General features: G+C 41.0%; 12 protein-coding genes across 20 annotated transcripts; 6 read left to right on the plus strand and 6 right to left on the minus strand.

Moving 5' to 3' along the window:
- Positions 1-41520: 41520 nt before the first annotated feature.
- tfec (transcription factor EC) lies at positions 41521-72234 on the minus strand. 7 transcript variants are annotated; one of them, XM_026364260.1, is made up of 9 exons: positions 72123-72234; positions 65540-65777; positions 48278-48532; positions 47514-47612; positions 45398-45518; positions 44509-44565; positions 44344-44419; positions 43263-43410; positions 41521-42745 (listed from the first exon to the last, which is right to left on the minus strand). In XM_026364260.1, the coding sequence occupies exons 2-9, from the start codon at positions 65753-65755 to the stop codon at positions 42290-42292; spliced, it is 1428 nt and encodes a 475-aa protein (XP_026220045.1). In that variant the 5' UTR covers positions 65756-65777; positions 72123-72234; the 3' UTR covers positions 41521-42289. The 7 variants fall into 7 exon arrangements, with proteins under 7 accessions (XP_026220045.1, XP_026220046.1, XP_026220048.1 ...); XM_026364261.1 differs by having other exon boundaries at positions 45473-45518; positions 72123-72233; XM_026364263.1 differs by lacking the exons at positions 65540-65777; positions 72123-72234 and adding an exon at positions 52270-52407.
- A 4049-nt stretch (positions 72235-76283) lies between these two features.
- Positions 76284-80424, plus strand: akr1b1.2 (aldo-keto reductase family 1, member B1 (aldose reductase), tandem duplicate 2). The gene is made up of 10 exons (XM_026364268.1): positions 76284-76469; positions 77091-77258; positions 77376-77492; positions 77609-77686; positions 78187-78309; positions 78893-78999; positions 79170-79251; positions 79479-79562; positions 79655-79737; positions 79830-80424. Exons 1-10 carry the CDS (start codon positions 76404-76406, stop codon positions 79870-79872), a joined length of 951 nt encoding a protein of 316 aa, XP_026220053.1. The 5' UTR covers positions 76284-76403; the 3' UTR covers positions 79873-80424.
- Positions 80425-80760: 336 nt separating this feature from the next.
- LOC113164634 (aldo-keto reductase family 1 member B1-like) lies at positions 80761-89460 on the minus strand. The gene is made up of 11 exons (XM_026364012.1): positions 89309-89460; positions 83707-83781; positions 83087-83254; positions 82836-82952; positions 82629-82706; positions 82341-82463; positions 82147-82253; positions 81964-82045; positions 81485-81568; positions 81210-81292; positions 80761-81097 (listed from the first exon to the last, which is right to left on the minus strand). Exons 2-11 carry the CDS (start codon positions 83770-83772, stop codon positions 81055-81057), a joined length of 951 nt encoding a protein of 316 aa, XP_026219797.1. The 5' UTR covers positions 83773-83781; positions 89309-89460; the 3' UTR covers positions 80761-81054.
- LOC113164633 (aldo-keto reductase family 1 member B1-like) lies at positions 86013-89375 on the minus strand. Its single transcript, XM_026364011.1, has 10 exons — positions 89234-89375; positions 88761-88928; positions 88453-88569; positions 88213-88290; positions 87473-87595; positions 87283-87389; positions 87084-87165; positions 86643-86726; positions 86312-86394; positions 86013-86185 (listed from the first exon to the last, which is right to left on the minus strand). The coding sequence occupies exons 1-10, from the start codon at positions 89297-89299 to the stop codon at positions 86143-86145; spliced, it is 951 nt and encodes a 316-aa protein (XP_026219796.1). The 5' UTR covers positions 89300-89375; the 3' UTR covers positions 86013-86142.
- A 2016-nt stretch (positions 89461-91476) lies between the features above and the next one.
- On the minus strand, positions 91477-93890 carry LOC113162819 (dnaJ homolog subfamily B member 9-like). The gene is made up of 3 exons (XM_026361041.1): positions 93785-93890; positions 93226-93443; positions 91477-92942 (listed from the first exon to the last, which is right to left on the minus strand). Exons 2-3 carry the CDS (start codon positions 93440-93442, stop codon positions 92455-92457), a joined length of 705 nt encoding a protein of 234 aa, XP_026216826.1. The 5' UTR covers position 93443; positions 93785-93890; the 3' UTR covers positions 91477-92454.
- A 398-nt stretch (positions 93891-94288) lies between these two features.
- Positions 94289-96334, plus strand: LOC113163891 (THAP domain-containing protein 5). Its single transcript, XM_026362927.1, has 3 exons — positions 94289-94460; positions 94704-94890; positions 95048-96334. Exons 1-3 carry the CDS (start codon positions 94375-94377, stop codon positions 95816-95818), a joined length of 1044 nt encoding a protein of 347 aa, XP_026218712.1. The 5' UTR covers positions 94289-94374; the 3' UTR covers positions 95819-96334.
- Positions 96335-97559: 1225 nt separating this feature from the next.
- avpr2l (arginine vasopressin receptor 2, like) lies at positions 97560-98733 on the minus strand. The gene is made up of 2 exons (XM_026362928.1): positions 97908-98733; positions 97560-97756 (listed from the first exon to the last, which is right to left on the minus strand). Exons 1-2 carry the CDS (start codon positions 98731-98733, stop codon positions 97677-97679), a joined length of 906 nt encoding a protein of 301 aa, XP_026218713.1. The 3' UTR covers positions 97560-97676.
- Positions 98734-100649: 1916 nt separating this feature from the next.
- pnpla8 (patatin-like phospholipase domain containing 8) lies at positions 100650-109612 on the plus strand. The gene is made up of 11 exons (XM_026362926.1): positions 100650-100756; positions 101930-102011; positions 102101-103054; positions 103235-103384; positions 103511-103662; positions 103810-103904; positions 104007-104178; positions 104256-104313; positions 104518-104712; positions 107948-108143; positions 108337-109612. The coding sequence occupies exons 3-11, from the start codon at positions 102116-102118 to the stop codon at positions 108609-108611; spliced, it is 2232 nt and encodes a 743-aa protein (XP_026218711.1). The 5' UTR covers positions 100650-100756; positions 101930-102011; positions 102101-102115; the 3' UTR covers positions 108612-109612.
- akap14 (A-kinase anchoring protein 14) lies at positions 101186-101695 on the minus strand. Its single transcript, XM_026361085.1, has one exon. The coding sequence runs from the start codon at positions 101693-101695 to the stop codon at positions 101186-101188; it is 510 nt and encodes a 169-aa protein (XP_026216870.1).
- A 3189-nt stretch (positions 109613-112801) lies between the features above and the next one.
- On the plus strand, positions 112802-151128 carry nrcama (neuronal cell adhesion molecule a). Of its 3 annotated transcripts, XM_026364493.1 has the most exons (32): positions 112802-112978; positions 127307-127355; positions 134445-134617; positions 135079-135096; positions 135430-135535; positions 136049-136242; positions 136393-136515; positions 136605-136775; positions 137645-137756; positions 138024-138208; positions 138297-138428; positions 138578-138721; positions 138843-138954; positions 139116-139282; positions 139390-139537; positions 139641-139765; positions 139935-139964; positions 140691-140792; positions 140993-141190; positions 141273-141343; positions 141418-141643; positions 141925-142040; positions 142876-143083; positions 143476-143598; positions 143696-143872; positions 144067-144099; positions 144671-144736; positions 145316-145438; positions 145580-145735; positions 146183-146314; positions 146421-146499; positions 147950-151128. In XM_026364493.1, the coding sequence occupies exons 3-32, from the start codon at positions 134524-134526 to the stop codon at positions 148182-148184; spliced, it is 3906 nt and encodes a 1301-aa protein (XP_026220278.1). In that variant the 5' UTR covers positions 112802-112978; positions 127307-127355; positions 134445-134523; the 3' UTR covers positions 148185-151128. The 3 variants fall into 3 exon arrangements, with proteins under 3 accessions (XP_026220278.1, XP_026220279.1, XP_026220280.1); XM_026364494.1 differs by lacking the exon at positions 127307-127355; XM_026364495.1 differs by lacking the exons at positions 144067-144099; positions 144671-144736; positions 145316-145438; positions 145580-145735.
- A 560-nt stretch (positions 151129-151688) lies between these two features.
- cntn1b (contactin 1b) lies at positions 151689-163749 on the plus strand. The gene is given in 25 exon segments (XM_026363208.1): positions 151689-151800; positions 156983-157110; positions 157112-157130; positions 157256-157291; positions 157389-157515; positions 157620-157801; positions 158115-158210; positions 158304-158516; positions 158608-158707; positions 158811-158995; positions 159088-159212; positions 159329-159446; positions 159580-159730; positions 159851-159978; positions 160121-160293; positions 160464-160587; positions 160700-160867; positions 160981-161130; positions 161234-161304; positions 161405-161657; positions 161775-161896; positions 162105-162294; positions 162381-162502; positions 162600-162756; positions 162838-163749. Coding segments are annotated over 24 exon segments (3129 nt in total). The 5' UTR covers positions 151689-151800; positions 156983-157074; the 3' UTR covers positions 162921-163749.
- A 22424-nt stretch (positions 163750-186173) lies between these two features.
- On the plus strand, positions 186174-212611 carry pdzrn4 (PDZ domain containing ring finger 4). Its single transcript, XM_026363281.1, is given in 10 exon segments — positions 186174-186242; positions 202417-202605; positions 202607-202689; positions 203329-203431; positions 206512-206610; positions 208137-208199; positions 210139-210240; positions 210466-210582; positions 210885-211949; positions 212039-212611. Coding segments are annotated over 10 exon segments (2463 nt in total).
- Positions 212612-229628: the final 17017 nt, after the last annotated feature.

Raw genomic sequence — 229628 nt, forward strand, 5'->3', positions numbered from 1 at the left:
AATTAACTGCAATCAGTTCAGTCATAGGGACTTTCATCAAGGCTTTTTGTTTTAGGGTGGCAAGCATAGCGGTTAGGAAGCGACTGCTACATGGGTCAGCTTGTAGAAATTTATACTATTTTCACAACAAATCAGCTTTTTTATTTAGCTTTAAGTTGCCAGTCATTTGGGTTGCTGTCCTCCACAGAATATACATTTGGGAAGGAACTGAATGTTTGTTTTATCAGGTCCTGTGATGTATTCTTTATGACCCTTATACCATTGTTTATGCAAACCAGAGGGGGAGGAGAAAGAACAACGTATTGGCTGGATGAGCAAACTAGAGATGGAACAAATGGGTTTTATGAAGATCACAGTGGAGAGGATCAATAGAACGGATGATTCAGGGTGTCGATCCATACATGCAAACACATTCTAATTGATTTTCTGCTATTGATTTCACATGTGCCTCTGTGACTCTGGTTAAGACGGGAACATGTATTTGTATTTGATGATAGAATTCAGACAGTGATTAGTCTTACAGCATGTCAGAATTAGTGTTGCTTACTTTGATTTATTATTATATTACATATTAAATGCAGCCCAGACAGCGATGTATTGAATTAAATTAGGATGAAGCTAGTGTAATTTATGCATTCTAATGTCATAATCATCTTATGAATTATGTAAACAATTATGCCTATCAATCATACCTCCTAAATGATCTAAAGGCAGATGATTTGAATGCCATTCTTTACACATCACTGTAAATTTGTAATGTTTGTGTTGCTTTCTGTTGTATCACCGACTATACGGGTAAGAAACAAACTACAGTCGCCATGTGCCTTCGTGCGTGCGTGTGTGCACATTTGTGGCCATGCATGCCTAAGGTTGCATGCATGTGCCTGCCTGCTAGTGTGTAAGTTTGAGTCCAAGTATATCAATCTTGTTACTGCCATTAATGTCACTCTCAGCTCATCATTCTCAAATTATATTTAATAATAGATGGCTTTAGGGCATTAATGTTGTATGCAGAATTGCATATAATTTTATGTTCTGAAAATGACATGCCTTAGTTAACTTCTCAATATTTAGAGAGCTAATCCACTTCCATGCCAATGCCAAAAAATCCTAATAAGTGAAAGCAGGCTCCTAACTTTCTCTGAAAACTTTCCTCTTAGTCTAAACTAAACATTCCCTTCATACTGCTCTGAGCTTTGACCGGGCCTGCTTGAATAGTAAACTGTTTGCTTTGATTATTGATTTTAGTCCTAAAAGCAATTTTAGCTAATGTGACTAACATAACATGTCAGCACTGATTTCCAGTCAACTTTATGATACATGCCATTTGCAAAAAGCAAATGTCAGCGGTAGGTTTTTCATGTCAGAGCATATTACACGGTGATCGTCAACACACTCGTGAGTTGATTCCCTGTATATCGAGTTGAAGAATGTGCTTATCACAATTTCAAGTTTCCTAATTAACAATACTCAAAATCCAATACATGAGTTCTTGAACACGTTTACTGGTAGTGTTTCTATTGATGCCCCCTCACCTTTCTCTAGCTGACTTGTATGTGATTAGGCGGATTAGACAATTGGTACTTGATTGGACTATTATTGATTAGCTACTAACCCTCTTAACGCCACGTAATTTATTTAAAATGTTCCTGCATTTTGCTGCAGTCTGTATTTGAGTTGAAATTGCCTTGGGACATAAGCGTTGATTTCTCTTTTTGTGCCCTAAAAACTCACCGGTTGGAATATCTCTACAGTCCCGTTACATATTAACAGCATCTCGAGTAATGTTCTTAAAACATGATGGGTACACTGAAGCTGAGTTGCCTGCAAGATTAATTATTGACACTGTCCTTTGCGCAACCCAGCCTTAAAGTGTGTTCTGTGTTCTATTTTTCCCTCTTATATAAATATGTAAAAAAAAAAAAAAAATTCTGCTGTTACTTTGGAAAGCAGGTTTTTCTTGTCAACACGCTGGAACACTTTGGCTCTGGTGCATGTGGTATGGATTGGGAATTGAAACCACAGAAAGCTATGGATGGAAGTCATCATCATTGAGTTTCACTTAGGAGCTTTAACATCCACACTGCAGCCTTGCCTCGCCTCTGATCAGTCTTTTTAAAGTGTTTGCTGTAATCTGGCAAAAACATTAGGCCCCAGTTTGTAGCACTGGTCATTTTCTGTAGCAGTAACTGTTGAAGGAGGATTTGGAAATGAGTCCAGTTCCACTGGGTCACTGGAGCTAACACAATGATCATCATATATTTCTGCATGTTGTTAGCATATTATCAACTTGTCTCATTCCCCTCCTGTCCTTCTCAGCCCCAAGTGGCATTATTTTGTTTATTAGCAGATTCTTTGGGCCCGTTGTTTATTCATAAGCCATTGTTTTCAAGTATGAACTGCTCTATTTTGAGGGGCTCCATATTTGTCAGCTGAGTGTCGGTGGATGACACCCGCACGCCTCCAAGCACCTCCAGAGACTCCCATTGTGACAAGGACATTTTTTTCCTCCCCCCCTCTTCTTCAACCTTCTGGTGTAATGAAAACTAAATACACACATCTTCCCTCGCTGTCTGTCTCTTATCCAACTCTCACTTTCTCTTCTCTTTACACTCTCTCCTTTTTTTATCCTTCCCTCTCTGCTTTCCTGACACCTTGGCCAATGGGAGTTGTTTCTGTGCCCGCCGGTTGTCAGGAGAGACAGCCAATAAGCAATCAAAGTGGCGGCCAGTGGCTGAGACAAAGGAGCACTCTGCCTTTTTCTGAGGTGCTGCAGTGGGCCGTACGGCACGGACTTGCATGTATAATTAAGTGAGAGAGAAAGCCAGGGCCACTTAATCTTCCCCCTAATGGTGATCCTAGCTCCATCACCAGGGCCCCTCTGGGGGGGCTGTACCCCAAAGACGCACTCTTCGGGTCACTGTTGTCCCCCAGTTGTCATTGGCAAATCTTTTTTATCGGCCGGAAGAGCTGTTTTCCTGGATCGCTGGCATTGATCCATTCATCATGGCTTTGTTCCTTTAAGAACTCCGAGGGCACACCAAGGGTCTGCAGAATGAGCTATTTATCATCCAGCAGAGGAAAATAGAGGAAGAAGTGAAGAGATGCATATTTCACACAGAGTTTTTCTTAAAGCTTACAATAGCTTGACATATTTTCAGGTTTGGTTTGTATTGTTACAGGGGTCCCCGACACCTGTACGATTTATAAGAACAGTAATCATGTTGAACTGCAATGCAACATTGCTTTGTTTGATTATTGTTTCTAATGAACATGTATACACTGTAAATTCATCAAATAAACTAGGTTACCGGAAATCAAGAAATCACCACCTTTACTCTGTGTGACTGTGATGGTGCTTGACTGGTCAGTGACTGCAACGTGGGACTGATACATTAAACAAGAAATAACTTGGTTATACCTTACAACAGTACAATTAGTATTATATTCAGTTATTTGCATGTGTTAATATTCCTTCCAATAGTTAATGTACCAAACAGTTATTTTCTCTTCTATGCACTTTGAATTTAATAGCACACACACAGCAAAAACAGACACACACTTCCTCGTCCCAGACAAAGCAAACCAAGGTTTAATTCTCCTGTTTCCTCTTGACACAGCTAAAGGCAGCATAATGGGCCCATTACAGACTACCTGCATCATGCTTAATTCATTGAGGTGGTATCGCTGTGTTTCCTTATTCAGCAGCCTCCATGTCCTTGTGATTTAAAGCAGCAGCAGCCAACAAGGGAGAAACCCCCACTTAGGTCCCCTGTGTCTAGGCTAGCACTTCCACAGCCACTGGTGACCCTTCACTTCCTTAGGACGGAGGTGAGGAACTGGGGATGGGGACAGGATAGCAGAGGAGAGGAGTCCAAATGGAGCATCTTCTGGTTATCCCTCTAATACAGACTATTACGTGGTCCCACCACTGACACTAATAGGATGTTACAACGATTTAAAATGATTTAATGGCTCCCAGGTTGGGGCCCCTAATGGCCCTCTTTATACGCCAATGCGTATTATGAATGGCAATGACAGTGTTGTGAAGTGCCTCTGTTTCTCTCGCTTTCTTTTCTCTCTTTTTTCTTTAACTGCTGCTCAGGCAGTGTGACAGGTGCCGTTTTGTGTGGTGATAGGGCTGCAGACAGTGCACCGAGTCAGGGGACGGTTGACGGACCCCTTATAGGCACCCGTAGTGTAGCAGGAGTGTTCATTAAATGTCTTATTGCATGCTGCTTCACTGATGTGCACCAGACCACATGCTGAATTGTTTGCTTGTGTTGTGTTCACTGATTCTGTCTATATACATATGTGATGTGAGTACTAGAAGTTACTTAATACTTCTAATATGTAGTGAGTAGTCTATTAGTACATTAAATAATATAAATCTCTAGTACCAGACTGAAGTATAAATAGTTCTGTCACATAGTTTTAGAGACAAAACATTAACCACTGCAATCTGTTTATTCTATTTTTAATATGTGACTGTGGTGGAAGATCTAGATCACTAATTGAGTATACCAAAATGTCAAACAGGAAATATTTTCTTTCATTCAAAATGTATTTTCTGTTAAAGACCAAAAGTATTGGCAAAATATTACTTAAAATATCAAGAGTCTGCACAATTATTCGTTCCAGTGCCACAACGATTTATGTAATATCATTTTGTTAACAGTATTTTAGTGTTCAATCAGCAGTTTTATAAGATAAACATGTCTTTTAGTTTTTAATGGCTGTACTATGTATTATTCTATATTGAGCAGAGAAGCATTAAAAATGGAGAAAAAGTTTTTGAACTCTGCTGTGTAATGAACTGCTTTCATTAAACAAAGCAAAGATATCAATGAGACCACTGATACCAGCCTTAACCAGCAATCAACACAGCACAATAAGAAAAGAACTTACGAGTGTTAAGGGAGACAAAATGGATTACTTTAATTTTGAGGTCCTCTCTTTTCATCTTCTTCCTGTTCTCGTGGACACTTCACGGTGTGGATTAAACCTATTGATCAACCACGCCAAGCCAGGTGGAGAGGTTAAGAAAATTGCTCATTCCCTGCCACTCCATAACGAGCCCCCTTCTTCCTAAAACAAACTTTATTCCCAAACTATGTGCTTTTTGCAGGTATTTGCATTAGACACTCATAAGTGAAGTCACAGAAGAAAAGAAAGAGACTAATTTGGCCTTCTAAAAACAAAATTTCGTATTTTGGGATCCTCTGAAACCCTAGGACCAAGCTGTCCACCACACTTTCCTTGACATTGTTCAAGGCGCAGAGAGAGAATGAGAGATTTGCTTATACTTGTATGCATGTGTGTGTACATTTGTGTGTTTGGCAGTGGGAGTGTTCATGCGTGTCATGCGTGTGAGACAGAGAGAGAGCCCAGAGGATTGACAGCTCCAGCAGTCATTACACACTGGATTGAATGCTAGATTAGCCCGAAGTGGCTCAGGGTCAAGCGGCCGCCTGCTCCCTTTTGGCACTCAATGACTTGAATACCCGCTACTGTATTAGTCAATTACTTCAAAGGCTAGGTCATTGCCTCTCCCACAGTCCTTACTCTACACCATCTGAGCCATTGACTTTTTATTGTATCTATTATTGATTTGTCTTCATTTACACCGGATATATATCTTCAAGAGAAAAAAATACCCTATAAATGTGTTTTAGCACTCCATGCAGCACTATATGTGCATTTTGAGCAGAAGAAGATGCTTAATGTGAGCCTGTAAACATGTTATTCACTTGTCAAAGCGATGATTTAATTTATCTGTCCCAAACCCATGGGACTGATTAATATTATATTACATTTATACGACTTTCAAATAGAAAATCCAAAACAAATAACTGAATGCCTGAAGCTTTAAAGTTTGTCAGACTTGGACATTTTGTCTTCTGACCATCAAAACATCATGTGAGTGCTCTGTCATAAGATCAAGCTCCTCTGCTCTCCACCTCTCTGCTATTCTCTCTGTCTATCACAGCTCCACACTTCCCATTAGCTCTGATGTTAAATTGCTCTTGTGTGATTGTGTCATCGGGCTCTCCCTTCCCTTTCTCTTGGGTGACTGATATGACCTTTAGGTACACCGACTGACAATTACTGTCACCGAGAAATTGAATTATTAGCTTTCTCTGCCAACGGAGCCGCGGGTAGGTGGTTGGTAGTTGAGAGTAAAATGCTGTAATTACTTAGCTAAATTGCCATATTATATTTTTTGCCACTCCTTTTCCTTTTTCTTTTTCCTCGTGACTGATATAAAAGCAGGGTAAAAAAGAAAAGGAAAGGTGTTGAGCTGTGAAGCTTATGAAAGAATGATTTTGAATGCCTCCCCTAACCTTTTCAGAGTGTTGATTGTCAATAGGAACAATTTAAAGAAGACTAGGGAGGGGTCGCAGGGAAAGGTCACACCCTGCCCTTGCTTTTTTTGTTTTTTTGGCTGTTGGTCAGTTAGTCTGACTTTCTCTCTTTTTATGGCGCTCTCTCTCTCCCTTTTCATCTGCCTCTTTCTACCACACACAAAACAACTGATTTGACGCTAATTGTATTCCTCTTCTGTGTTCCCTCCTCTTCAGCACACACAACACTTGCACATACACACCCTAAACTGACCAAGCTGAACATAATTATTTTCTCCTCTCCTTCAGCTTTAAGTGAGCACACAGTTTTCTTTGCTTAGCAGCTTGTATCGCGGCCTGTCAGATCCCGCAGTTTGATTACACTATCTAGTTATTTAGCAAAAGCCTAAACTGTGCTGTCGTTAATTAAGCTGCATTCGAGGGGGATGGATGATTGCGAGGGCCTTCAGAGGTCACCTGGCTTCCTCAGAAAACGAGGGGAATGGGAGGATGTGGAGGTTTAAAACGTAGGAGCAAAAACACAGATGTATGTACGACAGGATTAGAAATAAGAATGCTGTCCCAGGGGGACTCTCAAGGCCCCTGGCACTGTCATCCTTGCCTGCACATCTGTATTAATCTTTTCTTTCTTTTCTGTGCTGTATACACAGATGCAAGCATGGAGGCACAGGAATACATACAGGCAATCACAGAGTAAACACTCTTGCATTTATACTGTTTCTCATATATTCATTATCAGAAGGTGTTCTATCTTTAATGTCAATTTACAAAGCTTTGTCCATACAGTTAAGGTCATAAAAGAATTAAAGAAGGAGGTACCATGTATCTGATAGGTGTGAACACTTTACTTAAGTTATTGATATGTTTAAGATGGTGACTGAGATTCACAGTAAGCTTATGTATGAGATTTGACAGTACATCAAATGACACATGATGCATGGGGCCAGACTCTCCTTATTCCAACATGGCAGACAGGCCCAGCTTTTAGTGAACAGAGCTTCTGAATAATGCCTGTGACCAGGTTACAGCTTTTAAAGCATCCCTCCCTTGACTCTTGTGATTGGTAGGCTCATTACAGTATATGATACAACATCTTACATCAGTACATTGTAATGTTGCACATGCACAAGTGATATGTAAATATCACTAGGGCCTACCTACTGCTAACTTATCTGAATGTCTGACCAAATTGTCACTAATTGATTAGAACATAAGTCAATATTGATGTTATTACGAGTGCAGTGCTAAAGTGGTGGAGTACTCTTAAAGGCTCATTATGTTATGCTATGTATTTGATTTCCTCCTTTGGAACACTTTGGTCTTATTGTAATATGTTATTAGATTTGTTTACCAGGATTGAGATCCTTAAGTTTTTGCCCCACTCCTTGTTGGCCTGTCTATGTGTTGCCACTTTTTTTTCCTTCTTCTTCCACTCAACCAAAGTGGTTCACAGTTCATTCACTTCAGAACTTTATATTCAGTGAAGGTGCTGCACGAATGTCACTGATGTTACATCTCTTTTACTGCCATAACTCACTTTTTCTTCTTTTTTTCTTGTTGTGACTTTCTGGAAAAATTTAAATAAGTTATTGTATTCACTGACAAATCCCCCGAGGGACTTTATAGCTTTGTGACTGAAACTGGTCCACTTTCATAATCTGTATTTACTCATAGGAAGATGCTGGATCAATACTGTCTGTTACTTTTTGTAAGAAATTCTGAAAATGCAACTTAGATTGTACAGGCTTCATCGATTTTTCTGTTCATTCACTCAATAGCGTCTAAAATAAATGTGCTATGAATCGCGGCTCGTTACGAGTCTGTAAAGACTGAGGGAGAAGTGCAAAGTGAGGTGGGGAAGCAGGCAGAAGATGAAAGACCGTAGATGGTGTTTTAATCCATCAGCTATCATGTACAGCTGAGATAGGTAGCAGGAGAAAAGTGGGAGTGAAAACTTGGATGGAAAGACAAAAACGAGAAAAAACCCCTAAGAGAGAAAGACCCTGTACATGAAAAGACATAGAAAATAAGAGAGATGAATAGGGGCGTTTGTATGATTTTTCTTCCTTAAGGTCGAGCTTGCTCAACCGTCGTAAAAAGGGACAATTTGCACGCACCATAAAGGACATTTATGCTCAGTGCTGCGTCCCAGCAGAACCCCATAGCTCTTTGTTTTAATTGTCCATGAACAAGGCATTGTTCTGCAGGATCAGGGTCTAGAGAAAATTTCCTCAAACTCGTTGTTACAAGAAACACATTATAGGGCATTCATTATTTTCACTCTAATATAAAGAATATGTTATTTGAATTTACATAATTCTCAGAGCTGCTCCAAAGCTACTTCTATAAATAGCTCTGTTCAACTTCAGCGCTGATTCAAATGAAGGGAAAAGTCGTAGTCTCTTACAATGTTGTACTGTACCTTTGTCTCTCTCTCTCTCTCTCTCTCATAGGTCTATTGTGTGTATATCTCCACACACACTAAACCTCACAATATCCAGTCTTTTCCATTTTGTATTGGGTTTGGTATGCATGTCAAAATCACCCTTTTTTGATAAATGCCATGTGCACACCAGCCAATGGAAGATTACTGTGTTGCACACTTGCCAGACCCCATCTTGTAACACACACGCCTTTCTGCTGACTTTGTGGTGTGCTAAATTAAGTTGTTGTGCAGTACATTTGGCAGGGGATTGTCCCACTTTCAAGCGTTACACTTGTTTCCGACGTTCGCCTCAAGGCGCGGTGGCACTACCCACCTCCCTCCAGCTTAAACACACACCGCGTCCACACACTGCTGAGCAAACACAGGCAAAAATCACACACAACCACTGCTCTGAAACACACTTCTCCTCAGCCCGCTTTGCCCTGAAGTTTGGTTAAAAGTGTTTTATACTCTCTTGCTGCTTCTGCTTGGCTAGCACAGCTGCGCCTGAGGACATACAGTTGATCAATGTGCCATCACAGACATAGGCACAGCTAACAGCAGCGCATGACTGACTCCAACCTGGCTACTTGGGGTGTAATAATTCTATTTTGTGGATTTTTTGGAGTCCAGAGGTTAGGTACAATGCTTGAGGAATAACAGTGTTTTTTGCTTGTGTGAAAAATGATATTTACATGCGGTTCCAGTGTCATCGCACATGATGTTGGCACGAGAATTTGGAAAGTGTGTGATGTATTAGCAGTATGTTAATCCCAAAAGAATGATAAAATGCTTTGAGAATGAACCCTTGTTAATTCTAATGCTCTTGCTGTGTGGCCCTGAGCACAGAACAGTCCCTCTGTTATTCAGCATTCACAAACGGTAAAGTTTATTTGGTTTCTAAATGATTTTACTGCTCTGCCGTCTTCTGCTCCCATGGCCGGACCATGCTGCTGGGCACTACAGTATCCATAAACCCGGCCCGCAGTCTTTCACCTCTTGCCTCTTATTTCTCATAGTATTAATAATACAAAGGCATCCATAAAGTGGGAGCTGTGCTTGTATTAAAACAGCACCAGCCCAGGATATATCCAAGGTCGCCACAAGGCTGAACTGTTATTCTCCCTGAGTACCATATGAGGCGAACCACCGGTCATTCCAACACATAAGGGTGAGGGCCAAGACTGAAGTGCTCATTTCTCTCTCTCTTCTTTTTTTTTTTAAATATGCAATGAGTGGTGAGCCGTCCGAGACCTCTCCGGGTTGTGCTGTGTGTAACCTTTTTATGCAACAGCGATGTCATCTGCATTCTTTGTTGTGTTAAGTAGAGTTAAATGACCACTGGGGATGGTGTGCTCCGACCTTTAACCCACAAGGATAATGAGTGAGATGAGGAGTGTCAGGTATAATAGACTGTTAAGGTTTATATAGCAGAGGGCAAGTAGGCCTCTCATGCTCTCACTAGTCTTTGCTTTCTGTCTTTTTCTCGTTGGTAAAGATGATGCAGACACAGAGGACCAATTACAGAGAGAAACAGACTTCATTTCCATCTGACAGTGGAGTAAAAGGCCTGAAAAGGCGTGCAGGCGGCCAGAGGGGTACAGGAAGCTGGAGAGGGTGACAAAGGCCAACAGCTACCAGCATCTATTTTCAGATTCGGGTTTTCACAGGTTTTAGAAATATGGCCTTATAAAGGATTATCATGGTGTTATATTATTCATTCATTCCCATACAGATGTAGAGAAAGAGCGAGAAGAGGAAGCAGAATAGGGGTCTGTGATTATTGATTGCAATGCCAAAAATATAATGAAGTAGATATGAGGATTGAGTTTTCCTCATACATTTGGTGGCCCCTTGACTGTCACGGCTGTGCGTCTGTCTCTCCCGGTGTCCCTGTCTCCGAAAAGGGCACATTTGTTGTATCTGTGCTGTTGTGTCAAGAAGATGTGTGAAAGAATAGATCCATTCCCCCCCCATATTTTAAACAATCACACGCCGAGGAATTCATTTGTCTTGGTTTGGCTTTGTCTCTGAGGTGACACACAAGCAGTGGCCCCTTTTGTTGCTCAAAATTGATGCCACTAACAGTGTAATAAAAATGTCCAAAACTTGCAACGCCGTTTGAGGAAGAGCTTCTTTTGTTCTTGGAGAAGCTCTTGTACAGGGGAGATAACTGCAGGCTGTGTTGGTGGCAAGATTAATATGTTGGCCAGTTAGACCGGGGTGTTTTCTCACTCCAGCTATATCTCTGGTGTCAACATCATAGCTCTTCCTTTGTATGTTCTCGCTTTGAATTCAGCTCTTGATTGTGCCCATTCTACTTAGCAGTAAACAGTACAGTGTGCCGACAGATAACACATTTATCTTGCTGTAGCCTTCTTTAGTGCCAAATGATATTGCTGCCATCAGGTTTAAAAAACTCCACAGCGACGGAGTAACCTCATTTAATCATTAAAGGTTGACTTATCAGGGGAGTGGGATGATAAGTATCACACACAGAGTTTGCAATTGCTCATAATGGCCTTCAGTGGAAGAACTGAATACAATTGATGACAGGAGTTTTTTTTTTTTCTTTCTTTCTTTCAGGTGACATATTTAAATAGAGGCAGCAGAGTGATGCTATTGCGATTAATTTATTTATTTACTGTATTTTTTTTTTTTAGCTCTTGACAAACAGTAATGAATTACTGAACTGTGTCTGAGGACTAATGAGGGAAATTTCCCCAGAGAATCTTTATCTATTGCTTCTCGGAGAGCACCTTTGGGACTCGCTCTGCTGTCTGTCACCTCCACACCTGCACACATACCCCATATCCACCCGTGCACTATCACCCCCCCCACACATACACACTTCTCAACACCGCTCTACTCCTCTGCTGTCTGCCCATCATCCCCTCTGCTCCCCTTCACCCCTTCCGCCACCTCCTTCACTCATTGACACCCCTGTTTCCTCTAACACTATCATGTAGCACAGCCATTTCACTTTTGCACCTTGCAATTAAAACCAGGGGAGAGGAGGAGGAAAATAATACTCTTAGACTTTCACCCACACTCCTCCACCTCCTCCTCTAGCAGCCACCACTCTCCTGATCAGCAACACAACCGTTCTTCTTTATCTTTTTTTTTTTTTAATTTCTCATATGTGCGACACATAGAAATCTAGAGTTTACGAGAGTGGCAGGCATGGAATTAATTAACAAAGGAAATCTCACCACAGCTTTCAGCTGAGGTGGATAATTTCAGCGTTATAGCTTCCGCCACTATGATGGCAGGTTGAGGCGGATGCAGTGAAACAACAATTTAAAAAAAAGAAAAATGGTAAAAGTGACATCTGTTGTGCCAACTGAAGACACTCATTCCCCTTTGCTGCCCAACTGATTTAACTCCTGTAGACAGCGTGTCTGTGTTTTTTCTGTAGTGGGCAACACGGACGTCTTGTCCACTATCACGCAAACACCTACAGATCACATACATACAAGCTCCCACACAAACTTGCACTCCATCTCGGAGTCTAGCACACACGGACACACACTTGTGAAGTCAAAGAAGTCTTTGATCTGTGGTGTTGTTATACTGACCTCTGCAGGATCTTCACTCAGCTCTCTTGTGGCTTTGAGTGTGTGTTGGTGTGTGTTAGTATGCACTAAGTAAGTCAATTCATGGGTTAAATGATTAAATTAAAGTTGGTTCTGTAGGTATAACAGCCAAATATCCTTCAACTGAACAACAGCTCTGGTTAAATTCTCTTAAACACCTGAAAATAGTTGCCCACAAATGCACCGTCTCTTTCTGTTATAAGGGTTTTTCTGATGTTAGCATTTTTGGAGCATGAAATCATTTATTCAGGGCAAGTCTTTAAGCATGTTCATCTTCAGTAGAAACACATGAAACCACTACTGCAGCAGTAACTCAGAAACACTTGAAAATAGAAGCATGTGAATGGCGGCTCACACATGTTTTAAGGTTCGACTGATCATATTTTCAAATGTCAGAGATGATGATCAGGCTAATAAGTCTACATGTGGAAAGCATTATCTGTTTTGTGGGATTTCTGAAGCGGTGTAATCCAAAAGCTGTTCTAAAGTAATTAGAACACCTCACATAATGTGGCTTTACCCAGGAAATTACAATGCTGCCGAAACAGATGAAATGAAACAGATGTTACAGAAGTTATCTGTGGTCGTTTTCGTGCCAGACAAGTTAAGAGCACCATCTGGGGTTGAATGCATGTGAGAGTCATCTGTGGTGTGACAGTGTTTGGGTGAGTGGGGAGAATGGCCGAGAAAGCAAAACTGCCCGGTGTAATCTAGGCGCACACACGTGTACACAAACATTCGCACACACAAAGGCCCCATGAGAAAACATCATCACACTTCAAGTCAGAGATCACAGCTATGTAAACAGCAGTTCCTGATTAGTGTTACATTACTGTTCAATTTTTTATTTCTTCCAAATTGGAAATCTGAGGGTGCTGTGTTTTCGCTCCCCCTCCCTCATATGCCACAGTTCTTTGATATTAAACATAGATTAGTGATGTCTAAAGCTCTCGCTAGCCAGACATGAGGCAGGGCGACGCTGCTCTTCTTTTTAGAGGCCATTGATTTCCAGGCTACTTACCCCTGTGCCTATGTACAGACACACTGGAGTGTAAGCTTGTTAAATGCGAAGTGTCTCACCTGTCACCCACAGGTCGCTGCCTCATCTTCCTAAAGCTTAGCAGCACATAAACACGTACGTGGAGTCGATCTGTCCATTTTGCAAATCAGATTTAGATTTGTTGTATCAGGGCCTCAATTGTGATATCAGGTTTCGAACACTAGAAGATTGGGAAGTGAAGTTTTATTTTCATTTTAATCGAACACCTTCGTGTATTAGTGCTTACATGTTATATTTTTGTCAAAAAACAAGAATCAAGATCGTATTAAGTCATCGAGCGAATCCTCCCTCTCACTAGTAAGTTGCAGTGAATGTAGTTTGACCCTTGCCCAGTGCTATTCACAAGAAAAGTTTTGATTATTTCTTTCAGATCCTAAGAAAATAAAGGTTTCTATTTCTCATAAAGCGAGCTTTCTATCTGGCCTTGGTGTTCTGTAGTGAAGGATAGCCCTGGTGATTACAATCTGTAGCCTGCTCCAGCTTATTATGCCAAAACATCACTGGGCCCGTCTCCAAATATATCATAAATAATTATTACAGAGTTCATGTTCAGTGCTCTGGGCCATGGATATAACTTGTTTAGTTTCAAACACACCCCAATCAATAACAGCCTGTCATCTAAAATTTATGAGAACACCAGCTTGTATTTTATTTATTTATCTATTTATTTATTTATTTCATTTGGCTGCTTGCTTTCAACCTCTTGTTCCGAACTAATATTGCTGAGTGTGTGCATTGTACATGTATGTGTGTGACTTCTACAAAATGTGGGCATGCTTTTGTGTGCAATCAGGTGTGTGTGTGTGTGTGTGTCTGTCTACGAGTATGTGTGAGGGTGCGTGCATGCTCTGCAGCTCGGTCCAGCAGGCAGCGCCACTCGAGGGACCCTGGAATTATGGATTGAGGACAGGAGTCATGCGATGATTGACAGCTGCATTCCGTTGGAGGTGATTAGGTGCGCGAGGCCCAAAGAAAACAGACATGATGGAAATTTCAACATCCCTACTCTAATTTCTGCTGTGGGTAATTATGATACATGATGATCTGCAGACATCATTGGCCACACAGTCCGCTGTGCTCAATCTCTCCTGCTCTCGCTGTCTCTGTTGTTCTCTCTCTACCTGAGTAGCCCACACACACACACAGAAAGACACACACTTCAATGCAGAGTGGTGGCACCTAAGAAAGCAGTAGAATGCACCAATAAAAATATGAAGAGCATCTGTAATTATTGCAATCTCCAATGAGTGAAGTGCTTCTTTTATTACTCCGTTTTGAAATGCTTTGACATTTGCAGCACACTCTTGCCGACAGTTTAGAAGATCTATATCACCCTGATGTCCGTATGGTAATTTTAAAGCTGGAGCTAGTGGTTGGTTATCTTAGCACAGCATAAAAGAAACAGGGGAAACTGTTAGCCTAAAAAAAAAAGATTTACACTGTCTATCTATTTATCTCATGTGTTTAATCTGTACATCTAATGTATGTTTGACATGGAAAATAAGAAAGTGTGATTTTTAGACTTCCGTTTTTGCAGGAATTGAACAGTAATGTTAATTATTAAGCTTTAGAGGTGATTGTAAGCGCATGTTATTGTGAGACAGAGCCAGGCCACCTGCTTTGCCTCATTTCCAGTCTTTATTCTAAGCTAAGATAACTGGCTGCTACCTAAAGCTACAAATTTCCAGTATAGACACAAGAATAGTATTAATCCTCCTTTCTTATTCTTGGCAAGAAAGCAAATAACCACATGCCGCAATATCAAACTGTTCCTGTAAACAGTGGTTACACAGAGTTGAAACTGTACGTCTTGAAATTAGACCTTCATTCTTGGGTATCAAATGTCAATAAACTAAACTAAACTGTAGTCAAAACTGTAGTTCAGCTTATTGATGGTGAAACTAATCAGGGTGGAATTTTAGCTGCTGCATTAAATCAAACCACATGGCGTCCAAAAATCAACAGCCTCAACTCAAATACACGCTCACAGGCAAGATCTGTGCGAGCCACCAGTCTACTACTATTGCTCCCAAGCCACAGTGGAAGTGTTATGATCTAAAAGTTACAATATTCCTCCCAACAGTTCCTCTCAGACTCCCCTCTCTCAAGTGCTCCTCGCTCTCCTCCTCCCATATCTGACAAAAGCTGCACGTCATGCGCTCTCTCCCCCCATGTCAGGTGCGTTTAGCATGGCTTTGAACGCCATGCCTCCATATATTATTGAACACTTTGTTGGTTGATGCTGGATTCCTCCACAATGCCTGGCGATGGGTTCATGCATTAGAGATGTGAGCTTTGGACGAGGGCCGCGGAAGGGTGGAAAGAAAGAAGACTGGGCGGTGGTGGAGGGATTGAAGGGGTGGGGGGTGGACTCTGGACTGTATAGAAGTCGTTGTTATTTAGCACTTCAGTATTAGTTCATACTCGCGGCAAAGAAAAATCTATCGGTGCTCTCGCAGATTCTACCTCAAGGATAAGAGCCTTATGAGTGCTCTTATCCTCAGTGTATCTGACTGTTGCGCATTGACTTGTTTTCTTCTCTCAGCAGGTGTCTATAATATTGTGTTTTCATGGTTTTCCGTGAATCCGTGCTCAGCTTTGACAGTGTGCGGTATTTGACCACCAGGAATTGAGAGAGTCTGACAGTTAGACTTACTCTCTAGCTTTTTCAAACTGTTGCTTTATCTTGTTATGACATTTTAGCCCAGCGAAAGAAGAAGACCTGGATTGTATAGGTTACTGCTAACATTGTGCCTCATCTTTGTGACCTTTTGCTGTATACGGAAATGCATTCTTGAGAGGGCTATGTATGGAAAGTGGAGAGGCGTTGATTTTCATGTCTAAGGTTAAGTCCAATTGCCCTTCATACATAGTAGGTGCAAAAATCCTGATTAATCCCCCAAAGGGGTGAGTATAAAACACATATCTGCAACCTCCTGATTGTGATGTGTAGCAATAGAGACACACCAAAATGTGTCAGGCCTTAAATTAGCGCTCCATATTTTAGTGCAGTTTCCAACAGTGGCATGTTGCAAAGGCCTCCACAGACAAGAGGCATCTCACTTGTTGTCAGACAGCTTCCTATCACCTCTGCATCACTTTTCTTGCATTTGCATAAGATATGGTTTCCACAGAAAGACATTCAGTTTAGTGATCCCCAGATTTTCTTTTGTTTTTGTCTTGGTGATTGTTTTAGTCTTCGCAGCTGCAACAGTCGTAAAAAGTAAACGCGAACTGGCAAGATAATGCCAGTGTTTGTTTAGCTGTTGGATTCTTGACAAAGTATTTCTAAATGTGCTACTAGAAAATGTGTTGATGGCTTTGAATATGTCTCATTCACAGTTGCTTATTTGTCTGAGCGTTGCTGTAATTGTCGAGGCATTCTTTGGCCGTGACTCCGCAGCTAAACAGATGTTTCATTTACAACTAACAATTACGCACCGAGGAATGTTGGGGGGAGAAAAAAAAAATCAAGAGTTTATTTAAACAAAATCTTCACATGACACGTCCTCTCTCCATCACCTCGCGGATTTATTTGAAACCAAACAGTTTGTGCTGATTCTCTCATTTACTCCTCAACCCCCTCAGTCCAGGGAGCAATAATCTGGCTTCCTGTAGACTAAACATAAAATTAAAAAGCAATCTGCCTGTACCATATGTTTTATAGAAATCAGGAAAAAAAAAAGAACTCACATCAGCGACTTTTACAGATAAAAGTGCCACGGCTTGCCAAGTGAAAAGACGGATAAAAAAATGAATATATCTTTCGTTTTTTTTTTTTTTTTCTTGCTTCCTCTTTTCGCCTTTGCATATGTTAGAGCAGCTTGATTAACGGCCGGGCCATCCAAAAGCTAATTATTTTATTGAGTTGGGGGACGAGGCGGGATCCCACCCTGGGGATTTGGCTTTGGCTTTGGCTGCCAAATAATAAAAAAAAGCCCCCGCATGTGTGATTTCTCCCTCCTCCTGGTGCCCGTCCTGCACGGTGACAGCGGGATGAGCCCCAGGTATGGGTGGTCTCATCTCTCGTCTATCAATAAGGAGCTTACTAGCCGTACTGGAAATGGGAGGGAATACAATACCGTGGCAATTTGATTTTAAGCCCCACAGGTCAATCTCTTGAACCCCCTTTTCAGGTAGTCCCTTTTATCATTCTTTTTCCCCCATCTCTCAACTCTCTCTTCTGCGTTCTTTTTCTGACTCTCCATCATTTCCTCTCCCTTTCATGCGCCTTTGCTTTCCCTCCCTCACTTTCTTCAGCATCCTTTTCTCGCTCTCTTTTGCTCTATGCTAAATGGTGTGATTTGATTCTTCTCAGTGCAGCCCTGTCTTTAGAGGTTTGTGGTTAAAGAAACTCATCAGTCACAAGTTCAGACTGGAAATATTATAATTATTTCCTGTTTCTAGGTCCCATGTTGCTCTAATTACTAATGCATTTGTTTCCCTTCTGTAAACAGCAATTAGTTACTACACATAACTTGCATTCTGTAAGTTTATTTTCAGCTGAGCTGAGTTTTGATGACTACAAAATAAAAAAATGTATTCTTGCTACATTTATAAGAAGTATTTATGTGCAATAACAGGACCAATACTTCATAAACGACATGTAGTTGACAGTTGTTTTCTATTGTTGGCAGTACTATGCTTTCAATACGTCCCCTGTAACCTCCTTTAACAGATATTTGACCTCTTGAAATCTAATGAGCTATGGAAAACACACTCATCACCGGAGAACTGTGTACATTTGTTAAAACATGAGCAACAATTATTAATGTGTGCACTGAAATGTGTGCACTTATTCTTGGCTAGCTCAGTGTAGTGAGAATACAAGCCTGCCTATAATGTGTCTGTGCATGAACCCACAGGTGCACACAGCTGTGCACATATATGCCTCTGCGTGTTTGTGTATGCGCGTGTGCCTGCATGTCTTTGTCTGTGTCACTGTATCAGTAGTATCTGATTGACCTCGCACCCCTGTCAACAAGATGTGGCCCCTGGGCTGCGAGCTCCCTCTGATATAAAAGGGAGAGTACCTTTATTGGCCACTCTGTCGAAGTCAGGGTGTGTGGTGGACAACAAATTGGCTCCTTTATGTCTCTCTTTCCAAATGCTAAGGTTAGACTTTAATTGTGGCACCTGGGTTGGAAAGCAGCGGAGTTATAGACAAAATAGCGACGCTCGTGTCAGTGGACGTGTTGTGAATAGTTCACGTAATACCAGTGTATACACAGTGGACACGGAGCCAGCCACCTTTGCTCCTCTCCCCTGTTCTCGCTGAATAAGAATCTGACATAAATTCTGCACATATAAAATTAGTAAATGCCACTGTAGCCGTAGTTAAATATCACACAAACCCCTGGGGAGGGGTGGAGGGTGTTGGTTGGGGGGGGAGTTGCTGGCAAGTTACCTTGGCCTATTTTTTTTTTTTTTTTTTTTTTGGGGGGGAAACAAGCCAGGGGAAGAAAGGGGGAGGGGAGTTTGACTAGGAAAGGGGAGGTTGTGAGGTTAGAAAGAAAGGAAAGAGTGAAGGAGAAGGAGAGAGGGAGGGGGAACCGCTGTACATCGTCAGAGAGGGTGGCGTCGGAGTGGTCACGGGCTGCCTGCTGCTTTCAGATATGGAGCTGTCATGGTTTCACGCTCCCTCCTCTTCCCCCCGCTGTTCGCCTTCCTTTCTTCATATTGAAGCTATCAAATAAAACAGCGTCGAGGAGAACCCTCTTTCTTCAGCCTCTCATATGGCATCATTAGAGGTTAAGTGCAGTCTAATCTCTCCCCTAATAAAGTTACTTTGGAGTGAGGAAAAAGGGTGGCGTGGGGCCAGGGGTTGTTCACACAGACTATTTAGTAAATTAGCTCACCCAAAGCATCACTGGGAAAGGCTGAAGCCCTGTTCAGTGTGAAATCTGTATCACCCCCCTGGAGCTGTCGTGAACTGACACACAGTAAAAGTTTTATGTTTGGTTGTTGGACTGAATATATTTAGCAAACTGTAGTTAAAACAAACACTACTTAATAAAACTTGTCTTGTTTCCATTTTTATGCACTTAGATTGAAAATGATATATTTCAATCCTCATCATTCATTATCTCTGTTCCATCCTCTACTTTTTAGCCTGGTCCCTCTCACTGCGCCCTCCCTGACCCCTCATCCTTCCATTTCTACATCAGCCTGTTGCTTCTGCAGCCTGAGCCTGGCAAAGTGCCAGTGCTGGGTGGGAATGCCCCCCTCCTCACTAATTTAGCAACAGATTGCCAGGGCTGCTCACAGTTCACTGAAGGGGTGTTTACAACAGTTAAGTGACAAACTGACAGCCATTAAAGCCTTAATGTAGCACGGTGCCTCTGTGTTGTGCGGCACACATGATGAAACAACAGCTAGAGCAGTGTGCGTTGTTGGCATTTTGCCTTAATTGGAAGTCCTGGTCCCCAGCCAACAGATATGAGACAGTCACGCCAACAACAATCCATGCAGCCTCAGCAGTGGCATTGATATAGATTTATCACTGACTGAATATGTTCTAACGGGAAATGAGTGCAATTGTCATATTAAATACTGTATTTACTGAAAAATGTGGATGATTTTTAAGCTATGCATTCAATAGAAACAAAGTGTAATTTACTGTATGAACGGTTATTGTCAAGGCAGCTTACCTGACAGAACGCAGCACAGTATGGTAGCAATTTGCAGAGTAAATGTTATTGCACTTGCATGCATCAACACCACATGTTTTCTGTGTCTTTTGTTGGTTTGTGTGTATTTTGCTGGAAAGGAGCAGGAGTTTTTTTTTTTTTCCCCCCTCACCAAAGGGATCATGTTAAATTAGTCCAAACCATTTAGTGTCCAACATGCAAAATGCCATTTCTTGACCATATGGAACCCTTTATGTAATGTTTTCCTTGTTGATATACAGAATCTATAACAAATGATAATGGTTTGCAGCTGCGGGATGAACGAGGCGTGGTGTTTGACGATGGCTTGATGGTTTCAACATGAGTTGAGTGCCCAGTCTCCGCCCTGTAATGCCTGTATTAATATGAAGTTTATGTCCAATTTATTTTATCCTTTAGGATAGATTTAGGTGGGAGGTTTTAAATTAAAATAAAGATATAGTGCTGTCAAGTCCAGTCAATCCCCTGTTGATGGTAAAACTGAAAAGTGATAGAAGCAGTGTCTTATGAAGGAGACTTGAGGTAGATGTTAGAGCACATAGTCCCTTTTAGCACGTGTTCTACTGTCATAATATTGATTTGATCTGGTATGTTCATGCAGATTGATTTGATTGATTGTTTTTGTTTTTGTTTTCAAGCCCACGCTCTTGATTTTACCTCCCAGCATGTGACAGAATCACATCAAAACCACAGTAGCACTTTTTCAAGATGACTATCTATACTTTCAGCAGACTGAACACATGCAAACCCGCACACATAGATACTTCTGACAACAAGTGGAAATGGAAAGATAAAGATGTTCAGATGTTTGTCAGCTCAAAAGAGATGATTCGTCAGTCATATCTAGCAAAATTCCTGAAAAGGAAACAATCTGGATGAGAGATGCTTTGATAGAGAGCAAAGACTGCAAACAAAAACAGGAGAGAATGGTTAAAAAGGCATTTGACAGCCCCACTAATGTGTATGAAAACATCCTCTAGGAAAGGTGATATACTGTCGGTGGCCGCCAAAAAATGTAGGCAAAGCAGTGACAAATTGCATTACAGGGCAAATATAGGGCCCAGTTTTTGAGAAGGCCCAATTTGTCATCTCCAATAAATGCAGTTGTCTGGGCTCATTGCCCAGTGGCTTGTTAGAGCCAAACTGATTGGGTGTAATGTCTGACAGCTGTTGGGGGTCTACATGAATTGAGTCAACTTCTATGTGTCATGCCAAGTTTCAGTGCATCAATATGTATAAGGCGAACAGAGAGGCCAAGAGGGCAAAGGAGAGCGAGAGCAAGAGAGGCTGCTTTACAACAAATGCCTGACTGTCTTTTGTGGGAACAGAGGGGCCCATCTGGTGCTGCTTTAGGTTCCCCAGGCTCCGTGTGTAGACAGAGAAGAGGTAGGTCGGAGGCGGTGGTGATAGTATGTGGGGGGGGGTTATGTGGTTACACAGAGGACACGCCAGGCTGGAGGCAGTTGGGTGAGAGAGCGTCTGGGTCAAGAGGGTCCACTCTGTGGACTACCTCGAGGGCCTGGAGTGTGACAACTGGCTAATATGGTAAGAGATGGGAGGACATTACATTAGCCCTGTAAGTGGGTTTTGGGAATATCTATAATTATAGTATATTAATCCAATAATACAATAATTTAAAATACATATAAACAGAACAATAACAGCAGCCGTCTCTCATTTAAGTGTTCCTATTAACTGGTACACCTCAACAGAATGCAGCTTGCATTGGTTCCTGCATGTCTTTGTGCACATGTCCATGTTGAACTTACTTTAAAGTGAAGGCAGGCTGTTGAGTGGATGTGCAGCAGTATAGACTCATCTTGTCCACGCTTCAACCTGGGTTGTGAGGTGGATCAACCCCCTGGGCTTTTAGTGGATTTCAGATCTCTGTCACTGATTATCCAGCCATTAGCAGTCTCTGTTTGTTTGATTTCCTCTATCGATTAACGCCAATCCCCAATCAAACAAGCTTTATTGATGAAACAACACAACCCCCCAGTCCCTGGATAAACACAACATGGCTTCTTGTGTACGCATCGTTGGGGGCAACGACATCAATCTGTTCTAGAAAAGTCCACATTTCATCACAACGGCATGAACGCGCCGTGGTGGATTGCCCGTAAGAGACTTGTAGAGGAATTATCTTTGACAGCACAAGTAAAGGCGTGTGATTAGATGCCATATTGTTAGCGCTGCCGTCTTTTACATACAATATTTATCCTATTGATTTCTTTTGATTAAAAATCCAAGCAGTCAGCATCGGCTTGTCACTGTGAAAATCTTCACATTTCCCTCCTTTGTGAGGGATGTGTGTCATGTGGATTAATATTTCAAAGCACTGGTAATTCATTTATGACAGGCAGAGGTTGTTGCGGGGGGGGGGGGGGGGGGGTGTTTTCACAAGGCAGATTAAGAAAGAACAACTACCGTGTAGCTGTTGATGTTTTCATTTATGTTTGTCAACGAGTCACGGCGATATGGCGGCGAGGGAGTCTGAGAGTAAAGAGGAAAAGAGAACATGTTAAATAATACAACGAATTATGCAACTTTCTTCCTCTGTGTCGGGAGAACAGATTTAAATATCTATTATTTACACAAACATCTTGTCAGCTAAAGAGTAAGCAGTTTGTTTACTAAATATGTGTTTTGGGTGGGTTGAGAAGGCAGCAGTTGCATAATTCATGGCGCCAGGCGTTGTTTGTTCACGCAACTCAAGCATTGTAAAATGTTGTGGTGTCAGAAACATCCCTGCACATTAAAAATAGACTAGTGCAACACAGCAAAAGCTCCTGCTTTTCAGTCCCTTATTCAGAACTCGTGCATTAATATTGCAGATGGTACACGCCGCGCCAAAGCGTTGTGTGTGTGTGTGTGTGTGTACGCTTGCACGTGTCTGTTTTTTACCGCATGTTTGCTAATGCGCCTTGTCTCCCAAAACAGAAGCAGAGGATTTTTTTGTGCTTCTTTTCTCTCCCCCCCCCCCCCCTCTATCACTCCCTCCCCTCCGCCCCCCCACTCCACAAAATTAATCCTCATTTTAAACGTCTGCTCTGGTAGCAGATCAGGCTAGGTGAGAGATTGTCTTCTCTTCTGCGCCTTCAGGGCATCTCAAGCTCCATTTAATCCAAATGCCAATTTGTAGCACACAAATAGGAAGAGGCTGGAGTCAGCTGCCTGGTTGGCTGCCTTGTTTGGGCATTTTGTGCACATACGGTACAAAGGTGTGTATCTGCATGTGTGTGTGTGCACATGTGCGTTCCTCTGTATGAAAGTTAACACTGGGCCCTCTCAGCTTGGTGCATCTATAATTGGAGAGCAGGGAGCGTCCGGAGGTGTGGGGTTGTCAGTCACTGTTTAGGTTGCCCCGGGGCCCCTGGCACTCCTGTGGGTATCAAAGTGGCGCTAATTAAATGTGGGCCCCGCCATACGGCCCTCCATATCACGGGGCCAACGGATAGCCCCCACTCGGCTGTCCTCCCCGTGCCTTTGAGAATCTGCTGCTTGCACTAATTACCCATTGTCCAATTGACTTGCCCATTCTCACACACATTCAACACACACACACACACACATTTCATCCCCTATGCCTGTACCAACCCCCATCACCAGCCCCCCCACCCCCTCCTATATTTATTATTTTATATTTTCCCGACCCACTCTGTCTTTGGCTAGCCGGCCTAATTAATCTTATGGAAATCTCCTCCAGCCAAGGTTGGCCTCCGATGTTTGTAATTTGATTTGGGGATGATAAAAGTGAAAGCTTGGTTCTAGGATGTTGAGGGAACAGTGTCATTTCTCTGTCCTCTCGCCCGTCCCCCTCCACATCCCAACACTCGGGAGACGCGTGGGGGCTATCAATCTTTCCCACGTGCCCAGCAAACTGATATCCCAGAAAATTAACTTCAATTAATAACAGAAATCCCCTGATGCGGCTGTGGAGGCAAGCCGGGGCTTTGAAGGAGAACCTTCAAAGATGTCTCTCTGCAAGTCTTTTATAGGCCAGCTGGGGAGGGGTTTTCTTTTCATTATCATCAGCCAGCATTTGAACACTTTTTTTTTTCTATAGCTGTGGACATTTAAATAAAACCGCTGTCAACACAAAAAATCGATTACATTCCCTTTGGCTAGAAAAGCAAAAACAAAATGGCTGCTCATTATGAAACTGCACAACCTGGCCTCTGTCTCTGTATGCTTAATAAGACTTTGTATGGACTGAGTAACCACTAAGGTCTGGCATCACATTAGCTTATTAATGTTTACAGTATCGTATTTGGATTTGACGAGCATCTGACTAATGTTTACTTTATGCAGATTTATCATGCAGTCCTGTCTTGCTGTACGGGAATGTCACATATAAGTTTGAGGTCGTATTACATAATCCAAACGTCCATCACAGAGCGCCTCCAAGGTAATTTTTCAACTCTAAAATGTCACATTCAGTACACAACTTCACTTTCAAAATGAAAGAAATCCTTATGAAGAATTGTTAGTATATAAAAAGTTAGCATTTTATATACATCTATGTAAAATATGAATGTCTGCCCATGTATCATTATCAAATTTATGTAAACTCTTCGATTGCTGCCCACGAGTAAAGAAACGACTTGGTTAGACTAAAATGAAATTTTTATTTTAATTCTGTGAACAAACATGAACTCTAGGTGTTTTTTTCTGAGCTTATCCCTAAAATCTCTTATACCTCACAAGCTCTCAGGATTTTAACTGTTGTAGTTTTGGAAAATGACATAGATGACAGCTCCACTGAGGAGCTTATGTTGTTCTTGAACGATCAGAGGTCACTTATTTTGTGTAATTAGACCCGTGCTGCCTGAGCCTGCTAGTTCACTACAGCTAAAAAGCCATAGCCATTTCTAATTAGCCTATTTAAGTTCTGTATGTATTTAGCAAGTATGGCGAGCATCTTTAGTCACACGTTTGTTGTTTTATAGTACTCCATGATACAAAGGTTTAATTTTTTTTTTATCAACATGAAATATGTCCTTAAAAACAGCATTTCTATAATACGCATTAATGTGTGAAATTATATTTCACATTCGGCCTGGAACTGGAACTGGCCCCTCGCCTGTGTAACAAATTGCTCCATGCTTGTTTTCTCCTCACACACCCTCTTTAACATCTATTCCCACAGAAGCAGCTTTACTTTAAGTGGCACAAATACAACAAATACGCCATGCTTATCGAGTCACAGTCCCCTGCCACCCCTGCAATAAAATACAATTGTGTTTTCTTCACGCTGTTTTCTAAAGTGCTCGTATGCCATGGCGGTCACGTCTGGGGAGAGGGAGCTCTCTGCTTATTTATTTGTGGCTGTTTTCCTCGCTTGTCAGGATAAAGAGGGCAACACGGAGCCAGTCTGAGAACATAATTTCACTCTGAGTGCCTTAGCCTGAAGCACTGAGAGCAAGCCCACACAAGCCCATACTGTATACACAGGCTCACACCAACACACATACACACTCGCAAGCAGCGAGAGTGGCTGTTGACCTGCTGAATAATGCTTTTGGACTGGTGAAGCGGTGTTATGTGTGAGCTTGTGTGTGTGTTTGTTGGTGCGTGTCTCAGGGTGGCTGGTTAGCAGATTAGCCCTCCCACTGACTCCTGTTAAGGGCTGAAGGGATCTATGTCAACAACAAGCAACAAAGAAGATGCCTCATCCAGAGAGACGTGCAGGAAGAGGCAAACACACACACACACACACGCGCACAATGCACATCCGGAGTCGTAGCACGCAAATACACACATAAACACGTGTGCACACAACAGACTTGGCATGTCTCAAATAAAATATAGATAGAGGTGAGAGTGTTTGAAGGGTCTATTAGCGCAGGCTGTCGGGGAGTGATAGGGGTGGGATCAGTGTCACAACTCCACTCTGCTCAGCCCAGCCGCGCTGAACGCTGTGGGGAGCTTGGAGAGCTGCCAGCTGCCTGTTTACAAGCCAGACGTGCGTTTGATACTGGGCTGCTACCACTTGATAGCAGCCAAATCCCTTTCCAATGAAAAATAAACTAGAGGGCTTCCTCTGAAGTGAAATAGGCAGGCACAGAGCAGCTCAGCTCAGCCAGGATACTGTCTGAAAACTGCTGAGTCAGTTTGTTGGGCTGCCCGGGCGACTGGCTCACTGGATGATTTAATGGTTTTCTGACTACAGGATTGACTATCTAAATGACAGACTAGTTGGTTAGCTGATTGGGCCAATCAGCCAAATAAGTATTGCATTTATATTCCCAAATGATTAGCATGGAGCCTTCAACTGAACTTTTCTTGGATGAAGTGAAGACGGGCTGATGTGATTATGTTTCGGTTGTTTCCAATTAAAAACGATTTTGTTTCCTATACTGAGGAGAAAGTAAATCTTACTGAAGAAGTAGTATTCCCATTTGGCACTTGTTCCTTAGAATATCTGCACTGAATTTGACACAACAGGCTGATCAAAATGCAATACTCACTAGTGATAGTACAATTTTTACAGGGATACAGGGAATAATGACATTTGCTGGTTAAGCAAAGATTATTGCATTTTTTAGAATCAACCATTTAAATTGTCTGTAAATTGTTTATGAAATATATTTGTAAGAAACTTCCCTCTGCACTGGAAATCCTCCAACTTCTCTCACCATAGTTTTTTAAAATTCCCAATTGTTCTAAGAAAATATTAATTTTAGGCTTCAGTATGTTCGCAGCTTCTTACTCTCCTCTTTGCCCGAGGCAGAGCCTCTCCTCTGGGAAGGTTTATGTGCAGTGCTCGGCCCTTTACTTATTGATCACTACCAATGTCTCAGTAATCTCCATGTCGTGTTATTGGTTGGAAGGCGCATTGCTCAGATTGTGTGTGATTTGGCGGAGAGCATGATTACAGCGTAATTGTGTGTGTCTTTTTTTCTCTTTTTGATCTATAAGCACTCGTTAATTAGCAGCGTTGTTAATTAAAACCCCACTTCCTTTACATTCAGTGTGGTAATGGAGATTTTATTCACTTACATTTCATGTACCTCTTTTCTTCTCTTTTCTTTTCATTTCTTCAGACTCTAACTTTCGTTTCCCTCCTTATTTCTCACCATCTCTCGCTTCTTGTCTCTTCATATGAAAACATGTTCAAACAAATTAGAGGTTTTTGATGTGAAAACTGGCACAGCATCAGATATCAGATCCATAATCACTGTAATTTCAGTCCATTCTTGCACACCCGAATGTAGCACAGCGAGCTAAAGAGAGACAAGTGGATTTGTGTGAAGCTTCTGAGGCCTCTGCTCATTTTTTTCCTCTTCTTTTTTTGCTTGTGCCTATGTATATTGTAGCATTAATCATTTTCTCCAAGCTGAATGTCACAGAGTCTTCCTGCTAGCCCTGAATAAACATCCCTCTGCAGGAATAACCTTCACATATTACCACTGTCATGTGTATGTAAAGGCGTGTTTGCCTGCTTATGTACAGTACATCATGTGTGTGCAAGTGAGTCTGTGTGTTTGTGTGTATGTGTGTGTGTTTGTCATCAAGCCTCACTAAAGGTTGGGAGGGCGTGTAAATAAAGGAACAGTACAAGGAACTTGTTACAGAGAGGGAGAAACCCACAATGGTCACTTAAAAGACTGGAAACTGACATACTGACAAGTCTGTATCTGTACATTCTCACCAGCATTTTATAGGACTGCGTGTATTTGATTAGTCTAAGGCAAGGCAGATGATCACACACACACACACACACACACACACACACACACACACGCATGCAGTAACTTCCTTTCTCTCTTTTTTTTTGTCTATCTTTCCCTCTAACTGTATCCCTCGTTTGTTTTCATTAGTGTGATTGCCTCAATGTCTCCCTGACCTTCAGCCATCTTCATCGCTTGCTCTCTCTCTCACACACACACACTCTCACACACACACACACACACACACACACACACACACACACACACACACACACACACTCACACACAAACATTCCACTGGATGATCACTTCTGATTTCTAGAGCTCATATTTTCTCCCCATCTCTCTTCCTTTTGCTGTCTCTCACTCTCTCTCTCTTTGTGAGAGGCAGCACGCTTTCCACGCCTGTAAACCCTCCTCTCTTATACATTCATGTGGAATAAGAGTAGAAAAAAAACAACAAAAACGAAGCTCCTGATTGCTTTCTCACTCTCTCTTTTTTGAACATTACTAATGGACGGTTTGTTCCAGTGTCTTTTTCTGTGAAGGTAGTGAGGATAGAGGAAAATATAGGAAAGGAGAGGTCTAGAATAGAGAAAAGAAGAAGGATGAGAAGGAAAGGGCAGAGGAAGGGAGACGTATTGCTGAGTAGCCATAACCTTGAGCGGTGATTAGGGACAATTATGTCTTGAATGGCAGTTTGAACCGTAAAACCACTGGGACAGAAAGACACAGAAAGAGGTGCCTTTTTTTTTTTTTTACACGTTTCCAAAGTGTGATCATTGGCATGCATCTATGTACGACTGTAAATTCTTTATTTGCCACTTTTTTTAACATCAGTATTTATGAGCAACAGCGTGAAGATGACAGGCTTGTTGTGTGTGTGTGTGTGTGTGTAGGGGGGGAATGATTAATATTAATTCGAGGGCTGATTGAAGGCAGCACTCGAGTGAAGTGGCTCGTGATGATGTCTCCTGAGCAACTCCCACGCATTGCTCCCGCCACGAGTGGAGAAAGAGGAGAGGAGGCTAGAGAGGAGAGAAGAAGACAGGAGAGGAGAGGAGAAGCTGGAGGAAGATGGGAGATGTTCTGCCTCCCCCAGTCTGCACCCCCACACTTCCTTTGCCATGTCACAAAGAAAGATACACAGGCAATACCTGTAGTTCAACAGTGATCCATTCTGAGGTGTGATCATTTAAGGTTTAAAAACTCGATTTTGGTCTTATTAGAAGCACTTCTGATTAGTAAACAAGCTGATGAGGATCGCGGTGTAACGAGCACTATGACTTTGACTTTATCGTCCCCAATAAAGTAACTATTATTGCAAAGAATGTTTTTTAGCTGGTTGACACAGATTTTTTTTTAGGGAACAGAAAGATCAAAACATGCAACGTCATCTGGCAAGGTGACACGTGAAATTCAAGCAAGTGCACATTCCTGGTAGATTACTTTGTGATGTGAATGTTGAATCTTTACTGTTTACCTGGAGATTGTTGCAAGGGAGGCTCGCATGATTGCTGTTGTCATAACAACATTTGCAAACTCCTGTCTTATCATATTATAAACAGCTGTGCAGCATTTTTTGGCATCTTGTAAAAGTCCAGTTTAGCTCCAGTCTCACAGATCTAACTTTAAACTGCCTTTCCTTCCTGGATCAATCATCTTGGCTAGTTCCAGAAACAATAACTAACTTTTTTAAAACCGAGGCTAATTTTGGATTTGAAACTAAAAGTAGATGGTGAACTGCTGAAATTAATATGTATGATTTCATATGTGGAAAATTCTATTCATATATAGAGTTAAATAATTTAGTGCTTCTCTACAGGCTTTATTCATATATTTCAGTTAAGTTATAGCCTCTTAGTAAAGTGTCAAGTATCTTTTTTTTCATTTTATAATAACTAAAATGACTGTGGCTGACCAGAGGTGCTGGGTTAATTTATGCTAATGTTGCAGGGATCATCAGAGTGCACAGGGTGATAACGTGTTTTAAAGTCCACATTGCCGGGAGCTTGAGTGGTGCCGAGGCTCGGGGTTGGATTGGTACTGGCGGCCTTTTGGGGTGTATGAGAAGCTAAAGCTCATTGATGTAGGAGAGCGGGCCAGAGGGACTAGTTTGGTGAAAGCAATGGGCAAGGAAGGGCACCCTTAGGTGGTTATGTGAAATTAAGAATGATTACGATGCAAGAAAAGACCAGCAGCAACACTTTGGAGGAGCCCTGCTGCATGAACATAGCTAGAGGAAAAGGGGGCATGGCGGAGACTCGGAGGCAGCTGCACATTCACACAAAGAAAGATAACAGTGAACATAGAAATGCACGAAAACATGGAGCTATGAAGGAATTCAAAAACAATAATGCAAACATGTTCAGGCAATATGTGCTGTAGACCCTACATATAAATATATATTTCAGTTACTCTCACGGTTTGTGTATTTTTCATAGATTTGTTATCCAGGTCGTGGGATGTCTAACTAAAAACAGGTGAAGAGCCTGCTGAGAGGCAAGTGAGTGGCATGGAGGTGTTGTAGCGTCCATCAGGGGCTGACATTTATTTTGGCTTGGACAGATGATGTAATTAACTTTTAGACCTTCCTGTTCATGGCTGCTTCTCCAGGCAGGGGCGCCAAAGAAAACAAGCCCAAACTACCCACCCTCTCTTTCACCCTTCAGACACATCCACATCAATTTGCACACACACACACTCTCATTCCATCTGTAATGTTACACCTCCTTTGCTCCACTCGTTCCTCACTCTTTCTACTCATCTCTCTCTCGCAGTGCAGCAAGTCCCTGCAACCATACGTAGTGGCTTTCAGTTTTACCTCCATCAACACAAAAGCGCTTGCTTCCTTGCTTTGTAACAATTTTGTATTTCAGGGAGAAGTGCTCAGTAGGCCTACAAGTTAACTTCAACCGCTGTGACACTCCAGAGTTGCTTAACACAGCACTTTTTTCATCAGCTTGGCAGATTTGCATCGGAATGAATGACAACATACAGCCATCAGCTGCATGTTTGTACCTTGTATGTGTCACGACGACTACAAAAGTTTCCCATAAGTTAGAGTTTTCACAGCTTGTGCTCTTCGTACGCTAACTTGGAATTGGCTTTTGTGTTTGATGCCAAGAGGAATAAATGAATAAAAATGAATGAATTCCATATGAGGTAATCGCATATCTTAAAGACATGTCATCTCACCTCCTTGTCAGTCGCAGTATGTATAACCCACCACACCTGTGAGCAGCACTTGTCATCTCCCATGAGAGATGGGTTATGCCGACTGGGTCATTTTGGAGTTCTTGGGCATTGCAGGTGCACTTTGTAAACTACCCTGAGCCTCAGACATGATTTTTAATACTGAATAATGATGCCCGAGGCCTGTTTTGTTTATTTGCTGTCCTGGAAACTGAATCTGGCTTTTTTTTTTGCACGAAGGCTGATACGAGGCAGATATGAGGCTATAATGGTTGGCAGATGGACCGGCCTGTGCCGCGGCTGCAGAACAAGCAAGGTGTTTGTTTGTACAAGTTGATTTCTCAGACTAAACGGGTATCACGTCCTACCAGCTGCTTTGGATCAAAACAGTCAGCCGTAGCGTGCAGGATGGGCCCCATACACCTGGCAAAACAAGATGAGACCTGGGTGTGACAGCAAGTATAACATCCCTGCTAACAAATGAGCCGTTTAGTGAGATGACACATGCTCTGTTGTCTTAGCTGTAAATTTAGGCACAATTCAGTCATAGAATTTAAAAACGAGACAACAAGAGAAACAGTGAGCTCATACTTCGGGGTGAGTCTGTAATATTGGATCTAATAGAGGCTACAAAAGCCAGATTCTAAATTTAGCCTTGAGAAGTCATGAGCAGAGAAAAAGTGTCTTCACCTTTTCTTCTCTTTATTCTCTGTCTGTCTTTTCTGATACACACATAAGGTGATTGTGATGACAGCAGCCTTGCGTCACAAATCCGCTATTTGTTCAGTGACAGCACTTGTACAGTCATTTGGTTTACATTTAACCGTGCTTTCATTATGCACGTGAATGCATCGTTGTTTTTGTCTGTTATGCGCTGCCGGTTGCAGCCAGACGCCATCAATTCAGCGTCACTGCCTGTGAAAGCAACAGTAAATCACAATAGTTACACAGGTAAACAACGCAAGAATAGTACCCCTGAGAACAGTTGAATTCACTAAGCCGCTTGCTTTCATTGGCACAACGTGAAAGAAAAATACAGCGAATGTGCTCATTTAATGGGAAGTCATATGTTAATTTTAATGACGGGTTTGCCCGGCGTACAGGTGCGTTGAGGCAGAGGTTGCAGGAAAGAAGTTAATGCTCCCAGTCACTCACACCGACTCCAAGTACAGCAGACGGGGAAGGGTGGGGGCGAGTGGTGGGAGAGGGAGCAGACAGGCAGAAGAGTTTGAAGGAGTTCTGTGTGTTTGAGCAGGTTTAAGCATCTCTAGGAAAACTGTTGGTCTCATTGGTCAGTGTGCCACTGCCATGGGGAATACAGAGGAAATGTCCTCATTCTCTGTTTTTTTAGAGGCACAGCTCTGTGTGTGTGTGGGGGGGGGAAATCATTCATTCATGGGAACAGGCAGTTTTTCCTCACTCGAGCCTGATAATGTAGGAGTTGTACTGAATAACTAAGAACAGCTTAAATAGTTGTGTGAGAAAAGAGGGTATTTCTAAAATCATTTGAAAAATATGACAAATGACTATTGTTTGTTGTCTCTATCTTTTTCTATGTTAACTTTTAGAATATAATTTACACTGACTTCGAAACGCTCTTCAACTTTCAGTAGATAAGGTAAACAAATTCTTTCAGTGAGTGAATTGTCACCTCCTGTACCATCTCCTCCAGCAGTGTTTACCTCATCTCTCCAACTCCTCACTCACACGATGAACACACAGTGTCAAATAGTATCAATCTTTAAAAACCTTAAGGATAACATGGCTGCAGGCCATGGATGGCATCTCCTTTTTCATCGCCTGTCTGTTACTGCTGGTGCCACTTCATAAATAAAGCCATTACACTTGAGAGAGGCGGGGGACATGGCTGTATGTTCACATAGACAGACACAAATAAATACGCTGACATACACACACACACACACACACACTCTGGGCAGGTACTCAGTCTTCCATCGCTGGGGAGCTTTAACCCTGACCAGCTTAGTTCAGAGGCGAGGGGCTTTATGGGACATTGGGGAGCAACTCACATGGAGTAAATAGAATATCCAATAGTGTCTGTCCCAGTCTCCGATTAAGCCACCAAAATCTCAGCGGTTTTTCACTCTAGTAGAAGTGTGTGAAGACACATGTGGACATACTCTTCCACCACACACACATAAAAACGTACATAGAGCAGCGTCTCTGAGTGGGTCCCAGTGCAGCTAGGGGTTTAATGCTGACACTAAAGAATGTGTTCATCTAGGAGTGAAGGGCCTCTCTCTGCCTGTCTGTTACCTGCCTCTCTGTCTTGCCGATGGATGGACTGACTGGTTGACTGAAGTGTAGTCTAGTGGGGATCTGACAGGGATCTCTATGTGATCCCAAAGGACCCCAAACTAAAGCCCTTACCAAGCATATTAGTGAAACAGTACTCCAGGTGAATAGGGCCAGCTTGCAGGGTGGGCCCTCAGTTTACGCAGCCTCATGACAAGTCCAAAGAACTTGTATGTGTTTTGTCCAAATGTACTTCAGCAACAGAAACACTGTTTTCCCTTCTGTTTCAATGTTTGGAGCTCGCTCTGAATAAGTGAACTAAATGTTGCAGCCCTTTTTCTCTGCGTCTGTGATGGAAAGCAAAGCAGAGGGCGAATGTTTCCAAGCCAAGTAAAAGTTGGGGGATTGTTTGAAGAGCACTGGCCTTCTTCAAATCTGTAGAAAAAAAAAATGTGGGTTTGTAGGAGACAGACAGGAAATTGAGAAATGGAGTGCACCCAGTGGTTTCAGAGCAAGTACAAGACAAAATCTGTGGCGCTTTCTCTGTGCTTTCTACCAGCCTGTCCCGGAGACAGCGAGGTGGTGAAACATAATTTATAAGGCAAGAGAAAGGGGGCTCATGAACTGATCCTGCTTGAGAGAGAAAGAATTGGTGCAAAACTAGGGACAGAGGCAGAAAAGAGCAGAAAACAGACAAACAGAGCGGGTGTTACTGGAGGTGACATGTAGAATGAGAGGTAGAGTACGAGTCCCTCGATTTAACGACTGATACAGTAAAAGCTGACTTGTTAATAAAAAAAAAAATCTATTTGGTTTGACATGTTGTAAGATCTGAATATTTATATTTCTGTCTCTCTGATAGCTCAGGCTGTTCTGGAAATGCTTTTACAAGTCACTGATAATATTTACAGTTTTTTACATATGGGCTCGTAGCACATTCAGAGGTGGTTCAGGTTTCTCCGTGACGTGGGTTTCACACAGCACAGATACGACTGAATTCCAGCCTGCACCTAAAGTGTTTTTTGATCTAGTAGGCTTGATCCTTGCACACCAAAGCACCACCACACACAAGGTATGCTGGATGCACACGTGTATGCGTGTGTGTGTGTGTACACACAAGCACACGCATCACATTATACAACATCAGCCGGGCTCAAAGTGGATCATTATTTACTAAACAGGTTGCCTAACAAGAAAAGACTGATTCCCCTGCAGGCTTGTATAAAAACCCTGGAAGCATGGCGGTGGCGCAGTATCCATCATAATTGATGTGTTGCAAAGCAGATTACACACATTAGCACACACTGTTCTAGGTATGACAGCCCCAACTGAACATGACAAATTCCATAATATGGAGAAAAGGGTTTTTTTCTCTCTGTGGGTATTAAAAGACAATGGCAACTAACAAAGAGGCATTAGCATTTGCAGGAGTAAAATGTGAGATGAGTTATATGTGTGTGCATATATTATTGTGTGTGCATCCCTGTCTAACCACACCTCCTCCACGCTCTCATCTCTGCTTAATTACATTCTGTTTGTTCCACTTGGGGCGGAGGGTCCTGTAAACTGTTCGGAGCTTGGCGCGGCATCTCCTGCTCTGTGACAAGACTTCATTCAACACGGCTAATCCCAGCGCAACATTAGCTGCGCGGATGATGCGTTTGAGGCCACTGTTAGCTGCGGCATTATTTACCGAACACAGCACAACAGATAAGCCCATTGAAATTGCAGCAGCTCACTCATTGTGGGGCGGCATTAAGAGTGTCTGTAGCTGCCTAATCAGCAGGCTGGATGCTGGAGAAATAAATAAGCTTTGCAAAGAGGGGCGGCTTTACTTGCTCACTCGCTCCCTCCTCTCTTCTTACTCAGTCACTCACTCTCCTCTCACTCTTCTAATCAACTCAACAGCATTTTGGCAAATCTGCTTCTGGAATACCTGCTGGATGCCTGTGTTTCTGCACATGTGCTTTTAAATACTGTTTATCTAATGTTTTTTACTTTTTTACGTCATTATCATTATTATTAGTAGTAGTATTAATATTATTATCTTCATCAATAGAAATCCTAAAGTTCTGTTCTGGACCCAATTCAAAACTACATTAAGATTTCATAGTATTTTGGCTGGTAATTTTAAATAATAAGAATTGTGACTGCCGTTAGTAATAGTAAAATTTAGATGTAAATATTATTCATTTAAATTATCAGATTTTTTTCAAGCATATTTTCTGCTTATTTACTTTATTTAATTCTCACTGTCTTATTTTTTTCTTTGTAGTAAATCTGATATAATAGCAGATTAAATGTAAATTATTTGGTTCCTGTCAAATTCATTTTAATTGTAAAAGAAGGTATTCCGTGTGACCAAGCCACACACCCACTCCTGACGACCCACTAATTAACGCCCCATGTTAATCACTCTCAACCCAGCCAATAACCTGTGACATGCCATCATGCAGATCACTACATCATACCACAGCACAGCAGTACATCAAGGGCAGGCGATATTTTTCCTTTCTCCTCGGTGTTGTGTTTTAGAGACATCTGAGGGTGAATTTTGACTTATTTCACAGTATGTTTTAACTGTTTTCCTGAACAGGAATTGGTATTTAGCACCACTGTCATTCACAAGGTGATGTTGAAGTAATACCATCCTCTTCTCAAATGAGAATGTGCAGCTTTAAATTCATCCTGTGTGTTTCTCTCGGCTCTTTAATTTCTAATGTTGCATTTATTTTTGTCACCCTACAGAGTGCCACATGTATTAGATCTAACCAATTAGCCTGATCCTACTTTACATACACTGGTTTAAGTACGTGTTCGATAAATATCTTTCCAGAGAATCTGCCGTTCTGGGTGAAATAATGATTTTGATATAAGTTAAGCTGATTTGCCTAAGCTACCGAGTAATTAAGTGAACTTAATCATTTCATTTCAATTCATTTCCATTACCTGAATTACTTTTACAGACTCTCCTATCTTTTATAATGTCTGTGTCTGCACTGTTGCCTGGTAGTGTAGAGAGAGGCCTCTGAACTCTGTTACAATACTGACCTCTAGTGTCAGTGTGGCCCGATCTGGCTGCCCCGTGAGTTTAAAATGTGACATTTTAGCAGCCTCATTGGCAGTCCTATCTAAGGTAATGAATCCGCTTTGGACAAACGGCCTAGTTTGAAGCTTTAGCCTTCAAATGCCTGGAGCAGGGATTGCCCAGGATAGGGCAGAGGTAGATTAGGAGTCAGTGTAATGAGAGGCAAAGCATCTCTTTAGCTCACCCTTTGTCTTTTCCTCCATTCAACAAGCCTTGGAGGAGAAAGAGAGAGATACTTCTTTGGCCAGTGGCAGCCACATGGGCATTGGCTTTATTTTTCATCATCCTCTCCTCCCTGCTGGTTTCATCCTCTTTTTCTATCTCTATTTTTTTCTTTCCTTTTCTCCAGTGGATGCTGACATGCCAACGTGGCCTCACGTCCCAGACAGGAGATTGTCAGATCTAGATTATGGAAAAACACAAGGCACTTGCTAGCCACACTGGTGTGCAGTGCATGGGTAATAGGCATAATATGGGCAGGCCTGCATTTAATAAACAATTACCCATCTATTATAGATGAGTCTGGCTCCTAAGGTCCAGTGCCTGGCCTGGGTTGTGAGAAAGAACAGGAGAGACAGAATAGGAAAAAGAGGGAGAGAGATAGAGGAAGAATGAATAATGTTGAGATGCCCATCAGAGCATCCAAATGCAGGGTTTCATGCAGCACCAATTATCTTCCCCTGCAAATGATTATCATCTTGATAATAATCTCTTCCAGCACCTTCATCACTTCCCCCGTCCCATGCATATATCCTACATTTACACAGCTGCCCCTGCACCCCATCATACATCCTGCCACCTAAGTCTCCCAAACAAGAAGAAACGAGTTGTAACTGTTTTTTAATGTAGTTCTTTATTTTGTCTGCTAGTTTTCTTATTAACTTAATTTTTTTGAAAGGATAAATGAGGGGTTTCCTGGTGGTATGGTGATGGGGGTACAGTGGCCATTGCAAATCAATCAGGGACTTCTCTTCAGCAGCTTCTTGATCAGTCCAAGGTCACCCAGATTGCACAAGGTTAAAGTGTGTGTTTGACTGTGCGCATGCAGACAGACCTGGTGGTGGGTGGGAGGGAGGACTGTCGCTAGTTGGATTAGCATACAACTCTGACAGAGCAAGGGAATTAAAGGCAGCACAGAGGTATGATGGCTGAGCAAAATGGTCCCTGCTCTGTGCTTTATTTGAATAGACAGCCTAAGATACGTGAAAACAGAGAGGCAGCGATCTCCTCGCTGCCTCTTTAGCCCCTGGGATCAGAGGGGGGGGGACCTCTGGTGCTCAGGCAGACTACTAGTGAAGTAGATAGAGCCCCAGTAGGCTGCTTCAGTATGGGAAAATACACAGCCATTTTGGCTCCTCCAGGGCCCAAGTCTGTGGTAATAATGGGATCAGAGCCATGACCCTCCCAGGACTCCCCAGTATTGGATATTCTATTAGTTTTCTCTGCAGTGAAGGGAAGTTCAAGCCCAACAACTTTTCTCACTTAGAAACACATTTGTTTTACTTTTATGTAGCTTTATCAGCGACTAATCAAATTATCTAAAGTTTCCAGGAAGAGACCGTCATTAACAAGTGAACAGAGTGCAGCGCTACTTACGCCTATTGTAAAACATTCTAGCATATAAACCTATGTACTGTGGATATCTCCTAATCATATCTAATGTTCTTCATGCATGCAAGGATATTGTCAGCTATTACCATATGCACAAAAAAAAGTGAACCCCATAATTGTTCCCTTTTACCATTTAATCCCAGCACTGGAAGATACAGCAGAGATCACATTAACATTTACATTTGCGAATCCCCCACCTCCTTTATGCAGCTCCAGCTTTCAGCCCCAGCATCTCATCTACCTTTACATAATATCAAGCTGTATTAGTGCTGCATATGGAGCTCCACTGTCTGTGCTGTGTGGATTTACATTTTCCTAATGATGTGCTTTCATTTTCCCTCCGCTATCCTCCTGTCCTTCCCTTCACCTCCAGCCCACAGCCCATGGTGATTTAAAACACATACAACTGTACTGCTGTTTTACTGCAGAATAACACAAAGCGCGGGTTGAGACACCTTTAGTCGCCCTGGCCCCATCTGTTGCACATCTGGAAGTGGTGCACCACACCAATAATTGGAAGTCAATTTGTTTGAAGTTATGTATTTGGCATCTGGCTCGATTCATAAAAGCTCTGGAAATCGCATTAATTTTATAGCATCTCGAGAAGGCCCAGCCATTTTACTTTATTTTTTTTTTTCATCGCTCTTGTGTTCCATCGTTAATGCACATGGGGCCTCGCTAGTCTAGTGACGTGGGAGTTTGTCGAACGCTGGTCAGGGTGTGGTCCTTAATAAAAGCAGTATGGAGGCCAGTGCTGTTAAGAGTCCTGCGGTGAAGTGGAGAGATACTATTGTTTGCCTGAGTTGCTTTAAAAGATTTTTGTAATTTCATCTTTCGCTCTGATCCTAAACCTCAGATCATTTCTTATTTTTTCCTGAAGGGGAAAAATCTCATCCAGGGCCTACTTTGCCAAATTTCCACTCGATGGTTTGACTGATTGAGAAGCAGCATGGTGTTGTTTGTCACACAGCTCTGAGTCAAGGCTGAAAATAGATATGACACTTGATGTTTGGTGCCTCACTGCCGGCTGTCATATTGTTATTCCCACTCAAATTTCACCTAATTTGTGCACAAGTCTTGTCACAGTCCAGATCCTGATGAGGGCTTTTAGGTGGTTATTTTTTTTTCCTCCTTGGCTTCCACGTATGTGTGGCAACAAGGTGCAACGAGATACACACCTGTGCGCGCGCGCACTTGTGTGCGTACAGCATGCGTGCGCGTGTGTTTGCGGGTTGTGTGTGCACATTTGTGTTTGCACACAAGCGCATTTGATTAGGCTTGTTTGTGTGCGTGAGTGTGTGCGGCCCTGTGTGTGCGTGTGTTTGCCATGCTCCAAAGTGAGTCACCTCAGCGGGAGGTGATTAAGAGTTGCCAATGGCAGGCTCGACAGGTGAGTGCATTGTAGCACGCTGGCAGCTGTGGCATCTGCACAGGTGACAGCTTCTCCTGCTCAGTGGTGGTGTCAGTGTTGGTGGGTGGCAGGAGGTCTGACAACGTTGTTTTGGTGACAGAATGACTCCACTGTGAGGTTCGCGACATCACTTGCCTTCTTTAGATTTGTCAGTTTATACTGGGAAGTATAGGGAGTACCATGAACTTTAGCATATACTTCCAAAGGACCTATTCCATATGTAAAAGTACTGTTTATCAACTGTTGTAAAGCACTAACATTTTTAACTTTATAGATTTTTTTAAATAATCTGCTCTGTTGATCCACACTAATGGGTTTGGTGTCTTTTTATTAATGCGCTGCAGTGCGAGGACGAAACACGGCCCACTGCTGCCACCTGCTGTCTGAAACACAATACAGCAGGTGGCAGCACCGCAACAGCTCTTTGAACCTGGAAGTGCAGTAATTCATCGAGGGAGACCATTTTGCTGTGCATGCAGTAGTAAGACAAACGGAATGGAAACATTATTTGATGTGGTGTACAGTTTTTGCAGTTATTGCAACAATCTTGAACCATTTGGTTTCTTCTGAATGCCCGATAAGGAGCAAAAAGAAGTTGTAACATTACAAAGTTTAATTTACATGTTCAATTTTATATTCACCTCTGAACATGTGGAGCTAATGACTCTAACATAACGGTGTTATCGGACATGTGCGCTGTTTTCTCAATACACTGTTTCCCCTCACTTCCTGTGAGTTTCCATCGCGGGTTGATGAACTGTGATATTCCAAATAAAAAGTCGCTTGTTCTGATGTCACCGTTGCCTCATCCGACCACATTTCCTTTTGAAGCCTGTGCATAACTGGCCTTGAACTTTGTCCATGATAGTCTTTGATATGGAGACAAATGAATTAGTTAGGGAGTTTAATCTGACTTTTCTTTTCAGAGCAGAATGGTTTGTCCCCAGGGTAGGCCTTCAAAGAATATTATGTGTGTCTACCATTATTATATTTATTTTTTATACTCTGTCAATACTTTCATAAGGGCATTCATTTTTATTATTCTACCCTTAACTTAGGCTTCCATCAATTCATGTGCTGAACTAATTGGATTTGTGTATTTTTCATTCAGTAGAAATCAAAATGTAAATTGAGGCTTTTGAAATCTCATGTTGGCGTCTTTTTTTTTTCTTCATGGTCAAGTTTTTTTTTTTATCATAATAAAAATCTATATTTACCTCCTATAATTGCTTTGGCCAATTAGTCATAAACAGCACTCACCACTTTATAGTTGGAGTGGCTATCGTCCATAACGATTGACTGGTTCTGTCTTATTCTCTGCTTTAAAAAAAGAGATGCGAGTGAGGAGTGTTTCGATTTCATTACAGAGAACACACACTAATAACGCTGAAAGATTAATTCAGGGAGGCTTTGATGAGAAATCCATTTGGGAAGTATTGGCATGTGTGTGTGTTTTTTTTTTTTTTTTAGACAAGTCTGTTTGTTGTATTATTAATGCATGACTGCAAGATAAGAAACTACATATAGATGAATGACTGTAATGATACATCTAGACAAAACAGGTTTTGAAAGACTTGTCATCATAATGAGGTCAAAGTTTATATCAAACTTTCTTCAGCAACTTTATTAATTGCACAAACAGTTTCTGATCATACCCCCCTCGTATGAAAGGACACGTCTCTTCATCCTGCTTACCTAAAGGGAAATGTTCTTAGTTCTCAGCTAACAGCCCTCATAGCAACTCTTTATCCCTCGCCATTATCCATCCTCAAGGGCTCATCAGCTCACAGTAGGCTCATCAGAATCATTACTCCTCCTCTACTTGTCTTTATTATCCAATTTCCCTCCTCTCTCCTCCTCTGTGCTACTCATTGCCAATCAGCCACCTTGTAAGCCGTCCCTTCACCTTTCACTGTCAAACTTTTAAGGCACTCTTTTTAGCTCTGCTGTCTTCCAGCAAGAACATGTTGCATTCAGTGGTCACTTTGTATCATGTTTCTATCATGATGCATCTGATGTGTGGACACCTATTAGGACATTCAGTGGTGGTATAATGCCAGGTGGTTTATGTGGCATTTAGGAATAGAACAGTAGTTGTGTTTTCTGTTGCACGAATGTAGGAAAACAATACTACATCTTTATCTGTGAGACCACAACAAGAAAACAAGTGTATCAAAAAAAGAGGGTTTATTATATTTTCCCACCCCGACTAACAATAAAAAAGGTAACATGTTAGATAATTATATATATCTTTTGTATGAATACATGGATTAAAACATATATAAATACATAGACATTTATTTAACAAAAAACAAACAAACACTTAAACAGACAAGACTGCGGACACGTTAGGCATTGAGGTGAGTACATCCGTTACATGTTCTATAAGACAAAACTGGAAGTTTGAATAAGGCACATCACATAATCACAATCCCAACTGCAACTTTTGTGAAGTAGTAGTATTTCCGGGACCTTCTTGGCAGGTTTTCCGAGGTTATTTTGCGTGTTACAGTGTGCAGCTACCACAGTGTTTCCCACAAGTAGTAGAAAGGTCAGTCATATTATGTACATAAAGGCTAATAAATGTCTCCCTTTTTCTTGTTCGTCTGTTTCTGCTCTGTCTGGGAGGCAGAGGAACCTATTGATTGTCTGTAGTAAATTTAAAAAGAGCAGGTGGTGAAACACAAGGTCCATGGGATGTTTCTGGTCGCACTCAGCATTGGAGAGAGGTGCAAGTTGAGCTCTAACACCCACTCGATCAGTAAGAATTACATACTTTATATACAGGGGCACTGTCAGGTGTGTCAACTGTCAATTAAATTATTTGCTATCCTGTGAGTGGTCGTTATTGTATGGCCAGAGCTAGAAGTCAGTGTGTAAAAAGGCTCTGTGCATGGCAACAGTGTTGTTATAAGGAGTGTCTTTTTCGAGGGAGCCCCCATTATAGGTCGTCACCCTCTGCAGAACTGAAGCTGCTCCTACGGCTGCTGTCTTTAGATGCAGCTCCAGGTGATGTAGCCGACAGGAGTGGGTCGGCACCAAACGGCGAGAGTGGGTCCTCCATCAGGATCTTGTCCAGCTGGTGCTCCTCCTTGAGTGTAGCGCTGAAGAAGTCTGTGAAGTGGGAGAGTGGGTCGGAGAACGTGGTGCAGCCGTCAGCGCCGGCGATGTGGTCCTGCGGCCCACCGGCAGAGGGGAGGGACGGCACACCGGCCACCACAGCTATCCTCTGGAGGTAGTCGCTGTTGGGGTCCTCTTGGTAAAGGAGTGGCTGCTGGGCCTGGGGAGATGACTGCTGCTGCTGTTGCTGTTTGAGGAGGTGAGAGGATAGTTCAACTGTCCCCAAGGCTGTAGGCATGTTTGTGAGGCCGTGCGCTCGTGCTTGGATCTCAAGCTCCTGGAGAGGAAAAGAAAAGAAAACGTTTTCAGTTAAAGATGGTGGCAGTTTCTTAAGGTGTTGATTCCTGACAACTCACTGCATGTTGGTCAAGATAAGTGTTTCAAATAATGAGGTGATTTCCCGTAACAACACAATACAGCACGGCGTCACAGTGGGACAATCATTGCCACTCCTTTTTTTTGACATCTCCTCCACATTCTTAGGTTATGTCGACGTTTGCATGTTGACACACACTCCCCCGCACTTCATTATCACAGTATTATCAGTGGTGGTAAACATTTCCTGGAGGCTTGTGATCTTTGAGAAAGATTTCTGTGTTTTTCTGGTCACCACATTCTGTGTGTGTGTGCGTGTGTGTGTGCATGAATGTTTCTGAGCATTGTCTTTATTCATGATGTAATTAGCTTCTTTCTGGGATTAGATCAGGGGTTCAGAACTAGAGGTGGAACGACGTCTTGTGAACAACTGTTTAGGGTTTTTATTCCTCAAAAACACACAAAACCCTCTTTATTACCTGGATCCTGAGCAGCAGCCTCCTGTTCGCTTGCTCCAGCTTCTTCTGCCGACCCTCCAGCTCACGAGCGTGCTGCTGCTCCTTCTGCAGCCACCTTATGTACTCCACCGAGGCCTTCAGGATTGTGCCTTTGTTCCAGCGCATGTCGCTGCAGAAAGGAGAAATGTAAAAGATAACCTTTTACACAGAACCCCCTGATGTCGGCAGAATATCCTCCACAATAAAAAAAATAAATAAAAAAAAGCTGTAGAAAAGTTTTAACACAGTGGTTTTTCCCCTTTTATGATATGAATAAGAAATGGTGATTTACATGGGGCAATTATTCATCCTTGGACATTACATGGGGACACTGAATGGGATTTTTAATAGAATAGTTAAGTAGCTACGTGGAGAGTCCATTCTCGTACCTCGTTCAGTAAAATTAATCCTCAAGTAAAAATAGGTGAGGGAAAATGAGCTAAGGAGGAAGACAGGGGGGAAAAGGGAGCATTGGACTTAAGGTGCTAGAGAGCAAGTCATTCTTTTAGAGATATTGCTTTTTAAAATGGAAAGTGGAGCTGTGGTGAGATTGTCCTTTTCCACATGAATGAGACGTTGGTCTGATCAGCGCTAATATTCTCTTTTATCCCGTGTTAATGGCACGCTGACAACGCTAACCTTCCATTTAAATTTGAAGCAAAGTTCAATTGCGAAAGATGGCCGATCGATTTTAATTCAGCTCCATACTCCATCTCTGTGTTCCAATTTTACTTCAAACTTTGATTCAAATGGTGTGGCCTGCTTCTTTGCATTTGACCCCTTCCTCATCATTCATGCTTTTAGCTGAACTGCCGGGACACAGTGAGAGGATGTACAGCTCTTGGAGCTAAGACTACAATGGAAGTTCAAGTGCACCCTTGAAATATGCCTGAAATGTGCTTGAGTACTCATTTGAATTCAATGAACAACGTTTAGAGTGTCTTTGTGCTTAGAATTTAATACTCTACCCTGCCAGACAAGTTCTTGCAATTGTTTCTGTGAGATAAAGTGAATAGAAGCTTGGCATTGGCTCAGTAAATGCATGTAGGATTTGGCAACTTACGGGTCATTTGACTTTGGTATGAGTGTCCCCAGCTCTTTAATCCTGTAGTTGATGTTGTATCTTCGCCTTCTTTCAACTAAACAAGCAAAGCAAAAGAGCGAGGTTAGTATGATCATTGCTGAAGTCTGGCCATAAGTCAGCATAAAGGCAGTTGGAGACACTTACTCAAGTTATGGTTGTCTTTCTTCTGTCTCTCTTTGGCCATCACCCTTGTGTCGTGTTCTGTCAAAAAAAAATAAATCACAGAGGGGAACGAATTGATTAGTAATGCACACTAATTTAGAAACTGAAAGACACAGACCACAGAATCAGACAAAAGGGCCAGTCAGGAGACACACAATCAGTTGTTTTGAGGTAGTTCATTGCTAGGGTCAGGCTGAATGTTTTCGTGTATTACCCTGCACCACAGACACAAGTTTGACCTCCTTACATACACACACGCTGAAAGAGTCCAATTTATTCTGTCCAGAATGTCTGAAGCTCATTGTGAAAAACAAAATGGTGACCACTTTTAGACTACTTACTCCGTAATTAAGACAGCTTAGCAAATTCACTAATCCGTCCCGGAGAGGGACAAAAATGCCACTGCATCCATATTTGTATTCACATTCTTACAAATTACATAATTAGGGACCTGAGATTGGATTTCCCAATTTGTCTCTGTTGATTCAATCAAGACAATTTAAACTCTGTAACAGCCCATTGTGCTCTCCTCCCCCACTAAAATGAAACAGATGCCAATTTGCTTATTTGCCCGTTGAGAGTGAAGGGCTCTTCAGGCATCCTTTCCATTTCCTAAATCAATTGGACTTCTTTGCTTGATGCATGACAGTAACAAGAAATAGTTTTTGTGTGACAAGAATGTCTACACATTTCTACAACCCTATTAAACAAGTTGCCATTTATAGCTAACACAGGTACACTCCGATGTTTTTTTTTTTATTATTACGTTCATCTAAGAGCCAAAACTTGGTATGATTTTTTACTTTTACCCTAATGTGAGCATGATAGCTCATTTATTGGTTAGTTATTTGACTATGGTATGAGTTCATACCTGTGTATTCCCTTTTAACAGTGAGCTTTGTGGGGTTAGATGTGGGGCTCATTCCACCATTTGGGGCATTCATACCTTGTTCACCCCCATACACGTCCAGCATGCTGCCACTGAGGGACACCTAGGAAGGAGACAGGGAGAGAGAAAGGAGAAAGGGTCAGTCACACACACTAACACGGATGTTTTTTACACCTTAACAAAAGCCACAACACAAATTGTTGTTTTTAACCCCTGTGCTGCTTTGTTTAGCCCTGACAAAAATGACAAAAGGCAGGTAGAGTGATCAGAGCCTCGCAGAGAGGGCTGTCAGCCCCAGGCCTGAAGGTTTGGACTTCCCAGCAGGGAGTTGTAGTAGCCACAAGTCTGCCACAGCAGGACAGGCCAAACTCATGAATTGCTGTCATGTTCAGATCGCCTGCTCACATTGCATCACAAAAGCTAAAAACAAGTTAACAAGGACTTAACCTTGCTGGGACTAGGTCAGTAAAGAGTTCCCGTCCCACAGCTTTGCGCCAACTAACCCTGACCTCCAACCCAGGCCTGCTGCTTTGAGGTTTTGTTTGACCAGCTACGATGCTTTTATTCTCTAATGCCACCATTTTCAAAACTCTACCAGCTCAAAGTGCCCATAAGACAGAGATGTGCTCTGTGTTGAAAATAGCATCCCATTAGATGAAAAGGCTAGCTGGGTCAACTGCATGAACAGAGGCAAAACTGCTTTCCCTACGGGTCTCTTCTCTTCTACAATAATGACGCCTTTTCATGAATGGGCACACATGTCGAGATATAGCGTGCTGACACACATGTGTGTCTAATTCACATTTGTGTATTTATGGGGCCACCATGGGCTCCAAGACAGTACAGCCAACTTTATCCATGACACGGGTGTCAAAGCTAACTACTAGACTGATGAATGTGATAACGTATTATGTCAAGTCATGAGAAGGGAGGAATGGAAAGCAAAAGAAAAACGGCAGACATGAGGAAACAAAACACCAGACAGTGCAGTTATAGTGGTTTGCGTGTGTGTTTTTTCCAATTATCTCACCAAGATGAGAGAAAAGAGGATGAGGGCGGAAAAAGTGCTTATCAAAATGAAAGATTGCAACAATTCTCCTACTACTCCCATTGCAATCATTTCAATCCCTCTCCCGTCTGTGTTCCTGGATGTGTTGACATGGCGAAACGATGTGATGCATCGTACTGTATGACTAATTAGGATGAATTGATCCAGTTAAGCACGGTATCATTTCTGAACAAGCCCATGGGGAGTGTATGCATTAGCCCAATCAAATGGCTCAGTAACTCTCCAACAAAATCTCTCACTCCTTGCTCCTCCGTTGCGCTTTTTGTTCTCATTTGAAACCTACTGACTCTGCTGTTCTTCCTCCCCATCTCCCCCCATGCTTTATCTTTTCCTCCCCCCTCTCATTCCTTCTCTGTGACAGAGTGTCTGTGACAGACGTGTTTTGCTCCATGTCACTTTATCTGGGTGTATGTTTCTTTGTCTGCCACTTAGTCTCTCTCTGTTTTTAAGGCGTTAGGCCAGATTTGTAATACCCCACAAACTCTTTCTGACCCATTGTCTCATTTTAGCCCGTTTGTGGGCTCTGTTAGGGCTGTGAATCCTACAAATAGTGTATGTCTTTATTCCCATTTTTAGAGGTAAATTTACCTCCTTTTCTTATATTGTTATTAATGATATAGCTTTGTCTCCGTCTTTTAAACTTAATCTGCATTGTTAAACTTCTTGAAAAATTTGAGAAATGTTGCTAAGCCCCAGTGAACTTTGACTCATGCCTGGACTTAAGCTGACCTCAAACTAAGACGGGTCCCCCTTTTCCCAAGCCTGTCAAGTCTGCACATATATGTCTGGGTGGAAGGAACCTCACTTTCAAGTCCCATTTGAACTCAAAAACAATGAAGTCAAAAGATTGAGAAATGTAAATTAAGAAATGCAATATACCCAACATACAGTTAACTGCAAATAATTTGGTTAACAAGCAAGGAATAAGTAGCAGAAATCAATACAAAAGACCTTCCTACCATAGATAGCATTTGAACAGTTGTACAGTGTGCAGCTGTTAGAGCATTAGGTAATATGATGCATACTTACATTGTTTTGCATTATGTTAGCCTCCATGCAATCCAAGCCTCCATCATTGAAACCGGATTCAAGACTAATTAGGTCATCAATAACTTCATCCATTGGGAACTAAAAGAAAACAGTCATTTCAGTGTACTCATGGACAGCATATGTTTGTACCTGCTGTACTGTCCAAGTCTGAACTTGTGTCGGCATTTAAACGAAACAGACATAAAAATGGGGAGAGTAATCTAATAACGGACAAGGTCTCTGCTGCTAGTTTGCAGCGTTAGCAGGAAAATCCAACTAGTTTTCTCTTTTAAAAAGGGTTCTCTCATCAGAAACTGCGTGTCTGAAGTTATTGATGAGCACGTCAGGGAGAGAGGAAGATCAATAATGGCACCACTTTGTTTAGATGATTATCTGGAACTACTTTCTGTATTGTTGGGATTTTTCTAATTGGATTAGTTGGAAATGTAGTCAGTCATTGATTCATTGGAGTTACTGTATGCTGATTGTCTGTGCTAACAAAGTGCCAGGCATGATTTATCTCTCTTGAAAGACTGCAGCAAGAACAACATATTCTTTGACAGGAATAGGAAAGGAAAACATTTAAGAAGGTTGCGAAATGTACAAAAATCATCACCCACATTTTGTCCTTATGTTACAGGCTGTGGTTAACAATTTTTGTTGCAATTTCACTTTTCCCAGTCACCACTAGGCACATAGTTCATTTTCTCAATTTCAGTTCCATAAATTTAGCAACATTATATTTTTTCTGTAAATTCACTCACCTCGCTGTCGTGATTGGCCAAAGTAAGCAGGGTAACAGGACTGTTGGGGTTACTGCTGTCGCTGACAGCAGACATGTGTCCATTCCTCATGATTGGTACAGTGGCCAGTGGCTGGCTGGGGGTGTGTGGATGCAGCACGGCATGGCCCTGTCCGGTCGAAGAGGCCAGCTTGGAGCCAAGCGTGAGGTACTGCTTTACCTGCTGGTTCTGGGTTTGGTGGAGGTGAAATTTGGAGTTCTCCAGGTGGCTCTGAACCTGCAGGAAAAAACCAATAATTTATAAGTTTTAGTTAGTGGATTATAGATAAACAGAAAAGCAGTTAAGAAGTAGTAGACTGTGCATTGTTTTTTACCAGCAAAACAGCGCAGACTAAGTGCATATTATCGCTCATAGAGGCCAACTGCGAAAAGATGATCTCATTCAACTCAGAGAAATAGCTGAGAGTCACTATTTCCCATTATTAGTGACTCATGCAGTGTAAATTTACAGTCTTACAGCAGTATTCCTGCTCACAATAAATCAACAGGCATATTAAAGTTAATCCTTTTTACATTAAGTATGTAGTAAGTGCATGACTCCTGATTATGAGAACTCATGTTTAAGGAAATGCTTAAGGTCATAATAATTTTAGTACAAGTTCCTGATTGGATGCTAACGAACAAATGTATAACTTTTGATCACTTTCACATCATTTAAAAATGCGGGTGGAGCATTGATATCCTATATGGCCAGCACTCAGGATTAGCAAAAATAACTAGCAACACAAGCCCAACAAATATTTTACACTCGATTCCATCCTAACACCAGTAACACAGACACAAACACTATTCAGAATTTAAAATATTCTTACATTTGAGGCTCTGGTTGCATCCCGCATTGTGTAGTAACTGCAGTCAGTTAAGTGTGGCATTCTCAAAAAGAGCAGAAAATCTTGGATGTTTTGGTGTAGCAATAGGTTAACTTCAGGTATCCAAGTCTGCTGCTGCTACTGTCCTGTTTGTCTGCTCACTATCTGTCCCTTCCAGTGTCTTTTAAAGGGTCCTAAGTGAACTAATTAGCATGTCGCCTAGCATGATAATCACTTCAAACACTGGACTGTCAGATCACCCGGGGTTTGATCACTGCAGGATATCTGACTTTAGCGTCTATCACTAATTCATCTGGACCGCCCATTTCTGACTGACTGACCAATCAATGGCCACCTCCCAAAGTCCCTTGCTGCCTGCTCCAGGGGTTGTAGCAGCACAATTGACCCTTGTTCCAGACTGGGGGTTTTAAATAACTTCTCTAATGCCAGTTTTAACCAAGTCTTTTCATTCATTCACTAGTTTGAGTGGAGGCAATTTAGAAAGGTCAGCATCCCAAACAATAAAAAGCTATTTTGAGGTCTGTATTACTGTAAATTCCTTTTTTTTAGAGAGAACATCTCACCTAAAAACATCCAATTTACTTACTGGGCCAGAGCTCACAAAGAAGCTCCCTGTCATTATATGATTCATTAGCTTATGGCCTGTAAAGCCATTTTTGGAGTACTTAATAATAATAATAGTTGCATTGTTGACACCGATTTTATAATGTTAGTCTGTATTAGCAGTTAATGGTCTTCTTGTCTGTCACTACTGCCCATATATTTATTAAATATCCTCTAAAAATATGCCAGCGACTGATAACAGTAGCCTCTGTTACAGAGCTTTATTTACCAAAGATTGCCAAAATTAGCTAATTACATCTTTAAATAAGAACTATTATCTACTGGCCATGGCCCTGAGTGAACTAAATTTAACAGTGCATTTTGTTGCTTGTGATTTTTTTTCAGATGTGAATGTGTTTTTTTTTTCTTACTCTGACTTACACAGTCTCTCTCTCATTGATTAAATAAGTAGTTTAGAGCAGGTACCCAGTTGGCTTCTGGCTGCTGTAAAGGTTTATCTGAGGTGAAATGTCAACTAACAGTGCAAATTCATAGAGACTTTTAGATATGGCTAAAACTCAGCATAAAATTCCCCTCGTCAGCCAGACTATCTGCCCTTATTCACCACTCATCCACCTAACTAAGAAGTGGCTCATCACAATACTCAACTTGTCAGTAGTGACTGAGAGCTCTTATCTAACTTCTCTAGGCCAAACAAGATGCCAGTTGTTAGCCAATCAGCATTTCTTTCCACTACGGGCAGCAGGAGGGATGCCAGGATTGCTACACACCACATGTGTCTTGTGTGACAGCAGATTGTCCTGGTTTTGCTTCGGCTTTCTCACTACTGTAAATGCCGGAGACACGCTTGTTATCCACTTAAGGCAATCTTATTAGATTTGAGAGGTAATGGTGCTTCAGTCACTGCGGCCAACATTGACAATGGCAGGCCTGTGTATGTGTGAAGAGAATATGCAGAAAATTAACAATGCTTGTCATAGACATGGGACAGGAATGAAGTAGCAATCTAATCAATCGAAGCTCAGCTTTAGGAGTTTTACAACTATTCTTATGTTTCAGACACTTCAGTTTTTCTCTTTCTCAATATGGATACAAGCACCTGCTACAACAATTGAGGTGGTGTTTGAGGTTAGCAACTGAGAAGAGGTCACAGGTTCACTTTCCATTCACACAGATGGATATTTTCTGCATGTCAGAAAATATCCATCTGTATTTTGGCCAAAACACTCAATTTAAACTATTTATTACCTTTTAGATACAATTTAATGCAACCAAAAACTATATAATTATTACAGTTACTAATTTACATTTCACAACGGTTGCATGAGAAAATAATAAGTATCTTGGTATATTTGGTTTAGTACAGCATCATGTCAAGAGATATAAATTGTCATTAGGATGTCAACTGCATCTTCCTAACTTTATTACCCTCATTACAGCCATTTAAATCACTGAAATAAAGATGTCAGAAGAAGATAATGTCCACACACGCTATTTCCTTCTTTGTTGAAACGTCTCCCAACACTTTCACTTGCATAACTTGAGTACTTTCAGTGATTTTAACCCCACATAAATGCAACAGCTTATTGAAAATACCACACAATACCATGCTGTGATCTCTTGTGAAATCATATTTGTTTTTCACGCGGATTCATGCAACCATGAGCACATAACAGCTGCAGCAAGAAGTACTTCACAGCAGTGCTAAGATGAACTCTATCTCCCTCAATAGAATATAACACCAACATCCTGCTACAATTTAAATCAGACACTTTCCACTAAAAATAACAACACAAACCTGAATTCAAGTTCATTCCCTTGCAGTCCAGTTTAATGTGTTCTTTCAACGCATGATTTCTTCCGCCTCCATTTGTGAGATGGATTGAATAGTTGTGTGTTTTACCTCAGAGTTAAAAGGTGCATGTCTTTAGTCCCACTGAAATGCTGCTCTCATAATGCCATTGTAACAGACACAGGTGTCCCCTCTAAGTGAAAAGCTCTTGCCTAACTCAGTTTCAGTCTTGCCCAAGTTCTCCTTTCACTTCAGAAAATCCAACAACTTATGAAACACTGGGTGATGGTGACATTCTTTAGCTGTACAAATTATGGGCAAAACCTAGTAGGAGGCTTGGGTTCATTTCTGCAAAATGTTGTATTTTCCATCATATTGACACTATTAGCCCATGCAGTAGCCATGCTCAATTATCTTTTTCCCAGCTTGAATATTTGGAGATAAGATGAAAGTGGAACAAAAAGCCTTCTTAGACATGCTTTCTGTATTTTTGCTGAGAGTGCTAACCAGTAAATAGCTGTAACCACACACCCTAGATTGTGAAATGTGAGGGAAGATAAGACTGGGAGAGAGAACTGATCAAATTTTGCATTTGCATTCCACCGTGTGGCTATTTGGTTTTTCTTGCTGCAACTGTATAGCCTTTCATAAAGCACAGACAGCCTCTCTGGCATTCAAACACAAATAAATGCACACACGCTTACACACTTTTCTCTATCAGATCCTACTCTGATTTCTTGCGGCTTGTAGTTAAGTCGCTCCCCCTACCTGTAGAAGCTGGATCTCTGTCATGGTGATCACTTTGACCACACAACAACGACTCATGGCTCCCCAAAGTGACAGCGTCTCCCACCACAGGAGCTGCAAATTCTTAAAGAGCAGGAACTGTCACAGTTACAGTTCTGTCTCTCACAGAGACAGCAGGAGAAGAAGAGGAAGAAGAACAGAGGTGCTGCAGCCGCCTTCCTGAGCTTTTGCAGAAATATCGGAAAGGAAGGCATGACACATCAGCTTATTTGGGAACCGCACGGGCCATATCCTGTGTGTGTGTGTTAGGGCATGCTTGTGTTTTGGTCAGGGAAAGGCCTGACGGAGGCAGAAATACAGATGGCAGTTAGGGGGGTTGGTGTGTGTGTGTAATAAGTTGACAGAATGTGAGTTCCTGCTTGTGGATCACCACACTTTCCTGCCTGCAGAACATCCAGCCCAGCTCAGCACATTTTCTCAGGTTATCTTCATGACACCTACTTCCCTTGGAAGGCTTTGTAGTCATCAAACTACAGTCATCGCTTCAGCTGGGGTTAACGCACACACACACACAAAAAAAAGTTATCTGCATGTGTGCAAATATGCTAAAACACACAGTTGTGCACTCACACAAACTTATCATGTCCCAGTCACTGTCAAGCCACAACAAAGGCCAGTGCAGGACTTCCCAGAATGGCTCTCAGAGAATTCCTGGACACAGCAAAATTGAACGGGGTTATTGCAAGTACTCCCTGTAGTCCCAACCTTTAGATAGTAAAAAAAAAAAAAACAGCTAAATCAGCTGCTGCCATTCTCTTCAGCTACATCAGAAAGCACATTAAATTCAAGCAAAGAGAAACTTTAAAGTCCAACCAGGGTTTGCAAAACACATCAAGAAATTTGAGGAGTTTTTTTTTGCACTTTGTTCACCTGCAAAATGCTACCATTAAACAATGGTAACGCAGAATACTGGATTTCTATTCTATTTATTGATTGACTGCTTTTACCTGACCTATGTGCAGGATATTTGTTGCCCATTTTAAGGCTGCAGTAAAATTCAGGTTGTCCACGTTTTCTACAGTTTTATACTGGCTGCACATTCAGTGATTATTGCAAACAGTACCTGATGATTTTATATCTTTTTAGAGGCCTTAAATAAATGCATAATTCAAGGGCAGTGAATGTAATAAAGCAAACTGAATCACAGTGATTCAGTTAAATCAAGCCGGTACACATTATGTTTTGATAGACTAACACGGTAATGCACAACAAGCCAATGTCTCTGCTCAGCTGTTAAATTATAGTTTGTTCCACATGTGTCCGTAGTGGATGATTTTATTAAGTAGGAAATGTCCCTCCTTATACTTCAGTGTACAGGAATCATGTTTTGCACTGTACAAGTTCATCATTACCCATGTGTATATCACTCTGCTTCTTGTTTATCTGATGCCTGCAACGCGTCTGCAGCATATCAGATCCAGCCAAATTCCTAGCTGGCCATTTTTGGCTCATCTTGGGGCAAGCCACAAGTGCTCACCTTTGTTAGTCCCCCTGCATGGCATGTATTAAACATCAGGGACTTCCTGTAAGAGTTGGCTTGCTTCTGAGACAACACTTCAAAGCGCAGTTCCCACATCTGAGGTCTGTTTTATCCTGCTAGAAAAGGAATGCATAATGGACACGACACCACTGCACTTCTAATGATCCTCAAATGAATTAAATATTACGGCTATTTTAACTGGAATACACGTGGAATTGTGTGTGGAAGAGTATGTGCTTGTTACCTTGATGAAATATTGAATTTATGAAAATGGTCCGCCTTGACTGTGGTGAAAAAATAATTGAAATTCATATTCAAAGTAAAGACACCTTGCTTCTTGCTACCCTGGACTTTGGATTGTAAACAAACTATTCTATTTAACAACTCTCACCAAAAATATATCTGGTGTATTTTTAGACATAATATTACAAACAGGCAAAATATGAATGTTAATATTTAGGTATTTAAAAGTTTAGTAGGCTGATTTGGAGGAACAAGGCAATTTCATTCTGTTTCTGAAGAGGACAGAAGGTGCCTTTGGTGTGATTTTTTTTTATCATGAGCTCTGAGTTAAGCACTTTTTTTACAGTATGCTTAATATTTCTGATGAAGGTAGATTACGATATTTTTTCACAGATAGTTTTTTTACCATCAACGCATGAGAGCACTGAATATTAACCTTAAATAAACCATGCATTAATGTATTCGGTATCTCTGCTTTGCAACTGATTTACGTCCAGTTTTTCAAATAACAAATATACGTGAACAGTTTTAGTCGACTGAAAGACTTCAGAGAGATGAGTAAGAGAGGGGAGGATAGAGGAGGATGCAGTCCAGTTCCTGTCAGTGCAGAGTGGATTAGTTAAATGAGTCAAAATGGAATAATACAATTTTTGTTGCTAAATCAGTTAGAGCACACTATTCTGTGTGAACGGTGAAAAGGACTCTGTTCACAGGAACACCTGAGAGATTGTAAGCTGTTTAGAAACGCATACACACATACAGACTCGGGGACAGTTCAACAGTACGTACTACTGATTCCTGATCTTTGGTTACTGCTCATGAGCAGGTTCAAGCCACAAAGCCGCTGAGCAATACAGAGCAGAGGACTGTGGGTAAACTGCTGTGTAGTGGTTCAGCTCCTGAAAGGGACGCCTCATCCTTGACCCTCACTACCCAGTGGGCTAGAACAGCATAGACCGGTGCTTAGCTCTGCTTCTCTGAATGATGTCAGAAAGCTGTACAGACAACTTTAATCTCTCGCTTTGGCAGACAGTGAAAATAAGCCCCAGTGGGCTCCAACTGTAACTATGAAGATGAAGTCTTATTAAAGTTATGCACATGATTGATTGCAGGACAGTTAGAATTAAAGGCCTTTTGTTCTAAAGACATAATGCTCGGTAAATAGAGAGAAAAAACATTAGTTTCAACTACAGTACATTTAAATTAAGTTTTTGTATCTCAGTAAAGTATCACTTTGTTTTATTGACAAGAAGAAGTCACATTTGTGTGTACCTTTTTTAATGTCATGCTTTCATTACAAAGAATCTAATTATGTTATCAGTGGATTTATTGTCAAACTAATTTACTCTATTTGTACAGTATATACACTTTAACTTACTAAACCTATACCGTAAAATGTACTCACATAAAAACTTTTGTTATCAGAAACTACATTTGCAGCTAAACTGTCTTCACTGTGAACTGCTTGGGTAACAGAAACATCAGAGTTTAAGCAGCAGACATTACTCAGCAGTTTGTGTAGCCAGAAATACTGGGAAATGCCTTTATGGAGTATTCTGGGTTAAGAAAAAGGTCAGTCTTGTTAGTCACCATCAAATGCAGTAAGCTAGGAAAATAAAGTCTAAGAAAGTGTGTCAAACAGAAGTGACGACACAGATGAGAAAAACAGAGTAAGACCATGTCAGTTGTTGATTTATCAACCCAATGGTCTACGATTTCTGTACATGATCAATGTTGCGACTGTTGTCTGCTTTCCCAAACATTTATTAGATTAAATACTTTATCTTACTAAAATGCCAGTATCAGATCAACAAACAGGACAGACGAGTGGTTTCTTGCTTTTTAAGTTACTTCTGCAATGCTCATCAAATGTGACTCATCAAGCACCATATTAAAAATAGGGCAACATGATGTAGGTGGTCCTCTGATGTCTAATATTGCTCATGTCTGATGGTATCTGCAGTAATTTAGTGGAAACATTTTGGGTAGATTGACAGTTTGTATTTCCTGTTTGATTTGTAGTTGTTACATATATTTTTCTAATTGATACTAAAGACTATAATTTACGATTCCAGTCATATTTAGTTATTATTTTTAGCTTGCTCTTTCTACTTACTTCACACATTCTTATTTGCAACACACAGTGCTCAGATGTTACAGTTAACTCAATATGTGGGAATGTTTCAATATTTTGAATCAACTCATAATTGCTATATTTTCAAATACTCTTTTCAAATAGTCTTTTCCATATACCCCTGGCAACTGCAGCAGATCCCCTGGTCGGAATCTTTGGATTACAGCATATAATAAATAGTGAATGAGTCTGGACATGTTTCCTAAGAACTTATTTATCTTGTTTGCAAATCTTAAGAGAATTATAAGAAAAACTCTAGCAACTGAATTTATTACAGATATATTTCAGTGAAGTTCCTCTGACCTTTGAAGCTTAACATGGCATCAAAAAAAAAAGGTTCCTACTCACCCCTAACCAGCATAAAGTGCATTTGTGGACTAGATTTGCAGTCCACTGTTCAAAAGCTTTTGGTGGAGATATATTGATTACTCCCTCTCCCTCCGCCCTTAATTTGATTGTGGGAAATGAAATAATGCAATAGCGCTTTAATGAGAACTAAGCAGAAAATTAAATCAACTTTGACCTTACCCGAACTAATAATAAATGGTTTGTACTGTGGACAAAGAGCTGTTTGTTTGCTCTGCTCGGCTATATTTGTGCTCCTGCCGTTTGAACGAGACTTCTGTGACAAAGGGAGGGATGCCAGTGCCTCTCTCCTCAGCAATGCATGAAAAAAGTGAGGGGAGTGAGAAGTGACATCCAGAAGAACTCTGGTCAGTCTGATCAGTTTTTATAGTGGCAGGTATTTAGAATATATTATTACTCCTTTAGGAAATGCTTCCCCTCTATTATATACATTTATCCATATACAAGCTTTCTACAGCTGTAACACTAAATGTGGTTGAAACAGTTTTCTAAAACCAATATGCAGCTTGAAAGTTAAATCAAAGTGTTTTGTTATTCTCGTGGTCAAAAGGATGCAGGGGTTAGCGTTTATACAGCTTATATTTAAGCAGTGATCTGATGTGCAGGCAGAGAGGGCACCTGTGTGAGACTAACGTGAGACGACAACAATCTTTTCATCACAATGGGGAGCCCCAAAGACCAAAAGACTTACTTAAAAGGTGTATTTCAGGGTATTAATTACTTGACATGACTCACCCAGGTATGGGAAACATTGTATATGGCAATTTAACGACTAGTACAGATAAAAAGACAAAATACTGAGCTGTGATTGGCCAAGAGAATGGTTGAAATATTTCGGTGTGTAACAAGCTGCGAGGTATTCCTAATAAAATCACGTGTCGTGAACAAAGTTACGGCAATTGAGTTATATGGTGTGTCTGATTCTGTACATGAATGGGAGTAATTTCACATGACCTGGGGTTTTCGATCCAAAACCGCACTCCTTTGGCTTTGATAGTTATCAGTAAATTAAGTTTGCGAGAGAAGACAAAAGACTTAGACACACAGACAGATAAAGAGTAGAGACTTGGGACTAAACAGGCACTCTAAAGTGAACTGAGGGTGAACCGTAGTCATGAAGCATTACTTGCAAGGAGAGGCTACCTGAGTTCAGTACCAGTGTACGAGACCATAAACTACTTTATTCGTGTTATTATTATTATTATTATTATTAGTAGTAGTATCAGTCGTAGTAGTAGTATTACTTTTGTAGTCTGTTGCTGTGGTTTGGCTTAGTTTATAACTAATGTCATTCAAATCCCTATGACGCACCACTTTTATTTTATCTTTATATGCAACACAGTTGTCACGATCTTTTTACACAGAAGCTACAAGGCCACCCTTTATCTGATGCACTGAAACATGCACATGACACAAACGTACTGTACAAAAATTGGATTTGACATTGTGGAAGTGTACTTGGAAATCTGTGATGTTTGAAAATGATTTGATCCAACTACGATCCACACTGTGCGTCATATAACCATCCCAGTCTTATGATGGTTCGAACATTTTAAACATCATGGTATGCTGTAAAATTATCATTTCTACCTAAGCAGCTCTGGGGCCATAGCAGACTTTCAGTATGACTCCGGTACATCAGCAGATATTTACACACAGGTAGCTTCTGAAAGCATCAGTGCAGAGTAGGTGTGTCATTTTCACTTACCTGGCCGTACCAGTTATATTCCAGCATCGTGACGACACTTGTGGCATTCAGAAACACATGCAACACTTCTTGTGCTCCTCACAACTGAAACCAAATCTTTAAAAGTGTGATTTGTTGCTCTCGTCTCAACACAACTGTACAACTCTTAGTTACCCCTGTGTGGAATTGACATTGTCAGGACTTTGGGGGGCCAGGCGAAAGCTAAGCCATTGCACACATTTCTGTCCACATGCACTGGCAAGCATACGCACACACACACACACCCCTGACTCTCCTGTTGAATTTTGGCACTCCCAGGGCTTACGACCTGTTGATAATGAACCTGAACCCATTATTTTGAGTCAATGAATTGAAAGAAATAGGGCAAAGAATGAAAGCCACAGGGCCAATTAACGGCATTCTTTGATGTATTACCATCGCTCGCCACTCAACCAGACTGCTCTGCGCCTTTTGTCTTTATCCCTCTGTTATTCATTAATTATTCTGAGCAGGGTCAGAGTTCGTGTGGCTAATTGTGCAGACCGTCTCTCTTTGAGGATGGCAAAAGATTTGCCCAGCACTGACACTCCCCCTGACTGTGCCCAGCCACCTTGAATTATGCCAATTATTCCAATTCTTTGATTTTTTTTCCTCCAGCTCTGTGTTGTATCATTGTACTAAGCTGTATCTCTTTTCCCCCTCCCTCCTGACTCCTTCCTCCATCACTGGGAACTCCCCTCTCTCTCTCTAGCACACACACACAAACAAATATATATTTTATAAAGGGTTAATGGCTTGTCAGGTTAAACTCTAGCTCTTCCCTGTCAGTTCTTTGGGGACATCCCAGTTCCCTTAATTGCATCCACGCTTCCCTCACTCGCATCTTTTCCTTGTGTCCTGGTCCTTCCCACTAAAGATTCAAATATCTTTCTTCGTTCGTCTCATCAGAGCGAAATAAGAGGCTTTGGTATGTCTTTCAACGTGGAGGACCAGAAGAACTTCCAGGGCGAGCGAGGATTGAGGAGCAATCAAGGGAACAATTATGGGAATTGATTGTTGAACCTCAGGCACTTCTTTACATGATGGATTATCAAGGAATGGGAAGATGTAATCAGATTAGGAAATGTCTATGAAGACATCCCCTCTTTAATACGATTAGGAGAATAGACAGCATATAATGGTTTAATTATCTGTCAGGCCGTTTATAAGTCCCTTCATTTGAACCCTCACTGTGGCGAGTTGTCTTACTAAAGTGTCGTGTTCTCTCAAGCAGCCTCCACTGTGTACTACAGTGTAAAAACAGAAAAAAAATGTTAATAGTTTAGATAAAATTAAAATCTACAACAACATTAGTGTCCGCAAATGACTTTCAACTGGCATAATTAATAATGTTGTGAGATCACAATCAAATCGGACTCAATGTTGCTTTAAACCCGTAAACCTGATGTGCTTTCTCACTTCCAGTTACATGTCAACTGTCCCTTGAGTCACTTTGTTACCTATTTGTCCTTCAAGAAAGAAGACCCTGCAAGATCACTGAAAGCCCGTGCTAACCCTTTTGTCTTTTAAGTTCTTTTGAATATGTTTTCATCAAAGGGAGTCTTACGTAGCACCTCTGGTTTGGGGCAGCCCTGAAAGGTTAGATCCTAAGGCCGTGTCTGTGTCACTGACGCCACTGGCTAAACACTGCGTGCCACTTTGACCTCAACCTCTTTAATTTGGTGTGAGTGTGTGAAGCTTTGTCTATCACAGCCACTCATCTTGTCTTTCAGCAGGGAACAAAGGTGGAGAGTTGTTAAAAAGGGGCCCTGATAAGATCATGTTGTAGCCACAAGCCAAAAACAAGGAGGAATCAGTGGAGTGACAAGCTTTTGATTTTTAAGGCCCAACCTGACGTTTCCTACTGTCTTTTGGCTCGAGGACATTTCACTGTAGATCATATCTACAGCTGTTGCTTTCTTCTTACCATGTTTTTAATGGAAGAGTGTATCCTAGTATAAATAATAGGAAAGTGATTAAGACGGAAAGTGCTGGTTTGGCTCATTAGACACCCATAAAACTATACTAGCTATGTATTTGCAGTGGACACTATTTTGTAGGATTTGTTTATCTAACATTCTCTGTAAGAAGAGATTTTAAAATTAGAACCAGTTGCAAAAGTCGTCTACGGTTATCCCTGAACTACATTGTTTAGTGATTTCACTCAAACATCAACCTTCTGATGTGCAGAAAAAGGTCTAATATTTAAACTATGCACTGACAATCAGATTAATGTTTGCCAGATTAACCTCAATTTCACTAATTCCTTTAAAACTGCACCTAGCCAAAGCATTATTCCTTCAGCGTACACTGCAATGTAATGTGATTCATGCATACAGTATGCTCACTCAAATTCACAAACACATACACATAATAATAATACCATAATCATTCTTTTAGATCAGGAAACTAAGAACGCCACACTGTTCTGTATTAAATCATACATCTCACAGTTAATTATGCATGGATCATAAACACACACACATGCAGACCCACACAAACACACTAGGGGTTCTCAAGTGACAATTATGATGTTCTTGTTCCCCCCTCTGAGCTTATCTAGCCTCCGGGGAGACCTCCAGCCCACTCCCTCCCTCTTGCTTTAATGCAGATCTCCAAACCCAGTGGGAAGCTCCTTCTGGTCTCAACACTGTCCACTTCCCTAACCACACACCAACCTTACGACTCTCTAAAACTGTACCATTTTTGCCCCCTTTTGAATCCTATTAGTGCATGAACCTAGTTTAACTGAAAAAGACTGTTGACTTCACTCAATTAGGCCTAATAGGATTAGGTTGCTGGTATGGGTCTAGGAGTTTAAATAGGAATGGAATTTTGTCAGACACCTGCTCCAACCACTGCATTAATCTTATAAAGGCTATGGAGTATGCAGGGGCCTCGGCGACGCCCAGGGCTACATGGTTGTAGGAATGGATGTATTAGGTGTGCGGATTTCGACCTTGAAGGCGTCAGTACCAGAGGAAGCGTGGCCCATTGGTGAAAGAGGACACAAGTGAACCAAAAGGTTGCATATCCAGATGTTAAAATGAGGTTTTGCAATAGTTTATTTAGCTAATTATACATAAATCAGAAAAAAGCATTATTAATTATAGTGTAATTTCAACTAAAGTGACATAAAACCTACTGAAAACTGTGAAAAATGCCTGAAGGGCGATGGTGAAAAATACTGCCACAGGACACAAACCCATTCTGATGATGTTTGGGGTGGTGGTCAACAGGAAGGAAATCATAAATGTTAAGAGATGGGGAAAGATAGAGATAAGTGTGCCCTGTTAGGATAACTATTAACATCCATTGTCTCTCAATCGACAACAACGACAACGAACAATTGTTGTTTACCGTGTCACAAACTGCACATGCCAGTTGATGTAGGAATTAGGAATTTAGTTCTCAAACTCATTCGAATTCGAATATATAATATTTCAAACGTTCCAGAAACAGAACTATGACATGGAAAATAATAAAGAAGACAGAAGAAGAAAAGAAACAGATGAAGAACTTAATGGGAAGTTTAAAGGAGGTGTCATACCAAGTCTTATACCAGCACCTCACAATATCTTTCCTGGAGGTCTTGCCATGTCCCTGCATGATGTGAATAGCTAGCTTGGTGGCCTTGAAACCCCCTACTACCCCACCTTGACGGATTATGATATGTTTTATCCAGACTTGGCCTGGGTTTTTGTTCTGTGTGTCAATTACTGAGACAGACTAGCGGCTCAGTCTGCGCTGTTGTAAGAACAATCAGCATAGGAAGAGGTCAGGGCTGAGCTGGAGGGGTGGTGATGTGTGTGTATCTGTGTGGTGTTAGGATGAAGTTATGTTGTGGATGAGACACTAAAGACTCGAGCATCAGGCATTTAGAGGGCTATTCTGTCTAATCCTGTTGTTAGATAACCCTTTCATATCAGACAGGGTCAGGATAAAGACCTGTGTGAAAAATCTCTCTGAAATTAGCAATTTCATCACGCAATAAAATAAAATTAGTGTATGTGTGTTATTATTATAAAAATTGTATTGCTTTTATTTATTTTATCTTTAAAATCTTCAGCATGTTTTTAAGCCCCCAAAATGTTTTGTTTATTTCTTTTCACTGTGACAAATTATTTGTAACCTCAATTTCAACTAATTCACACTGACACAAACATTGACTTATGGTGGTTGCACCGAATTAGAAATGAGATAATTGGTACATTTAGGATGTTAAGAATAATAAAATCACCTGTACTCATCACCTTAAATTCATTAGCTTCCTACTCTTCCATAGTTATAAGCTGAAGAAAAACAGGAAGACTGTTGTCCCTTTAGTCAAAACTGAATCATGTCACATAGAAAACACAATTTAAGTCCAGGCCTTCATTTGATGAGCTTATTTAATTTACAACTTGCAGTGTAAATCAGACTGAGAGCTGAGAATGCGGAGAGGGTCTGAAACTATTTTTAGTTTAGCTGCTCTGAAAGAAATGTCCCCAAACCATTAGCTGCTATTTAATAATTAGCATTTTTAGGCAGATCTAATTAGCAAATATGCATCAGTCTAACCCCTCACTGTCCGACTGTCTCACGCTAACTACTCTGGTGGTGATTCATGGTCACTTCATAAACTGGAAATGGATTGTAATTAGGAGCATAACTTTTTATACACACTTTTTGCATGTCTAAAGTTCCATTGCATCTGAAAAGTGGCTGTTGTGCCGACAGTTTTTTATATTATAGATAGCAAACACATGAAGTTTCAGTTAAATCCTCTTGAGCCGATATACCATATATAAAATTAAACTTCATCGTGTGCAGTCGGTGGTGATAGCGTGTGTGTTTTCCGCCGACTTTAATTTAATGTCTCTAGCACATTGTTCCATCTGAATTATTTCACAGGACTTCTGTGTGTCTGTATTCCTTCATTCATGCATGCACGCAGTCCAGCGGGCAATCAGTAGTCCAGCCAGCCAAGGCACTCAGCCAGTCCAGATGGGTGGTCCAAACCAATCACTGCTGCTCTCCCATGCTTTGGCCTGCTAGTGTCCCTGCTGCCCTGACACCCTTCTCTTTTTTTCTGTGCTTTCTCCCCGTCTCACACATTCCACCTATCCCTTCTCCTCTTTTCCTCCACACCAGTCTTGGCTAAGTCACGTCTCTTTTTCTTCTTCTTGGACTGCTTTCTCTGTGGTGAATTTTCCTCAATTTTATAAATATGTAAGGTTCTCTCTTCCTTCCATCTTTGCATTAGTAACAGCTTTACTTCTTTTTTTTCTCAATGGTTATTTTTCATCCTTACACACCCATGTCACTTCTGTGATAGTGCTGTCAGAACTAGGAATTAGGAAACGAAACGCAAAACTAATTTTAGTTAATAGTCTTCACTGAATGTCCACTAGTTGTAGTGAAGCTGTAAATGACCTTTTTTTTAAGTAATTTTATCACATGTGAATTTCCAGTAAATGTTTTGTGGAAATTTTCGCAACAACACATCGAAGTTACATCTCTGTGATTCACAGGCTCTGCCATTGATATTACACAACCAAATCCAGAGCTGTGGTGTTTGTAGTGGCATTTACTCACAATGTTGTATTTAACAATAGTTTCAGAACCCACCAGATTTGACTTTGAAACATAAAATTTTCCTAAGAGACCACTACTTTATTGGACCTAATTAGTATTTTCATTGTGCTATAGAGTGCTGGAGGGTGTTTATCTTTTCATTTGGTAAAGGAATCCCTAGCCCCCTACTCACATCAACACCTCCACCTGCATCTACGTGACATCATCAGGTAGACTTACATTTTCAGGCAGGTATCAGTTCACCACAACACCAGCACCTAGAGGCATTCTCACAAAGCATGCAAACACACACATCAGACCTGAGCAACTTTAGCATATGAAAGGCCACCTACAGGAGTGGAAAAACATGCTGCAACAGCGCTTTGAAGTCTATCAGTCATCCATCTAATGTAGGGATGTTTTTTTTTCCCCTTCTCCTCTGAAAATCTGATTCATATCTCCCATCTATAAATTCTCCCCCAAAGCCGCAGGAGACGACTGATTTGGGAATCTTCTGGCTCTTTTCGCAATATTCCAAAAGTATCCCAAACATACAACATTCACTTTTGCATCAAAGCAAAGCCAGGAAGTAGATGTGATTTCTTGAACTCCCTTATGAGATCTGCAATCGTTGTGCAATCTATGTATTCAAGAGCACTCAAATTCACGCAGCCAGGAGTATGGCGAATGGCATAAAGAAATTGTGAGCATTGTGTGAGCATATTGAATGTGGGGTTTTTAGTTGCCTGGACAATGGTGCTGCAATTCCCAGAGATAAAATTCCAAATAAATGACCCCTAAAACACTGAGTTCATTCAGATGGTTCCTGACTTGTGTGAACCACAGCAATAAAGTCACAATTGGGCTAGTATGTATTAGCAGCAGATGGTTACACACATGCTGTAGAAAGACAAATAAATTGCCACTGTAAGCAGTGGTGGTGAAGACAGTGATGTTCACTGTAACATACTTGTTTTATCAGCCTTTTTTTTTTTCTAAATGGTCTCTGAACAGCTGTGATGACTAAGTACAATGTGTCATTGATGTTGTTTACATGTAGCAGGCAAGAGGAGGTTCACCAGAGGAGGCCCGCTGTGTTTACGACCCAGCCGGGGTTTCATATTTATGACAGCTGATGCATTTGATGGAGCTCCGTAATTACACATGTGACAACGCTGTTTTTAACCTCACAGTTCAGCAATATATACCTGTGGTGATATAAGTGCTGTTAAGGCCAGTGTGTGGATAAGAAAAACTCACATTGATAGTGGGTCTTTTACATGTGAATTGATGGTGTTAGTTGTTTACATTGTAATCACAGCTCTTTATATGGAAACACAGGAGATACAAATACTTTATACTAAGACTAATGCTTTTGTCTTTTATACTCTAGTTTGAGTGACTGGCCAAAAATAGTTTCATTGGTGCTTTAAAATCCAAATTAGCTGCTTGTTATTTTACTCACTCACAGTGTACTTTTGTCATATATTATGTTACTTATCATGGCTCTAGGATCACTACTTGACCTTTGGCCAAGGCTGAAACCGATTAAATACTTAATTGTGTGTCTGTGACCTTACTGACTAGTGCCAACAAGACGCTGATATATTTAGCTTTTTAGAGGAATGATTTATTACGCTGCATTTAGTCCAGTTATTGTTGATAACCCACAGCAATTACAGCAACGCAGTTGATCTTCTAATTACCTCACTTTTTGGCTACCTACCTTCCATTTGTTCGCAGATTCGTACAGAACAGGTGGTTCTCTTCTGGTGTAGACTTCACCAGAGGGATACTGAGAATGATGAATGGTGCTGCTGTGATTTGGGGGGAAGAGCTGCGGCCAGCTGTGTAGAGGTGATCCAGAATTGTAAAAACCCTGATCATCTTGTCTCTGACTTAATACCCACTGGTAGTCTGGATCCGTGCATGACTGAAACATTTTTGACAACCTGAAACTGAATCTGAGCAAAAAACAAAAAAGAAGAAGAAGAAGAAATAACAATTAGTCAGTAAATTATCCAATAATGTAATTAAATTGTTTTTAAATGATCATTTATTGAATCAGGATTTATTTTTGAATTTCTTAGTGCAAATTCTGTTAAGAAAGAGGAAACCAGAGGGCAGAAAAGGACCAGCACAAATCGATGTGGTGTGCGGTGCGTGTGTGTGTGAGTGTGTATTTTCAAGTTATGTTCATTAGTAAGACTTCACACAACTTTAGACAGCTGTAGCCTGTAGCTGATTACAGCGGTTTGGTTGGCTGTTAATTTAGAAATCTTCCATAGTTCAATATAAATACATTAAGGAGAATGCAGATGTTCTTCTTTTATGCACAGAAGCTGAATAAGAAATGAAACAACTGGATATTTTTCACATCTGTTCATATGATTCCCGCCCGAAATTCCATATTACTTATTAGGTGATGGGTCAGCAACGTTTGATACTGTGGAGATTGTTCCTTCACCCTGAAAGCATTTGTTACTGATGTCTTTATACGAGCACACTTTAAAACGTCCTTGTTCGAAACTGCTTATTAACAGGTGTATGCAAAAATCGGTTGCTGTTTATCGGATCATTATGGCAGTAAATGCATTTTTGAATATTGGTGTGCGCCCTAGGTCAAAGCATCAGAGCCAGTTTGATGGAGACGTTTTAACAAGCCATCTTTTTTAATGGATTGTTAACAATATCATCCATTTCAGTTCAGGTGAGGAACACATGTTGCAATAGCAGAGGAAGTTCAGGTGATGGAGAAATTTGCCAAGAAGTGGGTTAGACAGGGAGAAGTCACCAATAGCTGACAGTCCCAAGGGGAACTAAGGGTGCAAAGTAAGTATCAAAGTAAGTACTTCATACTAAATTACAATATTTGCAAATTAGCTGTCACTGCCACTGGAGTACTAATGGAGAATACATGAAAAATAGGAGAATCATACAATTGCTGCAATGCAGAGCTGAACACAGAAGGGAAGTAGGTAACAAAGTGGAAGAATGTGTGATTCTTTCTGCCTCTCTCTTCTTTCTCCTTCTCTCTCTTCTTGTGGGAGGTTAATTGGCAAGACATATGGCTGCCTGGCTGTCCAAGAATGGTGCAAACAGTGTTTAATTGCCTTTATACTGTCACCAACATCACAGAATAACTCCACTGAAGAATATGCCAGGCAGTCCTAGGCACTGTGTAAAAATGTGTAGATGACCGGGCATGAGAAAACAGGTTTTTGTAAAAGTAGAGAAAGGGTTTTGTCCACCTAGCTGCATTCCTGCAAGAATGGTCATTTGGAACAACTGGTTTGTTTGTGTGGGTTTAGCCTGAGTCTTTGTCCGTGGTATGTGAGCCTCTCTGTTAGCCCATGAACAAGGCATGTTACCTAAATAACAATTAACTGGCTTAACACACGAAGAGTGTTTTATGGGCATGGGAAGGCCACTCTGTTAGGCTTTTGTCACCCAGTTAGTCCTCCACCATTACAAACCCATAATGTGTCCATTTAGGTCAAATGGCTCAGGGTGAGAAATGAAACGCCTGCCTGCAGGGCTCATATTTGAATGTTATACATTTGAATGTGACTGCCCAGTTTTAGCCATTTCATTTTTGGTTTGTCAAATTTAATTCTGAAAATGAATTTAACCACCACCACCATGTGATGATGGTGGTGGTTAAATGTAAACCCTGAATGGGAAATGGGTCTTGAGAGTCTCATGTGTTCTTCCCTCCACCTTAACGATTTTACCTTAGCTACCATGGCTCATTAGTGATTGTCTACTGAACGGCCATGTAACACTATAAACAGTGTGACTGTGATGTCCTGAGCTCATGAGACCAACACCTTATGATCCCCTGGTTGTTCAACAAGCGTTACCTTTATTTAAGCTTGTTTGACTTGCTTTTATTCCAACTGAGAGCTGACAATTAACTAAAGACCTCCTGCTGCTACGAACATAGGGTTTACATTTACCTTGGGGTCGGTGGAAGTGAACAAGCAACAGTGCTTACATTTCTTTAAATCAGGTTGCAGACCTGGTTCCCGTCTCTGTGACCTGATTTTTGTTTTTGTCATGGTGCAATTCTGTCTAGATGTGTAACATATAACAGTAAAAACCAGCATGACTTGTGTTATTAAGTCATGTCTGGCTGTCATTCTATCCATTAGGCACAGCATGTCAGTGCTGTATCAGTTATTATTCGGAAATTATCAGTAATAATTCCACTAATTTGTCATTGGGGCACGGTCCAGTTTAACAGAGGCTCATGTTAATGCCAAAGTACCAGCTGCTGGCGGCTAATTGTTAAAGCTGCACATTTAGCACTCCTCATGTCAGTGACGTAAATTTCATCACCTCTGTGCATTCATTTCTGAGAAAGTTACTCAGTGGCAAATTGTTTATAGGAAATTAAAAAAAATAATAATTCTGGATTCTAGAATAAAAAACTACCTGGATCGTCACCACGCATTTCGGGCCTATTGTGCTTTCCCACTTGCAGCCTCCTCAAGCCATGCCTCGTGGCGCCCCACACATATTTGGGGATACACTAAAATAATCTGACAACTTTTCTAGACTTTTCAGAAGATACTTGCAATCAGAAATAAAATCAACAATCAAGTCACATCAAGTGTTTTATGGCTGCTTTATTTCTGAGCCAGTGTGTGTCATTTAATTAGTGCAGGACGTGCAATACCACCGCTGGCCACTATGCCGAAATTGCTTCACTGCCCACTCCTGATCCTGGGGCTTTATACTGTCTCACCAGTTATAAGCGGGACTACAGCTGTGTATGAGTAGATTTTAATTCTACTCATACACTTCTAACTGCACTACGTGTGTCAGCTGTGCACATTGTGAAGAGATCTAGTTAACCTAATTTGCCTGCAGTAAGTGAAGATGAAGGCATCTTTTTAATTTAAATAGTATTCAGTATTTTTGCTGAAATACTTTATTTGCTTGGGTGTTTGAACCAGTTTGAGACCAAAAAAAAAAAAAAAAACCAACTTTACTGTAGATTGCAAATCCAGTCTAGAGACTACATCTGTCCGTCCATGTTACACACTTGCCCAAATCCTCACCCACCCACGTGGAGACAGGAAGCTTGGAATATCACTGCTTAGGATTTTCTAAGTGTCTGTGTTACAGCTGAGAAAACACACACACACACACACACACTGACATCTGCCTCATTAAAGCCTTTCCCATAGATGGGCTACTTTGTACAGCTCTCCACTCATCACCACCTACAATCCGCTCAACCCTTGCCTCCCTTTGAGCTCCACTATTTATTTTCATCAAGGCTTCTCTCTCCTTCTTCTTCCTCTCTATCTTAACTCGTTCTCCCTCTCATCCACAGTGGGCTTTGTTGCTGACCTGTCATGTATTGAAGCACCTATTTATTTGCTTTTTTCACCACTAATTCTCCCTCATTGTTGCTCTCGGCGTCCCATTGCGTCAAGAACAAGGCCCCTGCAAGAGTTTAGTTCTCTGTGTCCAGGACATGAGTCAGTGAGTCAAGATAATGATGAAGAGCTCAGACATGCAGGAGATCCAGCCTCTATCACTAGTCACACCAGCAAAGTCTTCTTAGCATACACTTCTCACAGGTCATTATGACCGAGATTATTCAGTTTGTGTAAAGAGATGAGGTGGCCACTTAAAATGGTTTAAAACCTGTGTGCCTCCACTGTTTGGTATAAATCAACTCATAAAAAATAGCATTTTGACAGAACCATGCAACATGTGTGAGAGAAAAGATTTAATGTTTCTGCAATTTACTTTAGTTTGACTGACTTCTGTCTGTTTTAAATAAATGTGTAAAACCAAATGCAGTGCGTGCAGAGTGTACCTCTGCTCCTAATAATGTTCCCTTCATATCACAGAAGGCTCTTTTTAAAGCTGAACTAACAAGATGAGACATAAAGAAAAGATACATTGGATATACAGTTTTCCAGCCAGACTAACCCAACATGTAGTAAAAATGTGCAATCATTTTATTATTTTCTTACTAAATATAAAGCTTATGGGCATTTTCATCATATAAATATACTCAACCAATGTCACACATTTGCTCTGGTTTCCAGGAAAGCCAAGTGAAACTGAAACTGAATCAGCTGAGCCTCATCATGACACAAGCGTCTAGTCATGTCTGCGTCAAGTCTGCGTCATGTAATGTTGATGGATGTGCCCATAAAATGGCATTCTGCAGAGAAACTTATTGCTTTTAATGGGCATTTTAGAACAATTTTTATTTGGTTTGGCAAAAATATTTAGTTTTAATAAAGTCATTTTCTTTTTTATTATGTGTTATGCAACAGGCAGGGAACATCCCCAAGCCTGCATGATCATGTATGAAAGTTATGAGCTCACATACAGACCTGAGCTTATTTATTACTCTCTCCTCACTGTTTGAGAACCAGTCTGTACACAGAAAAGACCACAATGGAGTCTTTGTCTGTATGCATCATATTTTAGAGACGTACAGGCAGCGTATGTTTGTCTGCTTCACACGTCAATCAGATCCATCTTGTGACTTCAAAGGCCTGTTTCAGGAAGAGTCTGTAGGCCGTGGATGAACATTCACTTTCACTTTTCATCGGTCAAGGCTGTGCGCCACTGCTGAGAGGAGGTTGATACAGTCTCACTTTGAAGTCAGTCCTCAGAGCAAACAGTGTTTACGTTCTTCCAGCACATTACCCCCTCATGCCCACTGCATCTCACACACATCTGTCTGTTAGACTGTGCAAATATTAAATAAAAAGAAAAAAAACGAATACGACAGTTTTAAAGGCTTACATCTAAACGGTTATGACAGGGAATAAATAAATGCGCGGGTGCACTTCTTTGGAAATCCAAGTTGTCATTTCCAGATCGACCACAAGATGGTGTTGAATGCACCCATTCAACTTGACAAAACAAAATTAAAGGACACCTCAGGCTTTTATTTCCTTCCTGAAACTGCACCATCTACCCACACAAACTGTAATAAGGAAATCAAAAAAAAAAAAAAAACATTTGCGAAGGCGTGTGTGTCATCCATTGTCTGTTTCGAAATGACACGCTTGACAAGCCATGACTCAGACAGGAGTGATTTCTTCAAGTTGCAAAACCCAGTGAGTGCCTTGTGCACAAACCTTAATGTCAAAGTGCACAATGCACACATGCTCATATGTCGCACACTATACTAGGATTCCACCCCAAAATACACCAGCTATGTGATACTGCACACATCTCTACTATTGCACAGGACACGTCTGCACACCACTGACCTAAATTCCTTCACCTTACACGCTCTTCTTTAATGAAAAAACATAAAAATACATCAGATCACTGGATGTTTTATTAAACATTTAAGTCCTTTATCACAAAATAAATAAATTGCTGTACGTTACTTGCAACACTTGTGCATTCTAGCATACATTTTTTTTACACATAAGTAAATATTACTTTGTCATCTTGGTTGTGAGTCATTGTCCCATGAGGGTTTTACACATGTCCACTTGTTGCCATGCAACTTAAATCTGTCCACACAGTTTTTCCCCCCTCCCCAGTGTTGCACACACACAACTCTGAATAACAACATTCCCGTGATGCAAGATTAGAGAAGTCCGCTGACTTTATTTTTTTTCGTTATATATATATTGTAAATAATATCAGGTGACGAAAAGAAAAAAAAAGAGGAAGCACCCCACGAGGAACTTTAAAGATTTTCCCGCTGTGTCATTCTGATCACGAAAAGCTCGACTCAAACAAACACATAATGCGGCCAACTAGGACAAGACATGTCAAAGTGATACCAAGAACAAAGGATGCTACGACACTAATCTGTGGATTTGGCATTTTTATATGAGTGTGGCAAATATTTGTTTCCTGTTTGTAAATGGACATTTGCCCCATTTATGTAATTATAATGTGATTATACACATTTCTGTATAATTGCATAATATGGACATGGATTTGTTTGTAAGAAAATGTAGTTGCAATAATTAAAAACACAGGTTTCAGATGAGAATGAGATTATAGACAGTAACTGCAATTTTAATATAATACAACAAGGAGTGTTTATTATAGTAAATATGTATTTAAGAGACAGGAAGCTATTATTCATACTCAAATATATTCCAACCTGCCATTTGGAACTCTCTGTAAAGCAGGATGCTGCTTGCGGAGAAGTGATAAACTACATATGACTTTACAAAAAGTACCCATTCATAAACTACACATTATGCTGCATTATAGTGTATCTTAAATTGCAGGACACTTCACTGTAATTTACATTTCAGAGTATTTGGAAAAGAAAATCATCTCAAATTGTCATTTACCTGTAGGCCGCAGTCTATGGAAGACAGGTCTCCTTGGTAAACTATAGCTCTGTTTGCTTGTTTCTTTCAAAGTCTTGAAAGGATCCAAATAAACTTGCTTGTGGAGTGATCACCTATTGATGTTCAATCATTCCTTGAAGCAAGGAGTAGTGAAAGCACCCCACATATAAATCAAATTGTCTTCCTCTTTTCTAGCTCCCAGGAGCGGGGTGCAAAAGGAAGCGTTTACGTCACCTCCCCCTATATCTGAGACTGAAATCATCCTGACAGTTCATCATGCAACATAATCACAGTCACTCATAAATAATTTCAAAACTTTCAATATGATTTGCAAAAATCTCTGAATGTCTGCTCTGTGTGACTTTGCTAACTTTTCAGTGTCTTTTTTACTGGAAATTCTCGACAAAACCACAGCACTGGCGTGGTAAATTACAGAAGATGCTTGAGCTGACAGTGCGGCAGTCACACTCTGATGTTGTTGTCAAGGTCGTTACTAAAAATAAAGGCTTGACTTTCAAGTGTAGGCTGAATGCTGTTAATTTCATATTCTTGAGACAGTTTGTCCATACCTGATCAGCGCTTCTCGACTTCTAAGAACAAAACACACAAGTGTTTTTTTTTTTTTTTGGTCAGCTTTATGGAAACGGTGACATTTCATTCCAGAGAAAAGGGCTCCTATACTGCATTCACGATCACTCTGTAATCTGCATAATGACAATGATGAACAACCCATCAGGGACGATTAACCAGAAAAAGCCTCCAAACTCTCCTTCAGATGCATGTTGATTGTGTTTGTTCATGGCAGTTAGGTTGATGAGGGAGCAATATGGAGGAGGTTGGATGGACACTTGTTAGGTGTTACCGTTAAAATAGCAGACATCTCTTGACGAAGAGCAAACAGCAAAGGCAGACTGAAATCAAGGCGCCTGCGAAAGCTCTCAGGAATGCAAATTCAAAAGCACTTCATTACTTGCTTTTTCCCTGCAATCTTGTGTCTGAGAGACTGAACTAAGTGGTTAATCAAGCCAAAAACCAAACCATGTCTGAGGGGCCAGAGAGGAGACACCTCTGCTGACAGACGCGGCCAAGGTTGTGTTTGTGTTCACATGACGTACGCACATATGAAATAGCGGTTGTGTTTGAACTGACATCAGGAAGATCTAGATAGAAAGATGTGGATAATGAAAAATAACAATACATTCTCACTCATTACCGATTATTATGAAATGCCAACTAACCAACGTTATTTTGGTTCTTACAAGACGTTATTGCAGCGTGGAATCACATGGATGGATGGATAACAAGACATGGAATTAAGTTGCTTATCCTTGAAAGATGAAAATGACATTTGAAACATTTTTGTCTTTGCACATTTTTAAAATGAATTGCTTTTTGTCTCTTTTGCCCTGAAGACGAGCTGTCGCTATTGTTGATGGTTCCTGACGAGAACATTGCAGAAACAAGATTAGCCACGCTACAGCGATGGAGTTTCAGTGAGTATTAAAGCATCATGGACGCACACTGTATACAAGACCACTTTGACAAACACACCAATTCACCATATCCTTAATCATTTATGACCTTTACTGAAAAATGAGACATAATAGATACGTGCTTTCTGATTTTCAGTATTTTATCCCAGATTGTGTGAACACACACGGTTCAAGACCACAGACTAACCAAAATAGACATGTAGGTTGGTAATGTTTTATTAATCCCACAGGGAACTTCCAGTGTTGCAGCAGCTGTTTCATGAAAACACAAAAACAACAATGATTAGGGGAACAGTCCAGCTTAAAGGTTAAAGGCTAAAGTTATAGAATTAGGCACAAATAGAATAATTAAAATAACATGTCTTAGTCACATTGGAGCTGACGAAGCCTCCTCTCTACCACCAACTCCAAGAGTCCCATAGAGGTGCTCCTGTGCGGGGAATCACCCGTCCAGACACACATGCCTGCAGCCGCACATTGTCAGCAAAGCATGAATCACAAATGACGTCTTCAGATGGTTTGTCCTTTATAATCAAGCTTTCTATAGGTTTGCTTGAAAAACAACTATATGTAAATGATTCATTCATTATCAAAATTGTTGCAGATTCATTTTCTGCTGATGGTCTGTAATGAATTGGATTTGATCTAAATCAGTTTGACTGTCTGTCTAATGCAGATAATTAGTGAGATTATTGTAAATGTTGTAGTATTATTCTCCATCGTGTCCGCAGGGCTCGAATCAGCCCTAATATTCTCTCGCCTGCTCAAGAGCATGCAGGGCACCTGAGAAATAAGTGTGAATTTAACTTATGACGTAGGGATTTCTCTCCCTGATCTTGTTATTGTTCCACAGACGGAATGTGCGGAATGAGAGTGTGTGAGTGAACTCAGCAGGAGCTGACACCCGACATTAGAGTTATGGGTGGAGATTATGACCCAGGGGCACTCTGGCAGAAACAGAGAAAAAGACAGCAAAAGCCAGGGCCGAAGGAAGAGACAAGAGGTGGAGAAAGAGAAAGAGGCAGGGAGAATGGAGCAAAGGCCATGAAATGAAATGAGGTGTTTGATCTCCCCAGGACAGGTCGGGTCTTACTGGTGGATCGTCTGATCTGATGTGGGAGCCTACGAAAGAACAGACACCAGCAGCTGCACGAGAATTCATTATGTCCACACATAATGGAAAAGGACGTTGCTCATTGTGATCTGTATATTTATTTGTCACACTGTCGTTCTCTCTCAGTCGATAGCCTCTGCGTATTTCCACCTTCTTCTTTTTTTTTTTGTCTCTCTCTTCTAATTCTTTGAGAAATCTACTCACCTCACCTAGGTCTACACGCTTTGTGGAAAAGTTTTCGTGAGAGGAACTGAGTGGTTTCACTCGGGGCCTCTGTTGTATCTTCAAATGTCTTGTCATTTCTCTTTCCCTTCATTCTAATCGATGCACTTGGTACGGTGAAGCGGTATCCGCCTGCAGACGCAAAATAGGAGCCTCTGAAATGAAAACTCCCCCCCCTCTCTCTCTTTTAGATGGCAATTGTATGTGGTCGTGCCTTCGTCTGGTTTACCTGTGGGTCTTTGATCCTGACAGCGTGCGACGGTGTTTGATTTCCGGGGTACTTTGACAGTTTGCAGGCTGGCAAAAGGCCCTCCACTGTCTGAAGTTAGATCAGAGGAGAGAGTGCCTGAAAAGCGGACGTCCAGCTGGGAGAAGATCAGAAGAGACACAAACTTTAGCGAGAGCCATTGTGAGGTACACAGTGGCTGCTGGCTCCCATAACTTTTCCCTTTATATGTTTTTTTTTATATATATATATTACTCTCTTCTCCCCCTCTTATCTTCTGCTCAGAGTGTTGAATGGCTCAGTTAAAGGTCTGTGAGGTTTTATCTGATTTTGGCAAAAAAAAAAAAAAAAAGAAAAGGAAAAAGAAAAAGACACCTTGTATTTTGCTTCGTCTTTCATATGTCTCTCGGGGTTCAAGGCTTGTCCATGTGTGCACAGACACAGTGGCTTGCATTTCCTTTACAATGCAAGCCCAGTGCAAATAATAAGGATTAATTAAAAAGAACATGGTCTCCTATGTTAGATGCAACATGCTAGACAGCGGACGTGCCCTGCAGTAGTTTGAAAGGCATTTTTGAAAAGTTAAATTAAATATTGGGCATGTGCACATGTTGATGTTGTCGTTGTTTTGTGTGCACACCACTGATCAGTGATCTCAGTCTTTGTAGATACTGGTCAATGAACTGATGTGTGATTAGTCTTTGCAGCCTCAATCTGCCTCACAGTAGATTGTGTGGTAATGGTGCCCTCTAGTGGATCAATGACAGAAGACATGCAAAAGGCCAAGTGTAGCCGGTTTGTGATGCATAACATAACATTAAACAGTTTGGATGTTGTTATTATTTTTAATTTATCATTGTTATGTGCTGCATTTGTGATTTTCCAGCCTACGTTATTCAGCATTGTTAAAATGACCTTATATTGTGATTAATTTGATACCTATACTCCACCCTCGTCCTGCTGTGGGAATGATATTAAAGACGTGTCTAACGATCTTAAACAATGTCTCAAATGCTAGTTTCAGCTAATAAACTATTAAGCTATGAAGAAATGTGAGTACTAAATCTAAATATTAGGAGTGGGTCATGTGTGACTGACAGGAACAGTCAGACATTACTCATCGATCACCGATGCCGCCGCTCTCTCTTAGTGCCGAGTCCGACGCGCATTGAGTCTTTTTCGGCTGAACCCAGCTCAAGTGCACGGTCCACAAGCTCCACGAAGAAATGGCAACAACGGTGAAACTGAACACCGGGGCACAGATGCCCACTGTTGGACTGGGGACATGGAAGGTGAGTGTTATCTCCTCCTCTGCTGTCCCACCTAACATTAGTTAATAGTTAACTTCTCAGTAAGCTAGCGTCGGTCGGTTAGTTAGCTTGATGTACGGACACAAAGGCTGTCTGCAGACGGACCAACGAGTAGCTTTAACTTAGTTTATGCACAGGAAAGTCGTCAAGTATTGCATTTTAACTTGTTTCATTGAGTAAAATCACTTTGGCTGGAATTCAGCAATTATATAACCTGCTTTTTAAGAGCTGGCATTGCTTTTCATGGACACTCCTTATGACAGATGATCTGGTCACATGTAGAAACTCATTTCCCCAAATAGGTGAGTTACTAACTTAAACTAGTTCTAGTTTGGGCGATGCAGTGGGTATCTGCCCTTTAAGTTTGCCTCTGCATCAAGTATTAAAAGCTCCAAGTTGAAAATAGATAAATGAAGTTGACCTATAACTAATCTTATTTCAGTCTACCACAGCAAACCTTGTGACCTCTTTCAGTCACATCCACATAGGAACTAAGCAAGAAACGAAATCAGGAACCAAAACTCCCTTTTAGACAAAGTACTGGGAATTAGTTTTTTGTTGTTTTTTCTTGTGCAGTGTGTGTAAACCAGTCCTGTCCTTTAGTCTCCCACTGGTAAGGTTACAGAAGCCGTGAAAGCAGCAATCTCAGCAGGTTACAGGCACATCGATGGAGCGTACGTCTACCAGAACGAGGCAGAGGTGGGAGAGGGTGTTCAGGCCATGATCAAGGACGGTGTGGTCAAGAGAGAGGATCTGTTCATAGTTAGCAAGGTTAGTTGTTGGTATGCAAAATACCTAATAATGCCAATAAACAACAGTGAAATTTATATTTGTTTACTGTTTATAAGCATTTGTTTTTTACAATTGACCTGTCCTTTCATTTTATAGCTGTGGTGCACTTTCCATGAGAAGTCCCTGGTGAGGCAAGCCTGTGAGAAGACTCTAAGTGACCTTAAACTGGACTACTTAGACCTGTATCTAATGCACTGGCCCATGGGTGTGAAGGTAGGTAGCTAGGAGTGTGTGAATCTTTGTGTTCTTATCAATCTGATGGAGATTACATTTGGGTTTTTGAGAAATTATGAAATGGTGTAAACCTCTGAGCTGTTGTCATGTTACAGGCCGGCAGTGACCTCTTTCCTTTGGACAGCGAAGGACAGTTGATCAGTGATAATACTCACTTCCTGGAGACATGGGAGGTGAGTTAAACAGACAAAACAGACGTAAGATTCAAACAGGTAAAACTTGTTTGGAATTGTTAACATACTTCTTAAAATGATTCAAAGTCAGTGAATTCATTGTGTAATTGTGTTATGCTGATACTGACTATTAGTATTCAGAAGCTTAATCAGTGTTATAATTCCTAATTTCTCATGACCCAGTGGGAGTATGTATAGAGAAATTCATTAGGACTCATAATTAAGCATTGATGAGCTTCCCAGTGTAAATAAATGGCTACAAATCAGAAATATTAAACCTGAACACATCCCAGTGTTAGCGGTGTTATTACATTGCATCTGTACTGTATTAAAATTATTGACCAGTGAGCTCAGTGAGATGTTGATAGTAGTGAGGAGTGAAAGTAAAAGACATTTACAACTATAGCTATATCATCTGAAGAGGTTTTTTAAGCCCACATTATTAAATCTTAACTCAGGTTAGATGCAAATAAAGATGTCTTCATGGTCACTTTTCTCAGGGGATGGAAGAGCTGGTGGATGCTGGGTTGGTCAAAGCTATCGGTGTCTCCAACTTCAACAAGGATCAAATTGAAGCCATTCTCAACAAGCCGGGCCTCAAATACAAGCCTGCCAACAATCAGGTACACTAAAAGACATGTTTACCAAAGTAAAGTCACCTTGCAGTTACAAGCCTGCTTGATGTGGACCTGAGATAACACCTTTTCATCTGGTAACTATAAAAACAGCTGTTTAAATTCACATATTCAGTCTGTATAGACAGTACCGAGATGACATGTTTGAGCTGAGCCTGCTGAACAGAACCATGTCAGGTTTGTTGTTCTTAAAGGGCAAGAGGCTATAATGAGATTATCTGTCTATTCGTATCAGGCCTAAGAAATAAATGTCTTGTTTATTAGTGATGGGCCACAGCAGTTTCCCCTCAGGCTAGACCAGTTAGCTGGGGTGACCTTCAGTTTTTCGGAACCATTGTTCACCATCAGTGTCTTGTTTTGTATATTAGATTAAAGCACCATTTTCCTTCTGGCCTTTTGTGATGCTCAATAAGTACCGCAGCCATACAAATATACTGCTGTGCTTCATGTATGAGTACTCGATGAAACATTTGCAGTAAGCAGATGGTGACCTGAATAACTTGATAAATCTGTAGCCCTCTTTTATGTATGGTTCAGTTCAGGTTGTGCAATGATGTGTCTCTCTTACTAGGTGGAGTGCCACCCCTACCTAACCCAGGACAAGCTGATCAACTATTGCCACTCTAAGGGCATCTCGGTGACTGCTTATAGCCCCCTGGGCTCTCCTGACAGGCCCTGGTCAGTCAAGCATAAAAATCCCAGCTATGATATTATCGAAGAGCTAGAGCTTTCATTTTGTTCTTGTGTGTTGCTTTGAAAAAAACACCTGCAAACCATAATGATTTGGCAGTAAAATAATACATTCTGTGTTACTCTAGTAGCTACTTGATCATATATTTAAATTGCAGGGCTAAACCAGATGAACCTTCACTTCTGGAAGATCCAAACATTAAGGCCATTGCTGAGAAGCACAAGAAGACACCTGCTCAGGTACAACACAGGCACTAACTGACTGACACTTGAACAATTAAAAATGAAACTTACAATAGTTGTTAGTGGTCGTCCGATTTTCAGATTGGCTATAAAAAATGCAAATATATTGTTCGCTTTTTGAATCAGATATGAATCATTATAAATGAGATACAAAAGTGCTCATTTATACCCCATTTCAACCTCTGGTCCAAATCAAATGAAAACCTTATCACCCGCCTCAACAGGTCCTGATCCGCTTTCACATCCAGAGGAATGTGATCGCGATCCCCAAGTCAATCACACCTCAGCGCATTCAGGAGAATTTCCAGGTATTCATCTCAGAAATTGTTTCATTATGTTTCGGCTTGACTTTCTCATCCTTTGTGCTTGTGCATAAAAAATGCTGTTTACATCTTTACAGGTGTTTGACTTTGAGCTAAGTGAAGAGGAAATAAAGACCATATTAGGATTTAACAGGAACTGGAGAGCTTGCCCCATGCAGTGGTAAGATCATATATGATTGTACTTGTTATTGTTAAGGAGATTGTTGTGGGTAAGACGTCTTGTTTTACTTCTCTTTTTTTTTGTCCTAATAGGAGCACAAAGCACAAGGACTTTCCTTTCAATGCTGAATTCTGAAAAGAAATATGCTGATTTACCGCAGGATTACTTTTGGTGCTGCAGTTTGCTTGTCTATGCTCTGGACTGCTCACTTCTTGTTTTATCACCATACAAACACTCCAAAGACATTTAAACCAGTGCAGTCAATTCTTCAAAATAAAAGCCATCATGGCTATGAGTTTTATAGTAGTAAAAGTGAATATTGGCATCTTTTTTTTTTTTTTTACGTGGTCAATTTCTGTTCTCTACAGTTAACAAAATTATATGTTTTAAAAGTAAATGTTACATATAAAGACATCAAACTGCAAGACACTTTGCATTTAACTTAACCTGTTAAAATGTCATTCTTTAGCAGGTTGTAACATGTTACATGGGGAAAATGAAAACCTTAACAATCAAAATTGAACGCACAATTATTAAAGCACTTTTATCTAAAAAATTATCTTCAAAAAGTACTTCTCAATATTCTCTGTGAGTCATGTGGCACTTGTCTGTTACGAAACAATCCCTTTTATTTCCTGTATCAGCTGTTTTTGTTCATCATTGCAATAAAGTCCTGTGAAAGAAAAAAAAAAACACGCTGCAAGTTTTCTAATTAGCTGAGCTCTGAAGATACCACTCAGGCAAGTGAAAGTGTCTCTGTAAAACAAATGAGTTATCTCCTGCCTGGACCCAGAAACTAGCTGTCAGAAAAACTGTGGGACTGACAGGACGAATGAATGAGCAATAGTGCAGTCTACCACATAGGCTGTACGGTAAATAGCTACTGGTAAATCTAGTCTGGTATATGTAGCTCTCTTGAAAGCTAATTTATATTTATTCAAGTCATATTATTGATGAATACTATGTGTGAGTAATAGATGAGTCATCTACAGTCAGAGCTTATAAAAAAAAAACATTATCATTATTGGACTGTACATATTTATAGCAGCGAGTTACCATTAACATCCTGTACTGCAGGAAATTAATGCTGCTCACAAAGACAAAGGTCAAACTGTCTCAGGTGACAGGTTTGTAGTGACCTGTTAAAAGCTTGATTTAAAAGAGGACAGGAAATGTATTATCTCTACACAAAATACAGTGTTTAATTCATTAATTACAGTAAAAAATACAAAATAGCAATTGAGTACAAGCTTGAGAAGTAGAAATCATTTTTCAGGCTGTGACACAAAATAGAAAGGGAGCACCATATTGTCTGAGTTAGTATTCTGTATTCAGGGGGAAATCTTTGTGTTTTGAGGCCCTGTAGAGAAAAAACAAGACGCATAGGTTACTTAAGGTAAAGATAGTCACCCTGAAATGATGATGTATCTCTTCCATTTATCTTTTTCCTCATAACCTTCCTCTCTACTCACCAAAGTAGTGGGAACCCTCTCCAGTTCTTGTTCAAGCTCAGTATGGTCTTCATGTCGTCTTCACTCAACTCAAAGTCAAACAGCTGACAGAGAGAGAGAACAGCTGAGCAACTGAGACAAACCATAGATGCTACAATTGTTCTCTGTAAAACTTAATGCACACACACAAAAACAACCAGTCCTGTAATAACATCCTCGCACCTCTTGGTGACACTGTTTAGCAGAACAGATGAGATTCAACACAATTTACTTCCAAAGTATTAAGACTGGCATACCTGGAAATTTTCCTCGATTCGATGTGGTGTTACTGACTTGGGAATGACGACCACATTCCTCTGGATGTGGAACCTCATGAGAACCTGGATCAAACACCATTAAAAAGGTCAACATGTAATGTTGTTATTCAGCCTTCTTCCTTATGATGTGCTGATGTGGTTTGGCACCACATGAGAACACTGAGCTTCTTTTTGCTAACAGCTGTTAGATAATTGTAGATAAAGCAGTTTTGGTGGTGGTGTCAGTGTTCACCCACTGAACACATCACTACAATACAACGTCTGTTTGTTCAAGAGTACTTGCTGTACACCAGAGCTGCTGCTATCTGACATGTAATCTGTATCTGTCAGTACCCAGTCAGAGCTTGAAACTGAATAGGATGTGCTCATTTCCCACTTATTAGGAGTGCTGCCTTACAAAAAAATGTTGCTTTGCATGATTAACGTACCCTTATTTGCTAAGAGAGATTCTGTATTACCTGTGCAGGAGACTTTTTGTGCTTATCAGCAATGGCCTTGATCTTAGGTTCTTCCAACAGTGAGGGATCTTTAGATGAGGCCCTTTTGTATGTAAGAACAGAAAGAGTGATAGTTTATACAGTTTATATTTGTACTAACTTCACTGCTTTAAGTGTTGTGTTACATGTGCTGCTGCCTCTCACCAGGGTCTGTCAGGTGAACCCAGGGGGCTGTAGGCAGTCACTGAGATGCCCTTTGAGTGGCAGTAGTTGATCAACTTCTCCTGGGTCAGGAACGGGTGGCACTCAATCTACAGGAAAAACCCAAGTGCTTTAGCTTTTATTTTGAAATTGTGCTGTTTGATAACATATTGCATAATGAAAATCTGGTTTTGCACCTGGTTGTTTGCAGGCTTGTACTTGAGGCCTGACTTGTTGAGTATGGCTTCAATCTGGTCTTTGTTGAAGTTGGAGACGCCGATAGCTTTGACCAAACCAGCATCCACCAGCTCTTCCATAGCCTTTAAGAGGAAATGGAAACTGGCGTTAGTCACAGGTGCTGCTATTTAAAAATTAATCTGTCGATTGATTTAAGGCAAAAGCAGATCAGTTGGCTTATAAAAGAGTCAGTCGTCTAAAGAACTGTCAGTTTGCCATTTAGGATTTTTATATGCCACTTAAATTACCTTCCAAGTGTCCAAGAAGTTGCTGCCATCAGAAATGAGCTGACCCTGTTCATCTGAAGGAAAAAGCTTATCACCTGGCTGCAGCAGGAAAAAAAATGGAAATGTTAAGCAGAGATGCACGACAGTCTAACATCAACATGCATGTTTCAACATGCTGCATCGTTATCTAAGCTTGCTGTTTTAGATGTGACACAGTGGTATCCAAACCTGGGCTCCGTAAGGGAAATGCATGAGGTAGAGGTCCACATAGTCCAGTTTCAGGTCTCTGAGAGTTTTCTCACAAGCTTCCCTCACAAGAGATGGAATATGGAAGGTGCACCATAACTACGACAAAGAAGCATTGAGAAGGGAGGAGGTATGGAGTACCACAGTATTCAGATATCAAATCATTAATATTACAGTTTTACATATTTGTAGTGTTCGCCTCTGTGGCTTTATTGACTTAAGATGTGCTGTACCTTACTGACAATGAACAGCTCATCCCTCTTGACCACTCCTTGATCAATCATGGCAGCAATCCCAGCTCCAACTTCTTCTTCATTCTCGTAAACATAAGCACCATCGATGTGCCTGTAGCCAGCACTTATAGCCACCTTCACAGCCTCAGTGACTTTTCCTGGTTCTGACTGCAAAGGTAGAGTGATACGAGCAAGAGGAATTCAAAGATATACATACAAATCTGTAAGATGTAGTTTGCTAAGATGTAGCTGTGATATACTTTGTGTTGCATGATGAAAGATATGCATATAGAGGGCATGGTGTCGTAATGAGTGGTGTTAGTATAACGTTTATGACACTAATCTCACCAGTCAGAAGGCAGGGTGCAGTTAAAGGTTAATATTTACCCTCCTGTACGACACAAATCTGATGTCAGTCTGTAAGATTACATAATATATTGTATTGCAATTGGACTATATAATTGTAGTAGTGTCTTAACTTGTGATCCTAGTTTGCAGTTACAGTACAGTGTAACATGCACAGCCGAATTAGTACAGACCACATCTGGTGAGAGGCAGGGTCAATAAGGACAGGCCAGTCTACCACAGAGCTGCTGTAAGTATGAAATGTTGGGCCTTACCCGCCACGTTCCTAGACCCACAATAGGCATCTTAGCTCCAGTGTTGAGTGTAACTGCAGGTATCATGTTGGAAATCTTCTGTCTCAGTTCTCAGTCTAACAGGATCAGTCAACAAGCATCTGTTCGTACAGTATAGGCAGCCTCCTTTATGAAGCTTCGTGAAGAGAGGAGGAGTTAATATAAGGCACACCACCATTCAGACCCCCCGACAGAGGCGGGGAGAAGAATGACTCAGCACTTATGTAGTGAAACATTTGTATAATATAGCATGAAATCCGTGCAAAGCTTTCCATGAATTTGGAAAATAAGTGCTTTCAGTAATGCTGAGCAGATTGATGAACAGTCCCAAACAAGGTTTAATGGAGATGTTAAGTTGTTTAGACATTGACATGCAATGAAGTTCAAAAAAGGTAACACATCATTACATAAAGGAATTTAAACCATGACCTTTAGTGACCTTTCTCTACCCTTAGAACTGTTTGTCTACAAGGACCTTTCTTGAGTAAATTCATATATCTTGCTATTGAAGGAAACGGCTCATTGCTATGAGTTTGCGTGTGCATTGATTTAGAGAGAGGAAAGCCAAAACAGATACGTTAGTGCTGCTAAATCAGAGTAGCTTCAAATGCAATGTGTGCATTAATTAATAAGAACATTAATAAATCTACCTTTAAATTAAAGAGGAATTATTTATAGTAGTTTATTGATTTAGTTGAGACAGAGTCAGAAGATTAACACATTTTGATTCAAATTATGTTTCCTCATCATGTCCTAATGAAGAGTGCAGTAGTCTCTACACGGCTTTATATTTAATGTAAAGTCTGTGAAGATGATTATTAATCAGCCAAAAAGAAAAACATTTAGGTTGAGCTTTGTACCTTTGTCTGTCATAAGTCTTACCTGAACTGTTTCTGTTAATGTATTTAAGATATGTAGATTTATACAGGACACTGAAAAGCTGGGCATGTGTGTTTGTTCCTGCACCTTGGTGAGCAATAAATACACAGTGGTGTCTAGTTTTGAAGTTGGGCAGTCATCCTCACAAACTGCAGGTGTGCATTAGATTATGAAATAAACAAATGGATTAGCAACTATAGATCAACCAGTAAAGCTAATATATATTTTACATTGAATCACATGTTTTTTAGCTTAAAAGCTCAGCAAAAACACAAAACACATCCAGGCTCCATCTAGACACACTCTGTCACTGATGGAATGACTTGGCATTTTTCATACACATGCACTAAAGATTTATGACCATGTGAGCTTATGTCTAAGTGCAGGTGTACCTTTGACTGGCAGGTGAACTACTAGCTTTGATGTAAATGACTTGGCACTAATGAAGACATAACCTAGACCAGGCTTGCTTCTGCTCTTACAGCTGTAGCCACATGAAATGGTGTGACCCACATTTACTCTTTATTTATTTATTTATTTTGTTTTCCTCTGTTGCATCACCTAAGGTTGCTTTACTGGACTGCACATACTTTTACTGACATTTTAGGTCATGTCTGGTGGCTTTAAGGCGAAAATGTTCTTAAACGTGCTAGTATGTGCAAATTTGAAGTATACTTCCCTCATTTTTGCAGCAAATTAAGTGGTCATTGCTTTTACCTCTGTTTCGGGGAGCTCTCTTGGTCAAACCTCTCATTGAGTTTTCTTTAAATGTCATTCTAATGTTGTCTGTATGTTGTTTACTGTTCAACATTTTGTACTGTGCATGTGAGTTACCAACAACTAGAAGCTGATTCTGACTTTAATATACTGTAGGCATTATCATTTAATATTTATTTTATACTGCCAAATTTTATAACCAACTTCTTCTAAGCATGGTTCCAATAGGTTTATATAAATATATTCACTCTGCCATGTGATTATCAACCTAGATGCTTTGATGTGTCATTAACAATGACTACCACCACCTGCTATTCCCTTTCACATGTTGTTTAGGGTGGTGCTCTAAACCCTGCCTTCCTGCCTAATGAGAAAGCGCTCTCTGCTGGATGTTAACTTCAACACTAAGTGTTTGTTAATAAGAGGGACGTCCAGTTGCCATGACTGGGCTCTGTACCTTCATATTTGGATTAACACATTAACCAGATAATATTGCGGATGAACTCATGTGATGCTGGAGTTGGGTCTTCCAAAGTCATGTCAAGCGTGTTGCCCTGGTAACTTATCCACAAACTCCAACCTACTCAGGAGCAGGTGTATTCTCAATAGGCTTGGCGTCTTTTTAAGTTGCTGCATAGCAATAAGACAGTAAGCCATATTTATGCCACTTCAACAAAAGAAGACACACAACATACATATAGTATTTATTTCATTCATTTTTCTGTAAATATAACAAAACCGTTCATTACAAGCTTATTAAGTAAAAATGATTTTTCAGCTTGTGATTCAAAACAGAACATGTACCACATGTTGATTGGCAAGTTAGTATTCTGTATTGTGGGGGTAGTCTTTGTGTTTTGTGGCCCTTTAAAGACAAGACGAATACATTAGTTAAAGTTAGGACACAGTAGGTTACTAGAAATAATAATGCAATGATTAAATATCTGATTCTGGTTAACTCTTATTACTCGTCACCTTCATGTCTACTCACCATGGTAGTGGGAACCCTCTCCAGTTCTTGTTCAAGCTCAGTATGGTCTTCATGTCGTCTTCACTCAACTCAAAGTCAAACAGCTGACAGAGAGAGAGAACAGCTGAGCAACTGAGACAAACTACATTTGTGCTGTGTAAAACTGAATCCTGCAAGTAACATGCAAACCCAAAAGCAACTCGTAATTAGAATTAGGGTTCTGTTTCACGTTTAAGACACATGCTCACACCTTAGCTGTTATTCTTTTAGCTAAATGTGAATCTGACGCCTAACCAGTATCAATACACTGTTCTGAATAAGAGTGACTTCCAAAGTTTTAAGATTCTCGTACCTGGAAATTTTCCTTGATTCGAACTGGGGTTACTGACTTTGCAATGACGACCACATTCCTCTGGATGTGGAACCTCATGAGAACCTGGATCAAATACAATTCAGAAGTACAAGGCATTATGTAAGTGTTATTTATGTATGCTGCTGAGCTCATTTTTGGCAAATCGCAGCACAATGTAGTACAATTTAAATTTCTATAGTTAATGGTTTATAAAACACCTCTGGCAATGTGTGCAAAATGTCTGCACACTTTTAAACATAAAATTAAATGACTCTTGTAAAAGAAAAATTCTGCTGAAAACCATTGCCAGACCAAATAAATGTGCTTTAACAGTTACTTATGTTATAGGTAACAATGTTAGTACACATCCCACATTTACACATCTCAAACAAAGCTGCATTGTAGTAATATTGCACTGATTTTTATTTTTTTTTTTTTTACCTGTGCTGGAGTCTTGTTGTGCTTTTTAGCAATGGCCTTGATCTTAGGTTCTTCCAACAGGGAGGGATCTTTAGATGAAGCCCTTTTGTAAATAAGAACAGAAAACAAAGAGTGACAGTTTATACAGTTTATACTTGTACCTTTGCTAACATCACTGCTTTAACTGTTGTTGTGTGTGACATGTGCTGCTGCCTCTCACCAGGGTCTGTCAGGTGAACCCAGGGGGCTGTAGGCAGTCACTGAGATGCCCTTTGAGTGGCAGTAGTTGATCAACTTCTCCTGGGTCAGGAACGGGTGGCACTCGATCTGGAGAATAAAACGTAAGTGCTTTTATTTTGAAATTGTGCTTTTTTTTTAACATATTGCATAATGCAAATCTGGTTTTGCACCTGGTTGTTTGCAGGCTTGTACTTGAGGCCTGGCTTGTTGAGTATGGCTTCAATCTGGTCTTTGTTGAAGTTGGAGACGCCGATAGCTTTGACCAAACCAGCATCCACCAGCTCCTCCATAGCCTTTTAAGAGGAAATGGACACTGGTGTTAGTCACAGGTGCTGCTATTTGATTTGATAACACTTTATTGATCACCCAAGGGGGAAATTCTGCAGCTTTTAACTATCTTAACTACAACAAGTCAAGATAATGGATGAATGTATGTATGGGTAACAATAACAAAATATAATTTAAAAAGTGAGATATTATTGATAGCAAAGTGTGAAACTCTGTGAGAGGTAACAAGAAAGACACCAGCAGGAGCTGTTAAGTCGTGCAATTCAGGGAAATCACTGTGCACTTATTGAGGTCACTTGAGTTTGCTAGGAGTGAGTTCACACGGCACCCCCACCAGCTGGAAACCATCTAAAGTTACAAGTGAGTCTAGATTGCGTTTATTCAGCCATGTCCTAGTCTGGGTCTTAATAAACACACTAATAGCGGCTGCCAAGAGTAGAAAACACTGTATAGTAACGTGCCTGACTAAAAGTCCCCATATAACCACAGGGATCAGAAGGATCATAGTAAGTTCACAAGTTGGCAGAAGATACCCAGCAAAACTAACCAAAATTGACAAAAATAACCAACAAAAAGATTAGCCGTGCAACTGTCTACCATTGTATAAGCATCATTCCATTACCTCCCAAGTGTCCAAGAAGTTGCTGTCGTCCGAAATGAGCTGACCATGTTCATCTAGAGGAAGAATCTCATCGCCTGGCTGCATTTGTCAAAAAAAAAAAAAAGGCAAAAGTTAAAACATGAAGTTGGATGGAGATATTTGTAGTATTATTGTCCAAAATCAGATTTGCTTAGGCAGGTAACATGGGTTTCTCTGTTCTATGGTGATCTATGTTCTGGGCCAGGACTGTGGTATCCAAACCTTGGCTCCACAGGGTAAGTGCATGAGGTAGAGGTCCACGTAGTCCAGTTTCAGGTCACTGAGAGTTGTCAGACAGACTCCCTTCACCAGAGGTGGAAGATGGAAGGTGGACCATAACTGTGGAAAACAGATTTTACTGAACTATTACACTACTGAGTGTGTATAACATGAATTAAGAGCCACACTGGATGGGAGAGAACAAAACACGAATTTGACGTCTGGATAAATTTTTCCAGGAAAAGAACATCCAGCATTACTAATCTAAAGTAGTAATCTAATAGTTATCTGAAGACCTTCGATAACTGTACCTTACTGACAATGAACAGCTCATCCCTCTTGACCACTCCTTGATCAATCATGGCAGCAATGCCAGCTCCAACTTCTTTTTCGTTCTTGTAAACATAAGCACCATCGATGTGCCTGTAGCCAGCACTTATAGCCACCTTCACAGCCTCAGTGACTTTTCCTGGTTCTGACTGCAAAGCAAAAAGTAACTTAAGAAATGCATGGAAAGGGTGTGTTGTCAATTCCTTCTGTCACTTTCTAATGATAACTATACTAGTCTTACCAGGCACAGGTTTGTGTGCAGTAAAATGTTAATATTTACCCTCCTGGAAGAAATATATTGAAATTAAATTGTTCGTTCTATTCATCTGATCCTAGTTTGCAGTTACAGTACAGTGTAACACACAATAGGGAACCATATTTGTAAGAGGCAGGGTCAATAAGGACAGGCCAGTCTACCACAGAGCTGCTGTAAGTATGAAATGTTGGGCCTTACCTGCCATGTTCCTAGACCCACAATAGGCATCTTAGCTCCAGTGTTGAGTGTAACTGCAGGTATCATGTTGGAAATCTTCTGTCTTAGTTCAGTCTAACAGGATCAGTCAACAAGTAACCGTTTGTGCTCAGCTCAGCTCTCTCTTCTCTACACTCAGAGCAGAGGCAGCCTCTTGTTTAAATGTCAGCAAGAGAGGAGGAGCCAGTGCAAGGCATGCCAGCATTCAAAGCACACATAAATTCTCGGTGCTTCAGGGATGATTCAGCACAAATAATGGGATTATATGAAACGTCTGTACTAGAGTGCATGAAATCTATGCAAGGGTTTCTATGATTTTGGAAAATAGCTTCTTTCATTTATTAATTCTGAGCAGATTTCTGGACTATTTGTTCTTAGTTGTGCCAAAAAGACAGAATTAAATGAAGAAATTACAAATAAAACATTGCTACTATTAAAAATAAAAAATTAAATAGCAGTGACTTAAAACACACCCTTGCTCTGTGCAGTTGTGATCCTGCTTTATTTGTGGTACTGTTACATAACAATTTATAAATCAAAGTGTCAGTCCTTGAATTCGGAGGAGTTTGCTAAGTAAACCACGTTAATACAGCCAAACACATGATCTGAGTGAGTCATTGCATGAGGTGACAGAAAAAAAAGTGGAAAGTTACAACAAAAGATAGCAAATAATAGATTAGATTATGAAACTAATGAACTGATTAGATACAACACTATAGTATAGAACATAGTTCACCTAGTTTTAGGGGAGAATAAAGTAAAATATTAGAGGGGACTTATGTTTTATAATATGTCACTCCTGTGATATATTAAAAAACATAAAACGTAACACATTTTGGATCATATGACCCAAATTTTAAGTAAATCAAACTTGCAACTTACTGACATCACTACATTGTTGCTTTCTTTTCTGGACTTTTACTACAAACCTCTTCACTTGTTGTTTGTTGTGGGGGGATTCTCCCTCAGTGTCCACTTCAGCAGTGGGTTGTGTTTGTTCCCAAATATGTCCTCGAGGCACCATGTCCTTCATAGAAGACATATTTCCTGTATTGTCGTTGTTGGGGATGCGTCGCGACAAATTATCAACAAGTGGCAAACCATCTTGGTGGTCATTTACATTTGTATTTACCACTGTCCATTTGGCCAAGATACACTTTAAAACCAAAAGTGTGGATGGGGGGATACAGAACACAGGTGCTTGACTGTTTAAAACAAGACTGGCATGAATAAAACATTACTTTGTATGTTTGCTGACTGTTGTAGAGGTTGTATACTAAACACAAGCATTACACCTAAACATATTACTACACTAAATCATATACTGTTGATCTAATAAATAAATTAAAGTTAACATTGTCACAGAATAGAATAAATAAATCAAAGTATTGTAGAAACACTGTAACACAGCAGCTGAATGACAATGCATATTTTCCTCACTTGACCAATAACCCAATGCACAATGTGTGACCTTATCTTGAAAGGCAAGTTTGTCTACACCCTCAACTATGTCTATAAAGTGAGTAATGGCTTAAGTCAATACTTTCATAAGCTTGGCAACAAATAAAAGATGTGAACAAGCTTTTTCTTTTTACCACTACAGCCACATGTTCATTTTCTTATATGACAGTGAACAACCGTGGCCCACATTTGTAATTCTCAGTTGCATCCTCTGGGGTTACAGATTGTTTTGCATTATAGCATTTAACTATGTGGATTTGAATAGCTGCTTGGTACGTCTACAGTTAGCCATATCCAAACAATGTTAGTTTTGCTTAATGCGTTTTAGAAGTTCCAAGAAGTTCCTTCTGAAAATGGGATTTAGAGCTAAATGGAGCTACTTTCATGCCTTAACTAATCTGGATGCTTTTAAAACCCTGCTTTCCTATCTTGTGAAAGTGCTCTCTCTACTGGACGTTAACTTGAACAGCATTCACACTGTTCTGTCATTAATGCGGAGCTGACAAAATAGCTGGAACTTCTTACAGTGTGTTGTGTTTCAGTACACGCTATTGTACTGTAATGGCTGTTGTGTACAATTACAATGTGTTGTACAGTTGTTTAACACATGCTCCAGCACGCTACGCATTAGTTTGTAAAATTTGCAAATGTAGGTGTAATGGCTATTTACATATTTCAAATAACATTAAGTGAAACAATAAATCTATTACAAATCAAATTTAGTAATAAATGTAATGTAATTATTCTCTGTTACTGAACAAACGGGTATTCTCATAACTCTTTATTCATTCTTCAAACTTTATTCTACTAATCAACATTCAGGGCACTCTCACACACACACACACGCACACACAAAGTGCAGACATCAGACAATGACATGACTGTAGCACTGTCTACAAAAGATAGGCAACGTGAACAGCAAAGGTGCTAAATATTGCACATTATAATCAATTCAGGAAATTTCACTTTTCAGACCATCCAGCTTCACTGGCGTATAGCCCCAGGATGTTGTTACCATTGAAACAGCTGGTTACAAAACAGCTGACAGAGTACACAAACTTTACCTGTTGCTAGAGTTACCAGTATTTGTCATGGGACTGATGTTATTTTCCTCCCCTGAAACTAAAACGAGGTAACAGTTGATAATGGCCAACTTGCATTCATCTCAGGATGTGGAGCTTTTCACAGCTAAATTTATTGCAAGTGCTACTAAACTAACTTTTGAATTATTTTATTTCAGCTATGTAATTAAATGTTAAATGTAATTAGTAAAGCAAGAAGCTTCATGTAAAAATCTGGAGTACATAATGCTAAGTTCAGCATACTCTGGTAGAGAGCACAATGATGGTATGGCCTAAATAGCCACAAAATTATTTCACAACGTTACTAGATGTTCTTGCCTCACTGCATTCAAAGAAAATTATTTAAATCTTCTAACTTTAGGCCATACCTGAGTCTTGTAGATTGAACCATCATCAAAAGTAACAAGTAAACATATTAAACCTGGAAAGCTACACAATGGAGAGGTATCTAAATGAACTTATTTTCATGCTATGAGCAATAATATGAGTGAGTTATTGCTTGGAAGACCCCTTTATAAATCAGGTCAGCTTAGATATTTGTTCCTACAAGAAATTACATACTGAAAATTACAAAAGCCACACAAAAACATTCTCGGTTCCACCATGTGATAAATTAGCATTCAGTTCAAAAGTCCCAAGTGACGTCATTTTCTGTTGGTCTCAGGAGCAGTCGGTGAAGGTGGTCACCATGTTCCCCCTACGCTGGGTCACTGTCCTGCAGTGCTGTTTTCCTGAGCTGTGGAACGTGCCTTCAGGCCCGGAACTGTGCGTGTTGAAGGAGAACATCTTCTCCAAGTCCTCAAACACGTCATCAAAGAACCCCCCACTGAAGCTCCCCTGCTGAAAATGTCTCCTCTGCCTATTCAGCGTCTCCCGGTGAGCCTGAAAGTGACTGTCAAAGTGTCTCTTTTGGTGGGCTGAATTGTGGGCGTGGGAGTGAAAGTGGTGTTGGTGGTGATGTTGATGCTGAGCAAAAGGGTCGGAGTCTTTGAAAATGTCATCAAAATTGAAGTTGAAGGACTGGTAGTGCTGCCTGAAGTTGTAGTTATTGGCTCCACCACTTCCTCTATGGTCCTCTCCTGACGATGAGCCATGGCCAAACTGGTCATACTCTCTTCTCTTCTTATCATCTGATAACGTTTCATACGCTGGAAAAGGCAAAGGTGCATTCAATCACTTGTCGTTTTGGTTGCCAATGACTCTGCTTATTAAATATTTCTGAGCATGTTTAAGACTTTATCTATATTCTTCCTAATGTTCAGTTGTCTTAAAATGAATACTGGCAAGGCAGGCTTTATGCTAGCTAAACTAAATTGAACAATTTTCACAGGAACTGACACTGACATTTTTGAGTTTACGAATATTACACACACATTTATGTTTTTATTTTCGGTTTTGATTACTGTATAGATCATGCAATGACTGGCTTACCCTCTGCGATTTCTCTGAATTTGGCTTCGGCGTCTGGCTCCTTGTTTCGGTCAGGATGGTACTTGAGGGCCAGCTTGTGGAAGGCCTTCTTGATCTGTCGCTCAGTGGCATCTTTGCGCACCCCCAGTATGTCGTAGTAGTCTCTCTTGGCCAGTAGAAACTCTGATATGAGCAGAATATGCACTGCTAGCAGCAACACTGACTGCGCTGTGGCCATACTGTGAAGAGAGCAGTTGACAGCTCGGTTAGCGACTGTTCACACAGGAAGACTCTCTTTAAAGTTCAACTTCAGCTATTAGAAGAGCAGATAAGGACATACATACGTCGTGTGACGCTACTGACAAACGTTACTTCGTTAGCTAGCTAGCTAGCTAGCTTAGTTAAAAAACAGAGGGCTCTGGAAAATGTCAACTCACTGTTGCAGTGAAATTAAAAAAAAAAATCGTAAACCAGACCTGTCTTCTGCAAGCGTGTTGATCTAATTTGGTTATTTGTTCTTAGCTGCAGCTACAGCAACAACGACAATAAAGGCGAATGCGTGTAGAAAAGGAGAGGTTACCTGGAAGCAGGGTGTCAACAGCCTGGAGACACTTCACCGACAGCTCCAGCTGATGCGAGACGCAAGCTAACGTTTGTTGACGCGCTGCATTCCTCAGCGGTAGCACCACGACTCGCATCGCTATTGGTCCGTTTCTTGACGCTGCTGACTCCTAGGGCTGTGATTGGCTCAAACGTTGCGCGCGTGGACGACGCAGCGTAAGGGAGAGTCAGGGTAGTGTGCAAAGAGTGCAAACGAGGCAAGATGGTGAACCCGACATACTTTGTTTGTCTTTAGATGTGGGTGAATAAAACTATTTACAGCCATTTTAGCTGTGCTATTTTGTAATATGTATGCTTTTCCGGTTGCTGTTTGCATTAAATATCTGAAAAGTGCTTAAAGAGTTCATACACATAATCTTCTTTTAGTGAACAAGAGAAACTGTTCGTCGTGATGGAAGGTGTTTCAACTATCTTGATACATAAACAGTAAACGTCATGTCCGCTAGAGACCTACAACCCGGAAGAGAGTTTGCGAGCTGCTTACATTTTCAAACCTCTCAGCTGCTAAAGTGTCTCTGTAAAAGGTTTTCATGCGGTTTCTTTGTAAACATGCCACGGTACTGCGCTGTGAAAGCTTGCAGAAACCGCGGGGGAGCTGCTTCTAGACAAGACAACAAAAGAATTAGCTTCTATCCGTGAGTTATGTGCTGTCGCTGCAGAGTTTCTTGGGGAAAGTGTTTGTTTATTTACAGGATCCTCTAGCTTCAGCTGTTCAGTCAAAGAAAATGCTAGTTGTGCATGTAGTACTTATGTCACGGTTGCCTTCTTCTAATGGAGGCTGTTGGGGTGGATGCGTAATAATGAAATTGTGCAATATTAAAGTAAAACTTTACTATTACTTTAACCATTTACGTTTTAACATGCTATCCCACCAACAGATTTCCCTTGCACGACAAGCCCAGGCTTCAGAAATGGGTGGCCAACATGAAACGGGAAGGATGGATCCCAAGTCGCCACCAGTACCTGTGCAGCGAGCACTTCACAGAGGACTGTTTCGATATTAGATGGGGTATCCGCTACCTCAAGAACACAGCCATCCCGAGCATTTTTCCTTCAGTTGAAGATGTATATGTCTTATAATACATCCAAAATCAAGCTGAAAACAAACTCTAAACTTCTACTGTTATTTCAACCTATGCATCACATTGATTACTGTCATTATAGATGTTGTCTTGTCTGTTATAATCTCATCTAATAAAACCTTCTTTTTTTTAAATCTCAGGCTGGTGAGAAAAAAGGGACAGTTGTTAAAAGGAGCCCCAAAGCCAAACCAATGGAAAGCTACCCACAGGAGGAGCCCACAGGATGTGATTCTCCTCCCTGTAAAAGGCCTCTTATTTTGAGCAGAACATGCAAAAAGTTCCAGTCAAGTACAACAAACAATATTGTTGCCAGAGACAAAGAGATTATATTTGAACTCCCTCTGGTTACAGACACTGGAGATGCCCGTGGGACCTGTCAGTCACATCTCTCAGAGACACAGACTGCTGCTTGTGAGATACTGGCTGATAGTGGCAGGCAAACAGCATCCCACCTTCCTCTGACACCACACAGTGAGTCTCATTTTGAAGACCAGACTGACTCTGTGACTGTGTTGTGCTGCCAGTCATTAGACCCTTTCTCTGATATGGAGTCACGTGTGGATGCAGCTTCCTTTCAAGCAGTTCAGGGCCAAGCTTTTAGCTTTGTTCCTGCAGAAGTGGTCCAGGACGAATCCACAGGCTGCTTCTTGGAGGAAAGGGGACCCAGAGAAGGAGAGCACATATCTGTTCACGAGCACTCGTACTGCAGACCGGACACAGACAAAGATCAGCTCTGGAGTAAAATCTTGAATTTGCATGCAAAGATCTTGGAACTTGACCGCAGGGAGGAAAGCACCATGGTAAAAATTCATGCTCTGGAGACTGAGATTGCCCTCCTGAAGAAGGACGGTGCAGTTTTTAAAGAGAAGCAGAAAGTTTTAGAAGATCATATCTCATCCATGTTGGTCTGATTTTGAACTGGGAGTTTGTTTGTGTGCATGTATTTCAATTGGCATTTGTCATTTTTACAAATATGTTGCACATGCTCTGGTTCAAATATTACTTAAGCAAAGCACTTATTGCCTGATATTATGCAACTCATTTGGTACATTGTTCTACATTTTTCATATGATTATACAGCTGATTCTCTTATGTCCACATGGTGGCACTGTATGACCAAATTGATTGGCAGCATTCCAAAGTGTTTTGATTTTTCAGAGGCTTGTTGCTGATACATATAATATAAAATATTTAATTTTATAATGTGATCAGTACCATATCCTACCTAATTCATAAGCTCATTTGCTATTTTTACTAAATACCAACAGCCTGTCTTTGTTACAGATAGTCAAATGTAGAATTTCATGATGTTGTTTGATGTGTGACTACTATCAATATTATCATGATTTCATTCATTTGGGCTTTATATTCTTTGCCTCTATTTTCAGTTATAGTGGCAGGAGGATGATAAAGGATTTGCACACATATACCATAACATTTGATTCATTTCTTGTGCAACACAAGAGTTTAAGTTTGTAATTTCCATGTAAAGTTCAAGTAAAACAAAGAGAGTGGTGTTAAAATGCATTTATTGCACACAGAGCTACCAATTACATCACAATCAAAGAAGTCAGAACAACCAGTCAGCATCAGTTGAGTTTGCTGAGTTTGACCATTTTCAGACTGGAATCACTAATCGTCATGTCAGGGGCCTGTGTTTGTGTCCAGTGTGATTGCTTTACACCCTGCAGTGACATGAACATCAGCAGGATTTATCTCCCCCTTATTTACCCTTCAGGACTGAATTAGTCATCATAGTATTTCGGCGAAGTGTGGTGGCTTAATCCTATTTCAGGCAGGTTTCTAGAGACAAATACACCATAGGCTGTCTCTGCTCTGTTCCGTTCCCGCTGGGTTGTGATCATGTTACATCTTTACCTTTTAAACCCATGCCTGTGATGAAGGTAGGAATGCCTCTAAGATGCTGTATTACACAACAGTGGTTTTTCTCTGGCAAAGAATGACACCAACCTCTACTTTGCCAGTAGAACTAGAAAAATAATTAAATGAAATTATTACTAATGCCCAAAGATCTCATACTAATTCTTAAATCATATAGATTTCAGTGTAGGTCTTGATCTTAAGGTGTCGTGGAGTAATAATGTTGAAATGTGTTGTATTAACTATAATAACAAAACCAAGTTTTGGTGCTTTACATCTATAAAACAAATTCAGGTTCCCCTGTCTGTTGCAGGCAAGTTGAGGATTGTGGCATGAACATTAGGTTATTTCTTAGAATGAATATCAGGAATAATCAGGGTTTTGTGATTATAAAAGGTACATCAATACAAGCAGAAGGTGCTGATGTAAATGGTTTGTGTTCTGCATAAAACAGCATGTTAAAATAGAAATTAAAATAGTTAAATATGCCTTTGAAAGTGTTAGTTTATACAGATGCAAACTATTCTGGTAATACATATTAAATCTATGTTCCATACTTGATAGATGTTTTATTTGTCAGAGCGCTGGAACATATAGGTACATTTGACCAATACGGTAACGTGTCAATGGAAATTCAAATAGATTGATAGAACCAATCTAATAGAGATAGTGACATAAATTCAATTGTAGTACTTTTTTTTTTTTTTTACAATTCACATATAGACTGACACAGGATCCATGATAGAATTCTGGATGTGTGTGTTTCAAAAATCTGTGGGGCTCATTTGGAGTTCATCGAGGCCTGTTTTGTATCAAGTGTCATACTGGATATAGGCTTGTTGTATGAATTGTTCATAATAGTTGGGGTTGGTGCAGATCTGCCATCTCTTAGCTGTAGTAGAGATAAATCCAAGGGTTGGTGCAGCTGTTGAGACTGGCCAGCAGCATGATGATGGCAAACATTGGACCTGACAGTGAAAGAGAGAAATATGTAATCAAGTGTACAGATGATGACTTTCTTGACATGAACACTTAAATATCTGACTTATTTAGGTTACAATATCAGTGTATATAAAGTTGGAATGGGTGGATATTAAATACAGTTTCAAATAGACCAACCTTTTGAAGGCGCGCTATTTGGGCTCCATGCAGACCACAGCTGTACAACAAAGAATGGGCTCCAACACAGTGTGTATACCATTATAATAATAAATGTCATTTTAACAGTCTTTAGCATCGCCTTGGACACCCCCTTCGTGCCTGCGCGCCCTGCCTGCAGCGCCTTTCTCTTCATGTTGAAGTAGATTGTTGTGCATATTCGAATTTGGCAGAAGAGTAAAATGACAGCAGGCAGGACAAACACTGATAGGGTGATCCAGCTGATGTAGATCCTGCTTCCCCACGGCTCAATAAATGTCGCCCAGCAGTCGTACTGGTTCTCTTCCACCTCCTGGAGGGAGAAGATGAAGAGCTGAGGAGAGCTGAAGACAAGGGAGACGAGCCAGGCTGCGCCAATGGATAGATGCCTCCTGTACGAGCTCTTCAAGAAAGAAACCATCGGCTTACAAACTGCATGGTAGCGGTCAATTGTCAGAGTTACAATCATGTAAGCGGAAGCAAACATGCCAACAACCTGCAGGTATTTTACTGAGCGGCACAGGAGGTCTGTGCCTCGGAACCTGTGCGTAATCTCAATGGAAAACTGTGGTAGGACTTGGAAAAACGCTACAACCAAATCCGCCAAGCACAGGTGCAAGAGGAAGAGTTGAGTCCTTGTGTTTCGTTTTCGCTTTTTCCAAAGTGTATCTAAGAAAAATAGATTACTACAAGTTGCTAGGACAAAAACCAAACCCAAAATCCCAGCTCGGATGAGCGCAAAACGTTCCAGCACCTCTCCATCCTCATCTGTTGCCTTCTCAGAGCTGTTGCTGCTACTGATATCCATTTACGCGCGAGTTCCCCGATGTTTCCTTACTGTTCCGTAACTTCAGACTTTAATTAACATCCCCGTACTTTGCTTTGGTCTTTGAATATCGCCGTGTTGGCGCAGAGATATCTCGAAACTCTCCACCTCTGGCGCAGCACAGTGCAAAGTGTTGTGAGCGAAAGCAATCGATTTTAAGGAGACAGCGGGGACAAACAAGCTAAACTCTGACGAATGAATGTTAGTGCTTATGACAGAGACTTATATGTAAAGTAAATATGTCAATCTACCCATCCAATAAATAAATAAAAAGAAAAGAAAAAGATCAATCCTCTTACACATAACCTCAAAATGCACACTGAAATGCTAATTTATTCCTGGACTTTTATGCATTAATAAAACTGCTATTATTATATATATAGCCTACTATAATATTATATTTACATTTAGCTGTGTGTTAGAAGGTTAAAATAGCATCGTACCACCTTAAATCCTCAGATTTCTGTTTGCATCTGAAACCACAGATGAACCATATTTCATTACACAAAGTGGACTTTATCAATGGCAACAAAGCTCTTTTATTAGTGTTTTGTGCTAAAGGTGCTTTGCAAGAGGGCACTCTTATAGAATAGCTAGTAATTGCACCAGGAGTTGGTGCAATTAGCTCTGACATTTAAATTGCAGACACAGAAATAAGAGTGAGAATGAACATCATTTGAATATTGGTCTGGACATATCATCTTATTGCAAAGTGAAGTCCAAGATATAACCTGAAAGTTAAAATGTTCATATAAACTGAAGAACATAATTGCCAAAGTGTGCATCAGTGACATAATTCATTGTTCTCTTTTGCAAAGCAGACCTCTTTTCTTTTCAGTTTACCTTAATTATATGTTGTTCACGCACACAATTAGCAATGGCTGTTATGGACATGCTTGAACCTTAAGTGATTTCATGGCTAGCCTATTTAAAGTCACAACTGTGCTCCTCATAAGCCTCACAAGGAGGGATTTTCACTGACTGCAGATTGCTCCTCCCCACGTAAACGAGATTTTTTCACCTGTATTGCCATGGCAGCCATCGTTCAGGATCTGTCAGGTGGTGGACACGTTATAATCACTATTCCTTTTCACAGATCAATCCAACCCATGGCTCTCCAAGCTCTGAAATTACCATGAAAATCAGTCCCACACGAAGTAGCTGATGCTAAAACACAACTCTGGCTGTCTTTGTTTTCACTTTTTTCATATTGATTGCAAGATACTCAACATGTGATCCATTGAGAACAATTGTTTTCACAAAATGTGTGTAATTCTCTCATAACTGCTGTGTCGCCCCACTGATTTTAATGCCATTAGGAACACTGGGGAGTTATTGACAAGTGCGTGCGTGCGTGTGTGTGTGTGTGTGTGTGTGTGTGTGTGTATGCGTATGCATATCGATTGGGGGAAAAGAGAGGCTGCACGTGAATTTAGTGTTACACTGAATATTGACACAAGCTTTGTGAATTTACCTCTACTCCTTTTAGTAAAGCAGAGGCTTGCCTGAGATCTCGATAGACTTAACATGACATTAGACATGATCATTGTGCTGTTTTGTGTTGTGAGAAATGAATAGTGAGAAGGGTTAAACACTAACATATTTTATATTGTTGTAAATGCCCAGTGTTTACACAAAACTCTTATTCTGGAAAACTGGATTAAATGTTATTTTCCATGGTGCTGAATTACACATAGTGAACTGTGAACAAGTGTTGCTTTTTCTTTATATACACACTGCACATAATGTGCTGTCGATTATTGGCACATGCAGTGAAAATACAACATCTCAGTTGGTTCTGCTTCTAAACAATCATTTTAAGATTACACTTTAAACTATTGTCGACATCTAGTGGCTCCAATTGAGCACTGCCCAATTAGGCCACTACGTCACTTCCGCTCTTCTTCCTGTTTATTTTTCGGACTAGCACTCAGACGTGTCTCCTGCTAGCAGCCGGACACTGAATCTAAATTAACTACATATTTGCACATCTTCATTTTGCAAGGTAAGTCCAGGACGTTTTGTTTATTAGTTATGTGACACCGTGTAAAATTCAGTAATTTGGGAAGCCTCGTTCATTCATTTTCTAGCAGCTAGCAGCGACTAACAGATAAGGTTATCGTTAACTTTTAGATTTTCCAAGCTAGATATGTTTAAACACAACAACAGTGTGAAGTGTTTAAGCTATTTCTAACTGGCATATAATAAAAAACTGTTATATTGTTTATGTAAGTTATGTTAAAGCTATACAGCGATATTTTAGATGCTAGCTAACCTAATGTTGTCAATAGTAAGATCAAACCAAACAGAAACGTATAACAATCAAGATGCATCCTGTGAGATTTAATGTGAGTTGATTATTAGCATTTCTTAATAGCGTTCAGATTTCAGATAGCGTTAGCTAAAACTTCAGGATTGATCCTGAATCCTCCTCCTAATGTGAGCTGCTACACATGTCCACTGCTCCTCTGAGCAAAGCCTTGCTTTCAATAACATCCGCCAGCCACTTCTCTTTAAACACCGTGTCCCCGGGGGTGTGGACCAGCCTGTTTGACTCCACCACGAAGAGCACCTCCACTGGCAGAGTCTGGGGTTTGACTTTGGAGATGCTCACAGCGAAGTAGACGCTAGCCGTGCCCTGGATCGGCCTCTGCGGGTTCGGGGTACTAAACCGGGCCCGGTAGTGGTAGAAAGTATAATAATCCTCCTCGGTGGTGTAGATAAAGTCAAGACTGTAAAGCCAGCAGGGCTGAACCTCCCAAGTTTGAATGTATTCCCTAATCTGCTGTTTCCCCACGTCCACTGTGAAGTCTTTGCTAGCAACCCAGCTAGCCTTAATGCTACAGTCGCCTTCCTGCTCCTGTGTGACTGTGTGGCGGTGTCTCTCCAACAGGGCTTTTACAAGAAGAGCCGATTCTCTTGCATAATTCAGCTGCTCCTCCATCTTGTCGGTAGACAGGTGGGAGCTGATGGATTTAACTAACAGTTAATGTTAGTTGTCCTGTTGCCAGCATCTGTTTTGCTTGAGCAGTTCCTATGGTTACAGGGATCAGTAGAGCTGAAGATGGAGACCTCTGCTGGTCCACAATTTACTGACAGAGTACCATCTACCACCTGCTAGAAAATATATTTTGTGTTATATTTGTGGTTTTCATTCAATCTTCAACCTTTCTTTCAGGAGACAGTGGAGCAAGCAACATCGCTGTCCCCACCACCTGCCAAAAATGAATTCCTGCTGAATCCACTGTACTTTATGGCAGGTATCCTGCCAAATTCTCCATTATTTTACAGACATTCAAGTGTCATCCATTTGATTGATAAACTTAAAGTTTTCCACTGCTGTTCCCAGTGACCCAGCAGACGCATGTCACGGATCAGGATCACACTAGACAGTGTCACCAAGGCAGTAGGCAGCACTGACCTCATCTCCAAGTTCTCCCGCTTTAAGCCTGGTAGTTCTGCACTCAGTAGCACCCATGTAGAAAAAGTTCTGGTCGAAGCTGACACCTCAAATTCGAACAACACAGCTACTGATTTACCAGCCAAAACTACAATGAAAAAAAAAGAAGGTGAGAAGACCACAGCAGAGGAAGAGCTGGACAAACAATGGCCGCAGGTTACAGAGAAACCTTTCATTGCCACAAAGAAGGCTGCATCCAGTTTAGCGTTAGCAGCAAATGTGTCTCAGCCAGGCTCTTCTCCCACGATGGCAAAACAAACCATGCAGCTGTTTCACCCTGCAGCTCTTTCAACCAACATAGAGGAGACCTCCAAATCTCTGTCTCTGCACATCAATAGTTACTTTGGCCCCAGCACACAAGGAGAAGAAGGTGACAAAAGGCCACTGCAGCAGCACAGAGCAGAGGATGATCCTATTCCTGAACCTGTTCTTCCCTCTTTGCCTCAGCAAGGCAAGGACCACGTTCCTGTTTTGTCTCCAGTAGCAGTGGCTAAGAATACTGAAGCACCCACTGCTTCTCCTCTCCCCGTCAGTCCTCCAGTGGAGATGCCCTCGCCTGACTCCGACACCCCGTCTGTCCCTGTGCCTACCACCTCTCCTAAGAAAGGCTTCACCCACTACTTGTCGTACCCTCGGCCCAGCGTTCAGGCATTTGTCGGCAGCTACATCGCACCACTAGTCCCCAAATTTATAGGCGTTTCCAAATCCATTACAGACGATAAAGTTAAGTCTTTAGCAGTTTCTGTTGAACAGCCCACTGCGGACAAAGCAGAAGAAAAGACTGAGAGTGAAGAAGAGAAAGCAGATAAAGTGAAGAAACATCTGCAGAGTCAAAGGGAGAAGGTACGACGCCCTACTCTAATAAACACAGACTGCAAAGGGCAGTATTTATTTATTCTAACAAATCCAATTTGTATATTACTGATTTGGTTTTAGATTGCTAAGTTACACAATCAAACTCATTAAAAAGGCTTATGCTTAATTGCTATATTTTTTTGTCCACTGTGTGTATTTGTTGTACAGATAATAGCCAGAGTGAGTGTAGACAACAGGACCAGAGCTCTGGTGAAAGGCCTGCAGAGGGTTACTGATGTAAAACTTCTCACTGCTCGAGTGGAGGAGCTCAGCTATCATCTCTTGGAGTTCCCTGAGACACGAGGTGTAGCAGTCAAGGTTAGTGTGTACTTTCACGTATCCTCCAGTTCTCCTTAATCTCATGTGGTTTGTACCACTCCTAAATGTTTTAGGCAAGTGGGAAAATTTGCGGCCTGTTTATGTGCGTGTAACTGGATCCTTTAGGAGAGCTTGCTGCCCTGTCTGTTGCGTTTGCGCCAGGCCAGAGACCTTCCTCTTCAGGCTGCTGTGAGAGAAGCACTGGCCCTCGTAGGCTACACTGAACCAGTCAAAGGTAGAGGGATTCGGGTCCTAGCCATAGACGGAGGTGGGACAAGGTATTGTTATTCTAGAAAAGAAAAACATAACAGTAATATTGCATCTAAAAGAAATAGTTTTTGGCAGACGCTTACAAAGGACTTACAAGTCAGGTACTAGGCAAGCAAAATAGGTTTAGATTTGTAATCTTTGTGATTTTGCTACAGGGGACTGCTGGCCTTGCAGACCCTTCATAAACTGCAGACCCTTACTGGCAAACGAATCCACCAGCTGTTCGACTACATCTGCGGAGTCAGCACAGGTCACATAATCACTGTCTACTGTTTGTAATTTCATGTCTTTTCCCTCTTCTCTAACACCAGTCTTGACTCTCCTGTGCTCACTTTCTTTGTCTACATTTTAGGTGCCATTCTGGCCTTCATGCTGGGGATTTTTCAGATCCCCTTAGAGGAGTGCGAGCAGATGTATAGAAAGTTGGGCTCAGATGTGTTCAAACAGAATGTCATTGTTGGAACCGTCAAGATGGGCTGGAGCCACGCTTTCTATGACAGTGAAATCTGGGAAAACATCCTCAAGTTAGTTTAGAGTCCTGCCCTTTAATTTGTTCTTACATTGTTTAGCCTCCTTGATCCTGATTTTGTGTTTTCTTTAGGGAACGGATGGGTGATGGGAGTATGATTGAGAGTGCCAGGGACCCAAATTGTCCTAAAGTAACTATTGTCCTTTTAGCTTTTCAGTGTTCACCTTTTTCACCTTTGTCTGTTTTAAAGCAATTTTACATACACAGTCAAACCTTTACTTCAGATCTTACACTTTATTCACTTTATTGTTATTCTATAGGCAGGAAAACCCTTAGAAAACAACTACAAATCTTTAAAATAAACATGACTTGGCAAATCTGTTTTGTCCACTAGGTGTCAGCAGTGAGCACAATTGTGAACAGGGGTCTACCTCTGAAAGCACATGTGTTCAGGAACTACAGACTCATGCCAGGAGTGAGATCCCACTACCTTGGAGACTGCAAACACAAAATGTGGCAGGCTATCAGGGCCTCGTCTGCCGCCCCGGGCTACTTCCAGGAATTTGTCTTGGGAACAGACCTCCATCAGGTACGATATGAAACTGAGAGAGTTAGGAGTTGTTTTCTCTATGTTTAGATTGGTCCATTTGAGTTTATTTGTTTAAATTTCAACACTGAGACTTTGAAATTGAGGTTAACAACTCTAACTTGTACCAGTCTTAACAGTGATGCAGAGGCCATGGTGGTATCAGAAGTCACATCTTTGAGAGGCCTAGATCAATGTTACTGGATGGTTACCTTGACATGTTACCAATTAATTCACTTCCACTACGATGTTTCATTTCCTAATAGACCAGTGCCAAGGACAGAGGCTCTGTAGATTGCACTGCACTCTGTGTGTGTGTGTACATATGAAGGTTTTGTGTGAAGATGTGTTTCATCGTTCTAAACTCACAGCCTTGAAAGTGGTCCTTTTATCGGTTCATTCTCTCTTCTAGCTGTCAGGCGTCTGAGAGATGGAGAGAAAGTGAACAGAAAGAGATGGGATGTGGAGAGAGAGTCCTTGGACCTGGTCTGTGCCCCTTAAACATCAAAAGCCTTGTCGTCCTATGATTTAGCTTGCTGTCCTAGAGGGAAATGGAAAGAGTTTTTGATTTCCCATGAAAGAGAATATCCAACAGGGTACTGCCTGTCACCATCGCTGGCTGAAAGGATGTTTGAGGAAGTCAGAAAAGGGGGAAATATGTAGTAGTGGAGCAATAAATGTTGATAACAGTTTATTTGATATCGTCAAAATATGCCAAATGTTAATATTGGAGTTTGGCCTAAGCAGTTTTCTGTCTTATATTATTTCTTTACAACCCCACACTAAATCAGGGATTGCGTTTAGCTCTAGCAGACACACAAACATTAGGTTCAACAATTGTTCAGCAATGATTGAAAGTAATTTAACACAAGGTATCTGATAAATGTAAATAATGTAAGTAGCATTTTTGTGCTTTACTTCCTTTTATCTTTTATACTGCTTATGTTTCGGGAGCTGTCCAGATTTAGTCACTTTAATGTGTTATTTTATGGCGTTTTAATTATTAGGACAGATATCTTTAGATGGTTTTTGTAGGCAGCAATTATGCTCAAGGCTTAGCTTCATTTTGATAACCTACTTAAGCAAAATTAGTCTTGTCCCTTCTTCTAACAAGTATTTCTCTCCCCTGCCATTGGCTAATGCAGCAGCCCTGGTAGACGGCCTTTTACAGTGTTTTCAGTGCTAACTGGTTCCAATCTCCAGTTCCACTCTGATTTTACTTAGTACTGAAAATAAATGGCCTGCTTGTTTGCCTGAAAAGCTGTTTTAGATTCAATAAACTTAGGAGAAAAGCCCAAAAATCCTCATTTTCCTCATTTTACATACATAAATGTATGTAAAATGAAGAGGGTCTCAATACTTTCTGAGTGCCTGCTACTTGGGGCACAGTGTCGGGTTCAAGGTCAACACTTGGGAAGTGTTGTGGAGTGAATATTTCTCATACATAACCTGCTATTTACATTAAACATAGCAAATATCTAATCATTAAATAATTAACAGGCAGACTAACAACCTATTATCTGTGCACTGATCCTCTAAACATTGCAGTATATCCGTAATTTCACCTTGTTGAAACTGATGAGCTGTTCTCAGCTGCTAAGAATCAAGGACTTCTGTGTATAAAATGTGGTATTAAAGGCTGTATGCGCATTATAAAGTGAGTGACCTTCTTTTTAAATGTAAATACACCCTCATTGGCATGTATTAGCAAGTTTTGTACGTATTAGCAAGTGTTGTGTGTTTATTTGTGCTGATTCTTCATCTGAAATATCTGAAGAAAGCGTTGTCTTGAGTCGGTTCCCATGGACTCAGAAATGGAAAGATGGAGTGGGGAATGACTCGTCTGTATGCGTGTTGTTCTCCACATTGCACTGCTGCATGGTGTTTCGTTGACAGTTTGAGCTCCTGTTGCCACCCACCAGTCTCACTCCTACTCTAGTTTTCAGCACTAGCAGTGGTATTTCTCAGGAGAATTCTGCTGTTGCAGGGCATCAGAAATACATACAGTGCACTGTATACATAAGCACACAGTGGAATCAGTGCAGAGGTTATTAATATTGACACAATTCTCCCTGAGGTGCAAATGTGTCATAGCAATCAATTGTTAGTATACCATATGCAAGAAGATCATAATGCAGTGATTTTCCTGCATTTGGATGCTGAATTATCCCAGCATTTTGTTTATGCATTGTGATTGGAGGTGATTAGGTGAGGCCTTGGGGAGAGATGTTCAGGGTCAGCGCTGAGCAGCAGCTGTGTAATTAACCTGCAAACTGTGTTCCAATGTTTTAATAGCTACACATGAGGATTAAACAGCTTTTAATTAGGCCAAAAATGATGTTTTATGCTGTATTGTCACATAACGTTACCAGGACAGCAGGGTGGACAGACACTAGAACCTGAAAGGAGTTTTGTAGAGCAAACTACAAAACCTAAGCAACTTTTTTTTTTTTTTTTTTAAGTTTACCTTAAAATGTCAGCTAAGGCGACATACTTACATACATATAATACTGCCCATCCATGTAGAGCTGTGGAAATGACCTCTACCCCTGCTCTGCTAGGGAGAATTGGACCCCTTGTGTTTCACACTCTCCATCTCTGTTAATTCAAGCCAAAAACACTTCAGTGCTTGGTTCAAGTCCAGAGCTAGACTTGAGGAAACACTGAGAAAGAGCAGGAGCTCTAAATTGGTCCAGGCATCCATTCAGCCCGATTGTCTCATGTATCTTATTGTTGGCATCATTTAGGTCAGCAGCTCTTTCATGAATGTGGTGTGAAAAACACAGCACATGCCGAATGTAAAAGCAAGCAAATAATCAATGTTAATCTTCTACGTTAGGTTTAAGTCACGATTAGGTTACTAAACCAGTCGATCTAAGTTCAGTTGAATGCAGTTATTAGACTAATTTTCCAGGTCGGTTCTGGTCCAAATTATCAAAAAAGACTTATTGTAGTAGTAGTTTGCAGTAGCTGAAAACACAGCTTTTCCTACTTGTTTACTTCTGAATCAACAGAGCTGTTTGCCAGCACAAAACATCCTCTGGCCTAAAGCTGTGTAGCTATTGGACAGCGTGTCCTATTCAACTCATTTGTCCCCTGTATGCTTTCACAACAAATATATTCAAATCAGACACTGACTTTAAAAAACACTACACGTGACTTAGCCTTGATTTTTTTTTTTTTTTTAGAATAATGCATTAACTGGGGAGATACTAAATGTGTCTTTCTTGTCCTTTAGGATGGAGGGCTTCTGATAAACAACCCAGCGGCGTTAGCCATACACGAGTGTAAGTGTCTGTGGCCTAACACACCACTGCAGTGTGTGCTGTCTCTGGGCACCGGGCGGTATGAGACAGTGGGCAAGAACAGCACAACCTACACAAGCCTGAAGACCAAACTCGCCAACGTCATCAGCAGCGCCACAGACACCGAGGGTGAGACCACATGAAATGCTGCTTTAATGTGTTTGACATCCTACACAGTTATTTTTAAAGCACACATTGAGACTTACAGTCACAGACGCTGTGATGCATGAATAAGTTCTGCTTAGAAATGGAAAAATAAAGGAGGAATTGGAAGTTTGCCTAAGACTTGTAGACAAAAAATCCTTCTCTGCCTTTGTTTAAGAGGTGCACACTATGCTGGATGCCCTCCTGCCGCCTGACACCTATTTCCGCTTCAACCCCTACATGAGCGAGGACATCCCGTTGAACGAGAACCGCGTGGAGAAGCTCAACTTCCTCAAGAGTGAGGGGGAACGCTACTTAGAGCGCAACGAGGCCAAGCTGAGGAAGGCGGCCAGTGTGCTGGGCCAGGAGAAGAGCATCATCCAAAGGGTGGCCGAGTGGGCCAAGCTCAAGGCTGACATGTATGACGGCGTCCCATTTATCTCCAAACTGTAGCTGTTAGCATCGCAACAGTATGACCTCAAGAGTTCTCAAGGTAAGAATACCTGGAGAGGAAGTGTTGAAAAGGGAGCAAACTGGACACACAGGGAGGCAGTTTGAAATAAAAGGCCAAATGTTTACATGGTTTGACCATCATCTACCTAACACTAAAAGGTGGTTATTCATTGAAATTATGAAAAATTCTAAATATAATTATTCATAATTACAGATGTGATGTAATTTGTTTTTGTGGGACGGGGTGTGCCTGAGATGGAGAGAGAATAACACACTTACTTGACATGTCACACAGAGGAACTTTGTGTATAAACCATTTCAACACTTGAATGAATTTCTGGATTAATTGGAATACACAAAGACTGTAACGTATCACTGACATATGACCATATTACATGTATGAAGAAGTGATGCCACTCTGATAACTGTGTTATTGTTATTGTGTTATATGAAAAACAACTGCTTTCCCTTTTTCAGTAACTTGAAAACATGTTTAATTAATACATGAATGCACAGCGAGAACATAAACTATTTCTAACACTGTACAGAAATAAACAACCTCATGCACTTTGTAAAATCTAGTTGTAAAAAATCATGTTTGCAGTAATAATGAATTCTGTCGAGTGTTTATGCTACAACTTAAGAATATGAGAGTGAATTCTGCTTACTCTTAATGTCACTGTCATACAAAACAGCTCACTGAAATCTGTTCTGATACTTGTAATAAAGTATTAGAATATGGTTAGTGTTAATTAAATGGCGCAGTGCATGTGCATGTTTGCCTTTAACCTTGTTCAAACCTGAACTCCCCAGTCCTCACCTTGTTGTTGTTTCAACATATGACACCTTTTACAATGCCTTAAATCCTACCTTCTTCATTTTGTGGTGGAATGCAAAAAGAAGAAAAATGTTATGAAATAATAAACCTTGGTTTTCAAAACCGTGATAGGAATTCAAAGTACTTTTGACCTGTGTAGAATTTCTTATAAACTCATGAAATTACCGTGTTGGAAAAAAATCTGCTCCCGTTGTTGTTATTTGATATTTGATTGTGCTGCCACATACCTCACACAAACACACGCTCATACATCACAAAGAGCCCCATAAAGGAGTCGTCAATAAGGAATGCTAAGTATCCTCTTATGATGAATTGCTTTTTTGTCCCTCTTTGCACACATTGATTTTCTGGTTAATTGTTGTTTATCCCATTGGAAATCCACTGAAATTCCACTGCGTCATTCCTCCCAGTCACACTGTCGTTTCCCCGGTCAACGCTGCACGGAGGAAACCTGTAACCAAAAGTCATTAAGTTAGATAAAGCTGTGTAGTGGTCATAATTACCTGGTTTTCAGTTGCATTACTTTGAAAATGATCCCTGAATATCAGCTGTGTAGAGACTTGAACGTCTTTAACAAACGCAGTCAAGACAAATGAGCTGAACAGATTAACACTCTGGTGATGTTCATCGCTCATGTCGTGGCAGTTTCCTTCGCTGTGAAAGGCTGTGCCAAAGTAAAGTGCAGTCTGCCAGTTAGTGTACACACACACACACACACACACACACACACACACACAGAGCAGTGCACTATTAGTTGCTTGTTATGGCAGAAGCTGTCTGTCTCTCTTCCTCTTGTCCTGGTCTTACTATGGTGTTCCCTAGCAACCGTTATTTTTCCCTCCTCGTTTACAATCTTCTCAATGTATGTGTGCCCACGTTCTCCTAAAATTGTCCAGGATCTGGCAGAAGTGTGTTATACAATCGACTTCTTCTCTTTTGCTGCTATAAGTGGGTCTTTGCCAGTTGAAATCACAGAAATAAGTGAGCACATTTAATCATTAATTTGTTATCAACATATTAAGGTTGTGCCCTTTTTCTCCTCTCGTTTTCCAGCCGACTCCTGGCAGTTTATCAGCCTAACGTTTGCCAGGATGTACCATTTTCTTACAGAAACAGGAATGTGAGATGAAGTTTGTACTAGTTGTCGCCCCACGTTTATCATGACTCCGCTTTGTTTTTAGATATAATGCAACATCATATGTGTACAGTAAAATGTGATCATGATCAGTAGCCTCAGTCATCTGAATGAACCAACTGATAGGTCCCTCTGTGTATATGTCTCTGAAGCCCACACAGGAATAGAAATGCGAGAAGGAATTGATTCATACATCCCATCTGTCGCTGCAGATTCACATACAGTTTCTTCCCGAGGATCCTGGTCTTCCTGCCTGGGTCATCTCAGGAGAGGAAGGCCCCAGCTGCTTTGCATCAGTATTTGTTTGATGCAGATCATCTTAGTTTATTGTGGGTATCTGGTAGCTCTCAAAGATTAGACATTTAGGCTTCTACACACTGGGTTTACAGGAAATTTGGAAAGTGATACAGAAACTTGTTGAGTATTTTGTTATGCTAATGATTTTACCACAATCCAAAAACTGCTTATAAATTCGTTTACAGACCTTCTCATTTTCAGGTAGTATAAGAAACTTGAGCAGCACAGACGCAGTAGACGCACTATATCAGAAATGGTGTTGAAAATGTCTTGCAGGCCGGGGACTATTTCACACTCAACAGCTGTAACTCGGAAAGAAACACAAAAGCTGGACAGTTTACACAGGGGTGTGGTTCTCCACAGATCTCTGCCAGTCAGTTCAGGGCTGGAACACACCTACACACACAAACACACACACGCACACACACACACATCCTATTTGTTTAGCACCCCTGCATGAATGTCTGTGTCCACCGTTTGAGGTCAACATCGAGACAAAATCGCTGAGCTTTCTAAGTCACGGCCACTGATGCGTTGAAATAAATAGGATGGTGCTTAAACCTGTGAAGTCTTGTCATGTACATAAACAGACAGCTGTAAAATTATATTTTCTCTCATGTTGACTCCTTCTTCATGAGAAGAACTGGAACTTATTTTGGTCCCAGACTCACTTTATTACTCATCACCACTATTACAAGCAGTGACATATGACTCAGTGGCTAATGCCCCTCGGCCTGGATGAGTGTGACCACATGCATGCACATGTATACCGTTCGTTTTCACACAGTGCTGGTGACCTGAACATGCCTCAAGGTGAGCAACACACGAATAGGCCACGGCTGTTAAAGCTACTAGCAGGTTTCCAAATGAAAATGTGTTGCTGATGGAGAGGGCGGGAGAGATGGGTGATGTGTGGATGACGTGCTTGGCATGTCCCACAGCTGTCATGTGAGAAGAAGCACCTGCAGTTCAAATTGTGATGTGGACTGGTAGGTGAGTGCGGACAATGTAAAGGGCAGTGAAACGTTTGACACTAGTGCTGCTGAGTGTGTGTGTGTGTGTGTGTCTACAAAGGCCACCTGTGCTGTTTATAGCATAGGAAAACACCTGTATCTCACATTAGATATTGGAATCTATCTAGAAAAAGCTTATTAGAGTCATTTTACCCACATTGTGCACTTTCAGGTGGTACTTTAAGCTGTATGTTTTCCAAACTAAGGTTCTTACTCATACTTCTGTGTGTTTGGGTTGAAAAGCTAAGAGACGATAGAAGAAGAAGATAACAAGCTCATTATAAAAATACTGTAATTCAACAACAACAAATCCGATTTAATAAATACAGGAAAGCCGAATAGTTATAGAAGAAATGTGGATTTAAAATTAAAAAGAGGTAATTCAACTTTAGCACTACAGGTGAGTTTATTGTGGGACTACATGGGCTATATTACTTTTATGTGATAGGCCTATAATAAGATGATGATGTGAGTCCTCAGCAGGGTTATTGTTAACGCTCCATTTGCGATTTTTATTTTTCTCCTGCATCGGATTGGCATCCACCGAATGGAAAGGAAAGAAGTCTCACTCCAATCTGATTTCTGCCGACCGCAAGTCTTTGCAGAGACCAGAACCATTGGTTGCAGCCCCGTGTTGAGTGGACAACTCTCAGTGATGGGTACAAACGTGGAAACGTCATCTCTCTCTTTTTTTCAGGCAGTCAAATAACAAACACAGGCAAAATGCTTTCTCATCATCAACAACCTCATGCATGATAACCGATGGGCAAAACGAAAGACGCGATCACAGAGCCAGAGAATCCGGTGTCGTCGCCGAGTGAGTCTTCTCGACATCACAGACGATCTTTGTCGCTGCTGGCTTTGACAGCGGCGGGGGAGCTGGTGAGGAGGAGAGCAGAGGATCCGTGTGGACCACAGCTTGCTGCTGCTGCTGCTGCGGCTGAGGGGGACGGACAGACTGGCCTGACACAGTCCCTCTAACACACACACACACACACACCCAGAGACACACACCTCATCGTTCTCCACAGCATCACCACACTCGCAGACGGGGGAGGACGCAGAAGCCGGTTTGCAGCGGACGGTGAGTGAGAACAAGGCTTTCTCCCTTTCCCCCCCCCCTCCTCTTCATGTTTTTGTCTTCAGCATCATCATATGCTGTTTGAATAATGGTGCAGGGGAGGTGTGAAGTCGGTGCAGTTGCATTTGCCGGTGATGCCGCTCGACTAGGACCAGGTGCAAATAATCCAGCAATATGGAGACGCCTGATTGTCGCGTCTTTATCTGGATTCTGCGGAGCATCAAAGCTGCACTGCACGAGCTGCATCCCGAGCAACCATCAAAGCAACCGGAGGCAGAGGATGGGCAATGTGTTGATCGGCCCGTGTTGTTGCATTGAATGAATTGATTGCGCGTTGGTTGCAGCAGCGGGGCTTCTGCTCATTGTTGCAGCTACCGGCCGGTGCGCACAGGCCCTCAGCGCTGACACAACTGTTTGATGCTGTCAGCTGGAGCTCAGCTCCTCTAGGTGACATTTCAGATGTTTAGCTCCCCGTGTTTTGACTCAAAGGCAGGAAGGTAAAACCCACATAAGCCACGATGACATGAGGAAGATTTGGACTTGAGGAGAGGCTGGTCAGCAGGTGTCTATCGAGGCATCTGGGGGCCAACAGCCTCCCATTGTCTACTATTGATCAACATTTCATCACTGAATCTTCCATAGAATCAGGAGAATTTTGGGTGACACTTGTATGGGGTTTCCCCTTAAAATATGAATGCTTGTCAGCCTATGAAAGCCTAAAACCTTACAAGAAACAGTGAGTGTGGATCAGATCAATTAGCCTAATCAATTGGACGAGTGGCATCGGAATGAATGGAAGAATTATTTATTGCAGTCAGGTTTGAAGCCACACGCTAAACACTTTGAGCTGTTTTAGATTTACTGCTTTTCCTTTTCACATTTGATAGTAAAATGACCTTCTTTTTTTTAAAAACCACTTTCATTATATAGACACAACAATGAGCCGTCAGTTGCAGCCCAAGTTAGTACACGTTTCTTCAGTTTCAAGTTACAGTATGTGGCGTAAAAGGGCGGTTGGAGTGATTGGGTTTCATATGTTGCCGTCTATGGAGGAATGTTTGTGTGTGAGGGAATACAGGGGTCACCAATCCCACATGTGAGTGAATAGGAGAGTGTTTTATAGTGCAGATAGTTTATAATATGTACTCCCTAATCTCTTTCATAGGCTGGCAGTGTTTCCACATTTTGATTGAAATCAAATGCTGTGTCCTGTTATAATGAACTGATGAGGAACAGGCCAGTAGCTGAATTCCCTCAGAGACCACGTGTGATTGCATATAACATCTTGTTGTTGTGGTGATGTAGAACAGATGCCTGGTAATATTGTTCGCAGTAGTGTACACTATGCGACCAGTGGGTTTCACACCTGACTACAAAACAGTCTGTGAGCAGGAGGAGTCATTGTGATCTATAATAACTATCTGTGGAATCAAAAGTGTGAGTTACTTCATGCTGTGATAATATTTGCAGTCGCCATCTGCTCTTGCTGTAACACAATATAATACATTATAACAGGATGTGGTCTGACCCCCAGCTACACTTCATGCAAATAGACCTGTTAAGTATATTATATGACCATTTGCTCATCGTTTTTATATCCTGTGATATCATTCTTGTGCCTTTTTTTACGTTTTTGCAAATAATATAGCACAGCCGTGCCTCTTTCTCATTTATTTGCTGAATTTTGAAGCTGATTTTTGGGTGGTATAAACACAAAGTTGTGCTAGAATGCTAATATCACCTTGTTGACCTACATTTACTCCCTTTCAGGAACACAATGAGAGAGATCTGCTGAGATAATATCTGTTTTTTAATGTGTTGATTTCATTTAATACTCACAAAAGATATTTATTTTAATTCTCAGATCTCAAAATGCATAGTGTTTTGAATCTAAATCATATATCATGTCATGCTCTGGCATGTCATTGGCATGATAGGTATTGTGTTTTGGCACCGCGTCCACCATGATCGCTGCTGCCAAGCTTTTTTTCCCCTCGAGACGTCACAAGACACGACTTCAGTGTCTCCTGGTGATAACTCCCCAGACTGTCGGGGCAGAGCCAGCGCCGAGCCATTACTCACGACAGCCGCAGTGTCGTCGTCACTCTTCCATTTATCCACAGCCCATTAGACACGAGTCAGGTGACGGAGCTTATGGTGCGCTTTAGGTGCGTTCTCATTCTGCCCACTGTCGCTTTAAGTGATGGCACAATTCAGAGAAAGAAATAGACATGTAACATAGCCTCAAGGCTGTTTGGTGATCAGGATTTGAGGTCAACTCCTTTTCATTTCATTCAGGTGAGATTGAAACTTTAACTTTTTGGCACTGTTATAGCTGTTTAGTCAAAAAAAAAAAATCCTGCTGACTCAGCTTTAAAAATTGCCTCAAGTAAATATGAACTAGTGGATAGTGGACACCATAAAGACCAGAGAACTAAAATATCAGGGCCGTGTACATATGGAAGAATACCCTTCGTGTGCAGAAACAGGCCTCTAATGTCAATTTGTGACAGCTTCCCTAATGTACTGGTGCAAGAAAATCTGTTTGCACATCTGCATTTTCCAGCTGCACGATGCTGCTTGTGCTTTGTGTTTGTCGTAACAGTGCGTAGCTACAGGCCCTGCAGCGACAAGGAAACAAGCTTCTGTTTTTATTCATTCATCCCCAGAGATTTTCGGTTCACTCCCTCCATAAGCAACTGCCAGTTGAAGTATGCAGGTGCACACATTAATGAAGCCATAACATTAGCATCGCAGGCTCTAGCGTTGATGTTGATCAGAAACTCCCTGGCTCACGTGTTCGAGACCAGTCTGAGAGCTTTAGACAAATTAGAGCAATTAGCATCAGCAATTTTTGTGTGAGCTCTGAGTTAATAGCATCAGTGCCCTGCGGTGATGATGGAGGGCTTGAGGGTGGGAGGGGCATAAGCAGAACCCCACGCCCTCCCTGTACCCCACACCCTTGGCTAGCAGGCGGACATGTTTGAGTGTTTTCATTAAGGGACCAGAACATATTAAATTAAGGGGACTGACTGAAGATTGATGAATTAGAAAATGGATGGACAAATTAAAACCGGGACTCGACTGTGACACTCTGCTGCTGCTGGTAGATTTCTAAGAAAGCAGATGCTGTTGTTGTTGCTGCCTTCTACAGAAAACAGATGTTTTTTTATTAATTTTACTTTTTTCAAATATGATTTCACTCCTGAAATAAAGAAGGAGAACAGTTTTTGCACAGCGAAGGACTCTAAGTAAATGTGATTCAGCCAGAAACAACTTAACCTCAGGTGTCAGATCTTGATCTCCGTGCTAGTTTACATGATTAGTTTCAGTCCTGTGTCCAAGTGTGTCATCATAGGATAAGACAAAGCTTACATTTCCCCTAATTCATGTTCATCATCAAGAGCAGGAGAAGAGCGAATGGGGACAGAGGACAGCAAAGGAAAGGAAAGAAAAGGATAGGAGAGGAAAGGAAAGAATAAATGAAATGAGAAGTAGAAGGAGGCACTACTGCGATCACCAGCTGTGCCAGGTCACATCTGAAGTAGAACATGAGAGTGGAAATTAATAAAACGAGACACAGCGCCCCGCTCCAGCACTAACATGCAGTTAATGTATATGAACTTTCCATAACACCTACTGTGTATGTGCACATATACAGTGCATTAAAAAGCACGGAGGGCTCTAGCTGTTAGTCACCTCTTCCACCTCATGCGTTCCGTGTCCTCTGAGGCTCTTTTGAACGTCACCACGTCAGCTTGCAGGATGTGCTGTTTGTGTGGATCAGGTGGGCAACAGATGGGAGAGTGGGTGAGAGCAGAGGAGTTGCCAGACTGGTAGTAGCTTTCACTTGCTGAGTGCAAAAAAACCTATCAACATATCCGTCTGAACGGGCGATCTAATTTTATACTGAGCCATATGCAAGCTTGTTTGTTTTCACTGGAGTTTGAGTGTTGCCAGTGAAATATGTCAAGTAATTCCCATAATGTTTGAATCAATCGATATCTGTCAGGAAAAAAGGAGGTACAATTATTAAGGGTATATGGTGAAATGCAGTATGTGGAGCGATTAATTTATCTTCATGCGTCATTTGTAGAGTGTGTAATCTGCTTTTTAAGCCGTTTAATTGGCTCAGAGGTGATAGTGTTCATATGCACCTACTAATACTAAACTGGTGTCATTTCTGGTGTGACACCTTACTTCTGAAGAAACATTCACGAGTATGACCCCAGTTGTTCAGAGGAAACTTTGTGTTGAGCGTTTGCCACTCATCAATATAAGTATAGTGTGGGAAAGGCGGCTCCAGTTCAGTGGAGTCCACACGTGTCCTCGATCCTACTCGTCTGACCCCAGAGAGAAGCCCTCAATGAGAGTCTTCTGCTCACACTGAAAGAGCGCCTTTGTACAAAAAGACGAACTGTCCAACGAGCAGATGAGAAGGATGGAGAACAGAAGTGTGGCTCAGTGTGGAAAAGCCACTCATCAACTCAGGATGTGTCTGTTAACAGATACACTAATTAAAGGCAAGCAGATGCCTTGAAGAGTGTAACATCTGTCGTGTTTAACATTTTTTGTTTTATTAAAATTGGAACAACATGCTCACGTGCCATCTCATTGGATGCCACAGGATGTTGGCCCATTAAAGTCAGTTGCATTTCAGGTCAGTGCCGATGCCCCACCCTGTTCTCTCTGGCTCTCTTTCACCCCTAAAACTGCTGAGCTGACTGGTTTTTCGGCCACCAGATACTCTGCATTATCCCGTCAGAGCCAGGCTGCTCTACTCACCTTGGCTTTTTGCTCCCTGACATAACGCAACCACGGCTGTTGTCGTAGCACTTTACCTTATTGCAGTCTGACATGAAATATGAGACAACCATACTTCAGACTGTGTGGGTGCTTTTAAAGCATTCCTCTGTTTTGCAGTTAAAAGTAAAATTTAAAAGTAGCTTGTGTAAGAGAAATGAGCAAGCTTATCAATATGATGTGATGCTGCATTAGAAATCATTTTACTTCTTTAGTTGCTAATATAGTCACCAACTAACCTTTAGCCTTTGACATTGTCAGTTTGACACCAGACATATGACATTTGTATGCATCCATATTCTTTAAATTGTACCCACAATTCCATGTCTGGGAAGACTGCACATGGCTCTGCACTACGCCTGCTTTCTTAGCTTTGTTTCTCTCCAGTGTCCTCCCTTCATTTTCCCACCGTATGCACGCCGCTTGTATTGACCCTCAACCCACTCCTTCTCCCCTCCACTCTCCGCTTTGATCCATGACTCACAAAGCCCATTTAACCTTTACCCGGCTAAACGCAAGCCAGCTCTTGGTTTCTACCCACAGGCTGCAAGAACTAAATATCAATTTTCTGTTTGTTGTTTTTTTGGAATTGTTAAAGAATAAAACTCTTGCCTTAGAAGAAGCAGTTTGTGTTGCCTATTTATCCACAAGATAAACATAAATAGACTTTTTGCCAACATCTTAACTCAGAAAGAAGAGGAAACAGTCACACAGAGCCACGGTATTGATGACTGCAAAATCATAGGAAACCCCTTGGCTTTGTTATATATTCATTCAAGCCAGTCATCCATTACAGCTATGTGATACATTACCTGCAAGATATTCACTCTACAAAAGACCCATTAGTAAGAGGAAGAGCAGCTACTTTTCTAAAATGGGTATCACATACTTTTCTCACGGTGGTCTCCTGTGTGTACATTCACAAAACCAGGAAACACAAGCTATCAGGTGTCTAGGGAGTGTCCCCTAACTGTTGGATCACATTAACAATGATGCAGTTATTACTGTCACACACTGGTATTGTGCTACAGTTTGAATGTCTGTCATTCACTCTTTATAAGCACCAGTAACTCTACCATTAATTTGGTTGTCACAACTGAACAAGATATTCCAAGGCAGCTGGATAGTTTAGTGGGGGGGGACTTTGAATCCCGGCTGTGGCTACCTCTAGTAGGGGTCCTTAGGGACCCTTCCTACGCTTACACTTACCCTTCCTACCCTTGTATGTCACTTGTAAGTTGCTTTGGAAAAAAGCGTCTGCCTAGACAGAATGTAAATGTCATACATTCTGTAGCGGCTCAATTCTTTATCCACCTATATATTTTTTATTCTGCTCTGTTTAGAGACTAGTACTTTTAGTCTCTGGTGAGCACATGAGAGAATATTATGAGATGCATCTTTTCTTGTGCCTGGGAGGCCAACAATACTGTCTGCAGACTGTGATTTACTTTATCAGTGTTGAAAGTGGATTCAGTCTTCTCACTACGTTTTATAATATTAAAGCATCATCTTCCACTTTGGCCCATGAAAAGTGAAGAAATGCATCTTAAATGGTTTAATCAGAGGCCACAGGGCCCACGGGGGTGAGCTACTTTGCAATATTGTCTATAGGGCCCCTCTTGCTGCAAAACATGCATTCGCATTATCTGATATCCTTGTGTGTCGTCTTCCTGCTTTGAGCCACAGCTACCACTTTGCTATATTTGCTGTATAAAATCCAGGCTGCAAAATACTGTAGGGGATGAATTATTGAATGTTTTGCCTCTGTTGTCATTTACACTCACAATCTTCCCTGCAAATTTGTGATGATTGTAATCACACTGTCCTTGTTCTATCAAAGAAATTGAAAGGGGGGGGATACAAGCTTACAACTGCATTCAGGATTTGTACCATCTTCTATCCATAAAGTTCTTTTTTTAGTGGTCAGTTTCACCTTTTTGTGATTAGATATTTCTGCAAAAACTGACACAGTTACAGTTTCTTACTGATTTAGTGTATCAGGTATCACAAATACATGTGTCAGCACGTGGGGTTGTATTGACACAGATTATTGAACCTGGGATTAGGGTTGGAGGCCCAGAGGGCATCAGTATAAAGTCCCACATTTTTAGACAGCTGTGAGATCACTCACAAACCCATTAACGCAGGCTCGATGGAGTGAGTTAAATCACTTTATCTTGATTATTCTAAATCCCTGCAATCAGATTTTGTTAGCCTGACCCTCTTCAAGCCAAAAGGAGGGGAATTTGGTTCTTGTTGCAGCTAAATCATTTTCACTGAGCAGAGCTGCAGTCTTACTGTATGCTGAGGGAGACATAAAATATTATGATATTGTTTAAAAGTATATTTATATAGAGGCCATAATGTAAATATCCCACAGGGGAGACATAACCTTTAGTAGGCTACTAAACAACACAGGATACATTTGACCAGATGGAGCTGTAGTATCCCAGTGTAAACCCTGGGCTGCTTTGCTGTGAGGTTCACTCATTAGATCAGACGGCATCTGTTTTTAGAGTACCAAAGTGCTGACTGGGGCCTTTGTATAGAGATAACTGCAGCCTCTCTTTAACAGCTGGGTCCTGCTGTCTGGCCTGCCGCGAAGCTCAGCACCATGGCCAACAAGGCAGCGGAGCTCTGTGGGAACAGTGTATGCCTGTGAGTGTATGTGTACAGTTTTTCTACCAGTGATATCAATGTTGGTTCAGTTTTAGTTTTGAAAGAGAAGCTGTCAGACACATAAATTACAACTTAACTGATTCAAGAAAACAGGAAAATACATCCTTTATATTGGAAACAAGAAGGGGAAGTCTCTGAGGAGAGGTCAGAGGTCGGCAGGCGTCAAACAAACAGCATTTGAAATAAATATTGATTTCTTCAACTCCTAAATCCTTGTTAAAGGTGAAAAAGGATTGATACAGTCAGTCATCCTCAGTTCCAGTATTGGTGTAAAGTAACGGGATTACTGAGACGTGCACAGAGTGTATTTTCTCAACAGACTGTCATGTACTGTGTCACAGAGGAGTGCATTGTTGGCACAACCATCTTTCAGACTGACACGCCAGATTCTGTGGTCTGTGTTGTCTGCTGTATTTGACTGCAGGTCAATGTTGTTTCACTGTGACTTTGTTTAATGAAAATGAGGGTAAATCTGGGAGGCAAATCATGTTTGTGCGGGTAGTGGGTTCATTTGTATGTACAGGTGAAGCCATGTGTGGGAATATTTTCATATGACATCCGTAGCCACATTAACAAAGTTGAGAGGCACAAAGGAGAAAGCCATGCCATGGGCTAGTGAGGGTTTATTAGGGCCGTAAACAAATACGGCACATACAAATGCAAAAGCGAAGCGCACAAGCACATTCACTTGGCTAACACGAAAACCCTGGCTAGTGCACAATGCTGCCGTTCAGATAGCGCTCTCATAGCCTCAAGTCCTTACAGAAGTGGACTGTTAATGTCAAGACTAACCAGTCTAGTGAAGTGCATGTTTAGAGCTTTCACATTCAATCCAGTGGAACTGCTGAGTGGAGTGTAATTAGTCACTTTTTGTTAGGCATGCACGTTGCTACATCTTGCTCTACTGCTGCACAACCTTTAAATAAGACTTTCACTGTTACCTTATGGTGGCCAAACTGTTAAATCCCTTTCATGTCTATAGTGCGGCCCATTATAAAATTCACCAGGGCTGATTCTTGGCAATATTGGACTTTTAGATGATGAATTAAATTTGGATTTTTATACCATTAAATGGTATAAAACACTTGGATGGTAACCAAACCTACACATACACACAGAAACCCAGAGGGTAGCATGAAAATGGAGAGAAAGATGAAATGCAAGCCTCGATATCTTCTTAAAATAGCTACTTCAGCAAAGTCATCTCCTGCTTTCGCTCAGTTCCAGTTTTGATCTTCCTTCACAGAGCCTTCTGTTGCGTGATTGCTGCAGGATATACCAATTACACAGCTGTGAGGTGCTTTGTGGGGTGTGAGAGGCATGTGTAGTCTTATCTCACGATAAAGCTGCAGTCTGGCATCACTCATTGTTCCGCGTCTTTGTTGAACCTTTAAGAAACAAATATCCCGTTTAGAGAAATCTCAACTGGTTACAGCTGCATCACCAAACAGACAGGGAGTGTGATATCTACACGTCACCTTTACAGTAAGCTGTTGATGTGTCTAAGCAGCCTTCTCCCTACCCCCCCCCCCCCACTCTTCGCTTCCTCGTCGCAGCCTTCTGCCTGAGAATAAGGTTGAGGATTCCTGAATTAATCACATCACATACAGTGGAGAGAAGATACAGAAACCCCTCTCCATGTTACTAACAATAGGAGGCCGCAATCCTCCATTTCCTTTCTTCAGACCTGTTTGAAGATATGCAGTCAATATTAGATGTCTCCCAGGCATCCTATAGGTCTATACGCTCAACTGTTTGCCCTCCCTTGTCAACAGCCCCTTTGTTCTTCACACTCTCATTTCCACTTTTCTATTTTTCATTGGCCTCATCTCATTGCGTTTCTCTACATCTGTCTCCATCTTTATCTTTCCCTTGCCTCGCTTTTGTGTTTTTTCGTTTAGACAAGATGGTCCCCAAGGAGCTGGCAGCATGGGCATTTTTTTTTTTCCCTGACGCGTTTCTGACAAGACATGTCACTGTTGGCCAAACTCTGCTCTGTTAAACACTGGGATGTTACTGTGTTTGACTGTCTCCATGGTGATGCTATAGTTGCAGCCTTTCAGATATGTGATATTTTCCGCAATGTTAGCCACTCTTTTTGTGAGGGATGATGGCACAATGTTGAATGGATGTATTTGTGTTAATATTCATATGATTAAACCCGTTTGTTTTGTTTCTATCTCTGCATGTTGCTGACTTTGCTTTTCCTGACGACGGCGGAGCCTGAAGGTTTCTGACTTTGTGCATATGCACCACTGCAATGCAATAAAGGCTCAATGTTGTTTAAAGTGGCTAAAATATGAGTTTATGTTAAACATTTGAATCCAAGACAGTGTTTGCTTGGTTTTACTGTCAGCCAGGGTATTTCTGCTCACTTGCGCTTTGGAAATTATCCAGATTTAAAGGATAATTCAGATTTATTTTCTATTACCAAACATTACTCACTTGCTAATACAGTGCGTACAATGAAATAATTATAAGTCGCTGTAACTATCCTTTCTCTCCAAACTAGCTGTCTGTGAGGAGATCCCTTCTGCATTTTTTATGCATTATAGTTCTCTTAGTGAGATAAAGCTACAATTAGGTTTCAGCAGCCTTTGTTTGACCAGTTAAATAGGTAATTTCCTAACACAAAGTCTTATAATTTTGTGTGGCCATACAAAAGAACACATTTTTTATCTTGTTTGCTTTGTGTTCCCCTGTTTGGTTTCAGTGTGGGAATTGCAACACAGCAAAAACTGCAACAATTTAGTTGCTCTAACTCACACTAAAGTCTCAGAATCAGGACTGTGGATTGAGTCTTCTGGTGGAATAGCTTTCCTTTGCAATAAACATGGTGCTTTATTGCAAAGGAAAGAGATGTTGTCAGACAAACTGTGTGTAGGAGTGAATGTTTGTATGAAATGAGGTTTCCATGTACCCCGAAGTACCCCAGGTGTAGCCTGCATAGGCATTCCCCCATATAGCCTGCACAAATCCTTAATTTACATAGAAATCAAAGTCAATGGCAGGCCTCTCTCTCTCTCTCTCTCTCTCTCACTGTGATTGATTTAATGCCAGACATCATATGGCGAGGCATTTCATTTGCATCGATGCTCTGTTTCTCCTTCATAGACTCCCCATTCTTGGGCTGTAAAATGAATATGATGTGATCTTCACTGAGTCTCATATCTGGACACTGTTTAGAATATGCTCCCCTCCAGTTGTAAAAAGCTTAGCAGAGGATCAGCAGCAGAGGAATGCTACTTCCTACTGTTCCTTAATCTTAATTTATCTCTCTTGCTTTCTTACAGTCTGTGTATATGTGTCATTCTTGATGACTCCATTGTGTGCACTGTTTGAAGTGGGAGCACAGGAGATGGCAGAATCATCCCTTTAACCTCTGGAGGGAAGAAAAAAAAACTTTGAGGAGGCAGTAAATCTCTCTGATTAAATCCAGGTCTCTGACTGCCCCTTTTTGTGTGGGGCTGGACTGTGTGTGTTGTCTGTCATCTGAAAGATGCTCACAGACTGATAAAATTAAAAAGCCTTGGGAAATCCATGGTAACCAACCCCCCTTTCCATCTCTCTCTTTAACAGACGCACACATACACACATATATAGGGACATTACCAGGGAATGTATGGGTTAGAACTGCTTAGCAGAGACTTCAATAGGAGCTATAAAGGCCAACATGACACAGGCTTGTGGCATTTGTAGTTGAGCTCTAACTTAACAAAGAGAGTGCTATTTTTGTTGTTTTTTGACATTTTATGTGGATCCTACTATGTATCAGATGTTTTTATGGCTTGGTCAAAGTGAAAACTGGTGGTTGTGCTACTTCAAGAGAGCGGTGGGACCCAGTGATATGTTACAGTAATTGCAATCCTGGAAGGTTTTTAAGTAATTATTATAAGTTTAGCTGCCACAATTTAAAGATGTTTAATATCTTACTATTTAGAGTGTTTGAGATATGACAAATACATTCAAAAGTAAAATTCTGTGCACCAGAGGATTTCATAAATTGCAATAGAGCATTGCATTTATACAACACAATGACACGGTGCACTAAATCCAACCTGGTGACCATCTTAATGAGGTCATTTGTCATTTGATGTGACTACAAAAATATGCAGACAGATGTACCCTTGTACAGAAAACACACACACAGGGAGAAAAGTAGCCCCGGGGCCTGCACCAAAATCTCGTCACACACATTGTTTGTTTGTGTCTGTGTGTGTCTATCTTAAAATGTGAGTTTGTTTTGTTTTGTTTTGTTTTTTGAAAATGGATATCACACAACTTGCTATCAAATACTAATCAGTAATTTCTACCCACATTCAAAGTGATGTGTGATTGCTTACGTGGCTTAAGGGCGACGTGTTTTAACCCTCTAATTAGGTGGTGACACAAGGGGTGCATTACTTTACCACTAGATGTGTGTGTGTGTGTGTGTGTGTGTGTGTGTGTGTGTGTGTGTGTGTGTGTGTGTGTGTTAATAGTGTGTAGAAATCACATAAAGGTAGAACAGGGTGTGGAACCAAAGAGTCAGGACATGCATTAAGTGTGATTGAGGCCCCTCAGTCTGGGGATTATTGTGCACACACACACACATACACACACACACACACAGATTTCTATTCATGCCTGGGGTCAGTTATTCACAGTCTGCAACCCACCCCCCCACCACAAACACACACACCAGTTTCCAGTGGATCCATAGACTCATGCAGCTTAATGGAACAGGAGATAAAAATCAAAGTGGGGTTACACTGGGCTTTGGGACATCGAGGTTTATTGTTTTTATACTTCACAGAGCTTACATTTCACATTCACGTTGTTGTCATAGCAATATTTCACTGTCTCAGTGAAGACGAGAACAAATCAGATCTATTTTTGTTACATGAATTCCTCTGAAGGCTTCTTAAAGGCTCAAACTCATTTAAAACGTGTGCTCAGTATCATGTAGTGTGGACACAGCACAGGTTACACAGGTTACTGCTAATGTTGCTAAAAGCCACAAACCCGTTTGTGTTTTGAAACCATAAAAAATAAAGTTGTAAAAACAACATTTTGGGGTTTTATTTTTGATTTAATGCAGCTTATGGAGCCAGGAAACCAGCTGACACGTTTCAAAGTCACTGCTTGCAGCCAAGACATAATCCAACACTTAATGAAACAGCAAATTATCTCTTTATTTTTTTATTTTTTTGTATAGTTTCATGTATTAATTACTGAGCTTTGCAGAGCATCACGTCTAAAGCTAGCTTTTCTCTCATTTCCACTTTTTATTTTAAAGTAATCTAACCTCCCCCTGGCTACTTTAACAGTGGTAACAATCTCATCACACTAGTAAATGAAAATATTTCCAAAAAGCAAGAGCAGGTCTCTGTTTTTTGTCTCCATGGTAATGGAGCTGGAGCTTGGGGTCAGCTCTGCTAGCTTTTCTCTATCTTTTTTCCACCCCCCCCTCCTCTTTCTTGCGCTCTGATGATGAAGTGCTTTTAGATTCGCCTGTTAATAATGCATGTTTCTGATCCCCACTCGCCCTTCATTTTTTCATGTGTTCTTTCTCTCTCTCTCTTTCTCCCATCATCCTCGTTCTGGCTCTCCTGCTGGAGTTTTCTGATGTCTCGGTCCTTTCCTGTCTCCGTTCATTAACATCTCCTCCTCTGCTTTTTTCCCCCCTCTTTCCCGTATTCTGCGTCCATGCTTTCTGGTCTCAGTTCAGTTGAGATCACTTTAGTCTACATTCTAAAATTAAATCTGTTCAACTTATTACATTTCAAATCGCTGAATCAGTCCACTTAATTTCAGACATCCTCAATTCATCTAACCCTCACTCGAGCTATGTTCAATCTTATGTGCTAATGTCACACATAAACAAACAATCTTTCTTTCTCTCCATTTCCCTACATCATTCTGTTTCCGTGGTAATGGGTCACTGCTTGGGGTTGGGCTGAGTCGTTGACGTTCCTCCAGTCTCTCTCCGTCTCTGTGACAACAGCTACTCAGCCATGTCATTGTGGGGAGTTTAATGGAAAGACTGTGTCATCTCACTCCTCGTGCTTATTTTCCCAGTGCGTTCAAACAGATCGGCCTCAGTTTGTTAATGACTACTCGCACAATCCACCGTCTTTCTCTTCTGAGCTAACGTGAAGTCGCAGTTTTATTGGCATCTAAATGGGTCCCGAATCTTTTTGTGCATCACATATGTTTTGCTAACACAAAATAAATAGGGAGTCTCTCTGGAGACGGTGATAATGCATTCATAGGCACGAAGGGAAGCCTGTTTGTGGGAGGTGGGGGAACACCCTCTTCTAGGTAAAAGTAGTAAAACTGTCTGGAGACATTTTAGTTATTGATTGACGACCTTGTGTTCAACAAGACAAAGACTCATCTACTGGGTATTCCGCAGAGACCTACAGAGATGTACTCATGCATTCATGTGGTGCCGTGTGTGACACTGAGCCACTATGAATGAAACAATTTCTGAGGGTGTGAGGACTGACTTTTTCCCTTTTTATTAATATTATTTTATTAACTTAATTTAGCTGCTTTCAGAAGAATATTTGATTTCCAAAAGAAAAAATATGTCATTCTCATTGTTTTGTCAACCAAGGACCTCAGTTCTTTGGTAAGAGTTTAAAAATTATTCACCATTGCACCCTTAGTCATTTATTATCATCTTAATGAGATTTAGTACAAACTGTGTTATATACTGTCACAGGAGATAAAGTAGTAGCAGCACAGCTCTTATGTTAAAGTAGGGTGTATACAGTTTTATAACTGTTAGTCCAATGGGAAGGAATATGGCTATTTTGGCTGAATAACAGTCCATTAGTGGCTGATGATCTCCTCTTTTCACAGGTTTAAACAACCTTCCCAGGAGTCAGTGGCTGAGATTAAATCCTCTAAGGTACGTCAAAGACTTCTAATGAATCAGCCTTCTCTTTTACATATTGTATCCATTATTTGGTGGCTGTTCTCATTTGTGAAGTTGCTCAGTAAGGATTTTAAACAGTTGAACTGACTGTAAATGACTCTGAACTTGTTTATATGTAACAGTGTTAAAATGCTGGTTGCACTCAGTGATAAGAAGTCAATAATTCTGTTCTTATAATCTGCTCTTTGTTGCTATGTGCTTTGTACCCACTGATGGTTACGGATTGTCACTCTAACTCTCTCCTGTTCTAGCTTTTGATCTGGTAATGCTGATGGCAGGTCCGCCCTTGTGAATTGTGTGTATACGGTGTCAGCAATGTGCATCAGTTGTGTTACAGTTTGTTCAATATCACACTAAGATCACTGCACAAAGTGAAGTAGCATAGACTCAGCTTCCTATTGTCCGTTTCTGACAATATTTTTATGTAATACTACAAAAATAATAGTGTTGGCTATGAGAGTGCACTTTAAAGGCCATTTTGTGAATTTTAGAAGGTCTTGAAATAAGAAAGGTCTGTTATGGATGAAAAGTGCTTTAGACATGACTCACTGCTCTGACTGATTTAGACTCTTTCCAATCTTGGCTGTGCCGTCTTGGTATCTGCAGCATGTATGGTACACTCACCAGGGAGCAAATCAGCAAAACGAGGACAGTGGCACATACTTGTGTCAACTGATGGGAAGTGTCTGTTTATGGTTTTAGGTTTGTTGTTATGTGTACACATACAAATCTGTTTATGCTGCAAATTAGGACATTTACAAGCTGGAAGCTGCGGCAAGGCAACCTGTGCAGAAAGGTATCAGATTAGGCTTGTGGTTTTAAATTGTGTATGTGGGTATATGCTCACCATGTAAAGAAAGCAGAGTAACACAGCATACTGCTTCTACCTAAATCCATAAAACGTATTTGTCAGGAAGGAGCACTGTTATAATAACTAGAATAAACAACCTTGTGCTGCAACACCATATTACATAACATACCAATGCAATGTTTCCACCCCCCATTACTATCATTGTTCCCTGAATAGTCCTATGAGTGCACTCTACTAAATTGCACTGATCCATATTTTTAACTGTGAGTCATTATTCCCTGCAGTTTATTTTGCCGAAAATATGTCAAGTGAAAAGTGATTTGAATTAAGTTATTGCAGGTTGTTCTAATGGTGCTCCTCGCCTCATCCTTGCCGTCCTACAGCTCCCTCTCTCTCCTCCTCTACATCCCTTTCTGAGTAATCCCGATGAACAGATGGGCGGAGGAGAAAAAAAAAAGGGGGGGGGGGGGGGGGGAACATGGCAGCTTGTTGCACTGCTATAACACTGTCAATCAGCTCCCTTCCCCCATCTCACCTCCTGCCTCCTGCCCATTTCACATTTCACCCTGCTCAACCACCCCAGCACCCACCACTTCTCCACACCTACTAGCCAGATAGCCGTGAAATTCGCTATGTGCATTCACAAACAACTTTGATGCCGCATTAAAAAAAAGCTTTAGCCCTACAACTAACTCTAAGGATAGCAACATCATCAGTATACCGTGGTTCCTGTCCTTGACTTTTGAAGAATGACAAACATACAGAGACGATCTTCTGAGACAGGTGACAGATGAGACACAAACACACATGCAATGTCATATAAATGCTCTTAAACAGTACTTCATGTCACAGTAAAGCCCAGATGTTTTATTGATGAGCAGATAGAGTCATGTGGCAAGGCTACGTGACTCTATCAATACTTTTCACCAAGCAGAAACACCCAGGAATACCAATGAGACTTGGCTCGTTTTCAAGCCCAGCTGGATTTATGTGGCTACTGTCACACTGTTGAACTGTATCTGAATGATCCTGATTATTGATTGCAGACTTTTTTTATGCAACATGGAAAAACATGGTCTTTCCCGACGTCATTTCAAATACACTTTTTTTACACTTTACTTCATTCCTGTTGGTTACACCTTTTAACTATAAATGTTATCTGAACAGGAAAGAGCGTGAGAGGTTTTAGCCGATTTAAAATATGCAAAATTGGCCCAACGTATTGATTCACCACTGATTCCAGGTGCATTTATATCACAGTTCACAGGACCAGTGACGATTTAGGTGAGTCACAATCACTTATAAATGTAATATTATTAATACATTGTTTACTGTGTAGAAACCTGTTTCTGTAAAAAAAAAAGTGAAATTAAATAGACAAAGATTTAATGATTCATGATAAAACAAACAAAACAAACAATAAAAAAAAGATGAAAACTTACAAAGCTAAAGGGTGAAAGCTGCCATAGAAAGAGGGAATAAGACACTTTCCTTTATGAATTTAGCCAGCAAGTCCCTCTGCTCTAACTGAGGCCACAGCCTCTGACGAGATGACTTTGGACAGGCGTGACATGCGCGTACACACACACACACACACACACACACACACACACACACAGTTCAAGCATGCGTGGTAAAATGTGTGGAGAAGCACAAATATTGCAGCACTAATTTTAATGGCACCTCTCAGTAATGACTAAGAGAGTCAGTAATGACTGCATGTGTAATGAGTGACACATGCGGTCCAGTGTTTTGTTTCTAAACAGTATTTTCAGTGCATCTTAGTGTGGTAATGTTTTACCACCAATGTTTTACAGTATTACGACAATTCCCAGTTTGAGTGTATATATCATCAAATGTTAACTGTCTGTAGTTTGAATACGTACTAAGTGCACTAACACACACTACAAACAGCTTTTTGTCACAGTTAAGCAATTCACATCACAAATTTAAAAGTGCGAGGAGGTGCATGTGTGAAATTTTGAGTTGATTATGGAAAACAGGAGTTGGCGTAGCTTCAGATGACACCTCTTTCATATATGAAATGCATGTAAGCATATAGAATTTTAAGCTACAGCAAATTTAACAAAGCCCAAGTATCTTATCTAACTCACTTTTTTTCACAGTTAAAAATGAGTTGAATTGCTGCATAATTCAGTTGCAATAATAATAATGCCAGAGTCCACAACATTTGAATATATATAATATACACATGCATTTTATTGCTGGAGGTGTCACCTTGTGTCCTACAACACCCCTGCCATTTCAGCGCTATCCCAGTGGTAAACAACATAGGAGGACAATAGCCCCTGAAGTGCGGATATGTGGCGTGGTGGGGGGGCTGGCATGCCGCTTGCTGACCATCAGCACTTCACAAATCCTCAGAGAAAAGCATGCGCTGGGGGATTCTGCGGACAGTGCTAGAATAAACTGACCCCCAAAAAAGGGAATGCCTGGTTTATGTGTGCACGTGCAAAAAGAGGCTGAGATCGTTTGTTTTCATTAGATGGCTGCGTGTGATCCGGTTTAGGGGCTATTGGAGACAAAGAGGATTCCAGTTCTGTTTTTTCACTTCAAAGAAATTGCATTAGTGTAGTGAAAACCACTTTTACAGTAACTTCCTGTGTAGCAGGTAGCTTCAAAAGAGGTCAGCAGCTAAATTGTGAGACTTATCCATGCCATTACATCATTGTCACTATAAGTTAGTGTCTAGTATTGTTTGCAAGAAAAAACCTTGTATACTTTAAGACACTGCATAGCTTCACTTTGAATGAATGCATTATTCTCCCTTTCATGTAATGTCTCTCTTTACCTTCCAAATAGGTAACATTATCCACACATTATCTGCAGCATAAATGCTCTTCAGAAAATAATACTTAACTCTGTAAAAAGATATGAAACGTGTATGAATAGCGCCCCGTCTATCAAAGCGGATTAGTGAGGCAATGATGCCTCTTGCTTTCCTTGCAGATCAAAAAAAGTCCAGTCATGGCTGTGCCCCGAAGAAGCAGGGCCATTATCCCACTTTACAATGGACTTTGTTTGGAGCAGAGCGGCTACTTGACTTGGGTTTTTCAAGGAGGAAAAAAGAAAGAGACAAAAAGAAGAGACAGTGCAGGCCACTAATTATGCCACTATGTGTCTCTCGTGGTGTTACACCTCTGTCTGCTGGTTTCACATTAAGGCTGTGTTTCCTCTGTCTGTTTCTGGGAACTCTCATGGCTCAGAGTCCCTATTCTAGTGACCTGGTTACTGGAGACACTCGTAAGAAGGCAACTGCGTTTCAGCATAGTCTGGTCAGTGTGTTATGATGCATGTGCTGAATGTGAACAGCCTGAAAAGAAAACATAACTGATGTTTAATGTAATTTCACAACAGGCTGCACATTAAGACATTGTGCCATGAGTATGCTTATGTCCACGTACGACGATGACACGACGATGTGTGTGCAGATGCAGCGGATAGAATCCACTCCAGTTTAGTCTGGCTAAAAGCAGTCTGACTCAGTCTATTGTCTCAGAAATATCTCTGTCACCGTGATTGGATGTGACTGCAGATGACTGTGTTTTCATCCCTCACTCCAATTCTGTTCCTGCCTCATCCCTCATCTAGGGAGGTCTAGTCAGGCTGTCATCCCTCACTGTCTCTCAGTGTGACTGAAGGCTGTGGAGTGACCAACTTAGCATGTTGCTTCCAGCTTTGCAAACTGAGTGGCACGACGACTGCAGAGTTTGTGTCAGCAGGCTTCACATCATTCTTGTATTTTGGTCAGAGGCACTCAACTAATTGCTGCACGGCTCCTTTTGTTTTCACAGGGATTGGACCCATTACTGGATGATCTATCTAACCCTAACCCAGATCACATGCATCATCATGTAATGTCTTGTTGGTTCAGTTAGTTTTGGGTTAATTATCTCTATTATCTACTGGCCTATTTTTTGACCAGGTAAAGTAACTTCCTGGAGTCTTGTCAATGCAGTGAGTGAACCATCAGAGACCAAGGCAAGAGAAGTAGTGTGAGCAGACTAACTGATTTGTAATATCAATTTCAGTTGATTAAGACTCATTGAAATCTAATATGGTGGAATTGAACTTGAAGGAATTAACAGAAGGGATTGAGTGATCAAGATAAAAAGAGGGCTAGAGGTCAACTCCCTGACCTCTAGACTGTGACTCCTGAGCACATAGGAGAGGAAAGAGGAGGATGAGAGAGGGCCTGCCTACTTGTCATCCTCCTTTGAGTCTTTTGTCATCATCATCTGTGGTTTTTGGGTCTGTGCCTTGTGAGAAAATGTGCAATGATAAGGGATGTTTGCCCACTTAGCTGGAGGATGAATGTTAGCTGTACGTGTGTGTGTAATTGTGCTTCTGTGAGACTGCTATTGCTCCCAGAGAAATGTATTCCACCACACTGCACAGTACAGCCTCGTGGCATAGCATTTAACCATGAAGAATCCACTGAACATGCATCAAACAGGCATTAACACACATCATAGGTATGCAGTTTTGCCACAAATAGGTGTGTAAGGGTGTTTGTTCTCTTCACTTAAAGGTCAAAAGTTCAGTTTTATGCCGTGTGAGCAGCAAATCAGAGGTGGTGATGTGTTTTCAACATAAATGTCTGAGCAATTTATGCCACTGAACCCTCACTGACTTTCTAGGTGCTAAAATATGGAGAGCTTGACATTTGCTTGGCACCTAATTTTATATGTCTGCCTCTTTTCTGTATGTAGCTACTTTGTCTGATGTTTTTTTTTTTTAGCCTCGGACAGTTAACCTTTTCTCCCCTAGATGAGAAGGTTGATAACACTATGTACATGTCTATCAAAAATGCAGCTGGAGCCAGCAGATGGTGAGCTTAATTTAGCACAAAGACTAAAGGAGGATGTGCTAGCCTGGATAATAAAAAATGTCTGGCCTGTCCAATGGCAACAAAACATAACTACCAGCACTTAACAAGCTCATTAATTAATATTTTATAGCTTGTTTTTTGGAATATGAACAAAAAGGAAAGTGTACTGGTCTCAGTTTCTTGCCAGGTAGTGAGCGTATTACTCTAAATGGGAAATATTTAGTATTAAAATGTGTTACTCTTTACCATGATAACTCTAGATATGTTTCTTACAAATGATAAAAGAATGTCTGCTGATATGTTGTCAACAGATTACTATTTTTAAATTCTCTGAAGCACCACATTACGTATTAGGCAGGCTAATGCATACTTGACAGAGACTTATACACAATGCAAGACACACTGTAGATGATAAAAGAAAAAAAAAAATGTGCATGCTGCTCCCCATGGAGTAGTTTACAAAAGCCCATTAATGCTAACTTGGTTATCCATGTTTATGGTGGCCGTCCATATAATCATCGTCTCTTTGTTATGCACTCTGCAATAGAAGCCAGCACTTGCCGGAGCACACTGACCCGTATGACATACTGACAAGGATGCTTCCATCAGTGTGTGTTTGTGCCAGTGGATGTGCCAATCTGTGTACGGCTATATCTGCAGTGGGGATGCGATTGTTCCGGCCGAGTGCACTCACATGCCATATGTTTACAGGCAAACACGTGGCAGGCAGGCGATCTTAGTGGTGCATGTGAAATGTTCTAATAATCAGCGGCTATTGCATCTTGAAAACAATGCAATGTGAACAGAACTAGCAGTGAATAACTCTGCCGCCCCAAGATCATCTTTCTAGAATGCGAAACACAACTGATGCTTGGTAACAGCTGCACTTTTCTTTTGCTTATGTTAATATATTGTGTCTCTTGATGGCTTCTTCTGCACAAGAGACGGATAAATAACAGGAGAGAAGACAGACAAGTGCACAGTGCTTAAGTTGTTTAAGTTTCAAAGACAGGAATCAAGTTTGTTTTGACTTCTTCTCCTGCCAGTGTCTTTAGGTTGACAGAATAATGGTCGAGCCAACAGAGAAGCCACTTCCAATGCTTAACATAAACCCCTCACGTTGGATGTTGAGCCATAAAAATGTCATTAAACTTAGCAAAAAAATGCTGTGAAGTAAACTTTCAGTTGTAGTTCAGACTAAATATTTGCATCTGTGTACTTAATATATTTCATTTGTATGGAGTATAATGTACATTACATTGTAGCTATGTATGTGTGTGTCTGAGGGGATGCTTTTACATTTCAGAACTGTTTGCTGAGAATGAGCCAATAGAAATCCATGAATGACATAACCCACATAGTAATAGGCTATTTTTGTCCCTTTTGTACCCGTCTGTAGTGTAGATCCAGAGTTTCTCATCTCGTTGACCACCCAGACCCCACCCTGACAAAAGGTTTTTTCTGTGACACATCCAACCATGGACAGAAAGTGGAAGTGGGTACTGCACTTCAGAATGATGCTATTGATACTCTTGAGTCAGATGACTTCAGGACTCGAAGTGCCTCTCGATCGTAAGTATCATTAACATTCAGTTTGATTATATAGAACATAGACTTTCACTTTGGTAAATTAAAGAAACGTATACCAAGGAAAATCTATTCAACACTTTTCATAATGTGAGCTTCATTGAATTATACCTCTGTGGTCCTCAAGAGGTTTTGGACAAGCTGCAGAAAGGTTCTTGTGTTTCAGCTTTGCATGTTTCAACATGGGATTGCGCTTTCAGTAATGACATTCTTGCATTTCTTGCACCTGCCACCCTGTCTCTACAAAACTGAAGTTCATGAAGTAAAAAGTGGGAAAGCATGTCCTTGCCAAACCTTAGACAGGCTCAATTGCTCAAAATGCTTTAAGGCACCTTAAAGTGCAGCTATTTCATTCAACTGAACCTGTTGTTTACCTTTTGCAAAAACTAACATCTTTCCTTAATATTCTTCTGCAATGGTATGGCGTGTCATGGTGGACAAAAAAGCTAAAGTACTGGAAGGATGTAAGTTGACTCAAACACTGCTTTGACTTCTAGAGTTGAGTCTTTGCTCTCAGCATTTATTGTTTTACTTTGTGCGGGTCTGAGCAAAGTTACATGTGCATGCAATTATTTCTGTGACTTCCTTGTTTTCACGATGGTAAGTTGTCTGTCTGGTCAGGAGTGAGATACTGTAGCTTTTGTGGCTTTGTTTGCAGTGGGTGTTTCATGTGGTGAAAACCTATTAGTGCTTGCTGCATGTTACTTCCTCAGCCTGAATGTGTAAGCACTAGTATGTTCACATTGCACTGTCTGTACGTGTGTGTCTGAATTATCTTTTTATTCACATTTCCCCAGTGCCCCAACCACCCACTATAACGCTCCAGTCCCCAAAGGATTACATCTTTGATCCACGGGAGAACATTGTCATCCACTGTGAGGCAAAGGGGAAGCCACATCCTAGGTGGGAGTCATTTCTTTCACCGCCATGAGCGTATGTGCAACAAGCAAACATATATGCAGATGTCCATCTCAGTTTACCACTGTGTCAGCATAGTTCACTGGTTTCTTCTCTGGTTAACAGTGTAATAGAGCAACACGAGCTCATAAAGTGATGATATACTAAATATGTTCAAATGGAGAGTTGCAGCAATCAAGAGCAAACTGATTTCCATTAGGTTTTATGGATCCTCTGTGATACTAAAGATCACGTAACCTGGAGCGGTGTGGGGGGAAAAAATGAATTGCCATAGCAACTGTTGTCATGGGAACCAATCGGTTGAGAAACACCTGGCAGCATGAATTAGCCACAATTTAGTTCCTGTATCCATCCTCTGAATCAAAAGAGTTTGAAACAGCCCCACTTCCAGCTTAAATGATGGATTCCAATCAGTCTGCCTGAATAAACCAGAGTGCATGTTGATGACTTGATACTGCAGCCGATTGAAGTGATGTTTACCGTTCTTGTTACTTCTAGCTTTTCGTGGACAAGAAATGGGACCCACTTTGATGTAGAGAAAGACTCCAAAGTCCTCATGAAGCCCGGTTCGGGAACACTGGTCATTGACATCAGTGGGGAAAAGGCAGAGGCCTTCGAGGGAACATACCAGTGTACGGCTCACAATGAGCATGGCACCGCTGTATCCAACAACATTGTCATCAGACAGTCAAGTAAGACTTTATTATTATGTTATTTATTTATTATGTTTAATTCATCAAAGCCTAAGTACTTACTAAATATTTACAAAGGTACTTAAGATAAAAGTATTGTTCAATTCCGGGAAGCCTTCAGGAACTTTGCTTGACGTTTGTGACTTGCAGGGTCCCCCTTGTGGCCAAAGGAGCAAAATGAGGACATCACGGTGCAAATTGGGGTCCCCCTCGTGCTGCAATGCCGGCCCCCTGCTGGGCTGCCCCCTCCTGTTATCTTCTGGATGGATAACAGTAAGTCACTTGCATTTATACATATATCCCAACTTAAAAAAAAAAAAAATCTTTATTCATGCCCAGCATCATGTCTCCCTGTGCCTCAGACTTTCAGAGGTTGCCATTGGATAAACGAGTGTCCCAGGCCCTGAATGGAGACTTGTACTTTTCCAACATTCTTCCAGAAGACACCAGGAGTGACTATATCTGTTACGCTCGCTTCCCCCACACACAGACCATCCAGCAGAAACAGCCCATCTCAGTTAGCGTACTGAACAGTAAGCGAAGTCACTGAAATCCATTTTAATAAACCACTGATGTCTTAGAAAAGCTGAGATACATATATTTTACTGGGTTGGTTTTTGGATTGTGTTGTGCTGTTTTTAAGGTTCTTCTAGCAGTGTTAGGTTTTACATTGGCTGCATCTCAGTATCACAATGCACAGTATAACAACACAGAATAACAATGTATATTTATATAATGTTAAACTTACAATGGTTAAAACACATGTGAAAAGCCAAAAGTGTCTTGCATGCTTATGATTTTCTGTTATATTACAGTGGAAACTATGAATGAGACTGTGGCTGCTTTATACAATGTCACTGATTTCTATAGTGGTGAGTGCTGCTGGTTTATTCCCATTCAGCTCCCTCAGTGTGAACCCAGCCCTGTTTGATTCCCTGTCACCATGCCGGACTCACATACCCATATTTTAACTTGGCCTCAGTCGCTCCTCTGTGATTATATTAACGATACGCTTCCTCTGAATTCTCCCATCCTAACTGTTTTGGTAAATGTGGTGCATTCTTGTCCAAATGAAATGTCTAAGGACAGAGAGCTACCCTGCTCAGGAAGGTTATTCTTATTCCCATCATCTCTCATATGCTGCTCATACATGCAGTGTGTCAAAAAGACCTTCCTTTCTCTATTCCATTGAATTGGGTCATCACATGCTCATTGTCTATCCCTTCCAGCAACTTTGGAAAAAAACACAGTGTATATTTGACTTGACTTGTGTCCTTCATGAGAATATGACCCCAGCCCCTCGAGCTTAGTTTAATTTCCTAAATTTGAATAACTCAAGCAACAACAGCCTTCGAATCTAATGTTGCAGTCTGATTTGGTGTCTTGTCCTTGATGTGTTCAGACAACCCAGAGGGGGAGCGCCGGCCTGGTTTCATGATGCCTCTGGGTCCCACCAGCACCAAGTTGGTTCTGAGAGGAGAGACTCTGGTGCTGGAATGCATCGCTGAGGGCTTGTAAGTTGGCATCTATCGTAATGTGGAAAAGTGAAAATCAAACCTTCAGATATCAAATGTTAGAGTGACAAATGAGGAAGAAAAGTCATCTCAGTGGGAGAAATATTTTTGTATTACTTCGTCTTATGTGAAAATGCCAGGGCTTTCACAAAACTAAAGAAAATGCTGAAATCACATACTCGCTCACACACACACACACACGCTCACACACACACACGCTCACACACACACAGACAGACAATTCATTTGTAATTCTCTCCATGAAAGGCCCACTCCAGACATCTCCTGGCAGAAGGACGGGGGTGAACTGCCAACCAGCAGGACGTCTTTCCAAAACTTCAATAAAAGGCTGAAGATTTCTGATGTGAATGAAGCTGATGCTGGCAACTACCGCTGCACGGCCACAAACAACATGGGCACCGCACACCACATCATCAAGGTCACTGTCAAAGGTATACACAAGTAGTTATTTTCCTCCTGCATTGCTATTATTTTATTTTCTATTTTTAATGTAATATCATTAATCTTATTGTTTTCCAGCTGCTCCTTTCTGGGTCAGTGCTCCCAGGAACCTGATCCTCGCCCCAAATGAGACTGGCATCCTGACTTGTCGAGTCAGCGGGGAGCCAAAACCAAAGATCAGCTGGTTTGTCAATGGAGTTCCCATAGGAAGTGAGTAATGAGTGTATGCATTAAAATGCATTAGCACTTTAAAGCAAACAGTTTAACCACCAAATGTGTAAAACAGCAAACAGAGTTGTGCCGTCAATTGAGCTTTGACGTGATATTCTGTCAATATTCTCTATGTGGTGATGCACCAGATGCTCCAGAGGACCACAGCCGTAAGGTGGAGGATGACACAGTGATTCTCAGTAATGTGCAGTCAGGCTCTAGTGCTGTCTATCAGTGTAATGCATCCAATGAGTTTGGCTACCTGATGGCAAATGCTTTTGTCAATGTTCTAGGTGAGTTTAAACATCTGTACAGATGGAAATGTACAATAATATTTGGATATACAAATAGTTGTGTGGGATAGAAGAGGTGTACTGAATGCTGATTTTGAAAATGTGGTGTTTCTTCCTACAGCTGAACCACCAAGGGTGCTAAGTCCACCCAACCAAGTGTATCAGGTCATCACCAACAACCCTGCACTACTTCACTGTTCCTCCTTTGGTTCACCAATACCAACGATTACATGGTAGAATTCAGGCTGAGTTGTTTATCTGAATTTTCCTTTTATTAAAAAAAAAACAAAAAACATTTTAAAACCATTTTTTATTTGTCTAAGATTAGAAGAAACTAATTGTAATGTGCATGTACATTTTCTCAAAGCTCACATGAACTATACTCTTTGTGCAGGTTTAAAGATAGTCAGACCAGTATCAAGAATGGTGACCCATTTGTGATCCACGAGAATGGCACGTTGGAGATCCATGTGGCCCAGCCATTAAACAGCGGAAAATACACCTGCATTGCCACCAACAATCTGGGGATCAAGGAGAACCATGTCTACCTGGAAGTTAAAGGTCAGATATGGACCTATCACAATAGACTGAGATTGATGAGTCAACTCGTAGCCTGTTAAAACTATTATCCATCATGCTGTATTATTTATTAATTTCCTGTCTTCCAGAGCCCACCCGTATCCTGAAGCAGCCGGAGTACAAGGTGGTGCAGAGAGGAATGAGCGCCGTGTTCGAGTGCAAAGTCAAACACGACCCATCACTCATTCCCATCATGACCTGGCTCAAAGACAACGGAGAGCTGCCAGATGATGAGAGGTATGAAAGACACAGTTTACAGGCAGTTCGTTTAGTCTCTACACTGTGAAAAAACATGACAATTTAATTTATGACTCAAATGATCTTGTTTGGTAAAACTTAGGTTTGAGGTGGACACAGACAGTCTGACCATCAAAGACGTGACAGATGGAGATGAGGGCACCTACACCTGCATCATGAACACCACCCTGGACCAGGACTCAGCCAGCGCCATGCTGACAGTTGTTGGTATGTTCACACCCTAACAAAAGATGACAGGGGTTTCTGGCAGGCTTCATTAATACACTTAGAATCACATTATCATAGTAATTTTCCTGCTTTTCTGATGTTTCTAAAATATCTGCCACTAATATCTAACCCTATTCTTGCACTTTATCCTTGCTTCTCGCGGTCACAGAGGCAACTCCTACTCCAGCTATTGTCTACGGTAAACAATGTCGATGGTGCAGCGTTTTTTCAGTTTATCATCTAACATACAAAATCATTAGTTCTGTTTGTAAAGCCCGTTGTCTTCATTTTATACACACACATTTTATTTGGACTCATCTTGTTCTGTATTCCATAGTTTACCATGCAGATATTTTCTGTTTCTACACTGCCATGGTGCACTCACACAGGCGTGTTCACTCACACAGGTGTATTCACCTAACCTGCGTGATTAGACCTCTTCTCAGACTGATCAACCAGAAGTGAAGACACCTGTTTGGATGTGCATGTTTAATTGAGCTCATTTTTAATCATATAACATTAATAAGTAACATTTTTGTGCACGATGGTCATGTAGCAGTTTTTACTTGTGACATGAAATATTAAAAGGTGTAAAAATAAGCTTGCCTTGCTTTCAGTACCGGTACTTGTTCTATATTCATAAACTCTGCTTGTTGTAGCTAAATTTTTATGTAAGCAATAGTTTGATTTCATGATGAAATCCTGTTAACATGTCAAACCAATCTTAGCTACAATAGACATAAAAATAAATGACACTACAGCAAATTACTCATTTTTACAACTGTGTGTTTTTAATAACCAGGGTGACAAGTTGTCTTCCCAAGCCAACATCAAAAATTTCGTGGCAACTGTAGCAAAAACTAGATCCAGTCAACACAAATGTTTCATTTTCCGGTGGTTCTGATCTCCTTGTTGTGTTGTGCAGAGAAACCTGACCCACCGTCTGACCTTGAACTGACTGACCAAACAGAGAGGAGCGTTCAGCTGACGTGGATCCCTGGAGATGATCACAACAGTCCCACACACAGTAAGAAATGTTCAGTGTTCAGCTACATAGCAGTCAGATGATGCTGCACTTTACCACTGCTTTCCAACTTAGACTGATAAATCAGGGACAATAAAAACGAATTAGAACTGGAGGAACCTTGTGTGCATGAGGAGCATTGAGCCATCATGGCTATACATACAAAAAAAATTAACAAATTCATTATTTTTTTAATGTTCCAGAGTTTTTGATCCAATACGAGGATCTTCTCCACCAGCCAGGAGTTTGGATCAACCTCACAGAGGTTGCCGGAACCAGCACCACGGCACAGTTAAACCTCTCTCCATACGTCTACTACTCTTTCAGAGTGCTGGCTGAGAATGAAGTTGGCTACAGCCGGCCCAGCCAGCCCTCACGGCAGTACAGGACCAACCCTGCAGGTAGTGAATTACCAGAAAATATCGTTCTGTTGAGTGTAAAAATGTTGTGATAAACTGAGCAGTAATTGTTTGGTTTCATCAGCTCCTGATGAAAATCCATCAGATGTTCAAGGAGCAGGAACAGATCCGGACAACTTAGTCATTTCCTGGACAGTGAGTTATCTCTAATTGTTTGATTTCTGGTTGCAGTGGAGTAACTGTTGGCTAATTGAAATTAATCTGTACAGGCACTGACAGGATTTCAGTCTAATGGGCCGGGTTTGGAATACAAAGTGCAGTGGAGACAGAAGGACGTGGAGGAGGACTGGTCATCCATGAATGTGGTCAACGCTTCGCAGTTTGTCGTTAATGGAACGCCAACCTTTGTGCCCTATGAAATTAAAGTTCAAGCTCTGAATGATTATGGCAACGGTCCTGAGCCTAAAGTAGTGACTGGGTACTCTGGAGAAGACCGTGAGTGAACTGATCATTTTTTGTGCGTTTCTGTGGTTGCTCAACACAGAAATTCACTCAAATCAAGCATCAATTTCTGCACTTGCATGCTTTCTTTGTATGTGCTGCCGTTTTATTTGATCTGAATCGGTGTGCAGTAGGTAGTTTAGACGTGTACGTTACGCCACTTGAGGATACAAAGCTTTCATTCTGGAAAACAAATATAGATCTCCATTACTGCAGTGACCTGAAAGAACATCTTGAATAACTTCTCTCTCTCTGTCTCTCTTAATATTTTGCAGTGCCTTTGTCTCCTCCTGACAGCATGCAGGTTATGGTTCATAACAGTACACTAGCAGAGGTTCACTGGCAGCCTGTGTCTGCCTCTTCAGTAAGGGGAAAACTACAAGGATACAAGGTATTGTTTGATAAATCAATATATTTATACATCATGTCTTGTTTGCAGCCTTTCATTTGCCTATTAAATCAATGCTTTTTTTTTTGTTCTGTGTTCATTCAATTCAGCACATGGATCACATCAGTGGTTTTACGGAGTGAGAGCAAACACAGCCTATATATATATATACACACACTCCACAAAATGGCTGCCAGTTTATCAATTATCCAATGAGGACGAGCTCTCAGAAATATCAAAATAAATGTTCTAAGCTTATGGCCATAATATGCAATTAAATAACAAAACAGAGTGACCAATAACACTATTAAATACAAATAAACATCTAATTTAGTTTGAGTTAAATAAAATCAAAGACATAAATACACTCAGAGGTTTTATTTTGGCAGTTCTGCATTATAAGTAATGATGATGATGGGCATCCAGAGTTGTTTGGGGAATGTATATATCGGCACTGCTTCTCTTTGTTCTGTAACAACTGTGCTGAAGGCAGCGTTGGAGCTGCACAAAACATTTTAGTTCATGTTTCTCTTACATATGTACTGTGTAGCTTCCTGATCTAAACATCACAGAATATTTTCATGCATGTCCGTTTGTGTGCAGAGGAATGGATCTTGAGTTAACATAAGCAGTTAAGCCCAGTGTGCCTCAGTAACTCTGAGTCATGGTCAGGATATGAAGTTTCACTGAGCAACTTTAAAGAGATGTAGATCTGACCTGAGTTGCCAGACAAAAGCTTAGTCCGAGAGCCGTATTGTACCATGTTAGTGGGGACAACTATAAATGCCAAACAACTAAAATAGTAACATAACAAGCTAAACGTCAGGTTTTCCTCTAGGTTTACTACCGTCGTGACCGTGGCTTGCAAGACTCGGAACACGAGAAGGAGCTGCAGGAACAGGTTTTGACGTTCAGTGGGAACCGTAGCGAGGGACGTCTGCCAGGCCTCCAGCCCTACAGCCTTTACAGCCTCTTCATCAGGGTTTTGAATAACAAAGGAGAAGGACCTCCAAGTCCTGTCAAGACATTTGAGACACCTGAGGGAGGTGTGTATGGCTGGAGTTGACTCAAATGGTCCTGTGCTATAGCAAAAAAAAAAAAATTATTTCCTGTTATTTGCAATACCTTTTTCAAACTCATACTAGGAACCAAACATTTTTACGACAAGAGGTTTAGTACACTGATAGTATTTCTATGGCAACACCCCATCACCAAGACCATGCAGAATTACCATAGCAACCACCTAAGCTACCATAGACTAAGCAATTATGTTGTAGAACACATCTCAAACATCCTAGCAACCACCAAACGCCCTAGCAACCCTCTACTTGTGCTCTTAAATCTTATGAAAGACCCCAACTGTTAAATGTAAAAACTGCTGTGTAAATGCTAAGCGGTTCTGTTTGCACTGTGACAGCGGTTCTGTTGTTGTTTTCAGTTCCAGGACCTCCCTCTTTTCTGAATGTCCTTAACCCTGGTTCGGGCTCTCTTAGTCTGGAATGGGGTCCTCCAATGAACAACAATGGACGCCTCGCTGGATACACACTTAAATACCAACCAGGTATGGCTCACTACCTGTATACTGAAACAGTATAGAGCACTGTTTAAGCAGATAGTCCATCTGTTTGTTTCATCACTAAACATTTCCATCTCTGCAGTGAACAACACCAGCGAACTGGGACCAGTCAAGGTCATGAACTTTCTATCCAATGAGACTTCTTTTACCCTGGGAAACCTGAACTCCAGCATGCTCTACAAGTTTTACTTGAGTGCAAAGACAATCAAGGGCTCTGGGCCCACCATCACAGAAGAGGCCTTCACAGTCTTAGACACAGGTGAGTTCATGATGTTTAAGCGTTAATGTTTTTGTGAAGCTCAAGCCCAATAGGATAAAAAGTCTTATATCACCACCGAAATAAATGTAAAGAGTCACAGTGCCACTGCAGATATTAGACATTCCAGTGATGGCTCGACTGCATTCTTCATTTACCCCCTTACACCGCTTCTATCTTCTCTTTTCTCTCTGAAGCTTATGCTCAGCCCACTGTAAAGCCGGGCAAAGGTAACCTGCATTTGCCACCAGAAAATATCTGCATGCTGTTATATCAAGAGATAAACGGAAACTAAATGTAGTATAGATACTATATTTATTTATCCCCTGCATGTTCATAAGTTAGCATGTTTGCAAACTCCTTCTGTGAATAAATATAGTCTAAGTGCGACACATTACCTAGAAGCTGACCTTCTTGTGTCATATTCTGATAGACTAGGCTGTATGTACCGTATCATAGTCTAAATTATAGGATTCCAATATATTTTGCTTGCTGTCCTTTTCTCATTATATGCTTCAAATAAATATATTTTCATTAGACGCCCCTTGCATGATACTTCTGGATGTGTTTGTTCCCATCTAAGACTAACACATTTTATTAACCTTCAGATGCTATAAAGTGAGGAGCTGGTTAATGAATTGTGCACACAGTAAATTAACTAAAAGGATCGATTTGAAGCAATTAATGTGCATGCTATAACTCAGAATCCCAGCACTCAGGATTAATTCTGCATGTCAGCACACACTCTGCAGTTGTGATGTGTATGCGTGTGTTGTCTCACTCTTTCCCATGTTCTTTCAGGCCCCACAGAGCCCCCTCATCCAACCTCTCCCATCACTCAGTCTACGCCTCCCCAGTTTCGCAAGGGTACAATCACTCCCTGTGTCCCCTACTACTGTACCTCCCCAATTACCGACCCAAAAGTCCAGTGCTGCAAAAATGTCCCATCTTAGCAAATGTTTGCATCTAGCACCAAAAAAAAAAAGTAAAAAAGGACTATCACTATCAGACTATTATGCTTCTAAAGAATGGGCTTAATTTACTTAAGATTGTGATGGTGCTTTTAGTATTTTAAGGAAACCTTACAGTTTGGAAATGGTTGCTTTATGTTACATTGCTCTCATGTTACTGAGATGGTGTTTTTGTTGCACATACACTTTATTACTGGCCTGTTTTCTATGTTGGGGCATGATCAACACTCCTAGTGGTTCTCTTGCTATTAAACTGCAGGTTAAAACTAAAACTCCACACAGTACATAATAAGTGGGACAGACGGCTAGATAAATTAAATTGTGGCCTGTTGTACACTATATTTTAACATTCACCTGGAGATGTTATGGACATAGCCTTTTGTGATGCAGTAAACTTTGATGTTTTGAGTTAGAAATTCAAGTGACTGAAACTGGTCCTATAAAAACACTTTTTTCTCTCTCTCTCACTGCTCAGTGCTGCCCGTACTCCCTGTATTTGGCACAGTTAACACGTCTGTATCGGAGGACGGTGCTGTGATCAGTTGGGAATACTTTGGACATCATAAAAATGTATATGTGGAATATATTGTAGAAAACAGTAAGGCTTCCCTTTGTATTTACAGTCATGTCAAAACATCAGTGCATGCATTGATTGACTGTCGATAGAGTCATTCAGATAATTACGTCTCCCATTTGATTCCTGGACCTAACTCCTCTCCATCCACTACACCATTTCTAGGTAAAGAGGACTGGATAAAGGAGATGGTAAACAGTTCACACTCACACATGATTAAAGGTTTAAAGCCGGGGACATCCTATAGGGTGCGTGTGGTAGCTAGAGACCCGGTCGACTCAACAGTCCACAGCACAGACGAAGTGTTGGTTTCAGTGCCAGGTGAGGCGGCATGCCTCAGGATACGTGTATAGTATTAATATTTTGCTTGTCTCATTCTTGTGTCAGCGTCGTCTCATCATCAGACGTCCAGTGTTTCCTCTACATTCAGACATGGATGTACAGTAGTATAGTCTGCTAGTCAGCATGTCAGAAGTTACCATCAATGTGGTCTGATGCATGTCTCTTAAAACCATCACAAACAGGTCCCTTATTTTACCTTTTGGTTCTTTTTTTTTCCTGTTTTCAGCATCTAATCGATCTTTGCTTATTAACTCATTTTACAATCCCATTTAAATGTTTACAGCCTCTTTTAATCTCAGTGTTGCTCAGCATGAGGAAAACTGATTTCACCATCATTTCGAGCATCTTAGATTTAAATTAGGACTGACAGTTATGCTTACTCTTTTTATCTCCGTCTTTTTCCCCTTCCTCTCTCTGTGTGTCCAGCTGTACCAAGTCGGCAGGTAGACATCGCCACTCAGGGATGGTTTATTGGACTGATGTGTGCCATTGCTCTCCTCATCTTGGTGCTTCTCATAGTGTGCTTCATTAAGAGGAACAAGGGTGGCAAATATCCAGGTAATGCACACATCATCAGTCTTACTATGCAGGCTACAGTTATATCAACATATTATATAATTTGTTTAGATGCAATTTGAAAAGACAAACTGTGTATAATCTACAGTGAAAGAGAAAGAAGAAGCTCATCAAGACCCTGAGATCCAACCCATGAAGGAGGATGATGGGACATTTGGAGAGTACAGGTGAGAGAAAACCGAAGTCAGCAGCCAGAAAAGTCTAATACATGGCTGAGAGAGGATCACGGCAAGATCTTTTATTTTTCATTCATTGTGGTCTGACTTGAATGTTTGTACTACTGTATATGTAGACAATTTTACCAGGCTGAGGAGACACTCTCCCCACCAGACTCCATTACCAAACACTCCATAGAGGCAAGACAAAATTCACACTACTCCATGTTAACCCTTTATAATGACCCACGCAGCAGCTCTCTGGCCATCTAATAAAAAAGCTTTGTACACTGCAAAATATGTTAATTTTAACGAGTGATCTCATCTCTTTCCCAAGTCAATTGTATGCTAACGTTCCTTAGAGCATATGGAAAAAAATACCATTAGTAGTTCTCATCACATTTTCATCATTTCTAAAAATATAAATGGAGGATTAATTAGCTTTTAGTTTGTCAGGTATCTAGAAGACTAGAAACCTCTAGTGTATTTTCAGCTATTACTGCTAATGTCATTGTGCTTTTAATGCTTCCATGTGCATGTCTGGTCTTGTAAAGCTAAAATCATTGTCTGTGTCTAAGAAATGCTCAAAAAAAAGAATATACACTTATTATGGATTATGATTTGCTTCTCATGTGTCCTTCCATTTTGATCTTTGTTTTTGTTGGGGGGGGGTTCAGGTCTATGGAGAGGTACAGTAAAGAGGAGATGCGGTAAAACCAGCATGCAGTTTGCACAGTATATCTCAATCTATGCTTTTCACTTAACTGAAGCTTAAAGCAAAGAGACAGCTCATCAATCCTACCTGTTTACTATGTCATCATATGCATTGCTGTGACATAGCCGGCACAATAACATTATATTATAACATTAACACTACATTTGACATTAAATATTGCTGCATTCACTTCTCTGACTTATTTCATTTACTTATTTTTGATAATTTAATGATCTTAAGCATAAATCCACTGATTTTGAAATTAGAGTTCAGCTGTACTGTATGATCCTAACTGTAGAGTTTGAATAGAATAGGGTTTTAAGCAAAACTGGGATGTATTTAAATTGGTACTAATAATGTCATCTCTCAAACAATTGCATTTTGGATCCTTGCATGTAAGCTGAATGCATATTGATTAAATTAATTTCAGGAATTTGCATTCTAATACAGGTTTGGTATTGCAAAGGACTGAACAGCACGCAAGTCCTCTTTGACAGTGGTCATTAACTCTGATCCTTAACACCACCCAGGCCTAAATCACTACAGCACAAACAACAGCTAATACTATATAGAGCTAAGATGCTCCACTGTACAAGTGGAGTAATATGAGGCATAAGTTACCAATAATAACAAAACCAATAATAAAATATAAATAAGAACCTGTCCTGTGTGGGCACCAGAGTTTCTGACCACTACAGACAAATGTAACGAATGACATTGACTTTCCCCCTGTTCCTACTTCTATAGTGACACAGAGGACCACAAGCCGCTGAAGGGCAGTCGGACACCATCCAATGGGACGGTGCGCCGTGACGAGAGTGACGACAGCCTGGTGGACTACGGGGAGGGTGGGGATGGCCAGTTTAATGAGGACGGCTCCTTCATCGGCCAGTACAGCGGCAAGAAAGAGAAAGACACGCACGAAGGCAACGAGAGTTCGGAGGCCCCGTCGCCTGTTAATGCCATGAACTCGTTTGTCTAACAAAGGGCCTCTTCTTGGCTGCGACAGTTGCCACGGCCACTTCTTATCACCCTGGCAAATGTGACCATCTCTTTGGTGACAGTTGCTAAGGTGATAGTTGTTGTGGACACCTCCTTTTTACCATGGTTGGCTGTCACTTCGGTGGGTATGGCCACCTGTCACCAAGACTGCTGACACGCCCTCATCTCCATCACCCGCCAGCCCCTGTCGCACTGTGACCTCCTTTGATCAACACACACTCTACATGGCAAAGACCAGCACCACATCCCACATGACCATAAGAAGAAGGCATGAAGTGAGGTATGCAAGGACTCTGCGGAGAAGGAAGGAGACAGGAAGCAATATAGAAAAGCGGAAGGAATGTAAAGAAAGGAGTTTTACCACTCGGACTGACCCAGAGTGTGGCCAAGTGTGTGTGCGTGTGTGTGTGTGTGTGTGTTAGTGCCATTTAATCTCTTTTGCAAACATACTAATCACAATGTAACCATATATGTATTTTATCAAAGTACATGACCCCCAGGCAGGAAAATATGCATTCATAAACATCTGCACGGCGTAACTCTTGAATTCTATTAAGTATTTCACTTTCCTCATGTTGAGACTGTATATGGTGCACGCCTACTAGTGACTGGGTATGCCCTTGATTGTTTTTTTTTTTTTTCTTCTTCTGGTCAAAGTGTTATGGCATATGATATATTTATGAATAGAGAGAAAGTTGCTGTGTCTTTATGGACACTGCTGTGAATTGTGACTCAAAATACTGTAGAAGCTAGCATATGTCTTTTCAAGACAAATTGTGTGGATGTAATAGAATAAGAAGAAAGCTATATTTTACGGTTGGGGATGCCCATTTGTAGTCATTGTCTAGAAACAATCTGAACTCAGTGCTCAGTCATTCCTTATCACACCAACCATGCCAGGACTCCCACACCAATTGGTCTGTTTTATGCCTCTCGTTTTCTCCTTCTCGTTCTTGCTTTAGCTTCCTAATCTGTCCCTTTTGACCAAGACTATGTCTCTTATTACACAGCACTAACCGAATAGGAGTGTAGGTTAGACTGATTGAGCTATTGTCAAGTGCTTGAGCCCCTGTGCAACCTCTGTTGTAGGTGATCGTGATATGGTCAGAACTAACCACTGACCCACTATTGTTTCTAATAGTATTTCCACTTACGTATCTGCTTTGTATATTGACAGAGAAGAGAGAGCAGATGTGAGATTTAATGAACGTACACACTGTGGTTTCGATGATAATGATCAAGAACCTCTCTCATGGTTTCTAGTGCCTTTGCAGAGAACAGTGGCTCGCCTTCATATACACTGTATCATCCATAAAGTCCAATTGATTAAACCACCACTAAAGCGGTGTGAGTATTCAGAGCATTTGTGGAAACCTCCACAGGTTCACAACATATGAATTTGTCCAAAGTGTATGTTAAAATGACCAATTGTACACCCACATTAGTTGTGAGGTATCTTTTTCAGCTATAAATTAGATAGCTAATAGATTCTCCTTTTTTTGTAAGCTCACCATCACCTTATATAAATTATACAAGCAGAACACCAAATAATACCATCCACAGAGGACGTAAGTGGAGTATATGGGGAAACGGAAACCTGAGGTCAGCATGGGCATCATCGTGTCTCGTATTCATTTCAAACACTCTCCTCCTGACTCATTAATTGTAAGGAGCTGCTGCACAGCAGCACTAAACTACTGCCAACCCACTTACCAGGTAACTGCTAATGGGCACCGGACCCTGTAGACTATAATACGAATAAAATTTACTGTTGGTGGTAGCACTTACAAAAGAAGGGGCATAATGATACTGAATGTGAAGTGTATCTGTTTATGACTGAAAATATTGCTTACGTCACTGCAAATGGTAAAACACACTGGTGACTTTGGTTTTTGCATTGAACCTTGTATCCGTTGTCACATTCTGAGCGCAGCAGCTCACTTAGTTTTATATTACTGTATATGAATGAAGCTGGTGTGTGTGTGAGTGAATGTGTGGGTGCATGAGCGTGTGTATGTGTATGTGTGTACTGTACATGCATGCCCCTGTGTTAAAGCGTGCGTGATGTATACTATCACTTTCTATTTCCGTGGATGACGGTCTATAATTCTGACGTGTGTCAAGCAGTCTGCTCCCACTGCACAGGAGACTTTTTTTTTTTTTTTCTGTCAGAGAACATTTACATGTCTTAGGTTTATCATAACTTGCATCAAGTTTTTAGGTTTCAATGTGTCAGCTTTTCCACATGTAGATATTTGTATTCTATTTTGTAAATAAAGGCATAAATTGAGTATAGTTGCGTGGAGGATGAGAGGTTGACCTCTGCTGCATAGAGGGAAGGGAAGGGGGGCCATATTGCATTGTGTGAGATAAGACTATTTACAGTTTTCACTCTTTCATTTGCTGTGATTTTTGTTTTTTACTGTCAGGTGAATTTGCTGGCTCAAACGTTTAGCCTATCAGGTATCAGAAGAGATTATTTAACTTGTAACTGAGCTCTTGTGACACCTGTGTCGTTTCTGTCTCTGACAGTTCAGGCATCTTTTCTGTATTATTATTTTTTTAAAAGGCATGTTCTTAAACAGGATGTGCCGTTTCAAACTGACAACATCTGGTGTCTGAATACAGCTAGACATCTCCTGAAACCGACTCATCCTCTTTAAGTGTGTTCACTTAAAAACAAAACTGTAATTTGGAGCATATGGAGCTGGCATGGACAGATAAGCGGACTGGCACATGTAGTGTGAATACCCTGAATGCAATGTTCTAAGTGACTGAACATACAATATGTGATATAATATGACATTCTGGTTAATGTTGAAGCTACATGAGAAGCATGAAAGGCTGTCGAAATGGTTTACTCTACAATATAATGTTGCAAAATATTTTGTATTTTCAATGAAGTTGGAAAAAAAAGAAATAAATGTTGGCTTCATGATTTCAAATCACTGCTGTTTTCCTTTCCTGGACTTTTCCACCACAGGGACTTAGTGAGCTGAAACTGAATTTGACCCCATAGGTTCAGGCTCTGCTTTTGTTTCCACCCAGGCTCACACAGAGAAGAGGCAAAACTCACTGGAAAAGCTGACACCATCTTTGCCACACATTCACAGTTGATTGTTCCTGCAATTAAAAAAACTTAGTTAAGTCCACAAGAAGGTGTGTGTATAGCTCCACCTAGTGCATGATAGTTGGTATAACATGGTTTTTACACAGTACTGAGATGATCCTGCAAAAATGAATCCTGGCAGGATTAACATGTGTGTCCATGCATTGGGCATTACACCTAAATAATATATTACAAATCACTCCTAATAATGCTGTCTAGCTTTTAATTTAAAAAACGATGCCATAAAGGCTTTATTCCTAGTTTCTGAGTATCACGCCATCGCGCATCTCTCCGATCCTCCCCTGCCTAGTGAACCAATCGGAGCCACATCATCACTGCCACCCAGAGGTGCCACTCACCCTCTTTCCTCCAATAGAAAAGTTCATCTGAACGGGACACTCCGACGGGTGGGCTGTGGGACGATGCGGGTCCGGGTCCAGGTGTGCCATGCGGATAGTGTACTGAAATTACCCATTCTGCCTTAAAGGTAAGAACGACACCACATATGAGTGTGTGTGCATGAGTTGACTCTGAGGTTTGGCTTCACTAGGATAAAACGGGTATAGGTTGGATACTGTAGAGGATAAATGGACCGGCACAGGAGTACCGCAATGCAGAGCAGTGCGTTACCGGTGCCGCTCAGTCGTCATAGAGGTGAAGTGATGTAAGGGGCTGCGCAGTTACTTTCAGAGGCTGGCGTCCTCTGAAGGAGTGTCAGCGTCTGGTCATCCTGCAGATTTAGTCAAGAACAGCACATGTTCAAATTAGGAAGTGTGTTTGTGTGGATGCAGGGAGGAGATGCAAGGTGAAAGTGTCTGATAGCGTATGCGTCAAGGGCGCAGAGCTCTGCTGGATGGACCATGACATCTTTTTGGTAACTGTCCTTCACGGGCAAGAGAGCAACTCCCTTAATAAGGAAACATTGTTTGCATGCTGTATCCTGCAGAGTACTGTCAATACATCTGTAGCAATGTGTCATTTCCAGCTGCTGTATTAGCATATGCACAGCTAGACCCTCTAAAAATGTACCTGAACATCAACTTCAATGAGCCCCACTGGTCATATAACATTCCTCCTCTCAGACCCTCAACATTTGCCCTCATTTAATTGTTTGTTTGTATTTTGTGGCACTCATTGGAACAAATCTTTCCATCCATGACATTCACTTTAATGCTGATTTTCTGCAGCCATAAAATCACAGTTAACATTTGTTATTCGGGCAGTCACTATCCAGACTCCCAGTCACCAGACACAGGGCTTAATACTGACCCAAATATTGCTGGTCTGTCCAAAGAGGATCTGTGATGGGATTACTGTCAGGGGAAACACAAAAACACACACAGATTGCTGCTGCACTGTAATCTATTATGCCAAAGCTATGTCTAAAACTGTCATGGACGGTTTAAAGAAACACAGCCACACTAGTATAGGATAGATAGTAGCAGCCAACTGCTGCTGTGCTGTAGTGAAATTAGTGTTGAGTCATCAGGAGTGCACATGGGGAGTCAATGCTGCAGTCTCTGCATGTGGATGTGCTGTAAACTGGGTGTATGCATCTGCTCCCTCTCTGTTTCTCTCTCTCTCTCTCTTTCTATTTCTGGGTGTTTGAGACAGGCATGGCTGCAGAGGCACATAAGAGGTGTCTGTCTGGCAGCACGTCTTTCTACTATTCTTCTACCTTTTCTTTTCTTTCTTCTCACATCCAGAATGATTTAGTAGAGGGAAGTGAGACTGCCGATCTTTGAGCCAAGACAGATGATGGCTGCTGTAGAGGGCCACAATATTTACCTGAACAATATCTATTTTGCAGGAAAGCCTTTCATAACAATTCCCTTTATAAATTTAATACCACAAAACCAAAGATGTTTTTAGGTGGGTAGATTTTTCTTACTCTAGATTTATTGTTCCTCTACATATCCTAATGCTCCATAACACTATAGGAGGATTAATATTGGATGTAGCCTATGCTTTAAGCTGAGTTTCGTGCCGTGTCAAAGCTTTGTGATGCATTTTGGCACCACACTAATAAGTCTCAAAAACCTCCAGTGCAGATTAATATGCATCCCAAACATATATAAATCAAAACAAAATCCATTTCCATTTGCAGAAGTGATATATAAGAATGTGTGACTAGCTGTGAAGATGCTGCTGCGCTACCTTCCGTTGAGCTCAGAGACACCTCAAGTGTTTTCGTGGTGTGTGTCAATGTGTAGGCTACACGTGCAGTGTGTCTGTGCAAACTTATGTGGAGACACTCTGTGCAGACTGTATGCAGTGTTCTGCTGAGTCACTCACATCCTGAATCATTAATATGCACCAGGAGGAATCCTGCTAGTTCTGCACTTATTGTTTCTGGTGTGGAAAGTTTGAAAAAGGAAAACCTCCGTCATATTGCACAGGAGTAACTGTTAAAGTCAATGTATGGACATTTTGGCTTAGCCCTACTGAAAGAGTTACTAAGCAGACCGTCCTGTACTTAAGACGTGATCAGATTTTCTCTGGTCGTTAGTAAAACAGCCCCTCTACAAGAAATCATCATTTAAGCTGTGTCCTGCACAGAGACGTGCTTAAACACTCAGAAATGCCGTTGACCTATCAGACAATTTATCAGCTTCAAAATGTCGGAAGGTGGTGATCTTACCACTACACTAACCAAACTAAATAAAGTATCTTAGCTGTTAGTAGGACTGCACTCTTCTGGACAGAGATCTCAGATGTTGATCCCAGGATCTGCTGGAGCCACTCTCCCAGTTTTGGGAGTTACAGCCCACAGTGTTCCCATCACCACAGGTACCACTTGTGTTCACCTTCCACATCTTTTCCGTCTCTTCTTTCAGCCCTTGCTACTTCTCAAGCTTGTTGTGCTCCTTCTTCCTGATGTTGCTGTCACTACATCACTACAGCCCTGTGTGGCTGCACGCGTAGGAACAGCTGACATGCTCTTTTCATTGCCTGCTGGTTAGTGTAGTGTTAAGATCACCACCTTCCATGTGGGAGACACAGGTTCAAATCCCATCTGTGGCATACTGCTAAATGTACATCTTAAAGAATGGCACTCTCTCACAAAAGTATTTTAACCACTGGTTAAAGCATAGTGAACTACATAATGTGACTTGTCAGCACTGAGCACCTGAGCATAGCTGAATAGCTCAGTGGTTAACACTGCTGACTTGGTGTAGTAGAAACCAGGTTCGATTCCCTGTGGTGCACTGCTAAATGTAAATGTTAAACAACAGGACCCTGTGACAAAAGTATTTTAACCACTGCTTAAAGCATCGTCAACTATCATCCGGTCTTCCCGTGTCTACAAATGTGACTTCTCAGCAGTGAGCACCTGAGTGTAGCTGGATAGCTCAGTGGTTAACACCTCTGACCTTGGTGTGGTAGGAACCAGGTTTGATTCAGAAGTATTTTAACCACTGGTCAAAGCCTAATTAACTGTCATCCGGTCTTCCCGTGTCTACAAATGTGACCTCCTAGCAAGGTGCACATGAGCAAAGCTGTGTGGCTCAGTGGTTAACACCTCTGACCTTGGTGTGGTAGGAACCGGGTTCAGTTCCCGGCAACAGTGATAGTTGCACAGTGCTCACTTCACACCTAATGACTGATTAGGTACAAATGCTACGGCAGGGGGAGCCAGGACGCCAGGACATGGGGGATGCATCACCATCCCCCCAGTTAGAGAGTGGGGCCGAATAACAGAAGACGAAGAAGACCTGAGATAGACAGAAGAGCTGGAGATATAAAAACCATTAGAGAAGTACCTTTGAAAGTCTGAGAGATGTGAACGTGCAGCACAACACAGACTAGAGATAGTTAAGAAGGGTGTCCATGGTGGGAGAGTGTGGAGTGCAGCAAAGCTTCCTTAGAATATAATTTTTACAGCTTATATATCAGTTGATTATATATAACTATAATAGCTAATTTATAATTATGACAGCTAAAAATGTGAAAAACTCAAGAGTCAGCTGTTTTAAGTGTCGTTTCATTCTTGACGGTTGTAAGTTCAACTAACAAAATAAAATTCTAAGGAAGCTTTGCTGCGCTCCACACTCTCCCACCATGGACACCCTTCTTAACTATCTCTAGTCTGTGTTGTGCTGCACGTTCACATCTCTCAGACTTTCAAAGGTACTTCTCTAATGGTTTTTATATCTCCAGCTCTTCTGTCTATCTCAGGTCTTCTTCGTCTTCTGTTATTCGGCCCCACTCTCTAACTGGGGGGATGGTGATGCATCCCCCATGTCCTGGCGTCCTGGCTCCCCCTGCCGTAGCATTTGTACCTAATCAGTCATTAGGTGTGAAGTGAGCACTGTGCAACTATCACTGTTGCCGGGAACTGAACCCGGTTCCTACCACACCAAGGTCAGAGGTGTTAACCACTGAGCCACACAGCTTTGCTCATGTGCACCTTGCTAGGAGGTCACATTTGTAGACACGGGAAGACCGGATGACAGTTAATTAGGCTTTAACCAGTGGTTAAAATACTTTTGTCACAGGGTCCTGTTGTTTAACATTTACATTTAGCAGTGCACCACAGGGAATTGAACCTGGTTCCTACCACACCAAGTCAGCAGTGTTAACCACTGAGCTATTCAGCTATGCTCAGGTGCTCACTACTGACAAGTCACATTATGTAGTCCACTATGCTTTAACCAGTGGTTAAAATACTTTTGTGAGAGGGTGCCATTCTTTAAGATGTACATTCAGCAATATGCCACAGGTGGGATTCGAACCTGTGTCTCCCACATGGAAGGTGGTGATCTTACCACTACACTAAACAGCTGGCAATGAAAAGAGCATGTCAGCTGTTCCTACGACTGCAGCCACACAGGGCTGTAGCGATGTAGAGACAGCAACATCAGGAAGAAGGAGCACAAGAAGCTTGAGAAGTAGCAAGGGCTGAAAGAAGAGACGGAAAAGATGTGGAAGGTGAACATAAGTGGTACCTGTGGTGATGGGAACACTGTGGGCTATAACTCCCAAAACTGGGAGAGTGGCTCCAGCAGATCCCGGGATCAACATCTGAGATCTCTGTCCAGAAGAGTGCAGTCCTACTAACAGCTTAGTAACTGTTTCAGTAGGGCTGAACAAATGTCCATACATTGACTTAGTTATGTAGCTATCATGCTACAATATACCAACTTGTTGAGACTGTGATAATTATACTTCGGCTAACAAGCATGGCAGGCACAGCTTATCTTAGCTGAGATGAACTGTCGTGATCACCGTGCAGGTGTGTTGGTTTCCTTAATGTGCTGTTAAATACTTTCTCTGGTTGGTTCATTTCACTCGCAGCGAAAATGGCATCGGGTGGAAAAAAATACATATAAGTTTCCTACTATTTAATACTTTAAGTTTTGCATTTTATTTACAGTTATATGAAAAGTAGCTTTTTAACACATGGGATTTCCCAACCACTGACACTTAAAAAAGGTTCTGGAGCCGTGTACTCTTAAGATATTAAATTCAAGGGCAACAAAGAACTGATCTTTAATTTATTTAGTCATACTTATTGTTTCTGTTGTGGAAAGTCATGCACAGTCATCAGTGTGCTGGCAGAATATGAAGTTAAATACATTATTTGCTGTTGTTGTTGTTATAAAACACAGTTGTTTCTTCTCTTTTTCAGTCATTTTTGACAGCTTTTCTTTCTTTCTTTTACTCAGCTCCCTCCAGTTCATGCCTCGTATCCCACTTTTTCTGTTTGTGTCCAACCGCTTGACTGTGACGGCTACAGTAAGTTGCTCTGTTGACCATCATGGCTTCCAATGCTTTAATTCTACTGGCCCTCGTGTTCCTCTATCTCTCTCACAGGTAAGAAACAAAGTGATGCCTAAAAGTATGATGCAAAACCTGCTCTCTCGAAGTGACAACACAAACAGCTATAAAAACCACTGTGCATACATCAACTGATCTGTCTGTGTGTCTGATTTTCCTAGCGGCGGTCCTGTTTGGGGAACCCAAAATATTTGGTGGTCAGTTCAGTTCAGATTGTTGCACATGTGTCATGAAGTTTTAACATGATTTCAAATGAGTACGACATGATTTCAATTGTTATGTTTAATTTGTCAGATGATGCAACTGGTTATGGCCCCATCTTTGAGGAGGAGCCTGTAGATGTGGTTTATGTTGAAGGCTCACCCGATGGCAGGATCTCCATGAACTGCAGGGCACGGGCAAACCCACCAGCTTCATACAGGTAACACACATTTACACACATTTTTGTATGTACTGTATGTAAAGCCACTGAATGAGTGGCATGGCATGGTGTGTGTTGATGGCATTGTATTGTACTACCACCAGGTGGCGACGTGACAACTGGGAAATTAAGCTGATGGAGCAGCCAGATGAGCACTACAGCCTGGTGGGAGGGAACCTGGTTATCACCAATCCCAGGGAGAAGAAACACGCTGGGACATACACCTGTGTGGCAAAGAACATCTACGGCACCGTCATCAGCAAAGAAGCCAGGGTCACATTTGGATGTGAGCATATAAAGATGATCCATCTGCATTTATATTTTCCAAAAGTAGCAATGTTCCAGTTGAAACATACTAATTCAAGAAACACCCACTTGTCTGTGATGTTTGAAAAGACTAAAGCTGATCCGTCTCTTTGAGTTTCTGGTGGCAGTGCAGTATATTATTTTAACACTGAATTAGTAAATGTGCAGTTCTAAAGTGTAGTATGAACACTGTGAAACATATGGTTGACGTTAAAGCTCGCCTTATTTATTGTTTGTGCTGCAGATTCACCATCTGCTAATTAAAATTGTTCTGATCTTGATCTGTTGTGTAGTTTTGGAGGAGTTTTCTGATGAGGAGCGAGATCCTGTGTATGTCAAGGAAGGACAGGGAGCAGTGCTGCTGTGTGCCCCTCCAAAAGCCTGGCCCCGTACGTACAGATTACCATATCATCATCTCCACCATTTTAATGTATTCCTTTTGTCTTCTTCTAATTTTATTTTCCTTTTTCATTTCATTGCAGAGGCAGTGACCTATCGCTGGATCTACAATGAGTTCCCAATTTTCCTGCACACAGATCGACGTCGCTTTGTCTCCCAGAGGACAGGGAATCTGTACATATCCAAGGTGGAAGCTCAGGATGCCGGAAACTACTCCTGTTATGTTTCTAGTCCCATCATCGGGCAAAGCGTATTCTCCAAGTTCATCCCCCTCATCCCTTTACCACCTGACGAAGGTTGGTGGATAGTAACAGTGAAGCAACGCAACAAGAAAAAAGTCTGATTCTGTTTTAATTTGGGATGAAATTTACTCTTTTCTTGCCTCAGGTGAGGAGAGGAAATATCCAGCAGACATCAGGGTAAAGTTTGGAGACACTACAGCCATGCTGGCCTCTAATATTACGTTGGAATGCTTTGCATTGGGAAAGTACGTTTTTATAGTCATTAACATTGCATGATTAGTACAAGGTTGCTTTTATTACCTAAGAATCAGTACATCCTAACAACAAACCATTTTTATGTTGGTTTAGTCCCATCCCTCATATTATTTGGAGGAAGGTGGACTCCACAGACCTTCCAGCAAATCATGAGATCAGTGAATCAGGAGCTGTGCTTCATTTGTACAACGTGCAGTACGAAGATGTAGGAGCTTATGACTGTGAGGCCATCAACACGAAAGGGAAGGACTGGCACAAGGCCTGGCTGTATGTGGAATGTGAGTAAAGTTACATTAGTGTGGTTTAACAAATACAGAAACGTGGTGTGGTACTGAACAAGAGTACATGAACACTGATTTTGTTTTTTCAGCTGCCCCAGAATGGGCTGAAACTATCAACAACACTCAGATTGACATCGGCTCTGAGCACACCATGCGCTGTGTGGCCTCCGGGAAACCATTCCCTTTCATCCGCTGGTACAAAGATGGATATATGGTGAAAACACATTGCTAACTACTGCTATGGAAATACTGGGAATATTCAGTTTTTCTTGTGTGTTTACAGCTGAAATTACCTTCAAGTCATAACTGACTATTTGGGTTTGTGTACAGTATGGTAAAGGCGAGTTGAAGTTTTCCAGTCTGACGTTTGAAGACTCAGGGATGTACCAGTGTATCGCTGAGAACTACTGGGGCATCAAATATGCCAACGCTGAGCTCAGAGTTATTGGTGAGACCACATAAAGACAAAAATATATATATTCTATCTACATTGGCCTATCAGGGAATTACTTTACTGTTTAACTCTTCTACACCCTCTCATGACTGTTCCTAGTCTACAATTATACTCAATCTTTCACCAGCTTGTGCGCCAACTTTTGAGTTCAACCCTGTGAAGAAGCAGCTTCTTGGAGCTAAAGATGGCCGCGTGGTGATCGAGTGCAAACCTCGAGCCGCTCCCAGGCCCCGTTTCACCTGGAAAAAGGGCAAAGAGCAACTATTCAACACTTCACGGTTAGCGAAAGTCATAGGGAAAGACACCATGACACTGCAATTACTCCTATTATTTCAGCGTTGTTGCTGTTGCACTGGATGTTCTTTGTTCTTTCTTCTAACTCACATGTTCATGTTTAGCATTTCCATCTTGTATGATGGGAGTCTGGAGATTCTCAACGCCACCAAAAATGACGAAGGCTTCTATGCCTGCTTTGCAGAAAACGACAGAGGAAAGGCCAACAGCTCTGGCTATCTCACCATTACAGGTTTCTGTGCATTTGTAAATACTGCACTTGCACTTGTTGAACTAGATTTTAAAAATTTCTGAAACATTGTCATATTTAGCAGCCACATTTTAAAATAGACACTTTTGACCGAAACAGTATTTGTCACGACTTTTCTTCCTAGAGGCCACCAGCATCACGGTAGCTCCTGAAGACACTGAGGTTAAGGTTGGTGATGAGGTTACTCTGAGTTGCGCCGCTTCGTTCGACCCCATGCTGGACATCACCTTCATCTGGGCCATAGACTTCAGAGTGATTGACTTTGACTCTGAATGGCAACACTATGAACGCGTGGTGGTAATGCTTCATCCTGGTCTCTTCAGCATGTTATAGTTTCTCAGTTTTTTAACAACAGCTAATGAACTATTATTAAAAGAACATTTTCTGCCTACATTGGGCTAATACCTATGTGTCTTATTCCCTTTTCTTTATTTTCCTTTTATCTCCTTTTGCTTTCTGCTGGTCAGAATGAAGATGGCATAGGTGACTTAAGAATAAAGAATGCCCAGATCTGGCACGAAGGTCGTTACACATGCACGGCTCAGACTGTGGTGGACAGTGACACTGCTTATGCTGACCTCAGAGTTGTTGGTAAGTCCCAGCATACCTTGCTTGAGATTACTACAGATCCAAATTTTGGGCTTCCCTTTTTTAAATTTCTTATTGCACGTGTCACACATGCATCTTTCTTTTCGTGCTCCAGGTGTCCCTGGGCCGCCTGGCGTGATTCGGGTGGAAGAGATCGGGGACACGTGGGTGAAGTTGTTGTGGTCTAAAGGAGCCGAGCATAACAGCCCCATTCACTACTACACCATCCAGACGAGGCACTACTGGGCTCTGAATGAAGATGACTGGAAGAATGCCAGCACCTGTGAGTACTTCTCTCGACCAGGACGGGCCACCTCAATCCATAGTTGTGGTGAAGTGAACCTGACTGCTTCAACCTGTTAGTTAAATCTACTATCACTCTCGTGCCTCCCTTAGCTCCAGCATTTCTTGATGGCAGTTTGGAGAGGGCAGATGTGACAGACCTGTACCCCTGGATGGAGTATCAGTTCAGGATCATTGCCACCAACGAGTATGGTTCCGGAGAGGCCAGCATCCCCTCTCTCAAGATCAAAACATGGGATGCTCGTAAGGAGAGAATACTAACGTTTGGCGTCTCTACATAAGTCAAAACTAAAGCTTGCCATCTGTGGGGGACACACAGTGATAGATTATGTTTTTTTCTTCTCAGCCCCAGTCGTGTCCCCCACTGACGTAGCAGGTTATGGAGGTAGAAATGGAGAGATTGTCATCACATGGACAGTAAGTAGGCTCTCAGGTCACACCACACCCTATCGAGTCATATATTTTTTACATTAACACAATCACAGTGGTGTTTCTTTCTTCTTTTGCCGATCATTAGCCTGTGCAGCCATGGTATTTCTACGGCAAGAAGTTTGGCTACATAGTGGCATTCAAGCCTCACGACGCTTATGACTGGTGGTATGAGACCATCTCAGATCCTGAGACAAGGCGATATGTTCATAGAGATTCCTACTTCATTCCCACTGAGGAAGATTTCCAGGTGCGAGAGTTTCAGGTGAAGGTCAAGTCCTTCAATGTGAAAGGAGACGGACCATACAGCCTAACCAAGGTCATCTACTACCCACGGGATGGTACGCATTTAGTTTTTTGTTTGTATTTTGAGTTCTTAAATCTTCTAGGACAAATAAAGGATGTGACATTGAATCTTTTCTCATCCTTTTCCTTTTCCTTTTGCCTGTCCTCTCCAGTCCCTACAGAGCCTCCAACAGATGTGTATGCTAGGCCAGTGTCCTCCACTGAAGCTCTGGTTTGGTGGCTGCCAGTAGTCGACACTGGAACAGGCCTGCAGCAGTACATTGAGGGATACCAGGTTTAAAACTTGTTGATTTACATCTTGCAAACATTACATACATTATGTAAATATTTTCTATAAAATCTATAATGTACCATTTTTTTGTCACCATAGTTTGGCCGTGATGCAATTGTTAGTTAGTTAGTTGACAGTGTAACAAAAACTCCAGCTTCAACATTTCTCTCTTTATCCATAATTGCAACAATTAATTTTTCTTGCCAATCAGGTTAAGTACTGGAGAAAGTATGATGACCCAGAGCCGGGAGCCAACCGTATATTTGTTCCAGCAACAGTCAATCAGACCCGGCTGGAGAACATGCTGCCAGACTCACACTACCTCATCGAGGTCCGTGCCTTCAATGGAGCTGGCCTTGGACCTCCTGGTGAACACTGTGAGATGTTCACAAAGAGACCACGTAAGACTGATTACTCTCAATCTGCAGACAACAATTACCTAGTGAGTCTTCATATTCTAATGATATATGGATATTATATCATACAGCACCACCAGAGCCTCCCAGGATGTGGCGCTACATCACCTGGACGGGAAAGTGGTTGTACGTGTGGTGGGATCACATCCAGTACGACTGGTTTGGCAATATTTCCTTTCCCCTGTACTACAAGGTTTGTGTGAAAGGCTACTATCTATTTAGCATGATTACATTTGTTGTTTTGTCTACCTGCATGGAAGTAACAGGGAATTTCCTGTGTTGTTTCCCAGGTCATGTTCAGAAAGACAGGTTACATCTATGGGAAGGTCTACATCACCGGCTGGCACTTCATGGACTTCCCCATGCCTCAGGTTGGAGACTATGAGCTGATGGTGCGTGGCCGTTATGAAGGAGGAGATGGACCAGTCAGGAAGATTAGGATTCAGGGTAAGACAAAAAAAACAAAAACAGAAATGATTAGCTAATTAGCTCTATTTATATCATAATATCATGTGTCTGCTTCCTCAGGTAAAGCATCAATGAACACACCAACTTTAAGTCTGGTTTCCTTGGTGCTGCTGGCGCTGTGCATTGCAGGATTGGAAATGTAACCTTGCCACAAGCGACACTGTACATATACAAAAGACTCTGGGAAACAGATATTTTGACCTACTAGAGATCCAGTCTTCACCTCGAAACACTCTTCACACTGACTATCCTACATCATGCATCTGTTTTGATGTAACACCATACTTGAAGTTGTTGTTACGCTAAAATAGGATTAGTTCATCCCGACACTTTTTATGCACCATTAGGTCATCAGACAAACTGTAAGAGACATTTAGTAAAATGTGGGACCCCTGCTTTGAGCATACATAGTGAGAAAATATCCTAAATGTTTTTTGTCAAAGCCAGATATTTTATTACATTTTCTTTATTTTCTAACTGCTTTTACCTGTTTGGAGTTGTAATAAGCTAGACAAACCTTTATTTATTGGAAGCGTCTTTAAACTCTCAAGAAATAGTATGGAAAAAAACTGTATAAAAAACTGCATGTAGTTCAGAGTGAGCAAAGAAAGATGTGTGATTTTTGTGCATATTTTATGCCTATTTGATATTTGATTTTCCCTTGGGATACAGTATATGACTAGTTAAATATGATTATTCCTCAGTCACTTCACAGGGAGACTGCTCTACAGATTCTATAAGCTATAATCAGCTATAATCACTTTTGTTGAAACCTTTAACTTCTAAACTTTTAAAGGTGCTGGGTGACAAGTAAAGTGGAGAATTGCTAAATGATCACGTGCAAGACATTTTGAGGTTTTTGACTTTAAAAATGTGATATTTGAATGAACTGTAAGGGCATGATTGGAAAGAAATTGCTGTATATGATATATGTTTATGCACATATTCTGTTTTATCTTTCTGCAAAAACCATTAAACAGAGTACAGCAATCTAAATGTGTACTGTATTCCCTCACTGGTTCAGTTTCTTAAATAGACACTTACATACAGTATACGCAGTGCAAGTCCATCTCTGATGCCAGACTTAAGTGCTGTGAGCCAGCAGACTGAGGTGTAATGTGTGGTTACAGTCAGCAGGTGGCAGACTATCCTTGTGATATAGCTCAAATTTTCCATTAGCATCCCTCCAGTCTAATGCACACAAAAAAGTTTTTGTTTTATTTAACTTGTATTGTAACATATCATCTACAGTGTCTTTGAAATAAAGGTTTGCAGCACTGGAAAATGTGCTGATTAAAAAATTATATATTTTTTAGTCTAGATGCATGTTTGCCTTCGCTTGCACTTTTCTGGCCCAGCACCATAATGCACATGCATCAGTTTTTTCACACTGTGTGCAGCTGTAGTCTTGTATTGTGCAAGTATAATCAAAACGGCAAGTCCATAATATCTTATGATGCTGTTTTAGAAAAAAAAAGAAAAGGTTTTTTATGTCTGCGTGCTTTTGTTTGTGCTTTAAAGCAGGGTTGCTTGTATCCGCTACTTCAGTCCCTGTGTGGGTGGCTTTTATCTCTCCTGTTTCCACCTCCATTACCAGAATTTCTCTCTTTTTACCTCCCTCCCGTCAAACAAATTACACAGACACAGAAAATCCCATGTGAGGCTGAAATCAATGCTGCCATCATTTACAAACAATCACAGGAGATGCACAAAGGTGAAGCTTCTATGGCAAGGGAGTGAGTACTCCTCCAGAGAAGCATATTGATGAGTCTGTTGTTGTGATACATGGTTTCTTTTGCTATTTTTTGTTACATGTGATTGTGCCATGGCTTGGACAGCAATGGATGATTTGAATCTATTCATTCATATTGCATAATACATTTTAAATCTGAAATGCAGCTTTGTGAATTGCATCATTACGTGACAGTGGGTTTGAATTACTGATGAAATGTCATTAACACAGACTTACAGTGGAAGTGGACCTCTGACCACTAAATACTCTTTGTTTTATAGTGAAACCTGTAGTAGTGTTTGGCCGATGTGCATGGAATCAGTAGAAGATCTTTGTGCATGCAAAACATAATATTCTGCTAATACAGTATGCAGCGTTATCAGTGTGACGACGTGTGATTGATATTGTGCTAAGACATGTACAGAAGCATCACCCCCCTTCCCCCACCAACACACTCCATTACTGTTAAATAAAAGAGGTGAACGAGTCAACTCACCTGATCAAGGATGCATATGCAAACCAAACTGTACAGCCGAAATAAAATGCACCAGCACAGCGAATGGTGACACCGCGCGTTCGGGGATTTATTTGACCAAGTGACTTCATGAATGCTACTCATGCATTAAAATAAGTTCCAGCTCAGTGAGTTACTAATAAAAGTCTGCTTGCATGATATATGAATATTGAATAAGAACACAGTACTGCCACCTCTCTCTGCTCCACCCACCAACTCACCTGCTTCCCATTATCCCATTAACGCCTTCAGTATATGTTGTATACCAGCCTGATTACTCTCTTGTGTCTGTGCTGCACTGACCTGATTACCTGCCTACTTGCTAATGACCACACTTTGCCTTTTGGGACTCCTGCCTGTATCTTTCCCATGTTGTGTGTGTTTACTTCTCCTTGCTTGTTTTTTGGGACAGTGATTCTACCCAACTCTCATTTGTTCAGCTAAAACAAAACATGAAGTGTTTGAATTGTATCCTGTCTCAGAGAGTCATGAATTTTAATCCTAAGTGGTTTGTGAAAATTAGTTGTTCTTGCCCACTAAATTCACTCTGGCAGACATCAGGCATACTAATCCCACATGTCAGGTACAATAGATAAACTCCCAGTGGAATGCTGATTATTTACATATTAGATATTCCCTTTGCTGCTTTCTATTTGATCAGAAGAAGCTCTGTGGCTGTCAGGTTGGAACTGTGATGGTGGGAGCATATAAATAGATATAATAAAAGAGCTGCAGCAGCCCTTATTCCTCAAAGCAGGTTCAGCCCCTGTGATTTCCTACCTCTCACATGCACTCAATGCATTTTTATCAAATCCTCTCAACCCTTTTTAGCCCCATTTCCATTCTCTGATTTACCCCCATCCCTACATGTATACGTGGTTGTATTTTTGCACAAAAGCACGCGATACATTTAAATAGAAAACCCATTTTCTAAATTAAGCAGCAATGTTGCAGCACGGAGGGGAATGCTATACTGTACCAACAGCATCAAAGATATGGAAAAGCTCAAAATCAAGTATGTATAGAAAGCAGCCTGCTTTAGCTTTTGCATTGGCCTATAAATCACATACATCTGGCAGGTCCGCCTGGCTTACTGGCTAGTTAGCTGTGCTCCTGCTGGTCCCACAGAGCAGAGGAGCCTATTGACAAACATCAGATGGCTCCCGGGGTTTGGAAAGAGCCCTGTTAAATCTCCAAGAACAATGTGGTGTGGCATAGCTGGCCTGTGTTAGAAGCACAACTAACCTAGTTAGTAGCCTGTGAGACCACGGTTGGAGGTCCCTCCCACTGTTCGATTGGCTGAAATGGGTTGCTGTGCCAGATCAGGAAGTAATTGCCTCTTCTATAGATAGTTTATGACCCTGTTTACCCTGTGAAAAATAGCTCTTTCACGTGTCCCTGTTTCTGGTGGGGGCACTTTGTCAGTCTGGTTGATGTAGGTGCTCTCTCACTATTAGTGAACAATAAGAATGTGCACCTTGAGGCTGAAGGAAACAATTTTAGCTGTATTGTGTGGCACTGAGGGAGAATTGATTGCTTACTGTGCATTGTATCCTCTCGCAGAAAGGGCTTTTCCTGTCCATTGGCTAAATTGGAAAACTTCATTGTGGATATATCCCCTAGATACCCAGCGCCCAACAGTGCTGTCTAAATTCAGAAATAACAACAGACAGGTTGTAGCCTACTATTGTGTGACTTGGTTGTGTGAAGCTCATCAGCTATCTGCCAGATTTGTGCTCACTGTGCACCAGGACCCCCTAGTCTGCTTTGGCAATCAAGCCAAATCCTCTCTCTTCCTCTCTGGCTTGTGCTGGCAGACCTCATACTTGCCAACGCTGATGCCAGAAAAACTGTTTTTAGTCCTCTTTGAGTCCAATTAAAGATTAGCGGCAGAAGAGCCAGGAACCGTTCTTGCTGTAAATACCTTTTTCAGCTGTTGTTTAGGAGATGTTCTTTCAGTGTGATGGCTGAAAGTGGAAAATGGACAACAAAGCACACCATTAAGAGTGTCATAATGTGGCATTTGTAGCAACAGTGGTATACAAAAAGGAGGTGGATGTGTTGAGCAACTGGCTTAAATTTGTTTTAACATACAGTATAGATGAAATACACAAGCAGCAAGTAAATGAGAACAATGGAGGACTCTCTTCTCTTTGAGCTTTCCAGATTTTATTATATTTTTAAGTTTTACTTTTTGCAATCTTTTATTTTCTTGCAATTGTTTTCTAACAAGTGTAGCCCCTAGTATGCTTATGCCCTACCCTGGCTATCAGAATCTACACTGTTGAACCTGGCTGAGTATCTAAGATATCTGTTCTGTGTTTCCTACTGAGTTTTAGGCACAGTGTGATTCAGTTCTGGTCATTTACTCAGATTCAAGGTTCTCTGTATTCATTAATCACTAGGTTCAGTAAGGAGACTGGCAGTAGCAACTCTACACAGAGAGTGAACAGACCTCCATCCAACTAGGAATCCACACATACACACTTATAAAAACGGCAAAAGGAATGTATTTATAAAATGAAACATAAATAACAATTTGACAAAACAAACAAAACATTCTTTAGATCACTAACTAAAAATCAGATGTTCAAACAAAATGATAAGAAAATAATCAACAACATAAATAAATAAAGTTCTTGTCAAGTCAACGCAAATATTCAGTTGTCAGTTCTTATTGTTCTTTTCTTATGTCCCTTGTTGAATGATTCTTTAACGGTCTCACCGAGTTGCATTCGTTTCAGTATTCAGCCAAAATTATATCCGAGATATCAAATGGAAAAAAATAGAATGAAAGGGTGAATTTCCCTCGAAGAGAGTCTCCTTTACTTTGATTCCTACCACCGCCTTGGAGTGATGACCCTGGAGTCCTGATGAGAAGACTTCAGCTCCACGACAGCAGAAGAACTGTCCCTCGAAATAAAAAACCAGCCTGCACACAAGTGTGAAGAAGAATTATCACAGAGTCCAAAAGCTTACTTCAGCCTTTAACTAAAATACAATACTACAATAAAATATCTATATACACAAACACATATATATACATAAAACACAGCTGTCATGTTCTTCACAACAAACACATCTACTCACACCATTTTTACATCACATATAACAATTCTGACACATTAAAACAATGGTACATATCTTATCAGAGTTACAGTAGCTGCTAAACATGTAGCAGTCACTTAGGTTGTAGGCTTCAATTAGCCAGCACAACCTAGTGGCTAATGAGTTTATTTAAACAATACAAACACTTCGTCTAACACAACAATTCATATCCTGACTGGTTTTATTGTATTCAAAGGAAACAAAACACACACTTTAACTCTCTTAGAATACAGTTACCTGTGCTAACCAGCTAGTTTGAAGCTAACTCACCTGGATAATCCACTTAATTGAGATGAACGCCCGTCTGAGTTTCTTTCTCTTGTCTCTTTCAATTCAATTCTCCAACTCTATGGACTCTAGTGCAGCAAATGTCCATTCAAGAATGTCCTCCTTGACTTTTCTAACTTTTAATGATGTTTTTTTCTGCTCACCTGTCTGTTGTGTGGTCTACGGTCCTGGTCGGAGTGGACAAACTTCATGTGCGCAGAATCCACAGCGCATCTGGCGCTCACCTGTTCATGATGCGTTTAGGAACACTGTGTGATTCAGAACTCTAAAATAATAACCTGGGCTACACAAGCATGTGTGAAATGTGTCATCCTCAATGAATTAACAGGCTGAAGCACAACAAGGTTTCTTAAAGCAGGACTAATTACTTTGTCTCAACAAATTTAAACTATAAAAAGTGGAATGAGAACATCCTTTGATTTGGCAGCGACCCTTTTCTCGAATCTCTTTGAGGTTGAATAATACTTTTAGCAAATGAGATTGATTCAAATCTAAATGTTACATGGCCAAAGTGATTACATTTTTTGCAGACACTAGTAGATCTATGCTTTGTGCTATCCCTGTTTCTGGTGTAGACATGAGAGAAGGGCTTTAGTCATTAGTGCAGCGTGCTCTCAGCTGTCACACAGGAGGCCATGCAATGAAGGATGGAGGAAAGAGAAATGTGATACCTGTGCTGTCAGGGCGGATAAGCTGGAGGGGATGGAAGGAGAGGAAGGCAGGCAACATGCTAGAAGGAAAAAAACAGAAGTCAGAGTGAGAAATAGGAGATATGATAGACTTTGAAAGACTCCACAAAATGATGTGGCGTCAGTGAGTGCCCACGAGGCAAAAACCATTTCCTCCATCCCTCCTCGAAGCCTCAGAATAAAGGCAAGAGTCATTACGCATTCTATATTCACAGGGAAGATTCCTCTCAACAAGTAGGAGATTATATGAAAGTAGAACTTAAGTCAAAATTTCAAAGCAGATCTGCAGCATGAAAGTAGTTACACCCAAAAATGTCCTGTCCAAGCTTCCCTTTGTTATATTGTTTTTTGTTTTTTTTTTACTAAAACATTGTCTTCATCTTAATCTCAAGTGGGAACAGATGCACAAGCAAGATGGGTCCTCTGTGATGTCTACGCCTGCATATTTTGTACATGCATCTGCTTGTTTGTTTGCACAGTACTTTGTTCTTAAGGCTGTCATTTTGGGGAATTGGACTTGCCCTGACATCAAGCTCCATGAAATCTTTATCACGCACTCGATTCCCACATCATCTCTGATTGGTGTCAACAAAATGTTAGCAGATTGTGACTCTTTGTCGTGGGGACAAACAGGTTCATGTTCAGCCTCAGAAACATTTATATAAAGAGCCAATAGTGGTGTTAACTTGTTAAGTAAAGTGACAGATTCAGTCTGTCTTGTCTTATTGCAGTAGTTCTAATATATTTAAACAAATTTCTAAAAACATGTAGACTCTACTCGGAGTTGCACTTTTTTGCACAAGACAGATTAAACAAGACTATTTTGGCGAATAGTCGCTGTATTTCCAGTGCAATTATTTCAACAACTAACAGAATCTTGAAGAAGGCTCCTCTAGAGCCACATAAGACTGTGACTTAAAATGAACATCAACATCTAAAATCAGCAGAATGCCACTTTAAGTTACCCATCGCACATAACACAAAACAGGCCCATTAACTTAATGAAGCTACACGTGCAACACAACATGCTCCTGAGAAACGAACACTGCAGACGTTGTGAACACTAGAGGTGAAGGTGCCTTGTGTTGTGAGGAGTTTATGTGTTATCGCCTTAATTAAGACAGATGCATTTTTAATGACTGGTCCTAGCTGGAAGGAAGAGAGGCATCAAATTATGCTAAGTAAGTGAAAAATGCTAATGGCCCGGCTATGGTACTGGGTTGCAGCTGAAAGACGGACTTTGCAGTTTTTTAAATGTCCTCTGGCCCGGGTAGGGAATAAAATCGTTTAACCTGCATTCCTGAGATTCCCTTAAAAGGTTCATCTGCAATTTATGTAGATGATGCTGATTTAAACATTGCACCTGAATATGTAAACCTTAACTATATATAACATTTGGGTTATTTGTTTTCTGCTGTTTGGTATGCATGCTCTTTAGCTCAGAACTGTTCACTGGCTCATGATTTATAATGATATTCACCATCACCAAACAAAACATCTGTTTCCAGCCACAGTTCAACAGTTTATCTCCAAGTCTCAGCTCTGACTGCACTCTTGAGGGGGGAAAAATTCCCCAGATTTGTCCCGTGCATGCAAGTGCCGACACAGACGGGCACATAAATAGACACACACACACACATGCACACGCACACAAATAGACTGATTTCCCTCGCTGCCATCTGTGAGTTGTAGAAGCCTCAAGGGAGTTACAGTCGGCTACAGACTGTGCCACAGTTGGGTGCTAAAATGAACAGCATAGCAGATGTTTGGGTTGCTTTTTAATAAGTTCCTGTGCCAACCTCCACATGAAGACTGCCAGTTTCACTCCTCGCGAGGATGCTTACTGTTGCTCCTGTCATGTGGTAATGTCACTTTTTTAATGACACCCCCGCAAAACGACTGGCGAAACATCTGTGTTCGGTTTGTGCTCGAATTTTTGATGGACGGGCTTCGCAAGCCGAAGAAAGTTATTCCAAGACCTGGAGAGGAGAAGCCAGCGGAGGTGTGTGACAGCTGTAACACATTATTTCTACACTCATTAATGAAGAAAGAAATGTCTTTTTTGTCTTATACACATGGAGAGTAAGGGTTCTTCCTAATGTTTGTATGACCAGGACATTTTGAACTCACTAGATTGTGGTGGTCAGAGTTCAAAGGATGGGTCACCGTGATAGCCCATCTATCCATCCATGCCTCGAGATAACTCCATCAAATATAGCATGCAAGTAATATGCAACTTTACTGGTTGGCACAGGCAAACAAGCACAGTGTAGTAATTCAGCCACATGGGAGAAGAACAATAGGCTATAAATACAACACTAATATGGTATCATCTTATAAGCCTAGACAGTTTTGTCCTGTTTTGGCCCCTCTACCAAATCCTGAGGGAAATATCTGATGCTTCAGCTGCTGAATACTAAACTATCTTCACCTGCTTATCAGTAACTTTTTAAAAAATTGAAAGCAGCTGCAAACTGGAAACGACACTGCCAGAGTGAACTAAAGCAGTAAGATGAATGATTTTGCCAGGATGTCTGCTGCAATGTTATAAATCTTCCAAAAGGTTAACCGCTCAAGTTTTGCCTATGGAGGATAAAGAAGAACACTGTAGCGACAAAGGGTTTGACAGGTGTGACGCGGGTGACCTCAGCATGACATCACTACCACATTGTAAAGACTGCATCTCCAACAATATAGTACAATATCCTACCAATTCCAAGTAGTGATTCAATAGCTTTGTATTAGTCATTAATGGGTGACACAGTGAAGCCCGTCTTTCCATTGTTCCCGAACATTACACAAATTAGCCCAGTCTCTAAGCTCCCTCCCTGCTGATGTCACCAGAGCGCCTCAGTGAGAGCAGATTAGTTGCTAATATCATCTGTTTGAAGGTATAAGCCTTTAATAAGCTTTCTCTTACATACAGTTCTACTTTTGGATTGTTCTGTTTGGATCAAAGGTTGCATAAAGCTAGAAGTTGTCACAGAGAAGAGTTTCTTTATGCCTTAGATCTGGAATTTAGATGTCACCCTGATCCAGACTGAAGAAATGTGCCAGCAAATAGGGATTTAATGAGTTACTCAAGGACTTCACAAGGACACATTGTTTTTAAATTTAATTTTAACATGGATAATGGGGAAACTGAGATAGGAAGAACTAAAAAAAAAACAAGACCAGCAACCTTCATCAAAGAATCAATGTTTCGGCTTGCCTCCACTGTATCCTGTCAAAAATGAGCAAAATAAATCCTAAAAGTAGAAATGCACAATATTTTCTATATATATTTTTTTATCCTTTAACACACAGAAAGTCAATGGGGCAAAAAAAGCTCTAAGCTTTTGACACAAACCTGTTTGTAATCACTTATTTAAAGTTATATCACAGCACACGCTTTCAGCTGTGCTTTCTCTTTGATTGGAAATAACCTTGTAGTGTGAATTGGTGCAGAAATACCCGCACACCGTGACAATTATTTAGTAACCTTTGACCTTTTAGAATGACCCCAATCCCGGCTGAATCTTCGGAAGAACAAGCGAGTAATCATGGTTGTTAGTGTTTGGAGAGAGGAGAAGGACACTCTGGCACCAATCTATTCCTCATCAATATATTTGAAAGGTTAAAAGCTTTAGTGAAGTCAGTATTTATCCCCAAATTTTAGCTTTCCAAACACAGTCTGACACGTTTCACAAACTGTTTCATCCTGCTGCTGCTGAGCATACTGTCACACATAATTTGGAGATTTTTGTTTGCACATAATGAAGCAATCTGCCAAATTTGATGTGCAGAGCTTATCACTGAAAATCCGTGGCGTGGATGGCACACAGCTGATAGATCATACTTGGCTGCATGTGGAGCTTTTGGATACAGTTCTTAATTAGAGGTAGCAACTGGACTAATCAGCCTGGAAAACATAAAACACCAGAAAGCTACAACATATTTTAAAGAGCGTTACAAATAAATCCGAATTTCAGCTCAACATGTGAGTAACAGGTCAATGTTTTATTCTATAACTGATGTATAAAAGCTTGGCTTCAACTAAAGATGTATTGTTTTCTGGAGCACATTTGCATGTGTAACAAGGAATAAAGCTGCAACCTGAAGACCCTGTGGTGTTGGCAGTTAGACTGACAAGGCTAACATTGGAGAACCAGTGCCACAGACAACAAGTCTTGCAATTATCCCCACCGCACGCCAATCAGACACACTGCAATGAAGCAAGAAGACCGCAATCAATCTCCGATGCTTGTAATGAGAAACATATTTGTCTCTGGCAGTGAAAAGATAATCAGCAGCTGAACAGAAGGGTCAACAGGTCCTCTTTACAAAGGCAGAGTAAAGCAAATAGCACAAATCTCGATTAGCCTCCGCAACTCCATCGCTGGATCCTTAAACACGCTCAGAGGTGCTTGCATACTTGTGGAGCCTTAACACAGCAGCTGGCTGCAGTATCGATCAGTCAGTATGCTGTGTGTGCATTCAGGAGTATATTAGTCTGTAATATCAGACGTTTTCCTGTAGCCCTGTGTAACGTGTGCATTGATTTAAATATGTAACACAACATTATTATATTTGAACACAGGGGGGATATCTGCTTTGTGCTTCTGCCGTGTGCATCCTAATTTGACTGAGGAGAGGAATGAAGGTTGCTAAGTGCTGTCAAAATGTGCCGTATCCAGAGAAACATTTTCACATGATTACTAAAAATGAGGCACTAAATTTCTGACCAAATCTCCACATTCTGGTGCAAAAAGCATTGGTTTTAGGGATTAACCTGAGGAGAAATATTCAAGAGAATACATTAAAGCGATGTTGAAAAACCTGTGTTCCTGTTCACTCATTATTCATTTCATGCCTTTTGAAGTCTAGGTGCTCTTTACTCGGCTACATAATTTAATATTTTGCTTCGTTATACAGAAACAATGTACAGTATATCAGACATTATCCATAGGTCTTTATGAGATGTTTCACCTCACACAAGGAATAAACTGCAGGTTACCTGCTGTTGTTATTCACTGTACAGAAAGTATACTGTAGTGGCATCAGTGTTTAATCTGACTCTCAGTAAATAAATGTATTCACCAACTATTTCTATTTCTTACTACAATGTTATTTACAGCTCCTCAGTGGCGTTTGGGTGGATTATTGAAACAACAAAACATGTAACCGACCCTCTGAACCCCACTGCGTTGTTTAATTGATGTAAGCATTTCATGATTGCACACAAATTGCTTTGCATTATTTAATATTTGTAATAATTGGTTTAATTTGTAAGGTTATCTCATTCCTGTGGTGTTTCTCTGCACGTACAGAGCCTGAATAAATGCGTGCGTGGGCGTGGGTGTGTGCGCAAGTTAATGGAGGTTGTTTTATTTTGTCATTGTTAGCGAGATGGAGGTGAAACCATTTTCAGATAATTGGAATCAGTAATTGAAATTTATGTTGCCATTTAAATTTTCTTCTGCAACTTTTATTTGGCCAGTTAGAGGAATAAATAGAGGCACTACCTTTGAAAGTGGAAAACAGTAAATCCTATAAAGTGAAGCAGGAAAACATGTTAAATAATACAACAAATCCATTAATTATGCACCTCTGCTTTTTTATTGGGAAGAAAAATTCAATATCTCATTCCTCATTGCCTGCTGTGAGGCCTTTGATTTTTTTTAGTTTTTATTTATTTATTTATTTTGTCATGATTGCACAGGTAATTGCACAGAGTCACACACTAAAGTCTGTACATTAAGCTATGAAAGTGTATCATTTGTGTAAGTGGTTATAGCTGTGGACGCAAGTATCAAAGGGCACATTCAGATAACGACAAATACTATGGGTGGACAGGATGTGTTTCCAAATGACCTCAGTGTTCATCTGACCTCTGGTGACTCCCAGTTTATGACCTGTGACGCTGCTGAAAGGATACAATGGCTTCTGACCAGAGACATAAATCCATATTAGGCACTGTGAAAGGGATAATTGGAGCAAGCCCATAATTTATTATTGAAGATTTTGTGCGACACTACATATTATATTTGACAGTTGCTACATGGGAAGGACAAATTGCTTTTGCACTGAGATGCATTAGCAGTGGCAAAGCTTAAAGAGCCTATTTTCTCCGTCAGCTTCTCATTATGAATTATAGCTTCTTACATGATCACAAAATGTTCTGGTTGATCAGTTTTGGTTATTTCAGTTGAGAGATTTCTGTATTTCTGCTTTGTTTTCTCATTCGGTTGAAGTGAGCGAGACTTAGCTGAAAAAATGATATCACAAACCAACAAACCAGTAATTGAAGTGCTGTAACTTCTTTCAGACAGTTTGAGTGATATTAGAAGATGATGAAGTAGCGCTGAACCATCGGGGAACCTTTGACATCGCAAGAAACATCCTTGGATCAAAGCACTTGTTGACAGCTAAAGTTTTGTCCTACAACAAGGGGAGCGAGTCAGTGTCATGGAGCCTTGTTTTTTATAGCCCACACTGTCTAGAGCAGGATAATTGTCATGCATTGGAAGCAGGAGAGCGTGACAGGCACACATAGACAGGGAGAGATACCACATACAGTATATACTGTCAGAGATGCTGCCATTTGTCTCACTAAAAGGATTATTCTGCCTGTCTTGTGTTTTATCCCTTTGTACTGGTCTCTGTCCATCTTTTCTCCCTTTATATTGTCTCTCTCATTTGGAATTATGATTGACATATTAAATACTACAGAAATACCGTAAACAACAGAAATACCGTAAACAAAAATAGCAACATACTGTATATGTTTTTGGTTAAACTTTATTTATGGCCATTTCATCTCTTTCCCTTTTTTTTTGTATGTAATGTGAAGATATAGCAGTTTCCTGAAAATGGCGAGAGCAAGGAATGGACTACTAAATGGTGGAAGTGCTATAGTAAGTAATGAGAGGTAGTAATAGCTGGGAATGCAAAGACACCTGACCATAGAAGTAGCCTGGTAAATGCACCTAATCTTCTGCCATTTAGAACTATTACATCAAGCTATCACTAGGTTTGCCATGATTGGATCCCGGGAACTTTAATAAGGCTCTTTGTATATTTTTCCCTCATGCTCTAAAAGCTTTGAGTGTTCTTGGTTGCCACTGCACCACTTGAAGACACTCATGGATGCTGCAAGCCCAGACAGAAATGAAATCATCATAAAACCCAAGCGTGGCCTCTTTGGTCAAGTGACCAGACAAATAACTCAGTAATGTGTTTGAAGTTTCTAACTTTCGACATATGTGCTCTAAACTTTTTGATTCCCTTATTAAACGCATTATCTCACTGCAGTATGTATTAATATCTTGAGTGAAAAGGGTCAGGTGAGTCCGAGCTTGTTATTCTCTCACACTCATGCATACTGTGCTAGAGCTGAAAGATGTAAAAGCAATGCAGTGTCAAATATGTCTGCATATATTAGCAGCTCATTTTTAGTCTTTCTGTACGCAACAGAAATGGCAATGGTAGTGCATTGCAGTATATTGCTCAAACACAGTCGATCTGTATGAAATGGAAAAACATAACAATAAATTTAGTAGCAGTTGAAAAGAGGTTCAGCTCTGCAGAGAGCTGTGAAGGACCTATGACCAGGAGCTATTTGGTATTATGTTAGTTTACCCCAGAGCCTTACATGGTGTGAGGACAACCTGAGGGCTAAAGCCTCGACTTTTTAAGACTTTTTTTTTTTAAGTAACAGAACACATGTTCTTCTAAAACATTTCACCTGGTGAGATTGTTTTCTTAGAACTCAGAAAATGAAATAAAGCTGAAAAAGAATGAAAGTCGAGTGGTGCCCTTTGAACCCTGACAGTTCCCTGAACTTGTGGCATTATAAGTCCACTGAAGAAGAATTCCCTCTCATGAGATTAACCATTTTTGACCCATCTTTCTGACTGAAGAGAACCTCCACTGGGACACAGAGTGACCCTAACATGCCCTTAATGCTGTTCTCTGATTAATTGACCACTAAATGTCTCCTGCTTCTTCATGGCGGGAGAGGTGCAGATTTAACAACACTTAAAAACGGTTACTTAACACATAATCTGATGTACAATAACCAGTTCTAAATTAGAGGCTCTGGACCTTTCAATCATGAGATTTAATTTAATGGTTTAAATGCAACCAGAGTAATGGTGTAACATACTACTGTGGAAAAGTAATGAGTCACCACTACAACATAGAGTAGTAGTAGTACCTTATCCAACGTTTTCAAGTGTTTGACCTACTACCAGACACAGCCTCCTGCTAAGGTGACTCACAAGGAAGAGAAGAAGAATGAAAACGAAGTTATGTTGCTATTTAAAGATTTTGTCATGAGTGTTTTGTTGTTGCAAAAAGTCTTTCAGGAGGTCACTTTCACTTGTGCAACCACGACTTTGAGTCAAACTCACCCAAACAGAAACCTTGTTGGTTTTTGTCCACCATCAATCCATGACACGCTTTCCAAACACACTTGACATCGCCTCTCTGTCATGTTTGTGGTGAGGGGAGAACTCCCAGGTTAAATCAAACCAAAAAATAATTTTGTTTTTATGTCGACACGGCAGAAAAAGAAAAAGTAATGGCGTGTTGTTTCATCTGTGCACTCGACACAGGCTAGCACACACACACACACACACAAATACACGCAGGCACACACATCATCATAGCAAGGCTCCGCCATATGAGGCTATTTCAGTGACAGATCTCCACTTAGCACTCGTCTGTCATCAGCCCTGTCATATTGCATGGTTGCTATGACAACCACAGCATGATGTCTAAAGAGTGAGGTGAAAAAAAAAAGGTCTTAGCACCCGGCACCCTGCTATTTTTAAATAAGACCGATATGATTAGCTCATACTGTACTTGCAGATGAACTGCATTTATTTGTCAGCATGCGACACATTGAATCATCTCTGACAGACTGATGTTTCCCTAACAAGCAGTTAAAACGCTGTAAAATGTCTTTGACAGTATTATGACTTTCACTATTGGTATGTACCAATAACAATCAACATTATGACCTTTTGTGCTTTTTCCCTGTCCAAGGTGGCTGTAAAAAAAATGGCTTGATATTGGACCATAAAAGGCTGACAAGGCTGCTGCTGCTGCTGCTGAATGAGAAAAACAAGTGAGAGCTGTAAACGTCCACTGTCTGGTTGTTGTTGTAGCTCTCTATTTTAGCTAGAACAAGAGCGTTAAAGCTCAGACACACGTAGAATTTAAAGCATTTAAAATATTTCAGTTGAGTGCAGTTACGTCCTATGGAGTCACTGTAATTACTAGATTAACTAATAAGCCCCGCAATCATTCACAATCACTAATCTTCTGGGACAAATATTTCCCAGAATAAAATATTTTTTTCCCATGTACTGGCCTGTCTTCCCATAAGGTTTGTGTTGTCAGAGCCTGTGTTATTGAAAAGGGGGTTCTCTACAATACTCATTAGAACTGTGAAGGCTGAGACCATCTGATCCCTTTGACCTATGGGGTCATCATAAAGCTGGCATCAGAGATTCATTTGTTAGCCTGATCTAAAACATGCACATCAGTCTATAGTTTATAAAATGATATGGTGTATGTCAATGCTAAACAGATGGTTGATGTTGCTTAATTTTACATCATGGCTGTTGCTAAATTGACTTTGTACACCACTTGAAATTTCAATGTTTATTTTAAAATGTCATGTTTTGGTTTTAAATCTTTATGTTTATCCAAATGGATAAATGTTTGTGGCTACAAATATACTGTATCTTGCAAAATGAAATGAATGGCACAGTAACGGGTGATCTTTCCCTCATAAAGCCATTTTTTTCTCTGTTGTACAGCCATCGAGGGGACAGTAAAGTTTTTTTATTGGTCACTTTGGGCTGATTGGATCCCGCAGGACAGTGAAGGCAGCTCCAGCCAATCAAGCAATCAGTCACATTTATCTGTGTGTGGATCATTTTACAGACAAAAAAAGAACATTCTGTCTCAAAATATCTGGCAATATTTTGAGCATTTAAAAGAAAAGAACCTCAATAGAGAACATTTGTAGGCCTCATATCGAAAAGACTTCATATCCTTCTACCATCTTAAAAATACCTTGAAGAGTAACTGCGCTGTGTGCAAAGTCACTTCTTCATTAATGTTATTGTCCTTCAATCCTAGAAACAAATGATATATTTAATATTTTTCTGACCTTTTGTTTTTTGTTAGCTGCTGACAAGGAGCAGTTTGACACTACAATTTGCCCATTAAACTATAGCTCTGCATTCCTCGGGATGCTCTACAATCTACACTTTATTGAGCATATTGACTGTAAGTCCAACCACTGCCAGTTAGCCAGCCACACCCTTAGCCACAGAGGGCCCCAAATCAATACTTTGTTCTTATTCACCGCGTGGGCTCAGGTACCGGCAGCGTAGTGCACACCAACAATTCAGATGTGAACTCACAGTAGGCTTCTCCTGCCATGTAAAGGAATTGGTCAACAAGAGGTGTATGAATGAGCAAAGATTTTGTTCCTCAGCACCCAAGATGAATGAAAGTTGAGTCACACGTCTGTGTTGGATCTTAACATGTGTCTTACTGGGTTTTTGTTTAAATGGCGCCATTGTTCTTGTGCTTTTCTACTCTGACCACACCTTATGTTGGCACAGTGACATATGAAGCATAGAAACATACAGACAAGAAGGATCAGAGAGACAATAGACACTTCCTTATCTTCTTGACAGGCAGCTTGTCCTGCAGTCAGGATTAGACAGGAAAGAGGGAACCAGCAGCTTGGAACCAGGAAGTGAAACTGTCATACGCCACTTCGAGCTCAGTGGCATATGACTAATCTTGTGTCCTCTGACCGAACACGCTCTGTCTCTTATACTGCTTTATCAGCGAGCGTGGGGGGCAAGATTAAGGCCACATTAATTCACAACAGGGGAGCCCTTTTAAGCCCAGCCGGTGGACTGATAAAAATCGAAAGGGCTGTGCTCCACAGAGGGAGGACGCGCTTATGAAAGACCAGAAAGAGAGTCAAGACTTTGGGAAATATTTGACAAATAACAAATTCAAAAGAAAGTGTTATAGCATTAAAATAATTACCACAAGGTGTTTATATAATATTTGCATAACAAGTTACTCACAGCGTTGGATACGCCTCTCAAAATGTGACAAATTTGTCCAGTGATTTTTAAATCAACAGTTACTTTATTCAACGAGTATTACATCTGATAAATCTCAGTGAAGAAAGATGTTAGGTGTTTACTTACTCAGCCAGATATATGTTGAATATAAATTGCATAAAAGGTCTATTCAAGCCCAGACTGAGCAATTGATACAGATCAAAAGAGCTGCAGACGGGAAAGACTTCTGGTATAACAAATAGGAATGATAAAGAAAATGGGATAGTATCATATGGTATCATATTGCTTCCTATAAAAAGGAACTCAAATATCTGTTTTCCATTTCAATTCAATACCTTAGCCCATCTTGGTGTTTGGTGCAGATAAATGTCACAATAAAGAAACGCCTTACAGGTTTTTTCTGCTGTTTATTTACTGTGATATTGAGCCAGCGCTCACGTGCTACACCAAGCATGGCTCCAGTCCTCATTCGAAAAGCCTAAGAATGATGTGTGCTTGTGCCTCTCTGTCTGCCTTTGATGTTGTAGGTTAAGTTTGTGTGTATGGGTGTGAGAGAGCGAGAAGTGTGAGAGAAAGCGAGAGTGTGTGTCAGGCCTTCTGCCCCCTCCTCTAATCCTGTTAAGCACCTGGACAATAGAGTAACAGCTGGCTTGGTCTTCTTGCTCTCTGCAGCTTGGCCAGCAAAGGCTGATGAGCTCAGCATTCAGATGCACAGATGAAAACAGAAAATCACGGAAAAATCCAGCTATGAATTGATAGTTTTATCTGTCTATCCACTGAGTGTATCCATCTGTCTATCTTGTCTAATGGGGCTTCCTCCTTCCCTCCCTCAGGTTGCTGATGGCGCTCTCCTGGCCCCGGTGCTCCATCCATCCATCCTCATGGTTCAATACTGGCACAGATGTTGTGGAAAGTTTAAGAGGCCCACTTGTGCCATTAGTCCAGCAGCAGGGCCTGGGAGCAGCAGGGGAAGACTTCTCTAATCAGTTTTATTAGAGCTATGCTATTGGGTTAACACAACAGGGTCAGGCCCGGAGCCCAGCAGCACTCCAGTGTAAATGTGCGTGTGTGCAGACAGGGGGTATCTGTGTATGTTTACACCCTAAGGCTATAGCACAGATAATAATGTTCCTCTACCTCTGTTTCTTCTGTGCATACAGCTAGGACTCAGCTGTGTGGCAGATGAGCTCTCGTTGGTTTAGATGCTGTGATCAAAGAACTACGTGGGATCTCGGCTCTCTGGTTGGTTGTTATTTATTCTATTCCAAAAGTGTGAATGAAGGAAAGCAACAACACAAAGAGTCTGTTCACTAGCAGCTCTGTGAGGCCTGGACCAATACACCTACTAGAGGTCATACATTTATTACTATCAGTTTACTACTGTGTGTCTTAGAATCAGAAATACTTCTTTTGTACTTTTGTAAAGACACACTATGCATATCTTATTGGTTGATTGAAATCTGAATCTGTGCCCCAGTGGCTGAGGACAACCCCATCCTTGTGGGCTACTTGACCCTGCAGGCCGTTGTGGTGTGAGGTCAGACGCCAGTTTGGCTGCTGGTTTATTGAGTAAAGAGGCCGTCGCGGTCTCATATTCCCCTTGGTCATGCTACTCTGTGGTTGCAAGTTGCTGTTACTTATTGAACAGTGAACTTAACCAAGGAAGGTGTAACACAGCCTCAGGGCATTTGGTTGGAGAAGATGTTTCCATTTTTCTAAACAGCCTTGTTCAGTGGAGCAGGGAAAAAGAAAGTGTTAGCACTTTGATTTGTTTTAATGGCTGCTTTGGTTTGTCCGATGCCAAGCTCTGAATAGCTTCATTATCACACACTTTGTCTGGGTACATGTGTGAATTTGTGCGTGCGCCTCAGCCTTGCGTTGCCTGGCTGCTCAAAGGAGACATAACTAAGATTGGACATTAAAACGCATTGTTTCTGCTACAACTCAGTAGTGAATGATTTTTGCCCAACTGGCAGCCTGAAAACTAGGAACAAAAGGTCCCTCTGTGTTTAGTTGAATGGATCCCAGTCTAGTTGTTTTGTATTTTCCTTACGTTTGTGGCCTGACTTCCTTTTGTTCCTCTTATAACTGCTCATAATTCGATAATGAAATGACTTGAATCACCGTGGCTCTTTTTTTACAGAGTCAGTCATTTTGCTTCGACAGTCAGGATCAGGAGACAATGAGCGGAGAAGAGATAGTCATTATGAGGATTGCATCTGAACATTTGGCCTCCTGTAAAGTAATTAGACAGTAATGAATAGTTACAATGTGATTACTAGAAGAAAAAAAAAAAAAACAGAAAAAAGATACAGTTTTTCAATTACCATTGTGTACTATCATCATTTCCTGTCGGCCTTTCGCTCCACGCTGTAAGCAGCGCTCTAATTGTGTTTTTACCTAGATGAATTGTTCAGAGTGTTAAATAATGTATGGGTTATGGCTATGGAGAGCCGTGTGTGGGTTGGCCTCAGGCTCTTCTCATGCCACTGACTTTGAGACACCCAGCTGTCTACTCTAGCAGAAATGATGTTGTTCTGCATTGATTTTTCTCATACACACTGTGACATTTGGAAGTGATGTTATAAGCTTCACTCGTGACTTTTTCACCACAGGTGGTTGAAAATTGGAAAAAAAAAAAGGATCCATAAAAGTTAATTTCATGTGAGCAACTGAAGCTAACACATTGGTGTAGATATGACTGGTTTTCCTATTTAATGATAGTAATCATGTGCTAGAAGCGTCACAGTTCTGTTTCTGTAGTATCAGAAATCTGCTGCTTCTTTGAACATCACTGACGTCCCCCTGAAGACTTGAAAGTGACATTGCACGAAGGACACTCTCAGATCATCATAAAAACAAGATTTTATGAGTCCTGGAGGTGTTTTTAGTCCGTCTGCACAAATATTAAAGACTTTAAAAAGACATTATGTCGTGTCCGAGATGTGCCGAGATGTGTGTTTCAAGGAAATTTTGCGAGTGAAAGAGAGAGGAAAGTTTGCACTGCTAACTTATTTATTAGCAGTTTGTTGGTATTCTGCTTGGAAGGCCTTTGAGCACAGACCGAATTCGTGATTATCGTTCCTAATTAGATCAGCTCTCTACCCATGACTCACCACCACGTCTGTCGTCAAGGATACTGTGGCCTTTGAACATGTTGGGGAAGGATTCATGTAGCTGTAATTCCCAGCTACGACTACAGTATAGTGAAGAAATATATATATATATATATATTTAAATAACAGTTTACACTCAGATTTACTGTGGATTCAATGCTGACATGGTTCAGAGTTGACCTAACAAGTTTCTATTTTCAGAGAGGAATATGTGAAGTGGCCTATTTTCTATCAATCACAGCCATATCGGAAATTATGCTAATGTGGCTTGTCAGGCCTCCTTTTAAGTGCAACACTTTCCCCCTGCAGCACGCTATTTTTGGTTAACCTTTGACTGACTGGCAGATCACAGGGCTGGACTTCACTGTAAAATATGAAATGACCGTTACAGCTGTTTGAAACCACCTCAGCCCTTCTCAGCCTGAAGTTAACCACTTGTCTAAGAGTGGACATGCAACCTCACAGGTATGACACCTCTCAGCTGCCATTTGGTCCTCAGACATCAAAGACGAAGAGGCGCCTTTCACTGGGGCAGATCTGTAATATTCCCTATATAATTTTCTCATCTCTAGGTTTTAAATCCCATGTCTCTTAAAGTTATACGAGTCTCTTCAATTTTATATGAGATGTCTGCCCAGTGTCTGTACACAGGAGCAATAATACAGGATGATGAAATGGAGGGGAGGCAAATGGCAAAGATGATGAAAAGTAGGTGATGGGAAAGATAAATGATCACAATGATGATGTCACCTGTACCTCAGGTTTACTTGCCTTTCATTGAAAATGGAACAATCTTCAATGGGGGCTTTCAAGACTCATGCACAGAGTGTGTCTTTGTAAGTGTGTGTTCTTCGGGCACATTTTATCCTACCCATGTGTGTCTGTCAGCAAGACTGAGCTTATGGATGATCACAGTGGCAGTTTAACCACAGTCTGGTAATGTTGCTAATCCCATACTCAGACTGCAAACATCAGCATCGGAAAAGAAACATGAGGGAAAAGAGCAAGAAAAGAAAAAGAAGAAGCTTAAAGTTGATTAGCTGGTGATGTCACCCCAAAAAAGTCACCTTCTGAGGTCAGTGGACACAGAGGTGACTTCATCAGAGGGGGGCGAGGGTGGTTGGAGAGAAAGGGTTAAGTGTTATCTTGGGGGCTGTATCTGGATCTGCTCCGACGCCCTTGACTGAACCACTATGGTCCTTGTACCTGCATGACTGGTGATAAGGAGGGTGACGCATCTGTGCTCTCTGCTCTTAGTCTTAACAGTGACAGCTATTCATCATGCAAATAGGGGGTTTCTGCCTTCTGACTGGAAGCCATAATTTTATTTTATAATTAAATGCAACACATTTCACTGTTAAATGCAGTACATTATGCTTCATTATGTCCCGAATTTTCCCCAAAAGGAAATTACTTTTCTGAACAACACACAAGTTAAATGAAGTGGACAAGAGAGAGATTTAGACACAGAAGAGATTTTTGATTCATTTTTTGAAGACCACTGACTACCTCTAACCTTCACTGTGTGCCTAACCATAACAGCAAAAATATTTCTTGATAACTTTTACTCACGTGGATAAAAAACTATAATCAGGGAACGATTAGGTTTCTGTCAGAATCTTTTTGCTGTGGCAACCTAACATAATTTCTAGTGTGACAGGATGGCACTGTAATAACTGTTTTTTTTTTTTTTTTACTTTATCCAACACGTCCGTACGTCTCCTCTCGTCTTACCATCACCTTTTTTCTTCACTCCTCTCCCTCACTCTGGTAGAGATCAGGAGAGTTGGACTGGAAGCTAATTGGAAGCTAATCAATACTAGTCTGTGTTCCTTCCTGTGTCTCAGCCCAGTGCGGTGCCCTTGTCTAACTGCCGGCAGAGAGAGGGAAGCATCTGTTTGGTCACTGTCGGTCTTTGACTGTAAATCTATGGCAGCCGCTGAAAACCACTCTTCCAACTATTGTACTGAGTGCAAAAGACTATCTGATTGAATCCAAATGAGATTGATTTCAGCTGAATCCAGCTATCAAGTGTGCGCACTGACAAATAACCTTTCCAGTAACATGATTAACTGAGCAGACTGCATTTTAACTCCTGTTGTTTTGTATTGAATTTTGTTTTTTAGCAGTGAAATGTAGTGTTGGATTTTTTGCATGATGGTGGAACGTGCACACAGGCAACAAACAGATGCACTTCTGAGCACAAACCATAATCTGTCAGATAAACACATAAGCTGCACATCCTTCACTGTACCTGCGCACAATAAGACTGATGTTCAGATACTGAATCTGCCCAATATAAGACAAGCTCCCTCCCTTCTCTCCCAGCCCTTTCCTTTAAACAGCCAATGAGGCTGCTTTCTATTAATGAGCTGAAGTAGGACCGGGCATGTGTAGGCAGTCTGCCACAGGAGGAGGTGTGTCTCCATGTAGTAAAAGTGTGTGCATGTACTAGTGTGTGCTCACACTGAGAGAGGAGGTGGTGGAGGAAAGATAGTGGAAAGTGGAGAGTGGATGAAGGCATGCAAGGAAGAATTAAGGCAAGGAGAGACAAGCAGGAGGGAAAAAAGGAGCCAGCTGCTTTCACTCATCTCACCACTGATACACTCCCTACAAACACACACTGAATGAACTGCATCCACAGCCTGAAGAGTGAACTAAAACACGTGTGTGTTGTGCTCGAAGCGACAGAGGGGATCTCTGAGGATACACGGATGAGAGAGAGGTGTGGGGGAGCCGAGGAAGAGGAGCCCGAGTGTGTTTCGCCCCGGGGAGAGCTCATACGCAGCGCAGACAGCACACACACTCCAGCGGGCACTCAACATTGTTTCCCTGACAACTAGAATGGGCTGCAATTTGTGCACCTTGCAGAAACGAGAGGAGCACTACAAACTGCTGTATGAGATTGCACAGGTAAGTGAGACAGAGAGAGATGAGGAGAGGGGCATGGTGCAGTTTATGGTGGGCATCATCACTATGGAAAACATAATGACAACAGAGGCAATGGTGATGATGGCAGGAGTGAACTATTGGATTTCCCTCCAGTAATTATGGCGAAGCTGAGGCAGATGAAGAAGAAGAAAAGAACTGAGCAAAGTCAAAGTAAATGCAAGAAAGAGCAAGAAAGGAGACAGGTTGAGTGGGAAACCATGGAGATAAACGGCAGAGGTACATGAGAGAAATGTAGAAAAATGAGTTACTTCCAAGCAGCCAGGCAGAGAGCCAGTGTGTGTGTGTGTGTGTGTGTGTGTGTGTGTGTGCATGTGTGTATTCCCTTCTCCATCAAAGTGACTGGAGCTAGTTATTTCTCTCAGTCGCAGGAGATGTGAGAACAAGTTCAGCTCTTCTTCCCGCTCTGGCTCCGGGGGAATTCATTACATCTCCTCTGCCTGTGATTGTCTAGAAGCAGCACAGTTCAAAGAACAAGCAGCGAATGTGTTCTGCTGTTTTCTGTTGTTTGTCCAAAGTGGCCCTGTTTTTTATTATTCTGACCATTCAGGACTGATTCTTACATGGTTCCTGTCAAGTTCTATTTGTGCGTGTGTTGAATGAGTTGCGTGAGACATGACATACAAGACATATTTAAGTCATTAAGCCATGAGCTGCTATTATGACCACCACAAACGATCATTTTGTCATTACGAGTGGTAAAATGCTGTCAATGGAAAACTTGTCATCTTTACTGGGCTTGGCTGGAATGTGTTGATTAGATAGCAAGTGTCAGAAAGTGTGAATGTATTGGGGTAGCAGTGCAACATCAATTCCCCCAAGGCCATTAATATAGCATATGATTTTTATATGTCCAAAATATCACAGTACAAAATGATATTTTTGTTCTTTTTGGATAACAGTGTGAGATTTTATCACAGTTCAGGTGTTTAAATTCAAGTAAGGAGAAAGATGAGCATGTTAAGATTGAAGGTTGAAGTGCAGCTTCATTGCCTGCGCACCAGTGATATGGTTATGCGTGGAGCCAATTGTGGTAAAACTCAGGCTTTTGGTTTTCTCTGTTGGGTACAGCACAAGCGAACGTCAGGCCGGCAGCAGCCAGGAATTCATTCATCATTTAGTATCTTACACAGTTATGTGCATCAGGGAAACTGGATATGGCACAATGACAATGAGCAAGACTGCTGAATTCTTCATGTTAGTTTTATAATGTTAAACATCCTGCCATGTAATATTATCTAAAGCGCGTCAATGGCAGCTTGTTCACTTGTTATGGCCTTATTAAAATATAAGAAATACATCATCCAGTGTTGCGTGCTGCAACTCTCCTTAATGAAATGATGAACGTCAGTGTTGGATGAATGACTGGAGCACTAGAAAATTAGCCCTGTCAATTAAAGTGAAACTCAGGGAGGTCCTAGATCCTGTCTTGTATTGTTGAGGTTAATGGATTATTAATATTTCTAATGCTTCAATTACATATAGAGAGTGGTATAAGCTCCAGCTACACTTGTTCTCAATTAACAATAAAGTGAATATGATTTGAATTAATACATTTGCATGCACACTCCTTACTGCAGGCATTTAGTGGTTTATCTTCACATATGCATTCATGTAGCTCAGGCAATAACAGCAGGTGTATTGTGGCTAGAATTAACACTGTCTGGCATTGTGGTAGATGTCCAAGACTATATGTGTTTGTGTGTAAGAGAGAGAGAGAGAGAGAGAAAGCACACCCACTTATTGCTGTGAAACGCTCTGTGTTGTGCGCGTGACAGTCGGCAGACACCTACAGTTCTACCAATGTGAAAGACAGCGAGAAAGAGAAAGAAAGAGAGCTCACCAGGCAGTTAAGTGTGTCAGTGTGACTTTGTCCCAAAACTCAAGGCTGATGGGATTATTAAAATCCAGAGAGACTTTGCAACAATCCCTGCCTTTTTTCCCTTGTATCATCCCAGAATTGTTTCCCCTCCTTCCTTTCTCATTCTTTCCACTTCTCTATAACCTTCATTAGTCCTGCTTTCCCTCTCTGTTTCTCCCCTCTCTCATTTTACTTTGGCACACACACACACAACACTACAGATTCTAAATGTATTTTTGTTCTGTTATACTTCCAACAGTGCCACACAATAGGACTCCACCTGCTCATTATACCGGTGGAAAACTAAAGGATGCTCATACTGTGTCGTAGTTAAGGCAGCTCAGGAACAGGTGCCTAATGGCACTGGACTGAAGTGGATCTTTCTCATTTGTACATATATGCCCTGGTGTTGTATTTCTCTCACTTCCTTGTGTTGATATATGTCCAGACCAAAGTGTTTTTTTGTTAGAGCACCAATGCATTTGCAAAGGAGAGTTTGATGTTGTCATTCTCTGACAGAAGTGATTAAGAGTTAGTGCATAGGAGTACAGGGACCCTACACTTAAATACTGTAGTAATATCATCAACTAGTCCTGTGAGTATTCTACATCTATGCATACTACAACCTTCTAGAGCTGTTTTGCTTAGTTGTGCAGATTAATTTCGGAGCTGCTGTTTTCTGGTGTGACCATGCCGTAGGGTGGTTTCTTTTAAAACATGTTAAATTTCTCCTATGTGGATGAAACAATATCACTTCTACAAGATGGATTTCTGCTATTCTGGACTTCAGTGTTAATAATTATCCTCCCAAAAATGGTCACGTAGCGTTTGGAACAGACATTTTCAGCATCATTTATTTTGAAGGAGCAACCTAGCTTTTTTAGAGGCCAATTTCAGTTTTCAGCCTGCAGCTGTGCTCCGGTGTCTCCTACAACACAGTGGCTATCTCTGTTCACACAGCTGCACTATTCTGACAGCTACGCTGGTTGTCCAACCCCAACTGCCCTGCAGCCACCAGAGAGATTTATGACTCTCGTCAGACCATTTACATTCGAACTTTCGTTCGTGATTTTGTGTGTGTATCTCTGCAAACGTGTGTGTGTGTGTGACCACAGGGCTTCATCCAGGCTGTAGCAATTCCAGAGTTTGCTTGTGGCTGTGTTCAATTGTCCCACAGCCTCTGGCTTTCAAAGTCTCATAGGACCTTGTGTGTTTTTGTTAAATTGTACAAAGGTCAGCACTATTGTATCGCACCATACTATAACCTTAAACAACCTATATTCAACAACACTGCGTTGTCTTCCTCTGAATCTAGCAGTAGTAATAGACCAGTGTTTGGTCTCAATGGAAGAATTTCAAATTAATGAAAATGTAATTACAAACATGCAGTTTAGTCATGTGCTGGTCTGTAACTGCCTCTGCATTAGCAAAAGGATATTACCTTTAAATTAGCTTTGCACCTGTTTTCCCTTACACATATGTTGATGTGTATGGTTGTAAACCGGGCTGATCTTTGGCGTGGGCCTTTCCTCCGGAGACAGATGCTGTGCCACATGTCCAGCCTGTTAGACAGCATGGCAGGGGCTAGACAGACACCCCTTCATCCCGCCACCACCTATGGTGTCCGGGGGAGTGCCGCAGAGAGCAGGGGAAGCTGTGGTCAGACCCACACAGCCGTCACCTCCATATGGCCACCTCAGACCTGGTCCGTGACTTCATCCAGATAGGGATGTGAAATATGCTGGTGGAGTCATTTACATTGGCCTAAGCCCTCTGAGCTTTTTCTTGACCAGTGGAGAGAAGGGAAAATAGAAACAATCAACTAAATGGAGTTAACATGCTACTATAGATAAACATTCTTGTAAACCCCGAGGCCACAGAGAGGTCTGAGATTCATGATGAATACAATCTTCTGCTCCCACACAGCGTCTGAGCAATGTCTCGGGGCCTTAGCATGTGCTACAGGAGACCTACAGGGGATGAAGGGATTACTCTGGTCCTGAACAGTGTTCTTTTTTCTGTCTCCTTCTCTCTGATGAGATTTTAGAGTTGACCATAGGTATTGAATGAGTTACCTTCACATTGTTCCTTGCATTTTTCAGACCCACATGTTTACCTGTCGGTGTGAGTCAGTAGGTCTGACCTTTTCATCTGTGGCTTTAATTCCTCTTTACCATGTTTCTTTCATACACATCTATACACACACTTTTGCATATCAAACTACACAATGAAAGCATTGCAGCAACAAGACTCTTCTGAGCTCTCAGATTTATTGAATTTTTCAATAAATCTAAAATACGAACGCTACAGTTCTATTACTGCAAATAAATGTGTTTAAGTGGTGCCATGAAACAGTAAACAGTAAAAGGAAGATAATCTACTTCCCCCCTAAAAATGTTAATCTAGCATTATGGAAATGAACTCTGTTGAACACAGATCATCTGGTGTCTTCCATCATGGTTATAGTTGCTCGTTGAAGCACAGCAGGGTGATAATACCACATGATTTAGAGGTGCATATGGCCTTGTCACCGACACCACGGGTAGCACGTCTTTTGGTCGCCAGCCAAAAAGGCAAAACAAGAAATGGCTGATTATTCAGCATCAGGTACATAACAGGAACCAAATTGTTGACGAGACATAACTGAAGACGGTGACGTATTTTTGATGAGAATTTTATTTTTGATAATCTCTCTCTCTCTCTCTCTCTCTCTCTCTCTCTCTCTCACACACACACACACACACTCACCACTTTGCAAGGTGGGGGGATCACAAAGTCAGGGGAAGACAGGTTTCAGTGTGGAGAGGGGTTTTGCTCGACCAGCCAACAATGTCCCCCTGCGTTGGCTCTGATAAGCCCACAATGAAAGCCCTTTTTGTGGCCTGAGTGACACTCCCCGGCTCCCCTGCACACAAGACAACACATGCACACATAATATACACACAGCTACGCAGCAATGTTAAGAGGTAGATATGTCTATTTGCTCATGCTGTCTATCCATGTACCACACAGAGGGAAATATTCACACAAGGTCCATCCATTCATCAGGTTTGTGGTGTGTTTTCCTTTTTTATGACTGTGTATAATGACATTCAGACTCTTAGCCCCCAACAAGAGGACTTATCAGTCGTTATCAGCCCCTAGCTGATTACCATACTCTCCGATCAGCCAAGTGGCCTGGCCAAGATGATATGAGGAAGAAAAGAGAGAAAAAGGGGGAATGAGAAGGGTGGGGGTGGAGAAGGATGAAAGAGAAGTGACAAGGTAAAGGAGGAGAAAATGAGGTGTGAGATAATGAGGAGATAAAGCATTAGTAGAGCAAAAGGGGACCAAGAAAAACAAGTTGTCTGCATCAAAAAGTCATTTAAATCCCAGTATTTTCCTTCTCAACCTCATCCTCTCCAAAAGACGAGGTCAGTCATTTCAAGGCACTTTACAGTGTTTATGGTTTAAGACCATACAAATATAACTGAATACAGAACGATAGAGAAAACCCAGCCACAGCTGCCTGTTTGTCATTGTCTGTCTATCCCACTCATTAATACACTTTGGCAGAACACTGTGATCATAGGTGCCATGGATTTTCCCTATGCATCAGAAAGACCCTGGAAAGAAAAAGATAGTGATGGAAGTCACAGAGGGAGGCTGCCCTTCATGTGCGGCAGAGAGAAATACTAATTTTTCTGGTTACAGTGTGTATGTGCGTGTGTGTGTGCTGTCAGCTCATGACTGTTATATAGTTTGAAGTCAACCTTGTGCCAGAATAACCCAATAATACACCTTATGGCCACACGCTGCAGGCTATGTTTTGTCAGGTTAGACAGATGTGATGGCAAACCATCTGGACCTGTTAGGGATACGTTGCAGGCATTTGCTGCAACATAGCGCTACAAAAATGTTCACATACACACAAAATATGCACACACAAAAAATCCCCCAGATATTTAGTTGTTTCACGGGGAAAATGCCAGAACTTCAGACATAAAACTGCTAAAAAATTCTTCAAATTAGCATAATATTTCTCTCAGTCAGATCTTTAGATGGATTCTTTGGCAGTGAAGACGCAATTCTCATCTGAGACGAAATGTCAGTTATACTCTAAAATGAAATCCTTGACTTTATTCCATGCTTTTGTTCTCTTTGCCAAGACCTTCTCCATCATGCACATCACGGGGTGTAACAGAACATTTACAGCGAGTTGCTGATGTCAGTGATGGTGCTTTTCTCTGAGAGCCACCGTGACATCCACTCCACAGCATACTGTCAAAGCTGAACAGTTTTTACATACAGCATGTGTCCTAATTAGGCTGCTTGAAAATGCAAACAGACTGTTGTTGTGTCATTGTGAAGTGTGTTTTGAGCCCACAGGGTGGATCCTAGGTCTAGGTGGTCTAAAGGGAGATTAGGTTACAGCAGTGCACTCGTGTTGAATTCCCACTTAACCATCACTGGTTAAGGAATCATTAGGCTCACTCAGAGTCTGGCGTTGCTTCCAGTTACAGATAGAATAACACTAAACCATCTGCATAGTAGGGGGGGGATGATTACATTTAGTGTGGGGTGTAACCATAAGCCTCGTGTTGACAGGGGAAGTGCCCACTGGATGGAGAGAGGCCAAAGCAGTGTGGGTCTTTGTTACTGCTGCTGGTTTGAGGAAGTGTATGAGATTGTGTCTCCTGTCGTGCAGTTGTATTACATTTTGAAACCATCCAATGATACTGAGGTACTAAGAAGCCCCAAAAACAGTCTATTGTTGTTTGATTACGCTATGTATCTAGGTGAAAGGAGAAAGCTGCATTTGCAAGAGGAAAAAAAAAAACTCTTTGTGAAACAGTTTCTTGTTTCAGAACAAGCAGGTAAGCTGACCTTTCACCGAAGTCTGGATGAGTCTGTCATACTTGTTTTGGATACAGGGGAAAATGTAGCTTTGGGTGTTGTATGGTGAAATAAGAGTTGGTTAGAAGAAACTAAAGTTAACTGATGGTAGCAGAAACTGCAAAACACAAAAAGATGAGATGCGTTAAAAAGTCTAATCTTTCTAAGTGCATCCATTGTATTATTAGTGTATCGTCATTACTTCAACATGCTTTACACCTTTGTTACACGGAAACTCACACTCAGTGAGGTCTGTGACCCATTTTGAGAAACAATGTTCTGATTTAATGAGTCGACCTGTGATACAATTCAAAAATGGCCTGAACACAGCCACTAATCATCGACTGACTGATACTACAGTGTGTTGGTGGTCGGATGTGATTAGCCATTTACTCACTCATATTCCAGACTTACAATACACTCAGCTGCCTGAAATAGTGAATACAGTCGAAGTCGTGATTGAGACGGGTCAAATGAGGGGTAAATCGCACCGGAGTGTGTCTTTCACTTAACTACCCAGCCATGCTTTTGAATGAAGGCATTTTTCAATGCAGAAATCCTCTCCCTCTCTCAGTTAGTGGAGTGTGAAGTCGTTTTTCTTTCCACCAAAGGGAAGACCGAGGAAGCTTCGTGTTATGAATAATGCTAATGACTTAGGTGCTTCTAGTGCGCATAAACATGCATCACTTTAAAATGATAAAAGGCTAAGGTTTGGTGGAAGGAGGGTAAATGTTAAGTTCACACTCTAGTTTTCTTGAAAAAAAAAAAGACTTAATTTTATGCAAAAAGCTGCACATAAATCTTTTATTTTCCTGCTCTCCAGTAAAATGTTTTCATTTTCCGTGCTTTCGCGTGTTTTGCTAATTAGGCGCCTGCAGCCGGAGCCAGCTCTTTTTGCCTTGAATGAAATCTGGGCTCATGTGAATAATAAAGATTCATAGCAAGGGAGCGTTCAATTAGGACGTCTCCTTCCTAAATGTAAGCTATACTCTTACGTTTGCGGTGAAACTACTTTAGAATAACTCCAAATGAGTTTAGATCTGCTTTAATATAATAGTTACTCTAGAAACATGACATAGTTTTAAGACAAAAAAAAAAAAAAAGAAGATTAGGATTTTGGTGGTTTTCTGCTCCATAATTATGTGTAAACAGAAATTCTCAAGCAATGAGAGGTTATGTTAATTTCCCACTGATATGTGCAGTCAGAGTTTACCCAGGCTCTGTCAGCCTTCTGTCTCTTTACTGGTGTTTGCGTGTGGTGTCACTTTCATGACACTATTAAACCCCTGCTAGTGTGTCTGTATGGTTTACCCACAGTGCTGCCGTTGCTTAGACTCCGAACAATGAAAGCAAGGGCAGCACAGAGAGAGAGAGAGTGGGTTGAACGAGCTGAAGACCGAAATAAACAAACTCACGTTTTTGTCTAACTTAGACTTAAGCATTTTAAAAAGTGACTCACTAATACTGTACAGTTTAATTTTATAAAAGGCGCAAAACAGCTAGACACACGTTTTTACTCAAATAGAAAAAAAAGTCTTGCATTTGGTGGGGAATGTTTTCTGCAGTGGAATAATGCATATTAAATGCAATTTGTTGAAATATATAAAACATGACCAGGCTTTTTCTCAAGTATGATATTAATTGACATGCGAAATATACATGTGTTGTTGTGCTTTTCTATATAGAGAAGAATCATAACCTCTTTGTGAACTCAGCCGTCTGGATAAATTATGTGGGTCTAATCGGTGACCCCCAAGAGCCTAATTCAAACTCATTGTTAGTATGTGTCAAGGGTTTGGAGGAAGGGCCACTCTATTGTTGAGCCCAGCTCACTGGCTGTTGTTTTAATGGCAGAGGAGAGATTAATGGCAATCTAACGACTGCGGGGAGGACACAGTGCAACAATAGAGTCCTGGTACAGCGTAAGCCAAGTACATTAGTCAGTCAAGACAACTATCTGCATGAATGCACACACACAAGTATAAATGTACACACAAAAACATTGTAATTCCTAGGCATACACACACTCATATTTACAAAATGCACACACACACACACACACAAAGAAATGAAAGTGTCTTCTATTGGTTTGTCAGTCAAGAAGTTTTGCAGTCATCAAGCTTCATCTGCACCCTGTCTCATCACGAGCAAAACAAACTGAGCTAATTCTCAAGCCGCCAGCCCCCCAATGTGACAAAAGAAGGCTAATTTATGCATGGTGTGCAAGGAATAAGAGCGTGGCAGCGGGGCTGGATGCTCACTCGTGGATTGCGGTAATTGTGATTTGGTTGCTAGGATGTTGGGGATAATGAATGTCTTGTTGATGCAGTTTGTCATAAACCGTGCCATCTTTGACTTCTTGAGGACACAGAGCGTATTAGTTAAACACAGACATGTAGGCCTTCTGCTGTGATGTACGAGCCCACCGGGCAGAAGGCATTAGTCATCTTATGAGGGAATACTGTCAGGTTACAGTAGGTGTTAAAAAGATTGTGAAGCACACAATCTGAGTGTTTTGATAGGAACTAACCAGTGCTGATACAGTAGGAGGTTGTGTTGCTAGCACATAACATTGTTGAGGTTGCCCTAAAGAGGAAAATAATCATGTTTTAATTCCTAAAAGCAGACAAGACAAGTTATTTTATTCCAAGGCTACACCACAAGGAGGTATCTGTATTCATGAGGTCTAATTGAAAGGAAGCCCGCCTTGCATGTAGAAGTGGTACAAAGAGCCGGAAATGAGATGGTTCTTAATGCGCTCACTCGCTGACAGATGATAACCTTTGATTTCCCCCCACTTACATCAGAAATGGCTGCTTGGAATGACAGTCACAAGTCTACAGTCTCTGATGTCTGCATGTGCGTTTCTGTTGCTGCTGTTGTGCCAGGGTGGGGGAATGATAGACATGTGGAGAGCGACAGAGGAGAAAACACACACACAAAAGACAGACACTGCAAGCAATGTTGTGTCTGCTTTAGAGTGCTTTGGCAATATTCAGTATTTTTTAGCCACTGAATTGAAATGAAATGGGTTGATATGCAGTGACAGGCAAAAAGAGAAAAAAAAAAACACCTGGAGACCAAGTAATAATTCACTTTGTTGTGCCAACAATGTGCAGAATGTAAAAAGAATTAGGAAACGCATCCACCAAAAACAATAAAAATAAAACTATTAAATATATGAAATGTTTTGTTGCAATGGCAAAAAAAGATTTTGAGAGATGTAAGAAAATCCTGTGTTACTGTTTTAGCCGTCCACAGGCTGACAGCGTATGATCAGATGCAGCACAGCAGAGTCAATCTTGCTGAAGGACACTTCACCAATGCAGATGCTTCATGTTGAGGGGCTTGAATGCGGGATAACTAGTTGAAGGACGGTCCACCAGCCTGTTCCTTTTTAGCTGAGGTATTACTGAACAGAGGCACTGGCCACAGCTGTTGCTGTGAGACCATTTAAAGCGTGCTTTACACTTCAGCGAGAAGTTCATACATTTTTTAACTTTTAATTCCTCCCTGTGTAGCTATGATCTAACAGTTAAAGCGAGCCAGCATTGTAAAGAGCGATTCCTAGAGGAAACGCAGTCTAATCTATTGCACACAGATACAGTGTGGTGGAGAAGGGATTGACCTTAGTAGGCCGTTTAACACCCGTCCCGACAACAGCTTTTTAATCCACGTTTCATGTTGTCATGCGGTTTTCCCCATGCGGAACTAATTGGTTGCTTTTTCCTGTTCCAGGAGCCCATGTCTATGAAAAAAACTGTGAAGGACACTCATTACAACTTGTGCACACACTCACAGGCGTGGACGTAGACGCAATCACGGGTGCAGACGAGCGCATAAACACAGGCGGGGAAGAGCTGAACTCAATCCTGCGAATAAGGGTCTAACAAGAGCAGTGAGCAGAATCTCCTTGAACCTGTGGCCACAGCTTATCACACACACACTCATAAACTGACACATATACACACACCCCGAGCAACCACCATCCCTGCCAGCTGAACACACATCTCTCGCTCCGTCTCTCCAATAGTCTCTCTACGTCTGATTTGCATTTCGGTTAACACTCTAATTGCCTCTCATTAAATACCTTGTCACTTTGATTAATTGGTGCGATGCAGAAATGTAAAACAGCAGAGCATTACAATGCTTGGTGAACAGTTGCTGATTGGAAAAGATGAACAAGCCTGGCTAAAAGATGCAAAACGGAGGTGAAACCTCACCGGCTCCTCGTGTAGTTTTAAACTTGAGTCAGGGTTTTTCTTATGTATAAGTTAAGCTTTTAAAATAGTAGGAAAATGGCACAGTTAGAAGGATAATTTGCAGCTACCTGAGGTCAAAATTTAGCAGTCTGACTAAAATCTGTATGGAACGAGGTACTGATGGACTCTCTCTGTTCCTCACAATTCTCCTCTCCTGCAGTCCATTTCCAGTTAATGGAAGACGCTAAATGTTAAAATGGACTACTTTCCTTTGTTAAAGCCAAGTCAGTGCAATTTAAATTAATACGACAAGCCAATAATGCACATTAGTCAGGGCTTTTTTTCAGTCAAGGTTTCACTTTAGAAGTGGAACAGTGCCCTTGAGCAGGTGCATTAAGTAACTGGGTACATTTGCTGAAGTACTGTGCCTACATACACTTATGAGGTACTACCATTTTCTGTTACTTTTACTGCACTATATTTATTTTACAGCTTTGGTTACTAGTTTACATTTACACACTGGCTATGCTGGCAGTGCTGATCTGATCTGACTGGCTGTGCTGTTTTTGTTCATCAAGTCAACTTTAGCCTCTATTTTAATTAATTAGGAAATTGGCAATTCTGCCTTGTATTATAAAAGGCATGAAATATTAGAGTACTTGTACCTTTGCATTAAGTATCATGTTAATCATTGTGTTTGTACATACTTCAACTTGAGTAAAGCTTTTGAAGTTGTGCAGCCTACATCTTCCACTTCCACCACTGAGTTCATTTACAGCCGTCAGCACTAGCACACAGCGTGGTTCCTCTGGTCAGCTTCCACAGCGCTGAAACGTACTGCTAAGACAGGACTTACATATCCCATAAATCTTTTCTGGCTAAACATACTGTGAATCAAAATGAATCATATCACACCATAACAGCAGTCATTTTCTCCAGAGAGCCATCACACAGAGCTCAAAATTGGCTATAATTGTAGTGAATTATACATTTTCGCCACTCTGAGTCACATGTTACATATAATAGGATTCCTTTGAAGGGCCGGTGATGTAATTGTACAGTAAGTGAGAGATAATATGGGATTTGAGGCTGTTTTACTGACTTCAGGGCACTTATATTGTGAAATAAGAAAACTTTCTGATATGTTTTGTTACAGATATGTAGGGGTCGTGAAAGTTGGTAAGAAATTCTGTAATTTTAAAAAAAGAAGAAGTTAGTCTAATTCCTATAATGAAGGGGATATGCTAACAGACCTCTAATTGGCCCTTTGCTAATCAGTTAATAGCTATTAAGTAATGTTAAAAAAGTGCCATCTGCTAAAACTGAGTTTGAAAACAAAGAATGGAAAAAAGTTTATTTCAATCTCCTCTTGTTCTATTTCGCTTGGGTGTCACATATGCATCAGTAGCATCATGGTATTCTCATCCTGCACAAGGCAAGGGTCAATGTGATTCAGCTGACCGAGCATGGGCCACCAGTTGCACAGCCTGCCACTCAAATTTATGAAACCATCATCTCCTTTGCCTTTGCTGCACTAGGGTGATATTGCGTGTCAGAGACTTTTATTATTGAAATGAGACATTTATGACAGTGAGCCCTCGCCACGTGAGAGTGGTCCCTCGAATCATCTCAATACAGCTAAAGGAGGAGGTGAAATGAGATTTGGCAGATTACTAGAATGTGCCACCTGCTTCCTCACAGTACGCCAATTTCCATGAATATAAAAACAATCTTACTTGTATTGAGCTGAAGTTCACAAAAATCATGATCCGTGGGATTGTGGAGAAAAGCTCTGTGGTGATGTTGAGCACTGTCTCCACAGGGGCAGGTGATGTTGATATTGAATAGGCAGTGGGTCTTTCCTTGGCAGCTTATTGTTTCGTGGTCTATTGTTAGTCAATTCACTGAGAGGTACTGGTTTTATTCAGTCAAACATGTTAAATGCAAAAAAGAAACGACATTGTAGAGCTGTTTTAATTCTGCCGGGAGCTGATGTAATGTTCAAACTGTGCCTGCGCGTGTATGTGCTTCCATTTGCTTACAATCACACCACATCTGTCAGATGTAGCTGTGAGGTTGAATGGTTTCCATCACACTCTTATCTCTGCGCAGCAAACACACCCATTCATATGTACAGCGTGCACACACACACACACACACAAATACACACACACACAAATACACACACAAACAAACACTTAAAGCTTATCTCGGGGCTTTTCTTATCACTCCCGTTTCTATTCAAAAGTGGAAACAACATTAAACCATCTTAGAGGCCATCTGATAAAATCCTGTGGCACATTTGAAGCCTTCAGCCTTCTATTGAGCATATTGTAAGTCTTGGCAGGGCCGTGATTGGTCTGCTGGTAACCCCTCATAGTAAACGATGTGTGTAATTGGTGCATCACAGGGAACAAATTGTTGCATTAATAGATTAAAACTGAGACACACTGTTTCCTGTGTGACCTTAAAAGTCAGTGTGAAGTCATTTTAATTCTTTAATATTTCTAAAATCAATCAAACTGTGTTAGAATTATAACCCTCTTTTCTCTAATTTGTAGTAAGTTGTATTTGTAACCATTGCTTTCTGCCTAATAATTTTTGTTTTGGTCCTTGCAAATATATAAATAAAACAAAACAAAAATACACAAACACAAAGAGCAAAAACAATCTAATAACCAACACATGCAGTGGAGTGATAGCAGATGACATTTTTAGTAAAGGCTGCTGATCAATGGCATGTACACACTGCTCTATCTGAGCACGCAAAGAGAAAACACACAGATAAGCTACAATATATTTAGTTCACTCGAACTGTAGCACACCACTTTGAACTTTGACCTTTAGGTGTCTGGACAGACAAGAAGCTTTGGTTTGGGGCTATGGGAAACATTTTTATTGGCAATAGTAACCTTTAACTTGAGAGGTATATGGAAGCTACACTAGATTGTCGGTTCATTACAAGTGTCCCCGTGGATCCCTGTGAACTCCGACTATTTTTAGTGTTCCCGTGCAGCTTTCATTGGTTATATCGCATGATGTAATGAGTTGATATTGCTTGTCAGTTTGGTCAGAGAAGCGCAGTTGAGTAATGTGAAAGGAAGCTTGTAATCAAAATGGAATTACTGTTTTATATAGGTTCAATCCGCACACGTACACATCTCAGCACGTCTTACACTTGTGAATGTACCTGCACCTTTCCAACTCGCACACTCATAAGGATGCCCATGACCTAACTAAATTAACCAGTAAACCACATGAGGAAAGAAAATCCAACAATCATAGAAACCTTAAAGATGGAGGATATCTCATGGAAATGAAATATGACTGATAAGGAATTGCTATGACTAGGTTTAATGCAGACATTGAATAGAAATATATGTATGATCTTAATTTCAAACCTTTTGGTGCTGTTCTGTTATCTCCAAGGTTTAATAGCCTTCTCTTACTTGCCAGCTCCCCTTTATCACCTCATTTGTGGTTTAACTATCCCTAATGGTATGTAAATTCAGTATATATGATGTACCAAATGTGTAATGCACACAAACATCTACACACACACATAAAACCTGTGCATTCTCAGCCATTATCCTCAGTCTTTGTCACATCTGCTGGCTATTAATCAGGCCCCAGTTAGCTCATCAACAGGCAGAATGAATAGGGGAGCAGCAGCAGGTAAACATACTGGCAGGTGTACCTGCACAGTCACTTCCTGCCTTTTAGTGCCTTCCCTCTGATTGGAGATTAATGTCTCCATCTGGACCTCATTACAACTTCAAAATGTTGTGGAACTTTCTCAACACTTTTTCAGAGATGCAAAGATTGGGATGGTTAATGGGGCTAATGTGTGCAGAGGAGATCTGTTATGTAGCAGAAGACTTTCATAAGTGAGGGCACGTGTTTGATGCTGCCATTAGTGCATTGCCATAATAGCTGTAGATGGCAGTTTGAGGTGTGTACAAATAGAAAGACTTGTCTATTACCACACATCCAGTGGTAATGTGCAGTACGCTAAAGCCAGAATTACAAAAAGACAACTATACTGCCATTAACATATCATTTTTACTGCTATTAAACACCCCAGACTAAAATGTATAAGAAACACATCCAAATACAGCTCTCTGCATTTCTATAATGATGCTTATCTGCTTCCATATTTGAAGCTCTTGACAAACAATTTGACACTCTTAGACATCCAAAAATCAATGTAAACAATCAATTAGTGTATGACAGACTTAAAATGAACTTTGAGAAAGTGCTGGAGATGGAACAAATCCATAGCTGCACGTGTTTTCACCATTGACAGCTGTCAGTGTGATGTCTTACACACCTATTGTCAATTAATCCCCCTGTGGTAAAACCTTTTCCAAACTTGCAAATTAAGTAGGTGCTGCTTTCTAAAAATGGTGTTCCCAACGGAGCGAGGTGTGTCTGCCTCTGCTCCTCCACACTTTGCTGCTCATTTGCCTAAATAAGGCGTTATTAATGTACTTAACAGTAGGAATGCAAGGTAAATAATGCATTTGAGTTAGATTTGAAAAAGAATATGGGAGAAATATTGAAGACTGGAGTATAAATGAGCCCATTAAGGCATGCTGTGTTTCCTCCTTCAGAAAATGTGGTGCATTATATAGTCTCTAAAAATTTGGCAGTAGCCTGAAGGTTAGAGCAGCACATTTATGAATGGCTGGTCAGCACTTAAAATGTCTGAACCTGGTGGGAAAATGTATTGTGTAGATAAAAAAAGCAAGAGAACATGTAATGTGCTCCCTCTATCAAGAATTACTGCCAAAGTGCCCTTTATGAAAGCACTTAACTGGTAGTTGCTTTACTGGAAACTATTCTGCGGCCAACTGTCGAGACAGTCTGAGGTATCGTGAGGCTCCCAGGTGTGAATGTAAAACAGGTTGTTGCTGAAAGGAGCACACACGACTGCCAATCATCCCGGGTTAAATCAGGGTTTAAATAAGGTGCTTTGATCTTTAATATGTGTGTAAGGTCTCCTTGAACTTTCCACTCACGTGCCTCTAATTTTCGAAGACAAGATACTTGTCTTGTTTTAGGGATTATTGGAGTTATTAGTATGATTTGCATTCTTCCCAAAAGTATAATTGAAGACATCATGTGATTAGTGGGGTTATTTCCCAGGGGAGGTTCAGACCGCAGAGTAAAGTGACTCTTTGCTCTTACATTCCTCCAGGTGAACGGGCGCGACTTCTCCAAGGTCGACCATGAAGAAGCCGTGGTGGAGGCCATCAGACGAGACCCCATTGTTGTGCAGGTTCTGCGTCGTACTCCCACCAGGGCTACGGCTGCTGTTGCACATAACCACAGCGGCGCGCCTCAGGATGTATGTGTGGCAGACGTGTGCACACAAACAGACATCACCTTTTGAGCACATCATGGCACTGGCCAAGCTTCGGCCTGCTACCCCACCAGTGCCTGACATCTGTCCCTTCCTTTTGTCTGACAGGTGAGGACAAACACTTACTGTATAATTGTAGCCTCTACACACAGTTTTAGCCTTTAAAAATCCACTGAAAGGTAACTGGGTAGATCTAATATTCCACCTGAAATTAACCTGAAGACATCAAGCGGCTGCTCTGTTGTTCTCCTTTCATTGTTCATGCTATTGTTATTAACCAGTTTTATCATAGTGTGGAAACCCCCAACATGGCCCAGTACTTTGTCCCTGTGATATCATTATGCAGCGCCAAACCCGCAAGCAATAATTGCTTCTGTGTGCTACATCCATTTTCTTTAATGGGAGTTTTTGCTGGGCGATTAAAAGCCAGTGGGCTGATAGAGAAGGCCTTCTGATACTACGTCCAATCTGTGGCTATGTGTAGGGCTTTGCTTGGTGGCGAATGAATCAATTTGTCCAAATAAAATCTGCCGGTCTTGGTCAGTGATTATGGAGAAGCAGCTATCATGGTGACACTTTACAGAGGTCATTGGGGGGAATGGTCGATGATTACATTGCTTGTTCAGTTTCAGTTGCTAAATGAAAAATAATCATTAAAAAATACATCATATACACAAAATGATATAAATTTCGATTAAAGTATTTTATGCTTCTTTTGTTCTTTTGGTTTGTTTTTTTCCTCTCCAGCTGTCATTCCATCCACACCATGGAGCACGAGTTTTATGAATGTCCAGAGTACCTGTCTAACACTCCAGCAGAGGTAGAGAGGACAGAAGAGTATGAATACGAGGTACAGTTTTGCATCACTCTTCACTTTTTGATTTACAAATGTGCCGTGCTGTACTCATCCTGGGACAGCACAACATATTTTGCCCATGACTTTGGTTAAGAGCAACAGACAGTATCTCTTCTATTAGCCAGATTGGTGTGAAATGTGGTATGAATATTCTTCACAGCCAGGATACAATTCTTGTTTTTCAATAATAACCACATGAAAATCTGATGATTGCCTTGAATTAGTGGATCGGATTTACAGTCATGAGAAGCTGGAGTCTCGACTATGGTGCTCTCCTATTGCTGTCTTTTAATGAATGCTAACAGTGACATCTTCTATTGAATGGTAATGTGACAGACACAGCTAATCAGTTTTCCAATGAATAATCAAACCTGTATCAAACTCATATGAAAACCAAGATAGACATAAAGCAAATTAGAATCAGAAATGCTCAGAGGGCTGAAGATTTATTTGCAATCTACTGTAGCTAAATTGAACAGACTAAAATTCTCCACTGATGGAGTGGGACATGAGGCCACCTTTGTGTCAGTAATACACAATCCCAGGAGATAATCAAAGGCTATCCCAGACGTATGCTGCTCCCAGCTCCCACAACAATACAAAAAAAATAAAATTGCCCACCACAACGACACAGGAAAATTGGCTGAGCCTCGGGAAAGCGTACTCTCTTCAGATTGTTCTGTGTAGCATTGCACAGTCCCCGGGTTTAAGACGGAAGGCCATTCTTCATATAATTGCACCAAAAGAAAATCCCTCTCTGAAAGGCCTCCATGTTGAATTACCAGTGTGCTCCACTCAGAGGCGGTTAGTTTCTCTTTCATCATGCACTGTCCTTCAGAAATATTTGTGTTCCTTTGACAGTCAACTTGAGCTGAACTGAAATTGTGAATTCAGTATGTTGGCGAAAAAAAAACAAAACCTAAAGCTGACATTGGTGACATCTTAATGTAAAAGCTAGATGATGATTAATATATAATAAGAATATATACATCTACTATTATTATTATTATTATTATTATTATTATTATTATTATTATTATTATTATTACTTTGCAGTCCTCTGCTGCATATTGACATTCATCAGCCACACAGTCAGGTGTGACCATTGTAACTGACAGATGGTGGACCTGGACATCATGCTAGGTGACAGTGACGGGTAACATTTGCCACTGTCAGACGCGCTCCCTGGTTTAATAGGCACTTCCTGGTCCAGCAAACTTCACTGTGGGTCATTAGGATTCCTCTGCTGCCAGCTGTGGCCTTACCTTACAGCATCATCTGTATGGAAGAGTCTCCTGTGTGGGTTGGAAGAGGGGGAGTAAGGGGTGAAGAGCTTGAGTGTTGTAATAGCCCTAGTATCAACCCACACCCACTGCTCGCCACCCCACCTACCACACATACACACAGCAAATCAGCTGTCCTCACTTACCTCAGTCCATCCATGTGCATCTAACTGAAACATGAATGACTTTCCTCTTGGATGAAACATAATGGGGATGCCATTCCCAGGAATGTTACGTCTGACTGACAGGTTTGACTTTGCTTCGGACTGATTGTCCACATGGGTATTCCTGCTGTCAGAGTGTAATACTCCTGCTCCCCCTGACTATTCTACCATACTGTAATAATGCCAAGTAGCCAAAAGCACTTGTATAAGTTCTAGAGCTGGTGCTCTACAGTCATAATGCTGGTTTTCTAGAAGTCATTAATCACACAAAATAACCTCAATGACATCATCAGAGGTATCTTGTCACCAGACTGCAACCCTGACACTAGCAAATAGTTAGTCCATATTCCATAATGTATTATTAAATTGAGTGACATAGACCAAAAAGCACTGAGGTGCACAAAAAAACTGAATCAAAGATGCTGAAAAATCAGCTTATTATTAGTGGAATGCTTCTTATTGACATCCATTTGCAAGAGTTACTGAATTATTGCCACTATGTCTTAAAGACTGTGAAAAAAATAGCGTCAGCTGAAGATTTAATCATCTGCAATGTGGAAACAATGAGCCAGTGCAAATTACACTTAGCAATAATTTTCTTTTTTTTTTTTTTGAATGAATCATGAACTGTTAACTGCGCATTAGACTAACATGTTACCAGCAGATGTTTAATGTGATTGTAAAAGACAAGATGCCGCCTTTTGTCTTCATGTCTCGTACATTAGAAACGTACTGGAAATTAAGAACGACTTCATCATAAAAACACTCTAGACATCATTGCTGGGTGTATACTCCACAGACAGATTATGATCCAGATTATGATTATGATTATGATCATTTCTCTACAATTTGTAGAGACAACAAACATCTGCAGAAGAGTGAGCTTCACACGGTCATAAATGACTCTTGTAATCCAGTCAAACCCAATGTGCACTGACAGTAGGATGTTGGGGCTGTTCCATTTCACTCCTATGTTACTGTCGGGGTTTGTACTTGAACTGGTGAGGAGCACAGGATGTTAAGACCAGTGAGTTGTGTTGCAATATTATGAACACCCCCTAACCTTTGAAGGTCATGCTGTCTTCACAAGGGGTTAAAAGCCACATAAATTAATTGCTTCCCCTGTCAATCTCTGCTATCGTGGTTTCCCATGATAGAAAAAAGGGGGGAGCCGGGGTTTAATTATTATCTTACCCACAAATATTTCCCTTTTACCCATGCTCTCTCCCACACCCCTCCTTTCACAACTTCACAGTGACAAAATGAATTTGGCAGCATGGGGTTAATAAAGATTATCCCCAGTGTTCACTTTTATGTGATTACCTTTGTACATAGCAGAGATCAAAAGGAGCCAGTACTGTGATGGGCAGAATTTCGAGAAATGCCCCATGGGAGGGGACCAGCCAACAAAATACCAACACTATAGCCACTATAGCATGTTGCCACATGCTGGGTTAAGTGTGATGCTTTCAGGCTTTCATTTCATTGATGCACAGTGTACATGCTGGGGCTATTACCGTGTGATTCTATGAAAAAATAAAGTCAGCTGCAATACAAATATATTCTAAAGTCCATGTGGGAGAAACTTAGGTTGCAACAGGATTATTGTTGTGTCTTTGTGAAACAGGAGGTGGAGCTGTGTCGGCAGAACAGCCAGGAGAAGCTTGGTCTTACGCTGTGCTACAGAACAGACGATGAGGAAGACACCGCCATCTACGTGAGCCAGGTAGAGACAGAGAAATAGTTTTTTTTTTAATCACATTTAACTGTTTCCTTTCCACACAGATATTCATTGTAAGATGTAGAAAAATGCTTTGTGATCAGGTCTGGTAGCGAGAAGGCTGCACATTAATTCAAACTGGGGCCCTCTCCATGAGTTTCCTTTGGAGCAGGAAGCCATTAAACGATGGAATAAAATCCCATTTGAATTCTCATCTGCACATATTGAAGCAAAGAGCAAGTCGAACTGAAATTAAAGCGGAAGGAGAGAAAATGTTTGCCAGTCAAATATCAACTGCGACCGAGCCACGCGTGGCCAAAGAGGAAGTGAGGTTTGAAATGCGATTCCCCTCCTGCCATTCTCAGTCCTCCTCCTTTGACATGTTTTAATTGAAGGCTTTAATTAGCTCTGAGTGACAGCCTTCTTTCCCCACCACAGCACTTTAAATAACACATTCTCCTATTTATTATACTCCGCCTGAATACCAAATACACACACACGCACACACACACACACACACACACACACAACAAAGAGGGAACATATTACAGAGATCTTTTTAAAATTCAGAGGATTTGTGGTTTGGAAAAAAAAAAAAAAGACTTCCTCTCGCAAAATGAAAACAAATTATTTCACTTATTGAGACAAACCTGAATGAATGGTGGAATTATAAGGGCTTTAAGCACTACAAACTGAATTAGGGAACTGCTTAGCCTGACTGCAGGTGCAGTTTCAATCCCATTATGAACACAAAAGGCGAGGATGTGAAAAGTACAGTATGAGCTGCTGTGAGGATTAGGATGCAGCCAAAAGGATATAAATGGCAGAATTACAAAGACCTGCAATAGATTTAGTTCCTTTCCGTCTCACATAAATCTGTGAACTCTTCCTGTTCTTCTTGTTCCTCGCCCGTTTTCTTGCACAACCACAAACACCAGCACCTACTGATATACGATGACAAGTCTCCCACCAACAGAATCTATTTTTGTACGTTTGATAAGAGGATACAAATGCTAATTTTCTCATTAAAATGTATGTATGGATTGCACCAGTGTGACTTTTTCTCCAGTTCCATGTTGCTGTGCTTGATTTTGAATGCAAGCAGAACAAAGTTTACCAAATGCCTGTAGAGAGCTTGTAGTGTTGTTGTATGCCTATGTGCACATCCACTGGGAGGCATTTTGAAAAATATGAGGTGTTGATTAATTCAGCTATAGAACAGTGTGATGTCTGAGGCATAAACACTTGCATTGTTTAGTGTTCTCCTTACTCTCTCTCTCTCTCTTTTTCAAGCACAAAGCCTTCTGTGTGGCACCTCTGTTCTGTCATACGGTGTCAAGGACCTACACATTCCCTCAATCAGTGTCAGTGAACAGCTCCTAAACTCAGGATAAATGTGAATCACTTAACCAGTGTCAGCACCAAGGAAAAAACTATCTCGTGAAAAAATACAAGGTTGTCGGTGTTTCCTGAGAGTGCACGGCTACGCAGACGCCATCTGTCACCACTGATTTGAATGTTCTTTTGTGCAGGTGGAGCCAAACAGTATAGCAGCAAGAGACGGGCGCATCAAGGAAGGAGATCGTATTCTACAGGTGTGTAGCTTCTTCTCTCACCAGGTGAAGTCTCTCACCACGTTTAATTATGAACTAATGTGCCAAAAAAATCCCTTATTCAGGTGTTTCTCTTTATGCTTAGTTTTTTTTTTTGAGAATATCCAAGCTGCTGGTGTTTCCTGTCTGGACAAGCACATGTATATTTAATCACCTCGTTTTACTGAGGAAATTAAAGTCCTTAGTCGCAGGCACTATATCATTTCTAGCACTGCTTTCTGTCTCAGTCTTAACCCTGTCTCAGTGAAAACACCTACAGTGTAAAGAACTGTGAAAAACAGTCGTCTTTAAAAGAAGCCACATAGCTGCTTACAGTAAATATATCAGACAACTGGGTGTGCATGGAGACTACTATGATTGCTGTGTGCATGCATCATAAAACAACACTAATATTTATCTTTAGCCAGACTGCAATGAATGATGTGCAACGTAGTTTCGGAGCCCATTGTTTTCCCACTGAAACACAGGATTATCAAAGTGGAAAAGTTTGCACACTTCACTCCAGGCTTGCCAAGAAGTGGCACCAGGTGTGTGTAACCAAGCTGAACAGTCCCTCATTAAGACTTAACAAGCAGTTGTCCGTTACTTGCTTTTTGTTTCTTCTGCACTAAGTCCTGAGGGACTTTCATTCTTAAAACATATAGAGTAGCTAATTATACTTATATTTATGTTACTGCTTCTTTTCAAACAGAGCTTTTCCTGTGTCCTGTTTGAGCTTTTTCTCTATTTACTGCTGATATCCTCAGAGCCCTGACCTCATTCAGTTAGCGAGTTCACTGAAAACACCTTGTGCCTCTTGTTGCTTTTCTCCTGATTGGCTGTTGCTGTTGTTTTTTGTTCGTGTTTTTCCTGTATGAAAAGTGCATTGCAAAGACTAGCAAATGGCTTTAAAGCATATAGTCAGTTTCTTAAATATAAAATGGTGTGCATGACCTATATTTTTTGACATACTCTAATTGGCATGTTTGTCACTATATTATGAAAATCGTATGCACCTATCCAAAAGACAAACTGATAAGGAAGTTTGCATTTATTTTCAAATTACAGTAAAGAAAAGTATGTAAAACAAAACACAGATGTGCAAACTCAGTCAAAGCTGTCAATAAAATGTTGAACAAGTAGGAAAAGTACCTGATACCAATATAATATTTTCTGTCACTACAGCACCACCTAAGGAGACAATGTGCTTATTTGGCATTGATTTGAATATAAACATAATTGTTTTATTTTGAAAAACTAATGCTAAAGCACAGTTTGATGCACATAAAACACCAAGCCATATCTCAACCTGCAAGCTGAACCAGAATATTGCAACATTAATTAACCTCCATATGCACCTCCGTTCTCTCAGTGTGGCGTTTCTGTTTCTCAGTAGTGTGAATGATTGTGGGGAGCAGGGCCTGCTGTACTCGTGGCCCTATTATCTTCCCCTGACAGCCCCATTACTCTAGTGAAGAAAAGATGAACGCCACCTGTCAGAGAACAGTTAATTGTGTGTCTGGATGTGTGGCGAGAGCAGACTCTTGTGAGGTTGGACAATGCACTCGCAATTGACTCCCTTTACGGGGCGAGCAGTCTAGCCATGCTCTTTCCTACAGATGCATGGTGGAAGTGATGGCGGAGAAGGCAGACAGTGAGATCTGAACAACAATAGGAAAAAGGGAGTCATGAAGGGAGAACAATGGGCAGAAAAATGCTGTCAGTATGGGATCACACAAAGTGTATCTTGTAAAAATAGGAACAATGGGTACTTCTTTTACTCTCATCTACAAGTCAGTTAAACTGATGATGATGATGATGATGATGATGATGATGATGATGATGATGATGATGATGATGATGATAAAATTACAGATGGTCCTCTCTTGGGTGGTTGTCGGAGCTTCCTACAAATTTCCAAACACTTGTCTTTTGTGTGCAGATAAATGGCTGCGAAGTGCAAGACAGAGAAAAGGCTGTTGCCTTGTTGTCAAGTGAAGAGGCAAGGAGCATCATACTGCTGGTGACAAGACCAGAAATCCAGGTAAACACACACACACAACTACACGGGCTCCTTGCCCTATCTTGACAACCCATGTCATGTCAGATAACAACATCTGCCTGCTAAGTGCCTTTTCCTTTCCTTCCAACTGTCAGTGTGATTGTTTGGAGCTTCTACACACACATACACACACACACACACACACACACACACTGTACATTCACACCCAGACAGAGACAGGTGTCTGACAAGACGTTGTGATTTCAGCTAGAGGAGGAAGCATGGCTTGATGAGGAGCATCAGGAGCTCGTGGAGAAGCTGAAGATGGAGATCCTGGAGGAGAGGAGGAAGCAGAAGGAGCATAAGTTTGACAGGGGAGACGAGGTAAAAACAGAAGAGATGAAAGACAAAACATGTCTCTCTCAGAATTTGCAGAGGGGCTTCAGGAAGCAACATTTGAGTTATGTATCTGTATGGATCATTCCCAAACTTTTGCCATTTATCATTTACAAATAATTATGTTCAATGACTGAATTTTTTTAAATGATGTTTAATTTATCTGCACATCACTTCGCATATGTTAGAAACCCATCAACCACCTCGACCATATGTGTGTAAACAAATCACAAACAGCATTAAATTCCTCCAAGTAAATAAAACTGTCTTAATCTTTCTTTATACACCAGCTTCAAGCTGAAGAAGACATGACAACAGACACAGCCACCTGTTCTTCCAACAATCAAGACAGCGGGTTTGGACGCAGTACAGACAGTCCGGAGCATCAACCCCTGCTAGCCAGACTCCACAGGAGGAGCCCAGCCCGTTGCTTGAGGGATCGATGGAGGGCAGAGCATCCACACACAAAACGGGGAACTGCAGTGCCACAGGAAACTCAGAGTCAAAGGACGTTGACCAAAGGCAAAGGTCATGATGACGTAGTGAGTATTCGCAATGGAGGAGGTGGTATTTTAGGTTTGGAGAACTGCTTCCAGCAACTGCTGGAGCTTAAGTGTCAAATTCGGAATGGGGGTGAGTGTGGGGTGTACTCCATTCGACACAGCATAGAGTGCAGCCTGACTGAGCCACGAGGAGGGGACGAAGACGGTGTAGATGCTTTACGAGGAGAGGGAGGGGTGGAACAGGAGTTGAGAATGCTAAATGAGGAGCTGCGCAGTATTGAGCTAGAGTGCCAGAGCATCATGCAGGCACATCAGCTCCGTCAGACCCAGCAGCTGGACCCCTCACTGCCCATGACCTGCTCGCCGGGGAGGAGCCCTAAAGAAGGACACAAGCGGCACGGCAGGTTAGCCGACATCCACGAACACCCAGAAAGGTCGGACAGCGATAAGATACGAGAGAAGGACAGCTCCAGTGCCTACAACACAGCAGAGAGTGCACGGTCGACACCACTCGGCATGGAAAGATCTCCGGACCACTCTCTGCAGAGACGCATCAGCATAACCAACCAGAAAAACCTCAGACTGGTCTCTTCCACGCCTTCGAGTCCCATCCCTATCCCCAAGCCCCAGGGTACATCCAGTCATTGTAGACCAGCAGACCCAGGCCCTGTTATTTCCAGCAGTCCAGATCAGAGCAACCAATCCCGGTCTGAGTCGGACCCTGCCCTGCCTGCAGATGATGAGAGGTGTGAGAAGAAAGGGAGGACCAGAGATTCCAGAAGTGGGTTTCCCTATGGTTCTTCATATCAGACAACCCCCTATCAAGGCCAAGCAGGATCCAGGCAACTCCAGGTATGCATTATAAGTAAGAAGAGAACAAAATATATTTGAGTAACACGCTGACAAACCTGAACTCATGAATCTTCTTCTCTGTGTTGCAGAGCTACATGCAGCTGCTACAACAACATTCATCTCTAGAGTACTCCCAGAGCCAGTTGAGTCTCCTCAGTGTCTGTCGAGATCCCATGAACCGGAGTGGAAGACCTGGGGAACCCCGTCTAGAATGGAAGGTTAAAGTCCGCGCTGATGGTACACGCTATGTGGCACGGAGGCCTGCTCGTGATCGCATCCTGAGGGAACGAGCACTAAGGATTAGAGAGGAGAGGAGTGGGGGCATGACCACAGATGATGACGCTATGAGCGAAATGAAGATGGGCCGCTACTGGAGCAAAGAGGAGAGGAAGCAGCACTTAGCTCGAGCTAGGGAGCAAAGGAAAAGGAGGGAGTTCATGCAAAAGAGCCGCCTTGAATGTCTAAAGGAGGGAACAGCAAGTGGAGCAGAGGGTAGGAAGGAGATCAATATCTTGGAGCTCAGTCACAAAAAGATGATGAAGAAACGAAATAAAAAGATCTTGGACAACTGGATGACCATCCAAGAGTTGATGAGCCATGGGGCCAGAGTCCCTGAGGGCTCCAAAGTACATAACGCCTTCCTATCTGTGACTACAGTTTAGCAGACACATACAGTACTGTACGTCTTTATATCAGGTAGCCTGCTTTTTCACGAACCACCGCTTTGTTTAAAAAAGTGCAAGCTTGTGAAATGAAATTGTCTTTACTGAGGACCTCTGTAGCATTCCTGAAGCAACATTTGATCAGTTTACGAATGTTCAAATATTTCTCCTCAGCCATTCAAAACATATACTTAACTGTTTTTACACTGGCGTTTTCATAATGCACTGGCGTCTGGTAGCAGATGAGTTTGGTAGCATGTTGGTTCGAACAGACTGACCCGAAAAACTGAAGAGCCAACACATTAACTTCATGTATGCTATGTATTGTGACTCCATTATCTCCATTGTTCTGTTTCATTGCATATGAAGTGACTTCACTTGCCTCGTTCAAAGTGGCTTTTTTTATAATGGGGAAAAACTGTATTTTTCACATTTTGTAAGCTCAGTTACTTTTGTAAGGTAATTTTTACACGGAATGTCACTGTACAAAACACTTTATTGTGACTTTTTTAATTTATGTTTTTATCACCAAACCATCAAGGACACTATTTGATTGTACTGTACTGTAGCTTGCATCATATGCCAGACCAACAGAGACGAACGAGAACTCCATGAGCACAACTCTGCATCACCAAAAGTTCCTTTTTTGTGTTGATGCCACTTAAATCAGAGCTGTCTGAAAATTTTAGAGCACTCAATTTAAAGCACTGAAAATATCAATATGCAGTTTTACCTCAGTTTATAGTCAAAACTGATCAACTATTAGGTGTTTGAATAAATAATTGAATCACCTTTGAGTCAGCCTTTAAACACTATATATGTTAATTGTGTTAAAAATGTTAAACAGATCCCTATTTATATTGTTTGTTTATTTCTATTTATTGTAAATTAATTTTTATGGTCCGTCTGATAATGATTTCACGTTCAGTGGCTCGCCTTGAAAGGCACTGTCAAAAAAAAAAAAGTATCATACTTGCAGCCTTTCAACTCAAACCTGCTGCTTTTTCACTGTAACGTTTTTTGAGGGGCCTTGAATTCAGAATTTGTTAATGGTGATATTTGTAATAAAACAAGAATAATAAAAGAAAGATTCCTTTCACTAATTATGAGCATCCTGTCTTCTGTGATTAGTAACTGGGGTTTGTTTACTGTCACGTCTCAATAAATTACACCAACCAAATTTAGCTGTGTTAGCAGTGTGGCACTAGGGATGGCAATAAGTACATTTACTGGCTGCTACCTGCAAACAATAATCTAATTCCAAATGCATTTGTATGTAGTGTGAGGCAAGACATGCAGGAGAAGAGTTGACTGAGCTGTTTAACTGAGATGCATAATGCTGAAGAATCATTGTAAATGCTGCTGCTGATCAACCATAGTGGTTGCTGCACCTGGAAAACTACCACACCTGACTCTAGTAGCTACCAAACTAAGCATCCTGATCTCCATATTCCCAATCACACAAAGTCATAAAGCAGTTTGATGTTTTCTGTCTTGATAGCACACACAGTAATTTACCCTGTCGCTACAGTTCACAGTATTCATGTATTCACACTGGGATGACTAACTGACAGTGTGTGAGTGCAGGGAGGGCATGTGTGCGAAAGGAGATGCATGTCCATTTAGTGATAGGAGGCATCAAAGCCAAACTCTACTTCCATTTCAAAGCATTAAAAAGATGCTGGTGAATTCTCCTCATCCCCTTGTCAATCTGCTGTGTCTGTCCACAGCCCACTGAACTGAAGAATTAATGAGACATCAGACTGGCATCCCCATCGTCAGGGCCTTTATGCATAATATTAAATCAGGTGAGCACTGCTACCCAGCTCACTGTGTAATATGCAACCACTTCTATCTGTGTGACAGGAGTGGCACAGGAACTGAGGAATGATTCGTTGCAGTCAACCCGGTGTTATAAATGATTAATCCCAGTGTGTATAGCAAAGATAATTGAATTTATTTGAATGTTGATCTGTTACACATGAGTGGTGCGGGGTAGCTACTGAAATGCTACTGAACGGCTGATTGTGATTAAAAAAATACAATGCAGAGAAAAACTAAAACATGGTTCAGTATAGGTGACATTTTATGATTTGCCTTTATTAAAACACAATTCAAAGGTGCTTTACAGATGTTTGTTCTCTAAAAATCTGGAGCTACACTCGCAGCAGGATATATGTGAATTTCATATATCCTGACATTTCATATATCGTTCAACCATCCTTCTCATCTAGATCTGTCTCATTCAAATTCCAACAGCTGAAGTGAGCAGCAGGCCCAGTGCTGCAGTGATGAAAAAAGTGCGGTATCCCGGCTCGCTTTAATCTAACGACGCCTTTGAAGCCGCAGCAAGTGAGCGGGACTACAAAAAGTCAGGTGTGCATTTCCAAGACGCTGGTTTAGATGCTATGACGGGAAGTGGGAGACACTCTGTGTGTGTGTGTGTGTGTGTGTGTGTGTGTTGACTTTGTGCTTCCTTTGTAATTATACAATGTGCTATTATAAAAAAAAAATAAATAAATAAAAGGTACATCCTCAACTGCTGCTTGATTACACATAGAAAAAAAGTTGTATGTCTATGGCACAAATGATTAAACATTTAATTTAAGTCCAGAAATAGTTTCTCACTTCGTCAGATTACTTAGTTTTTCTTGACTATAGCATAAATGTTGGTTAATCGTGCCTCTGTGTGGATGTCTTTCCATCTGAATCTCGACACCTTGTGGGAAAAGCTCGGTGCTGAATGAGTAATGATCCTTCCTACATAAGCAGCTAGAACTCAGACTCTGTTGAGCTCGGCAATTAAACCCCTATTGCTCCAGAAACATTGGTACGTGGTAAATAGTGGAGGCCTGTGGTTATATGGGCACATCCCACGTGTGCATCACCATATTAACGGGAAGAAGGGTAATGCAGGAAAAAAGCATGCCTGCTCAGCAAAACAAGGAGGAAAAGCAATCTGATGCTCACTCCTTTTCTGTCATGCTCTGTGAGAAGCGTATGTGATGAATGACTGGCAGATCTGATCAGTGCTGTTTGTCGTGCCAACAACAGCCAAGTCTGTCATATATTATAATAAGCAGCACAATCAAGAGTTGTGTCTTATTATGGACTAAATGACTGATTGGGGTGGGGTAATGACAGATAATTTTCCATTCATTAAACTTCTATTCATGGCCTCAATTATGTACTAATGGCTCATTCAGAGTTCTAATTAACAAAATGGATATTTTTTGCTTTCCCCCATGAAGGACAACTAACTATTCCCGTGGAAGTTATTTTTGTGTTTGAATGTCAGTTTCAAACACAATTTCACTGAACACTTGCTTTTCTTTGATGGTACAACTGAATTAGCCTTCACCCTGTATTAATGTTTTTAAAAACTGTCTGTTGAGAACCGCTTTGGTTCAGTAACCTAGTTTTCAGACCTGCGAGACAAACGCACCTTTTTGTTTAGGCTATATATATTTTTTTACATTCCAAGACGCATTATAAATCATCGTGCTAGAGTAAAAACTCTTTCGGAGCTGTAAAAGGGGCTCAACTTGTGCTTAATGAGCGACGTATAAAATATTCAGTGTCCCAGCCCCAGTGCAGATTTAACACTAGATAATTGGAAGAGAATAGGAACAGAAGACGTGGGGTGGTAGGCGACAAAAAGGCTGTAACGGTTCATCTGTAAGATGGTGGAAGGAAAAGAAGATGTTATATTAATGAGAGGTGCCAACAGCTTGCTGGAATTTTGCTGAGTGTGGCGAATGTAGGTGTATGTTTTGGAGCAGTCATGATCCCAATAATGATCATGAACATGTTAGCCAGGCTGATGAACCTCTCATAATCTAAATAAAGCACTTTAACATCAGATGGATTGAATGAAAACAAGCGGATTTTATTGAAATGCCTATAAAGAAATTTGCTGCAAGTGTTTCAATTTTTAAAAAAACTATTTTGGATGCAAGCTATATTACCAACTAGACATGTAATATGAGTTGACATACTTTGAAATGGTCTGTCTCAGATTGTGTTTTTCTGTCTCTCTGCTGTGACAGGAGTCCTCGGTTGCATCTGGTTTCATAATCCAGCCTTTCTGACACCTGGTTTATCCTGAGAGACCAACATGATCTGTTTCAGTCTCTCCTGCCGTGTGAGGGCTTTGATTAGCCAGTGATGTACTCAGCTATTGATCCGGCTGACTGCTCCTTATCTTGCTCAGTTATTACTGGTTTAGTGCTGGTGGTTTAGTGTTGTGCTGGGAATACTATCTCTGCTCTGCTCAGAAGAGATCCAGAGGTCCCTCGTGCAGAGAATAGGACATAAAAAAACGGCTTTTTCCACAAAGTCGTTTTCTTAAATATTCTGTTAAAAGCATACATAGAAGATACAATGCTTTTTTTTTTTTCCTTTTGCGCTCATTAAAAATTGAAGGCAGCAAATCTGCTCCCCTACTTCCATACAGACGACTGATGTTCAAAGGAAACACATTTGGAAAATAATACAAAGTGGAGGCTTTCCTCAAAGCGTGGCTTCAAGTTTGTCAGCAAATGCGGCAACAATGAAAAACAAGTTGGTATTTCGGTCAACAAAAACCTCCCCGAAATAGTTTGCTAGGCACATGTAGAATGGCTTTGTCAGATCATGTCTGCCATAACTCTGAAATATTAAATCAAAACTTGTATGCAAGATTGAAATTAGCCTTGTTCCTTCTGCGGTTCATCAGAATTGTAGCCTACAAGAAGATCTCAAAGCGGCCAGCAGCAGGCACCAAACATGAAAACAATTAACTTCTGCTGCTTCATATCTCTGATATTATTTTTCTACTAATTTATTTCACATATGTCCAAAAAACACGGACATTTTTTTTCTGGGCATGAATGAATGAATAAATGGTTAGCACCGTTGTTGTTTTATGCTGTCTAACATCTAGACACTCATTCTAGTCCATATGTTACACAGCATAGTCATGAACATTTGTTTTTGTTTTTAGTCCCTTTGATTAGCATCCTTACAAATGAGTGATGAGTTATGAGTGAGTTAGCTGACAGCCTAAACAGATCTTGCTGAATTAAATTAATAAACACAAAGCTATATATTTTTATATATACCTCCAGTTTATATTTTTCACCATTTAAAACCAGCAGAGATCCAAGTGAGATGTCCACTTCTTTTGATCCTTTTCCCAAAGTGTATTGGCCATATGGATCATTGGATATTGAAGTGTTTTCACCAAGTTACTTCAGCATCCATGAATAGCTCACTGAATGGCCTACTAGGAAACGGGAGCCCTAACCAAGTGTCATCAGGCCTGATGAAAGCAAATTGATTTCAGTGGCAAGAGGATTTCCAAAAGAACAAGTGCCTCCATGAGATTATCTTAAACACAGCAAGATTGTATTTTCTTTTTTCTGTTTGGGCACAAGGGACACAGATGGTGCTTTGTGAACCCTGTAATATGAGCTTTACTATGCACAAGATGCAAAATGGGGCAAAAGTCATACATCCCAGTGACATTAGTCGCTTATGTTAAATCATTTAACCTCGTGGTTAAATCGATTTCTTGAACTTTTCTCTTTTGGAAAGGCAAAAATGTACCTCACCCTTTCAATATCAAGTATCAATGTGGAGACACAAGGAGCTTGACAGCTTGACCCATGAACCGCTTCACCATTCATGCATATAATTATTAATTTATGAAATCATCTAAGAATATCTCTGGGATGTTTTCCATCTATTCTCTATCAACCTGCCCCCAGGCAACATGAAACCTACATAAAACGTACATGGAATGCATGAAGGATTTGACCTGTAAATCGGACGTGTTGTGTCCTGACAAGTGAGTGTATATGATTTTAGTTTGAAGGGTTGAAAATCCTATCGGATTGTCCAAAACATGAAGTACACCTTGAAGCAAAGGGAAGACTGTTCTGAAGGCAGTGATGAATAAAAAATGTATCTGACCGTGGAACACAAGAAACATTGAGGCATATCAATAAATACAGCTTTAGACCAAAGCGCCTTATTTGACAGCGTGACAGAAGTGTACGGTGTGGGATCGATTTCACTAATGAACTGTTTCACACAGCAGAGCTCTGTAAATATCAACTGAACAACCAGTCAATAAAGACAAACTGTACATTCTACATATTGCGTTCATACTGACTCAACAAGCTTACATTTGCCTCACGCGCAGATCGATCGAGTCGCTATTATGGGAAGATTTGTCATGTAAGTCATCACCACTCAGCTGCATCGACACGTTTCTGTTATTGCTGTAGCAGACCCTCTCATGATCTGCTCAGATGAGTTGTTTTGATGAATTGCTATTTGACAAAGAGAGGATGAGCGGGGAAAGTTTGGGTGTCCGCAGCTGTAAAGTTGCAGAAAGACAACAGGCAAATACACAAAAGTATCATTTTGCTTTTACAACCTGCAGTTTAATGAATTTTGGTTCAGACTCACTGTTCTCATTCATCTTTATTCTTGTAAAAACACACTTTCTGTCAATAAAACAGAAACTGACTTTGCCTTAAGCACAGTACCATTAACACTACAGCACAATGACACTGACTCTCACAGTATGCTGGCGATAAATGCCCACGGATAAGTTACTTGACTTTATCAATGCACATTCAAGGTGTCCTTCTGTCTCTCCTCTGCTTACTGTATTTCCATGTTTTTCCTTTTCCCCGGCTGGCTGCCTCTAATATCATTAAAGCCGCCCTGCAGGGATCTTCATAATCATGTAATCCATCTATTCAGTAGATGGAACCTCCTTGAAACCCCCTCATATTTACCTCTCTGTTTTCCTCGGGCTGTCAAAGCCTGCTAATAGGCAACAAGCTAGAATGGACCTAATATTATGAGTTCACCAATCCTTAATTACTGATAGGGAAAAACCTGAGGAAAGTCGTGGGGAGAGAGATAGACATGGTTATTACCACTGGACCACCAAACATCTACATGCATACACTCACACAGACATAGTATGGACCCCAACAATCAGCCTATATCTCTCAGGCCCTCAGTGTATGTGGGGCCATATGAGTGTATTATATGTCAACACACAATCTAAATGCAAATGCTCAGGGGAAGAGGTTCACAGAGAGGGGCAGGGCTAAGTCAACAAGCACCAAACTTAGGGCCCGATTCAAAAAGGACACATTAGACATTTGTGTCTGATGGACCCTTTACTGTGTCCTTAAAATTGTATAAATGTTCGTTACTTTACATATTCAATACATGTTTGTGCTTCTTTCTTTCCACATTGGGAGAAAAGCTTAATTACATTTTAATGTAATGGTGTAGGCATTCAACCTTTTCTGACACCAATACATTAGCTCATCCTCTTGCACCAGGGAATAGAGCCTATAGCCAGAGCAATTACTGGTGCGCAGTAGGATCTTTAAGTCTCAAATTGTGGGAAGAGAATGGGTAGAGCCTGCATAGTAATTAGGAGGGCAGAATGCTACAGCACAAGCTGCTTTTGTGGGTTTCATCGTAACATATTTGACATGTAAAGTAAAGCTCCTCTATACTAATACTCTCCAAATCTCCCCAAATACTCTCATTTGATGCTAGTATGTATTTGTGTGTGTTTTGACAATGATTTTATCCTAAGAATGACTGACTGTGCATTTCCTCTCATTTAAATTCCTAAAGACAAGATCTTTGCAGCCATCTTCCGCATCTAACTTGGCTTGAAAAGTTTTATATTATGTACACTGCACAGATGATAACCTATATTTTTTTTTATAGATAATCTAGTATAAGGGTGGTGATGTGCTTCTTGGAGTAGGTCCAAAGGATGTAATTATGCAGAAAAGTCAGTTCTGGAGGAATCCCCTGTGAGCACTAAACTCTAAGCTACAGTATTTGGCTTGTGGCTTGCAAGCTTTTCTTTTTGAATAACAAATTTCCTGCATGTATAACTGCCTTCATGGTCTTGCTGAAAAAAAAAAAAAGGCTACTGTGACAAAAGACAGAAAAAATACTTTATTGATTTATTGATTTCAACACTTCGAGAATTCAACTACTGATGATAGGAAACCGTTTTCGAAGCTGTATTCGGCTATAGCATGAAGGCAGGGAGGACACCTCCTGCTGTGATAGTGTTTTCTTGCATTTAGGCATGAATCCCAAAAGACTGTGGGAAGTGCTGGATTAGTTAAGGAGCTACCAGAGGGCAAGAGAGAAGTTCAATTGAGTTTAATGTACTCTGAAGAACAAGAAAAACAAACCAGATTTCTGCTGTAAAATTGTGGAGACACCTCACCATAAAGCTCCCTGCCGCTTTGCTTAAACAACACATCAGAAAAATAACTAATTCACCTTAAGGCACTGAACACATCACCTAGTCATGGCCCACCCCTTCTAATGTATGGTACACATTCTTGTGCAGAGGATCTGTCAAAATACATATTCTCCCCAAAGCATTCTCAGACACCTCCATCCAAGGACAAATCAATTAGCAGTGAAAGACAGACAGATGGTTTTGAAGGACGCCGGTGCCTGTGCCTCAGGTGAGAGGCATCGGATGGCAGCGAGCAACTGTCAAGTGGGATACTCGTCTGAGTGATTCCCCCATGTCATCCACGCACACATCTCCCTGAGAGCAGATATCAGACACATGCTTCCACAAAGAGGCAGCTCACAGCTCACCGTAGGATACAAAAATCAACGCAGAGAGAGAGGAAGAGGGTGTGAATATTTCATATACACATTATCACATTGAATCCTACATTAGCATTCCCTCAAAATTACCCCGGGTGATGCTAAATAGGCATCTCCAGTCGGATTTTTCTGCACCTAGAAAGCAAAAATGGAAGGTGAATGATTTAAAAAAAAGAATTACAAAAATGCAGAAGAAAAAATCAAAAGCATATAGTTAATCCTTGATTTCAGCAACAAAGTAAGCAAGTTAATCTCTTTTTACAATTTGTACCTTTACAAAGCGACAATACATCAAAGTGGCCAATTAGGTGATTTCCCAGCATCTTTCGTTTTACCTTCCGACTGATGAGATAACAAAGCTAACCGAATTAGTCTAGCTGCTTATCTGCACGTAGGCAGGATGACCGTACGATTTGTTTATAATTGAGGTATGGAGGAAGCAGGTACAAAGGCAGCCATTTTGAGAGAGCATGGAGAGGAATGATAGAGAATCTGGAAGCTTTGAAAGGCCTATCAATTAAAAGGCCCATTGTCCCCTTTTCAGCCATAATTAAAACAGACAAAGATGAGGACACAGTACACGATGGCTGGCGTGGACAAACAAAGGGATACAACAATGCAGCAAAGATAGGAAATCATTAATTATAAAATAAAAGAGGCAGCAGCAGCAAAGAAAAACACTTGTCTTCAGCGGTAACGATGAAAAATGTGTTGATTAAGTGTAAATTCCCCCCTCAGCCTGCACATTCACTGATGTTTGAATAAGAAGAGAATGAGCACGGCTAAGCATTTTAAGCATTGTATACTTTTGAGGAAATGCACAACTTATGGTTCACATCTCATATTTTCCTCCGGCGACTGTCAAAATATTTTCATCTGAGCAGTAAATTCGATCTGGCTGACATGAAGGCAGCATCCAATCACAGAAAATGGACTCTGCGTAGCTGCCAAAAAGATCCTAATGCTTGCTAATTGAGATTCATGGCTTCAAATAGCAATCAGATAAAGTGATTAAGTCTTAGCTTGTCCAGATCTTTAAATCATAGCTTCCCTTTCCAGTGCATCATTCTCTGATAGTCCATATCTCACAATTTCATTATTAATCTTTCTTTGTTTGGGAGCTGTGCTGCTCCCTTGAGAGATTAGACTCGGCACAGTTAGAAGATGTAATTATTCCTCTGCAGAGCTGTAAATCTAAACAATCAATAAGTGTCTTCAGTGAGCTTGATGCATTTGTGTCAGCTGCATACTGTACACGTGGCACACAATGAAAGACATGCCAGCATAAACAATTAAATGAGTAAATTGCTTGGTTCTGAGTGTGGTGTTTGATTTTTGTCACAGGAATCACACGTGAAATACCAAAAACACCAGAAAATAGAAAATAGAAAGTACAAATCCTTGAATAAAGAAACTTTAGTAACTGTAAAAAGTGACCAAACGGTACAACATGTCCTCTTAATCCTCTCTGCCAAGATTGGTATACAGCGTTAACATTGTCGAGCATCTACAGTGGAGTTGACTTGTTGACACCTGTAACAGATGTTTCAACCACTGAATGGCAGTCTCCTCAGCACCACATGACTGGTTCCTGGGATAACATGACAGTATTATCCCCAGAGCCATGTGCTTCTTCAAGGGAAATATTGAGGGAACTCTAGAAAAAAGTCAGTGTGCGCCATTGATTTCTCTCGTGCTACATTCTTGGCATTTCACATCCTTTAGATAACCGAAGTGAACAAAGGTAGGACAAACTGCACACGGATGACATTCAGCAAAAGGTCCTGTTCCACATTTGGATTCAGCGCTTCACGTGCTGCACACTACACATTGTTCCCCAGTTCTCCACCAGTAGCAAAGGAAATGTGACTGGGAGATGTCTTATACACACATATTCTGTGTATTGTTGTTTTAATTTTCCTGCATGATTAAAACACATCAGCAAATGAAAACCGAGCTGTATCGTTAGCAAGAAGCAGGAATGACCTTGCCCTGCAGTGACAGCTTAATCACTGTTGACCAATATTGAGAGCCTGAATCACCAGTGATCGAAATTTAAGACTTTAATCACCACTGGCCAATATAACGCTGACACTACGCCTGGTGTTGGCCTGACAACTGAAATACTGTTCACTTCCAGAAAGAAGTGTGTCTTTTTATGTTGCCCCTGAATCAAACACTTGCAAACACAACATTACTGTGATGAGCTCAGGGTAAATTATGATTAGAAATTGTCATTGTACTGCATACATGGATCATTTTAGTTGCCATCTATTTTTATTACTCCCCTCTGAACAAAGAAATGGGGTTATTTTTTAGCACGATGACACTAAGTAAGTCTTCCGCCAGCTGTTGAGTGTGAGTTCCTGTATGTGACTGTGCCTTTTCATTTTCAGTTTACAGTATCCATAAATAGATCTCAAGCCAGCTATTGAAGTCATGACAGTGGCTTTTTGTCACCAAAATGTTAATTAAACCATAAATTGAATCCGGCGATGGGAAAAAACAGAAGCTACACCCCATATGTGTGATCTGTATAGGAGAAGCAGTTCAGGGAAGAAAGTAGGGGTCCATTCATCTTGACTTTGAACAGCATTAGGCTGATAGCTGAGCACAGTCCATTGTGGTACCACACACACGCTGTGTGGGGAATGATCTGTTGGATGTTAAATTAATTTTACAATTCAAATCATTACCCTCTTAATGAATGAGTCCTTCGAAGGCGGAATCATTCCAGTATTCAGGTCGTCAATTTCACTTCGATTTCACCATCACAGCAGCAGCACGTAAAGATTCAGAAGTCATCACACCGGCTGTGACCTTGAATAGTTCGGGCTCAACAGCTCTGCAATTGAGCTGTTTCAGTTTGGAAACCCGCATGTGTCATAGCCGTTTTTATTCTTCTTTGTTACCTCTGTCCTCCCTTTTTTATTCCCCACAGTGGTGGTGAACTGAGTGGCAGGCTGGGTTGCGCTGCTTACATAAACTGTCGGCACGGAGGAACTCCTAGATCAAAGGGAGGCCTGTCTGAGCAGCTGAAGTGCCCTTAATGTGTTCACCTCAGCAGGAGGTTTCGCAGGCAGGTTCTGTCTGCCTCAGTGCTGCTTGTTCGTGACTCCAAAAAACAGAGACTTCTTCGCGACTTAAAGGGGATGGATTAAAGACTATGAAAAAGTGTAGGTTTCCTGAACTGCTTTGTTTACTAAATGGGTCAACCATTTAATTTATACCTTCTGTGAATGTTTATTTTTCATTTTTGCATTTGTAAAATTTATAATTCAGAATTACAGAGTGAGTACACAGTTGCAGTTCACATACATTTCTGTCCAGACTCATTCAGTTCATGCTTTTGTCTAAATGGACATTTGTGCCACATGTAATGAAATTCCCTCCAGGCCTTCCTGAGATACTGCACTGAGCGTGGCCATGACGTCACACTGTTAGATATAGTCCTTGTCACTTCACTAACTCGAACTGTTTTGGCACTGACATTTTATTTCCCTTCACCTCGTCTCTTCCTTGCATGTGGCCCCAGTATAAATCTGTCTTTAAGGAAGATGAGCGTGTGTTTTCTCAATTATATCCTTTTCTTCTTGGTTGGGAAACCTCATTAGTCTCATGTGATGCTATCAGTGATTGACCACAACCATCAGCCTCATATCCTGTCTACATCCTCTGCCTGGAACATCAAGAGCTCAAAGCCTGATAAACATCACTGATACACTCTGAATGCTTGTGATTACAAAGAGTTGGAACTTTGCCAAGATGCCGAAAAATTTGTTGCTGTGCATTTTACTCACAGCATCATTTACCTACAAAGCAGTCAACAAAGTACATGACAGGCAAATCATCTTCATGCATCACTGCTTCTACCTGGGGAAATAAGCTGTAAACAGACACGATGAAGCATTTAGAGTCTTCCAGTTAGTTAGCAACATCACTAAATCGCTGTATTTATGTTTATGTGCATTTGTGTGCATGAGCCCGGATGGCAACATTCAGATTTTAATCTGTCCATCACATACAACATAAAGGACGTGAAGAGGAATTACAGGGGCTTTAATTGACAGAGCTGATATTTATTGTCATGGGAACAGAAGTGACAGGTTGTTACTGACGTGTTTCGTTCCTTGAGAGGTTTGACAATTACACACACACACAATGCTTCCATCAATTTGTAGCAGACATTTTGACTTGTCTTAACAGGGCTTTAGAGCCTTTACGAGTATGTCCAAGCTGATCAATAGGTACTCACTATAAAATGGACCCAGGCGTAAATTAACCCACCAGGGAGCTGCCCGAGCAGGACACTAGTCCAAAATCTGCAAGGTTATAATTTAGACAAATACACCTCAGCTGTGTGAATACACAACAAGTAGTTGTGTGCAATGTGCCATATAATTTTCATATTTAAGCGAGCCTTTTTAATGTGAGTTGTAAACACAGCATAATCATTATTTGTTTTTTTTTCCTGAGACCAGGAGTATAAGAGAAAAAATCAAGACAGAAGTAACAAAACTCCTCTACATGCCTGGGTTCGTGAATATTTTGACACAGTTATTGATAGTTTGTTGAAATATTAAATGTGCTGTTTGTTTTCCAAGTTGCTGATGCTCACACAGTCAGGTGACCAATTAAATCTAATTATTGTGATTTAATGTGTTGTATTGTTTAAACAGCTAAAAATAAAACAACAAAAATACTCTCAAACGCTCAAAGATATGGATCTAAAGTGTGTTCATTAAAACTAATACTGTAAGAGTGACACATTCCACCACAGATGAAAGCTGCAAAATTCAATATATTACCTATTACTTGTGCTGTTATTCGGTTGTTCTGCTATGAGAAACCCCACACTGGTTTGCTCCACAGTGGAACATGTGTTAAAGCATTTAACAACGTGGTAAAGAAGCTGCTTGTAGGTGGTAGTGGTAACTCAGCTGCTTCGCCCTCGAGGCACTGATGCTTTGCTACCGCTGTGTGTGGCTCACGTACGCACCACCAGCGTCTCCGTCGGATTAAACACATACAGTCCACTTATTCAAGAAGAAAAACAGGGTTGTAATATAATGGTAACAGTCACATAAAAATCTACTTTCTAAAACTCCATCCATCATCTTCTTGCACACCTATGCACTTACAGTACCCACACAGGCTGAGCAGTGTCTGAGATACAGACACAATCATTGATTCACACACACACACACACACAAATATATGCGCGCAGACAATAGCCTGCAACTCCCCTCCAGCCTGGCAGGTAATTGCTGTCTATGGGAGGACAGGTGCTTCTACAATAGAGTGCCAGTGTCCAGACAGGCTCTATTCACTGCCACTGTAATTACCTAATTGAAAAGCTCACAGGGGAAGGAGAGTGTGTGTGTGTGTGTGTGAGAGAGAGAGTGAGAGAGAGAGGGGAGAGTGCTGTAAAAAGAGGAGAAAGGAAAAGATAGGCTCCAGGCTTTTGGAATACAATAAAGCTATACACGTCACTCCGCACGACTGTACACACAGTCACATATTTATATACACTCAAACACATTTGCTTCAAAAACGTCCTTTTGCACCCACACATACTCTCACAACCACACACACACACACACACACACACGCACACGCACACAGGCACAGGCACGCTAAGGTATTTCCAGAATCAGATCACTCTGGGGATAAATATTGTTCAGCTGTAATTGAGGGAAGGGGTGAAGGAGGGAGCAGTAATGGGAAATCTATTGTTGTGCGATGAGGACGCGGCGAGGGAAAAGAGGAGGGTCAGAGTATGTTGGGCTATAAAAGCAGCGGGGTTGCGCTCATTTCTGATGTCAGCCCCTCTATCTCAGTGCCCCCTCTCCTTTTGGCTTTAAGTTTTATACTGGATCTAGAGACAGAGAAGCGCAGATGGGGTTTGTGTCTGACTGCATATACATGCAGGTTTGGGCTTCTTATTCAGCTATGTACTCTGCAGAAAAAGTACCAGCAATGTTTTGCATATAAACCTTTGCTCAGTGTTGTGCAAGGCTCATACTAAAAAACATTTTAATGGTCAGTGTTGTTGTCTCGATTGGTTAATAAGACATGATAGTACAATAAACCAACCACTATGTGGCAACCACCTAGTGTAAATACTAGACATGGGAAGCACGTAGAGTGGCGTCATACTTGAAATGCACATGAAAGTTGTATATCTTCATCTAACTCCCAGCAAGAAAGCAAATGAGCACATTTCCCAGGACGTCAAAACATTTCCTTCAACATAGAAGTGACTAATACTCAGTGGGGAAGCGTGGATCTGTGCACTTTTGACACTGTTGCTTGCTTTTATATTTAGCAAATACAGGTGCTCAAATCACTTCAAAACCGCACAGAGCATCCCGTTTTGTTGCAAGCAGCAACTCAACAACCCAACGCACATGAAAAAGCGATAGCGTCTCATTGTCCTTGGATGCATTTGTCTTGCTGTAGCAGCCTTGTTTGGGCTCTTAGGCGTGCCTGCGGTCTAGTACAAAGCGAAGTAGCTCATATCCCCAAGGCTAGCATTTCTAAGTATGCACAGACTCACGCTGGCGTACTTGAAATGTTTGGAGGTGAGAGATTCTGCAACACAATCGGTCTTTGAAAACATTCTGTTGCCATTTCCTGAACAACAAAAAATATATATATGAGCCTGTTTGATGAGCACATTGGGTATTTTTGTATCCGCAGTGTGGGTTGTCTTTGGGAGTTTGCACGCCTGATGATGGGTGCAGCAAAAAAAAAAAAAAAATCAGGCATAGGAAACTGGGTTAGACACCCACGTGGAGTTCAAAAGTAGATCATATAAAATCAGACATTTTAGAAGATACAACGGGAGCCAAGACGATGAATGGAAGGGTAAAATAAAAAGATGGACAAAAACAAGGGCAAGGCTCATGTTTGGCAGACAGCACGACAATGGTGGTGGATTCCTAAGAGCTGGCTCCCTTGAAAGCAGTGAGATTTTGTAGAGAACTGGACAGACTTCACTTTGGCTCGGTTTCGTGCCATTGGCTTGGCTTTGTGGCATTTTCCGTATCGAATCTGACAAACACACACACACACACACACACACACACAGAGAGAAAATAAGCTGTGAAGTAAATAAACCAATCTGCTAAAATACCCATCACTCTCTCTCTCTCATTATATGATGCACCACGTGAACCACTGAAGCAAATTCTGTGTCAGTGCGAGCAAAGACGTCATATTCCATCTCACTGGGCATCAAATGTGCCCTGGAGTCGCACACATGTAAATAAGGAACCCAGAACATGACATGCTGTGGGAAACATCCAGGCCTGCAAGCCTCTCTCTCCCTCTCTCATCTCCTGCAGTAGTCATATGTAGACCCTGTTACAACATGTAAATGACCCCCTGCTGTGCAACCTTGGAGTAGGATATGACATACATGCTCAAGTATGTGGAGCAGGAATCGCATGCTGTGTGTGTGTTGGTCCTCTGTCCCTGCTGGCTGTCTGTGTTTGTTTGAACATGTGTGCATTATTCGTCCGTATGTATGCATTAGATTCAAGCTGTCAAAATTAGACAGATGTTGTCTTGACATTCTCTATGAAAAGCCTTATGAATAAGTGGATGTGTTTTTCTTAAAGCATTCTCACTTTAATGGCAGATATACACAAAGCACAGTCAAAACTCACAGAGCTCCACAGACCAACAATAAGCCACTAGTAGCAACCTCATTTGTGATGTACGTTTGCCAACGTGCAGATCTGTAGAACATCTGGAGCTGAGCCAGATTTTTGAAAACTGCATTATTATAGTACTCAATTATACACCATCTTCCTAGCACTAGGCACAAAGGCTAAGTTAACTTCCCTGTCCCTTGTCCTAATACACAAATGTTTGCTGACATGTTTTGCCATTTATGATCATAATGTGTAAATGTTGGGTTTACAGTTTGTTGTGTTGCCCCCTAGTGGCCATATAGAATCGTTATCTGCAGCTTAAAAGGGAACTCGCTGCTCGTGGCTATCAGCTCAAGGTCATCATCAGATGCCAGTAGCATAACATACACAGATCCCCGGCTTTACTTTAAGCCATTCAACTGCATTGTGGGTAATACAGGAACATGATTTCATGCAATAAAGATAATATCAGGTTCAGCTGCATCACTTTCGATACGGTCTTTTGGAGTTTTGAATTTAAAAAAATTAAGCTTTTGTGTTGGATTTACATCAACGTTCCCTCTTGACCTGTGGTGGTGTAAATATGATCCTATCCATACACATCCTTTTCAGATTTCTTTTAAAGCTTCTGTATAGTTCATTTATCTATTTCAGACTTTTTATTTTGGTAGTTGTCTACATGTCTTGAT

This window comes from Anabas testudineus, chromosome 23, assembly GCF_900324465.2.
Source record: "Anabas testudineus chromosome 23, fAnaTes1.2, whole genome shotgun sequence".
Lineage (NCBI taxonomy): Eukaryota > Metazoa > Chordata > Actinopteri > Anabantiformes > Anabantidae > Anabas > Anabas testudineus.

Excerpts from the sequence above, each read along its gene's own strand:
- LOC113162819 (XM_026361041.1), bottom strand. The coding sequence starts at position 93,442 with ATGGCCACAGCGCAGTCAGTGTTGCTGCTAGCAGTGCATATTCTGCTC. Across the intron at positions 92,943-93,225 it reads ATTCAGAGAAATCGCAGAGG|CGTATGAAACGTTATCAGAT; the intron begins GTAAGCCAGTCA and ends TGCCTTTTCCAG.
- LOC113163891 (XM_026362927.1), top strand. The coding sequence starts at position 94,375 with ATGCCACGGTACTGCGCTGTGAAAGCTTGCAGAAACCGCGGGGGAGCT. Across the intron at positions 94,461-94,703 it reads AAAAGAATTAGCTTCTATCC|ATTTCCCTTGCACGACAAGC; the intron begins GTGAGTTATGTG and ends TCCCACCAACAG. Across the intron at positions 94,891-95,047 it reads TTTTTCCTTCAGTTGAAGAT|GCTGGTGAGAAAAAAGGGAC; the intron begins GTATATGTCTTA and ends TTTAAATCTCAG.
- avpr2l (XM_026362928.1), bottom strand. The coding sequence starts at position 98,733 with ATGGATATCAGTAGCAGCAACAGCTCTGAGAAGGCAACAGATGAGGAT. Across the intron at positions 97,757-97,907 it reads AAATAGCGCGCCTTCAAAAG|GTCCAATGTTTGCCATCATC; the intron begins GTTGGTCTATTT and ends TTTCACTGTCAG.
- akap14 (XM_026361085.1), bottom strand. The coding sequence starts at position 101,695 with ATGGAGGAGCAGCTGAATTATGCAAGAGAATCGGCTCTTCTTGTAAAA.
- LOC113164633 (XM_026364011.1), bottom strand. The coding sequence starts at position 89,299 with ATGATACCTGCAGTTACACTCAACACTGGAGCTAAGATGCCTATTGTG. Across the intron at positions 87,166-87,282 it reads GGTTCACCTGACAGACCCTG|GGCTTCATCTAAAGATCCCT; the intron begins GTGAGAGGCAGC and ends TATTTACAAAAG. Across the intron at positions 86,727-87,083 it reads ACAACAAGACTCCAGCACAG|GTTCTCATGAGGTTCCACAT; the intron begins GTAAAAAAAAAA and ends TATTTGATCCAG.
- akr1b1.2 (XM_026364268.1), top strand. The coding sequence starts at position 76,404 with ATGGCAACAACGGTGAAACTGAACACCGGGGCACAGATGCCCACTGTT. Across the intron at positions 76,470-77,090 it reads TTGGACTGGGGACATGGAAG|TCTCCCACTGGTAAGGTTAC; the intron begins GTGAGTGTTATC and ends CCTGTCCTTTAG. Across the intron at positions 79,563-79,654 it reads GCATTCAGGAGAATTTCCAG|GTGTTTGACTTTGAGCTAAG; the intron begins GTATTCATCTCA and ends ACATCTTTACAG.
- pnpla8 (XM_026362926.1), top strand. The coding sequence starts at position 102,116 with ATGTCACGGATCAGGATCACACTAGACAGTGTCACCAAGGCAGTAGGC. Across the intron at positions 103,055-103,234 it reads TGCAGAGTCAAAGGGAGAAG|ATAATAGCCAGAGTGAGTGT; the intron begins GTACGACGCCCT and ends TTTGTTGTACAG. Across the intron at positions 103,663-103,809 it reads ATAGACGGAGGTGGGACAAG|GGGACTGCTGGCCTTGCAGA; the intron begins GTATTGTTATTC and ends ATTTTGCTACAG.
- LOC113164634 (XM_026364012.1), bottom strand. The coding sequence starts at position 83,772 with ATGATACCTGCAGTTACACTCAACACTGGAGCTAAGATGCCTATTGTG. Across the intron at positions 82,953-83,086 it reads AGCTGTTCATTGTCAGTAAG|TTATGGTGCACCTTCCATAT; the intron begins GTACAGCACATC and ends TCTTTGTCGTAG. Across the intron at positions 82,464-82,628 it reads ACTTCTTGGACACTTGGAAG|GCTATGGAAGAGCTGGTGGA; the intron begins GTAATTTAAGTG and ends TTCCTCTTAAAG.
- tfec (XM_026364260.1), bottom strand. The coding sequence starts at position 65,755 with ATGTTTCAGTCATGCACGGATCCAGACTACCAGTGGGTATTAAGTCAG. Across the intron at positions 45,519-47,513 it reads CTAACATAATGCAAAACAAT|GTGTCCCTCAGTGGCAGCAT; the intron begins GTAAGTATGCAT and ends TCTCCTTCCTAG. Across the intron at positions 43,411-44,343 it reads ATACCAAAGTCAAATGACCC|CGACATGCGCTGGAACAAAG; the intron begins GTAAGTTGCCAA and ends TCCTTTCTGCAG.
- nrcama (XM_026364493.1), top strand. The coding sequence starts at position 134,524 with ATGGACAGAAAGTGGAAGTGGGTACTGCACTTCAGAATGATGCTATTG. Across the intron at positions 144,100-144,670 it reads CACTGTAAAGCCGGGCAAAG|GCCCCACAGAGCCCCCTCAT; the intron begins GTAACCTGCATT and ends ATGTTCTTTCAG. Across the intron at positions 144,737-145,315 it reads GCCTCCCCAGTTTCGCAAGG|TGCTGCCCGTACTCCCTGTA; the intron begins GTACAATCACTC and ends CTCACTGCTCAG.